The sequence below is a fragment of the Carcharodon carcharias genome, chromosome 21 (genome assembly GCF_017639515.1).
Source record: "Carcharodon carcharias isolate sCarCar2 chromosome 21, sCarCar2.pri, whole genome shotgun sequence".
NCBI lineage: Eukaryota > Metazoa > Chordata > Chondrichthyes > Lamniformes > Lamnidae > Carcharodon > Carcharodon carcharias.
In genome coordinates, this window is record NC_054487.1 from 66,197,712 (window position 1) to 66,486,069 (window position 288,358).

Here is a 288,358-nt window from a genome sequence, read left to right on the forward strand (position 1 = left end):
ATTGAGAAAGCAATAAGTACAGAAATTTAAAAGCTGTACTTTCATGTTTGTACAACATGTTAAATTTTGCAATGAAAACCATGCTTATTATTGTGCATTAAATTGTTAAAATGAAACTTCAACAGTCATCATAAATTATCATAGACAAAATCCAGGGATCCAGAAAATAATATTTTTAGATGCATGGTGTTTCACCACTTTCCATTGGTAATTATGTCCAAACATGACAATAAATTAAGCTAGAATTGAAATATGGGTAAATATATTGCACTTAATCACCTTGAATTGTTTTTGTGGTATGCACAAACATTGTTAGTAACATACATGAAGCTATTTAAAGTTTTCCCTCTCTTTTAATGTTCTCTTTTCTGCATTATAATTTTCTCCAGTAGCCTATGTACAGTAACAAATGTACTCACACAGTGCGTTAATAAAGCTGTTCTCATCCCATAAGATCCAAATGCCACATCCTAAAATCACTACTCCGATAATCTGAAAAAAGGTAAATGTTGGAACACGTTAAATCAAAAACAATAGAAAAAGCTTGATGATTTCTTATTTGACCCTACAGAGAGGCATAGTTGCACTTGTAAAAAATTGCATTTTGTTCATAAAATATACTTCTCACTTGAATGAACATAGATACGTGAAGTCACCTAATATTTCTTCTTCTCTACTCTTTTATTTTCCATCAGTTTTCTCTCCCACTACAAGAAAAACAATAGCTGCGGTCATAGATGAGTTGTTTTTCTACTACATGGGAAATAGAGCTATTTTCATCCAGAGGAGGAACCATACTTACTAAGTTAGTCTAGCAGTAACTTTTGATACAGCTTGGCAACGAGTGTACAAAGAAAAATCGTTATATTTAGAATTTATTAATGAATTAGAAATGGTCATTAAATATGAAGTGAAGGATCAGTTCAGCACAAGAAAGCTTAACATTTTAATTGGCATGATGATTACCAACAAGAATATTATAAATCAAGTGCTGAACTTCAGAAGAGCACCTTTTAATCAAGATGGAAGAACTATAAAATGATTTGAGATTAGAGGCTGAAATTACAGAGAAATGGTTTATTTCCAGAGACATATAAGGGTCCAGATGAAATCCATGCCACTTCGAAAGCATGAGATAATATCTATGAATGTCAAAATGACTTACAGTATAAATAAAAGCACAAAGCAAATGCAGAAGGGATTTTATACAATATAGATGGTCTGGAAATGAAGAAAATTAAGCTAATTGAGGAAGCTAACAGGGGCAACTGGGGAGAAGTGTGGAAATTAGTTAAACAAACTTGTGATGAACTACAAATAAATATTTTTACTATGCTTATACCAGCTCAAAAGGGCAAAGCTCATATCATTAGATGTGAATGTTTGCAAATGATTCAATATCATCTTCCAAATAAATGATACAAAATGCTCAAAGCAAAATGACTGGGAAATTGGGAAATGTATTAAGTAAATTGATATTAATGGAGAAAATGGAAAAGATAAGTCACTGAAAGCTGATAAACCACAAGATGCAATCTTATCATACGTCACTAAATCATTGAGGAGTCAATGATAGTTACAAGGAACTTGGCGGATATACCTAAGTATTTACTGAGACCTGGGGAGATACCCAAGGACTAGGAGTTGGCCAATATTCATGTAAAAATTGTTACTTAATAAAGGTTTCGCCATGACCCTGGAAATTATAGGCTAGTAAAGCCGACAAATTGAGAAGCCCCTGAGCTAACTGAGAATATATACCGGCCAAGTGCCACCAATCTGGCCTTTCCAAGATCAATAGTTTGAGGAAAGATTTGTGTAGATATTAAAATGATTAGAAATTGTATATTGATCAAAAGCAGACTCTGGAAGCTCACAGGTAAGCTGTGAAAGGAATACAAAGACACTGCAAAGGAATAACATCAGATTAAGTGAGTGGGCAGGAACATGGTAGCTGGAATATAATATGGGGAGATGTGAAGTTATCCACTTTCAAAGGAAAAATAGAAAAACAATATTTTTAAATGATGAGAAAGATGGAAATGTTGGTATATAGAGGGATCTGGGTGTCCTTGTACATGTACAGCATCGTGGCACATTTGTTAAAGGTGCCATTTTATTGCTGGTGTTTTTTGTCATTATCATCTTAAATACAATTTTGTATTTTACAATTGGGACAAGTGAAATTTAATAATGTAAATCCTACCTAAAGGGAGCATTGTGTCCATAGACACTTCCATTGTTTTAGTCTATTAACGAGACTGTGCGCTGCAAATTTGACCACAGTTTTAAATTTAAATGTTGTGGGCCGGGTTTCCCAAGACTTATAAAATCCTTCAGCTGAACGGCCTGATCCATCAGTTAAGTGCCTTTATAGCATTGCTTGTGGGCCAGAAGAAGCAGGTGCTTCCCCCTGCAATCCTTCAAGTTTATCTACTTTCTTCATACAATCAGATCCTCCCCATGATCACCCACCTTTGTTTCGATCAGGGCATTTCCAATCTTCCCCAAACTCTGATAGGCCTGCCATCCCACTCCATTGACTTTTCCAATATTCCCCCAAGTGCCCGATCTCTTCAAGAACACCATGAACTCCCTCTGACCTCTATGACATCTTCGTCACTCTTCTCTGATCCCTGGTTGCAGCCTTCCGGCATAGGCCTCCCCATTAGCCAGCCAGCTTCTCAATCCCCCTAGCTGGCTGGCTACCAGGAAATGAAGACTAGATATTTAAATTATATTCTACCATTAAATTCACCAGGACCTAAGGATTACCCACATTTCCAGGTTTATTGGCTGTTACAACCACCCTTCCTCCCTTCCTTTCTGCTTCCCCATAAATACCAAGGTTAATATACCTTTGAACAATTTTCATGATCACTGGCAATCCGTACTGCCTCAAGGAGCTTGCCTGCATATTTCCTCTGACGCTGTGAATGTATTTAAACGATATACTTACAAGGAAAATTCCATTAAATAGGTTCAGGAAGTACTTGAGGATTCGTATCTTCACATCACTTTGCATTTTCCTTTCTATCTGTACCTCTTAGGTTTTCAAAATGTCCCTATAAGTAAGTAAACATAGGAACATAGCAATATAGGAACATAAGTACAGGACTAGACTGTTTAACACTTTGAACCTGATCTACCATTCAATTGGATCATGCAGTACCATGGCTGTGTTTTTGTTCCTTATCTCTCAATGCCTTAAGTAATACAAGTCATTTGATTTGAAATGAAGCAGGGTTAAAGAAAAGTGAATAATTGGACCAGGGCACTAGAAAGTAATTCAATCCCCATTTTAAAGTCATAGACCCTGAAATTTTTGATAGTGTTATTGCATCACCAAAAGTGTGGGAGCCATATTTCTGTTCACTGTAAAGTCCCAGTCCTTACCCCATTCTAAATTGCAGGGTTAGGTAATTAACATACAGAGAGAAATGTAGGTTGCCTTAAATCCAACCTGCAATACTTCACATATGTTGGTATTGGGAAATTGCAGAGGCAGGGCCATGATTGACTAGCAGGGGAGGGTTTGGGAGAGGTGGGATTAAATGTAAAATGGAGCTGGGAATGGCAGAGACCTGGTGCATCAGGGATATAAAAGCCTCCGAGGTTTATAGGAAAGATATCAGTACTAGAAGTAGTAGGCAACCTACTTCTTCCATCTTTCCTCATTTAAATCTATCATCATAACAAGGAGATTATGCTGTGCAAGAAGGATGGCAGCTAAATTGAATAATCAAATTGCAAACTTGAGAGAGTGAGATTTAAATATCCTTCTGTGGGATTGCACGGAGGAGAATCTTTGGGGATAGGAGTCAGAGTTTGGCCAAAAATATGCTGTGCATTTTTCTGAAAGAGGTGGCTGTGGCAATGGAAACCATCTCTTTTTCCCCAAGGAATTTGCTGCAGTGGTGCAAAAAGCTTAATGACCTCACCCAAACAGCCAAGGTTATCTACCTGCTCCCTCTTTAAGTCTCTTTATATGTCTTCCCCCGTGAATTTATTGCTCTAAATGTACTTTAGAACAGTATCCTGTTCTTATCCTACCTACCCACAAATGCACCTTCCCTCAAAGTGTGCCGAGCATGAACCATGTCTTCTCCACTTTCTCTCTGCGGTAACCCCCAAGAATCTGGTGGTCCTCCCAACAATAGATTGATGATTCATGAAGAGGGGAGATGTACTTTTGGTTGAGGCACTGATTGGTCTCGAAGTCTCCTTCTCAGGGAAGGAAACATACTGCTATTTTTTCTAGATAATAATGAATTGTATTGAATTCTTCTGAGAAATTAGCAGGATGGTCTGCCATGAACGCTACCATTTGTCTCAGGTCTTTCAAGATATTCCTCAGTGACTCCATGTGAGTGTGATGTTCATCCAGTATCTTTTTAGAGCAGAACACCAGAACTAAAAATTCTGGAAACTGAGCTCCAGCATCCTCACACCAATCACATATCAGAATACCAAACCTCCATTTTATAACAACAACAACTTATAATTATATAGTGTCTTTAATGTAGTAAAATGTCCCAAGGCACTAAATAGGAGAGTTAGAAAACAAAATTAGGCTCTGAGCCATATAAGTCGATTTAAAAGGGATATATGGCACAGAACAGGCCATTCAGCCCATCAGGTCCATGCTGGTGTTTATGCTGTATTTGTGCCTCCTTCCATCTTTCCTCATTTAAATCTATCATCATAACAAGGAGGTTATGCTGAATTTATATAAGACATTCATTAGACCTCAGCTAGAGAACTGTGTACAGTTCTGGGTGCCACATTATAGGAAGGATGTGAACACATTGGAGAGAGTGCAGAGAAGGTTTACTAGAATGGTTCCAGGAATGAGAAACTTCAGCTATGAGGAGAGATTGGAGAGGTTGGGACTGTTCTTCTTGGAGAGGAGAAGGCTAAGAGGAGATTTGATAGAGATGTTCGAAATCATGAAGGGGCTGGACAGAGTAGATAGGGAGAAGCTGTTCCCACTTGAGAACGAAAAGGCACAGTTTTAAAGTGACTTGCTAAAGAAGCAAATATGACATGAGAAAAGACTTTTCACACAAGGAGTGGTTGGGGTCTGGAATGCACTGCCTGGAAATGTGGTGGAGGCAGGTTCAATCAAGGCATTAAAGAGGGCATTAAGTGATTATTTGAATGGAAATAATGTGCAGGGGTTCCTGGGGAAAAGGCAGGGCAATGGCATTTGGTCACAATGCTCATTTGAAAAGCCGGTGTAGACATGATGTGCCGCATGGCCTCCTTCTGTGCAGTTAAAATTCTGTGATTCTGTGAACACTTTATTTCATTTTCCTCATGACCTTATGCTTGACCTTAAGTTTACAGAGTGTAGACTGTGGGAGGTTGACCAGGAGTGTGTTAGAATAATGGTTTTATTGCGCAAGTCCATACTTTTACCCCACTGTGCCTACCTCTAGCTTTCTCTCTGTGTTAATCTGAAATCTAACTTGATGTTGCACCAAGGTGCTACATTGGGGCCAGAGATGCAGGCGATGTTTGGCTGTGCTGGACTACTAAGAGTCATCTGGTATCAATCTCATCTCAGAGTCTTGCACTCCTAGGAATACACTTCAGCAGACTGTGTTGCCATTTTGGATATATAGGAATTCTGGCCCTGTATCCTGATTTGAGTTAAATCTGATAGACACTGAGAGGTTGCACTCCAGGGCTAGATTTTCACTACCGAGGTGCGTAACTCAAGTCTGGAAATTTTCCAACTTGGTAGACCCACCTTGGTTTAAAGAGCCCTGTTAGACACAACTTTTGCTCCTGGAGGTGGGGGCAGGATGGAATCAGGCTTGCCAACTTCTGAAGCAGACCCTAGACAACCCATTTGGTTCTCTGGGACATTGTCACAGTTGTTTAAGATGCTGTTAGGCCCTCTAATCCTCACCTATCACATTCTCTCACCCCAACCTCCCCCCCACCCTGCCCCCCATAGCCTTTCATAACTCCTCATGCCACCTCCATGTCAACTCATGCACCCACCCCACCTCCCCCATGCTGCTTCATACCTCCATTCCACCTCCACAGCCACTCACCCAGTGTCTACCATGGGCACACCTCAGGAGCCATATGGAAATGGAAAAAAATATATAATCTTCTAACAATCTAATACTTATATATACTTTATAATGAAAAAGGTCTCCCATTTAAGAAACCCATTCAAAGCTTTTATATCTCAAGTGGTAATCTCTTATAAAATAAACTTCTATTCAGACCCCACATCAAAGACAACTAATATGGCAGGGGGAGGGATCAGGAAGAGAGCCCGATGTCTTCCTGTCGCCATGGCATATTATGATTAGTGGCAATTCATTGGGCAGTTAATTTAGTTAATTAATGGCCCAATTAAGGGCCAGTTTTTACCGCAACTGTAGCTACATTGCTGCATTCTTCATTGCTGCAGCCTCAGCAATGGCCACCTGTAAGATGGGTGCTGCCAAAGCTGTTGAGCTGCCAGTGCTATGATTGGGCCAGCCGCTCTGGGAGGTGGGCCACCATCCCCAATTGTTAATTGGCCGCTGCTGGCAAAATGGTGCCCCAGGTGCTGTCACTTGCTGGCTCGAAGTTGGTGCATGTTTTTCACCCTGAAGGTGGGACTTCTGCTGTGGTGTAAAAATCCAGCCAATTAACTCTGTTTCTCTGTCCTCGGCTGCTGCCAGACCTGCTGAGCATCTCCAGCATTTTCTGTTATTATTTCAGTATAGTGTCACTACCAGTGCAAAGGTGTAATTAGTTTTTAAGTTTACCTAGGCTGTTTCCATTTTTTTTACCCATTCATGGGATGTGGGCTTTGCTGGCTGTGCCAGCATTTATTGCCCATCCCCAATTGCCCTTGAGAAGGTGGTGGTGAGCTGCGTTCTTGAACCACTGCAGTCCACGTGGTGTGGGTACACCAACAGTGCTGTTAGGGAGTTCCAGGATTTTGATCCAGTGACAGTGAAGGAACGGCGATATATTTCCAAGTCAGGATGGTGAGTGACTTGGAGGGGAACCTCCAGGTGGTGGTGTTCCCATCTATCTGCTGCCCTTGTCCTTCTAGTTGGTAATAGTTGTCAGTTTGGGAGGTGCTGTTGAAGGAGCCTTGGTGAATTCCTGCCGTGCATCTTGTAGATGGTACATATTGCTGCTAATGTGCGTCAGTGGTGGAGGGAGTGAATATTTGTGGTTGTGGTGCCAATAAAGCAGGCTGCTTTTTCCTAGACGGTGTCAAGCTTCTTTCGTGTTGTTGGAGCTGCACTCATCCAGGGAAGTGGGGAGTATTCCATCACACTCCTGACTTGTGCCTTGTAGATGGTGGACAAGCTTTGGGGAGTCAGGAGGCGAGTTACTCGTTGCACGATTCCTAGTTTCTGACCTGCTCTTGTAGCCATAGTATTTATATGGCTAGTCCAGTTCAGTTTCTGATTAATGGTATGTTGATAGTGGGGGATTCAGTGATGGTAATGCCATTGAACATCATGGTTGGATTCTCTCTTGTTGGAGATGATCATTGCCTGTCAACTGTGTGGCGCAAATGTTACTTGCCACTTGTCATCCCAAGACTGGATATCGTCCAGATCTTGCTGCTTTTGGACATGGATTGCTTCAGTGTCTGAGTAGGCGTGACTGGTGCTGGACATCATGCAATTATCAGTGAACATCCCCATTTCTGACCTTGATGAAGCAGCTGAAGATGGTTGGGCTGAGGACACTACCATGAGGAACTCCTGTGGCGATATCTTGGAGCTGAGATGACTGACCTCCAACAACCACAACCATCTTTCTTTGTGCTAGGTATGACTTCAACCAGCGGTGTGTTTCCCCCGATTCCCATTGACTCCAGTTTTGCTAGGGCTCCTTGATGCCACACTCGGTCAAGGGTAGTCACTCTCACCTTACTTGGGAGTTCAGCTCTTTTGTCCATGTTTGAACCAAGGCTGTAATAAGTGAGGAGCTGAGTAACCCTGGTGGAACCCAAACTGGGTTTCAGTGAGCAGGTTATTGCTAAACAAATGCCACTTGATAGCACTGTTGATAACCCCTTCCATTACTTTACTGATGATGGGGAGTAGACTGATAGAGCGGTAATTGGCCAGGTTGGATTTGCGCTGCTTTTTGTGTACAGGATATACCTGGGCAATTTTCCACATAACCAGGTAGATGCCAGTGTTGTAGCTGTACTGGAACAGCTAGGGGTGCAGCAAGCTCTGGAACACGTCTTCAGCACTTTTGCCGGAATATTGTCAGGGCCCATAGCCTTTGCAGTATGCAGTGCCATCAGCCGTTTCTTGGTATCATGTGGAGTGAATCAAATTGGCTGAAGACTGGCATCTGTGATGCTGGGGATCTCCAGAGGAGGCCGATTGTAGCAAATGATTCAGCCTTTCCTTTTGCACTGATGTGCTGGGCTCCTCCGTCATTGAAGATGGGAACATTTGTGGAGCCTCCTCATGGATGCCCAGTCTTTTGTTGCTAGATCTGTTCAAAGTCTATCCAATTTAGCACAGTGCTAGTGCCACACAACATGATGGAGGGTATCCTCAATATGAAGGCGGGACTTCGTCTCCACAATGATTGTGCGGTGGTCACTCCTACCGATACTGTCATGGACAGATGCATCTCCAGCAGGCAGGCTGGCGAGGATGAGGTCAAGCATGTTTTTCCCCCTTGCTGGTTCCCTCACCACCTGCTGCAGACCCAGTCTAGCAGCTATGTTATTTAGGACTCGGCCAGTGGTGGTGCTACCAAGCTATTCTTTGCGATGGACAATGAAGTCCCCCACCCAGAGTACATTCTGCGCCCTTGCCACCCTCAGTGCTTCCTCCAAATGGTGTTCAACATGGAGGAGCACTGATTCATCAGCTGAGGGAGGTGGTACGTGGTAATCAGCAGGAGGTTTCCTTGCCCATGTTTGACATGATGCCATGAGACTTCTGGAGTCAATTTTGAGGATCCCAGGGCAAATACCTCCCGACTGTACACCACTATGCTGTCACCTCTGCTGGGCCTGTCCTGCCTGTGGGCATACCCAGGGGTGATGATGGTGTCTGGGACATTATCTATAAGGTATGATTCCGTGAGGATGACTATGTCAGGCTGTTGCTTGACTAGTCTGTGAGACAGCTCTCCCAATTTTGGCACTAGCCCCCAGATGTTAGTAAGGAGGACTTTGCAGGGTCGACAGGGCTGCGATTGCCAATGTCGTTTCCGGTGCCTAGGTTGATGCCAGGTGGACCTAGGAGTAAATAATGGATAAATCAGGAAAGCAAGTGGAATGTTGATGTTTATTGCATTGGGAATGGAATATAAAAGTAGGGAACTTGTACTGCAGCTGTACAGGACTTCGGTGAGACCACATCTGGAATACTGTGTACAGTTTTGGTCTCTTTATTTGAGAAAATATATAATTGCTTTAGAAGCAGTTCAGGGAAGGTTCATTCCTGAAATGAAGGGTTTTCTTTTCAAGAAAGATTGAACAGGCTGGGCCTATATCCACTGGAGTTTAGAAGGATGAGAGGTGATTTTATGAAACATATAGGATCCTGAGGGGACTTGATAGGGTAGATACTGGAAGGATGTTTCGGCTTGTAGGGAGACTAGAACTAGGGCACATGGTTTAAGAATAAGACGTCTCCCTTTTAAGACTGAAATGAGGAGGAGTTTTTTCTCTCAGAGGGTCATTTGTGTTTGGAATTCCCTTTCCCAGAAAGCAGTGAAAACTGGATTGCTGAATATATTCCAGGCAGAGTTAGAAAGATTTTTGATGGACAAGTGAGTCAAGGGTTATGGGGAGCAGACAGGAAGGTGGAGTTGAGGCCACAACCAGATCAACCATGGTCTTGTTGAATGGTGTAGCGGGCTCAAAGGGCCAAATGACCTACTACTGCTCCTAAGTCCTATGTCCCTTCGCTCCTTTAAAATGTTTCACAAAATGCGACAACAGGAAGTACGGCAAAAAAAATTGATTAGGGAGGCACAGCCAGAGCAGCTCCAATAAAATTCCTGCCCATGATCTGCTGTAAAGTGGTTACACAAAATCAAAAAAACATTTTATCGAATTCATAGGTTGAGTCATGGTTAAAGAATGGGAAGTACAAAAACATTTTGATGTACTCTGCTGAGGTTTTTAACTCCATAAGATATCACGTTACAATTCTAGCAATCTTTGCAATTTTTGGTTTCTTACTCCATTTGATTCTTGAATTTTTCATATTTATGACTTTTAGCCAAAAAGCATCATTTAAACCAACACCAAGGTCTGCGTAAATCTAAATAATAGTACAGTGGGAGGATTTGGATTAGAACTCCAAATGATCCCAATGAAACAGTGGATAATTGCTTCAGGTAATATTTCTGTCTAAATTATTTCTAGAATCCTCAAAACTACACTATGTGGTACTTACAAGGAAATCAAACCTATTTTTCAAATGTTTTCTGTTTTGGATTTCAGCAAACCTATGGGTTAAATTGCATATTTCTGCTTCTTTGTTTAGATACACGGTCGCTGGTTCAAAATCCTGGAACTCCCCCCACCTAACAGCACTGTGGGTGTACCTACACCACAGGGACTTTAGCGGTTCAAGGAGGCAGCTCACTACCACCTTCTCAAGGGCAATTAGGGATGGGCAATAAATGTCGGCCTAGCCAGCGGCGCCCACATCCCGTGAATGAATAAAATGCACATAAAAATCAGCTATGGCATATTGGGTTCTGGCACTCTTTTCTGTCCGAAAAACAAAATGTTGCAGTTTTCAAAACTGTGGGATTTCAAAAATACATTGAAGCATATTGTTTTGAAACTCGAACAAGTTATACATAAAATTCCTTTGAAATATGGCACAATTATCTTCAAACTCAAGTTACCAGAAAGGTTTAAAACTGAAGCTTGATTTGGATGCTTATAATTACAGCAAATAACTAACTGTTGATACCAACTCAGAGTAATAATAGTTTTAGTTAAGCTTTTATCAAACTCAATCAGTTTTCCTTTCATGGTAATATTATTAAAATAAAGTAAAACTCACTTACCTCGAGCCCTTCAGTTAACAATAATCTGTTGTTATTTGCTCAAATCAATACACTTCTAGTTTGAAAATTACACTAGTAGTCTATTACCAAAGTTTTAGTTTATCATTTTTGTTTCTCGATCTGAAGTATCAGTTTCTCTTAGGTGACCTACAGAGACAAAATAAATATTCCTTATTTTAAAGATCAAGAATCCAAAGTACAGGATTGTTCCTTGAATGTAGATCCAAATAAGTTAGCTGATTATTGATTAACTTTTATTACATCTTTAACCATATTCATGAATAAATAAAGTCCAGAACAAGTTGTTCAAAATAGCTTGTTTACAAAGTGGCAGTGATAAAACACAGGCCCATAAAGTATAGGAAGGGATTTCTGATTTAAATTAAGCTCCTCAAATTCACAAGTTACTGGCAGTGGCTCAATTAGCACATTTTTTTATTCATTCATGGGATTTGGGGGTCGCTACAAGGCTATCATGTTTTGCCCATCCCTAATTGACCTTGAGAAGGAGGTAGTGAGCCGTCTTCTTGAACTGCTGCAGTCCATGTGGTGTGGGTTCCAGGCATTTAAGAGTCAACCACATTACTGTGGGTCTGGAGTCACATGTTATATTGAGGTGCCGTTTCAAATGTTCACTGATACTCTAAGGAAATACAGAATGGACCCAGAATTTTTAGGTTTTGTTTTAACTTTGCAGTTACATTAATGCAAATATTACAATTGTGAAACTTACCAATGATTATCAATGATAAACTTATGGTTCTGTATGAACTTTATAAAGTCACAACTTTGCATATTAATTTGGTTTAGGAATCAAATTTCATGGAACAATGTAATCCTCAAAATTATACGTGAACTTTAACTTGAATTTAGCAATGCACCATGCACAAATGCAGTGTTGTATGGCATCACAACTGAATGATTTTATAAGTAAATAAAGATATCTACTCTGCTTGGTCTGAAACATCCACTAGTATTTTATGAAGTCAGTGGAGACTTTACAAAAATATCTCCTTTGCTGATTTTTATTTTTGTAAAGAATTACTTTTCCATATTCTCCATTTGCTTTACAGATTCCATCTGCTGTGGCATGAACTTCCCTCAGGAGACATCATGGTGCTGCAAATTTAGCATGGCTACTTCTAACTGTCTAGGAACGTGAAAACTGCTGAAAATCTTCAGATCAAGGCAAAAGGGTCATCTAACATATGAGTTAAAATGTATCACATTAAAAGCATTCAGATGACAACTAAATCAAGCGATTTGAACCAAAGTCCTCTTGTGCAATATTTGAACTGCACTGCCTTACATTGTCAGAGTAACAGCACACCCTCTCTATACATCACTACATGTATAGATCAAGCATTATCATTATTTGCATCAGATATATTTAGCTACCAACTGAGTGTGCAATCATTCTTGATCTCAGAATGTGGACATTGTTGTCATTTATTGCTTATTGCTAGTTTCCCTGAGAAAATGGTGGTGGGCCTTCTTGAAGCGATCTTTTTGATAAACTAAATTTTAAGAGTTACAGTGTGAAATAGAAGCCATTTATAAGCCGTACTTCCTGCTCTAATGGAGAGTAGTACACTGGTTGGATTTTAAGAAATTTATTCCTTCACAAGAAGTGGGTGCCTGGGCCAGCATTTGTGGCCCTCTCTAATTGCTCCTGAAGGTGGTGGTGAGCCACCTTCTTGAACTGCTGCAATCCATGTGGTGCAGGTACACCCACAATGAGGGAAGTTTTAGGATTTTGACCCAGTAACAGTGAAGAAATAGCACTATAGTTCTAAAGCAGGATGCAGGGGAACTTGTAAGTGGGGGTGTTTCACAATCCAACAGCTTTTTTTACAGCTAGATTAAAAAAATAATTTGAATTTAAATTCACAAAATTGAGATGGTGGGATTTGAACTCCTGTTCTGGATTATAAATCCGCACCTTAGAATGACTCATCCAGTAATAAAACCACTGCGCTACAGGGTCAATGGACTTTTTTATGTGCAAAGGGTGGCTATATGTTAATCAGTTTAAGCAGTTTTGTTTTCACCTTCTGACCTTTAGCAGGGCGTCAGTGTATTTCTGAGCAATAGAACTACAATCATGCAGACGTTTCCGTGCTCAATGTTGAATGGGATCCTTGCTTCCCATTACATGCATACCTGAGAATTGGATGAGAGCAAGAATGGTTCAGCTATACTGTTCCAGCTGCATTGTTCCTACAGTTAGATCATCTGGCAACATTGCTGAGGCTCGCGTTGTGAAGAATAGCCACTTGGAGATATATTAGAGAGCTGCACTAAACACCCATTGACCAATTCTCGAACATGAATCAATGCTGACGGGAGAGGAGGGAAGAAAAGTTAACATTATTGGAAGAAACACTTCATAATGCTTTCTTGGTATTTGCCCATGGCCTGCATCGCAGATTTACTCAAGGGGTGGCATTTTCCCGTTGGCGCGCAGGGGCAAGGATGGGGCTTGCTCGCCGACGTGTAACATGTCATTGGGCGGGCGTCCCGACATCACCGCGCATTATTTAGATTTTCAGTTCGGCGGGCGCGCAGCTGACTCGGCTGCGCACCCGCCATTCAGTCAAAGGCCTGTTAGAAACTAATTAAAACAGTTAAATGAAATGCCCATCCAACCTTAAGGTTGGTAGGCAGGCGAAGAGCCCAGGCGGCCCTTGTGTATTTCATGGAACCTCATCCACAGGTGGGATGAGGTTTCATGAAGTGTTTAAAAAAAAATCAGTAAAATTTTTCCAAAGTTTCATTAACATGTCCCAGCTCATGTGACACTGTGACATGAGGGGACATGTTTCAAAAGTTTAAAAATCATTTATTTAAAAGTCTAACACTGAAACAAATCTCCCTGAGACACCTCCGTGCCTCAGGGAGATCTCTGCGCTCTTTCGCAAGCTTGTGCGAAAGAGTGCAGGGAACCACTTAGGGAATCCCCCCACCTGCCCACACAGGGCATGCTCAGCACTTCTGGGCACATGACATGATGGGCGGGCCTTAATTGGCCCGCCCAAGTAAAATGGCGGCGCGCACCCGATCGGGGGTGCCGATCGGGTTCACAACCGCCCACGCCCGCCACGGCACAACCCCCCACAATGGGGGGACATTTCTGGCCTATGTTTTTTATTTTGTTAAGGTCCCTCAAAATGCTTATAATTGTGAAAGAGTAAGCTGCATAAAAATAGATGACTGAGCTTTGCATCATATAGAGATTTTTATTTACACATTTTAACATAAGTCCCATGAATTATATGACTCTTTATCACTGATGTATTCATTCCATATCAATTTTGGAAAAAAATGTTAACAATATTTCAAAACTAAATAATTTAATTTTTATCCATATTAAATAAATATACCAACTTATTTCAGAGGGCTGACTATTTTCTCTTTTGGAATTAGGAATATTAAAACTGCTCCATCAGCAAATGACAGGAGATTGGTAAGGGCTTTGAAAGAACTATTGATTTTTTTTATTCGTTCATGGGATGTGGGCATCACTGGCTAGGCCAACATTTATTGCCCATCCCTAATTGCCCTTTGTTCAGAGGGCATTTAAGGGTCAACCACAATGCTGTGGGTCTGGACTCACATATAGCGCCAGACCAGGTAAGAACAGCAGATTTCCTTCCCTAAAAGGATATTGTGAACCTGATGGCTTTTAATGAAAATAGTTTCATGGTCACCATCGGACTGTTAAGGCAGAATTCTCCCCCCATTGGCAGGGGGAGTTTTAGGAGCAGGCGCATGGAGGTGTGACTCCAATCGGCGCTGCCATTTTATGTGGGCGGGCCAATTAAGGCCTGTCAGCGTGATGTCCAACAGGAAGCGCTATGTGCTCCCTGTGCAGGTGGGGGGATTTCCTGAGCTGAGAGTGCGCTCTTTCGCACATGCGCACAAAAGAGCGCAATCACCTCCCTGAGGCTAAGTGCTGCCTCAGGGAGATCGGGACCACACTAAAAAATCTTAGAAATTGAAAGAAAATTGAGTTGGGACATGTCCATCACTTTCAAAGACACTTTTATTACATTTTTAAAAACTTACATGTAACCTCATCCCGCCCGTGGTTGAGGTTTCACACTTTTTCTATTGCCCGCCAGGGCTCCTGGCCTGCCCGCCAAGCTTAAGGTTGGATGGGCAGGTCCACTAATTACTTTAATCACTTTGTCAATGGCCTCAATTGGCCTTTGACAGGCCGGCAGGTGCACAGCTGATTCTGCTGAGCCCCCACCTACCTGAAAATTGAAATGGGGTGGGGTGGCGTTGGGAGTTCCGCTTGACTTCATCCCGTGTCATTTTACGCATTGGTGAGCAGGCCCTGCCTTCCGCTCGCCGACTGGGAAATCCTGGCCTTAATTCCAGATATTTTTTAATTGAATTTAAATTTCACTATCTACCATGATGGGATTAAACTCAGGTCCCCAGAGCATTACCGTGGGTCTCTGAAATACCAGTCCAGTGACAATTTAACTATACCACCACCTCCCCATAATTAGACCAACTCCCCTACTCTTTTCTCATTGCCTCCAACTTTTTCTTCTTCAGATAGTTATCCAATTCCCTTTTGAAATTTATTATTGAATCTGCCTCCACTATCCTTTCTGCCAATGCATTCAAATTATAATTCACTGCATAAAAAAAAGTTTTCCTCACATAGCCTCTGTTTTTTTAGCCAATCACCTTAAATCTGTCTCCTCTGTTTACTGACCTTTCTGCCTCTGGAAACTGTTTTTCCTTATTTACTCCTTATTTGAGATCCGCAGTGGGGATAAACGGGTTGTGTCCTGGCACCAACACTCTTTGGCATATTTGTTTTCTTGCTGTTCTCGTATGCCTTCAGGTCAAATACAGACGGTGTCCACCCACATACCTTAACTGACTAGGAGGATGTGGAACAACAGCAACCAGACTGAGGACACCAAACTGCAAGCCTACCGAGCCTGTGTCCTCAGCGCACACCTCTACAGTGGTGAGACCTGGACAATATATGCTAGGCAGGAGAAAAGGCTGAACAGTTTCCATCTTCGCAGTCTTAGACATATCTTCGGCATCTCTTGGGATGATAAGGTCCTGGAGTGTGCGAGTTCCATCAGCATATGCCCATTGCTAAGCCAATGATATCTGCATTAACTCGGCCACATTTACCAATGGATGACACTGTATACCTCAAGACCTTCTGTACAGTGAATTGGCTACTGGGTCACAACCTCCTCGGCGTCCATACCTCGGCTAAAAGGACACATGCAAGAGAGATAGGAAAATGACAGATATTGACACTGACATCTGGGAGACAGTCACTGATGGTAATGACCTCTGGAGACTGACTGTTTGGAAGGGCATTGGGAGAGGCAAGCAGTGACAAAAAGCTCAGCTGACCAAGAGGGGATCCCAGAGAAAACAGAGGCCAGGGAATTGTGCACCTTCTCAGCTCACTATCTTCCTCTATAGCAAATGCAGCCGTGGCTGCCATGCCAGAGTGGGGCTCCTGAGGCACACCAAGTGACGCTTAACAGAGTTGACCACCACGGTGCTTACCATCATTCTTACGAGATGGAAGGCTGCCACATATTATTTATTCTTGTCAAAGCTCTTCAGGATTTTAAACAACTCTATCAAATCTCCTCTTTACCTCCTCTGCTCCAGGTACATCCACTCCAGCTATCTATTTTTGTGCTCCTTTAAATAAAATTGTACCATTTGGTTTATATTGTCTCTCCTCATTCTTCAAAACAAAATGAATTACTTGACACTTCATCTGCCACGTGCCTGCCTATTTCAGCAATTTATTACACCATGTCCTCCTGAAGTCTATTATTACCCTTCCCACTGTTTAATACATTTTCACTAGTTTCATGTCATCTGCAAACATTGAAATTATGCCCTCCCTACCTACCCAAATCCAGGTCATTATAATATCTCAAAGAGAGCAGCAGTTTCCAATATGAAACACTCCAATATCACACTTCCCTCCTATTTAGAAAAACAACCCTTCACCACTATTCTCTGCTATTCTGTCCCTTAGTCGCTGTCCCTTTAATCCCCATGGTCTGCAACAATATTGACAAAGGACAATGGGATCACCACCTTCAACACCCCTTAGTTCTTTTGTCTGTGACATCTTTTGGTTATCTCCTCCTATCACTGCTTGCTTGTCCCAACAAACCACCCCCACCTCCCTTAAAGCAGCTTATATTTCACCCCTTTCCTATTTCTACTTAGTTCTGTGGAAGGGTCATGAGGACTCGAAACGTCAACTTTGCTCTTCTCCGCCGACGCTGCCGGACCTGCTGAGTTTTCCCAGGTATTTCTGTTTTTGTTTTTGACAAAAAGGCAAATGTCAGCCTGAGGAATTTTGATGAGATTTTTGCAAACGAAACGAGAGCAAACCGTGAGATCCCGATGCGCTTTGTAAAGGGCCATTTATGCGAATTATGAAAGGAACACGGAAAATTGCCTTCATGCTGCCCACATCTCATGAGTGAACGCGGGGGCGGGGACGGGGACGGGGAGGGGCGGAGGCGCGCTTGTCGCGGCGCGGGGCGCGAGCAGGCGCTGCCATGGTGACGGGTTTGTGGTGAGTGGAGCTGGCGGCTGAGCCTCAAGTGGAAGCCGGGGCGACAGGCGGGCCTGAGAGGTAAACAAACCCGAAGCTCCTTCATGTTTCAGGGGTTCGGGTTATCGGGAGGAGATGCCCCCACTCCCCACTCCCCACTCCCCACTGCCCCTCCCCCTCACCCCGGGGCTGTCGGTGTCTCTGAGCTGATCCCATCCCCTGGGAAAACCCTGGAATACTGGGCTGAGTGTGGCCACTTCTTCAGTCTCTGTTTAACGGGATTTATTTATATGTTTACAAATTGTTTTACCTTGAATTGCATCAGTCAGCAAACCCTGGGGGGGGGGGGGGGGAGAGAGAGAGAGAGGGGGGGACGCAGTTTTTTTTTCCAGGAGGGGTTGAGGGTGGGTTTAAGCCCCCTTTCTGCTGGATTGATTGCTGAAGTGTGTTAACCTCCTGCCAACGCGTTGGTGCAAATCCGCACCGATGTTATTATTCCCTGGCAATCACTGGCTGGCTTTGCAAAGGGTCGTGGTTATTGGTCGTGACAAAGAATGTCAGCCCTGATTGATTAAACAGAGCAGTGACGGGCAACCTGGGCTAGTGAGTGGGCAACTCGTGGGGGTGACCCTCCTTCCTCTCAGTGGGCCACAAGATTGAAATCGGGCGTGCGCACTAACCATGGGTCCATGAATAAAAAATTGCGGGGCATGCCGACTGAACCGCAGCAGCGCTTCGATGGACCCGGTCAATGGCAATCAGCATGCACCTCACTTCACGTGCCCTTGCTTTGAGTGCATATCACTTTAGTATTAGCATTAGGAAAGAAACAACGTGGACAGAAACCAGCGGAACCTGGCAGCCCTGTGCGTGGGCAACGGTCAACAAAATGTCTCGCAGGCGCAGTGAGAACCCTGATAGGCTGCATGCGGCCCATGGGCCGCAGGTTGTCCATCACTGAAATAGAGTAACCCCAACGGCCATATCCACCATATCACTTGCAGCAAAAAATATCCTGGAACTATGTTTGAAATGAATAAAACTGCACCACAGACTGCCTTTACTGTCACTGTTCAATTCACTGCAACTGTATTCACTCTTTCTTTCCTGCTCACTTCACAGCAGCCCAGCAACATTCATGTTCACCAGCTCAGTGCCATCAAATTCTTTAGATCTCCCTGTCGCTTGCCATTTCAACACACCACCCTGCTCTTGTGTCCACATGTCCGTCCTTGGCCTGCTGCATTGTTCCAGTGAAGCTCAACGCAAACTGGAGGAACAGCACCTCATCTTCCGACTAGGCACTTTACAGCCTTCCAGACTGAACACTGAGTTCAACAATTTTAGATCATGAGCTCTCTCCTCCATCCCCATTCCCTTTCTGATCCCCCTTTTTTCCAATAATTTATATAGATTTTTCTTTTCCCACCTATTTCCATTATTTTTAAATGTTTTTCCATCCATTGTTTTATCTCTACCTTTTAGCCTATTTCGATCCCTTCCCCCCACCCCACCCCCATTAGGGCTATCTGTACCTTGCTCGTCCTGCTTTCTACCCTTAATGTCACCTATTAGCACATTCCTTAGATAATATCACCACCATTAACACTTCTTTGTCCTTTTGTGTATGACATCTTTTGGCAATCTCCACCTATCACTGGCCCTCTATCCAGCTCTACCTGTCCCACCCCGCCCCCCCGCTTTAAACCAGCTTATATTTCACCTCTTTTCTACTTTTCCTTAGTTCTGTTGAAGAGTCATACGGACTCGAAACCTTAACTGTGTTCCTCTCCGCAGATGCTGTCAGACCTGCTGAGTTTCTCCAGGTATTTTTGTTTTTGTTTTGGATTTCCAGTATCTGCAGTTTTTTGCTTTTATCTTTAGGATCCTTCTTGGGCAACAGGTGACAAATTATATCAGAAAATGCTGAAACACTTAGTAGGGTCACTGTTCAGTTCAATATACATTAGAGACTTTAACTTTCCTCATTAGATTGATATATATTGGCCATTCAGCCCATCCAGCCAGTTCTGCCATTCAGTCAGATCATTCTTTCTGTCTTTTTTTTAAGCCAATCTGTCACTAAGATCTGAAGAAAAGTCCTACAGACTCAAAACATTAACTCTGTTTTTTTCTCCGCGGATGTTGTTAGACCTGCTGAGGTTTTTCCAGCATTTTCTGTTTTTTGTTTCAGATTTCCAGCATCCGCAGTATTTTGCTTTTATCACTAAGGCAGCCTATTTCCACCTCTGTAACTTGACCTATCTCCACCTCTACTTCAGCTGTTCCACTGCTGAAACCCTCATCGATGCCTTTGTTACCTTCAGACTTGACAATCCCTAACATACCCCTAGCCAGGATCTCATGTTCTACCAGCCATAAATTTGGGGTCATCCAAAACTCTGGGCGGAATCGCCCCCAGATTTGCACTAAATGTGGTAACGTGCAGGAAAAAGAATGTTTTACCCGCCAGCCACAATGGCGGCTTTTCATGCCGTATCGTCCCAATCCCGCCTCATTACTCATTCATTCCCAGGAAACATGTCGTTTTGATGGCGGGCAGGCTCTCATTTTCCTGCTATGTCGTCACCTCACTGCTTCCTCAAGCTGGGTGCCATTATTAAAGTGCAGCACCATGCACACCTCTGTGCTTCTAGCCCAGAACTGCTGCACAGATGACATGGCAAGAAGACTGCAGCCCCTTGATGTGGTGCATCCCTGAAATGCCTTTTGGATGCCATGGAGGCCCGCTGTGATGTCCTCTATCTATATGCCCAAACTTTTAGTCAACTGTCCTAATATCTCCTTATGTGGTTCCGTCTTATATTTTGTTTTATGACGCTCCTGTGAAGTGCCTTGGGATGTTTTATTGCATTAAAGGCACTATATAAATAACAAGTAGTTGTTGTTCAATGACCTGGTGCTACCTGACCTGTTGACGGTTTCTAGCTTTTTCTGTTTTAATTTCAAATTTACAGCTTCTTCAGTATTTTGCTTTGCCTAATCAGAGTAAGCTGTGCTTTTAATAGAAAATGTAAACTATCAAGTGACGACTGAGATGAGAAAAGCACCAGAGAGCAATGGGCACCAAAATGTGAGCCAAAGTAAAGCAGCATTAGAGAGAGAGATTTAGAGAGTTAGAGAAATGAGTTAATTGTTGCTGGTTTTGATCCAACATTCCCTACCTAAAATCGTTGTGACTGCAGTTCATGACTACAGTAGGAGTTCATGAAGAAGGCCCACCATCTACTTTTCGTAGCTATTAGAAATAGGTGGTAAGTGTGGTATTGCCATTGTCAGCACAGCTTGTAAACAATTTAGAAAATAGAGTGGCGCATATGTACATACATACACAGACTAATGTCAAACAAAATACAGAACTGAATGTTTGGGAGATCTCTTAAAAAGTTGCAAAACAATCGTGTAATATCCAGTGTACCAGATCACCACCACACATCCCCCCAACCCACCGCCACTGTCAAACTATTGTCAAACCCACTTACTACCTCGTTCCCCTCCCTTCTTGCCCTCTTGCCACCTGCTTCTGCATGCCCACCTCATCCCCACCTTACTACAAAGTGCTGCTATGGTTCCTTGTGATTTTGTGGGTGGTGGTGTTACAGCAGGTGATCATTTCCTTTCCTGTAACTGTGAGTTTAAATTTATTACCACAAGACCGTTAATGTGTAAATACCGCAATAATTATTTTAAAAGGAAATAATGGATGAAGACAAACTGATTGAAGAAGCAATTGAAGCTGAATTAAGACAAATCAATATTTCCCCATCAGAAATAGACGAACTCGAGGAACAGTCTGAAGAAGAGATTCCTCTTGATCCAGATTATGTGAGCTTAAATTTGTTACAAAAAGTACACTTAAATGTATTGAAATAATGGAACATTGAAAACCTTCAACCTACATCGTAATTATATGCTGTCCTTTCTCATTCTTTGTATCATTGGTTATTTGTAATTACTATAAATTTAAGTATTTGCCTATATTTATACATTGTATTTGTACAACATATTTATTTAGCAAGTCTGTTGTAAAATGGTTTTCTAAATACAATGCTTTCAAACAAAGATGATGACAGTTTTGCATTTTTTTGCAATCCATATGTAAACAAAGCTAACAAAACTGTGCCAAAGATTGCATTAAAATATCTGTGTATAGGATAAACATTGGTTCATAGTTTTTGCATAAGAACCCAACAAATAGTGCCATCAACTGAATATTTTCAGTCAGGAATTTGTTTGCATAATACATTTGCTTGCAGTTTTTTTGGTTTAAAGCAATGTTAATTTCATTTTCTGTGGATTTGTGACAGATTTACTAATGGAATTTTAATGAGACGCTTTTCTGCAAGAATAAATGAAGTTACATTTTAAAATGCCATAAACAGTTGGGAGTAGTTTTGAGTTAATTAATCTCAATTGTAATGAAAATCGTTGGAGTTTTTTAACAGGTTGCTGAGCTGACAGTTTGTATTTTAAACTATTGTCCAAGGTCAAATTCACCCCTCTTAACTAAAATTTGGGAGTGAGTGGTTAAGCAAAGGTTGAAAACTCCTATCCTGATCTTTTGATAAAGAAGTTCAGCCAATTGAGCATAATTGAGCAGTAAAAGAAAACACTTTTTTTGTAATTAAGGATGAACTTTTAGAGTACCACTTAGTGCTGTGCACCTCCTCAGGGTGAGGAAACATTCATTCTTTCAATTTAATGAACTGCTAAATTTCAGTTGAAAGGTGTCTGAAAGGAGAGTGCATGCTGCCTTTTCCTAGTAATTGGTTCAAATTGCAATAGAGTGGCCTGGGAATAGGTCAGCTGACTTAATTTTACTCAGGGAGTGTGTCAGGGAACTCAAGGTGAAAAAATTAAATATTTTTTAAAAAGGATGAAAAATATGTGCCTGTTTAATGTCATCCTAAACCAATAAATCGTTAAAATTAATAGCTGTTGATTTGTGTAGAACAGAAATACCCAGTTAATAATCCCCATCTTCTATTATTTTTTATGGTTTTATTTGATAGAAAAAATCAGCATTGTTTAAATAATATTTTTAGAAATATACTGTACTATATTGGAGAGTTCTGTCACAATTGATTATGCTTTTGCTGCTGGCCTTTCAGATCTTCTAGGGACACATAATTTAAGTAAATTCATTCATGTTTTAGGACTCAGATGAATTACCCAAGTCTGTCCTTTACTTCTTGGAACAAATGAAGCAAAAAGGTGAAATTGTGGAAAAGCTGATTCTCCAGGATTTAGAGCAACCTGAGTGTGAGTGAATTTATACAAAGCTACCAAATTCCCTCCCATGTTTTACCAGTTTGAAAAGGACATAACCATGTTGTGAAAGTTCTTAACATAATTGCATGCTTTAATTTTCAATAACAGTGGAATTGCTGCTATTATGATTTGACAAATGGCCATTTGCTGAATAAGAGAGGTTAAAAGCATTTTGGCCAGAATCTTCGGCCTGATGAGCAGAGGCGGGGCCCGCTCACCAACGAGTAAAATGACTTGCGGTGATGTCGGGCGTGCGTCCCGATGTCACCGTGCATCATTCCGAATTTCAGTTCAGCGAGCACGCACCGGAATCAGATGCATGCCCACCGAACTGTCAAAAGCCTATTAAGACCATTTAAAAACTAACTAAACCACTTAACATAGCTGGCCGTCCAATCTTAAGATTGGCAGGCAGGCGAAGAACCCAGGCAGCCTTTGCATATTTCATGAAATCTCATCCACGGGTGGGATGAGGTTTCATGAATGACTTATAAGTGAAATAAAGATTTTTATTAAAATTCATAGACATGTCCCAGCTCATATGACACTTTCACATGAGGGGACATGTCATAAATCTTTTTTTTTCTTTGTTAAAATTTTTGAAACTCACACTGATCTCCCTGGGGCAGCTCTGTACCTCAGGGAGATTTCTGCACTCTTTAGCGTGTATGTGACTCAGCCTACTCCTCGCTCCTGCACAGGGAGCGCTCAGCACTTCCACGTGTGCGTCACGCTGGGCCCGCCCATGTGAAATGGCAGCGCCCAGCCGATTGCGGGCAGGGAGAAAATTCCCCCCTTTGTTTAATTTGATTCCACAGTCTGTCTGATTTGAAGATGTATCAAATTGTATTCATTGATTGGAGGAAGAAGCAATACATTTTAATTAAAAAATATAAAGACTTTGCACTGCTTTTATACTCTCAGGTTTTATATACTCAATAGGAGAAACATTTTGCAACATAATGCAATCCAAGGGCTCCATTTATAAAGTTATTGTAAGCTGTTTTTATTTTATTGTGCACTATTGATTAAGGAGTTAATTTTTATACAATCCAGAAGAATAAGAAATTAACATGTTGTAAGAATGTTTTTCTTTCTATAAGATCATGTTTTATTTATCAAGTTTTTGTCAAGGCTTTGTGGGGAGTTACTTTGAAGTTTACTGTATTGTAGTTATTATTGCTCGTTGTAGTTTCATCTTTTTCTTTTACTTGTATCGTGTCATCCCCCAACAGCTACAATGCTTGGAACATAAGGCCAGATTCCTTTCTGTTCATAGGCAATGGTTGGAAATTCTAGCGCATAAAGATTATGAGCTTTGGAATATTCAAAATTCAACTGGTTTTGGCCTTCAGCTGCCAGAAATAGGCCAGAAACCTTTCTAAATTTGATGTTTCATGTATTAAAGCCCAACTACAATAGAACCATTTAATAACTGTACATTAGCTACTTGCTATCTTTGGCCAAATCGATCATAAGCATACTTGCATCTGCGTAAGATAATGGACATGCAGAAAATCAGTTAGGGATGGGATAGCTTTATATGGTCCACTTTGCTGATGGCTGAAGAGACCAATCCATGAGAGGCAGATTCTGCCACAAGTGCCACATATGAAGTGGTTATCAGGTGTCTTGTGGGTTGTTGTTTCTGGTGTTGGTGCCTGTTGCCAAGCTGCTGTAACCACTGATGGTCATGGTGGCATGTGCCAGCTCGCAGGTGATGTCACCATTTTCCGCTGTCACCAGCTAGTGTCTCCCATGTGTGAAAATCAATGTTTAGGGCCTTCATGTCACACTTGCAAATGTCCTTGAAGTTGAACCTTGGGCATCCTATTGGCTGTCTTGCTTCGGGTACCTCGCCATACAGAAAATTCTTAAGTATGCAACCGTCATCCATCCTGCGAACGTGCCTGAGCCAGTGAAGTCACCTCTGCTCAATGAGTAACAATATACCTGGGAGTTTTCCCATTGAGAGGACTGCCATATTCATGATTTTGGCCAAATGTGTGTGATATAAATGTGTGTTTAAATGAGATTAGAGCTAATACCCACTTTGACCCATTAAGCTTTGACTGACATATCAGTCTGTAAATATTACAAAACTGCAACAGAGACATTTTAATTTGACTTGCATTAATTTTTTGCAAAATATAATTAATTTGCTAATAAAGCACATTCTTTCAGCACTATCAATGGGCGGAATTTAATGTAAGTCATCTCTTTTCCGAAAGGTCTGCTGTATTAAGTGCCAATTAGGTATTTAACTGGGCAGTGGTGGGCTTTCCCTTGTGTCAAGGACCCCAGGGTGACACCCTACCTTCCAAGAGCAGTGGCGGGAAGGCCGTCCACGAGCCTTCCTGCCAGGACATAATCGAGGCAGAGGCAGGAAGGTGGCAAGGTCCCCACCTGTCACCCTCCTGACTGATTTAATGCCCACTCGCCACCAAACCCGCCACAGGGGAGGGCATTAAATTCTGTCCAATATTCCATATACAGTGCCCACATATTCTTCTTGAACTCACTGTTTTAAGCTTTGGAGTGTGAATTTTACATAGGTCATTTCCATATTGTTTAAAATAATCCATTTTAATGCCATCAATCACTTGTTCTGAGAGGTATCTTTATGTTTTGCAGATGATATTTATCCTGCTCATGGTTATCCTGAATCAGAAATGTTGAAAGAAGCGGCTGCTGAGTTTGGTGAGGATCATTTAAACCTGAAGGAGAGGGTAATTCTAATTTTGCTTGAATATTTAGGAAAATCTCCAAATATGAATTTGCCTTTGTGTTTGCAAGGAAGGGTGGGGTATGATCACTGTGTTACTAAGTCATTGATTTGATTTAAACTTGAGTATCAATATCAGTCACTGCTCTTCAGCACCAAAAGTTTGGGTTAAATTGCCTCAGACTAGGAGGTAAAGGTTTTCTTTTAAGGTTGTCAAGTAAACTGCTTTTGGATATAAAAAATTTACTACTGATGATGTAAAACACAAGCCAAGTGTGCCCTGGAATTTATCTTTAATTGAAGCTTTTTAGCTCTGAGATGCCTGGTGGAACTTTCAACCTTTGATCTGGATTTAAAATAAAAAGGGGCAGCAAATCAGCTGCCTGTTGTACACTCCACCTGATTTTCAGACAGAGTGGGTGGTCAATCTGGTCCTGTCCAATCCACCTCCCCACTGGGGTTGACAGGTTCCACATTTTGTATTGCAAGTTCAGGGATTACACCTGGTATAGCTGCATACTTGAATGATTGCAGTTGGATCTTTTTTCTTGCTTAGTGTTTATTACACAGCATTTGCTCTGAGTGTTTCATTGATCGAGTGCTGCGTGATTGAGGAATTTTGGTTTTATATCATCACTATTTTAAGAAAGCTAAAAATTAATGCTGATTAAAGCCAATGAAAGGACTAAGTATACTCACAACTATCACTCTGCCTTTCACTGTGACAAGCAACGTGCATAAATAGGTCAGAAATTGACGTAGAAATTCTTTTGCACAACACTCAAGTGCAAAGAACAGCTGAGCTATTATGCAGTGTGTTTCCCTTCCCTGAATCCTAGGGGCTTTTCTCACAGCACCTTCAGGTGAAATATAGTGACCCGCTACTCAGACTAATATCTGTTTGCACATTTACCTCTTAATTAATAGAATTTGTTTTAGTTGCAAAGATTTTTTTTTACGTTTTGTAGTTTTGTGGCATGTCTACCTGAAAGCTAATGTAACAAATACTTTTGATCCAAGCCAGAGAGTCTTCAGTATGAATTTTAATGTTAACTGACATTTAAGTTCTCCTGCTTTAACTGGATGATTTTTGCTGGTTTGTGGCTAGGCTACTGAATGGAAAACTATGAAGGAAAGTAGTGTTCTATTCTGACTCTTTTTTTTTGTTGACCACAAAGTGCTGTTAACAATGGCTGGGAAGAAATCTGTAGCTCAGTATATCCTCCTTTCAAAGCCAAAGGAGGAGGGGCATGGAGACTGAGTACTATGCCTTATATAACAAACTCCAGTGGAGAATTATAGAACGACAAACTCTGTCGTTAAGCTGTACAAACACTGTTCTGGCTTCTAAATTTTGATATTGATATACTGTGTTCAACTGGAGTCAAGTTGGATCAGAACTGGCTCCCTGGTTTTACAAATGATTTACTTTGCAGCCCCATTAAACATGACACTTATGTTACATACAATATACCAACTAAATACTTAGTTGACTTAGTTTGAGCTGCTCATTTGCTGAACAATAGAACCAATTCAATGTCAACATCTTTCCCACTAATAGTATAGCCTTTATTTAAAATGTAATTTTAAGCTTATTCAATCAATTTTGGTTGTGTTTAATGTCACAGGGACTCATTGGATAGAGACAGTAAATCTTATGCAGTGGCCCGTTGATATTGTGACCCATTCGTCATATGCAGAAGTCTGTTGTCATAATGTAGGAAGGCATGTTATATATGAGATGCTGCAGTGGAATTACATGTAGTGGACAAGGGGCAGCATTGGAAGCAGCTGAATAGCTGGACTCAGTCTTATTCATAAAGAGGTCCATGAGCCATTCATGCTTTATTGGCATTGATGAAATTGGAGGAAGATGGATTTAACAAGATGGCTGGTTCTGAAGGAAAAAAAACAGGGATTATCTTGGCTCACCAAGGTGTTCCTGTCATATTGCACACTTTTGACAGAAGAGTTTGTGGCCTCAAAGTGCAATGCGGGGAATGCAAAAGTAAAAATAATATATGAAATGTGCAACTGACATCAAAGTCAGAACTTTTGGTTGAGGTTGGATTATGCTGCGAGCAAGATTTATTAATACACTAGAAATCTGTTAAGTGGTTGGAACTTCAAAATATTGATATTGTACTGTAATTTATGACAGCGACACCAGTGAATGTAAAAAATACCACTTTTGTTTGGTCTCTTTAGATACTGGCCCAAATAGAGGAAGAAGAACAAAGAATACAGACTCACATAGAACCCCAACAGAACCTAGACCACAGTTTTCAAGTGGGGACAGATAATCAGTCTCCTAGGGATGAGACAACTTTAGGTAAATGAAAATGTTGTAAATTTATTATCTGGGTGACACTTAAACTGCGATGAACTTTTTCCTTCATTACACGCTCTTCTTCCAGTGAGCCTGGCAGTCTGTTCTGTCTCCCACTTGGTTGCCCGAAGCAAGGAATAATTGTGGGCGGCCACACAGACCTGCCCTTCCTCTTTCGTAATCCCAGCCCTCCCTCTTCTTCTGGATACCACCCTCTATTTCTGAAGTAAAGCTTCAGTGTTTAAAATGTAATTTTGCAGAGCTCTGCACAAGGGATACACAGCTTTAATGAGGCCTTCAGAAGCGTTTACCCCCTAATCATACACACACTGCAGATTAAGACACTTGGAGCAATGAAAATTGAGTCTGTTTAAACTCACAACTATTTTCAAATGGTCCAGCAGAATCGTGTTTCGCGCCTATGCGATTCATGTCCTGCTCCCTTTCCACTACCGGCAAAAATAGTATCGGCCGGAAATGGGGACAGGAATTCCGCATCCAGGTCCCTCCTGCCATTTTTAAAGGTCCAAAGTCCTCCCAACTCTGCGAAATTCCAGCCTTCAGTCTTGATCCACCAATGCAACACTACAGGAAATCAGTTAATATCCATATTAAAATTAATCTGCTGTTTTCTACCCATTTACAGATTTTATCCAACTCCTCCTCTAGGGGCTGGATTTCGCAGTCCCCGCCTAGTATGTTTTCTGCAGAGGGTTGGGAAGGACACATGAAAACCTCAGTACTTTACATCAACTTTTTAAGTGAAATTCATTGATGTAATTTAGATCCAGCAGGGCACCCAGATCAAAGCCTTGAGGTACTCCATTCATGGCTCTCTTTACTCATTCATGGGATGTATTTCTTGAGCACGGACAGCATTATTGCTAATTTATTCCTAATTGCTCTTAAGTCTAACTGAGTGACTTGCTAAGCCATTTCAGAAGGCTGTTAAGAGTTAACCGCAAAGCAGTGGGTCTGGAGTCATATGTGGAATAGACATGGTAAGAGAGGCAGATTTTCTTCCCTCAGGAACTTTAGTGAATTAGATGGGTTTTCAAAACAATCCAATAATTTCATGGTCACCGGTATGATACTAGCTTTTTATTGCTGATTTTTTTTTTTACTTAACTGAATTTAAATTCCCCAGCTGCCATGGTGGGATTTAAGATCATGTTATTAGATGATTAATCCAGGCCACTAGATTACTAGTCCTTAACATAACCACTACAGTATGGTACTCCAGCCCACACCCTCCTGCAGCCACATCTCTTCCACACCCCACCCCCATGCAACCATACACATCACTCGAAAACCGGTATCTGCTGCTTCCTTTCTTTCAACTCATTTCTTCAGGGTTTACTATGAACAACCTTTTTGAATTATTGTGAGAAATTAGAGCGGTTTCCTGGGAGTCCAAATGCACCACATGACATTTAACACAATATTAGTTGTGGTTTTCTGTCCATGATTACAACAAACAGATGATTGGGACCAGAGAACAGGAAAATTGTCACAGTGGTGGAGATCGTTAGTAAAATTATGCCTTTTACTTGCCCCACTGAGAGGATATTTTCTTACCCAACTACTTTCTTCACTTTGCAGCTTTGAAAAAAAAATACTGTTCATGTAACCTACTTAATTCCCTTTGCAACAGCTTTTTTTTTTAGTTTTTCATAGGATGTGGGCATTGCTGGTAAAACCAGAATTTGTTGCCCATCCCTACTTGCCCTTGAGAAGGTGGTGGTGAGCCACCTCCTTGAACCGCTGCAATCCATCTGCTGCAGGTGCACCCACAGTTCTTTTAGGAGTTCCAGGATCTTGATCCAGTGACAGTGAAGGAGTGGTGATATGGTTCCAAGTCAGGATGGTGTGTGGCTTGGAGGGGAACTTGCAGTGGTGGTGGTGTTCCCATGTATCTGCTGCCCTTGCCCTTATGTGGTAGAGGTTGCGAGCTTGGAAAGTGCTGTTGAAGGAGCCTTGGTGAGTTGCTGCAGTACATCTTGTATATGGTGCACAGTGGCAGCACAGTGCCATATATGTCAGTGGTGGAGGGATTGAATGTTTAAAGTAGAGGATGGGATGCCGATCAAGTGGGCGACTTTGTCCTGGATGGTTTCGAGCTTCTTGAGTATTGATGGTACTTTTAATTTTTTTTCACCCCAACTCTCAATTTTTGTTTGTTTAGTCCAATTTATCTACCAATTTCTAGATCTGAGGACAATCTGCACTTAAAATAATGGCCCATCTTTTATGATAGGCAGACCTGCTGTGATCTCCTACACTTTTGTTTCCCATTACTGAATTCTAGTATTTGTTTTTTTCATTTTAGTTGTAGAAACAACTGTTACCTTTATAAGAAAATGAAATCAGATTTACTAAGTCTTCATTAACTGAATTTGTCCATTCACATTGTGAAAATATAAATTTTCAACAATCAGACTATCCTGCTGTTCTGAGATCTCTGTCTGAAGTGAATTGGCTGCAAATTAGACTTCTGTCTTTGCATAATGGAGTAAAATTGAGCAGGAAAAAAACCCACATTCTGAAAATTATTCATTTCTTTTGATTTAGATCATGAAGAGGCTATAACTCGTGAGTGCAGAGAGGTGGAGGAACGATGTCAGCTATCATTGCAGCAGTGGGAAATAAAACAGAAAGAGCTGCAGAAAACAAAGCTGGCAGAACTGATGGAACAGAGAAAACGAGAGAAGGAGCTAGCAGTGGAGGAAGAGGAAAGAGCCAAGAGTAGACAGCAACAGTTTGAAGAAAAACTGGAGAAACTGGCAGAGGAGAGGCAGGTAAGCGTTAGACTGAATTTAATGGGGTGGTGACACTACATTGTCACTCATAAGAATTTGCGGAACGAACTGGCTGAAAAATAATTTTTGCAACCACCTTCCAGTTTCCCAGAGGGTGATTTTTTTTTTAATGTGTATCATGGCTCCAAATGGTGGAATCCAATAGTCACTGCATAAAGAGGAAGGAAATATTTTAAATATGTACATTTTTCCTTTAAAGAAAGAAAGATAAATTGGGTGAGATTAAATGAAATGAAATAAAGTAAAGTTAAAACAATAAGCACAACAGAGATACAATGGGGAGAAAAATGGAATAGGGAAAGGGGAGACAACAAGTAGAATTGGTGCAAGTTTATTAGCTTTTATTTTAGTTGTAATTTGGAACCTCGATTTATGATTACCTCTTATAAAGCGAGGACCTGTCTGTAACAGTTATATTTCCTGGTCTGGAACAGTTGCTTACGCAAGCTATTAGTAGTTTCTCTGCATAGAGTTGTGTAGTTTGTGCTACAGTCACTGAATTACAATATTAACCCATTTTTGACTGCTAAAGTGCACTTACAAAGAATGGTGGGGCCAGGAGAATGTGATGGTTGGGCTTGAAAGCTGCTAAATTAGTAAAGGAGTAGATGGAAGCCAGAAATTGGCAACATGAGCAGGAATCACTTGGTAGTCCAAGAGCAGATCCGCAGGGCAGGATTGGACAGCAACTGGACACTTGGAGAGCCAGGTTTGAGTGAAGTAATACACTTTTAGGTCTCTTGTGTCAAGGGTAGAAATGTTATCAGCAGTTAACAATGGAATTGAGGATCACAAATAAACTGGGTACTAGGCTAATTTTGCATGTGTATAGTCGCAGTAGACAGTAGCCTCTTTATTACATTAAGGCCAGTCAGCTCAGGGAGATGCAAGTTCTTCTACATCTGTTTGTGCATTAATGGTTATTGCTTTAGCTCGCCTGATAACTCACCACATTTAACCAATGAATAGCTGAGCTGTATACTCCAGGCATGTCAAAAATTTGGTCCATCTGGAGTTTGATGATGTAGGTAGAGCAGTGTTAAGGATGACCTGTATTTTGCAGTAGTAATGACAATGAATTTGCCAGCCATCATGTCATTACTCCACTGAAACTGACAGCAACCTTTGAAGTCTCCATATGCACAGAATAATGCAGAAACCCAGAAGTTGCTATCAGTGATTCTATGCTTTTCTGGATGATGTGCTGTTGAGGCATCCCCCCTCCCCCGACCCCACCCTAAACACCATTTAACTTCCTGTTTTTACTGTGTGTGAATACTTTAGTGCGATTGACCGCTTACCTGCTGCTGCATACCAAGATCCCCTTGACTTGGCATCAGATTTAAATTGCCGTTGAGAAAGAGAAAATCAGACCATGGGCATGACCAGATCTTTGTGGGCCCTTTACTTCGAGGTCAGCAGCAAGTGCCATTGCAAAATCTGATCAGATATTACAAATAAGGACAGATTTTCGAACACCTTTAAAGGTGGGGTGGGGGGGTGTGGTGCAAGACCTGGATGTGGAAGTCCCGCCCCCATTTACAGCTGACACCATTTTCACAGATGGGGGAAAGGGGGCGGGACATAAATCACACAATTGTGAAACATGAATCTGCTGGGCCATTATTGAAAATAGTTGAGTTTAAACAGATGCAATTTTCACTGTTCCAAGTGTCTCAACCTGCAGTTTGGGAGTCACAAATTTATGGTGGAGGCGCAATCACTTCTGAAGGCTACATAAGAGGTGTGCATGCATTGTGCAGAGCTCTGCAAAGTAACATTTTAAACACAAAGCCTTACTTCAGAGATATAGGTTGGTGGCAGACCACAAGAGGTGTGATGTGGAGTTGTGAAAGAGGAAGTGCAGATCAATGTGGCCCTCGGGATTATTCCTTGCTTCACATAGTCAAGTGTGAGACAGGACAGACTGCCAGGCTCGCTGGGCGAAGAGTGTAGTGAAGGGAGGAAGTTGAAAAAAGATGGGTGCGGCACTTTTCCACACACAGATCCTACAGGATAGGCAGCAACAGCAATGTGCAGCCAAAACCAGGGTACCCGGCCAGTAGTTAGCAGAGCCAGCACAGAGAGCAGCAAGAGCGGGGAGGAGGAGGAGGAGGAGAAGATATTACCCTGAGCAAAAGGTGTACTGTCCCCAAAGAAGGTTTCTTTAAAATACTGTGAGGCAGTGCAAGGCGCTGAATTTCAGGAAAATTGTTAGATGCATATGTGTCATGATGGAGGAAGGCCTCACGACACGATCTACCAGCCTTGCCTTTTGCAGGAGAGGTCACAGTGGTCCTCAAATTCTTTGCAGCTGGCTTCTTCCAGGGATCTGCAGCAGATTTCAGTGGCATCTCATAATCAGCTGCCGACCAGTGCATCACCATGGTCACCAATGCACTCTTTGCTTGGATGGGGAAACACATCAACTTCCCAGAGATGTTGCTTTGCAGGCACAGAGGACAACAGGCTTTGCCTCTGTAATCGGCTTCCCACAAGTTCGGTGAGTGTAAACTGTACCCACGTCGCTATAAGTGCATCAGTGAACCAACTGGAGACATTCTTGAACAGAAAATTGTTCCACTCTATCATTGCGTAGTTTGTGTGCGACCATAATAAAGCCTTTCTGCACGTATGTGCACATTCCCCTGGCAGCTGCCATGACTCATTTATTCTGAAGCTTTCACACCTGCTACAACTTTTCCAGCACAGACCCCAGGTTTGTGGTTGGCTTCTCCAGGATGAAGGTTATGCATTAAGGAGGTGGCTGTTATTTCCCTGAGGTGACCAGAGATGGGGCTGCAACGTCGCTACAACAACCACTTGCAAACAAAGACTGTCATCAAGAAAACTATTGGACTGCTAAAGAGGCAGTTCAGATGTCTTGACCATTCGGGACGAGCACTCCATTACTTGCCTGCAAGGGTGTCAGGATAGTGGTTGTTTTTGCATGCTCCATATTATGGCGCAGTGGAAGTGCATTCACAAAGAGGGGTCAGAGGCTAGCAAAAGACCAATAATCATCAGTGGAGGAGAAGGGCAATGAGGCAGACACTGTCAACTCCAATGTAGATGTCACTGAGGAAGAGCGTGACAGTGGGAGACATTCTGAGGGGCAGGGATATCCATGGCTGGATCCAAACAGGATGCCATTGTCACCAGGGACCTCTTAATACAGAGGGGATTCACCTAAGCAGCCTTGAGGACTCCCCTGCAAATCCAGCAGCAGGTCCCTGGTGAGCTGTTGCCACATAAGTTCCCATTAATATTGGTGCTGCAAATCCTCCAAGAGATGCCAATCTTCAACAAGAAGGAATGCCAACAGCACCCCTTGATGTACAATATCATCAGCATGGCTGAATCCTGTGCCACCATCACCCTTGGGTTCACCATTTCCACAGATTGTCCTTGAGATGCCCTTTAAAGCTGGGTCTGCAATTGTATGATAGAGGCTAGCAATTAACCGGAAACCACTTAATTTTGTGTCCAGCGAAAGCCTGCCCTCCATGTCAAGAGTCTGTGTGTGTAGAGATTCAGGATCTGCAATAGTGAGGGTAGGCAACAGAAATGCAGTGATGTAACTCTGTGCAAGAAAAAGCCACATGTGTCCATGCCAACTACCCATCACCAGCACACTGTGACATCAATGTGTGACATCTATAACATGCTGTGCTGCAACTCACTGAGGCCCCTTGTCAGCCCATGACTTCTACACTAGAAGGACAAAGGATTCAATCGAATGAGAGCCCCCACACATGCAGGCTTCATTCAAATTCACATAACATGCCATCATTGCTGAACACTCAAGTGAGTCTCATTGCCTTCTGCATACCACCAGGGATGGAATTATATCAGATGGACTGGATCTTCTCAAGAAGTCGGATTATCACAACTTCCTCAAATGCACCTATGAATGGACAACAAATCTTGCGATGGCCCGCAACATCTGCAACCCTTGGTGAACTATTACCTCCTGTGAATGTCTGGATGAAGACTTGACCTTCCACTGCAGGGCATTCATAACCACAGCATTCACACTCATACCATCACTAAATATGGGCTACTGGTTGCAGTCTGTATAGCTACTGGTAAGAATGTGCTGCTTTTTGTTTATCTGAAAACTGTAGCTATAATTCTACAATGACACCACATCCATTGCAGAAAGTACAGCTGCATGAAAGTAGCTATTAACATTGTGATAGTAAATTACACCACTGTGAACTCTTTAGTGATTGAGGCAAAGCAGCACCCTGTGTTCACGAACACCCCTACATGATGTTCCACGTGCTGCTCGGGGCAGGTGGAGCCTGAACTGCACACCTCTCTCACTATACGGCATTGAGCAGCTTGGTGGTCAGCCTCGTTGTGCAGGGACTCATTGGGGATCTACTTGGGACTTCAGGCTCAGCATTTTTGCATGGGCATCTATTGTCATTGGGACATGGGCACAGACGAGGGCTCTGGCAGAGGCGCAGTAGAAGATGAAGGTGCCAAAATGTTGTTGGAACCATCATCCTGTTCACCCACCTCCATAGCCCTGGGTTGGCATTCAGGCAGGTTAGATGAGGCTGCTTGGTAGGGCGCAGCAAGTTTCCCCTTCAGGCACTGTTCCGTCTCCAGCGCTAACATTCTGTTCTGGGGACGCAGCTCCTTGTGCACTATGTGGAGATCAACATACATATTCCAGGCTACAGAGTGAGCCTTGAACCCTTTGAAGGACGTCACGCTGCTCGTGCATGCACTCTGTGATGCTGCATGTGTCTCTTGTTTGAGGTTTTTACGATTATTATACTGTGGGACTAGAGCTTTAAGTGAAAAGGGTCATGTGACCTGTTGTGACGTCTGCCTCACAGTAAACCTGGGTGATTTGATTGTTAGACATCAAAGGTTGTTTTGCTGGGAGGACGATGCAAGGTATGGCAGCAGTCAGAGTTTACTGTGGGCAGGATTTTGAGTTTGGCCAATTAACAGCCAGCCAGTGTGGAAGGCACGCTGAAATGCTCAGTGCTGCCAGGGTGTGGACAGGAGGAGCGTAGGCAGAGAGCTGCCTCAGGGAGCTGAAGAATTCAAAAGCCGTAAATAAAGATTTTCAAATGCCGAAAAAATGTTTACGCATCGGGATCAGTCACGTCAACTTATGGCTGATGTAAATTCTGTCCAAATATTTTTATCTTTTTTTAAATTAATATCGGAAACCTCACCCCGCCCTTGGATGAGGTTTCCTCAAAAAGGCAAAGGCTGCCTGGCTGATTTGCCTGCCTGCCAACAGTAACATTGGGCGAACGGTGAAAAATCATTGTTGATTACTACGTTAATGGCCTTAGTAAACCTCTTAATTGTCGGTGGGCGCACTGCCGACCCTCACGCGCTCCTGCTGACCAAAATATCGTGAGTGTGCGATGACGTCAGGACATTCATCCGACGTCAGTACGCGCTATTTCACGCTTGAGCAGGTCGGGCACGCGCCCACATGCCAAGTGAAAAATTCTGCCCCACGAGTAGACCTTGGACAGAATTTTCAGTTCGGTAGGCATGCGCGCAGTTGGTTGGCAGGCCCTGGATCGGCCGGTAAACCAGCCACTGGCCGCGATTGGGCTCTGACTGCGGGCCAATTAAGGCCCACCCAGCATGAAATGTGGCTCCCCATTGGTCGACAGAGGGCGGGGCCCTGTCAGCTGCCGGGTCCAATGGCGACCCGGCAGCCAGTTTAAAAATGGCACAGGCAGCCCCTTGAAGGCTGCCATGGAAGAATGTCTCTTCTGCGTCTTCAACATTCAAGTTATGGAGTCGAGTGCGGCTGGAGGCACCAGGTGGTAGGGAAGGTCGGGGGTGGGGGGGCACTTGGCCCCTGCTTTTTGGATGAGTGCCTCGCAATCCTCCTGGATGAGGTGACTGCTAAGGGGGACATCCACAGAGATGGGAGGAGGAGGCCACCACACCTCACAAAGAGGGCATGGGAGGAGGTTGCAGTGCAAGTTAGCAACCATGACATGGTACGGCGCACATGGGTGCAGTGCTGGAAGAAGTTCAATGACCTGCTGCGCTCAGGAAGAGTGAATACTGTGTTTGCATGGATCAATGTGCAGAAGTGTTAAGGTGTGGCCGTCCCCCTGTGGCCCTCAGGGGTGCTAGAGTCTGAGTGTTAACTGTCAATGATGCCAGAGCTGGCCAAGGGAGTGAGCCCTGGCTGCTTGGACTGAGTGTCTTATGGCTTGAGGGCTGCGACTCGGATGTGCCCTGCAAGGTGCTCCTCAGCTGGGGTTAACCAGATTGCAATGCCGTTGGACGTAGAGAGTGGACTAATCAATGCTCCTCTTTCAGGAGAAGCCGAGCCATAACCAATCAGGCAGGTCACATAACAGGTGGAGGTCTGCCCAACTTGCTGCTGCTGACCAGGTTTGTGCAGGATGCCCTAGAGCTCGAGAGCTGACACGTTTCACATGCAACTGGACGTGGGGAGGCGGGGGGTCCAGACAAAGGTAAGACTGCAGCACACAGAGGTGAGAGTTTCGGATTGTGCAACCATTCTACTGTAGTCTCTTCATTGATGGGAGCCTCAAACCTGGAGTCCCCGTTGATCATTAAAAGAAAATGGTACCATGATGCATATCTCCACTTTCTCACCAGGTTGTCTGGCATGCACAGTGACCGTGTGATGACTTTACCTGATGAAATGTCCTTGTTCTCCCTTAGATTCGTCAGCACACACTCGCCCTTTGGACCCTGAAGAGTCACCCCTGACGCCGGAGGACCACTGGGCTTCATTTTCACCTGTGTCACACCCACTCTCTGAACCAGGCACCAGCATTGATAACAGCACCTTGGTGGTACATTAGATTGGCAGTTAGAATGTCGGTGCACATTGATGAGGGCACTGCACATTCACTTGAAGTGCAGGAGGAGGCAGAGAGTGCCCAGGGCGCCAGCAGTCGGAGGACTGCTGGGGACCAGGACGACGCTGAGTCAAAGACAGATGATGGGCCTCTGGAATTGTCCATTAGGCGGCAGATGCTGGATGTCCAGTGGGATGTGCGGGAGGATCTGGTGGAGAGCCATGAGGGTCTGCATGCCATTTCTCCATTGTGGAGGAGTCCATGCGGAGCATGAGCACTGTTTTGACCCTCTTGGCCGAGCACAATGCCTCCTCCATTGAGAGACCTCTTATGGAGAGGCAGCTCCAGGAACAGAATCAGGGGTTCCTGGGATTGCGCTTGGACTTGCAAGCCCTCAGACAATGACCTCAGGTGGTCACTGCCAGTATGGGAGAAGGATGAGGGACCCAGTATCCCAGTGAGGTGCCCGTCCATCAATGATGAGCAGGGAGGTCCAGAGCGACCTCACATTGGTGATTGAGCTGTTGTCATCTCTGCAGGCTCCTCTTAGGGCATTCCGGATGACAGCAGCAGCTCCTCTGCCAGTGACCGTGGCATCTGATGAGGCTGCGATGACTGGTAAGATGCCAGCCGTGGCACTGGCCGCTCCCTCCCAGGCGGGGCCAGCACAGGCTCCACTGGCCAGAGGAAAACCGTCAAGATCATCAAGGCCAACAAGGCAGCAGAGTAGGGACGGTGCCACGAGGAGCTGCACCAACACATAGCACTTGGAAACGTAAGTTAAAGGCACGATGAGCACTAGAGAGACAGTTCACAGGTGATTTTCTGTTAATTTATGTTTGGTTTATATGTCTGGTGTGGACATCAACACCAGTAATGGTAATGTCATTATGCAATCAATGTGCCAATAACACTAGATTTGTTTTTGTTCTTACGGCCTGAGTATGCTTCACCGTTTTTTTCTGGTGGAGGGGATGCCAGCATATAATGCTGGACATGAATGGCTCGATACTGTATTACACAGGCATTGAGTGGGCTTTGGGTTCAAATGAAAGGGTCATCTCAGACATCTGGGATGGAGGCGGGAGCCCTGGCATGAGGTGGAAGCAGACCTTTGGCTGCCTAGCTGAAGGAGTGTTGCATCAAGGTGTCCCTGGTGTTCTGCTTCCCTGGAGGTTACCGAGGTCTGCTTCCACGCTCTCAGCGTTCTCCTCACCATGCTCCTCTTCTGACTTGTTACTGGATTCACCATCTGTGGCCTGTGCAGCCCTGTCAAGATCCTCTTCCTCCAGTGGGTCCCGTCTTGCCAGTGCCAGATTGTGGAGAGCACAGCATGCAACCACTATCAGTGACACCCGCTCTGGGTGGTATTGTAGTGCATCCCCTGAATGGTCCAGGCATTGAAAGTGCAACTTCAGAACACGAATGGTCCTCCCTACTACTACCCTTGTGGAGACATGGCTCCTACTGTAACACTGCTCTGCCTCTATTCTTGGCACTGAAGAGCCTCGGCACCTGGGAGTGTCTCAGGATGTAAGTGTCATGGTAGCTGCCTGGGTACCTTGCACAGATTTTCAGAATATGCATCCTGTGGTCACACACTATCTGCAGGTTCGTGCAGTGGAATCCCTTCCTGTTGACGAAGGCACCCGGCTAACCCGCTGGCACCTTGATGGCCACATGTGTGCAGTTGATGGCACCCTGGATGCGGGGGAACCCAGCAATTGCTGCAAAGCCTCTGGTTCGCTCAACCTAGCTGGCCTCGTCTAAACAGTAAAGAATAAACGTCAGTACCCGCCTGTCACCAGCAACTGCGGACAGGTGATTGGGAGACCCCACACAGATCACCCACTGACTCTGGAAATAGCCAGATGCATAGAAGTTGTGGGCCACTGTGACCTTCAGAGCCAGTAGCATAGGGTGTCCACCCACACAGTTGGAGCTGATCTCAGGCCCAATCATCTGACAAATGGAGGTCACAGTCTCCCTTGAGAGGCGGAGCCTCTTTGACATTGCACCTCGGACATTTTGAGGTAGCTGCATCGCCGCATGGTGTAAACCCTAGCAGCAGGATAGTGGCGTCTCCAGTGTTCCCTTCCACCTTGGAGTTCCTGCTAGCCCTGCACCCCTTGTGTTTGTGCCTCTCCTCCCATAGGTCCTTCTCCTGGAATTTGTATTGGGACACCTGGCCTCCTTTCCCTTCTGCCCCTCTCTTGCTCCTCAGATGAGGTGCCACCAGCGAAGACCACAATCCCCATTACCAGGGTAACGGAAAACTGTCTGATACCTGGAAGGGTCCACACTGTCTGAATCCTCCGGGATCCTTGGAGGCACCAATGAGTCCTGAAATTAAGCCTGGTAAAGCTAACAATGAAGCCCTGAACAGAGATGAAGCTGCCAAGTACCAATAAGCAACCAGCAGCAAACTATCTCCAAAACTCCTGACTACTCATGCTGGCAATGCTGATGACCCTTTTTATCCCACCCTTGGTTGAGAATTAGCAAATTGTCGACTGCCCGCCTGCTGGTTTTGCCTGTGCGACGAATGCGAAATCGCACGGGCAATGTAAAATCTAGCTTAATTGCCTTTTTAATGGCCTTCAGTGGCCTCAATTGACGGCGGGTGCAACTCCGACTCTCGCACGCTCCAGCCGACTGACATATTGCGCGAGTGCGCAATGGCGTCAGGATGCTCGGCCGACGAGCGGGTTGGGCGCCTGCCTGCCCACTCAGTAAAAAATTCTGCCCGTTTGTCATGTTCCCAGCTGAAATTATCCCTGGACACCAGGCTGCAGCACAACTCCCTGCCTTCCAGACTGCTCTTGGATTCCCCTCCCTGCACGAGTTATTCAGAGGACTTCAAGTGGACCTCTCACCACTGATCCGGGTGTCCAGGTTGGAACCCAGTCTGATAGATCCTACCTTTTATTTTCCTGTTTAAATACGTGGAGAGTAGCTACTGAACAGAGTCACAGGAGTCAGCTGATGAACCTTTTACAAAAGAATAAAACATTTATTCAACAAGAAAAGATGAACTATATTAGAATACTCCTTCACCTACAACTATACGAAATCTTGTCTTCACATTGAGGATACCCTCCATTATGTTGTGTGGCACTACCACTGTGCCAAATGGGATAGATTTCAAACAGATCTAGCAACTCAAGACTGGGCATCAATGAGGCGCTGTGGGCCATCAGCAGCAGCAGCAGAATTGTACTCAACCACAATCTGTGACCTCATGGCCTGGCATACGTCCAGTCTACCATTACCATCAAGCCAGGGGATCAACCCTGGTTCAATGAAGAATGCAGGACAGCATGCCAGGAGCAGCACCAAGTATATCTAAAAATGAGATATCAACTTGGTGAAGCGACAACAGAGCACTACTTGCATGCCAAACAGCATAAATGGCAAGTGATAGACAGAGCTAAGGGATCCCACAACTAATGGATCAGATCTAAGCTCTGCAGTCCAGCCACATCTAGTTGTGAATGGTGGTAGACAATTAAACAACTCACTGGAGGAGGAGACTCCACAAATATCCCTATCCTCAATGATAGTGGAGCCCAACAAATCAGTGCAAAAGATAAGGCTGAAACATTTGCAACAATCTTCAGCCAGAAGTGGAGGTCCTCCAGAGGTTCCAAAATCACAAATGCCAGTCTTCAGCTAATTCGATTCACTTCACGTGATATCAAGAAAAGGATGAAGGCACTGGGTACTGCAAAGGCTTTAGGCCCTGACAATTTTCCGGCAATAATACTTTGACTCATAGATGTCTACAGCACAGAAGGAGGCTATTTGGCCCATTGTGTCTGCGCTGGTCAACAAAGATCTGACTACATTAATCCCATTTTCCAGCACTTGCCCCATAGCCCTGGAGGCTATGGCAACGCAAGGGAATGTCTAAGTACTTTTTAAATGTTACGAGAGTTTCCAACTCATCCACCCTTTCAGGCAGTGCGGTCCAGAGTCCCACCACCTTCTGGGTGAAAAAAATTCTCCTCAATTCCCCTCTTAGGCTTCTACCTCTTACTTTAAATCTATGCCCTCTAGTTTTTGACCCCTCTACTAATGGAAAAAGTGCCTTCCTCTCCAACCTATCCACCCAATCGATGCCCCTCATAATCTTATACAAACTGTCGGGCCCCCTCTCAACCTTCCTTGCTCCCAAGAAAAACAACCCCAGCCTATCTAATCTTTCCAATCCAGGCAGCATCCTGATAAGTTTCCTCTGCACCCTCTCCAGTGCAATCACCTCCTTCCTATAATGTGGTGACAAGAACTGCACACAGTACTCCAGTTGTGGCCTAACCAGCGTTTATATAATTCCAGCGTAACCTCCCTGCTCTTGTATTCTATGCCTTGGCTAATAAGGGATCAATGGATATGCACACCAAGGTCCCTCTGATCTTTAGTACTTTCCAGGGCCCTATCATTCATAGTGTAATCCCTTGCCTTGTTAGCCCTCCCCAAGTGCACAACTTTGCACTATTCCGGGTTGAATTCTATTTTCCACTGCTCTGCCCACCTGGCCATTCCATTGATACCCTTCTGCAGTTTGTGGCTATCCTCCTCACTATTTACCACCCTAGCAATTTCGTGTCATCCGCAAACTTCTTGATCATACCCCCCTACATTTAAGTCCAGATCATTTACGTACACCACAAACAGCAAGAGCCCCAGAATCGAGCCCTGTGGAACCTCTTTGGAAACAGACTTCCAATCACAGAAGCATCCATCTACCATCACCCTCTGCTTCCTGCCTCTCAGCCAATTTTGGATCCAATGTGCCACTTTGCCATGGATCCCATGGGATCTTACTTTCTTGACCAGTCTTCCATGAGGGACCTTATCAAAAATCTTGCTAAAGTCCATTTAGACCACATCAAATGCATTATCCTCATCAACACTTCTGATTACCTCCTCAAAAAATTTGATCAAATTTGTCAAACATGACCTCCTCTTAACAAATCCATGCTGACTATCCGTGATTAATCCGTGTCTCTCTAAGTGCAGATATATTCTGTCCCTCAGAATTCTTTCTAGTGAGATGCAGTGCATTTTGGATATCTACACACTGCTGCCATTTAATCATGTGAGAAATTGTAAAACACTAGAAGCTTTCTAATAAGGCTATGTTAATTATAAGCAAGTACAACTTTGTTTAGGTAGATTATAACCTTGTATACTTTTTTCAGAAACAACAGGCTAAACTAGAAAAGAAAATCAGACAGGAACAAGATGCTTTGGAACGAGAGTTGAAGCAACACGAGGTGAGGGGCCAAAGTTGCTTCTTTGTCACCTTTATTAGCAACAGAGAAAAAATAATGTACTTGTTTGTTTTGCGATCCCAATTTAAATACAATGAAGAATCTTAAGATACTATAATTAAATATATTTTTTAAAATTCAAAAGTCATCCTCGGTGATTTTAATTTCTGTCAAAACTCACGTTCCACACTTGCTCTCACAATCTTGACCTTGTCATCTTCATTATCTACTTCCTTGTATCAGTTACTACCCACATCTCTCTACCCCATCTGCATCCTGCACTGGAAAAAAGCCTCCATGGCTAGTCAATTACAATTGCACTTTAAATGTCCAACGTACCGAGCCTTTTGCCCATCATTTACTACAATACTTCTGTGGCTGTTGACCTGGGACCAAAATGTCCTTTCAGATAAGGAAACATCTTTTGGCATCTATGTCAAGAGAAAATATCACTAAAATTAAGAAATAATTGATTAATTACATTGTAAATATACTAATATGCATCATGTTACTTTCTCCAAAATTTTCTGTTGATTATTTTAGAATTAAGTTTGTATACCATATAATTACCATGAAATAATAATGAAACCTTGATATTGCAATAGTGTGTGTTATGGTGACTCCAGATAAAGTAAGAGAAACTGCCTTTTTTATTTTTCAATTATGAGTAAAATGTGCATGCAATAATATTTGCTTGATTTAACTTTTTAGGCATTAATACAATCAATGCAAATTAAAATAGATGAAGATCGAAAAGTCTTTGAAGAACAGCAGAATAGAGAGAGGGCACTAGTGAAAGAGTTGCAAGACAGAGCAGCAACAATGATTCAGGCAAGATTTCGGGCACATTTGGTGCGTAAAAAACATGCACCAATACTGAAGGAAAGAAGGAATGAAAGGAATAGAAAAAAACACCTGCAGTTAAGGATGGCACAAGAAAAGAGAGAATTTGAAGAGAAAATTAAAAAAAAGTTAGAACAAAAACGGAGAGAAGAGGAAGAGGAGGGAAGAAAGCGGGAAGAAGTTAAACGATTACAAAGGGAAGAACAGAAACAAAGACAGATTGAATATGAGAAGAGAAAGGAGCAGGAACGACATAGGTTAGAAAAGGAGAGACAAATAAAATTGGAGGAACTCCAAAAAATGCAAGAAGAGATAAAAAGAAAAGAGCTACAGAGAAAGGCAAAGGAAGAAAAGCAACAAGAAGCAGAACGAAAGAAAGCAGAGGAAAGAAAGTTATTAGAAGAAAAGAAAAAGGTGGCCTTAAAACAAAGGAAAAAGACAGAAGTTGAGAAGGAAGCTGAACCACAGCTAAGTGAAGAAGGAAATGTTAATTCCAACATAAATAAACATGAAGAAGCTAAACAATATGATAACATTTCAGAAAATATGTGTGTTCTTCTGAATGAAAATATAGGATTGTCTCATAATACACAGAAAAACAACACTTTGATGAATGACACTGAAGTTGTCAGGCAATATACAGTTGTGATGGCTACTGGTGCAAAACTGGAAATGAAACTTCCAGCTGAAGAAGTAGTGGAAAGTACAGCAGAGAATATATTTGCAGTGGAATCGAGTAACACAATACCAAAAACCAACAGCTTACTGCAAATAGACAATGTATGTACAGTTACTGAAAGGCACCCCGGCAGACTATCAAGTGCAGGAATATCTGTTTTAAATGCTCATAATAATATACATAAGGAAGATCTGATTGATGTTCACAAAATAACTCAACATGTGGATCTTATTTTTGAGGAGCACTTCTCAGCCACAAGGCTCACCCTACCTGATCATATTGAGCAAAAGAGACTAAATTGGATGAAAATGTGCACTCCTTGGTCCAAAATTAGCAGAGAAAACAAGACGAAGAAAGTGAAACAACAAGTCAGACTTCGGAATAATCCTGTTAACCAACTGCCTCCTCTGAGTCCTGAAGTAATACTGCAGTCAGGGGTTTGGACTTCACTTCAGCAGGTACATTATATATTTTATTGTTGGTGAATATTAATAGTATTATAAGTGAGATGTTTCAGCAGACCAAACTTTTCATTCATGTATTTTTTGAAAACATATTTTACTTGTTCACCCCTTTACGTCTCCCTGCACACTTTACAAGAATGGCACCTGGCCACAAGTTTGCTGCAGTATAATCGACTGTTAGTAGATGTGTGAGAGTGATCTTTTGATTTGTTCTTTGTTACCTTTCATCTTGATGGAGATATATTTGATCTCTGCATGGGAGCAACTTTGAGACCGCAAACTTATTGAATGAGAAATCAAAAGTGTTGGATCTATGTTGTACCACTCCCAAGGTGCAGTCTTTTACAATCTAGTATGTTGTGTCATGGCTTCCCTCCAACTGCTTCTGATCAAAGCTGACCGTTGGGAACCTTATGAGAGTGAGAAAAAATGCTTATTGTAATAGGGGATTGTGATCATGTTTCGCTAGATTGAGGACAAATTTCATATCTTCTGGTTCTTGTTGACTGTTATCTCTCATATCATTTCCTGAAGGCTGCTTGTTGCTATATGGTGAGAGTGGGAGCCTGGTACCTCACCTGGGTGCCCACTATTCCTATGACCGGGATTTTCCGTGCCCACCAGCGTTGGGCATGTTCAGTGGCATGAGTGGACAATATGGCGAGAAGGCCAAAATTCTGTTTCATGACGTCGTGAAGCCAGTTTGTGATCGTCTGCTCTGCCTGCCGATGGTGGGCTGCATTCCCTGCCATTGGACATCAGGAACCTCATTGAAACACATCAGCATATCTTTATAAGGCCAGCCTGCTGCTGGATCGTCCGCCCATGTCAGCAGGAAAACACACCGACGTGTTTGACAACAGTATATCTAAGGTGTGCTCTTGGCGGGCTGCACTTCGTTTGAGACTTCAAGGTTTGTTTGCCTACCGTGTTTTGGTCAGCACTCTCAATCATCAGCGCCAGGTTTCACAGACAGCACCACATCGCTTTTAGAGGGGCTCACAGATAGGTCTACCTACCAGATCAGCCGTATGTGGGTGGCTCGTCAGTGGCTGCAGGGCAAGGTCTTGCTTGGGGAAAGGGGAGAAGTGGCCTCAGGCAAGGGAAGAGTGCTGTACTGGGGAAGGAGGGTATACCAGGGTGTGTGTGTGGGAGGGGGGCACATGTTGACCTGCGCAAGTGGCTTCAAGATGGTGAGGGCTGAAGAGGCCGTCTCCAGAGGAGATGAGGTGAGATGGACATGTGAGGTTATGTGTGAGAATGGGTGGTGATGTCCCTTGAGCTGGCTGTGAGGGAGATGCCAGTGAATATGTGATGGGCTTGAGTGTGTGAGTTTGGAGTGATAAGATGGTTGTCACACCCTGGCTGCACAGAGATCATTCACCCTTAATCTGCATTGGATGGCCAACCTCTTCTGTGCAACATTGGCACTGATCACCACTGCCATTGCCTCCCAAGCCTGAGTGGTAATGTAGGTGCCCCTCCTGCAGCCAGAGCAGGGGTGATGACATCACAGCGAGCCTCCACGGCGTCCAAAAGGCGCTTGAGGGCTGCAGTCTTCTTGCCTTTTGGGGCCACGTCTTCTTTGCTGCAGTCCCGGGCTGGAAGCACTGAGTGCGGCTGTACTTTAAATGTGGTGCCTGTGGCATGATGAAGTGACAAGGTGATGGCATGGCGGATGAATGTGAGCCCGGCTGCCATCTACATGGCGTGTTCTCCGGGAATGCATAAGCAATGTGGCAGGTTTGGGACAATACGGGGTGAAAACCCATCATTGTGGCCGCCGGGTAAAATGTTGTTTTACCCGCCCGCTACCACACTTAGAGCAAATTTGGGACAGTTCCACCTGATGTGAGTTTTCAGCAGGCTATTTAATGATGGGAAGTATCAAAACTGATCCTGATTCTATTCCAACCATACATCCATGCGTGAGCTTTCAGCAGGGATTCCCTAATAGTGATCAAAAGTCACTAAAAGTCACATGGCAAAACCATGTCTGACTTTCCTCTCTTGAAACCAGGGTTCCTCAGGCCAATTATAGTGCCCCTATTGTCATCTGGCTGAAATCAGCTAACTCAGTACAGACTGGGGATCAAACTGGAGCCTTCTTTGTCTTTAAGGCTGAACTGTTCAATGTAAAAGCCACTAGGGAAGTTTTGATTTTGTATGGTAAAACATCTGGTTCAGTAAATGGAACTCTGGACAAAGTAATCCAAATCAGTACTACATACTATCATGAGATTTAAATACAAAGCTGCAGGCATTTGTCATCTCCCCATTATGGGTAATTTTGCACCAATTTAAAACTTAACACCAGAATTGTTCACTTTAACAGTTTATTTGAACCATATGGATAGAATCCCTTTATTCTGCATTTCATTTATTTGCCAACAAAAGGTTTACAGCTAAGTTAGTGCAATAAAAAATGTGGATGCTTTTGTGTGTTTTATTCCAGGTGTAGTTGTCCTTAAGCGGTAAATGTTTGAAAAAGTTATTCTGGAGCTTATCCTTTTTAATCAGTGAAAAAGCCCAGGGCGATTGAGAATGTTTACAGTTGACTATGGATATTTGTACCCCCATTCACTTATGTTACAATTATGGCACTGCTGAAGTAAACACATCAAAGAATGTAACAACAGATTTGTCAAAGGGTGGGAGAGCATTTTGGTCAAATGACAGTTCAACTCTGCAGAAAATTTTGATTAGTTCTGTAGATAGTGTTTGATGAAATCTGGAGGATTTCCCACATCTGAGGGTGGAATTTCCCAATCCCACCAGCAGTGTTAATTGTGCCGGGCGGGGGCATGAAATCTGGCGTGATGGAAAAATTCAGTTTTCCGCTGGTGAGAAATTAGTTTGGAATTTTGTTCCCCTGACTTTGATGGCGGGTTAAAGATGGGCCGAGTTTCCCACTGATTTATGTTGGGAACCATATCTGCATTTAATTACATCTCATGAATGCTCATTTAAAGGCCAAGTCACTGGAGTTACATTCCCCCTTAACATTAAGTGCCCTGCCAGCAGTTAATTTGAACTCTCTGTTTTCTGACTGTATATAAACGCACACCTGGTGAGCTTCAGTTTATCAACAACTTCAAGGTCAGTAGACACTGCTTCCGCCTACCTTTAAGAGCGTTGCTGCAAGATTTTCGACATCGCAAGCTGTGGCAAGGCGGGGCACGGGAGGCAATACCAATAGGGAGGGTGAGACAGAGGCATGACTGGGTGGGAGTAGAGGCCATGATGTGGAACACAAGAGGGGAGGGGGGAGATCAAGGCAGGACTCGGGGTGTGTGTTGTGGGACACGGCAGGGAAGGGAGATACTGAGGCAGGACTGGAAGGTGGTCAAGGAACAGAGTGAAATAGTGAAAGACTGTCCTGGGGAAAGAGTTATAAGACTTTCCAAGGACGAGTCAGAGACTGTCCTGGGGCTGGGGCCACATTGTCGGGGGTGTATTGAAGAGACTGTCCTGGGGCTGAGGCCACACTGTTGGGGCATATTTTGGAGACTGCCTAGCGGCTGTGCAGACTATGTTAGATTGCTCTGCATGTCTTGGGTGGGGAAGGCCTCTCTGGGCATTGACGGCGGTGCTAAGTATGGTGTGCTGGGTGTGTTCAGTCACCAAAGGAATTTAGCCCTCGGGGTTCAAGTCATGGTTTTCTGAGGCAGAGGGCATAGTCGTGATCAGGGGAAGCATCTGTAAGTAAGTATGGTAGCTAAAAAGTCATGGGGGGTGGTATTGGATGGTCTCATGAAGGGGGTCCCAAAAGGTCAAGGCGCATGTGGCCTCGTGAAGAGGAGGGGTCAGGTTGATAAAGGGCATGTAGACATAACAGTAAAGGATTCAGGGGGTAGAACAGGAACATCCACATGGATAATGATGGGTTTAAGGGTAATGGTGACAGTTGAATAGTGATAGGAGGAAGGGGAATTAGGAGGTGGTGGGTATGGAGGAGGATGGGAGGTACTTGGCGGGTAATGGGGGAGGTTGGAAGCTGGTCTGCCAGACGAAGCTCAGCAGCACCATCTTCAAGCTCACCTTAAAATGACAGTTTGAAAAACAAGCTAGAAAAAGCTCAAACTGCAAGGGGTCTCAGGGTATGTGGATGAAGTTCAGCAAAGCAATTCCTGGCTGATTGAAGGGGCACCCTATCACTGCTCTGCTCAAACCATAGAGAACAGGGCTCAGCTGAGTGCTGGACTAGAGGGTCTGTTGTACAATGAAGAGCTTGGCTCCTTTCCTAATGGTGCGCATTCAGGTGAGAATCTAATAAGTTTAGGTGCTCCAGTGTACATGGTCTTGATTGGCATCTGATGCTAAGAGGCATTTCAGAATCAAGAGCCATGACTGCTGCACAGAAGCAGCATGGGCCTTCCAAGCCTTCATGTTCCCAGTGCACAGGTCATAGCAATCAAGGCACTATGTTTGAAGTCATAACATGTGCAAAGACTGGGTGTCGGTAGTTATTGTCGAGGTCATTGGAGGACATCCAACAGAGGCTGACTGTGGCTCCTAAAACTTGGGTCTTTTGACCCTAATTAAAACTCTTATTCTGAATGTGCAGGCATGTTTGAGGGGAAAGCTCAACCTCATTTCATCATCCAGGATGATATCAGCCTGCAAAGTATAGCCTTGGTATGCGATATGCAGACTGAGAGAAAGGCAAGAGCTAGGGACTGCACTCCTGCCTTGTATACGGAGGGAGACTATTACATGAGAACTACCATTGATTGCTCAGTTGTATCCATTCACAGGTAAAGGAGGAGTGCAGAATGTAGGCTGCAGGCCACACAGCCTTCTTGATAGCTTTCATTGGAATGAGGAGAAGAAGGGCCTGTGGCCGATTAGCACAGCTCAGGGAAGACAGTCGCCCTGGTTAACAAGAGCCAATGGGTTACCGGGAAGACCCAGATGCTGATAAGCAGGGGCCAAACCCACAAGGGTCTACAGAAGATGCAACTCAATAATGGAGAAGAGCGAAAGACAGTGCTGCAGGTGTCTTTGCTTGGCTAGGGATGTGGTAGCTCATATCTCACACTGCGTGGACTTAGAAGGTGTCTAATGCCGGTTGCTTTCAAGGTTACCACTATACTGGACTTTTTTGCCTGTGGATCCTTCCAGGGCTCCCACTGGGGACCTTTTGAGGAATTTCTCATTCGGTGACCCACAGATGCATAAGGAAGGTGTCATATACCCTTTTCAATAAATCTCACCATTATGTGCTGTTCCGCATGGATAAAACAAGCGTGGCTGTCAGAGCTGTGGGATTCGCTGCGATCTCAGGCTTCCCGCAAGTGCAGGGCGCCATTGACTGTGCACATGTAGCCTTGAGAGCTCCCTGTCAGCAGCCTGTGAGATTCATTAATAACAAAGGATTTCACTTATTGAACACCCAGCTAATTTGTGATCACAGAAAACAGATCCAGCACATTTGTTCAAGGTACCCAGGGAACTGACATGACTGGTACATTTTGAGTCACCCCCCAGGTGCCAGAGGTTTTGTTTTATTTTTATTTGTTCATGGGACAATGGCGTTGCTGGCTAGGCCAGTGTTTATTACTCATTCCTAATTGACCTTCTCAAGAGCAATCAGGTATTGGCAATAAACGCTGACCTAGTCAGTGATGCCCATATCCCATGAACGAATTTAAAAAAAATAATTTGACGGAGCTCAGCGCTTAGAGGTTTGGCTCCTCAGTGATGAGGGGTACCCTCAGAAAACATGGCTAACGATGACTGTTTGTCGGCCACAGAGTGCAGAAAGATACAATGCTGCACATTCAGTCACAATGTCCTTAATAGAGCAGACTATTGGCCTCTTAAAGATGCGTTTCCGATGTTTGGACTGGTCAGGTGGGACTCTCCAATTCTCACCACAGAGAGTGTCCCACATCATCGTTGTTAGCTGTGCCCTGCACAACCAAGTGCTACAAAGGGGGATTGTGTTGCCACAGGGAAACATGGAAGAGCTCGTCGTCTCCTTGGACAAGGTGAATTTGGAAGGAGATGAATCTGAAGAGGGTGAGGATTCAGACAAGCCACATGAGGATATCATTGCATGGGCACGATGTGACAGATGTGCCTGTATCAACCTCATAGCTAAAAGATTTCAAGAGGAATAAGGTGAAAGCAAGTTTTCACCATTGCAGTTCTCTTCATGCTTTGAAGCAAGGACACAAAAACACCTTCATTGCCATCTTCAACATATCACGAAAGGTCATCAATCTCACAATCATGGAGGAAGCATAAGTCACCTTCAACCCTAAAGATGGGGTCATCCTTGGAAGGCATGGTGGCGTAGGGACCATGTGGCCTCTGTGGAATGTGATAAGCACTCCACTCCCGCACTCTCATAAGCAACTGCGCATAGTACAGTCCTTTCACCAGTGGTGGCAACAAGTCAGTGACCATGGGATCCTTCAAGCAGCTGAAACGCTACTGCACACATGGATGCACTCTTGCCAGTATGACAGCAACTTAACAAGATGGCTCTCAAACAAAAACATTTATCAATGGTTAGCGCTTGACTGTCTACATCCAGACAGCACCATCTTTCCAAATGCCAGCTCTCAGGCATGATTCATGCAGAGATCGCATCTTGATACTGAGCCCCAAGATGCCATCGGACGTCAGGGTGCAGTGATCAGTTACTTGACAGCATGCACCCAAAGCTGCAAGTTATGTTAGCATTGGAGTGGTTCAGCAGGACCATTGGTTGATTATTAACAAACACGCATTACTCTCGTTTGTTGGAAGCGAGCCAAATTTACGTCCTGCGTTACCTTGGCATTTGGGAGAGACTTGGCCCAATCAGTTTTGACACAGTAGTAAATGATAACTTATTTCCTTCATAGATTCCACTGAGCACTTGGGAGATGTGCCAGAGCATTGCTTTCATAGCATTACAGTACTCGAATTTGTCCATCTCACAAAGGCAAATCCTTTCTATAAACCTAAGTCAATGAGTGCACAGTCATGTAATGAAGTCCATATCGATTTGCATTCTGTGAAGTATCACTAGGCCACTGCACAGGAGCAAAGAAAAATCCTCACAGGTAAGTAGACGGCTTCATTGGGATGAGCATTTGACATCACACACTTGTTACTCTCCAGCAGACATTTAAACTGTCACCGAGTGCAACTAACTTCCATCGCTCAGCATCATGCATAGGGAGGGTTGGGAAATAATAAAGGAATAACATTCAGTCTTAAACCTGGAGATGAAAAAATGCTGCAGGGAGGCATGAAAGGCTATGGTGCTCGACAATAAATATTCCTTGTCCCAAAACTCAGTCATAATATAAACACCACTGCAAAGTGCACTTGGGTGAAAAACTCTAATGTTTGTCATAATGAATATTTATAACATTCATAAACTACAGACTTAAGTGTGACAGCATCAGGACAATCACTAACCTTGATGATCGATTTTCATGAGGTCAAATAATGTCTGCCTGACTTGCAAGAGTTACATGTGTATTATCCAGTCATCATTCGCAAGTAGGAAGTGCCTTTGTTTACTGTAATGAGATTGACTGAGGCTTAATGGAGCTGAGGGATAAGATGGGAGATTATTGAGGGGGAGATGAGGTGGTTCATTATGTACCATTGAATTAAGACGGGACCTTGCATCACTAATTAGCCATTTGAGACTTGGAGAGGGAAATATATATGCAATAGTGCAGATTACATACAATGAGTGAACAATCATGCCACCATTGTACATTCAAAACTTCTTTTTGGGTACCCCTCCCTGACTCATTGAGGAGAAGGGGAGATCAAGGCGATCTATCCTCCTCTCCCTTAGCCACTGATGGCACGCACCCATAGCTCGAGCGATGGTTTGTATGTCTGAGTGCAAATCCGGCAGAATCTGCTGGACCTGGGTCCCCAAGACGGCCGCCATCCATCTTATGGAAACTTCGATGCACTCGTATGCAAGAGCCACCACATCAGACAGAACATAAGTGGACTCCTGCATCCTTCGTTTCAGTCTGGTGATGGCCTCTGATGATTCTGCCTGACATTCCCCTGCCTGTCTTTGATCGCCAACAACTCCCTTAGGTTCGATTCTAAAGTCTCATCATTGGACTCTGACTCAACAGAGGCCTCATCTCCAGACCTCCAAGTGACCTCAGCCATCACTGTCTCCGCCTGCTGTGAACATGTGTCGGTGAGGTGATCACCCGATTGTGACCCTCGAGCCTCTTCCAGAACTAGGACCCACCGCGGTGTATCTATCTGCACTGGTGGAGTGTGCAGGTGAACGCAGTGACAGGTCTTCCTCGTATGCTCCCTCTGCCGCCTTATCTGAGATGCTCTGGGGACTGGGGCTGAGGTGCTTGCTTGTCATCTTCCTCTGCCTTTTCTTGCTGATGGCTGGAATAGAGAGAAGAGATAATTAGTGATGGACTAGGCAGGCTCCAATGTAATAGGTCACCCACAGTCATTGTCCCCATGTTGTCGATGTATACTGAATGGATCCTCACTGGCTTATTCAGGGAGGTCGATCTTGCCTTCCACGCAGGAGCGATCTCTGTCCTCACCAGTGCACTAGCCGCTTGCTCCTCGTGGGAGGAGAGTGTCCTAAGCTCAGGGTACCCCCTCCGGCCTTCACTGTCTCCGTAAGATCTTGTCCTGCATAAAGAAAGATGGATTGACTGTGAGCACTATGGATGAAAGAGCATTTCAGAAGGATGCATGCCTGTTGTGCGTGCTGAGTCCTCTCCAGTAAGGGATTAAGATAATGTTTGTGCAGGATCCTACATGAGATGGTGAGCTTAAAGTGGCTGGCAGACGTGTGGTGCTGATGTCCCATCTCCTAGTAGTGTGTGACATCTCTGTGGATCCTAACCCTTAGAAAGTCTGATGCCTTTATGAGAGTGTGGGTTTGGAGTGAGCAAAAGTTTCACTTAACCTGGCGGAGCACATCAGATTATTCATTATTTTCCTGCACTGTAGGACAGTCCTTTACTGTTGGCCTGGTGGGATGAACCTTTCCTCCCATCCTGAGGAAAGAGGACCTCCTGTCTTTCCTGGTCGGCCTGCAGGAGAATCCCCAGTGAGGCCTCTCTGTACCATGGAGCTGAGGGCTTGGTACGTTTAGGTGCTATGTTGATCCAGAATTTCAAAATGCATCTGGCCTGCAGTGAGTGAATATTTGGCGCCAGGACCTTCGACCCCTTGAGTTAACGTTGGGGTGGACAAATCACTGCCTGCCCTGCTTGACAAGCCCCTTGTTAATGCATAATTAATGAGCTAAAAAGCAGAAAATAGGGCGGATAAATCTGCCCTGCTGCCCAGCAAGGATCACACTGACTTTCCTGTCCTCCATTGTACTTAGCTCCAGAATAGAAAATTCCACCCTAAGTGTATTTTTCTCCTCAAAAACAGAAGCATTAAAATATGCGAAGTAATACCCTATACTAATTCCCCTGGCATCACTAGCGCACTCTGTTGGGAATGTGCTGGATTCTTATATTAAGTAAATATTTCATTGGCTACATTATTTACACATAGTCATTATACAGTGCAGCGCAGATGCCTTGAAAATGGGCATTTAATCCTGTTACACAATGCTGATGTGAAAGTGGTTCATTTGTCGAGCCATGGTGATGACTGCAGAAATCACAATGATAATGGCACCTATTTTGATTAGATCGCAGCACTGACCATTTTACTTTGTGATATAAAAAAATGTAATTATGTAGGTGAAATTGGTATTTGCCAATAGAGCAACGTAAACTCGTGATCAATCGACAGTCCATCTTTGTCTGGTTTTCTTTCTCATAGGAGTTGAAATCGAGCCAGTACATGATGAGCCTGTTTTGTTCGACTGACGAAGATCAATTTCATGCCCTATGTTTTACATTACCTATGCCCAGTGAGACCTTTTTGCTTTTGTGGGTAGGGTAGGTAGTGTGAAATTAATGAAGCTGCTAGTAAACATTGCAGATTTGTAATACGTGAACATAGGTTGCTTAGATGTGAGTGGGGTCTGCAACCAATTCAGTGGAATTCACAAAAGGTTTGTTGCTGCAGAATTTCACTGATCCTAACCATGGCTTCCTTTCAAACGAGGAGCAAACAATTGAACTGGGGGATTGGAAAGTATTTCAGAAAAAAAAAATTGATAGTTATAATGAATCTTTGCTGGCACAGCAAATCAAAAAGAAACATCCGAGAGCGAGATGGAGGGAAGTGAAATAAAACAAGACTTGAATGGGAATATTATTAAAGTGAATGTTGAGGGGCAAGATCACTATTGGAAGTGAGCATGCAAAACAAAAACTGGCATTTAAATGGTGAAAACGAGGAGATAAATTTGCGTACAAGAATGAGTGGATCTCCCGTGGTTTTGCTTGCATGAGGTCAGGACAAAACTAATTTCTGTCAGCGTGCATTTTTAAAATTCTTTCATGGGATGTAAGCTGCACTGGATAAGCCAACATTTATTGCCCATCCCTTGAGAAGGTGTTGGTGAGCTGCCTTCTTGAACTGCTGTAGTGCATCTAGTGCAGGCACCCCCAAGTGCTGTTAAGAAGGGAGTTCTGGAATTTTAATCCACAGCGAAGGAACTGCGATAAAGTTCCAAGTCAGCATGGTGTGTGACTTGGAGGGAAACCTGCAGGCCATGGTATTCCCATGCGTCTAATGCTCTTGCCCTTCTAGGTGGTAGAGGTTTGAGTTTGGGAAGTGCTGTGAAGGAACTCTGGGCGAAGACCAGCAAACAAGGTCACAAACCCAGCATGGGAGGTGATGGCAGTGGTGGTCAGTGCTAATGCCCTGCAAAAGAGCAAAAAAGGACAACCACCCAGTGCCGAAAGAGGATGAATGTTGATCTCTGTTCCACCAGGGTAAGTCAGTCTTCTTTTCATTCTCAACTCACACGCTTACAAACCAATCACACATCTACAGGGATCTTACTCGGTGCCAGTTCAAGGAACATCACCACTCACTCTCTCATACACACCTTCATCTGCCCTGTGGATAGTGTCCTCATCCCACCCATTTCACACTCACCACCCACACATGCCAGGCGTCCTTCTCATCTGGCTTGGCAGGCGTCCTATTTATACTCTTTCCATCTGTCTTCATGCAGGACAAGCTGGCTCACAACAAAACGGAGAGGTCCCAGCCTGGTGAAGGAATGCATGAACTCAAAGTCCTGACAGAGTTTGAAAATAGAGCAATTCAGCTGGTCTGCGAAAATTTGGACTGCTCATGTGCTGATGGTGAGGTCGGCAGTGCTTGGTTGAGGATCCAACAATACAACATCCATCAGACAACCATGCTGTGAGTGATGCCTCCTGTTTCACAGGCCCCTGCCATGCACTAATTATCTCTCTTTCACAGGCACACCTGGGAAGCAGCCAAGGGGGTCCATGAGCCAGGTCCTTGACTCCAGCCCCAAGGACATTATGGAAGAGGAATTTTCAGACACTGACATTGAAGACCCAACACAGCGCTCACCCACACACTCCACCAACGCAGAGACGCACACCTTGTTGGGACCTGGTTCTAGAGCAGCCTCGGGGTCACAATCCAGTGAGCACATTGCACTGTCTGATCCACAACAGGTGGAAACGGGCATACCAGTGTGCCTACATTCGGAGGATTGCTGGTGGCCAGGAAGTAGCTGAGTCTGAGTCAAAAGAGGAGCCTCTGGACTCGGTCATACCTCAGTTTCTGGACCTGCAAAGTCAAGCTCAGGAACATCAGGAAGGGATGTCTGCAGCACTCCTCAGATTCCAAGGCATGATGGAGGATTCCGTCCACCTTCAGACCAAGATGATAGCGCCGCCATGCTGATGCAACGAGGTCAACACTGGTAGAGTGTCAGTTGCCATGGAGACCTTGGCCCAGGACATCTGTCCCGCACTGCTGCAGGAGCTGCACTCCATTGCTGAGGCACTTACTGGCATCCATCAGTGTCATCATGAGGGGGGAGGCAGGGCAGCTTGAGCTCACTCCAGCTGCGCCTTCCTCTCAAGGAGTCAGCCAAGGGCCCTTGGGCACCCATAGGGAGGAGGATCAGCAGGTGCACACCCCAGGGCCATCTGCCCAAGAGATTCCAGGAGTATATGGCCCATCTAAATCCCCTCTTTCCCAAGAATGTCTTCTTGTCTATGGCTCCTTGTTATGATGAGCATTATTCGTGTCAATCAGATATGAAACTTAGGTTCCTGCATAAAATGAAGGCAACTGTTGCAGCCCAGGGCCTCTCCCCTGTGCAGTATGTAACCTACTGAGCACAGTGATTGTCTGGCTTCAAAGTCACTTTCCAGATCAGCGATGCCTACACCTCGATGTGGCTTGTGTTTGCTGAATGAATCTCGTATCTCTGTGCGCTCTAGCACCTTAGAGGTGGAGCTGCCCCCCTTCTCATCAGCATTTTTGACAGATGAAACTGTGTTGCTGAATGGAACAGGTGATGAAGCCTGCCAGATGATCAAGTGCTGTTAAAGCCCATGTCCCCGCTGTATCTCAGCACTGTCTCCATGACATGGCCCTCTTCACAGAATGTATATGTGCTGCCCTCAGCCAGGCAGGTGTCATATGTTCCCAAATACAATGTGAAGATCGCATCATTATCCTCTTGGAATCTTGTGGCAGTGAGGGCCTCATGAGCATGGTTGCCTCATCCGGCTAGCGCATGGCCTCATCGCATGCATCCTTGCCTTCTAGGACCTCACCTCCTTTGACCTCCTCATTGGAGGCAAGGTGCAGCTTTTCCATCTTCTCATTATCCAGGTCCTCCCCCCTTGGCATCGCACGTCAAGAGAAATGGTCACTCACATACACCACTTTCTACAGGATTTGGCACCATGGGGACTTGGAGGGCATCCATTGCCAGTGGCAGTGAAAGTGACTGCTGCACTCGATTTCTATGGCAGTGGCTCATTCCAGCGTTCTACAAGTTATCTCATAAGGCTTCACCCACAAATGTATTCAGGAGGTCACGGACACCACTTATGCCAATGCACACAACTTTATCAACTTTGACAGAAATCAGGCGAGCCATGAACCTAGTAAGGCGCTTATGCACGACAACTCTCTGGGGTTCATCCTCTTGAGTATTCTGCTCCTCCCTTTGGTGAGCCAGGTGCCTCCATTGCATTCTTCTCCTTCTTCTCTCCTGCCTATAAGCAATGAAACAGACAGTGAGTTCACCAGGCTCCATCTTCCTGATGGTCTCCTCACTGCAGTGTCAAAGAGAGAGACATGAGGGTCAGCAATTGTCTCTTAAGGACCACGATGATGCGCGACACCCTAGGGGGAGCTGAGGAGTATACTGGAGTGTTCTGCCAGATTTGTTGAGGCACCAGAACTTCATTTTCAGGACCCCTATGGTGTGCTCCACCAAACTCCGGGTTGTGGCATGAGGCTCGTTGTACCTTCTCTCAACAGGAGTCTGAGGCTGCCACACAGGTGTTATCAGCCACGTCTTTTGCGGTAGCCCTTGTTCCCAAAGAGCCAACCTGTAGCCTGTGTTGTCCTGGAAGATGTCAGGGATCTGAGACCTGCTGAGGATGTACAAGTCATGGACATTTCCGGGATACCTTGCACAAACCTGCATGACCTGCTTGTTATGGTCTGGACCAACTGAACTTTGAGAGAGCGAAAGCCTTTCCGGTTCACATACTGAACAGCTTATGCCAGGGAATTTTTTTAAAATTCATTTATAAGATGTGGATGTCACTGACTAGGCCAGCATTTATTGCCCATCCCTAATTACCCTTGTGAAGGTGGTGGTGAGATGTATCCTTGAACTGCTGCAGTAACTATGGTGTAGGTAGACCCACAGTGCTGTTAGGAAGGGAGTTCTAGGATTTTGACCTAGCGACAGTGAAGGAACGCTGATATATTTCCAAGTCAAGATGGTGAGTGGCTTGGAAGGGAACTACCAGGTGGTGGTGTTCCGATGTGTCTGCTGCCCTTGTCCTTCGAGACGGTATTGGTCGTTGGTTTGGAAGGTGCTGCCAAAGCAACCATGCTGAGTTTCTGCAGTGCACCTTGTGGATGGTACAAACTATTGCCACTGTTCATTGGTGACGGAGGGAATGAATGTTTGTGGAAGGGGTGCCAATCAAGCAGGCTGTTTTGTCCTGGATGGTGTCAAGCTTCTTGAGTGTTATTGGAGCTGCACTCACCTAGACAATTCCATCATGCACCTGACTTGTGCCTTTAGATGGTGGACAGGCTTTGGGCAGTCAGGAGGTGAGTTACTCATTGTAGGATTCCTTCGCTCTGACCTGCTCGTGTGAGCCATGTGAGTGTAATCGATGGCACCCTGCACCTGTGGGAATCTGGAAATCTCAGCAAATCCCAGCGCTCTTGGTTCATGGCTCACCTGATTTCTGTCAAACTTGACAAAGTTGTGTGCATTGGCATAAGTGGTGTCCGTGACCTCCTGGATATGTTTGTGGGTGAAGGCTTGTGAGATCACTTGTAGAACGCTGGAAAGAGCCACTGCCATAGAAATCGAGTACAGCAGTCACTTTCACTGCCACTGGCAATGGATGCCCTCCTAGTCCCCATGGCGCCAAATCCTGCAAAAAGTGGTGTATGTGAGTGACCGTTTTTCTTGACGTGCGCAGCTGTCTGCGCTACTGGTTCTCGCTCATCTGCAGGTAGTACATGTGTCATCTATAGACCCTGAATCTAGTAAGGCACTTACGCACGACGACTCTCTGGAGTTCACCCTCTTGAGTATTCTGCTCCTCCCTTTGATGAGCCAGGTACCTTCGTTGCATTCTTCTCCTTCTTCTCTCCTGCCTATAAGCAATGAGACAGACAGTGAGTTCACTAGGCTCCATCTTCCTGATGGTCTCCTCACTGCAGTGTCAAAGAGAGAGACATGAGGGTCAGCAATTGTCGCTTAAGGACCACTCTTGGTCAAGTCATTGCCTGCGGCTGCCTCTCAAAGTCCCTTTATGCACGTTGGGGAGTCTTGACCACCACATGGATGCTCAATATTTAGTGTGCATGACGGTTGACCAAAACTCTATCCACATCACATGACTGAATGGTGACAGCTTCAGCCACTTGACCACATCCTGAACTCTCATCTCAGGCGCATGCAATGTCCATGCACGCACTCCAAGGCTTTGCAGTTTGCTTAGACCATGGGGGTGACTTTTCAATGTCTACTTAAATATAATGCAAGGGATTCGGAGCACACCCCTCCATCAGTGTTCCATGGCCACCTTTCCCAAAGGGATCTTCAAGCTTGCCCAGCTGCCCTGTGGTTCTGCAGCACCATAGCACTCATTTGATTTTGAAGTCTGCGCATGAGGTGTTAAAAGTAGAGGAGCAATCATTGGCACTCTCAGCAATTAGTGCTGCTCAACTAGGCACAATTGCTTGACTAGCCTGACTCCAAGCATGTCAATTGAGCTCAAGCTGCGCAGTCTCGGCTGTGGAAGAGTGGTCAATTTGAACATGTTTTTCCATTTCCTCCCTCCCCCCTGCCCTCAGCATGTGTTTCTGCACAATCTTCAATCTGTGCTGCTATGATCTCCTCCTTGCACTGTAGTCCTTGCCCTCAGGTTCCCTTCTCTCCGGCACTGTGACCCTAGCCCTGAAGTTCTCTTCTCTCCCTTCCATCTGGCACAGTTGACCTTACCCCAAGGTTCCCTTCTCTCTGGCACTGTAGCCCTTGCCCTGAGATTCTTTTCTCTCCAGCACTGTTGCCCTTGCCCCGGCACCACAAGCTAGCCACGAAGAAGCCTGTGCCTGTGACCTTGCCCACACCTTGCCTTGGGACCCTCGTGAGTGCTGCGCTAAGTTGTGTGCACTTGCCTCCGAGTTCCCCTCAAAGTTCAGGTTACCTTGCGCATGCCTTTGAAAGGCAGTTGTAAATCATGCGATTCTAAAATCACGTTGACATGGAATTTAAATTTGATGTGGGGGTGGGGTGATTCTAGCGCATGGCCACAAAAATGGCATGCAAATGTATTCAAATTAAGTTCCCAACATTCGATGGTGGGAAACACAGCCCGCCATTGATGGTGGGATGGGACAATCACTTCCTGCATTTACATTGCTGAAAAATGTGCCTAGGGCCTTCTCGCGAGATTTTCTGATCTCGCCACTGAACACGCCCGCCCCGATCGTGAGTGGAAAATGCGGCCTGTGTATCACAGAACAGAGAAGCTCAAATAAATGTGTAGCAAATTTTATATATTACCAGTCAAGCCATGTAGCGCTAGAAAAAACGATTGTCAAGACCAAGCCCAGTATTCAGGTCATGCAGGTTAAAAGATGATGACATAACTGTACCCAGGTGGATGAGGTGAATTAAGGAAGGGTGACAAGATGGAAGGTGGGATTAGTGCTGAGTTGCTTCCAGGTGAGGAGCTGAAAGGGACATGAGGTGTTTTTTGTGGTGAGGAGGAAATTGCATGGAGCCTGAGTTGTTGCTTAGAGGAGCAAGAAAAGGCCTGCACTTTTGGAGGAGTAAGCTTCAGCATGATGGTAAGAGAGATTTATTTTGTTTTGGTGGGGAATAGCAGAAGGCTACATTTGTGTTCAATGATCGGAGGAGGGAAAACCTCATCTGTTTTCAATTGGTATGGGAGAAAAATAAGTTTGTTCTCAATGCGGGAGGAAGGCTGAGTTTTCATTCTCTGTGGGGGGAGGGGGTCAGTGGGGTGGGATGTGGGGATGATTGTGGCTGGTGGTCAATGTGGATTTTGTCTTCCAGAGAGGATGTGGTGGAAGTGGAGGTGGATGGACCTCTTTGTTCTCAGTGGGTGGTCGAGATTGCTAAATCTGCCTTTAATGAGGTTAAATTTCCAGTGAGATGGGGGTTTGCTGTACAGGTTTCCCTCCAATGATGGGATTGGTGGCAGCAGCCTGGGAGATGGATGAATTCATTCATGTTTTCTGCACAGTGCAGTTCAGTCGAACGCTGTGACCTGATTTAAGGTAATGAGGGGAGGGGGCTTGGTTACAATTTCAGTTTATTGGAGTATTGGGGAGGTTGCATGTTAACAGCGGAATGAGGGGAAGGTTACCCTGATAATGCTATGTGCATGCATATGTGCAAACTCTGTTGCCACAAACTGCCAATTTACACAATTATGGCATGCCTATTAAACCCACCATAATTTTACCAACAGATAATGATCCAATAGTATACACCAAGCATTACATGCTGTGCGGCATCTCATAGTTAAAATTTGTATGCAAACTGTTTTTTCATTATAGTAAAGAAAATCTGGTGGGGAAACTATTTTACTCATTGGATATCACTGTATCAGCACAGTTGACAAGACTCTTAACCAAAACCTTTGTGATAAAAGCTGGATGTGTCATGGATTGAATCTTTTAGTTGTTCAAAAAATGTGTTGGTTCAATCAAGTTCTGAGAGCCATGCTTTGGTTATTCAATATAAAATTTTTTTCAAAGGTATTACTTACTCTATATACTAAAACCCTTTTATTGAATATAGGTTACAACGGTCACTCTTCAAGATTTGCCTGGTTTCAGCCTATCCACGTTTTCACAATGTCTGAGACTTAAATCACTTACACTTCGAAAATGTGGACTAGAGACATTGGAGGGTGTCAATAATTGCAAAGGTTTAAAGTACATTGATGTGCAGGTAAAAAAAAAATTGTTTGCTTTAGAAAAATTGTTAATTAATACTATCTGTAATTGTGTATTGTTCTTGCTCAGATTGCCCACCCTTTTATTCAAGTCTATTAGCGAGTACATCTCATAGAGTTAGACAGCACAGAAACAGGCCCTTTTGCCCATAGTGTTCATTCCAGCTATCAAGCACCTATCTATTCTAATCCCATTTTCCAGCACTTGGCCCGTAGCCCTGTATGCTATGGCCTTTCAAGAGCTCATCTAACCACCCTCTGGCAGTGTGTTCCAGATTCCAACCACCCTCTGGGTGAAAAAACTTTTCCTCAAATCTCCTCTAAACCTCCTGCCCGTTACCTTAAATCAATGCCCCCTGGTTATTGACACCTCTTCTAAAGGGAAAAGTTTCTTCCTATCTACCCTATCTAAGCTCCTCATAATTTTGTATACCTCTATCAGGTCCCTCCTCAGCCTTCTCTGCTCTAAGGAAAACAACTCCAGCCTATCCAGTCTCTCTTCATTACTGAAACGCTCCAGCCCAGGCAACATCCTTGTGAGTCTCCTCTGCACCCTCTCTGTTCAATCACATTCTTCCTATAGTGTGGCGACCAGAACTGCACACAGTACTCCAGCTGTGGCTTTCCTAGCATTTTATACAACTCCAATATAACCTCCCTGCTCTTATATTCTATTCCTTGGCTAATATAGGCAAGTATCCCATATGCCTTCTTAACCACTTTATCTATCTGTGCTGCTGCCTTCAGGCAACAGTTACGCTTGATATTAGTCCACACATGTGGGTCACACTTCAACTGATTGGTTTAAATGTTACATTGATAAAACAGCAATAAATCACAATTGAGCAATTTTTTCCTTAAAAAAGAAAAAGGGCATTTATTTCTTGTTGGTCTCAGCTGACCTTGAGAACACGATTTCTTCCAAAGTTGGAACTGGGGATTTGTAAGGAACTGCTGAGCTAGCACATCAGGAGACCAGTGTACCATTCCCTTTGAGAGAGTCTTGGGAGGGAAGGAACTGGCACTTCAGATTTTCTCATCTTACAGACAAGCATTCCTCCACAATTAGCTTCTAATTCACTCCATGATGTGCCTATTTAGAAAACATTCCTACAATGGTATAAAATCAGGAGGGAGTTGCCCTCAACATTGACTGTGAACCCAATGAAGTCTCATGGCATCAGGCCAAACATGGACAAGATTACCACCTGCTGATTACAGTCTACAAATGCACCCCCTCACCCCTTCAGCTGATGAATCAGTATTCCTCCATGTTGATCACCAATTGGAAGAAGCACTGAGGGTGACAAAGGAAAAGAATTTTAGTCTGGTTGGGAAATTTAATGTCTATCATCAAGAGTGGCTCGGTAGCACCACTATTAACTGAGCTGGCTGAGTCCTAAAGGGCATAACTGCTAGACTGGTTCTGCAGCAGATGTTGAAGGAACCAACAAGAGGGAAAAACCTACTTGACCTCGTCCTCATCAATCTACCTGTCGCCGATGCATCTGCCCATGACATTATTGGTAGGAGTGACCGCTGCAGAGTCCTTGTGGAGATGCAGTCCCACCTTCACATTGAGGATATCCTCCATTGCGTTGCATGGCAGTACCGCCATGGGAGACATTTCAAACAGATCTAGCAACACAAAACTAGGCATCCATGAAGCGCTGTGGGCTATCAGTAGTAGCAGAATTGTATTCAACCACTATCTGTAACCTCATGGCTCGGCATATCCCCCACTCTACCATTACCACTGAGCTAGTGAATCAACTCTGATTCAATGAAGAGTGCAGGAGAGCATGCCAGGTGCAGCACCAGGCATACCTAAAATGAGGTGTCAACCTGGTGAAGCTACAATCCAGGACAAACAGACGAAGCAACATGCAATAGACAGAGCTAAGCAATTCCAGAACCAACGGATCAGATCTAAGCTCTGCAGTCCTGCCACATCCAAATATTCAGGCATGGGCTGAAAAGTAGCAAGTAACATTTGTGCCACACAAATGCCAGGCAATGACCATCTCCAACTAGGGGTAATCCAACCATCTCCCCTTGCCATTCTCTGGCAGTACCATCACTGAATCCCCCATTATCAACATCCTGGTGGTTACCATGGACCAGAAGCTGAACTGGGCCAGCCATATAAATACTGTGGTGAGAAGAGCAGGTCAGAGGCTGGGAATTCCCATTTCCTGTTCACCATATGCAAGATACAAATTAGGAGTATGATGGAATTCTCTCCACTTGTCTGAATGAGTGCAGCTCCAATGACACTCAAGAAACTCAACATCATCCAGCATAAAGCAGCCAGCTTGACTGGCACTCTATCAATTACGTAAAATGCTTATTTCCTCCCCTACCGATGCACAGTGGCAACAGTGTGTATACAAGATGAGCTGTAGCAACTCACCAAGGCTGCTTTGGCAGCATCTTCCAAACCTGTAACCATTACCATCTAGAAGGACAAGGGCAGCAGATGTATGGAAATGCCACCACTTGCAAGTTCCCCTCCAAGCCACACATCCATCCTGACTTGGAACTATGTCGCCATTCTTTCATTGTCGCTGGGTCAAAACCCTGGACTCCCTCCCTAACAGCACTGTGGGTATACCTACACCACATGGACTTCAATGTTCAATAAAGTGGCTCACCGCCACCCTCTCGAGGGCAATTACGGATGGGCAATAAATGCTGGCCTAGCCAGCGATGCCCACAGCCTGTTAACCCATAAAAATATGTACATTTTAACTTAAAGGGACAGGTTATGTTGAGCATAATTCTGGCTTAGTAACAACTTTCCCAAGGTAGTCCCTTAAATATTAGGAAAGTGCTAGCAAGGCATAAACTATCTCTTTGTTATATATATTGTGCCTTTCTTGATATCTTCACAGAATTGTTATGGTACAGAAGGAGGCCATTCGGCCTATCATGTCTGCACCAGCTCGCCGAATGAGCATTATGACTCAATGCCATTCTCCTGCCTTTTCCCCGTAACCCTGCACATTGTTGCTATTCAAATAATCATCTAATGCCCTCTTGAGTGCCTTGATTGAACCTGCCTCCACCATACTTCCAGGGCAGTGCATTCCAGACCCAAATCACTCGCTGTGGTAAAAAGCCCTCTTGTTCTTGATCCTTTTACGATTGAGAACAGTTTCTGCCTGTCTACTCTGTCCAATCCCTTCATGATTTTGAACACCTCTATCATATCTCCTCTTAGCCTTCAACTCTCCAAGGAGAACATTCCTAACTTCTCCAATCTATCTTCATAACTGAAGTTTTTCATCCCTGGACCATTTTTGTCAACCTCTTCTGCACTCTCTCCAATGTGTTCACATCTTCCTAAAGTGTGGTGCTAGAACTGTACACAATACTCCAGCTGAGGTCTGACTAATGCCCTATACAATTTCAGCATAACCTCCTTGCTCTTGTACTCTATGCCCCTCTTAATAAAGCCTAGGATGCTTCATTAACTGCCCTTTCCACCTGTCCTACCACCTTTAATAATCTATGCACACGTACAGTCATGTCCTTCTGCTCTTGCTCACCCTTTAGAGTTGTACCCCTTATTTTATTTTGTCTCTCCATGTTCTTCCTACCATTATGAATCACCTCACACTTCTCTGCATTGAACTTCATCTGCCACCTATGTGTCCACTTCAACAACTTGTCTATGTCCTTTTGAAGTTCTACACTGTCCTCCTCGCAGTTTACAATGCTTCCAAGTTTTGCATCATCTGCACATTTTGAAATTGTCCCTTGCACACCAAGGTCTAGATCACTGATGTATATCAGGAAAAGTGAGGGTCTCAATACCAACCCCTGGGGAACTCCACTGCAAACCTTCCTCCAGCCCGAAAAATATACATTGACCAGTACTCACTCTTTCCTATTACTCAGTCAATTTTGTATCCGCCTTGCTACTGTCCCTTTTATATCATGAGCTATAACTTTTTTGTCAGGTCTGTTGTGCGGTAGTGTTGAATGCCTTTTGGAAGTCCATGTCCACCACATCAAGAGCATTACCCTCATCAACCCTCTCTGTTACCTCTTCAAAAATCTCCAGCAAGTTAGTTAAGCATGATTTTCCCTTAAGAAATCCATGCAGACTCTTTTTAATCAACCCACATTTCCCATGTGATTATTAATTTTATCCTGAATAATTTTTTCTAAAAGCTTCCCCATCACAGAAGTTAAATTGACAGGTCTGTAAATGCTGGGCTTATCCTTATAGCCTTCTTTGAACAAAGGCCTAATGTTTCTCCAGTTCTTTGGCACCCCCTTGAGTCTAGGGAAGACTGAAAGATTATGACCTGTGCCGCTGCAATTTCCACTCTCACTTCTTTCAATATCCTTAGGTACATCTCATCTGGTCCCGGTGCCTTGTCAACCCTTCTGGTGACAGAGGGCTGAATCTTACCTATGTTGGGCAGGCTGGGCAAGAACGGGTGGGGGCAGGCGCGGAGCTGGTTGGCTGTGTGCTGCCATTTTACGTGAGTAGGCCCAATTAAGGCCTGCCCAGCGTAATGCGTGGCCGGTAGTGATCAGCTCAGTGGGGAGGAGGGAGAGTCAGGGCCTGCGCACTTTTGTGCATGTGTGCGAAAGAGCACAGCAATCTCCCTGAGGTATGGAGCTATCTCAGGGAGATTAAGTTGATAATAAAACTTGTTAATAAAGGAATTTAAAAAATATTTAAACATGTCCCATCATGTGACAGTGTTGCATGAGTTGGGACATGTTTGTGCATTTTGCAAAATTTGCTTAAATATTTTATAAGACCTTCAGGAAACCTCATCCACACACACACACCACCACCCCCCCCGCCCCGGCCCCGCAACCTTAAAGTTGGATGGGCAGCACTGTTAACATCACCAATTACTTTTTTAATGGCCTTAATAGGCTTTTGACAGTTCAGCAGGCACGCAGCCACCTCCAGCATGTGCCCGCCGAACACAATATTGAAATGACGCGCGATGATATCGGAACGCACGCCCGACGTCATCTCGCATCATTTTACGTTTCGGCGTGATAGCCCACACCCGAATGCCGGCGGCAATATTCTGTCCAGAGTTTCCTCTGTCACTGTGGCCTGGGTAAAAGCTGATGCAAGGTATTCATTTAACACCTGCTTCCATCTGTAAACTACCATTTTGGTCCCTAATCAGCCCTACTCCTCCTTTTACTACCTTTTTACTATTTATGTGCTTATAGAAGACTTTGGGATTCCCTTTTATGTCAGCTGCCAGTCTTTTCTCATAACCCCTCTTGGCTTCTCTTAATTGCTCCTTCACCTCTCTTCTGAACCTCTATATTCAGCTTGGTTCTCAATTGTATATTCTACCTGACGCCTGTCATAAGCACACTTTTTCTTCATTATTTTAATTTCTATCTCGTTTTTCATCCAGGGAGCTCTGGATTTGTTTGCCCTACCTTCCCTTTTGAGAGAATATACCTTGACTGTGTCTGAACCGTTTCTTCTTTGAAGGTAGCTCATTGTTCAGCTACAGTTTTTCCCACCAACATTTGATTCCTGTCTATCTGGCCTAGCTCCATTCTTGCCCTATTGAAGTCAGCTCTCCCACAATTAGTTATTCTTCCTTCGGATTGCTCATTGTTCTATTCTACCGTCATTCTAAGCCTTATGATACAATAATCACTATCTCCTAAATGTTCCTCCATTGACTCTAGATCTACTTGGCCCATCTCATTTCCAAGAACCAGGTCTAGCAATGCCCCCTTTCTTATTGGACTGGACACATACTGTGATAGAAAATACTCCTGAACACACTCTAGGAACTCTTGCCCCTCTCTGCCGTTTACGCTATCAGTATCCCAGTCTATATTCAGGTAATTAAAGTGCCCCATTATAACTACTCCTATAATGTTTGCACAGCTCTGTAATTTCCCTGAAGACTTGTTCATCTACAACCTTCCCACTAGTTGGGGGCCTATAGATTATACTGAGCAATGTGATTGAATCCTTTTTGTTCTGTAGCTCTAGCCAAATTAATTCTGTCCTTGAACCCTCTGGGACATCTTTTTTCTCCAGCACTACAATGCTCTCCTTAACCAATACAGCCACCCCTTCTGTTTTTCTTCCTGCCCTATCTTTCCTTAACATCTTGTACCAAGGAATATATAAACACAGTCCTGCCCTTGACTTGAGCCAGGTCTCTGTTACAGCCACAATATCATAATTCTGCATGACAATCTATCCCTGTAACTCACCCATCTTATTTACTATACTCCATGCATCCACATACATGCAGTATAACCCTGATTTAGACTTCATTACTTTCTCCCTATTCTGACTCTGCCTATTAATTTACTATTCTCTATTCTAGAGCTATCTATATTTTGTGCACCTTGGTATTATTCTCTGATATTCTCTCCTAGTTCGCACACCCCTGAAGAGTTAGTTTAAAGCCCCCCAAACAGCACTAGCAAAACTGCCAGCAAGGACCTCAGTCTCGGCTCTGTTCAAGTGCAACCTGTCTGGTTTGTACAAGTGCCATCTCCCCCAGAATCAGTCCCAGTGTCCCAGAAATCTAAAGCCCTCCCTCTTGCACCATCTTTCTAGCAATGTGTCCATCTATCATATCCCCTATTTCTATTTTCACTTGCATGTGGCACTGGGAGATTACTACTTTTGAGGTACTGCTTGCTAATTTTCTACCTAGCTCCCTTAATTCTGTCTGCAGGACCACGTCGCCCTTCCTACCTAAGTCAATGATACCAACAAAAATCTCTTTAAAACAGCTTATCCCCTGTAAGCAATACAACCGCCATTTCACAGTCACATCTTCTACTTGAATTAATATTTATATTCTAATTCTAATCACAAATTCTAATCACAACTATAGCACTTTAATGTAGCAAAATGTGCCAAGGCAATTAATATTATCAACGGGCCCTATTCTTAGCCTTTCCGTAACAGGAAGATGTTGAGTGAAAGCCAGGAGTCTCACACATAAAGGGTGGAGCAGTGAAAATCAGATGGAGTGTTTTCACCAGTATAATTATTATGCCCTTAGCTTCTGGGTAAGACTGATGTTGCTATGGCTTGAGAGTAGGCATGTCAGCTGCATGGTTTATGTAATCTGGGAGAGATTAATACATGCAAGTCAGCTTTAGCTTTTTTATTCAGAGGTGCTGTACCAAATCTCCTAACTTAATTTAGATTCAAAATATTTGACCACTAGAGTATCAAAACTTTCTTTGGCAGCCTGTAGCAGTTCAACATATGTTGTTAATATCATCTCTTGCCAATCTGCTTTTACATAAAAAGTACATTTTTGTTTAGTGCCAGGATCACCACATGGAAAAGCCGCAAAGTTTGTCAGTGCATCTTTACCATTTAAAATTGAAGGAGACTAACTCAGTCTCTGTATGTGTCTGTTCTGTGTTCTTGCCTCTGTATGCCGATTACACTCACTTTTTCCACTCACATTCTTTCCATATGTCTGCCACTTTATTTGCCAGATTTTTTTCTTTCCTTTTCACCCCCTCTGTGCATATCACACACTTTCATCTCACTCTGACTTTCTCGTAAAGGAAGACACAGGGCTCCGCAGTTAAGACATGATCTTGGCTCTTTCTGAAAGCAAGAAGGTGAATATGTGTTGTCTGTTTTGTGTGACAGAATGAGTGGGGGCAGGTGGTACTTGGATGCATTGGGAACAATTAGGATTCTGGAAGAAATCAGGATGCTGGTAACAAAGCAGTAAGAGTCAACATGGGAGGGAATATGGAAGTGGATATTAGGAATGATGCTTCTGATAAATCACTGGGCAGCAGGACAGGATGGGAAAAATCTATTTATGGACATTGATAACTTGCTTCAATATTATTGAACTTAGGACCTCTTCCCTGTAATCAACTGATACACTTCCGCACTGCCCACCCCCCTCCACACCAATCCACGATCAGCCAACATCCCTTCCTGTTGATCCACTGAATGATTTTCCCCTCTCTATGATCTCTCTGCACCACACTGCCCTTGCGATCTCTCTTCCCCACTCTGCAATTTGTTCCCCTTCCTAAGCTGCTCCCCATGGTTTCTGCCTCCCACATTCTCCACGGTCTTTCTTTGCCCTATTCCATGTCATAATGTGATCAATTGTCTCTTTCTATGACTTGCCTTTGAAAGCTTCAAAATACTCTCCCCATTTTTTTTGTATTCTGGTACTGGATGAGCAGAAATTTTCACCAACTAAATATTGGGAAGACCAAAGCCATTATCTTCAGTTTCTGTCTCGGCCTAGCAACTGACTCCATCCCCCTCCCTGGCTACTATCTGAGGCTGAAACATACTGTTTTCAACCTTGGTGACTAATTTAATACTGAAATGAGCTTCAGATAATTATCACTCATTGCCACCTCCATAACATTGTCTGGCTCCATCCCTGTTTCAGCCCTTCTGCTGCTGAAGCTCTCATCCATGCCTTTGTTACCTGTAGACTTGTCTATTCCAATGCATTCCTAGCTGACCGCTCATCTTCTACCCTCCATAAACTTAAGCTTATTGAAAGCTCTGCTGTCCGTATCCTAATTCTCACCAAGTCCCGTCCACACATAACCGCTGTGCTCACTGATCTATGTCGGCTCCAGATCTTTCAATCTCTCAATTTTAAAATTCTCGCTCTTGTTTTCAAATCCCTATATAAACTTGCCCTTCCCTATCTCTGTAATCTTCTCCAATCCTTAAAACCTCTGAGATAGCTGTACTCATCTAATTCAGGCATGTTCAGTATCTCCAATTTTAATTGCTCCACCGTTGATGATCATGTTCAGCTGCCGAGGCCCTAAGCTCTGGGATTCCATCCCTAAATCCCTTAAAACCTACCTCTTTAATCAAGTATTTGGTTATCTGTTCTAATATTTCCTTAGCTGGCTTGGTGTCAAATTTTATGAAGTGGCTTGTTTTGCTGTGCTGAAGGTGCTATAAAATACAAATTGTTCTTTTCCTGTGACTGCCAAATGGAGAAACCATCAGTTCCATTATTGTACTTGCACTTTTACCAAGTGAGAGCTTTGAATTGAAACGTGAATTTAGACTGAAAAACTGTTAAGCAAACAGAGCTAAATGCTGGTGTGTTGGGGGGGGGGGTGCAATTCTAAGCATTGAAGCATTGATTAGTTGCTAACCATAATCTCTGCTGATTCAAGATTATTGGGAAAAATTTACAGTACATACAATTTCCATTTTGAAAACAGTGATACCAGCCAAAATAAGACTGCTGATGCTGATCCCTAAGGTGTCCATAATGTGCAGCTTTCACTGTATTCTGCAAGCCTCCTGCCAAGCTAGACAGCAGAACCTAAGGTACTGGTTCATTCTAAATGTATATGAACTAGGATCGATCAGATTCTAGAATAGCCACCGTCGTACGAGAACAAAAACAAAAATACCTGGGAAAACTCAGCAAGTCTGGCAGCATCTGCGGAGAGGAACACAGTTAACGTTTCAAGTCCGAATGGCCCTTTAACAGAACTAAGTAAAAATAGAAGAGAGATGAAATATAAGCTGATTTAAGGTGGTGGGGGGAAACAAGTAGAGCCAGTGATAGGTTGAGATAACCAAAAGATGTCACAAACAAAAGGACAAAGAGATGTTGAAGGTGGTGATATTACCTAAGAAATGTGCTAATTAAGGGTAGAAAGCAGGACAAGCAAGGTACAGATAGCCCTAGTGGGGGTGGGGTGGGGTGAAGGAATCGAAAAAGGCTAAAAGGTAGAGATAAAACAATGGATGGAAATATATTTAAAAATAATGGAAATAGGTGGAAAAAGAAAAATCTATATAAATTATTGGAAAAAAGGTGGGGGGGGGTCGGAAAGGGGGTGGGGATGGAGGAGAGAGATCATGATCTAAAATTGTTGAACCCGATATTCAGTCCGGAAGGCTGTAAAGTGCTTAGTCGGAAGATGAGGTACTGTTCCTCCAGTTTGCGTTGAGCTTCACTGGAACAATGCAGCAAGCCAAGGACGGACATGTGGGCATGAGAGCAGGGTGGAGTGTTGAAATGGCAAGCGACAGGGAGGTCTGGGTAATGCTTGCAGACAGACCGAAGGTGTTCTGCAAAGCGGTCACCCAGTCTGCGTTTTGTCTCTCCGATGTAGAGGAAACCACGTTGGGAGCAACAATTGCAGTAGACTAAATTGAGGGAAGTGCAAGTGAAATGCTGCTTCCTTTCAAGTTTTATCTCTACCTTTTAGCCTTTTTCGATTCCTTCACCCCAACCCACCGCGGCTATCTGTACCTTGCTTGTCCTGCTTTCTACCCTTAATTAGCACATTCCTTAGATAATATCACCACCTTCAATACCTCTTTGTCCTTTTGTCTGTGACATCTTTTGGTTATCTCCACCTGTCACTGGCTCTAATTGTCTCACCCCCCTTAAACCAGCTTATATCTCACCTCTCTTCTATTTTTACTTAGTTCTGTTGAAGGGTCATTCGGACTCGAAACATTAACTGTGTTCCTCTCCGCAGATGCTGCCAAACTTGCTAAGTTTTTCCAGGTTTTTTTTTGTTTTGGATTTCCATATTCTGCAGTTTTTTTGCTTTTATCACCGTCATACTAGTTCTGATTTGTTCAGTCACAAAAAAGGACCATATATTCTACCAACTAAAACCTTCTGTTGTATAAAGTTACCATGACAATGCTTCATCTATTCTGCTAAAAATACAATATTGAATGATATCTAATGATCTTTTATTCATCACCAGGAAAATAACATCAGGAATATCCACTGCCTAGAGTTAGAAAATCTGTGTATTCTTCTGCTTAATCACAATCAGATAACCTCTATGCATGGTCTGGAGAATTGCAGCAACCTACAGATTCTTGAATTATCACATAATAACATCACTCGGATAGGTGGGTAATTTATGGCTGTTACTCCTCTGTTTTACTTGCAATGTGTCCTCATTTGATTTTGAAAGCTTCACTGTTTATGAAGGAAGATGTGCGTTACAAATGAAACCTCAGTGCATGTTCTTATTATTTTACAACATAATTTAGAGCTCTGATCCATTATTTGCAGTTAATACACCTGCACATGTAACCTGTTTCAGATTTTTTTCTGGATAGGATAAAGTACTAACTATGCACGTTTACAATAATACCTAATATCTATATGAACTTTAAAAGCCAGTTGCAAATATTTCCCTTCCAGCTAATGCCCAGCCTTCCTTCTCACAAATCCACAAAACCATAGCTGGGATTTTCTGCTCCTGTTTGCAGTGGGCGTCATAGTGAGCGGGAGCGGGAAATATCGGGAGATCGCAAAAGTCGGTTTCGCATTATAAAACAAGTCATAAAACCATTTTGCGATCATTTGCTCCACCCGTCAGTGATGGGCCATGTTTCCTGCTGCTGCAAGTTGGGAACCTAATTTCAATACTTTAGCATATCGTTATAAGCCCTGCTCGTTGGAATCATTCCCCCATCTTGGATCATGAACTCAAGTTGATGTGCTTCACAATGGTAAATAAGCGACGTGCATCTGGCAAGCTGCACTTTGTTTGGCCCTTCGAGATTCGTTTGCCTACCTTGCTTCGGGCAGCACTCGTAGTCATCAGCGCCAGGCTTCACAGGCTACACCACATGGACAGTAGCGGTTCAAAAAGGCAGCTGGGGATGTGCAATAAATGCTGGCCCAGCCAGCGAAGCCCACATCCCGTGAATGAATTTTTAAAAAAGGTAGCACCACATTGCTTTTCGGGCGTCTACACCTACCAGACTTGCGGTAAGGTGGGAATGGCTTTTTAATGGCTGCAGGGCTGGGGCTTGCTTGGGGAAGGACGCATCCCACGGTGTGTCTGGGGGCACATGTTGATCTAAGCAAGTGGCCTTGAGATGGTGAGGGCTAAGGAGGCAGTTATCAGAGGAGATGAGGCCAGATAGAGATGTGAGAGTGTGTGTTAGAGAGTGAGTGATGATATCCGATGAGCTTGCAGTGAATGAGATGTCAGTGAATATATAATGGCTTCTGAGTGTCTTTTTTATTAATTCATAGGATATGGGCATTGCTGGCTAGGCCAGCATTAATTGCCCACCCCTAACTGCCCTTGAGAAGATAGTGGTGAGTTGCCTTCTTGAGTCACTGCAGTCCATGTGGCATAGGTACACCCACAGTGCTGTTAGGGAGCGGGTTCCGGGATTTTGACCCAGCGGCAGTGAAGTAACGGCGATATATTTCCAAGCCAGGATGGTGAGTGGCTTGAAGGGTGTAGTGGTAATCCCATGTATCTTTTGCCCTTGTCCTTCCAGATGGTTGTGGTTGTGGGTTTGAAAGGTGCTGTCTAAGGAGGCTTGGTGAATCCCTGCATTACATCTTGTAGATGGTACACACTGTTGCCACTGTGCATCGGTGGTGGAGGATGTGAATGTTTGTAGATGGGGTTCCAATCAAGCAGGCTGCTTTGTCCTGGATGGTGTTAAGCTTTTTGAGTGTTGTTAGAGCAGCACTCATCCAAGCAAGTGGAGGGTACAATCACAATCCTGATTTGTGCCTTGTAGATAGTGGACAGGCTTTGGGGAGTCAGGAGTTGAGTTACTTGCCACAGGATTCCTTGCCTCTGAACTGTTCTTGTAGCCACAGTACATGACTAGTTTCTGGTCAATGGTAACCCTCAGGATGTTGATGGTGGAATGATTCAACAATGGCAATGCCGTTGAATGTCAAGGAGTGATATTTAGATTCTCTTGTTTGGCATGAATGTTACTTGCCACTTGTCAACCCAAGCCTGAATATTGTCCAGGTCTTGCTGCATTTGGACATGGACAGCTTCAGTATGTGAGGAGTTACAAATGGTGTTGAACATTGTGCAATCATCAGCAAATATCCCCACTTCTGACCTTATGATGGAAGGAAAATCATTGATGAATCAGCTGAAGATGGTTGGGTCTAGGACACTACCCTGAAGAACTCCTGCATTGATGTCTTGGAATTAATTGACCTACAACAACCACAACCATCTTCCTTTGTGCTAGGTATGACTCCAACCAGTGGACAGTTTTTCCCCTAATCCCCATTGACTCCAGTTTTGCTAGGGCTTCTTGATGCCACACTCGGTCAAATGCTGCCTTTATGTCAAGGGCAGTCACTCTCGCCTCTCCTCTGAAGTTTAGCCCTTTTGTCCATGTTTGAACCAAGGCAGTAATGAGATCAGGGGCTGACTGGCCCTGATGGAACCCAAACTAAACATCAGTGAGCAGGCTATTGCTAAGCAAGTGTCACTTGATAACATTACTGATGACCCCTTGCATTACTTTATTGAGTATGTGAGTTTAGCATGATGAGATGGTTGCCTTACCCTGGCAGCATGGATGAGATCATTCATCCTCTTTCTACACTGGATGGCCAATCTCTTCTGTGCAGTGTTGGCACTGACCACCACTGCCTCCGCCTCTCAAGCTGGAGTGGTGAGCTTGCTGGACCTATGGCCAGAGCGCTGGTAGAGAACATCACAACAGGCCTCCTCCAAAAGGCATTCCAGGGACTGGTTACTGAACTCTTCTTGGCTTTCGGGGCCACTTCTTCACTAGAGTAGTCCTGGACTTGAAGCATTGGGAACTGTGCGCATGGCTGCAGTTTAGACATGGTACCCGGAGTGAGGTAACAGTATGGCAGGCGATTCAGAGGCCGCCTTCCAGCGATACAGCATGTTTCCTGTGGCTGCATAATTAATGAGGTGGGAAGCGAACGATACAGTGCAAAAACCCGCTCTTGTGGCTGGCAGGTAAAACACCTTTCTTTTTGCTTGCCACCGCACTTATTGCAATTCAGGGAAAATTCCAGCCCATGATTTTATTCTCTGCAGTAACATTGTAAATGAGAAGGCCATCAAAAGATGTGAGTACTTTGTGCAAATTGCAAGCTTACACAAAGTATACTATGTCAGAATGGTGAGATTTTCAGTTCCTGTGTACTCTATAGATTTGTTGATCGTAATTCTCTTCATCACTGTCTCCCTGTCCAGTACTTTATTCAGTCTTTCCTTTGTGTATATTGTTTTTGCACAAAATTATTCAGTTAGAAATTAGGATAGAACAGGCCAAGATGTTAATTTTATGCTACTCACTAAGAATGCTGAGTTTAGTTGTGAGGGGTGTAGTTATAGTGGTTGAATAGAATTCCTTTACTACTTTCATGGGGTGAAAGCCATTCCAATTATGTAGCGTTCTACCAATGGCAAAAGCAAGCACTGGTAAAAATCAACTGTTAAACGTAAATTGGAATGTTTGGCAGCCCTCAGATTTTTGCTGTTTATGTTACATCCATTTACTGCACTGATTTATTTATTTTTCTTTATTCATGATTTTCTAGGTGGTCTGGAATCTCTTAAGAAACTTCAGAGGCTGGTTTTGGATCATAATCAATTGATAAGCACCAAAGGTTTAAGTGGAACTCCTACCCTTCTCTACCTTGATTGCTCCTTTAACTATCTCGACAGCATAGAAGGCATTGATAACTGTGGACTTCTTCAAAGTCTGAAGTTACAAAACAACAACCTTTCTGAGGTGAGGTACAGTTACGGTTAAAAAAAGAAAAACATCTGTTCTAATGTAAGGTGAAACCACAGCTGGCAGCCTTGTGTCCTTTATGTTTCAGAACTGGGTGACATACAGAGAACAAATGATGGATAGCCAGCAGTGACCACAAGTAATGTGATCAAAAGATTTGAATGTTGCTGTAAGCTGCAAAAGGAAAACTCAAATAATATATTAATAACATCTGAGCCCTAAAATGAGATTACTGGCTTGAAATCTCTCCAGGGCATACATTTCATAACAGACATTTTAACATTTAATTGGATGTTTTCATTCAGCCCTAGCTTGAGTTTTGTGCTGGAAATGTGAATGCCAACTGTCAGGATCCTTTGTATTTTCCTGTGATGACATCTGCAGTGCAGGATTAAACATCATGCCTCAATATTTCAAAGTTGTTGAGAAATAATTAAGTTTATTGCCATAAAATTTTCTGCCCAGTGAATAGCTTGTATTTCTGTCTAGTTCATATATTGACCAATAATTTGCTATCAATATTACTACGAGTTTATTGGTACCCAGCATTATCAATGGACAAATGCCAAAGCAGCTTCAGTGGAGAACAATTCCGTGCTTAATCATGGAAATCTAAATGTTTCTTACCGAGATAAGTTGCTTCACGGTTAGCTTCCCTAAAATGGCATCTCACTATCTGTCTCACCAATGAAATGCACTAAATGGCAGGAAGCTGCAGTATTTGCACAGTAAATAGGAACTAGCTCATCATCGAAACTTGTCTTGTCCATTCCTATCGAAATACCCTTTTGATGCTGTAATTAGTGTTAATTACTACCAAACAACCTCTCTGGTACTGCAAATGAACAATTATAGCTGTGAAATCCCATTTCTTCAGGTTTTAGTAGTTGTTAGTAATTCTAAAAATTTCAAACTTTAAATTATTTTATTTTTTAAAAAATTTTCCCTTTTTGACTCATCTCTCTAATCCAATCTTTTCGTTTCTTTAAATACCTTTCTGTATCTAATTTGGCATTGAATTCATCTATTCTATTCTCACTCCTCACACTGTTAGTTTCACAATCGTTCAATCTAGTTACGGGGATGCATAGTTCACTCGGATCTCAGATGCCTGGTTTAACTTGCTGCAATCAGCGCCCGCTTTCAGCAACTTGCCATTCAATCATTCTAAAAACCTGAACGTGTAAGGGCAGACACACATTAGCTACCCTCACACAATAAATTATAGTTCATTTGTGTTGTAACTAAACATTGATACAGAATGATGCAGTTTAGAAGAGTTAGTTTGCAAAGAAAATATGCTTTACTGGCTTTTTATGATTTTAAGATGTCAACATTAACTCAGCAGCAGCCCTAAGCCAGGAATTTGTAGGTTCAAGTTCCACTCCAGAGATTCAAGCAGACAATCTGGGCTGACATTTCCTGTAATACTGAGGGCATGCTGCACTTTCAGAGTGCCATCTTTTGAATGAAACATAAAAGTAAGGCATTGTCTGCTCTCTCGTGTAGATGTAAAAGATCTCATTGCACTAATTAAAGGAGAGCAGGGGATTTCTTTGCTGTCCCGACCACATTTTTCTTCAACAGACATCACTAAAGTAACATGTTATGTGATTATTTATTTCATTGCTGATTTTTTGGGATCTTGTGTGTAAAATGACTGCCATGTTTCCCTGCAGTACAATAGTAACTGCAATCAACAATGACTTAGTTGGCTGTGAAGCATTTTCAGGCACCCTGAGGTAATTTAAAATGTTAAATAAATGGCACTTTAAAAAAAAACCTCAAATCAAGCGTAGAACAAGCTCCTGCCTTGTGTACTACTAATGCAAATTTGTTCACTTTTCTTTTTGTTTTTTAATTTCCTTATGTCCTTCCTTCCTTCCATCATATAGTAGTATGAAAGCAACGCCCAAAAGAAAAAAATAGCAGCTTATATGTGCCATTCTTCATATTTAATATTATTTTAAAAAATGTTGCCAGACCTCAAATAACCTTGCTTTTATATTGAACATTTTTCAAAAGTGTGCTCCCATAATGTGCGCATCATCTGGCAAGACTGTATTTATTGGCCATACTTAGTTGCCAGTTGCCTTGCAATGAGGATGATGGGCTCCTCATTGAACCAGTGCAGTCCTTGTGGTGGTGTGTTTTCACTGTAATGTTATGTAAGGAATATATCACACAAATTCCATCTAGGTGTAGCTAAATAAGCTACTTTATAAGGGTGGTAATGTTATATCATGTAATATGCTATCTGGATTTTGAGTTATTAACAATGGCTATTTAGCACGACATTCTTTTTGCCTCTTCTGTAAAAACACATTCTAAGCTGCATATCATACAAAAGTCTTGTTTGGCATGTATTCTTCCTGTTGATTTGAATCTGATTCAATTAAAAAGGAAAGTTAGGGTATGAGATTATAATGTTTGTCAGGTGAATGCATAGATATACATAACAGACCCACATAAACTTTCTCCTTGGCTCGCTTTCTCTCATCATTCTATTTTTAAAATTTATTCTTTCATGGGATGTGGGCATTGCTGGCAAGGCCAGCATTTGTTGCCCATTCCCAATTGCCTTTGAAATGAATGGCTTGCCAGGCAATTTCAGAAGGCAGTTCATGTTGGGTCACACGTCGGCCAGACCAGGTAAGGATGGCAGGAAATTAGTGAACCAGATGGATTTTTACAAAAATAATGATAATGTCGTGGTCGCCATTGCTGAGACTAGCTTTATCTTCCAGATTTATGAATTGAATTTAAATTCCACCAACTGTCTTAGTAGGATTTGAATCCTGTTAGGAATCCATATTTTCAAGAACTACATGTGCATTTAAAAATTGGAACGACATTGGAGTATCAAGACAGTTTCTTGGGAGCTCACCTGGGTTTTCTTTTTAAAAGGGCTGTAAGTTCACATTGAACTGTGAGCAACCTGCCTTTTCCAAGAAATCACATGACTTCAGCTAAATGTCCAGCAAGGCACCTGAGGAGATGAGAGCTGTTTGCTTATTTGAACCTTTATTACTTTAATTGCTGGAGAAAAAGTTACTTTTTTAAAGGCAGAGGCCCTGGATTTTCTGGAAATCACCTAACTGAAATGAGTTTTATATTTTGAACTTGTTTTTCTGGACTGAGTTTTGGGGAATAAGCTGAGAAGGAAGAGTGCCTTAACGTGCTCTCTCCCTGCCTTGCCTAAAACATAGTATAGTTATCGGTATCCAGCCAGGAACCCTCATCTCAGTATAACTCGTCTGTTTTTGGAAACCTGAAAAGTTTAGATGAGAGAGATTCAAAGGATTGATTTGGCCCTATTCTCCTCCACACTGCAGCTCCTTTAGAAAGAATGTCCAGACACCTACTGTGACCAGCAATCAGTCTCCATAAGTAGGAGCATGGGTTTGACAGCGTCAAAACCCTGTGAACTTTATCCTTTTCCATAAAGTTTTCCAATTGGCCAACCTCTGCAGAGACCTTTTTTGTTTTGTCCTTTGTTGTGTGTATGTGTGCGTGTGTGTGTTAGGATTTAAAAGGGGTAGATAGTTACACTTCTGGATTACAAATTGTATGTTAACCACTTTTTGCAACTTGTTTTAAAAAAGAAGTTTTGCTTCATAATAAATCAATTGTTCTGAATTTTTTGAAAGAAGCCTGGTTAAAGTCTCTCTTATTCTGGTTCTGACAATAGCGAAAGTAAACATTTGGTCATTTTGGTGAGTGAATTAAACATTTACACTTATGGTGCGACCTGTGGAGTAGTGGGGCTAGAGAAACTGAATATTCCTCCCAACCCAGTTGTAACAACCCATGTTCCCAGGGCATTAGCCTGGGCCTCTTGATTACTATGACATTACCAGTATAGCCACTGTCTTCCCGTAATTTTCTCTCTCCATTCCCTTGTATGAACCTGTCTAATATATTTTTTTAATTAAAACTTAACTCCAGATGCTCGCAGCCTTGTCCTGACTATGTTGTAATGCCTCTTTAACTCCAACCATTCTTTGGATAAATTGAAGAGGGTTTGGACCTTTGGACAGAATCTTAAAGTCGGCGTGCCCGACATGCTGGAACGTAAGATGTTGTGTGATGACGGCGGGTGTGCCTCCCGATGTCATTGAGCTGTCTTGCGATATTTTGCTCAGTGGGCGTGTGCTGGAGTTGGCTATGCACCCGCTGATAATTGAGAGGCCTATTAAAGCCATTAGCATACTAATTAACTGCAAATTTACGCTGCCCATCCAATCTAACGGTTGGCGGGCAAGCGAAAAGGCCAAACGGCCTTTATGTTTTTTAGGAAACCTCATACAAATGGAATAAAAACTTTTTTTGAAAAATTAAAACATGTCCCATTTCATGTGACACAGTCACATGAGCGGACATGTTTCATTAAGTTTTTAATGTTTTTAATAATTTCTTTAAAAAGCGCTTCAATCTCCTTGAGGCAGCTCCATTCTGAGTAAGAGCGCTGGACCTGACTCTCCCTCCTCCCCCTGCATGCATAGGTAGTGCTCACCGCTTGCGATCCATGCAGGGCGGGCCTTAATTGGGCCACCCACGTGAAATCGTGGTGCTGAGCTGATCGCAGGTGGCAGCCTGCTCCTGCCAAGCCCACCCGACGTATAGAAAATCCTGGCCTTTGGATTCTTTTCATAACCCCTCAGCTTTATTCATCCTTCTCTGATTTTTGAGTTGCTGATTGGTAGGAAAGACTAAGTGAGCAGCTCTTGGATTAGTGGTGTAATAATTCAGAAAGAAAGAGAGAGAGAACGGAAAGAAGAGACAAATTTTAAATTACGTAGCACAGAGCAACAAGTGTTGGGACACAAATATGAAGAAGTATTTCTGTGTACTTCATTCCTTTTGAGATACAGAATTTGACATTGGGTAGGTTTTTGAAAAACTGGTGAGAAAGAGATGGTTAAAAATATGAATATACAATGGTGCTTCCAGGTACAGTAGTGGCAGAATGGTGGTCTATGAATGGAAATAAATTGGACCAGTTCCTCAAGCCATAAGAGAATAAAATGATCACAAGTTGAAATAAATGGGCTTGGAATGGAGCATCATTGTAGGAGACAAGTGACAGAATCAGTAAAATAAAAAGGCAAATGAGACATTAGATGGTTTCAAATGTCAGGAAGAAGATGGGTGATGGAATAGAGATGTTTGATGCTATCCTCTAGTAACAAGTCAATCAGTAATTACAGTATGATGGACAACTATTGCTAAGAGACTTTTCTTCCTTTATAAACATTTTCTTAAAAATAATGACAGTAAAATTGTTATATGAAGAATGGATATGCAATCAGGAAGTGTGTGCTCTGCGCAAGATTGCATCTGCCTTAGTTGTGCTCATGGACACATTTTCTTTCAAACGCAAGTACAGACTCTATGCATCGGTTTGTTCAGATCAAGTCACAGACTTTTTGAGAGTAGCTGCTTACATTGCTTTCTGATAAACTAAATGCTCAACTTGTTCAGAAAATCGCCACTCTCCATTTCTACAAATCGCTCACGAACTATTGCTTTAGAATTGTACATTAATTAAAATTACAATAAAAATCACAATATTATATATAGACAATTACTAAATGAAAAATAAATTTACAGACAAAAGGATCACTGAAAATCAATTTTTATCGTGTAAGGCAGTTATATTGTATATGCTTTTCTACAGCTGCCCAAGTTTGGAAATCATGTTTTACTGCGGGAGTTATATCTGGATGACAATAGCATCTCCTCCCTGAATCTGCTGTCTGAATACTGGCTACCAATGCTTCAATATCTTTCCATTTCCCAGAACAGGTAAGGCCTGAAATAGCAATAACTGTAAGTATAACTTAAACATTCTAAAATTGAGTTTTATACACCTGGTGAGTAGAGTGGTATTCACCTTGTTGGACTCAATTCCTTCATTTGTTGGATAAAGTTTGTCATTACTATGTATATTCTTGATACTGTAATTAATTAGTGTTATAAGGAAAATGTCCCAAAGCAAAAAGCAGCGTGCAATTTAAAATATATAATGAAGAACTACCAGAAAATAGAACACTGTACTTTCAGTGGAGGAGTGGGGGTAGGTTCTAAATTGCACATCTGTGGTTCCTGGAGGCAGCTGCCCATATAAATCTGCAGTTGCCTCCACTCGGGTGATCTTGGTGAGGTAGGTGCCTGAAACTCGAAGTGTGCAGATTAAACCTGGCAGGAGCAGATATGAACTTTGTAGATTAATTTGAATAGCCAATCTTTTGGAGAGAAAAGGTACCCCCATGGGTTAAGGTCATTTGCCTTTGGGATTGTTAAAAGTGGACATGTAAGAAGTGTATAAATTCATTGGAACAGTCAAGCTGTCAAAGAACTGCCAAGATGTCAAAGCTGTCAAAGAATTGTCAAGCTGTTAAAGAACCTGTTAACATTGTCAAAGAACTGTCAAGCTATCAAAGAACTGTCAAGCTATCAAAGAACTGTCAAGCTATCAAAGAACTGTCAAGCTATCAAAGAACTGTCAAGCTATCAAAGAACTGTCAAAGCTGTCAAATAAATGACAAAACTCTTTGGAACTATCAGTGCTGTCAAGGGATTTAATTCTGATGGGCTTTAAATTAAACAAGTGTGTGGGGTTTTGAAAAATGTAATTGTTGGCTATTTCACCCTGCCTGTTAACTTAAAACTGAGGGTTATCATTATAGGACTTATGCTGCATGACCTAACATTATCATAGTGGGGTGCCTGTTAGGTGAGCAGTTTGATTGACAGCTTCAAGTGGTTATAGAATAGAGATACTTGTTTTCATAAGAGACTAAGCACTTCAGTGAAATGTTGGTTTTCATGATATATTAGTTGAAGGGATTTCAATATATTGAATGGTTTTTTTTATCAGTGAGTGCTTTTTAAATAGTGACATCATCAATAGGTACATAACTTTATTTTATGTCAGCATGGCTCCTATGGTTTGCACATGGTGGATACTAGGTGAATTGGGATGGAGAGGGTACGGGCAATGGAGGGTGGGTGGGGGCATGGGTTAGCATGAGCTGGTACTAAGTTGGCATAAGGGCTGTACAGGGCCATGACGAATGAGTGGTGGAGCATGGGTTGGAATGGGGTAAGGGGGCTGTGGGGAGCAGGTAAAGGGGCATAGAGTGACATAGGGGTATGTGGAGCTATGAGGGTAGGTACAGATGCATAGATTTGCGTGGAGGATGTATGGATCCACGGGTGGAGTGGGTACAGGGGCAGAGGTGGGCATGGAGGTATATGGTCCATGTGGGGTGGGTACAGGGGGCTTATGTTTGCATGGAGAGTATGCAGGTCCATCTTCTTCTTTCCTATGTCTAGATATAGAGCAACAAGTATAATTTTACAATAAGGTGGTCAAGCCAGGATATTACGTCAAGAGTTGCAGTGTGTATCGCTCTAATGGGGTCCTTCATGCAGGGTGGATGCAGGGAATTGATTGAAATGGAAGGTATGGAAGCTGTGGGGTTGATTAGGGGCATGAGGTGGCATGAGAATGTGGGGGGTAGTAAGGGCTGGTGGACCTTTTTTTTTGTTTTTTTTTCAATTTTTCACATTGCTGGTGCAAAGAGGCAGGCCTTCTTTCCTGCGGTGGTGGGCCAGACTTCTAATCCAGCCCACCTTTTGGGCCTCTTTTTCCTGGGTTGGGTTCACAGAGCCGGGAAATGTCCCAACTCTGTACACCCAACCCAGAAGGGAAATGCCGGACCCTAGTCTTATTCAATTAAATCCAAGAATAGGGACTATTCCTGTCACAATTTCTGTGATGGAATAGGCACTAGAAATGTTGGGAGCAGGGGGTGGATGGGGGTGAAAGTGTGGTGAAGCTGGCGGTGATATTAGAGGGAGATCATGTCTTTGCTGTTCCGAGCAACTCAAACTTAAGGAAAAAGTCACACTGATAGGAAGTTATCATTTAAAAGTTGCCCGGCTCTCACTTGAGAATAATCACTTAGAGTGCCATCTTGTTTATTGCTGGGTATGATTTCCAGTGCTAATTTTCATCATTTTAATTATATTTTTAAGGCTTTTGGCTAAGGAATTTGGGTGGTATACAAAGAATTTTGTCTGCCAGATATTTAATTATCACAATTATATTGAAGGCATTCCAATGGGATTTCTTTTGTTATTTGGAGGAAGAAATGATTGATACATTGTTTATCAAAACTACAGAATGACAAGACATTATTATTAGCAGCCGTATGACCCAGAGACCTCTCTACAGAATCCCACATTTTTCATGAACTTGAAGATCCATCAATGTGCAGATTTTCTGACTGTGACTATCATAACATGATCATGCATGTGAATTTCTGCTTCCTGGAGAGTAGACAGGATACCTTCCAGGATGCCACGATTGCTCAGTGGCTATTAGCATGCCTAAGCCACCCCGAGGACCAGGAGCCAATAAAGGTCAGCGGGGACACAGGAGTGAGTAAGTTTAGCGTGGGATAGAAAAATGGAAACTCAGTTTTTGATAGCTTGAAGCAGATGATGCTATGGACTTGGAAGTAGGCAGTATTTGTGATGGAACAGAAATGGGATCAGAAGTTCTGCTTGGGGTTAAATAGGATGATGAGATTTAGATAGCTTATTACAGTAGGTGACTGAGTCACTGGTGAGGCTATGGTGTTTGTGATGGGGCAAAAGATATCTATAGTATAAGGGTCTGTCAATATAAGGTTAATGTGGGGCTGATTACATTACTGTCCACACAGTGATATAAGAAGGCACACAGCCCAGACCTAGTGTCAGTGTGGTGTTGAGCAGAGACGGGTAAAGACCTAGACATGGAGATAGCTGCTTGTCTGTACCCTTTACTGTGTATATGTATATAGTTACAAGTAGTTAATAAAGGTTGCTGTTAACCTACAGAACACTACAGAGACTTCTTTAAGAGACACCGTTCTGTAACCATCACTCTCCCAGCATAGTGGCAGCTCAGGATCAAAAACTCTCAACCTCACTAAAATGCTGAAGGGTTAAGAAAAAGAAGAAAGCTTCAATGGAAATTCTGGCCTGATATAAGCTCCCAACAGAAGCTGAAGACGCTGAGAAAATTCACCAGAAAACATGACAGCAAAAGAACTTGGAAGCTGAAGGCAGAGGTTTTTACTGCAGCAGAAGACTCCATGGAATCTCTCTTGGAAGCCAAGCTTCAGAACACAGAGTCCACATACCCTGCAAGGATGGGCTAAATCTTTTAAAGTTCAAGACTGCAGTTAAAACCCTTTCACTAATCCAGTGTCAAAAGCGCCATTTGAATGAAAAAACCCCTTCGCTGAGATTCAACCCCCGACTCGGAGCCTCAACAGGTGGCCTCTGAGCTTGTAAAAGAAAAAAAATCAAATCTCTTGGGAACGATGCAACTGTCTAACTCAGAAAACAAGCTTACATTTAAATCTGAATAGCTTATTGCTTGGATAAGCAAATTGCTGATAAAGAAAGTCAACAGACAGCCGACCCAGGGAGCCATTGTCAAACATTTTCCTTCAAGAAGTACGCCGCCACCATTTTGTGAGGGCCCACCAGAATCAGCAATCATGGGAAATCCTTTGTATCGCAGTGAACAGCAATGCCATTTTGAAAATCTGTAACCTCTTAAAGCTGTACCCACACTTTTAAAAATCTTTAACATGGATCACAGTTCAACACTTCCATCTCAATTCGGACTAACCCAAGGCTCAGACCAGTCGCAAAATTGGGATCTTTGGATGAAAACATTTTTAAGCTACAGCATCGCTTCTGATTTAAACAAAAAGTCAGAATAAGAGCAAGTGAGCATGCTTCTTTACTCTGTAGGGCCAACTGTAGACAACTTTATTGTCAGGCAGGGTATTAATGGGTCATCCACCAGATTTGGAGAGATTTTAAAATCTTTTGACATTTATTTCAACTTGCGAACCAACAAAATATTTGAAAGAGCTAAATTCAATACAAGAGTCCGAATGCCAAGGGAACCTGTCAATTCCTTCATAAGTAATCATTACACTATGGCAAAGGGGTGTGAATATGGAATTTTAAAGTCTGAACTCATCCGATACAAATAAGTGGTGGATGTCACAGATGATTCATTCTCTGACCTCCTACAAGCTAAAGATGATCTAACCTTAGACAAGGCAATCAGATAGTTAGACTGTCTGAACTACACAAACAATTCAGGATGATCTTGAGCGAGAATAAAACATGGAACAGAAAACATCCCTCAGTCCAGCTTATCAAGTCACAAAAACACAGGGACAATCCAAGTCAGGAAAAGCAATTCCTGAACAGCCCAGTAGAATGACCTTGCCAGCGCTGCGGTGCAAAGCGCCCTCACAGGAGAGATGAGTCTCCTGCGATTATAGCCCAGTACAACAAGATTGGACACTATAGAAAACTGCATGTCAAAATCCCAGAAATGCACAGAAGGCACATAAGTAATCTGCGATGTCAATACCAAAAATCCAGAAGACATACAGCCATTCTTCTTAAGTGGCGTCAAGGATTGTGTTCTTCATTTTGGAATGCTGACATTCTTGTAAATGGTCATCTAACAAATTCTAAATTTGATTTAGTTGCCAGTTGATTCAGGAAACATGACTCAAAGGTCACTGGCTTCGAACAGTGGACACTGCACTTTATGGGTCTGGAGTAATCCAACTTCCAGTCATTGGAATGATCCTGGAACCACAAGTATGGTTGAAAACAGATCTTATGTCATCCGTAATCAGCCATTCTCTCTCCTGAGCAGGGATACCTGTAGGGCTTTGGATTTCCTCCAGACAGCAGAGGTTGTTGAGACTACCACTGTCATTAGCCAACTGCCATCACATGGTCCTGAGTACCCAAACACTGAAGAGTTTTTGGACTTCAGCCTTGAACTCTCTTCTGTCTTTGCGGAGCAGGTTGGTGCATTCTCATTGCAGGCCCCAGAAAACCGCCAGTGATCAAACCAGGCCTACCATCCACGAAATAGCCACAACGTCTCCTGTGGAGGTGGTACAAGAGAGTGATCAGCAGTCCGAGAAACCTGTACCTCCAATTGTGACTATGGTACAGCTGGTCAACATAACAACCACTGTACACACTGCAGCTTCCAGCTGGTATACCATGACCACAAGAGATGCTGGACCTGGTAGCAGTCTCCCACCATTGATGACAACATGCAGAGGTCAGTGTATGTTCTTCCCCAGCCACAGAGGGCATTGAGATGGCCTATATAGAGGAAGAAAAGAATGAAACAATCAGGAGGTGAATACAATGTTCATCCACCCCTTGAAAAACGATTCGGATTAGAAGCAGTTGATAACACAACATCCGAACCGATCAAGCATGGTTCAACGTGAAGCAATGGAAGAAAAGAATGAAAGTATACCCAAATGCCAGTCCAACCTCCAAACCAAAAGTGAGAACTGGAACCAACAGTGCGTACCACTCTTCCAATAGAATGACGAAAGAGCTATAGGGCAGAATTTCACGAAACTGACTGCCGCCCGCGATCGGACTCCGACTGCGATTTCACGCTGGCTGGCCAATTAACGGTCAACCAGCATGAAATGTATGCTGGGAGCTTCAGCGCTGCTGGGGTGGGGGCTGGAGGAACGTGAGCGCTGAGGTGTGCACATGCACAGGGGAGCGCACACTGACAGCTCCCTGAAGGTACAGAGCTGCCTCAGGGAGCTGACGGATTTTAAATCCAAAAATAAACTTTTACCATATGAGATAAACATATCCCCACATGTAACATGTGTCAGTCGCATGAAGAGGGACATATGAAAGAGGATGTTAAAAAATTTTTATTTTTTTTTAGTAAGTGCTAGAAACCTCATCCTGCCTGTTGATGAGGTTTGGCTAAAAATGCAAAGGCCAGCTGGCTTATTGGCCTGCCTGTCAACCGAACAGTTGAGCGGGCAGCGAAAAACGCAGCTTAATTAATTATTTAAGTGCCTTAATAGGCCCCTTAATTGTCGGCGGACGTGCTGCCGCCTCTTGCGCACATCCACCAACCAAAAGATCACGAGAGTGTGCGATGACGTCGGGACGCTCGCCTGACGCCATCACACATTATTTTACTCCCGTTTGGGTCAGGCGCGCACCTGCCCATAGGACAAATAATTTCTGCCCAAAGAAGGGTTATAAAGGCTCCAGATCACCTGAACTTGTAATTTCAAGGACTTGAATGGGGAAATGTGTTAGTGGCACTATTGTGGTAATGATAATGTAATAATAGCAATAATGTGATAACAACAATGTAAATGCTTGAGACTGATAATAATGTAAGACACTAAGTAAACTAATGTAACTTCATATGCATTGGATAAAGACTTCCAGGGAGGAGTAGTATAAGGTAAGGGTCTGGCACAGACAGGGTTAATGTGGGACGAGTATGGTACCACCCATGTAGTGGTGCAAGAACGCACATGACCCAGACCTAGAGTCAATGTGGTATTGAGCAGAGATGGGTAAAGACTTAGGCATAGGGATGGCTCCTTGTCTGTACCCTTTATCATGGGCAGAATTTAGCCTTTGTCGGGCAGGCTCGACAGGGGCGGGCAGTTGTGAAGCCCACCGCTACACACGATCGTGATCGAAAGGTGATTTCATGCTGGCGGGCCAATTAAGGCCCACCCAGCGTGAAATGAGAGTGGCAGCTGTGCAGGCGGGGGGAGGAGGGTGAGCAGGGCGAGCACAAGCTTCACGCATGCATGTGAGTGCGCACTTCAGAATCTCCCTGAGGCACTGAGCTGCCTCAGGGAGATGTCACATGAGCAGGGACATGTTATTAATTACATTTTAAAACTTTTATTTTAATCTTATTTGCTTTTGGAAACCTCATCCCGCGTGAGTGCGCGTTGACGTTGGGGCGCTTGCCCAATGTCATTGCATGTCATTTCATGGTTGAGCAGGTCTGGCACGTGCCTGCCTGTCAAGGTTGAAAATTCTGCCCTAATATATATTTATACCTTACAAGTAGTTAATAAAAACATGGTGTTAACCTACTGAAGACTACGTATATTTATTTAACAGACATTGTTCTGTAACCAACATCCCTTGACAGCCTCAATCTTTCAAATGTTTAGCAAAGAAATTGCAGGTCATGCAAGGCTGAATATGAGGTGTGAATACCAAGCATGTATAATGATGCTTGACTAAGAGTCCGGACATCCATTAGTCTGTTGAAATAGGTGCATGCGAGGGAAGCCATTGCTTGATGAACAACTTTTTCTCTTAGCGCTCTTTTGTTAATATTTCAATGTTTATTTGCACAAGATAAAGAGGTGTCAAGTGCTTGTAGTTTCTGCTATTGATATTTTAAAAGTCTAGTTGATTTACATTTTTATAGGGTTGTAGTTACAGCAGTTTTTTTTAAAGTTATGAATGGCTGTCTTTTTAAAGCTTTTCCATTAGTTATGTACAGAGTGTATAGTGAGTGAATAGGCATGGAAGTGCTAGGAGTTGAAATAGAGGAAATGAGGGATCATTGGTGTTGGGTGAAAGGGCATGAGTTGGCATGGAGGGTATAAGGGGCCGTTTGCTGTGGGTAAAGGGGCATGAGTTTGCATGGGTGGAACATGGATGGAGCATGGGGAGTGGGTGGGAGGCTGAGGAGATGTGACGGATGAGGGTTAGAGGGCTTAATATGGAATAAAACAACTGGGACAAAGTACCAGAGAACCAAGGTGGGCCTTTTAACCAATCCACCTCAGCACTAGGTAACCCCTGTGTTCACCTCTGAACTATTTCTGGGCACGACAGGCCGACTCCAGCAAGCACTCCCACCGGACTTTTTTCCTGGGCCGAGCATGCCAAGCTGGAAAATTTCCCCAATCATGCTACCTGCTTATAACATGAAAATCCCAACCCCATATCTGCTGATGTCACCAAGAGCACCGTGTAGATGAGGAACAAGAAGGGGCCAGAGATAGACCCTTTGGTGGGGGTGGGGTGATGTGGGGACTTTGGTTTTGCAAGGCTGGGAAGAGAAGCAACTGTTAGAGATGCTCTAGTTTCAGATTGCATAGAGTGGAAAAAGGGGAGAGTAGTCCAACCAAATTGGACACCTTGGGCGGAATCGTCCCAAACTTGCTCTAAATGTGGTATCGGGCAGGAAAAAGGACGTTTTACTGTCGGCCTCAATGGTGGTTTCTTGCGCCCTTTCATCCCATTCCCGCCTCATTACCTATGCAGCCACAGGGAACATGCCGTCTCATTGGTGGGTGGCCTCTGATTTGCCCGCCACGCCGTTAACTCACCGCTTCCTCATGTAGGGCACTATATTAAACTGCAGCTGTGTGCACATTTCTCAATGCTTGCAGGCCAGGAGGGCCCCAGTGAACTCATGGTTCCAAAAGCCAAGAAGAGCGCAGCCCCTCAATTCAGTGACGCATCCCTAGGACGCCCCCTGGACACTGTGGAGGCCTGCTGTGATATCCTCTACCCCAGCTCTGGCTGCAAGAGGCCTGTCAGTCTCATCACTCAGGCTTGGGAGGCAATGGCTGAGGTGGTCAGTGCCAATGCGGCACACAAGAAGTTGGCCATCCAGTGCAGAAAATGGATGAATGACCTCATCTCTACCACTAGGTTAGGGCAGCTATCTCATCACTCTAAACTCACACTCACAGGGCCATCACACATTCACTGGCATCTCACTCACTGCCAGCTCAAGGGACATCACCACTCATTCTCTCACACAAACCCTCACTGGTCTCATCTCCTCTGGAGATTGCCTCCTCAGCCCTCACCATCTTGAGGCCACTTGCACAGATCAACATGTGCACCCACACACATTCTGGGATACCCTCCTTCCCCAGTGCAGCTATTGTCTTGCAGCCTCTTCCCTTGCCCAAGGCTACATCTGCCCCTTCCCCAAGCAAACCCTAGCCCTGCAGCCATTGAAAAGCCACCGCCGTTTTACTGCTGGTCTGATAGGTAAAGACCTGCCCATGAGTCCCCTAAAAGTGATGTCGTGCTGCCTGCAAAGCCTGGCACTAATGACCGCGAGTGCTGCCCGAAGAAAAGTAAGCAAACAAACCTTGAAGTCCCAGGTGAAATGTGATTTGATAGATGCATGTCGCTTATGCACAGTTGTGAAACACCTGAATGATCGCAGTATGGGGAGATGATTCCAGTGAGCAGGGCCACTGGAATTAGATCCAAATGTACTAAAATGATGTTTCCGATGTCCTATGGCCGGAAACGCTGCCAGTCATTGATGGGCGGAGCAACAACCGCAAACTGGCTTCACGACGGCGTAAAACCGATTCTTGTCCTTCCCACCATATTGTCTGCTCACGCCCTCCCTAACAGCCCACGCCAATGGGGGTGGAAAATTCCGGCCCTTGTCAAAGGTGGCACATGGGGAAGAATGATGTACCATAGTCACAGTGAAAGTTATTTCTGACTTTATTTAAGACAGTAACCTGTGTAGAATTATAGCGGTGAAGGGCATGGATTTGGGAAGTGATATTACGTTCAAAACATAGGAAAAAAAGAAAGTTGAAAATTGGCTGTAATTTTTGAGGCAAGTTTTGTGGATTGTTATAGCAGAGGTTAATGACAGGATTTTTGAAAGGGGTTCAGATGGTTCCTGAGGGGTGGAAATTTCACAATATCAGCTAGCATTGTGGCCAAGAAAGGAAGTTAGGTAGTCCGCAATGTAGTGAGATTGGATATGGGGGAGATGAGAGTGAAACGAGATAGAGAGGGGGGGCTTTAGGGTTAGAAAAGAAGCAGCAAGAGTGGAGATTTGACTTAGTGGGTATGGGTAAGGAAAGTGGGTAAGGGTAAGGAAAGTAAGCAGCAGAAGCAACTGAGCAGGTTGTTCATATCTCAGTGACCAAAAAATCCATTAGCTTATTGTAGTTGTTGTTGGTGTGAGTGGAAGTGGCACATTATTTGTATGTTAATTGGGTGTTAAATTTTATTCAGATGGTGAACATTAATTGGGACTCAACTGTGCTCATATACGTAGGAACAGGCTGAAACTGTGGTTGTTTGATTAGAGGTGCAGGAGATATAATGTACATCTCTGTAAATAGAATCTTGTTAATGTAGAAAGGTTTTTTCTTTTCTTCACCACCTGGCTCTCTGAGTGCTAGCACCAGGGGAGAGGAGCATAAGCAGATGGTTGGTGGCGGAGAAAAGATGCTGGGTAAATTAGCTCTTCGGGATGATCTTGGGGTAATGTGCAGCTTCAGCACAGGAGACTAAGGCCTAGTAGAGCTTGATGTGGTCCAGCAAGGTCTGAAAATGGACGGCTAAGTCAGTTATATGGCAGATTTGCACTCCTTGGACTTGAGGGAGCAAAAGTAGTGCGGGCATATTAGCGGTGACAACTAGGATGAAAGACAGTTAAGGTTTTTGTTGGAGGCAAGGCCATCAGAGGGAGAGGTGAGGGACTGTTTAAGCATATCAATAACAATAACTGAATAACAAATTAGAGTCAGAGTGTCTCAAAATGATGCACTTGCTATTAAAAGTTTTAACAATCGAAAGCCACATTGACAGTTTTTCTACCACACCCGCTTTTTGGCTCTTATGAACATGTCTATTCAACAAGTGTTAGACATAGAGAGAGCAGAGATTCAGAAACAACTCCAACCCTTCCAGTTTAGTTGGGGTATGTTCAGAAATCACTGCTTCAACCTTCCTTCTTTGATAGTTGACTGCCAAACTTGTTAACTATGAAATATAAAAACCATACAGAGTCTTGTGTTGGTGACTGTTTGGACTTCCGTTGATGAAGTTTATATCCTTGTAAATACTTACTACTTAGAGATCTCGCAGATGCTCTTCCAGTAATCAGATGACCAACCAAAATGCAATTAGTTCCTTGGAGAACAGCTAAAACCGTCTTAATTGTTTGAGTAAATGCAATAACAAAATCATCCTTTTGAAATGATAAGTACTCAATGCATATTTATTGTAAACAAATTCCAACTTCCTTTAGCAAGTTCCAGTTGCAAATAAGCATGGGAAAGATCTCGTTGCTACTTTTGGGAAGTTTTACTATTGGCACAATTGGGCTTGCCTAGTTGCTATTGTGGGTTTTTTCAATTATGCTATAACCCTCTATCGCTCTATGTTCAATCTCATTTCATGTTCCTCAGTCATTTATGTTCCTGTAGAACATTAGGTACTTCTCTGGGCTTATAATTATTTGGCCTTGACCCCTCCTTCCTATTAATGAATACCTGGATACACTTTGCTTTTATGGACTGAATACGGACTTGTGCTCTTCCATGAGTGCACCCATGGAGTAATGATCCTTTTTAATTCAGGCCCAGTTTACGTCAGGCTATAAAACCAAGCTTTGTCCTGAAGTACAATTTCACACAATTATTTTGTCTGATTTTCATATTTTACTTTTAAATATTTATTTTCCCAAGGCTTGGTGTCCAGAATAACTTCTCAGTATTGCTTTTTGTCGGAAAATATCCCAAAGCTTTTCCTCGTATAATTTTAAATAATAGTTCCTGCTGCATCGGTGCCCAATTAAAATGAAGATTTTGTACCTTCTACCCAGACAGGGACCACAAATTTGCATTGCCTTTTCCTATTGTGAAATGTTAAGCAAAATATTTCTCTTCTTCATCTAATTATGTGGTATGCTTTCTTTCTGAAGTTCATAATTAGAACAGACATAATACACATTGGATTTTTGGCTTTTCTTCACAGTGCTATAAGAATCGTGGCCTTTTTTCTTTTTCCTTGTCTTCAATCTAACAGCTCCTGCTGGTTCTACAGGTTTCTACAATACTTAGTTAAATGGCCCAATTCCATGCAGCTATGACATTCAACCTTCTTACAAAATTATTGTTCTAGATGATGATTACTTTTAGCACATTCCCAACATGGTTGGGGAACTCTGTTCACTGGAGCTGTTTGGACCCCGTGGCATCTGACTCACTAGCAGTCTCTCAGTAGTCCCCATCCCAAATACTATTTGAGAGTTTGCACAGACATGCATCCATCTTCTACTGATGTTTCACAGCAGACAATGTGGTCTTTTATTATGTTGTTGGGAAACCCACTAAAGTCACATGTTGGACAGTTTCCTCAGTTCTTCTGTAAATCAAACACCATTGTCACCATCCCTTAAACTTGGACCATTCTGCAATAATGAGGTGTTTTAGGATCAACTGTTCTTTAATTACATTAATAAACTCCTCATATGTTTTTCCTTTAGGCTGGTCAGGAACAATCAGAATCTTAATCATTGTATATGTTGCAGGTTCGCAGATAGCAAGCAAATTGTTGTTTTTTTGGCGTGTATTACCAGTTCACTTGACTTAAAATAAAGTTACATGCTCACTGCAACTTGAATCCATTTAATACCTACTGATTTTTTTCAGAAATGTCAACATAAAATTCAATGACAAGGAAGATCGCGACCTAAACATCAAAGATGTTTAATATTCAATCTTTTTAACAATGCATTACTCTTCATTATTGTCGCCACTGTCATGTCCAAATAAACATCCAAGTAGAGGCCTTGAAGTATAATTGCTACAATGTGCTTACTCACATCAGGGTCATCTAGTGTTCAGTTAACAATATGCAAGTATGATTTGTAGCATGTATTTTTTTCTCCTTTTTAGTGCACACTATTTGCTAAAGTAAATGCATAAGGGAATGTGATAAACAAAACCAATTAAATCCTTGGCTGTTCTATTTTAGGGAGTGTTTCAACAGATCTGTGACTAAAACTTGAAGGGTAAAAGCCCAGAACCAATTTTAAAATTGCCTGTGATTTATGTAGTGGAACTCTGCGTGTAGATCATCTCAAATTTGACAGCTAGAAAGTTGAGTTTAAACAGAAACCGATCTTTATCAGTGATGAATAAGCATTAATAAAAATGTTTTGGACAAATTATAAAGTGGATGCAGAACAGAAGTAGGAACTTTCTGAAATTCTCCTTAAACAATCTGATTTTCAGGGAAAATGGTAATTGTATAAATCTTTGCAATTATATGAAAAGCAACATTAAATTTCTGAGTTTTCTATGTACAGCGAAACATGATGAAACTAAAGTGGTTCCTTAGAAAAAATCTTGACTAATAGATGATTTTTTTTCCAACCCCTCTGTGGGTTCATTATAAGTAACTTTGTTATTTCTGGATCAAAAACTACTTGTTTAGATATTATACTTGACCTGAGGTTGATAGTCTCTGTGATAGTAAATGGATGTTGTTCTTAGTAGCCTTGTAACATCGACATGTTATTTAAAAGGTTAATGGTAGCAATTTGCATCTTCCTCCTAATGGATTTTGAATGTTGGTTTGTATTTGAGTTTCGAGATAGGATCATAGAATACTCATAGCGCAGAAGGAAGTTGTTTGGCCCCGTTTGTTCATGCTGGCTCCCTGCTAGAGCATTTTAGCTAGTCCCTTTTCCCCCCCCCCCACTATCCCCATTGCCCTGAAAATTCTTTCTCTTCAGGTGTTTATCCAATTCCCTTTTAAAAGCCACAATTGAATTTGCTTCCACCGTACTGCAAAGCAGTGTCTTCCAGATCCTAACCACTCACTGTGTAAAAAATAGTTTACCTCATATTGCCATTGGTTCTTTTGCTAATCAAGTTAAATCAGTGTCTTTTGGTTCTTGACCCTTCCACTAACGCAAATAGTTTCTCTCTACCTATTCTGTCTCAACCCCTCTTCATTTTGAATGCCTCTAGCAGATCTTCCCTTTTCTAAGGAGAACAGATCCAGCTTCTCCAGTTTATCCATGTAACTGAATTTCCACATACCTGGAACAATTCTTGAAAATCTTTTCAGCATCTTCTCTAAACCTTCACATGTTTCCTAATGTGTGGTACCCAGAATTGGATATACTATTCCAGTTGGGGCAAACCAGTGTTTTATGAAGATTCATCATAACTTCTACGCTCCTATAAAGTCCAAAATCCTGTGTGCCCTTCTAACCACTTCTAACCCTATCTTGCTGCCTTCAACAATCTGTGCATATAAGCCATAAATGACTGTTCCGGCAATTCCTTTAGAATTGTACCCTCTATATTGCCTCTCATCGTGCTTTCTACTAAAATGGATCACTTCACACTTCATCTGTCATGTGTCTGCACATTCTACCAACCTTTTCATGTCCTCCTGAAGTCCATCATTATCCTTCTCACAATTCATAATACTTCCAAATTTTGTGTCTTCTGCAAATTCTGAAATTGTACCCTGTATATTCAAGTCAAAGTCATTAATATATATCAAGATAAGCACTGGTCCTGGTACCAACCACATGGAATCTCCACCATTTAACTTTCTCCAGTCTAATTCACTACTACCGTCTCTTTCCTGATATTCAGCCAACTTCAGATCTCTACTACCACTGTCCCTTTTATTCAATGGGCTTCAACATTGCTGGCAAGCTTATTCGAATGGTTTTTGGAAGTCCATAAACAGCACTTCAGCCACATTAACCTCATCAGCCCTCGCTGTTCCCTCATCAAAAATCTCAATCATGTTGGTTTGCCTTTGACGAATCCATGCTGGTTTTCCTTAATTAATCCACATTTGTCCAGTGGCTTTTAATTTTGTCCTGGAGTATCATTTCTAAAGGCTTTCCTACCAACAAAATTAAACTGACTGGCTTATAGTTGCTTAGTTTATCCTTACATCATTTTTTTGAAGAAGGTTGTAACATTTGAAATTCACTAATTCTCTCATGCCACCAATCTAAGGAGCATTGGAAGATTATGGCCAGTTCCTTTGCAATTTCCACTCTTACTTCCTTCAGCATCCTTGGATGCATCCTCCTGGTTGCTTACCAACTTTAGCACAACCAGCTAACACCTCCTTTATCAATACTTAGCCCATATAGTATCTCAATTTCTTCCCACACTATGGCTTTGGCAGCATCTTCTTGGTAAAGACAGATACAAATACTTATTTAGTATCTCAGGCACTGCTTCCATGCGTAGAAACCCTTCTTTGTCCCTAATTAGCCCCATCCTTCCTCGTTTTACCTTTTTACTAGATGTTGGTGTATAAGTTGACCTTTAAAGCCTCAAAAAATCCCTCCAAAAAAGGGGTAAACTTATTTGCCAAGTATAAAAGTGAAACACCAGGGTATGACTGGTCGTCATTTTGAAATATCAACTGCTGCTGAGGCAAAAAGTAGGCATGTCTTAAACTCCCATGCACCTTTGCAACACAGCCAGGATTGTTTGATTGATCCCTTATGCCCAGTTATAAGGTACCAGTAAGTAAAACATGCATTTGTGGGGAGAAAAATTGAAGCTTACTACTAATGCAAGTGTAGCATGTCGTGGCTGGAAAAAGAGTTGACTTATATGCTAAGTGTATGTAAAAGCATGATTTTTGAGGCTGGGATCGTCTTATATACCAGGTTGACTTATATGCCACATTTTATGATATTTGTGTATCTATAGAAGAATTTTGGATTTCCTTTTATGTTGGCTGCCAGTGTCTTCTCATACTCTCTCTCTCTTTACCTCTCATTTTCTTTTTCTTTCCTTCTGAACTTCCTATATTCAACCTGGTTCTTGCTTGTATTATCAATCTGTCATACACACCCTTTTACTGCTTCATCTTACTCTCTATTTCCTTCATCATCCAATGAGCTCTGGTTTTGCTGACTTACCTCTTCTCCTCCTGGAAATGTACCTCGATTATACACGAAATAGGCAGCCTATTGTTCCATTACAGTTTTGCTTCCAATCTTTGATTCCAATTTGGAGCAGATTTGGGGCAGATTTGTTTCCACTCCACTAAAATTGGCCCTACTCCACTTACTGTTATTTACTCTATAGGTTGTTTCTTGTCCATCTTCACAGCTAACTTAAACCTTATAATACTGTGAACCCTAAATCTTTCCCTGCTGAAACTTGATGCACTTGACCCATCTAATTCCCCAGAACCAGATCCAGCAATGCCTCATTCATCATTGGGACTATGTCAGTCTATATCAGGATAATTAAAGTCCCTTATAGCACTACACTACAATTCCTCAAATGTGAATTCCAAATAATTGAAGTAGCACTTATCAGATTCATCCTCACCCACTTAAAGTATCAACTAATTTGGTATATACATTTACATTGAAGCAATGGGGAGTGCGGGAGTATTGGGATCCACTCCATAATAGTGAATATCAGCTGGAAGTTCCCCCCTTTTCCATTTAAACAAATTTATAATTGAAATGAGAATATTTAAATAGGACACCAAGAAAAGCATAAAAACAAAATTTGGATGTCGTTGAAAAAAAAAAAATCAGTTGAATTTCTTTACTAAGCTGTCCATAATGAATTTGGGATAGAGTTTCCACTTTAGTAATTCACGATTTGAACGCAAATTGCACCCAAAATTGCAGCAGTTTGAGAAATATTTTCATTCCAGGTTTTCAGCTCAAACTGATTTGCATATTGCAAAATCTGCCATGAAAGTGCAGTTGAACAGCATTCTTAAACACCTTTTATTTAAATAAATAAATCCTTGATTATTGCTGAAAAAAACATGCTAATGAAGCTTTTCACCTTGCGCTCATTAGGACAGCTACAAAAAATAAATCAAGTAAAGCAAAGGGAACAACAATTTATACTGCATGAGAAGAGAGTGCTAATTGGTTGGCAAGTGGACTTTGGTAGAGGCTTTGCCATGGAGAATGCAGCAGAGAACAGTTGCATGCCAGAACGCATGCTAGAAGCCACACTTTTTCACACACAGGGCCTATCCTTTGCAGACAGAAGGAGCAGGTCCACGCATTATACCTTTTCCAACTAAACAAAAACTTGGACAGTCATCCCCTGGTTCACTCCCCATGGCAATGCCTTGACCAATAGGAGTTGATCTGACTGTTTTGCATTTGAAAAAAGCTTGGCAGTTAACAGTTAACTGTTCTCCGCTGCATTCTCCATGGCAACACCTCTATCAATCTGAGTCCAATCAGCACTCTTTCCTCATGCAGTATAAATTGCTCTTCCCTTTACTGTTGATTTATCTTTCATAGCTGTCCTGATGAGTGCAAGACAAAAAGCTTCGAGAGCATTTCTTTTTTCAACAATGCTCAAGTTCTGTAGTACTAATTGACTATTTGTAAATCTTAGATTTTTAATCACAGTGTCAATTCACCGCTTGCCACTACCCCAGTTTTAAATTATTAAAAATGAATTTAACAAAATATACAGAACATTTGGTAGTTATATTGGAGTAGAATAATCAGTTGCTTAGCAAATAAGGGAAGCAAAGATGGAGTATAATAAGAGTTGGGCACCTAACATAAAAGGGAGTCCAAGTCCTCAATAGGCATGTAAATAGTAAAACGGTAGTAAAGGAGGAGTAGGGCCAATTGGGACCAAAAATGGGATTTACACATGGAGGTAGAGGGTGTAGCTGAGGTATTAACTGAATACTTTTCATTTGCCTTTACCAAGGAAGCTACCCAGGTCATGGTCAAAGATGAGATAATCCAGACACTAGATGGGTTTAAAATTGAAAAGGAGGAGCTATTGAATAGGTTATTTCTACTTAAAGCTGATAAGGCACTGGCACCAGCACCGTATGCGATAGGTCCAAGGATATCGCAGGAAATAAGAGTGGAAATTGCAGAGGCATTGGCCATAATTTTTCAGTATTCCTTAGACTCAGGTATGGTCCCAGAGGACTAGAGAATTGCAAGTGTTACACTGTTGTTCAAAACAGAGCATAAAGGTAAGCCCAGCAACTGCGGGCCGGTCAGTTTAACTTCTAGAAATAATAATTTGGGACAAAATTAATAGTCACATGGATAAATGAAGGTTAAGTAAGGAAAGCCAGCATGGAGTTCTTAAGGGAAAATCACATTTATCTAGCTTGCTGGAATTTTTTGAATAGGTAACAGTGAGGGCTGATGAGGGCAATGCTGTTGATGTAGTGTACATGGGCTTCCAAAAGGTGTTTGATACAGTGCTGCACAACAGACTTATGAGGAAAGTTATAGCTCATGGAAGAAAAAAAAGGGACAGTACAACATGGATATGGAATCAGGGAGTAGTGGTTAATGGATGATTTTCATGGGGGAGGAAGGTTTGTAGTAGAGTTCCCCAGGGCTCACTGTTGGGACCCTTGTTTTTCCTGATACATTTTAATGACCTAGACCTTGGTTTACAAGGCACAATTTCAAAGTTTGCAGATGATACAAAACTTGGAAGCATTGTGAACTGTGAGGAGGATAGCTTCAAAAGGTAATAGACAAGTTGGTGGAAAGGGTGGGCAGGTGGCAGATGAAGTTTAATGTAGAGAAATGTGGAGTGATTCACTTTGGCAGGAAGAACATGGAGAGACAATATAAAATACAAGGTACAACCCTAAAGGGGGTGCAGGAGCAGAGAGACCTGGGTGTGTGTATATGTGCTTAAATCATTGAAGGTGGCAAGACAGGTTGAGAGAGCAATTAATAAAGTATCCTGGCCTTTTTTAAGAGGGGCATAAAGTACAAGAGTAAGGAGGCTAGGTTGAACCTGTATAAGTCACTTTTTTGGCCTCAGCTAGAGTATAGTATCCAGTTCTTGGCGCTGCACTTTAGGAATGATGTGAAGACAATAGAGAGGGTGCAGAAAAAATTCACAAAACTTGTTTCAGGAATGAGGAACTTCAGTTATGAAGATATATTGGGAAGTTAGGACTGTTTTTCTTAGAGAAACAAAGGTTGAGAGGAGATTTGTTAGAGGTATTCAAAATCATGAGGGATCGCGACAGAGCAGATAGAGAGAAACTGTTCTCACTTGTAAAAGGATCAAGAATGAGAGGACACAGACTTAAAGGACAGAATCATCTCAGATTTGGACTAAGTGTGGTGCTAGGCAGATAAAACGACATTTTACCCAGCAGCTGCAATGGCGGCTTTTCACGGCATATCGTCCCAAACCCACGGCGTTAATTATGCATTCCAGGAAACACACCAACATGGTGGGCAGGCTCTCATTCGCTCGCCACGCCATCATCTCACCGCTTCATCATTCCGTGTGCCATATCAAAAACGCAGCCACACAAACCTCCCTGTGCTTCCAGCCCACAACTGCTGCAAAGAGGACATGACCCTGAAAGGAAAAAACATTGCAGCCTCCTGGTTCAATGATGCACCCCTTGAGTGCCTTTTGGAGCAGTGGAGGCCCGCCGTGATGTCCTCTACCCCCACTCTGGACGCAGGATGGGCCGCAACCTCACTAATCTGGCTTGGGAGGCGGTGACAGAAGTGGTCAGCGCCAACGCCCTGCAAAAGAGGACAGCCACCCAGTACTGCAAGAGGATAAATGATCTCCTCCATTCCGCCAGGGTAAGTCACTCTTCTCATCATTCTCAATGCACACACTCACAAACCCATCACACATCCACAGGGCCCTCACTCAATTCCAGTTCAAAGGACATCACCATTCATTCTCTCACACACCTTCATTGTCCTCATCCTATCCATGGGACCACTCATCACCCATACATACCAGGCATATTTATCATCTGGCCTAGCAGGTGTCCTTGCTTACATCCTCTCCATTTCTATTTATGTGGGGACGTTGGACATGATGGTGTTCTCTCTTAATGTTGCTGATTTTGCCCTTGTTAGTGGTAGGGGTTGGGCCACTGAAGGATGCTGTCGAAGTAGGCTTGGTGAGTTGCTGCATGGTATCCTGTTGAAAAATACATACTGCATCCACAGTGTGGAGAAAATGGTTATTGATTTAAGTGGTTGAGGCACGAATCAAGCGAGTTGCTCTGTAGTAAATGATATTGAGTTTCTTGGGTATTGTTACAGCTGTCCCCACACAGCGGAGTGTGAGTATTCCCTCATATTCCTGACTTAGCTTTTATAGTTATTTTGAGAAGTCAGGAGGTGACCCCAAGGATGTTGGTTAGCAGTAGTAATGTTCTTGAAATTTGGGGAAGTGAGCCACTTCTTGTTGAAGGTGGTTGTTGTCTGGCATGAATTAGGCTTGCATGTCACCTACCATTGGGGAGGCGGTGGTGTAGTGTTATTGCCACTGGACTGGTAATCCAGAGACCTGGGGTAATGCCCTGGGGACCTGGGTTCGAATCCTGCCATGGCAGATGGTGGAATTTGAATTCAATGAAAATCTAGAATTAAAAGTCTAATGATGATCATGAAATCATTGTTGTAAAAGCCTATCTGGCTCACTAAAGTTCTTTAAGGAAGGAAATCTGCTATCCTTTCCAAATCAGTGAATATCACAGACAGCATTTCTGTGTGGTCCCAGAGAGGAAAAAGCTGCTTGACTTTGTGAGCTACTACAGCTGGATGTGGGAGGGAGATGGCCTCCAGACAAAGATATGCAGCTTTCTATGGATTCTGTAGGTTCCAGGAGATTTGTTCTGACAGGGCTGAGAGGAAGAAGAATCATTGGAACAGGTGGTTTTAAGAAACCCTCTGAAAATGGAGGAACCTACCTAAAGATGGTCACTCAAAGTTACCCGATGAAACGGGGATATGGGAACCCACTGGGAGCTGGGAACGCAGTGGCATAGCGGTATTGTCACAAGACTGGTAATCCAGAGACCCAGGGTAATGTTTTGAGGACCGGGGTTTGAATCCCACCACGGCAGATGGTGGAATTTGAATTCAATAAAAATCTGGAATTAAAAGTCTAATGGTAACCATGAAACCATTGTTGATTGTTGTAAAAAACCATCTGACGTCCTCACCTGGTCTGCCCTACAGCAAATGTAGTTGGTTCTTAAATGCTCACTGAAATGCCTAGCAAACCACCTAGTTCAAGGGCAATTAGGGATGGGCAATAAATGGCACATCACTTGATTGAATAAAAAAAACTTGTCAGCCCAAAAGATCTTAAAGAAAGGGTCTTTCTTTAGGCTAACATGAACTGTTTTATTACTGGGGGAGTTGTGATTAGAGCTGAACACTGTACAATAACCACAAACAGGAAAATTCTCATACTCTGACCTTATGGCCCTGCAATGGTAACTTGGGGCTGTCATGATTGCCTGTGATATATTGTTGGAAGCTAAGGGACCTGAGGTGGCTTGTTTCAGGGTGGCTGTTGCTTGAGAGGGATCAGTTCTGGCAGCTTGACACTTCAATGGCTATGGTTGCTTAGCTCACTTTTGAAGCTCTCTGATGTGAAGGCATTGGAGAGGTCAAGAAGGAAGCATGTTCATTGTCAACCTTCTAAGCAACAGTGACATCTGTTGTGAAAGGTAATGGAAGAATCCCCATAAAATTTCTACCTTGAGGAAAAGCTGGAATACAAAGGAGAATTAAAGTAATTCCAGAAGTTGTGGCATACCTTTGGGTTTGTCCCAGGAAAAGGGAATGAACCTTAAAGATTTCATAAGGTAAGGGAACTCCTGGGTGTGTGGAGGGATGGGGAGTCGGGAGTGAACACTGAGTTCACAATATACATAGTTGTAAACTATTGTGTTGAGTTAATAGTGCTAACTATATTTAATTCTTTTTTGTATTCAATAAAGTTTTTTATTTAAAAATATGGAACCTTGTGGCGAAATATTGTTGGTTAATTGCTGGATGTTCAAATTTCTTCTTCAAATGTTAAGAGTTCCTAACGTTACAACACATTCCTTGAAGCCCACAGGTGCTGGGTTTCATTTCTGAAATACTAATAGAATTGAAATCATCCAGCTCAACTCTTCGAAGCCCTACGAAAGTGTCCAATTCAAAGTATTTGCAACATTACTGCCAATTGCCACTTCAGAATACACTTAGAAGCCCTTCTTGGCATCTTGAGGCTGCAGAAATCTCATGGGCTATCACAGTCTTCTGTGTGTTCAGGTCCTGAGAAATTTTGTTGCAGAGATGTGTAGTGGGTTTCTTCCATTTATCTATCCATCTATGTGGCCACCATCTCATTCATGCCTTCAGATTGATCCTCCTAAATTGTTGTTCCTTTGAAGATTGGGTATCTGACATTTGGGTCCTTATGCTCCTCAAACGCGGGTGGTCATTTCTCCTTGTCTGTCAGTGAAGGGCATTTTCCCTCTGTTCAACTCCAGTCCTTCATTGTCACTAATCCTCAGTGATTCACCCAGTGACACTCTCCTACCTATTTTGCTAATCCCTTTCAAAGGAGTGTTTCTGTGTTGATACTTGCACGGAAATGATGTTACATGGAATTGTTGACAATATGGCAGCAACTGTTGATCTGGAAGTTTCCAGATAATCATCAGAAGATCAGACTTGGAGATTTGGGGCGTGGTGGGGAGTGGAGATGTGTTTCAGTGAAAGCAGCCCCTCCAGTTTTTGTCCTTTTTGAGTGCTGCTGTTAAGCTATTTTTTCCTTGGAGGAGAGAAGACCTCTTGCCACGACTAACAACTGTGTGAACATCATGAAGAATTCCCTCACGTGAAGTAATGCTTCCATTATAATGAGAGTTGAAGGTAGTTTGCCCTTTTTAAATGAAAAGTAGAGTAGGTGCTGGCGGGGGCATTTGTGCAGGTGTTTTGTAGAAATGAGTTTCCCTCACATCCAAGTGCTTCAAGATATAAACCAAGATATTGGAGCTTTTGTAATTATTCCTGCTAGTGAAAACCAGCACAACAGTTTCAACCTGTATTCACAGAGGAGCTCTTCCCAAACTCCCATTTGGGAAGATGTCCTTCCTCATTTAATTTCATAGAGGTATTGCTCCTTTCTGCTTCCCATGCACAAAAGTGCCCACATCTTCACTCACTGATGTGCTCCTCACTCCTGCTCTCTCTACAATTTGACATTGTTACTTTGTCCCCAGAAAGGAATTTCCTTATCTGTCAAAGGCTGTCATAAGATCAGAGGCTCCTATCTGCTGAAGGGAGTTGTGTGCCTCCTCCTAAAGCCAGATAAAAACTGATGTGCATCAATGAGCCGAGTGGGACCTTGAACCACTGATTTAGAACAGATTAGAATTGTATTGACAAAAAATATGTTCTGGTAGATTTGCTCTGCTTCTGTCTGGGGCAATTGTCTCAACATTGTATCAGTGTGACATCCATATTCTACTTCTAAGTCATTTTCACTTTGACAGCATTACAAATAATGTAAACATGAAACCCTTAATAATGATATTAGTGAAAATATATGTGGAACACTCTGCCAAATAATAATTGCTAGTTTTAAGTACAGCAGTCAAACACCATCGGTTGTGCTAGCAAATAGTTTAGAGATTGGATTCTGCAATGCATCATTTTGTACTGTATTCATATGACTCATTCTAGTCATCATGACCTTCATCTGAAAAATGCCCTGCAACTTCCTGTTGTTAAAATGAGTAATTTCCTGTTTGCAGTTATGATGGAACAGTGATCAAGTGGCACAGCATGTGACTTGCTTACATCGTGATGTTGAGGTGAATTGCAATTAGAAATTGCTCATCACTTGGTGAAGACTGATTTTCCCAGCCAATCAAAATTAACTTTTCACCTGCCAAGAACCTTTCTGGTACTACATTAAGAGCTATTGCTAAAATAGATTTCATGAGTGGCACAGATGGATAGTTGTGGCAGTTAAAGGGAAGACCTTGTCAAGTCTTAAGGGATCAAATACAGCATGCATATTGATAAGAATGCAGTAGTGAAGGATCAGACACCAAGAAAGAAATATATAGGGATTAATTAGAAGTTTCTAAGTTGCTATCTACTTTATCCAAAGCTAAAGCAAATAACTTTACCAAGCTAGCAGTGGAATATTTTTGGCCTAATATTTATAATCTGGTCAGGAGTTCTGATAGAAGAAAGTCCTTTGTATGCTAGGGACAGGCTATTATATAATCATAAGAGAAACTACTTTAAAATACATGTATATTGTTTACTCTGAAGCCCTTACTTCAGACTTTAAAAACACTTCTTGCTCCAACATTAGTGAATGTTTCAGGCCTTGAGTGAAAACAGCTGGCTCAGTTGATTCCCTGGGGCACTTCTTTGCACCTTAACATTTATGTATATATTCATTATTTCTTTTTTGTCATTTATGATTATCCAATATCAAAACAGGAATCATTCTCTTGAGTATATGATAATGATGATTCTTTACATCACATCAAAGCATCCTAGAGAATACAAAAAATCTGCATTTTTTATTTATAAATAGTTACATTGCTGTTTCGCTAATGGATGTGTTTAATTCTGCGATATCTAACAGTATGCTATTGCATCGAGTTAGTGGGGGAGCAAATATTTAACAAAATATATGTGCCTATGTCCATTAGTCAGATCATAATCTCGATAGTCCATTGCTGCTGCAGTTACATCAGGTAGTTTCTGAAAATGGTTTCATTTTGCAGTTACTTTCAATTGAAAGTTACAAATTTAAACTGATGGAATATGGCAATCCAAGTTATTTGCTGGTTAAAACTTCATGAAAAACTGTAGCAAAGCTAGCTGACTACAAACAATGTTAATGAGGATTTTGAGTGGATCTTTACAAAATCCCATCCCAGGAAATGTTTAATAAGTAAGAGTGGAAATTAACAGTTCTTTTACAATATTACACTGTTGTAGGTCTTAAGATGAGAATTTTGTGGCTGGCTGTGAAAAAATATATATACATTTATTTTAGAGAAATTAAACATAATTGAAATATACTCTGTTCCCAGCCAAATGAAAGATCTTATTTAAAGGTCTTATTTTGCCAATTTTTGATCAGTAAGTTGGCACATTCACTTGGTTCTGTATATTATATTGGCAGACAGGAACCATATCAAGTATCAAAAGGAATGAAATCTAACCAATTGCAATCTTTACAGCCTTGCAAACTGGCTTTGCGATAGAAAACAAGTTTGTGTCATTGGGAATAGTATATTCTTATTTTAAACATTGTGATTATTTTAAGCTGTGTTTCTGCTTTAAAAATTGCTTGGTATTTTGTTATTTTAAAATTTGTGATTTGTCTGACACGGTCACAGGTGTTCAATGTCATTCTCCCTGTGTCAGTTATAGTACCTTTATACATCAAAAGAATCTCCCCACTCTCCAGCCCACCCCAGACCATGTGGAGCTTAATAATTTGAGATAGCTTTCCATTCTTAAAGGTGGGTGATGAAAAGAAAGTGAGAAGCATGTTTTAATTCATAGGCTTCAAATACATGCATTTATACCATTTTTTAAAAGGCTACCATATCCTCCTTTGTTTTATCTTTCATGAACTGTAAATGACTGGAGTCAAGATCCTGGAACTCCCTCCCTAACAGCACAGTGGGTGTACCTACACCACACGGACTGCAGCAGTTCAAGAAGGCAGCTCACCACCACTTTCTCAAGGGAAATTAGAGATGGGCAATAAGTGCTGACCTAGCCAGCGACAGCCTCATTCCATGAATGAATAATAAAAAAAAACCTATAAGTCTATCCTCTTACTCTACCATCTGTGCTTGTGTGTGTGTGTGTGTGTGTGTGTGTGTGTGTGTGTGTGTGTGTAAACCCAGATGAATGTGTGTGACCATATGAATGGTGGTTGTGTTTTATCTAGCCTTTTAGCTCAGGAAATAGTTTCAATAAACTTATCTTGTTCTTTGTTTGACCTAAGAAAACCTGTCTGAATGATTTTTACAACCTCAAAACGTAAATAGTGGGACTCTTACAGAATCAGTGAAGCACACCCTCTCTAAATTCTATAAAAGACCCTGTAATGGTCAAACGTGGAGTGGGGCAATAGGGGAGTCATTTCACCCCTCCTCATGTGATCGTAACAGAGCTAGGTCAAAATTCCCTGTGGAGTTGACTTGCCTAACCTGAAACGTAAAACCAACCTAAAACAAATGCAAAAGAAGTATCACGAGTTTTCCCATTTGTGTTAGCATTTTACAAGCTATTTTTTAAATGATAGTTTCACTGCAGAAAATAAAGACTTACTGTACATGTTTATATTGCTATTTAGTGGACTCTATTTGTCAAATCAGGAAATTTGCATGTGCAGAGTAGAGAATTCAGATGCTACATAACAGCACTATTCTATCATCTAGTGGTCTGGCAGGAGCCAACAAAACTTGTACAGTGAGGAGAAAGAAGGGTGATTTTTAGTTAAACCAGAGTTTGAACTCTCAATGTTCCTATTGAGAGCTTTGATTTTACCATCAGGCCCACTGGAAAGAAGCCAACCTTTATTTTTAGGTCCTCATTTCTAAATGCAACTGAAAAAGGAATGGCTCCATTGTTATGTCAATTAAGAAATATTAATTTGCACACCTTCACCTAGTTGTCAATTTGGCCAGCAGTAAACACTAGAGTCAAAGGGCTGGACTTTATGCTACACTGCTGGCGGGCCTGAAGACAGGGGCCTTATAAAATGCAGTGCACGGTCTGCCTGATGCCTTCCTGCCCACCCACGATCTGTCTCCAACTTTACGGAAGCAGTGGAAGTACGATTGGCCCACCCTCGCTTGGGTCTCTTGAAGCTCCTAAGCGGCCAATTGATGGTTACTTAAGTGCTTCATCCTGCCCCCGCTGCTCTTTTACCCACAGCTTCAGTCTCCAGTGAGATCTTTCCAATTAGTTGATGTGTGCTTTAAATTGACATGTAAATGTAACTCAGAGAAAATGTTCATCATGATAAATTACTCTTGCATGCCTCCATCACTTTATTCAGTCCTTTGTTTTAAAAAGAAATGAAAAACCTGCATTTAGATCATGCCTTTGATGAGCTCAGGACATGCCAAAGCACTTAACAGCCAATTAAATATCCTGAAGTGTAATTGCTGTTGTAAATTAGGAAATGTGGCACCTAATTTGGCCACAGCAAGCTCCCACAAAAAACAATGTGATAATGACCAGATAATCTGTTTTTTTTTAGTGATATTTATTGAAGAATGAATATTGGACAGGACACCAGGAATATTTCTTCACTGTTTTTCAAAATAGTGTCATGGGACCTTTTATGTTGAGTTATCAATTTAGTGTCTCGTCCGAAAGATGGCATCTTTAACTGTGCAGTACTCCATTGGTATTGCACTGGAGTATCAGCTTTGATTTTTATGCCCGAGTCACTGAAGTGGGACTTGAATCCACAACTTTCTGACTCTGGCGATTGTGCTACCAACTGAGTCGTCTTGCTGGATGCACACTGACCCTGCGATATGCTCAGTTTGCCAAGTGTGGTGCCTGGAGTCGTTATAGATTTGAAATTATTTTGGCAGCTGCACCTTGTTATTCTCTCGTTGAGCAGCTAATGATTTGAATCAGGCTTGCAAAACTTTTGCATCCAACAACTGTAAGATTAGAAGAACAGGTTTATACACAGCTACTCTGAATATTGATGCTGTACTTATTTCAATGTCCTTAAATTAAAACTTGAATATTGCTGAAAAAGGAGACAGGGCAAAGCTTTTCATCTTGCAGTCATCCCGACACTTTTCAAGAATATCAATATAAGGCGCAAACAATAATTTATACTATACGAGGAGAAAATGCTGATTGGTTGGCAAGTGTAGTCTGATTGGTAGCGGAGTTGTCATGGAAAATGCACCAATTGATGGTGACTGACAGTTACTGCCAAGCATTGTTTGAAATTTAAACCAGGCAGCTTGACCCTAATTGGTCAAGGCATTGCGCTGAGGAATGAGTTATCGAATGGCTGCCACTTAATTTGTTTAGCTGAAACAGATGTAATATATGTACAAGTTCTTTCTGTCTGCAAAGAACAGGGCCCTGTGTATTAATGCATGTAGCTTCCAGTACACTGAAATGTGCCAAACTGTGAGCCCAACTGACGATCTTAAATTGGTTGTCAGCGTAATTCTTAGCACACCGAAGATTTTTTATCAAATGTTGTCCAATCACAGGATCACATCTAATATTGGACACTGTGTTTCAAATCTTGCAAGCACGAATTTGCTTGGTATGGCCTGTACCTAGCCCGTTGCGAACACCGGCTGCGACAGACTATTTGATACGATCTGCCAGTCTTTCGGACGTCCGGCCTACATACCCAGCATCATGCTGGCACTGAAATTCATATACCACATTACTCATTTGTGTGATAGGCAGAATGTCCTTTTGATTTAACGGCAGCATCCTGGTAGTGACAAATAGCACTCGTGTTGCTACTGCGTAGTAGCAGCATGAAACCTTGCCCTTCCAGGGTAATCTGAGGTAAACTGGGCACTTTTCATGGTAAAAAGTGATGGCCTTAGGCCCGTTCATGCAAACTGCCTGGTTTAAATTTCAAACAATGCTTGGCAGTTAACTGTCAATCACCATCAATTGATGTATTCTCCAAGGCAACGTTTCTACCAATCAGAGTTTGCTTGCCAACCAATCAGCACTCTTCTTATAGAGTATAAATTGTTATTTTCCCCTAATATTGGTATTCTTGTGGTGTCCTGATGAGTGTAAGACAAAAAGCGTTGTCAAGTCTCTTTTTTCAGCAATACTCAAGTTCTGTACTGCCAAATGACTACATTTAAACTTCTTCATCAAATTTAACATAATGGTTTTGTTGATGCCTGTCAAATGTCTGACCACCTCACTGTATACTGGTTACTAGCCTCTATTTTATCTGTAAACATCTCGACATCCACACACCCTTGCCAAGGCACTCTGTTTTGCCTTAAAAATCATTGAACACAAATTGTTCTGTGTGCAAAGTATAGCAAAATCATCAACACTTTCTTCATAAATATATTTTAGGCTTTTCTCTGCCGAGCAACTGTGGACATCTTCTCCTAGTCAGTCCAGTGTTTGTTCACAGTCTTATAGTCAATTATTGCCAGTTAGTAAACATTATCCTATACCTGCAATTGGAGACCGGAGCAAGTTACTAACAGAGCCTTTAGCTTTTCAAATACTTTTAAATTAAATGGTATGACAAATTTGAGGTTTCATAAGATGGTTATGTTTTAAATGTCTCTTTAATTAAAGGTAACATGCAGTAATGAAAAGTTGCATGTGACCCACTACTGGTTCTGCCTGACGATAAGCTTGTGTGGCTTGATTATCATGGGCTCACAAGACCCATTAGCACCTGAAAACAAAAGACAAAGCGATTGGCTTTGGAAGGGGTAGATTTACAGACTCTCAGGCAGTCTGATTAAAAAACCCTGGACACAGAGAGAGTGAGTTCTGGACAGAGAGAGATAGGGACAGCAGCTGCTGTGATCAACAAAGGGAAACAAGATGTTTCTCTGAGTTCCAAGGTAGAATTCTGGAAGAGCTTGTGGAAGGTTGAAGAGAAGGAATCTGCAGAGATTTAATGACACTGGAAGATTTGCCCATGTGAGGCTTGGAAAAGGAATCACTGGAGTGAGCTTTGCTGCTATAAATTGGTTCAGGGATTCTCAGAAGACTGAGGGAAACAACTTTTGACTTAACACTCAGTGAAACGGGGAGAAGTAAGCCCATTGGAAGCTGTGAGTAACTTTGGACTGCTTCCTGTGGTAAAGAGTATAATTCTGTAGAGAGTGTGGCGTAATATATAAACATGGTGTGGGGGCATCGGTAGTGTTAAGAAACTAATAAGAAATATCATTTCTGTAGTTTAGAGTATTAGTTACTGACTAAGTAATGTTTAGTAAATATTTATTTTGGTTTGTTAATTACTATAAAGGTCTTAAAACTTGAAATCTTGGGAGATTTCTTTAAGTCGGTCACTCGGAATTCAAATCTCTTTTTGAAAGTTATTGGTCCTCACGGATCGTAAAAATGGCTATGACTGTTTTTAGCTGGACACCTTCTGTTTCATATGATATGATTTCTTGTCAATGTACCATCAAACAAGGCAAGAAACTTAAGCTGCTTTGTTTTTGTGAACTCTCCCAAAAGTCAAAGCCAGATTATCACAAAATAAACTGCACCATTGTATTGTAAGTAGTTGCATATTGTGCAAAATTTTGTCTTTTGTCTAATTGCTGCACAATTACACACATGTATAGATGGTTAAAAATTCAAAAGCTGACTTGCAGAAGGTGCAGTGAATTTAGTAGAGTTTATTATCATGAATGGAAGTGCCTTAGAATTACATAATGCATAGTCATTAATACATAATTGAATTCATGTGTGTAAAATCATGTTCCTGTGCTACCTTACTTTTTAGCCTGACGCACCTTACAGCCATGTCTAACTTCCTGCTATTGGAGAGGCTTAATGTTAGCAATAATCGCTTATCAGGTGAGTTAACATCTTGCTTGTTTTCTCTATTATTTTTCTTTTCATTTTTACCTAACTATTTACTTGCTTGAAAGGTTTTCTGTCAGGGCATGCACCTCCATTGGTCAGGAGGACAGCTTTAGCTGCCTTTGAACATCGCTCATTGAGCTAGTGTGAAACATTTTAGAGTATTCAAGATCAAATGTCAGTTTAAGAATTGAACTTGGAGTCCTTTTTAAATTAGAAATTAATAATCTACAACTAAGAATATTTTTGTATGTTTGTGTTTTGCTTTAGCCAAAAACTTTTATGCATAAACTGGTACATAGCGCAAAGAGGTGCGTATGTATTATGTATTGCATAACTTGAGGATTCTTTATTTTGTTGTTTTTGCTGTAATTAAAAACTATGGCCCCCTTAGAACTGTATAATTAGTTACTAAATATGCTCAAGATTCTTTGATTCCAAAATGGTGTCCACAGCACAAGTGTGCACTTCTGGTGCAAATCATGCCGGACACCATTTTGGCAGGAATGTTGGTGCGCATGCAGGGAGTATTTACAATGTAGGCAGATCATGCTCCAAATACTCACTGTTAAACATGCACATCTGAACATACATTTAGCAGCAGAAAGAACTGTCAGCCAGCTCTATTTAAAGGGATCATCTACAAGTTTTTAGCTTAGTTGCTGATTGATTTTTACTGGCTGTTGCTGCAATTGTAGAAGCTTTTGGTAGTTTCTAGAATTCTTTAAAGTTGTTAAAGTCTACAGGAAGGGGTGTGGCATGTGCTGAAGGACTTTGGCCTGACTTCAAGGATTCTGCACAAGCTACTTTCTTCCAAACATGAGTGCAGTAGCATGCATTCGACTTGGGTTAAGGCATGACAGGGAGTATAAGCTTGGTGACAGTAGAAGCTGCTGGAAGAGGAATGAGGGAAGAAGAGTCCTCAGCAGGAGACCATATATACCCATGATGTTCAGGGACCAATTCTCCTACCTGAACCTCAGTGAGGAAAAGGCTGTCAGATGTCTTTGCTTCACTATGGACGTCCTCACTGAAATGTGCTACTTGCTGCAACCATAACTGCAACCTCAAAGAAGGGTGAGTATAGCATTGCCAGTGCTTGTGAGGGTGACCATGGTCATGAATGTTTCTTTGTTGAGTTCCTCCCTGGAGCAGGTGATAATTACAACATCTCCTGGTTTACTGTTCCCAAAGGCTACTGAGACTCTGTACTTCAAGAGAACTGAATACTTTTCCTTCCCTCTTGCCAGAGAGATGGAAGTGGAGCAAGCACACAGCTTTTGCGGATCTTGGTCTTCCCCATGATGCAGGGTGCCAGTGACTGCACGCAAGTCACTTTGTGGGCTCTATATGTCAACTCTATCCTATAGCAGTACCAAAAGGGATTCTATTCCTCCTGATGCACAATCATACAGTATCATGCAGTCTGTGCCTGGTAGTAGTCATGATGCCTTCATTCTGCGACAGTCCACTTTTCATGACAAGCGAGAAGGTGGCTACTGGATGACAAAGGCCAAACGCTGTCAACATGGTTCTTGATTGTGGTGTGCAACCCATACACACATGGGCAGCCTGCATACAATGAAAGAAATGTTGGAGCAGACCATTAGGATGCTGAAGAAATTTTTCTGCTGCCTGGACTGCTTTACTTAGCAGAGCAGGTGTCAAGATTCATGGTAGTCTGCTGCATAATGTCATCATCATGAGGGGCAGACTTTTCCACCAGCTGTAAGATGACCAGTGGGGTACAGTCCACGTTTGCCTCATAAAACTGCCAGTAAATGTAACCCCAATACTCAACTCGGCAACCATCTAACACTTTACTTTCTCTCTCTTACTGACCATCATACCATCCCATTGACCACAATGCCAAAATAAAAGCCAACAAATTTATAAAACACACCACACCATTCTGCATACAAATATCTGCTAATCACTGCATTCCCTTAGTGCCTGTCTTCTGCCTGCTTTTGCCTTCCCTAATACTTGTGCACAGGACTACCCCAGTAGTTGTAGCATGGCTGGTTGAAGGCTTCTGGCTTTCAGTGGGAGAGGCTGCAGATGGTCTTGCAGGACAATGCAGAGTAGCACTTACTCAGAAGGTCTAGCTTCAGACTGCACCACTTTGGCATGGGCAGCTGTAGTCTAGGCTGGCTGGCTGACAGACAGCAGCAACAACACTAGTGACCTGGCAGTTGTGAGAAAACAAAAGCCATCATCCTCAGAGAAGGTAGCAGGTTTGTGCTTCACTGCCACCACCTTCAGCAATCTGAGTAATCCATTGGAGGATAGCTCGATGGATTGCTGTGATGCTGTACACGTCCCCTTAGAACACTGATAGTTGCTGCCATAATGGCAGCAGTCTGAGCTTGCATGGCAGAAAGCTGAGCTCACATGAGAGCATTTCGACCTTCTTTAATAACAAGCTGACTTTACAGAAGCTTGAGCTTCCACTGCGGCACCCAGACATTGGGTGGTTTCAGCAATGGAAACTGACTTCAGCCACCAGCCTCTATAGTGCGGTAGGATTTGCAAATGTTCTTATGGAGTTGGCCCCTCCTTCTGCTCTGGAAAGAATGGGCTCGAAGCTCTGTGCGAAGCCCTGTGCCAAGTTGGTGTCAGACTCCTCTATGTTCCTTGACTTTGCACATAGCTTTTTGACAGCCTGCAGGTTTCTGGAAGCCTTCCCATAGCCTGGGAATGGGAGCTGAACTCTCCACTGGAGGCACCTCCTCCTCTGAGGAAAGGGAGGGCTAGAACGAGGAGGAGGCCAGAAGAGTACGTTCAGCCTCCAGGGGAGCCACCTTTGGGAGGACAGGCACAGGCACAAGGGGCACAGAGCCAAGAGGTACACCAAGGAGAAGGGGCCACAGAAGACACCACTACCCGTGCCAGGGTATGCAGATGGCAAAGCAGCTACCTCAATATGTCTGAGGTGCAGTGCCAAAGGACGCTCTGTCCCTCAAGGGAGACAGATAAAGTTGACTATCAGATGATTGGGCCTGAGATCTCCGCTAACTGTGTGGATGGACACCCCATGCCAGTGGCTCTAAAGGTCACAGCTGCCCTCAACTTCTATGCCTCTGGCTCCATCCAGGGGTCGGTGGGTGATCTTTGCGGTGTCTTCCAATCAGCTGTCCACACTTGTGTCAAGCAGGTTACAGCAGGTTACAGACGCTCTGTTTAGGTGTGCATTGACCTTCATCCGCTTCCATTGGGTCCAGGCAAGCCAGACACAACGAGCCAGAGGCTTCGCGACCATTGCTGGCTTCCCCCGTGTCCAGGGTGCAATACACTGTACACATGTGGCCATCGAGGTGCCAGCAGGTGAGCCCAGTGCCTTCATCAACAGGAAGGGCTTCCACTCCATGAACGTGCAGATAGCGTGTGATCACGGGATGCTGATTCCACAAGTTTGTGCAAGGTACCCAGGCAGCTCCCATGACGCCTACATCCTCAGGCACTCCCAGGTGCTGGGGCTCTTCAGTGCTTCAGCCCGGTTTGAAGATGGCTGCTGGGTGACAAGGGCTATCCCCTCAGAAGGTGGCTCATGACGTCTCTCTGCCATCCAAGAACAGAAGGTACAATAGGAGCCATGCCTCCACATGGACTGTGGTGAAGAGAACCATCGGTCTTCTCAAAATGCACTTCAGATGCCTGGACTGCTCAGTGGGGGCGCACTCTGGAACCCCCCCAGATTGTGTGTCAGTGATAGTGTTTGCCAGCTACACTCTCCACAATCTTGTGCTGGAAAGAGGGGACACAGTGGGCGATAAAGACGTCGACGCAGTTGCTGCAGCTGCACACGATGAGTCCAGCAGTCTGTCTGAGGATGAGCACGCACAGGGAAATGCTAAGGCGGTAGATGCTGTCCTGGGCATACTCCAGGGAGGCAGGGACACCCGGGATGCTTTAATCCAATGAACCTTCAGCTAGCAGATGGACCACACACAGATGGACCTCCAGGACAAGCCTGGGCTATAAGCTCCATACTCGATACATAAGTGCCAAATCTTGCAGGTTAGGAACAGTAGCTAAGGGCCTTGTTAATAAAGCTGAACGTCCCACAAAACACTCCTAATACTTTTGGAAACCAAACACATGCAGAAGAAAAGAGGCATCCTCAGCCATGGTCATATGTCTGAATTTAATATCACAGGCAAAGAAACTTAATGAAACAAAATGACAAGGGTGTTCCAATTCAAAGCAAATTATAAAGACCTCATCTCGGGCCAATACAAAAGCACCAGTGATAAACCCGCGGTGTGCGTAAAGTGCCTTATGTTTATGTTTCCGGGTGCTGCGTCTTGGTGCTGCCCCATCGCTGGGAGTGACATCTGAGACAGGCTGTGGACTCTGCTGTCCTGTTTAGCCTCAATGACCTTGGCGGACATCCTCTGGCCTGTGGACCCTGTGCTGGCCCCGCCTGGGAGGGATCTGCCAGTTCTACAGCTGGCATCTCCCCAGTCGTCGCAGCATCCCTGGATGCTACGGTCACTGGCGGAGGAGCTGCCACCCTCATCCGGAGCGCCCTGAGAGGTACCCGCAGAGACGACAGGCAGCTGCTGCGCCGACGTGAGGTCACTATGGACCTCCCTGCTCACCATGGATGGATTGGCACCAAGCTGGGAAACTTGGTGCCCGCATCATCTCCCACAATGCCACTGACAGCTGAGGTCAATGCTGTTGTGAGGGCTTGCTGGTCAGAGCGCATCCCCAGGAAGCCCTGATGTGTCTCTTGAAGTAGATTCTCCATGAGAGTCGCCACTCTCTCCATGGACGCATGATGTTTGGACATGTGACTCATAGCTTTGGCAATTGTCCACATAGACACCTCCGCCATGGAGACCAAGCCAGGCGTAGCCTCATGTATCTCCCCCAGATGTTCCCACACACCTGGCCGCATTTCATGCCCCTGCTGTGTTGCGGACGACTCCAGAGGCACATCATCAGACACTGACTGTTCTCTGACTGCAGGCGCCATGGGCACTCTGTTTCTGCCAGCTCCTCCAGCGACTGTGAAGTGCCCTCACCATTATGCCCTGGGACACTAGCCGATGTTCTAACTCCCACCGAGGTGCTAGTATCTGCGCTGGTGCCTGCCTACCAGAGATGGTGTGACACTGGTGAGACTTCAGGGCCCTCAGGAGTGAGAGGGGGCCTCTACTGCTCCTCCTCCCTGCCCTGCTCCGATGATGCTGAAAGGAAGAACGAGGACATTGACATTGTCTCCACATTAACTGATTCAAAGTGCATCCCTGTCCCCCAGATCATTATGTGCTCATCCTTTCATAAGCAATGGTCGAGCCATGTTGCAAAATTAAATCACTTAATATTCAGCACTGCTATGGCTGTTGGGAGAACAATGCTGACCTCACTGAGCATATATACCTGGTAGTGGCACCCAGCCTCACCGACGCCAGTGGACCTGGGTGCATGGCATCTCTCCAAATCCAGGGCTTCCTGGCTAACTGCATCTCACCACTGCCAGTCCTCTCACAGTCTGCAGCATTATGAGCATTCTTATCCTGAAAATTAGAAAAGAGCATTGATTTGTGCAAATTGTTCATGGACTCTCTTCAAGCACAGCCCACTGCAACCAGAGTGGGACATATCAGGGCTCCAGTGCCTCCTCATCCCGCTGCCGAATAATCACACAAAGGTGCTAGGCCTGTTCCCCCCTCACACCCACCCCCAACCCCCTGCTTGGCCACATGCTGCCTACAGCACATTAGGCACCACAAGATATATCCTTCCATAGCAAGGAGGCACAAGCATGTGGAGCGCAGAGGGCAGCAGATGGTTTGTTGCCACACCACCTTGAAACTCCCTTCCCAGCATGTCATCACCCTGACTTGGACATGCCCTGCAGTTCCAGCACAGTGCCTAAGTGCAGCTCCTCCAGGCTGCCCCCAAAACAGTCATGTGGGTCCAGTGAACCGCATACTGCGGGTGCGGAACCCATCTCTTCACCACCCTCTCAGGCTGACCTCGGCATGGGCAATATCTGCTGGCCCATCCAGCAAAGGACACATCCATCAATGATTCAGTGCAGTCACTACACTCAGACTTGCGGGGTTGGGGAGGGCAGCAGGAGGGGGAAAGCCGATCTGCTGGGTTAAGTGACCAATACCAACTTTGTCCTCACCCTTCCAGAGCACAACAAGTGATTGACGAGCTTGCAACACTGGATCCAGGTGCGCTACACCATGTCGCGGGAGCTCACCACCTCCGCCACCTCCTCCCAGGCACGTTTTGTCATGTGGGGGGGGGGCCTCCTCCTCCCGTCCTGGGGAACCATCATCTCCTGCCGTGCTGCCACCTCCTCAAGTCATCAGAAAAACGAGGGGCACACTGGCCCCCTGCCCTACCCTCTGGCCTGGCTTGCCCCGAAGGGCTACCCTCCGGCCTGACCTGCCCCGATGGCCTACCCTCCGGACTTGTGTAACCTCCATTACCCCACTGCAGAGCCCTACGTCCAGCCATTGTGAGCAGCCTTTCCAAGGCTGCTAGGCCTTCCTTTATACAGGCTGCTGGGTCGCCATTGGACCCGGCGGGCTGAGTGCGCCCACCGCTGCCTGCCCATTCCTGCTATGCAAAGGAGCCATGAAGTTCACTAGGCGGGCCTTAATTGGCTCGCCCGCATAAAATGACTGCACGGATTTGATCACGAGCGGCAATTGGGCCTGCGTTCACTCCCGCTCCGCCCCTCCCGTCATCCAGAAAATTCTGCCCGTTATCTTACCAGGCACTTTGAACTCCACCTCTTCTAACAATAAAGCCCCTTTCATATTACCAATTTTATTAGTAATATAAACATATTGCTTGATGTCTCCTAGCTAGGTGCAAGATTTCACCCCCGGCCTTTGAATGGTTTATTCAACAAAATGCAAATATACCCAACTTCCTTACTGTTTAACATCCCAAAACTATTATACATCAAAGCACCCAGACTAGCTGGCTTTAATCCAGTTAAGACTCACACCCACAGGCACAGACCCTACTACAAGTCCAATTTAAAATAATTTCCAATAGCATTATATACATTAATATCTTCATGACACTCATCCATCGGGGCAAGAACATATGGCCATACTTGTATCCTACCTGTTGGATGATGTTGCCTCTGCTTATCTCCCTGTCCTGCAAAAGATAGGGAAGTGGTGCACTATGTGGCTGTCATGGTTGAATAGCTGGCAGTATTTGCAAGCTGTGAGATGTGGATGTCAGTCTTGCAGCAGTGCTACATGCATCAGGGTGAGATGAAGCTATGAATGTTAGCTATGAGTTGTGTTTGATAGAAATTGTTGGTAGGTGAGTGATGGGGGTGTAGTGATTCAGCAATGCCTGAGGATAGTGGTGCAGTTGGTGGAATATGGCATTTGAGGATACATTCACTGGCCTTGACCACTCATGTGAGGTCATTGGAGTTTTTGAGGCATTGCATCAGGGTCCTTGGGGCGAGATGCCTGGCATTGACAATCAGGGCTGTTTAGTCCCCATGCCTTTGCAAAGTTTGTCCACAGGGCCTCCTGGTCCTCTCTGGATAAATCACATCTCTCATCGTATCTATCTTCTCCATCAAAGTGTCCAGCACAATGTCAAAGAACCTTTGACTGTTGTACTATAATTGACTCTTCTTCCTGCTCCGACCGTCTTCCCCAAACAGTTCCCACACCTGATCCAGCGAGAAAGACAAATCAGATAATTTTGTTAATGGTGAAAGACTAGAAGCTGTGGAAGACAAATGGATTTTGGCCCATATGCACAAAGCACAAAAAACCACTGCACAGGTGCAAAAGTGACAAAATTGATGAATGGAGAGTTGGTCTTTATCTTTAGGAGAATGGAATACAAAAGGTAGGAATTTATGGGTCATGTCCACAGACATTGATCAGACCACATTTGGAGTCCTGCATATTCATCTTGGTGAGGGTACACTGCAGATTTCATAGAATGATAAAATAATGTAAAAGATTAAAATAATATAACAAAAGATTAATGAGGTTTCACAAACTTGGCTTGTCTTCCCTCGAGACTGGGGAATGATCAATAGAGGTGTATAGAATGATTAAGGAATTCAATAAGGTAGATAAAGAGAAACTATTTCCCCTGGTGATGGAATCTGGACAACAGGGCACAATCTTAAAATTTGAGTAAATGAATTCAGCATGAAATCATTAAGCACTTTTTTCACAAAAAAGGATGATAAATTTAAAACACTCCCACAGAAGATTGTGGATGCTAAGTCAATTTGAATTTGCAACACAGATTTTTAGATTTTTGTCAGATAAGGGTATCATGGCAGACTGAGCAAAGTTTGGTAAATACAACTGAAGTACCGATCAGCAATGATCTGACTGATTCATGGAACAGGCTAGAGAGGCTGAACGGCCTACTCCAGTTCCTATTTCCTAGATATCTTTACCACTTATAAAACTTATTTTGATTATTTGGCAAGAACAGACAGCCTCAAATGTGTGAGGAAAGAATGATTTACGACACAAAAACTTGAGGATTGAAAAAGACCTAAAAATTCTAACAGCCCAAATCTGTCATCAGCAATACCACCTATACTGAATATATACAGTATATATGAACCACACATATATTGAATTGTGTACAAAATATTTACTGCTCTAATGCTATCTGGAACAAACTATGTATCTATATTGTAGCATGACCTGTGAAATATGTTAAGTTCTGCGCAACTTAAAACATAAATTATATATAAGATACTTTTTGCTGCCTCCAGACCAGAGTTAAACTATTTTAGTTAGGGCCTCCTAACTTAGCGTCATCTGATATATATGGTGAAAAGCTGATGCCCAAATGCAGCTCCTTGGGGACCATCATTTGTCGCATATTGCAAATCAGAGAATGAACGCTTTACCCTTAATCTCTTTGTCTCCTATTCCCAACCAGCTACCAAATTGAACATCAGGTGGTGACTGGTAATTGCTTTTGGATATTGGTCTTATCCTATGCCTCCATAAGATCCCAACACTACTTTTTGAAAGCAATTTTACATCATATCAGACCTCATTTTAAGTTTACAGTATCAGGTGAACTTATTTTGCAGAAGATGAACACTCACAGCAGTCGCATTATATAGTTATGTATTCACAGTAGGTAACTTTCCACCTAACTTCTCTAGTGAACAAGATAGTAAATGGACTGTAATTTCAAAAACAAAGAATCTTTTGTAAATAGTTTTTAAGTGTTTGGAGTTTTTATCATGACAGGGATCTGTTTAAACTGTTCCAAGGAAATATAAATTAATTATTTTTTTTTTAATTCTGAAGTTTCAAATGATTTATTTCCCCTCTGGGATTTTAAATAGATTCTTGGATTTACACAGCACAATTTTTTAATATAGCAAAGTCAGCAGGACTCCCTGAATTTGAATATCTGGCCACGTAAATCTAGCAAGAAACTGTCTGTCATATACAAACTGAGCCAATCATTCTGCATTGTTTACATATTAATTGTTTCACTAGCCTGCAACTGTTCAAACGTGAAACATTGTATTGAGATAAGGTTGATAGAGGAATCTGACCTGCAAGTGTTTTGTTTTGTATAGTGGTTGGATTTAAAGTGAGTCAAAATTACTTTTTTTGTTAGATTATTTCTAAATGGCCCAGAAAACCCCTACTGGTCTGGACAAGATTATGCGACTATGTTGACAAATAGTGTACATTTTGTATTTATCTCTTTGATTTTGTATGAAATGAAAGTAATCATTCATGAATGGCGTATTTTCATGTTTAGCACTGCTGATAAAGAGCTTTGCGTTCTGGGGGCACTTGCTGGGAATTTTTATCAGTTAAAATTTTGGAATCACGTGTTCGGATTCCTTGTATACACTTCCGGCTCACAAAGCATGCGCTTGGGGCATTGAAGGCAAAAATTATTCTCTACATATCTTCGAAGAGTAGTCGATTGTTTACTCCATGGGTTAAGATGGTTGTGCCATCCCAACAATACTGTCGTGTAAGGCCACCTTAAGACCGATAAATTGTTGTGATGGTGCCACTGGGATACCTTGTAGTTAACCAAAGAGTTAAACAATTTAATTCCGTTTACTAGATTTGAAGAGATAAGAAGTGCAATTGCTGCAGAAATACAAATAGTTAATTCTGGAGATACTCAACTGGTCTGTCAGTACCTGTAAAATATGTAAAACTGCAGAAAGAGTCTATATATATATATATATATATATATATATATATATATATCAACCCACCTTTCCTCTTTACAGGAGTTGACAGATCTGCCATATACTAGATTGTTTGTTTGCAGCTAGCACAAATTCAATTGCTACTTCAGCATAGCATTATTGAATTACAAGTATATATGTAACTTTAAACCTTTTGTCCCATATAATGTGATGTAAGTCAGATCTATAGGTTTTTTTTTGAATGTGGGGGTGAAATTTCAACTTATTGTTTTCTACTTTGTTGTGCATTGGAAAAAAAGCGCTCCATTGTAATTTATAAGTTGCAGTGTCATAAACTGACAAAGTCCTTAATATTGTAAAATATAGAAAATTAATACATTTCCCTTTGTAAAAGTCATGCCCTTAAAATTGTTTTTCCAACATTCTTGATTTTTTAGAACATATATATTGCCCATATTATTTGTTTTATCTGCTTCAATCAGTTTTGAATATGTTTTCTTTATCATAGATCTCAAGAGCTTCCTTTTAAGTCTTAATGGATGTCATAGTCTGCTGGAGTTGTTACTAGATGGGAATCCATTTCAACAAGAGTCAGGCTGGAGGTGAGCCAAACCCATTTTTCAAGCTTTGCTGTCTGGCGGGCAGGATAGTATATTACTGAATTTAATTCAAAATTTAAGACGTCTCAATAAAAATTTAAATGACAGTATTTCACATGTAATATCACATGTAGTATCTGTGCTAATTGTATAGACTAATAATGTGTTAATTGTATAAAAAGTAAGAATTCATGAGTTAATTTCATTCATCTTTTAAATTAATTACATAGTTCTGTTTTTGTGACAAATAAATTGTAATACTAAGATAATATATTATGTGAATTTAGTCAGCAATTTGCAGTTGCTGCAAGGGACCCTGAAAAGTGTTAAAAGAGTGCACTTTCATATCTGTTGTTAGACTAAAAGAAGTCACTTGTAACATTAAATTACTTAAATTTCACCATTTATGATGTCGTATATTTGAGGAATGTACAAGAAGTATAACTTTTTTTTAAAAGAGTAGATTTATAAATAAGAGACATAAAGCTCAAAATTTTTGGGACTGGCATGGATGGACATTTGCACAACAGCAGTAGAATTGGAACCTTGATCAGAAAACAATTCTGCCAGATCTTCTTTGCATTTCTTCAAGTTTTCAAATTTGCCAGATGTAAGAGCAGCTACTTCTTGGACTGAGGAGATGAAGGTCTCCTCTCTGACTCAGCTTCAAGGATTTTAGTTTGCAAGCTGCATGGCTTTGATTGCCCAGTCTCATCAAGGTGAAGATATCAGGCCCTCAGGATAAAATATTTTTTTCTGTCTGAGTTTTGCTACCGATGCAGGTGGCTCGAGTCAGAACTTTCTGACATGGCAGACTGTCTTGGTTTAAAGAGCCTTGTTCACTCAATTTTTGCTGGAGGAAGGCATGGGCAGATTTGATAAGGGAGCTTAAGGTGAAGGAACCCTTAGGAGGAAGTGACCATAATATGATAGAATTTACCCTGCAATTTGAGAGGAAAAAGCTGGAGTCAGATGTAACGGTATTACAGTTGAATAAAGGCAACTACAGAGGCATGAGGGAGGACCTGGCCAGAATTGACTGGGAGATGAGCCTAGCAGGAAAGACAGTGGAACAGCAATGGCAGGAGTTTCTGGGAGTAATTTGGGGGAGACAGCAAAAATTCATCCCTAGGAAGAAGAAGCATACTAAAGGGAGAACGAGGCAACCATGGCTGACAAGGGAAGTCAGGGACAGCATAAATGCAAAAGAGAAAGCATACAATGCGGCGAAGAGCAGTGGGAAGCCAGGGGATTGGGAAGCCTACAAAGACCAACAGAGGACAGCTAAAAAAGAAATAAGGAAGGAGAAGATTAAATATGAGGGTAAACTAGCCAGTAATATAAAAGAAGATTGCAAGAGTTTTTAGATATATAAAGGGTAAGAGAGAGGCAAAAGTGGACATTGGGCCGCTGGAAAATGACGCTGGAGAAGTAGTAGTGGGGAACAAAGAAATGGCGGAGGAACTCAATAGGTACTTTGCGTCAGTCTTCACGGTGGAAGACACGAGTAACATTCCCAAAGTTCAAGAGAGTCGGGGGACAGAGGTGAGTATGGTTGCCATTACCAAGGAGAAGGTGCTAGGAAAACTGAAAGGTCTGAAGGTGGATAAATCATCTGGACCACATGGATTACACCCCAGAGTTCTGAAGGAGATAGCTGAAGAGATAGTGGAGGTGTTAGTGGCGATCTTTCAGGAATCACTGGAGTCAGGGAGAGTCCCAGAAGATTGGAAAATCGCTAATGAAACCCCCCTGTTTAAGAAGGGAGTGAGGCAAAAGACAGGAAATTACAGGCTGATTAGCCTGACCTCGGTCATTGGTAAGATTTTAGAGTCCATTATTAAGGATGAGATTTCAGAATACTTGGAAGTGCTTGGTAAAATAGGGCAAAGTCAGCATGGTTTCATCAAGGGGAAATCATGCCTGACAAATCTGTTAGAATTCTTTGAGGAGGTAACGAGTAGGTTGGACAAAGGAAAGCCAATGGATGTTATCTACTTGGACTTCCAGAAGGCCTTTGACAAGGTGCTGCACAGGAGGCTGCTTAGTAAGATAATAACCCATGGTGTTAGAGGCAAGGTACTAGCATGGGATAGAAGATTGGCTGTCTGGCAGGAGGCAGAGAGTGGGGATAAGGGGGTCCTTCCCAGGATGGCAGCCAGTGGAGTTCCGCAGGGGTCAGTGTTGGGACCACAACTTTTCACTTTATACATTAATGATCTAGATGAGGGAACTGAGGGCATTCTGGCTAAGTTTGCAGATGATACAAAGATAGGTGGAGGGACAGGTAGTATTGAGGAGGCTGGGAGACTGCAGAAGGATTTGGACAGGTTAGGAGAATGGGCAAAGAAGTGGCAGATGGAATACAATGTGGGGAAGTGTGAGCTCATGCACTTTGGTAGGAAGCATAGAGGCATAGACTATTTTCTAAATGGGGAGAGAATTCAGAAACCTGGAGTGCAAAGGGACTTGGGAGTCCTAGTCCAGGATTCTCTTAAGGTTAACTTGCAGGTTGAGTCGGTAGTTAGGAAGGCAAATGCAATTTTGGCATTTATTTTGAGAGGACTAGAATATAAAAGCAGGGATGTGCTGCTGAGGCTATATAAAGCTCTGGTCAGACCACATTTAGAATATTGTGAGCAATTTTGGGCCCCGTATCTCAGGAAGGATGTGCTGGCCCTGGAGAGGCTCCAGAGGAGGTTCACGAGAACAATCCCAGGAATGAAAGGCTTAACCAATGAGGAACGTTTGAGGACTCTGGGTCTATACTCGATGGAGTTTAGAAGGATGAGGGGGGATCTGATTGAAACTTACAGAATACTGAAAGGCCTGGATAGACGTGGGGAAGATGTTTCCATTAGTAGGAGAGACTAGGACCCGAGGGCACAGCCTCAGAGTAAAGGGAAGACCTTTTAGAACAGAGATGAGGAGAAACTTCTTTAGCCAGAGAATGGTGAATCTATGAATTCATTGCCACAGAAGGCTGTGGAGGGCAGGTCATTGAGTGTATTTAAGACCGAGATAGATAGGTTCTTGTTTGGTAAGGGGATCAAAGGTTACGGGGAGAAGGCGGGAGAATGGGGTTGAGAAACTTATCAGCCATGATTGAATGGCAGAGCAGACTCGATGGGCCGAATGGCCTAATTTCTGCTCCTATCAACCGCAGATGGTGGCCATGGGGACGGGAGTGCCGGTGCGGCTGTTAGTAGGCCTGCGAATGTTCTCTGGGACTTATCCCAGTTGTATTTAAAGCAGTTAGGCCCTCCAGCCCTCACACCTCACCCACCACACCCACTCCCCATGGCCTCATGCCCCTTCCATATCCCCCATGCAACCCCATGCCCCCTTCATGGTCATTCACCCAGTAAGTACTATGTACAGAACCTGTGAGTCATTTAATAACAATGGCAAATGTTAAGATGCTGAGGAAGAAAACACCCATTCAGAAACCTGTTTTGAAAAATACTGCTATTCCTATACCCTATAAAAGTATAATTTAGACTGAACCATTATAGTATCAGCAACAGAAACTTCACCCACTTCACATCTCTCAACCTTGTCCAAATAACCATACAGATATCAGCAAATGAGATCCCAGAAAGAAGCACTTATTATAACCTCATAAAGATGTCAGTCAAGCAAACCTCTCTAGGAACGGTATCAGTAGAAACAGATGGCCAGAAATTTGATTCTCCGCCTGGGCTCATCATGAACGTTTGGCTGAGCTCCAAGGCTCTTAAAACATTAGCTCAGCAGGGTCTTTTCAGGCAAACTGAAGTGGAGTGTATACTTGGCTTGATTGACATGTTTCATATCTCCTCTGAGGGACTGTGAGCCATGAGTCATCAAGAAGCTTGCCTGACTCCATGAAAATTGAGAGGAGCTATGAGATGTCTAACCCCCCTCACTGGAGACAGCCAAGTTGAAAGTGCAGGTGCGGGCTCAGGTACGGGAGTACCGGAATCGGGAGTGCAAGTTATGGTCATGGGTATGTGCGGGAGTTCCAGTTCCAGCCTCCCTGGTTACCCTTGAACCCATCATTGTTCATGCGGATATTCCTGTTCTTCCCCAAATCCTTTAATGTTGATGTGCCTGTGCCCTTTATCGACCTGACCCTTTCCCTTCTTGAGCCCATATGCACCCTGACATTACGGGTTCCCTCCCGATGACACGATCCAATACCCCCCCAACCCCCTGCTGCCGCGCTCCGCCCCCCACCCAAAGACTTTTCAGCTAGCTACTTACAGAATCCAGATGCCTCCCTCAGCCTCACTCACAATACCATGACTCGAAGGGCAGTCTCTTCAATATGCCCCTAACAGCATGGCTTCAGCCCAGGACACACATCTCCCCCTCTCTTCTTGTGTTCCACACACCCCCTGAGTCCTGCCTGTATCTACCCCCTGAACAGTCTCTTCAATATGCCCCCGACAGCGTGGCTTTAGACCAGCACTTCCCCAGTAATCCCATCTCCTCCTCCTCTTTTCATGTTCCACACACCTGCTGAGTCCTGCCTCCATCTACCCCCTCGCCGCTGGTCTTGATTCCTGTGTCCAGCCTTGGTGCAGCATGTGATAACAGCACCTGATATCTCGCAGCAATGCTCTTAAAGGTGGGCGAAAACAGTGTCTACTGACCTCCAAGTCATTGATGAACTGAAGCTCACCAGATGCGTGACACATTTACAGTTGGGAAACAGACCATTCTAATTACTCTTGACAGCCCACTTAATTTAGAGGGAAATCATAATTCTGGGGAGTTAGCATTTTAATGAGCATTCATAAGGTGCAAATGAACACAAACGTGGTTCCTGACATAAATCAGCAGGAAACCCAACCCACTTTTAACCCACCATCAAGTCTGGAGAACAAAATTCTAAATTAATTTCCAGTTGATGGGAAATAGACATTTTCCAGCAAATTTAGTGCCCCTGCCCACTACGATTCATCCCCGCAGGTGGTAGCGGAAAATTCTGTCGAAGGATGAGGATTTTAAAATTGAGGCATTGTCGGTCGGAGAGCCAGTCAAGGTCAACAAGTATAGGGGTGGTGGGCGAATAAGATTTGGAGCTAGTTAAGACCTGTGCAACAGAGTTTTGGATGAGCATAAGTTATGTTGGATTATAGTTGGAAAGCCGGCTAGGGCAGCATTGGAACCGTCAAGTCTAGAAGTAACAAAAGCAGGAAATGAGGGTTTCAGCAGCAGATGAGCTGGGGGAAGATTGAACGACATTATGCATGTGGACCTGGGCAGTCTTGGTGATTGTGTGGATATGCGGTTAGAAACTCAAATGAGGTTGTAAACTGTTTCATTCAGCTGAAGTGATGGGAACAGCAAGGCCCAAAGACAATGAAGCCTTCCCAATATTTAGTTGGAGTAAATTTCTGCTCATCCATTATGTATTTCGGACAAGCAGTGTGACAAATCAGAGATTGTTGACAGTTCTGCTGAGTTAATGGTGAGACCGAGCCAATTGTTGTCGGCGTGTGTGGACCTTGATGCTGTGTTTTTGGATTATATCACTGAAGGGTAACATGTAGATGAGAAATAGAAGAGGGCCAAGATGAGATTTTTGGGGAATTCACAAGGTAACAGAATAAGAGTGGGGGAGAGACGCCATTGCAGTTGAGTCTCTGGCTGTGTTTTTATAGATAACAATGGAACCAAACTATGGTATTTCCAACCAGCTGGATGATGGAGAAGAGGATGGTGTGTTCAACTGAGCTGAAAGCTGCAGATTGGGAAGGGATGAGAAGGGATCACTTATGATGGTCACAGCCACAAAGAATGTCATTTGTAATTTTAACAAGCACCTTTTCAATACTGTGGCTGTGCTGGAAAACTGATTGATTGCAGGGATTCAAATTTGAAATTGTGGGGATACTGGATTTGAGGAGTGACAACACATCCAAAAAATTTAGATAGGAAAGGGAGGTTAATATTGGGCCCCAGTTTGCAAATACAGAAAGGTTAACTAGGATTTTTAACTAGGATGAAAGCAGCAGCATAACTTGAGGAAAATTTACATCAAAAATGAGCTCTGCAGGAAATGTTGTAGGTTTACATGAGCAAAGTCAGTACAGAAACTAGCCTAATTTACATATGTGTGGACCAGTAAATTACTGGCTAAAATCTTGAATCGCAGGTATGTGAGTTTATAGCTATCCGTACATCTCTTGTTACAGTGTTGTGGAATACTGCCCCACTATCTAGCTAAAAATTACCAGTTTAATAGTCAGTTCTAAATACTGTTTTGCAGAATCACTTAGTTTTATCCCCACAACAATGTAAGTAAAATAAGCTGATCCTAGAAATTCATAGAACACGGAGTATAAAACTGAATTAGAACATTATTGTGTATTGTTTTTACTGTGGCACTTTAATTGGCTACCTTCTAAATAGCACACAATGTTGCTGATCTATTCTATCACGTGCCTCCAAACATAGACCAGAAAAACATCAAAGTATTAATTAGTGATGGCCACTCATTCCCATTAAGTAGAAGAAAATTTCTATTCTAATTGATGATTGAGCGACACAATGTTCTAACTGTATACTACTGAGTGAACAGTTGCTGCATATTGGTTGACCTTTGGTTAATTGCAATGTATAATGAGACATTGAAACTTGACATTGTTTTGTGATCCATGGAATGGTGCTTGGAAACTGTTAGCTAGTTGTGATAAACAGTTATTGTGTTCTTTAAAGTTTTTGAATGTAAAGCATGTGAAATGCACATGTTATAAGCAAAATTTCACTTGTGCAAGTCCAAACATTTCTTAGTACTTTTCACTTTGGGGAGTGTTAAGCTGGCATGGAGATGAAAGCATCATACATATGGGAACTGCTATCATTCAGGGTCTTAGGAATAAGGTTACTCAAAGTTCATAATCAGAGCTCATTATAAGCATTTGGCTTAAACGTGCAATCAACAGTAGAAACCACAGATCATTGCTGTCATAGGGTAACCAGACTGAACATTGCTCTTGGATAAATTAATCATGACTATTTTATTGCTTCTTGTTACATATAGCAGGAACCCTCCACTTCTTACCACATGCAGGGAAGTTTGGAATACCTATGTGATAAGAACCAGGTAGCTCAGGCATGCAGGTTTACAAAATGATTGCATTTCTGTTGAGAATAGGTTTACAGCGAACAAGTAAATATATGTTTTAATTTATACAAGATTTATTTTAGTTTCCCATTCAGAAAGGAGAGAGCCCAAAATCATCAAAATTATCACTAGTTTAATGGCTGTTTAAATACTTCATATAAGTGTAAAACCAACATTGGATAACATTATGTAGTTGTTATTAAAAAGTGCATGCACAATTTGCCATGAAGAAATTGCAGTGCTTAATATAACACATGTTCTTCATTGCAGAAAATGTGTTACGTTACTTAATTCTTATAATTGCAATGATTTCTTATATGCTTTGGTCTGGAATTTGTAGTAGTAATGATAGGGAAACAGAGTTTTCCTCTAAAACTGACAACAATTTCAGGGGTCTGCACATGCTCAGTTAAACACAGATCCAAAATTTGCTGTGAGTAATTCTACACTTGCCCATGGGGTGCGCTGTTGAAGTCCCCCCAGAATGCAATCAATTAGAAACCATTGAACTGATGAGAATTTCTACATTAACATTCTTAGTTTCACTGTAAGAACCCTTGAGAAAGTACCACCTTGTTGAATGAAGTGTAACTGAGTTTTTAACAGCATACTAAGTTCATAATCAATGCTGACTGGCCCTGAAATTTTATTTTCATTTCCTGAGCATTAAATTTCTCTAAAATGATAAAGAAAAATTCACTTATTTTAAATTTTTTAAAGTTTATATTTTATCTTCTACCTTAGTCCCATGGGTATGTTCCAATAATTTATCTCATGACATGTAAAAATGTAAAATTAAATGTGATGGGATCATTGTTTTTTACTTCTTAGTTTGCTATCTATGAGAATGCGTCAATATATTTTGCTGCTTACTCTGTTTAATGATATCACTGCTGTTGGACACCTGGAGATCCCCTTGACGGCATCAGAAACAAACTGACATCGGGAAAGAGGAAGCCCATGTCGTGGAGACTGCTTGATCTTTGTGGGCAGCTTTCTTCGAGGTCAGCAATGAGCACCGTTACTTCATTGCTGACTGCAAAATCCAGCCCTTTCTATTTTGTTTTACTGTATTATTAAGCCAGTATACTGCAATAATTTGTAAATAAATTTCACCCTCATGCACCAGTTACACCCTCATAATATAAAGATGCGGCTTCCACTGATGATTTAATGCAATCGTAAACACTAGTGATTCTCCCATTGCCTTGCTCATAATTATTCATAGGAAAAAAATTGCCTTTTAAACATGTTGGCTTTAATTAGTCCGGGGTGGGGTTTACACTTCTGGAGCAAATAAGAGTCGTTGCCATTTTTGTTTTGGCATTGCCCATTGATTGTAGTGCACTGGAGGTATGACAGCACTACCAACTCTAGTATTTTAGCATATACCAGGCCTGTAGGAAGCAAGTCCGATTGCAAACTTTCTGCTAATTGCAATCACTTAAAAAAAAAATTAAGACTCTGAGTGTGGAGGAACTGTTGATTTTAAAAGTGTCCATCAACTGAGGCCATTAAAAAGAATAATACATGTACATGGAGTTTTAGGAGCCAAGCGCAATTAAAAATTGTCCACCAACTGAGACCATTGAAGAAATTATTTTGAAGTGGATTAGGTTGGGAGGCAAGTGAAGGGAAAAATGCCATTTAAAAATTTACTCTGAGCAGCAGGAATGGAAATTGACAAGGTTGTTTAAAAATTTACCCAAAGATAGGCAAGTGTTAGAGAAACAAGAGCCATGTAAAAATTTACTGAGAGTTATGCTGGGACAGGGGAAAGTGAAACCAATGGGGCTATGAAAAAATTTAGAGCTGGACTTAGACTGGAGGAACAGAGGCTGACACAGAGACTGAACAATTAACGCGGAACTGGCATAGAGCTCACAGCGCTGTGGAAATTTAAACCAGAACCAAGGCTGATGATCTCGTAAAGCTTGAGACTAGAACTGGGGCTAGAGCAAGTGGACTTGCCAACAGCTACTGCTACCATTAAAAAATTAACACAGAGCCAATCTGGCGCTAAAGGAAGTGAGGCTGACATAACCAGTGAAAAATTTATTGGTACCTTGACTGGAGCTGGAGGAAGCAGAAGCAATTGAAAAAAATAATTTATGGAGAGCTGGAGTAAAGCTGACAGCATCGTTAAACTTCAAAGCTGTACTGGGGTTGGAGTAAGAAGGACTGATGACAGCAGAATTTAAAAAAATATTCGAACAAAAACATAGCATCATAAATAAAGTTGCAGCAACGTTTTTTAAACTCGGCACAAACTTTTAAAACTTACACATCATTTCAAAAACATGAAAGGAATTAACACAGACACACTAGCAGGTTTAGAGGTTGATTTAGGATTGCTATAACAATGGTAACAGAGGTACGAGATTTCCATCTAGTGGCAGAATGCCTATAACTGCATTGTTACACGAGCTGTTTACAAAGAAAAGCTCCATCATAAGGCTTAAGAGTAATTTGAAGCTTAAATGTTGACTGAAAAGCATAACTAAAAAAATCATGACAACAAGAAGTGAGCTTTCTGGAAAGACTGTGGGTGGAATTTTTCATTCTGATACTAATTTCAATGGTGGATGAGAAAGTTGGCATGATTTCTTGGGGTCAGGTCGGATTTATCTGCCCGATTTTGCGCTTTTCAGCTCATTAATAATGCATCAACGAGGAGCTTGTCGAATCTCGTGGTGAGGCAGGCAGTGATTCGTCCGCCCTGCCATTGACGTCAAAGGTCCTGGCACCATATTTAAATGGCACCTGCACAGACATTCACTCACTGCAGGCCAAGTGTGTAGTACAGTTCTGCTTCAACATAGCACCAAAAGGGCCAAAACCCTCTGCCCCACAAATCAGGAATGCCTCCCGGGGATTCTCCTCCAGATTGTCCAGGAAAAGCGGGAGATCCTCTTTCCTCAGAATGGGAGCTGGGGGGTCCTCTTACCTCACCACTCAATGTTGCAGCCTGCCTAGTCAATCACTAATTATCTCTTCTCCCTATTCCAGCTACCAGCAGGAAAAGGCAGAGGAAGAGGTCCAGCAATTGCCTCAGCCCCAGCCCCCTGGGACCACCTTTGATGAGGCAAGGGAGCCGTCAAATGAAGACCCGTCACTGCATTCACTTGCACCCTCCACCAGTACAGATACATGCACCTCGGTGGTTGCTAGCTCTAGAGTAGGCTGGCATTAACAATCTGGTGATCACCTTACTGACACGTCCACAGAAGGCAGAGGCAGTGGCAGCCGAGATCTCTAACACTCGGAGGACTGCTGGAGACAAGGCCCCTCCTGAGACCGTGACCGATGGTGAGCCTCTGGAATCGACCCTGAGAGAAATGATGAAGATGCAAAGACAAGCAGAGGAACATCAGGAAGAGGTGTCAGAGGCTGTCACCAGACTGGAATAAGTGATGGAGGACGTGCACATTCTGACCGATGTCGTGACTCTGGAAAGCGAGTGCAGCAAAATCTCCATATGAAGGATGATGGCCACCTTGGAGACCCAGTTCCAGCAGTTTCTTTCAGATTTGCGCTTGGACCTGCAGACCATCGCTCTGTCCATGGGTGCATTGCAGCAGTGGCGAGGTGAATGGCCGACAGGACACCTTGACCTCCCGCCAGGTCCCCCTTCTACTCAAGGAGTCAGGGAGGAGTGCTTGGGCAGCCAAAGGGAGGAGGAGCACCAGCCAGGCAACCTGGGTCATCCAGCCAGGACACTTCAAGGGTGTCCTGCAACTCCAACTCCCCTCTGCCTGTAAACCAATCAACTCCAGTAGGTCAGCCGAGGAGGGTGCACCTGCCCCAGATCAGGGGACCTTTAGCAGGCTGGGGTCCTCCAGGCCTTGGCCCACCAAAGTCATCTCAGACAAGGCTGTCTCCACCTCCGTTACAGATATCGGGGCAGCTCCTAGACATAGCGGTAGGGTTAGAAAACTTTCACAATTGAACAATGATGGCATGGATATTCATTCACTGTATATAAGCTGCACTATTGTAAATATATTTTGCATTTATTCCCCTCCATTTCTCAGGTAATGAATGGCTAATCTATGTGATGCAAAGTCCTGTGTTCATTCAATATATAAAACGCCACTCAGCCCCTCAAGCCAGCTCCACCATTCAATAAGATCATGGCTGATCTGAATGTAAGCTCAACCCCACATTCCTGCCTACAGCTGATAACCTTTCACCCCCTTGTTAATCAAGAATCTATGTAACTCTGCCTTGAAAACATTCAAAGACTCTGCTTCCATCTTTTGAGGAAGAGAGTTCCAAAGACTCTCAACCCTCCGAGAGAAAAAATTTCCCCTCATTTCTGACTTAAATGAGTGACCCCTTTATTTTTAAACAGTGACCCCCTAGTTCTAGATTCTCCCTCAAGAGGAAACATCCTTTCCACATCCACCCTGTCAAGACCCTTCAGGATCTTAAAGGTTTCAATTAAGTTGCCTCTTACTCTTCTAAATCCCAGTGGATAATCGATTAGGAATTCTTGCATGACTACGCACTCAGTGACCTAGGGTAGATAGCGAGGATTGGCCTTTGTGAGATGGTCAATGTTGGGGACTGTAATGCTATGAAAGTAATGTTTCCGTACATCTGGGTGCTCAGCAGGATCTGTGAAGGGAAGAAGTTGTCATTCACTGCTTTCTCAATACTGACTGGGCCACGTCTCTCCCAAATGCCAAAGCAATGCAGGACATAGACTTGGCAGGCTCGTGATGAATACAGGGTCATCAGTGTTTGTAAAAAATCAAAAAATGGTCCTGCTGAACCACCCTCAGTGAGGACATTTCAAATATAACTCAGCTTTGGGTGCATGCTGTTGAGTAACAAGTCATTGCAACCTGATGCTGATGGCATCTTGGGGTACAGTAGCAAGATAAGGCCTCTGAAATTTTCATGCATGAGAGCTGGCCTTTGGAGAAATGGTGCTGCCTGGATGTAGCTCCCCCTTGAGATGGACAAGTGCTAACCATTGAAGAATGTTTTTCCTGTTTGTGCCTTGTTGAATTGCTGTCTTACTAGCATAAGTATATTCATGTGCGCGATGGAATTTCACCCACTTGAAGGATGCCATGCCCACTGATTTATTGACGCCATGGTTGAAAGGACAGCATTATGTGTAGCTGCTTATGGAGGTGCACTAGTGCAGTGCTTATTACATTCCACAACAGCCACATTTCCCAAGGTTACTGCACCTTCCAAGGATGACTCCATTGTTAGGGATGAAGGTGACTTATGCTCCCTCCACGATCATTGTGAGATTGGTGAACTTTTGTGATATGTTGACACTTACAATGAAAATTTTTGTGTCCCCTGCATTGAAGCCTGAAGAGAACTTCAATCATGACAGCTTGTTTTCACCTTATTCCTGTAGAAATCTCGTCGCTATGAGGTTGTCACAGGAAAGTCTACCGCATCATTACTGTGCAATGGCATCCACATGTGGCTTGTCTGAATCACCACCATCTTCAGATTCATCCCCTTCCAAGTCCCCTTCATCCGAGCAGATATCTAGCTCCTCCATGTCTCTCTCTGGCAACAGAACCCCACTTTGCAACATGAGTTTGTGCAGGGTGCAGCAAACAACAATGATGTGGGACACTCTCTGCGATGAGTTTTGAGAAGCCCCACTTACCGGTCTGAACATTGGAAACACATTTTTAAGAGGTCGGTAGTTAGCTGTATTAAGGACCTTGTGGCTGAATGTGCAGCATTGTATCTCTCCTCAGATGCACTTTGTGGCTGATGAACAGGCATCATTAGCCATATCCTCTGGGGATACCCCTTATCACCAAGCAGCCAACCTTCTAAGCACTGAGCTCCCTCAAATTTTTCTGGCACCCGGGGCTGACTCAAAATGTACAAGTCATGTGAGTTCCATAGGTGTGTAGTGCAAACATGCTGGAGCTGTTTTCTGTGATCACTCAATTAGCTGGACAGTCAGAGAGTGAAATCCTTCTCTATTAATGATTCTCACAGGCTGCTGCCAGGAAACTCTGAAGGCCACGTGCAGTCGATGGCGCCCTGCATTTGCTGGAATTCTGAGATCACAACGAACCCCACAGCTCTGGCAATCCTGCTTGCTTTATCCATGCGGAAGAGCACATAATGGTGAAATTACCAAACAGGGCATCTATAATATTCCTTATGCATTTGTGTGTGGCCAACTGTGAGATTCCACCAAAGCCCCCAGTGGAGCTCTGGAATGATGCACTGGCAAAAGTGTTCAGTGTGGTGGTAACCTTCAGAGCAACCAGCATTGGATGCCATCCAAGTCTGTGCAGTGTGAGTCCCTCACGGAGAATGTGGCAAATATGAGCTGCCACATCCTTAGACAAGTGAAGGCACTTGTGGCACTGTCTTTTGCTCATCTCCCTTTTACTATCAGCACCTTCTATAGACCCTTGGTTGTGGATTTGGCCCCTCCTCGTCAGCATCTGGGATATCCTGCGGTCCCACTGGCTCTTGTTCCTCAGGCGCTGGTATTCCCTGAAGTTTCCCAATCAACGACGGGCCTTCTTCTCATTCTAATTTAAGTTCTGAAGAAGGCAGCGTTGCCTTCAGCCTGAATTCTCCACTCCTGCTTGTATCTGTGAATGGATGCAATTGAGCAATGAATGGAAATTTCTATTGAATGGTCTCACCCCATATGCAAGGCGGCAATGCAGTGCCTAGCCCTTGACTTGCCCTCAGTCTGTAAATGACATACCAAGGCAACTTACTGCAGGACGATATCATCCTGGAGGACAACAGATGGCTGGGTTTTCCATCTAGATGTGCATCTTAATTAGACCTAAGTCCTCTGATCCACAGTTAGGCTTCTTGTGGTTGTCTTCCAGTGACCTTGACAATAGCTATTAATACCCAATCCTTGCACTTATGTCCTGACTGCACACATGGTGCCTTGAATGCCATGACCATGTATTGGGAACCTGGACACTTGTAGAGTCCCTGCTGCCTCTGTGCAGCAGACCTGGCCCTTGATTGTTGGACCCTAGGTGCATTCTGACATAAGGATCAGATGCCAGTCAAGACCTTATTAGTGCAGCACCTAAATTTAATGGATTTTTGCTTGAATGCGCACCATTAGGGAAGGAGTTAAGCTTGTTCATTGTGCATTAAACTCTTGAGTCCAGCACTCAGTTGATCCATGTTCTCCATGGTTTGAGAGGGACATTTATATGGTGCCCCTTCAATCAACCGAAAATTACTCTGCTGAATCCTGAATCCTGACACCCCTCCCTGATAGATTTTTTTTTTTGTAACTTGTGTTGCGAACTTCATCATTGTTGGGTGAGATCAAACTTGGTGCTGCTGACTTTCGTCCATGAGACCAGCTTCCAGCCAAAAGTTGCAGATTGGGAAGGGATCACTCATCATGGTCACGGTCACATCTGTGTTATTAACAAGCACCTTTTCAATACTGTGGCTGTGCTGGAAAACTAATTGCAGGGATTCAAATATGTAATTGTGGGAATGCTGGATTTGGGAAGTGACAGCACATCCAAGAACTTTAGATAGGAAAGGGAGGTTGAAATTGGGCTGCAGTCTGCAAGTACATTGGGGTTAACTAGGATTTTTGAGGAAAGTCTTGATAACAGCAGCTTTGATAGGCAGGGGCATAACTTGAGGAAAATTTACATCAAAAATGAGCTCTGCAGGAAATCTTGTAAGTTTACATGAGCAAAGCCAGTATAGAAACTAGCGTAAATTTTGACATAATTTATATATGTGTGATCCAATAAATTACTGGCTAATGTCTTGAATCACAGGTTTGCCAGTTTAAAGCTATCCGTACGTACGTCTGTTGTTGCAGTGTTGTGGAATACTGCCCCACTATCTAGCTAAAAATGACCAGCTTAATTGTCAGTTCTAAATACTGTTTTGCAGAGTCACTTAGTTGCTTTATCCCCAAAACAGTGTAAGCAAAATATGCTGATCCTATAAATTCATGAAACATTGAAAATAATACTGAATTGGAACTTTGAACCTTGATCCGCCTTTAACCCGCCATCAAATTTGGGACAACAAAATTCCAAGCTAATTTCCTGCCAGCGGAAACTGTCTTTTTCCATCATGAAAAATTTAGTGCCCCAGTCTGCCATGATCTAGCCATTGATGGGAGCTGAAAATTTCACCCTGTGTAAGAAAAATAGATTTATACATTGAATTTTATAGCAAGCTATATACTGTTTCAAGCGGCAATTTTGTTACATGTGGGAAAATGTATTTGACAGAAGTTTATTTTTATAATGGCCCAGATTTTATAATTGTAATGATGGCAAGGCTGTAATTGTTCTTACTTCTCTGAAATTGAACTAACTTCTGGACTCCACACGAAGACATGAAAATCCAGAAATTGCTGTTCGTGATTCTTTATGAGATGCTCTGTCAAAGTCCCAACAGACTGTAATCAAACCGATTGAACTGATGAGAACTTGCTCTTTTACACTATTAGTCTGGCTGTAAAAATCCTTGACACAGTTACACCTTATCAAATGATGTGCAACTGCATAGCAACATACAAGTTCATAATAGCTGCTAGAAACCCTTTCTGATCTTGAAAAGCTAAGTTTATAATTGTGGAATGTCCAATTTCTCCATTATGATAGTATATTTCTTTTAAGAACAATGGCTTTGAATTCTCAAACATTCATCAGAATCCCATGAGTTATTTATTTTGTTCTCTAAAATTTAATTATAAGTGAAGCATAATCAGTAGATTATACTTCCTGGCTTGCTGTCTGTGAGAATACTTCATTATGATTGGCTGTTTACTCTATTTGATGGTACCACTGTTGTTGGTCACCTGGAGATCCCTTTGACTTGGCACATAATTCAAACTAATATTGGGAATGCAGAAACCTATGCCAGAGGAATCGTTAGATCTTTGAGTAGCTTTTGTCATTTGCAGCTGATGATGGAATCTGAGCCAATAATGCTACATGTAGAAATAATCTTTGAAAATTACAGTCTTAACAAGGTAGGGGCAGCAGTGGCATAATGGTATTGTCACTGGACTAGTATACCAGAGACCTAGGGTAATGCTCTGCAAACCTGCATTCAAATCCCACCACGGTAGATGGTGAAATGTGAATTCAATAAAAATCTGGAATTAAGAGCCTGATGATGACCGTGAAACCATTGTCAGTTGCCTTAAAAACCCATCTGATTCACTAATGTCCTTGAGGGAAATAAATCTGCTGTCCTTACCTGGTCTGGCCTACATGTGACTGCCGGCCCATAGCAGTGTGGTTGACTGTTATCCCCTGCGAACAAGGGCAATTAGGGATGGGCAATAAATGCTGGCCTAGCCAGAGGCCCACGTCCCATTAACAAATAAAAAAAAAGTAGCACACGTTTATTTAAATGGTCACAGAGGTGATAGGAGAAAAGTGGATGTCACCAAAAAAGGAGATATTGTAAAATTTACATTTTGTATATGACCATCCAATATTCAACAAAACATATTTACTATCAATATCCATTTTAAATCCCTTCTTAGGCTTTGTTAGGACTTTGGGTATTTTCTTATAAAGAGTATGGTAAGTATGTTGACAGGCCATTCATGAGGATTTTTAAATTCATTGTTATAATACTCCTTATAACTCTTTTTTTCTTTGAGGTAATTATTTATGAACTTTTACTATAAAAGGGGAAGGTGAAATATTACAGGAGAAAATAGAGCATGTTGTGTTTTCTCTTTCTAGGAACACAATTTACTGTTCCAAAAGGAAGGGGATAAGTTATGTTTATTCTCACTTTACCTACTTGTATATTTGTAACTTCTAATTTACTTAATTGAATAATATTTTAAGAGTGCCTTATGTTGTGATTAATGGTGATCTTATTGTGCTCATACTTTTCTATGTAAAAAGATGTTTTTAAGGATTAAATCTGATATGAATATTTAACTTAGTATTTAAATATAGTGCTATGTGATTAAGAAAACAAATTGAGTGGAAGATTGCAATTATATTTTAGTATTTCACACTTAAATAAGGTAGTTATCTTTTATGTCACTTTTGTGTGTTTCTTTCAGATGTTCAATCCTGAAAATGTTGCCAAGCCTGAAGACAGTGGATGGTGAGAGGATTAGTTCCACTGATGATCTTTATGCAGAAAGACATAGCAGGCTTTCACCAGGGAGTTTCCTGGCACTGTGTCAGGCCCAGCTTCAAGACTTTGAGTTATTACTCAGGAGACATGAAACTGAACTAGAGTAGGTCTCTCTTTTCACATTTCATCCCTTTTTGACTGTAACATGAAGCCATGCTTCATGCAAGCACATAGTTTTTTGACGCATACATTGGTTTGATTAAAGAATTGCATAGAACAGGAAACAGGACAATTTAGGATAAGTATTTTCCATTTTAATATATCAACACTTGATTTGAGGTATCCACTGAGGCTAGTGTGTGGGTGGAATGAAATTCAATATTTGGTAAAAATGTCATGTTGGTTTATTGTGATTTCTACACTATCTTTCAATTATAATATATAGCATGTAAGCAAATTAATAAAAACAATATTTATCACAGCTTGCATTTATATATAACCTTTAATGCATTAAAAGTCCCCAAGGTGCTTCATTAAATCAACGACTAAGCAAAAATGGATGCTGAACCAAAGAAGAAATGTTAGGGAGGAGTGACTAAAAGCTTGGTCGAAGAGGTGGGTTTTAACATAGGAGAGAGGGTGGAGAGATGGAAGTTTAGGAAGGGAATTTCAGAGCAGTATGCCTGTGGTGGCGCATGTCAAAGGCTACAAAGAGGTTGGAAAGTATACGGACAAGTCACCACAGTCATAAAGAATATAATTTGTGACTTTAATTAGTGTTGTTTTACTGTTGTGGTAAGTGTGGAAACATGATTGGATAGACTTAAACATGGAATTGTGGAAAAGTTGATCATGCATTTGGCAGAATATGACATGTTGATGAATTTTAGAGAGGAAAGGGAGGTTGGAGGTTGATGTTTTATAAAGATAGAAGGGTAGCTTTTGAGAAGATTTAGTTTGATGGCCAAAGAGAAGAGGGATATGTGACAGAGGCAGCCAAATGGAATGATATCAATCTTAGTGATAATTAAGTCCATGTGATCCTCGCACTTGTTGAAAGTGAAGGTAATGGAGGTAGAGAGAAAAAGTGTTTGAGAAGATGGTTCATAGTGGAGAAAAGAAGACAGGGATTATATTTGCTCTGCAGGATGATCCTGAATTAGTATGCAATTTGGGAAGAGGTGAGTGAGCTTGATAGAACTTGATTTGGTCCAGCTAGATCTGATGATTGATAGCTAAAGCAGTTATGCATCAAATACATTATTGGAGTTGAATGGGTAATTTATGGTTTATAAATATTTCTGCATGAGCATTTGTTTTCACTGTGCACCCAGTGACTGTTTCACCCTTTCTTAATTTGTTTATTGCTAAACCAACTTAGCCCAGAACTCTTTCCATCCTGTAAAAAAATATAAACGGTATCTTTAGCCTCCAAGTATTTACCCCATATAATTTCCTAAATTACCTGTCTTCATGGATTAATAAGTGGCATTGCAACATTTGTGCTAATTTGCCTGAAATTAAAGGTAGTTCAAAAATTGCAAGTGTGATTATTCTGTCAAGCAACAGTTAAGATGAAACTTAAACAGTAGTAATAGGAGGTGGCAGCTAGGTGGTAGCAGTGAACTAGCAATATTGTCCAAATATTTGGTTTTCTGTGGTCTCTAATCACCAGCAAGAAAGACCACAAGAACATGGAAGGGAGCAAGTTAGCAGGAATGATAATCTGCCATTCAATCTCCCGCTTCAGTGATGATGTTACGAGACAAGGTCAATGAAAACTGAATTTGTTTCTGCCACAGTACATAAAATACAATTGCCTGAGCTCTTCGAGTTATTTAAATGGATTAATATCCTTCTATGGCAACATGGGGATTCCAGGGAAAAATTTACTGATAGAAATCAAAACCATAAACAAAATACATTATGCTTAGAAAAGACTAGATGTGGATGACAGCTGAGAAAAAAATGCACTCCACAATGTATAAAGTCTACTTGTTGACTATTTGACATTATGCCTCCTCCTTCAGTTCTTATTACCTGTTTTCCTAGCCAACAACAATATATTGTGGAAATGTCTGTCTTTTTTAAGCGTGATTGTTCAATGGTTACATTGTATAAGATCCTTTTCTGTGGTCATATTAAATTCATTTTCTCCCACCATCATTACCTGTCACGTGTATGTTACAGCAAAGATCACAGCTTTATTCCTGCAGCACATCTATTTGGCCGTGAGCTGAATTTCCAACCTATATTCTCTTGATCAAAAGACCATGCTCTTCTTTCTCCATAACATCACTTGCCTTTGCCTCTGTTGCAAACCACCTGTAGTTAAAACTCCTATCCATGCCTTTGTCACCTCCAGATTTAACCATTTTCTAAGGTTCTACTCAACAGGTCAGACAACATCAGTGGAGAGAGAGAAAAAGAGTTAACATTTCATGTCAATGCCTTTCACCAGAATGGCAAAAGTTAGAAATGTATTGAGTTATAAGCAGGTGAAATGAGAGAGAGTGGTAAAAGAACAAAAGGGAAGGTCTGTGATAGAGTGCAAGATAAAAGAGATTAAATGTATTATGATCTCAAGGGAGACCGTTAACTTTTCAAAATAAATCCAATTTCCCAGTTGTTAATTGAAAGAACTATGCCACAAGGTTTTTACATTTTAAACAAAAACTCAGGGTAAAATTTTTAGCTTGGTAGGTGGGTGTGCACCGGACCCGACTGAGCATAAAATGATGCGTGATGACATCGGGCAAGCATCCAGACATCATTGCGCGATATTTTGGGCGGCAGATGCACGCTGGAGTTGGCAGCACACCCTTACGATTGGTGGGCAGGCGAAAAGGCCAAAAGGCATTTGCACTTTTTTGGAAACCTCATCCGCAGGCAGGATGAGGTTCCAAAAACAAAAATTAAAGTAAAAACTTTAATTTTTAATTAATAACATGTCCCTGCTCATGTGACAGAGTCACATGAGGGGACATGTTTCATTACATTTTTTAAAATAATTTTTTCATATCTCTGTGCCTCAGGGAGATTATAAAGTACGCAATCATGTGCATGTACAAAGTTGGCACTCGCCCGGCTCGCACTCCCCCATCCCACCAAACCCCCCCCCCCCCCCCACCCCCCCTCACAACTGCACAGGCAGTGTTGGGTGCTGCCGCTCGCGTTTCACGCTGGGCGGACCTTGACTGGCCTGCCAGCATGAAATTGCCTTCTGGCCCTGACCGCCCCCATCGCGCCCGCCTGACATGGGTGAAATTCTGCCCCAAATGTTCAAGAATTAAACAAAACAAATACCAATGAAGCACTATATTATGTAAACACTTATTCTTTAAACCTGAAAATCTTAACAGACCACCTCCTGTTCTGTTTTTAATTCCACCCAAGAGTTCCCTGGTACTATCCAGGATCTTGAGGGTTCTTTCACTTCTTCTGAGATTAAACCAAGGTATGCCACAGCTCTCAGGAATTCACTGTGATTCTCCTCAATTTTCCTGCCATTCTCCAAGGTATGAGATTTCATGGGATCCTTCCACCAGCATTTGGCAAGGTGAACCTCCAATTTTCTTTAAGCACCTCATGATTGTAGATACCACAGCACAAAGATGGCTTCACTACTTATTGCCAATGTCTTTAAAATCAGAAATCACCCTTGTCCTGATAGCCCTTTGTTACTGGTCTCAGCTGCTTCCAAGCATCCACTGCTGGCAGCTTTATCTTTTCCTGTGTTTGTGAAAAAACACGCAGATGAACTCAAACAAAAGGCTGCCTCCCTGCAGTCTATCCTCCCAGCAATGTGGCACGCCTGAGATGTCCAATATAGAGATTTCAAGTTTTAATTCCCAAGTTTGTCCTTTGATCTGAAAAGTATATGGATACTTTAAGAACTCCCTTTATTTACCAGTTATTTTTCAACTTTTTCTTTGACCTTGGGAATTACATGAATAATTCTCTAACGAAGACAGCAATTTCCCTCAGAATTATTGTCTTCAGTTCCCCAACTAAACGGGCTCAGCTGCCATTTTATGGCTCTCACCCTTCTAACTCTGATCTTGTAAGTACACCTGAAAGGACCTTTGAGGTGTAAAAAGCTTGAGTGATTTGGCAACTTCTGAATTCCAGAGTGTCAATCACCTTACATTTACGAATTTAATTTCCTCAGAACTGAAAGTTATATTCCTACAACATATGAATCATGAAATTAGGCATTTTCACAATGACAGGAGAGTTGATAATGCAGTGCCAAAGTGAGTGGTAACAGAACAAGTAAAGAAATAAAATTTATTTTTAAATGAGGTGTGACTGGCAGGATGATGACAGAGAAACTGAGAGAGTGGGATAGAGTCCTTACATGAGGTGCAATCCTCAATTATCCCCAAGACCCTGCCCTCTTCGCACAGTACCTTTTTATGCATGTGCAGGAAATGCAGTACCTGCCCTTTTACCTCCTCTATCTCATGATCATCTAAGGCCCAAAACACTCTTTCCCGGTGAAACAGCAATTTATGGGTACTTCTGTCAATTTAGTATACTGTATTAATTGCTCATAATGCAGTCTGCTCTATGCTGGATGGACCAAATGCAATTTGGTGACTGTTTTCTAGAAAACATTTATTCAGCCTGCAAACAGGACCCCAAGCTTCCAGTCGCCTGTCATTTTAATTCTCCACCTCGTTCTCATCTTGATCTCTCTGTCCTCAGCCTACTGCAAGTGCCCCAATGAAGCTCAATGTAAGTTTGAGGAACAGCAACTCGTCTTTTGACTGGGCACTTTACCAGCCTTCTGGACTCAATATTGAGTTCCACAATTTCAGACCATATTCTCTGCCTTCATTTTGTTTTCTTTCCTTTGCACGTTTTAGCTTTATTTTTTCCCTCTTTTTGCTTTCAGGTGGCGATGGTTCGACATTCTGACATTCACAACTTCTCTAGGTGTTTCTTATCCCATTACCGTTCCCTTTGGCCCTGCACCACCAGCTCTTTTGTCATTTAATCTGGCTGTTCCTTCACTGTCACTGGGTCAAAATCCTGGAACTCCCTCCCTAACAGTACTGTTGGTTTACCTACACCACATGGACTGCAGCGGTTCAAGCAGGCAGCTCACCACCACCTTCTCAAGGGCAATTAGGGATGGGCAATAAATGCTGGTCTAGCCAGCGATGCCTGCAACCCATGAACAAATAAAAAAAAACTCTTGACGTGACTATATGTTTTCCTGGCTGGCCTCCCATCTCCCACTATGCAATAACTTGATTCATCCAAACTGCTGAACATGTCCTAACTCGCATCAGGTCCTGTTAGCCATTGCTGTACCCATTGACCTACATTAGCTCTTGGTCCAGCAGCATTGATTTTTAAGTTTTAATCCTAGTTTTCAACTCCCTCTATGATCTTGCCTCTCCCTATCTTTGCAACCTCCTCCAGCCCAACAACATTTTGAGATCTCTGCACTTGTCTAATCCTGGCCTCTTGTGCATCTGTGATTTTAATTGCTCCATCATTGAAGACTGTGCCTTCAGTTGCACAGGCTCTAAACACTGCAATTCCATCCATAAACCACGTTGCCTTTCTATCTCTCTTTCCTCCTTTAAAATTCGCCTTTAGCCTTACTGCTTCGACTGACCTTTTGGTCATTTATTCGAATATCTCCATATGTGGCTAGGTGTCATGTTTTGTTTCACATGGACATTGGGATGTTTTATGATATTAAGGTTTCCAAATAATTACAAGTTGTTGTTATTGTGGCGACATCTCCATCCACTGTCTCCATAGCATCATTGGCCTTGTAAAGTGGAGATAGAGAGTTTGCCAAAGGCAATCCCTGGAGTCAGCGGGGACTTAACGTAACTGCGTCTCAGTGGTTTTCCAGTGAGATCGCTAGAATGAAGGCATGGGGATAGTGAATACAGTTTGGAAACGAAAATGAGAAAACTGGATACAATAAGTTACAAATGAAGCTTATGCTTTATGCATTAACTTAGTATATTATTAATCAGCATGTTTTCTAGGTTTCAAAAACAAACATTGACAAAGTCTTCTGCACAAAGAATTACATAGAATTTCCAGCACAGAAACAGGCCATTCGACTCCACAGGTCTATTTTAATAATTATGCTCCCCCTCCCTTATTTTATCTCATCCTATAATATCCTTTTGTATCTTCCTCCCTGATTGTATTGATCTAGCTTCCCTTTAAATAAATATGTTCTATTCATTTCAACCACTTCAAAACAAACCTTAAAGCATTTTTGATAGAATTTAAAGATTAAAAACAAATCACCTGCATGTACTCAAGCCACATTTTTTGCACAGTAAGGAAAATGTGCCTTCGGAAAGACAAAATTGTAGAAACTGTGGGGTATATTTTAGTTTTGAACTCCAGTCACAGAATGCCACACAACAATTGCCCATATTTAAAATTTGGAATATAGGTCGATATGACCAATTTACAGATCTCCCAATTTTTCAAGGATTAATTAAGCAACCTCTGTGCCTAAATTCCTAATATGCGCACTCTGGTATCAGCTTGCCTATTTTTATGCCATGCTTATCGTTACCATTGTTCTGTAAAATGCGGCACTTAAATTTTTTTGCATATTTGTCCTTTTTAATAACAGATTGGACTCTTTGGACATTACAGAAATACGCTGTCAGCACTGTGAGGAACTGATGCAGCTGGCTGAAGAATGTAGATATGCCCATGAGTATGGAGAGTTATGCCTTACTGAAGAGAAAAAACATCTTAATAGTCTTCATGAGGAAGAACTCAATGTTGGAAAGCAATGTAACAAGCTGACCATCAATCATACAAAAGAAAATAGCCAGAACAATGACAGAAAAGTTGTTTCTGACCCAGTTCAGACTGCTGTTACCTACGCTTCTGAAAACAGAAAGCAAAGTGATTATTTACCCATTGCTTGTCAGGATTCTGAGCACTGTGACCCCAGACTAATTGTAAACCAGGAGAGAACTGCTATTGCTCTGCAGGATTCCAGAACAAGGAAAGGCCCAATACATTCTGAATACAAAATAATACTGTCAGAGCCACAGAATGAAGAGAGTTTGAGGGGGAAGCTCCAACAACATATTTCACAGGACAGCTTAGAAAAGTAATAACACTATTATTGTAGTTATCATTTGTGTCTTATATTTTAGATGATATTTCAGAACTTTTGGAAGTTGAATAAGGCAAATAAGCACCAGCATCTGAGACTACCTAATCTATAGCAGAAGCCACAACTTATAGTAAATACAATTCATTATATGCTATCATATGTCTATTTCTGTAATAATAGCCTCATGTGCCTTGCATTACAAATAAGTTGGATAGTGTGGCTGGTATATACTGCAGGTGGTAGATTAATGTAAGAAGTATGGGTTTTATGTGATTTTCTCTTAGAAAAAGGGAAAGAATGGATCGTAATATTTTAGTGCTGCGTCATCCAGCTGTGCAGTAGGAACGAGGGCATTTTTCACTTTGTTTTGCTCTCTTAAACTTTGACTTTTAATATTTACTATGGTTATTGTGATACTTGTATGTTATACTATCTTCCTCCCTTACTATTTCTGTCCTATTATTTTTGATTCTTTCTAATAATGTTTTCTATTTTAACCTTTTGAAAATGACCTAAGCCAGCCAAAACTTTGATTTATAAAGTTGCAATAATCAACAAGAAGAACTAGCTGTCCAACAACTGTGATGTGGAAAAGGAAACATGCAATATGCTTGGGGCCAGCAGCTTTGGAGACAGAGCTCCTTATATTCTAAATTTTAGTAAATGCACAAAATTTTGATTTGTTTTACTTCATGCATAGCTTGCACATGTTCATTTTTCTTTTGCATGATATTTTTAGATAGAAGCATAGAATGGTTACAGCACAGAATGAGGCCATTCAGCTCATTGTGTTTGTACCGGCCTTGTACAAGACCAGTTCACCTAGTACCACTCCCCTGCCTATTCCCCGTAGCCCTGCAAACTTTTCCTCTTCAGATAGTGATCCAATTCTCTTTTGAAATCTGCTTCCATGCTCTCAGAAAGTGGATATGATCGGTTAGTTCGAAAACCAGCAATTAGCACCTATTTTTCTTATCAAAAGTTGGACATCAGTGAGGCATCCAGTTCAACCTAAATTTGCTTTTCCCTGTTTCTCCTTGTGTTTTTTCCTTTCAGTGACTTTATAGCAAAGATAATTTATCTTGGCTACTGTTATCTTTGAAAGAAAAGAAAGACAGACTTGTATAAAAGCGAAATACTGCAGATGCTGGAAATCTGAAACAAAGGCAGAAAATGCTGGAAAAACTTAGGTCTAAGAGAAAGACAGAGTTAACGTTTTGAGTCCATATGACTTTTCTGATCTGGATTTATGTGGCTTCTTTCACGATCGCAGGACATTCTAAAGTTCATTATAACCAATGAAGTACTTTTGAAGTGTAGTCACTGTTCTAATGTAGGAAATATTTGTCTAATGTTAAAATGTCTAATATTGTTATGAGGGGCATTTTAATATTTATAAGCTATAAAGTGTTTTTCAGTCTTAGCTGTCCTTTTTAATATACGATATTGAAGGAATTCATCACTTTTTATGCACAATTGTTCTTCAAAATGAAAATGAGGTTGCATTAACAGAAATAGTCCTGGCAGGACTATTATCTGACTGGTTCACAATGGTGAACAATGGTGTATGCCTTTAAACATGATAGTTGATACAAACTGCAAAAGAGATATAATTAACCTGGATTTATGTTAGCATTATGGCCTTTATTTTGGGATACTAGACAATTCTTCTACTTGTTAACTTAATTCAGGGAATAATATACACTAACCAGGTGTAAAGTGACAGGAATTTCAACACAAATACAGTATCAATAATTTGCATTTAGTTAGCACCTTTCATGTAGCATAACATCCCAAGCCCTTCACAAAGGTGAAATCAGGCAAAAGTAGACACCAAACCAAAGAAGGAGATATTTAGAAGGGTGGCTAAAAGTTTGGTCAAAGAGATAGGTTTTAAGGAGGGTCTTAAATATGAAAGAGACGGACAGATTTAGTGGAGGATTCCAGAGCTTAGGGCCAAATGGCTGAATGCATTGATGCTAATGGTGATACAAAAGAAGTGAGGCCAGACTTGGTGATACATTATTGGATGATTCTAAGGTCAGATGAGTTTACAGAAATAAGTAGGGGTGAGGCCATGAAGGGATTTACATTTTTAAGATTTTTATTCTTATATATATAAGGCTTTGGGAGAACAGGAGGTAAGGTAGATCAGCGAGGACAGGAGTGAGGAGTGAGCAAAACTTGATGCAGGTTAGGATATGAGCAGTAGAGTTGTAGATGAGTTGGAGTTTATGGAGTGTGGATGCTGGGAGACCAAACAGAAGTGCATTAGAATAATTGATTCTGGAGGTGACAAAGGCATGGATGAGGGTTTCCTAGCAGATTAACAGAGACAGCCTATGTTATGGAGATGGAAGTAGGTGGTCTTTCTGTTGGAGAGAATTTGAACTCATAGGGTCAGTTTGGGTCAAATAGGATGGTGAGTTTGTGAACAGTTGACTTCATCCTTTGGCAATGGCTGGGATGGAATCAGAGGCAAAGGTTTGGAGTTTGTTGCAGAGCTGAAGATGATTTCAGCCTCTTCAGTGTTCTACTGAAGAAGTTTGTATCTCACCCACAACTGGATGTTGGACAACACAGGCAGTGGAGGGGCCCAGAAGAGTCGTGGAAAGATGTGGGAGTTGTAAGCATAGCATTTAGAACTGTCACTTTTGGATGGCATCACCTGGAGGCATGTATGTGAGGAAAAAATAGAAATAAATCATTGGGGGCTCTAAAGGTAACTGGGGGCAGGAAAGATAACCATTTATAAAATAAGTAACAGGAAGAAAAACTAGTCTTTAACATAACTTAATGATTTTTTTGGAATAAATCATTATTGGCCAATGAAAATTTAAGACATAATCAAGGAGTTGAAACCCCTCAAAACAAAATTAGAATCATGTGATCAATTAATGGGTGAATGGGTGCAACATCGTTTTGTGTTTTAAATAATTATTTGCTGTTTCTCCTGATTAACAACAATGTGTTTCCATATCCTTGTATTGGCAGCTATGCAGCTACTGTCTTACAGTCCCACTGGCGGGGATATATTATTCGTAGACAAATTCATATGTGCATGGTACTCCACAATGCTGCTTCAGTGATTCAGACTGCATGGAGAGATTACAACAACAGGATGAAAGTCGCCTCACAGAACACTGCTCAGACTCCAGCTAAGAAATGGAAGATATTTGATGGAAGTGAAGAAAGCAGAGATAGAGCAGTCGCCATCATCCAGGTTAGAGAAAAATAATAGGTAACATATCTTAATGCACATTTGCTGAAGGAAAATTGGAGAAGTTTTAACAGAATCATTGTACTTCAACCGTAAAAGAACTTGTTCAATATGAACTCATTTTGGCAAGTCTCAGAATACGGGGTAGACCATTTAGGACTGAGATGAGGAGAAACTTCTTCACTCAGAGGTTGGTGAGCCTATGGAATTCTCTATCACAGAGGTTGTGTAGGTCAAGTCACTGAATATATTTAAGAGGGAAATAGATTCCTGGACTCTAAAGGTGTCAAGGGGTATGGGGAGAGCGCGGGAGTACATTGTTGAGATAGAGGATCAGCGATTATCATATTGAATGGTGGAGAAGACTCAAAGGGCCTAATAACCTACTCCTCCTATTTTCAATATTTCTATGCTTGCTAGAAACATGCGATATTGGACCTATAGTTCCAAAGCTCTCCACCACTGTAGTTTTCATTGTGTCCTGTCTGCATCTGTTGTAGACTAATTAATAGAGTTTGATTGTTATTATTAGTTAACAGCTCCATTATCAACAACAGCAATAGCAACTATCTGTATTTATATAGGGCCTTTAATAATTATCTTGAGTAATTATCATTGTGTCATGCAGCCATCAGGATGGTAAATACACAGGCCTGAATTTTTCCCTCGTTGGGCGCGAGTGACCGGCGGTCCTGGGAGCAGTCGGGAAAGGGGCTCCCAACTGCAGTCAGCCCCTAACCGCAATTTCACACTGGCTGGCCAATTAACGGCCCGCCAGCATGAAATGCGCTGAAAAGCTCTGTGCTGCCGGGGTAGAGGCAAGAAGAAGGCAGGCGACAATGTCACCATGGGTGCAGATGAGCGCTTCGAGGGAGCTCCCTGAAGGCAAACAGCTGCCTCAGGGAGCTGCAGACCTGCAAATAACAAAATGCAGCACAAAAAAGCTGCAAAAAATGTCCACGCAGCAGAATCTAGCACCTGAAAGCATATCTGTCCCCAGATATTTATTTTAATTTTATTTCCTAATGGAGATTTCATCCCACCCTTGGATGGGGTTTCATCAAAAATGTAAAGACCGATTGACCCATTTGCCAACATTATGGTTGGATGGGCCACAAAAAATCGCGTTGAATTGCGCTGTTAATGGGCTTAATTGCACGCTTAATTATCAGCGGATGCACTTCCAATTGCTGCTCGTGGCCGCCGAGCAAAATATCGTGCAAGTGCACGATGACGTCAAGGTGCTCGCCTGACATCATCTCGCACAATTTTACGCCCAATCAGGTCAGGCACACGCCTGCCTGTGGAACGTAATACTCTTTCCACAGAAACATCAAACATTTATGCCACAGAAGGGGAACATTCAGCCCATCGTGCCTGTGTCTGCCGAAAAGAGCTGTGCAACTTGATTCTATTTTGCAGCGCTTAGTTTGTCACCCTGTCGATTATGGCATTTCAAGTGCCTGTCCACATGTTTTAAATACGATGAGGGTTTCTGCTTCTACCACCCTTTCAGGCAGTGAGTTCCAGATCCCCATCACCTTTAATCTGAAAAAAGATTCTCCTTAACTTTCCTCTAATCCTCTGCCAGTTACTTTAAATCTATACCTCCTGGTTATTGACCTCTTGGCTAATGGAAATGGGTCCTTCCTATCGACTCTACATTGGCCTTTCATAATTTTATGCACCTCAAATAAATCTCCTCTCAGTCTTCTCTGCTACAAAGAAAACAATCCCAGACTATTCAATCTTTTCTTATAGCTAAAATTCTCCAGTCTTGGAAACTCCTTGTAAGTTTCCTCTACTATCGCTAGTATGATCACTTTCTGTAATACAGTAGCCAGAATTGTACACAGCACTCTAGCTGTGGCCGATTGTTTTTATACAGTTCCACCTTTACCTCTCTGCTGTTATATTCTATGCCTCACCTAATAAAGAAAAGTATCTTATATGCCTACTTTACCACCTACTACTTGTCCTATTACCTTCAGGAATCTGCAAACATGCACTCTAAGGTCCCTCTTCTTCTACATTTCTCAGTATTCTACCATTTATTGTGTATTCCCTTGCCCTTCTTTTCCCTCCATAAATGCAGTACCTCACACTTCTCTCCATTTGCTGCTTTTCTGCCTACCTGATCAGTCCATTAACATTTTCTTGCAGACTACAGCTTTCTCCAACGACGCTGCCAATTTTTGAATCATCTGTGAACATTTTAATCATGCCCAGTAAACTTAAGTCTAAATCATTATTTTTTTCTTATTCATTGACGGGATGTGGGCTTCACTGGCTGGGCCAACATTTATTGATCATCCCTAGTTGCCCTTGAGAAGGTGGTGGTGAGCTGCCTTCTTGAACTGCTACAGTCCATGTGGTGTAGGTACACCCACAGTGCTTTTAGGGAGGGAGTTCCAGGAATTTGACCTAGCGACAGTGAAGGAACAGCGATATACTTCCAAGTCAGGATAGTGAGTTACTTGGAGGGGAACTTCCAGGTGGTGGCGTTCCCAACCATCTGCTGCCCTTGTCCTTCTAGATGGTAGTGGTCTTGGGTTTGGAAGGTGCTGTCTAAGGAGCCTTGATGAATTCCTGCAGTGCATCTTGTAGATGGTATACACTGCTGCTTCTGTGCGTCGGTGGTGGAGGAAGTGAATGTTTGTGGCTGTGGTGTCAATGAAGCAGGCTGCTTTGTCTTGGATGGCGTCAAGCTTCTCGAGTGCTGTGGGAGCTGCACTCATCCAGTCAAGTGGGGAGTATTCCATCACACTCCTGACTTGTGCCTTGTAGATGGTGGACAGGCATTGGGGAGTCAGGAGGTGAGTTATTTATCGCACAATTCCTAGCCTCTGACCTTCTCTTGTAGGCACAGTATTTATATGGCTAGTCCAGTTCAGTTTATGGTCAATAGTAACCCCCAGGATGTTGATATTGGGGGATTCAGTGATGGCAATGCCATTGAACATCAAGAGGCGATGGTTGGATTCTCTCTTGTTGGAGATGGTCATTGCGTGACACTTGTGTGGCACGAATGTTACTTGCCACTTGTCCGCCCATGCCTGGATAATGTCTAGGTCTCGCTGCATTTGGACATAGACTGCTTTGGTATCTGAGGATCGCAAATGGTCCTGAACATTGTTCAATCATCAGCGAGCATCCCCAATTCAGACCTTATGATAGAAGGAAGTTTATTCATGAAGCAGCGGAAGATGATTGGGCCGAGGACACTACCATGAGGAACTCCTGCTGAGATGTCCTGGAGCTGAGATGGCTGACTTCTAACAACCACAAGCATCTTCCTTTGTGCTGGGTATGACTCCATCCAGTGGAGAGTTTACCCCTGATTCTCATTGACTTCAGTTTTGCTAGGGTTTCTTGATGCCACATTTGATCAAATACTGCCTTGATGTTAAGGGCAGTCACTGTCACATCACCTCTGGAGTTCAGCTCTTTTGTCCACGGTTGAACCAAGGCTGTAATGAGGTCAGAGGCTGAGTGGCCCTGGCGCAAACCAAACTGGGCGTCAGTGAGCAGGCTATAACTAAGAAAGTGCCGCTTGATAGCACTGTTGATGACCCCTTTCATTACTTTACTGATGATTGAGAGTAGACTGAAGGGGCGGTAATTGGCCAGGTTGGATTTGTCCTGCTTTTTATGTACAGGATATAACTGGGCAATTTTTCTTATAGTTGGTTAGATGCCAGTGTTGTAGCTGTACTGGAACAGCTTGGCTGGGGGCACGGCAAGTTCTGGAGCACAAGTCTTCAGTACCATTGCTGGACTATTGTTCAGGCCCCATATCCTTTGCAGTATCCAGTGCCTTCAGCCATTTCTGATTATCATGTGGAGTGAATCGAATTGGCTGAAAACTAGCATCTGTGATGCTGGGGACCTCCGGAGAAGGCCAAGATGGATCATTCACTTGGCTCTTATGGCTGAAGATTGTAGCAAATGCTTCAGCCGTATCTTTTGCACTGGTGTGCTGGACTCCCCCATGATTGAGGTTAGGGATATTTGTGGAGCCTCCTCCTCTTTTTAGTTGATTAATTTTCCACCTCCATTCATGACTGCTTGTGGCAGGACTGCAGAGCTTAGGTCTGATCCATTGTTGTGGGATCGCTTAGTTCTGTCTTTCACTTCCTGCTTATGTTGTTTGACACGCAAGTCGTCCTGTGTTGTAGCTTCACCAGGTTGACATCTCATTTTTAAGTGTGCGTGGTGCTGCTCCTGGTGTGCCCTCCTGCACTCTTCATTGAATCAGAGTTGATCCCCTGGCTTGATGGTAATGGTAGACTGGGGGATATGATGGGTCTTGAGGTTACAGATTGTGTTCGAGTACAATTCTGCTGCTGCAAATGGCCCACAGTGCCTTGTGGATGCCCAGTCTTGAGTTGCTAGACCTGTTCAAAATCTATCCCATTTAGCATGGTGGTAGCGCCACACAACACGATGGAGGGTATCCTCAATGTGAAGATGGGACTTCGCCTCCACAATGACTGTGCAGTGGTCACTCCTACCAATACTGTCATGGACAGATGCATCTGCGGCAGGTAGGTTGGTGAACATGAGGTCAAGTACGTTTTTCTCTTGTTGGTTCTCACCCCATGCCGCAGACTCAGTCTAGCAGTCTTTTGGACTCAGCCAGCTCAGTCTGTCATGGTGCCACTGAGCCATTCTTGGTGATGGACATTGAAGTCCCCCACCCAGAGTACATACTGCACCCTTGCCACCCTCAGTGTTTCCTTCAAGTGGTGTTCAACATGGAGGAGCACTGATTTATCAGCTGAGGGAGGGCAGTACATGCTAATCACCTGGAGGTTTCCATGCCCATGTTTGACCTGATGCCATGAGACTTCATGGGTTAGGATTAGGGTTAGGGATCCGGAGTCGATGTTGAGAACTCCCAGGGCAACTCCCTCCCAACTGTATACCACTGTGTCACCACCTCTGCTGTGTCTGTGCTGCTAGTGGGACAGGCAATACCCAGGGATGGTGTTGGTGGTGTCTGGGACTTTATCTGTAAGATATGAATCTGTGAGGATGACTATGTCAGGCTGCTACTTGACTAGTCTGTGAGACAGTTCTCCCAATTTTGTTACTTGGCCCAGATTTTTATCAGGAGGACTTTGCAGGGTCAACAGGGCTAAGTTTGCCGTTGTCTTTTCCGGTACTTAGGTTGATGCCAGGTGGTCCGCCCAGTTTCATTCCTTCCTTCCATAAAAAACAAAGGACTTAGAGCCAAACCCTGTAAAAAACCTACTGGAAGCAGTCTTCCAGTCACAAAAATAGCCATCAACCATTACCCTTTGCTTCCTGCGACAGAACCAACTTTTGGTCCAATTTGCCACTCAACATTGGATCTTATGGCTCTTACACTTTTGACCAGCCTACCATATGGGACCTTATTAAAAGCCTTGCTAAAAATGTAAACGACAACAGACATGTACCCTCATTGACCCTCCTTGTCACCTTCTCAAAAAATTTAATTAAGTTAGTCTTGACTCTCCCTTAACAAATCCTTGGTGACTGTGCCTTACTTAATGACGACTTACACTGTCCCTCAGAATTTTTTCCAATAATTTCCCTGCCACTGAGGTTAGGTTGGCTTTCCTATAACTGCTTCCTCCCTTTTTAAGCAATGGTACAACATGAGCAGTCTTCTAGTTCTCTGGCACCACATCTGTAGGATTTGAAAATGATAGTTAGAGCCTCTGCTGTTTCCTCCCTTGCTTCTCTTACTTCACCTGGGATAAGGTTCACCTGGGCCTGGCAATTTATCCACTTTCAAAGATGCTAAACACCATAATATTTCCAGTCTCAATATGTTGATGTTGTCCAATATTTCACATTCCCCCTCAAGTACAATGGCCCATAACTTCTGAGCTTCGGAGCAGTGTATCCGGGAGGTACCCCAAAGATGCGCAGGGACTCCCCCCACAGTCCCTTGGCACCCCCACGGGATTCCCCACAACCATCCCCCTCAATCCCACATGGGATTCACTCTACCCCCACTACCACCCGTGACTACACCCCCTCCCACTCCCCCCACAGGACTGTCCCCAACCATACCCCGCACCCCCCCCGCCCCCCCCCCCCACCCGGACTAAACCACACACACACACACCCCCCCAAATTAGCCAAACCTTCACTGGCCCAACCCCAATCTGACCCCCCTCCCACCCTAGGAGGCCTGACCTGACCACCCAGGTCCAACCCAACCCCCACCCTTTTAGACCCAACCCCCCCACCCTCACTTACTTTATACACTTACCTTCTCCCTGGATTGTTGAAATGGCTGGACCTTTAAACTTACCTGGTTTACGGCATCTAGTAAAAAAGGGTGCGTGACTTACTTACATTTTACAGAGTTGCCCTCAACTATAGACCATGGGAACCTGCTGCACTACACAGATCTTACCCAGCTTGAGTCAGAATGTTGGGTGAGATAGGAGCGGCTTCATTTTAAGGTAAGAAACTAGGAGTGGAGTGGCAACCTGACTCAATTGCCATTCCACTGGAAGTTACGAGTCAAAATCTTGATCGTCCCCCTCATTTGTGAAGACAGATGCAATGTATTCATTAAGAACCATTCCCACATCTTCCACCTCCAATCACAGGTTACCATTTTTGTTGCTAATTGGCCCTATCTTCTTGCTTATCCTTATCCTCTTGCTCTTTATGTATTTCTGAAACATCTCCCTTGATTCTGCGTGCCAATATTTTGATATCCTCTCTTTGCTTTCTTAATTTCCTTTATAGCTTAATTCTTGCACTTTCTGCATTCCTCTAGTTTTTCTGCAGTATTAAGTTCTCACTATCTGACAGCAGCTTCCCTTTTTTCCCTTATCCTACTCCTTACGCCCTTTGACACCCAGGAAGGTCTAGATTTGGGAGTCCCATCCTATTTCTTGTGGGAACTTATTTGTTCTCAACCCTCTCTACCTGCTTGAGTGCCTCCCACCATTCTGATACTGATTTATTTTCAATCACAGAATGGTTAACAGCACAGAAAGAGGCCATTTGGTCTGTTTTGTCTGTGCCAACTCTCCAAAGGAGAATAGCTGTTTTCAATCCACTTTTGATCAATCACTTCCCAGCTTTGTAAAATTGCCCTTTCCTCAGTTTAAAACTTTTACTCCTGATCTATCTTTGTCCTTTTCAATAACTACACTAAATGTAACAGAATTAGGATCGATACCACTGAAACGCTCTATCACCTGTCCAGCTTAATTTTCTGAAACAACATCCAGAACTCTCCCATGTAGACCTTGTTATGAACAGGCTTAAAAAGTGCTGCTAAAGTCCTTTCCTATTTTTCTTTTACTTAACTACCAATTTTCCCTCATATCCTCTCTTCAGCTTTTATAATATTTTTGGGCTTCCTATATTTTCTGTACTGAACTTTATTTTGCCTTATTAACCCTAGATTTGTCACATTTTCACTATGGTCTTTGCTGGAGGTGATCCTGAGCTTTGGTAGCCCTTTGACTTTGCTTAATTGGAGTGGGAACACTGGGCTATGAACTGGGAGTGACATGTGGGGCTTGGCTCACTGGTTGATTTTTGGATTTTCAGTTGCCAGTGGAGTTAGGATCGGATGCAGACACAATTTGAAAATCATGTTCGGGGAGGGCAGCACTGGAGCACAATGTGATTTTCAAAGGGAGAGCGGAGCCAGAAACCCACACACTTCAATTAAGTACTTGTTGAGCTCATTAATTAGCTCATTAACTGGCCGCAGAAAAGTAGTTTCAAATTTTCAATTGGCAGGCGCAAGGAACGTTCAGTGTCTGAGACATGTCTTGTCAATTTCATGAACATGTACTAATACAGACCTGTGCAGCTGGTGTTAACACAGGGAGGGGCCATCAGGGCCTATGAATTCATTGGTCAGCACATTTAGAAGAAGGAGAATAATACTCAACTGCACCACCGGTGGCACAGAGTTGCCATCGCTGTTGCTGAGAGGCTTGTATTTCTCCAAAGCTCCAATTTCTCCAAATGAGGCATAGGAGACCTGAGAGGAGCATCAAGCCACTAGTGTCACTTGGGCATCAGGGTTTGGCAGAGGAAGCCCTGGTGGACAAACGAGCACAATCGGCGGGAGTTGAAATTGGAGCAAGATTACTCTGACATTGGAGACAGAGCAATGAGGTGGAACTTCAATAGAGGTGCCCTCCTGATCAGGTGGATGCAGAGGAGCACAGAGAGCGGCTACAAGGTACTACCCAAGATATGGATGTACCACCCACAAGTCAGCTACCTGACAGAGCCCAGCGCCATAGGAAACTGCATCTATCCAGGTGGATGGTTTCGGATATTTGCACTCTGGTCCACAATGACCTGAGGCTTCATAGCCCCCATGGCAGTCTCCTACCTGCAGCTATCAAGTCCCCCTACTTGCAGCTGTCAAGTCCCCCTACCTGCAGCCATCAAGTCCCCCTACCTTCAGTTGTCAAGGTGGCGCTGAATTTTTATGCATATGGATTATTCCAGGAATCAGCTGCAGACCAGGATGGCATCTCGCAGTCAATAGCTCATCACAGCGACAGGCCCTAGATGTGGTTCTTCTGGAACGTGAGGACTTTATCTGTTTTGGCACAGATGGGCTGGTGCAAGCACAGAGGACATTGGGCTTTGTCACCATCAGTAGATTCCCATAGGTCCAGGGGAGCATTAATTGCACCCACGTAGCCATCAAGGCACCAACAGGCCAACCAGCTAGATTCCTGAGCAGAAAACGCTTCCATTCACTGAATGTCCATCTGGTCTGTGACCACAAGAAGCACATCTTGCAGGTATGTGCTCAGTTCTTGGCCAGCTGTCATGAGTCCCTCATTCTACAACGGTCCCACCTGCCACAGCTCTTCAGACCAATATCCAGACTTCGTGAATAGCTGCTGGAGATTAAGAGTTATCCTCTGAGGAACTGGCTCCTGATGCCTGTCTGGCACCCAAGCATGGAGCAGAGGTACTGCTAACAGAGCCACTCACTAACACGAAGCTGCCTTGACCAGACCATTGACATTTTGACCCGTCAGTTGATGCCCTCCAGTACCAGCCAGCCAGGGTGTCTCGAATTGTGGTCATTGGTTACGTGCTGCACAACATGACTAGACAAAGCTGACTGAAGTTAGAAGAAGAATGATTGCCCTGTGTGTAACTCTTCTTTGGAGGAGGCAGGGAGAAGGAAGAAGAGGAGGAAGAGGGGGACGAGGTTGGCGCAGCCCTGAAACCTGGTACCCAAGCATTGGAGGAAGACCACTGAGGCCGCCGAGCTCTCATGGCAATTAGCAAAGTGGCATGGCTATAAGGAACACGCTGATTCAACAGCACTTAAATTGAGCGTCTCTCAGCTTCCATTGGAGAGAGAAATTATCCAGCAAGCACACACCTCAAAATAATCCCATTGCCACATAAAGACATTGAGAATGGAGCCTCCACAGCTGTCGTTGCCCCACATCACAGACCATGCAACCTCACCCTTCCAGAACCTTCATTCACTCTTCACAACAAACCGTATAAATACATAATGTGTTATGATTTTGACCTGACTTATCATTACAAAAAGATTAATCAACGACAAAACAAAGAAAACTTCACCCAGGTAACCCATCAAGTGCAACTAATGATGTGTCACCTTGTGCTCACACCCACCCCTACAAGGTGTTTATCCCCCTGTGGCAGATGATGAAGTGGAAGCACCATTGTACCTGCATCCAGCTGAGATGCCAGTGGCTTGCGTCCTCATCATGGAGGTGCCTTTTGGGGCTGTTCCACAGGCTGCTGGCCCTATATTAGGTCAGGAGCAGTCTCTGCCCCAGGGTCTTGCAGCATGGATGGGTCCTGAGTCAGAGGAGTCAAGGAGGTATTCGGGCTGGCCCATTCATCAGCCTCTTCGACTGCCTAAGCCCTTTCATGGTGCCATAGCATGCTGGATGAGGCCTCCAGCAGGGATGCAGCTGACATTTACTCCAAGCATCTCTGTACTATCAGCAACACTGAGCAATCAATGCTGCAGAGAGTCTTACTTCTGTGCATGTTAATGTCCTGCTCCTGCACCCACTGAGACTGGTGCCACATATGGCTCTCTAAGAGGGTGACCACTCTCTGAAATCCCTGAGCAATGATGGAGCAAAGGCCTTGCATGGACTCTCCATTGTCTGCCCATGACTCCACAATGCCTCAGGAATCTCCAACATTTGGATACTCATCTGCCTCTGATCCTCCAGAAACACGCTCATAGTGTGTGGCCCCTGAGGCCCAGCATCTTCACCCAGCAGAGCGTTGTGTGTGTGATTCCATCCTCCGAGGGGGACTACCCAGAACTGACTCTGTCTCACTCTCCTCCTGTGTGCAGGACCAATGTGTTCCATCTCCGCTGCAGGCCCTCTGCAGACACTAGAAGGCCATGATGAGAACTTGGGTAACTCAGCAGGTGCATCAGCACAACTAACCCCATAGATGACAGCAGTCAATGAGTCACAGAGTGCAATGGCAAGAGTATCCTCCATGCCCTTCAACTGAAGCTTAAGCTATCAAATGACCATGCTCCTCATAATCTCACTTCTCACCATCCTGCACAATCTGCCGTGATAGTGCCACTTGCTCCACCAGTGTAAGGCTGTGAAGGTCAGCCACAACATTACTATTCAAGCCATCTTGTGCCTGTTGTGCACTCGCTTTTCCTGCAGGGTGAGGAAAGAATGGTGTATGAGTAGGCTGTCCTTTCTCACCTATTCCAGTGCATTGACATCAGCTGTTGTGTTCCTCAGTAACACACCCTGTTCAGTTGCACCCCATCTGTGAATGTGATGTCTCAGTGATGCAACTGGCTACCTGCTCTGACGTTATCAGGGATCTGCTCAGCTCGTGTGCATGTTGCTGCATATAGGGTTAGTGGCCTTTCACCCAGGTGCTGCTTACCACTTGTCTTCCCTGCAGATCTTAACAAGTCATTGAACCCCTTGCAACACTGGAACCACATCCTTCTTGCCAAGCCTCTACTGCTGACCTCCATTATCACCTGCATCCAGGCTCTTTTGGTCTCTTGGGGCGGGTTTCTTCTACTGGATGCTAGAAACGGAATTTCCTACCTTTCAGTGATTTCCATCAATGCCTCAAGAGAGGCATCAGAGAACTTTGGGGCCACCTGTGGACAGCTTGAAAATTTAGCACCTGCTGCCTGTTAGTAATAAAGAGAAGAACCTAGATATGGCAGCCCTGATTTCAAACCATTTTACAGGCAAATGTTTAATTCATTATTCTGTTATTGATACTTATATATGTGTGTGTGTGTCTGTAATTTTCTTTCTGTTTCTCTCTCCCTCTCTGTATCACAGCTGTCACTAACTCAAGTGTTGCAACAAATAGGTGACGCCATTGGAGCCAGATAAGTTTTCAAAATTCAACTCCTTATTTTACGGAAAGCAAAATGAAATTGAACTAGAATGATGAAAGATACTGGCGTAGAAACTCATTGATATCTTGCCATTTAATGGGCACCTAAACGTCCAATATGAAGGACAGTGAACACATTACGTGCCACAAATTTGCTGCCTGTGATATTAGTAAAGGCTGAAGTAAAGCCACCCAGGTCCTATGCCAAGAACAGGCGTCAAAGGCCTCACCCGCACCTCCCTCCTCCTTCCTGACTCTCTCAGCAAATACCTGAGGGCTGCTGCTGGTTGCAGAGACTTAAAATTTAGATCTGCTTCTTTAACAAACTGCTTGGGGGCTTGCTCTGCTCAATATTCTTTCTGAAGTAAAAAAAATTGATAGCTTTGCTATTAAAGTTTAATTTTAAACATACTCAAATTCATCATCCAGGTTGTATTCATATCATTTTCAAAAACACTGACTGAAATACAGATGTACACACACATGATTTGACTTTTCTACTGAAATAAAAGAATGTTTATAATCCGTACATATATAAAAACTACAGCAAGGGTTTAATAAGTACAATCTGTTGCATTTGTACTCTGCTTTTTGTTTCTCTATCTTTTTTTTCTCTATCACACACTCGAGGCGGTATTTTATACATTCACTGGTGTCGACTTTGGTGGCAGGGTAGCATTTAATTGAGCAGGACAGTGGTGAGTGGGGACCACACCACCTACCCGCCTCCACCCCAATTAAGCCCTTTGCAGGAAGGCCCATGGATGGCCACCAATTGAGGCCCTTGAGTGGGAAATTAATACCCACTTAAGGGCCCCGATCCCGCTGCTGCTTGTGTTTACGGGCCTGTTGCCATGAGGGGTGTACGAGAAGCAAACCTGTGAAGGTTGCATGTGGTCCCAGGGATCCCTCACTCAAAGACACTCAGTACATGATATGGAAGGGGGGAGCCACCCCCTTGCCTTAGCTCTCCCCCCCCCACCCCCCCCACCCCCGGCAACACCAATGCCATGAAACCCCTCCCACCATTATTTACCTCTGAGCTGACTCGCTCCACGATCCTGGACCACTGGTGGGCGTCGTTCCGTATTCCCCAGTGATGCTGCTGAGCAAAGGGTCTGCCGGCTCTGATTGGCCAGTATCTCCCAGTAGGCAGGACTTCTTGCCCCTGAGGTCCTGATCCTGTGGAAGGCTCATCAGTGGCCTGTTAATTACATGATTGGCTCATATTTCAGTGGGCCTTCCCCAAAGGAAGCCATGACCTTTGTCGCCTCCATAAAATTCCTCCTTCAGTTTTATATGCCTTTCGCACATACATACTCTCTGGTTAGAAAAAGCCTCTATATACTCTCTCTGAATCAGTCTTTTAATGTTTGTTCCTCCAGACTTCCCTCAAATAATTTAGAAAAATATGCAAGTTGATACTGTTTAAAAAATGAAGAAGACTTGGAAGCAGATGAGCTGACCAAATGCTACTGCTGTAACCTGGAAAAATGTGCACATGTTGCATTTGCTCAGACAGTTTAGCAAGTGAGCCTATTGCTTATGAGCTCTTGAGTTCAAATCTGACCATGGCAAGTTGGGAAACTGAACTAAGTTTACAAGCTGGCACCAAATAAAATAACCATGAAAGCTGCTGGATTGTCGTAAATGCTAATTTCCTTCAGGAAGGAGAACCTGCCACTATGACCTGGGTCACCCTTTTTGTGTCTCCAGTCTCATACTACATGATTGACTCTTAGTATCTTCAGGGCAACTAGGAATAGATAATAAATGTGAACTTGCCAGTTTCACCCACATCATGGCAAAATAATTCTAAAACTTTGACTCTATCTAGTTGGAGCTACAAAGATTAGGATTTTCTGTGGTGCTCTATTAGACCTTGTAATGGTTTGCTGACATTTCCTGGAAGGCTAATGCGTGATAAATGAGGTTACCAATGAGGAAAAATACAACATAATACAACAAGATATTAGAAAACTTGCAACCTTATTGTGTAGCACACAATAGAAGGAGCAAAGCAGGGCTGGTGGGAGACAAGGAAGCCTGCATTCCCTGAGCCCAGCAGAGGAGACAGCTAGCAGCATTAAAATGATAGCTGTGACAGGACCCTCAACATCCGCCGTCACTGAGAACATTGAGGATGATGATACCTTCCTGCCTTATACCCCTCTCACCCAGCTACACACTCTCAACCTGCTATCTTATATGATGACCACTCTACTAACATGTGACCATGGGCCTCTTGCTTCCCACCCTATTCCTCCTTCCCTCACAACAGCCTTTACCTTTTGAGTTCCTACTTTCAGCCACCCAAGAATTGTTGCCTGCCCAACCACAAGAGTCCCAGGAGGAGAGAAAGCACAGCACTGTACTGATGAAGAGGCCCCATCGTGTGATCTGACACTTGCGCTGCACTTACCTTGGAGGCTTGCTTAGAGTTGGGATCAGGACATGGGTGAGTCACCAAGCACAACTGGGTTGCAGCCAGGCTAGGTTGGAAGGATGGTTCATTTTATAGCTCACCTGAGGGTAAGGTTGCAGGCAAGTACTAGTTCAGAGAACTCAGATGAAGACTTTGATGGGAACATACAGAAGTACACTGAGTTGCTGGGTGTAGTGGGTGGCTTGCCGGGTAGCCTCCTGTTACTATCAAGGAGCATAAGGAATCCAGCTGTAACTTTGTAGAGGAAATGACGTGGAGCTTCCCCTTTCCGCAGCCTCTGTTCCATCTCCATATCATCCTGCAAACCTAAAGGCAATGGCACTGTTGCCCCCATTCCTGTTGGAATCATTGTGTGGACAAATTACGTCCTCTCTGCCATCCCTATGAGAATGTGGCAACACTCTGTCACAGTAAGAATGCATGTGCTCTTTTACTGCCCATAATCAGTATGTTTTGTATGGAAAGAAGTGTGTCTTTTATCCTTGGAGTATATTCCAATTAAATAATTCAGCAGCAAGCTTTTGTGAGTTTAAATTAAAAAAGGTTACTTATTCTCAACCATTTACTCTGAATTAACATAACTCAGTCTTACACATACACACAAAAACTCGAAAACAAGGATATTGCACCCTTACATCTTACAGTTAATAGATTACAGTTAATTCAATCTCTGGTTTATGATTTCCAGCCTCCTACATGGCAGGCCTGTGGTTTCTTGAATAGATTTGATGATTTAAAGTTGAAGTGAGGGCCTTGTAAAGTGAAGGATTCACATCAGGTTGTGAGGTTCCGTGTAATTGAATATTTATGAGATTGGTTCTCAGATGAATTTTGAACTTTGAAACCGGAACAGGTTAAGCACTTTGGCTGCTTGATGAATTGCAGCTAGTTTCAGACTCTAGTTCTCAGACTCACTGATGACTAATGGTTCTGATGGATCTGCTGGGTCCTGAGGTACTAAGGATTTAGACTCCAAAACCAGTTTTGATCACATCGCTGCTGGGTTAACACTTCTGAGACCCACCCAGTCTGGTTTGGATGGAAGGGGCCATCATGGTACAGTGGGAAGTTGATAGTGGCCATTGAATTTCAATCTTCTCTTTTGTCTAATATGAAACATGGAAACAGGCAGTGTGGAAACTTCATAGTCTTTGAGTGTTGCCCCATCCTTAAACAATGAGATGTATGAATTCCACAACTGATTGTGAGGTACTTAATTAGATGTTTGCCGGACACCTGGTACTGTCTGTAGCCCAGCAGTCTGCCTCCAGGAGGTCATCTCCAGGGACCTGAACTGGCCCTTGCCACCTCCAGGAACCTGAAGGCCGATTGAGAAGTCCCAGGCAGTCTAATTGGCCTCAGTCAGCTCTTAATGTGCCATGTTGACTACCCTCCACCTGCAGGCAGGTAGCCCTGCCATCCACTCCTCCCATCCTTTCTCCACAAAAATGGCCCGAAGGTGGGGTGGAGCTGGAGAACTGGCAAGTCACCAGCGAGGCTATTTTCAGCTCCCGCCTGCCATCATTCCAGCCCCGGCACTGGCTCAAACCCCTGCCCTCTAGTGTCAGGATCAATACTTACCCTGTTGATAGCATGGATCAGTTGGAACTGTGTCAACAGTGCCCCAACAATGTACAAAATGAAATAACAACCCAAATTCTTCTATTGTTCAAGTGTGACATTTCTCTTTTTTACACCAACAATTTTCATAAATATCCTAAGTGACATTATCCAGTTAAAGCTAAATTACATGCGTTTTGTGCTGTTTCTTTGTGTTCACTGAGCACTTTCATGCCTATCAACATTTCATTTGGAATGCCCTAATACCTACCATAGGGCTGCTGTTTGTTTCCCATCATTTGTGACAGAAGTGTTATAGCCCTCCGTCTCCATGCCTATTTTCATCATATCAATCACTTACATAGCTCAGCTATGTAAGTGTTTGCTTTCTGAGTGGAATACTTTGAAAAAAGCTTTTCCCTGCTGTCTCCCATTTGTCCGCCATTAGCGGTTAAGCTCTTCAAAGTGGATCAAAGTTGGGAACATGCAATTGAGATATCGATCAACTATGATCTAATTGAATGGCGGAGCAGGCCCAAGAACATCCTACTTCTGTTCTTATGTTTCTAATTTAAAATGTCCATTTCTACTTACTGCACATGGAACATGGAACAAGGAAGTGTTTACCAAGAACATAATTATTTCTTCTTTTGTTTTTCATATTTTAGGCACATGAGGTCCATGAAACCGGTTGTATAGATTTACCCTAAGTAGTCCCAAGCTATTTTGTGCTTTGTTAATGTTTTTGCTGACAACTATAATGAGTCTTGAAGGAATTGTACAATAATTAATAAATTTATTTAGGTCTGTGATGGTGAGATTACTACATTTCTTGCAATTCACAGAAAGAGATGTGAAGTCCTTAGAGCATTTTAGAAAAACTGTTGTTTTCTCATTTATGCCTGGAAGCTAATGTATAAATGTCAGCAAAATGGATCATTCAACGTTCAATTTAATGTAAATGTTGTCATTCTTTTGCTTTCAAATTATTTAGCTTTCAGCGCTTTGATTTTTATTTAAAAATTAAATACCTTGTGGATTTATTTAGGCACATTGGCGAGGCTGCCTCCTACGGAAGAAGTTGTCTCATGCTTTAGCAGCCGTTCAAACTGAGGAAGAAGATGTCTTTGAAGAAGTTGATTTGAATGAATTTACATTTGATGAGGTAAATAAATACCATAGCATGTGTTCCTCAGAGCTAGCAGTTAATTTTTAAATAATTGATATACAATGACGTAACAGAAGAACCCCTCATGCTCCCTTACCAAGCACCAAGCTCTGGCATTTCCATGGCCGTTACAAACTGATGAACATCACAATGTAAAGTGAGATGTATGAAAAAAGGCTTTGAAAATAGGTACTCCATTGATAAATTTCTCCTATGGAAAAAAAAAGTCTGGACTGAAAGCTAATAAAAGTGTCAATCATCCAGGCCTTTTGAAGTTTCAAAATCCAGAAACCACCAGCACTTGAAACTAATTGAACTGTGTAAACAAACATAGTGAAATTAACATAAAGGCAGAAAATGCTAGAAAAATTCAACAGGTTTGGCAGCATTTGTGGAGAGAAACAGTGTCAACATTTTGAGGCTGTTGACTTCTTCAGAGCTGAAGAGAGGTAGGAATGTGAATTGAATAGTGAAATTAACTACAGAGATCACAGAAGCTGAGCTATCATTCAAACAATGTTTTCACTGGGGAGCAAGTGTTCTGATATTCAAATAGATGTCTGGGCTCTCAGCTAAATATACATAATGAGGCCTGGATGATTGACACTTTTTTAGCTTTCAGTCCTTTTTTCTCATAGGAGAAATTTATCAATGGAATAGAATTTTCAAAGCTTTTTTTTAATGCATTCCATTTTACACTATAATGCTCATTGGTTCTGGAAAGTGTACAATGGGTCAATAGGCATGGAAGTGCCAGAACTTACCATATGGGCATGAGAGGCCTGAGGAGGTATATGGAGGCAGAACTTGACATAAGGGGCATGAGGGGTCATGGGGATGGGTGTAAGGGCAGAGCCTGGCATAGGGGGCATGATGAGATATAAGCAGTGGGTGGAAGAGCAGAACCTGTTATAGGGGGAATGAGGTTCCTGAGGGGATGGATGGGGTGCAGAGCCTGGCATGAGGGCATGAGGGGGACCTTTTGAACTTACCTTTTAAAAGGTCCCCCATGCACACTAGGGTTCACAGCTCCTCTAAGAGGCAGTGAACCAGATGTCTTTAAAAACCTGGCCAAGGAGCAAGAGATACCTATCTCCACAATGGAGACAGTCAGCTCGGGTGTGTGGGATGCGGGCTTCTGACAGGAATCAGTCGGTGCCCTTTAAAGGCATTCCCAAAAATTTCACAGCCCAGAAATGGAGTCGGGAATTCCAGAATTCCTGCCCTCTGTTTTTAAAGGGCTCCCAAATCAACCCAATTCGGTGGGAGGATAGACTAAATGATAACTTAAAGTCCAATAAAGATTAAAGTTCTCTTGGTTGATAATTTGGGTGGATCCAGGCTGATAACAGTGATCCTTCTGGCTTCGGTATCGAGGCTGTTTAAAGATGTAGACGGATGACTTATCAGCAGCTACCGGGTTGAGTTCTTTAAAATTGCTGCCTGTGGCACATTGATAGTCAAACAGAAAATAGGATTCAAGCTTGCAAGATGAGCGAAGAGAGAGGGAGAGAAAGAAGTGTTTACTCAGGACCTTCTGTTCCATGGCTCTTCTGTGCTGCTGGTTTACAGACTGCTTGTTTCTCCATGGGGTTGCTGGGGTTGCCTTTTGGACTTCGAGCTTCAGGTTCGCTGGGGTGTCGGGTTAAGAGCAGCCCTGCTGTTGAGGTGACTCATGGCAGAGTGGGGGGGGTTAAGGGCAGCCCTGCCGTTGAGGTGACCTGTTTGGGGGTGAGATGGGGGGTGTGGAGGGAGTGGTTTTAAGGGCAGCCCAGCCATTGAGGCAACCTGTGTGGGAGCGGGCAAGGGCCTGCCGTTGGATATAGCGCATAAGCATTCAGGGCAGGCCGTAGGGTGGGTGCGCAACGTGGCTATGCATGAGGAAAACCTGCATAAAGTGACCATTTCTCTGAAACGGAGACTGTTCAGGCACAGCCACATTAATACGATTGGAGTAGGGCTTCTAACTTATCAGCCCACACGAGCAAAGCAGAGGTGTCAAAGTGCCACTAAGTGCTCCAAAGCTTTTCACACCCCCCACCCCCTCAGCACAGACTGCAAAGTCATTAGCATTTTAGTGTATAGGCAGAAAAGTTGAACAACTGCAAACGTACAATCTCTTCGCTAAAGCTGGCCATGGAGCAGTTATTGATGGAGGTACTCACAGACCCTTGCAATGTCAGCATCCTGGTTTGGACCAGTATGCCCCCATGGTTCAAGCTAACAGTACAGCTTTGCAGCACGGATTAGGAGAATTCCTGCGCCTGAGCTGAGAGCACAACATGCAGTCCAGTGGGCAAATCTGCCACGAATCGGTCGGGTGGACTGGGATGGGACAATAGTGAACAGTCTGTACAAGTGATTAACACCCGTATCCAGGCTGTGCAACTAGTTCTCCTTAACTTTCCCCGGACATCCACAGCAGAGGTGGAGGCAGCCTGCTGACTGCGACGCCCGGTTTATAATGACTTTGGCGGGTGTCCTCTGGAGAGCTGAGACTTGGAGGGCCCTGGCCTGCTTTTGGGGTTCTGTTGTGTGGCAGTGGCACTCTCCTCGGCCTGTGGAGCTGGAGCTGCTGATGTCACAGAAAGAGGGGATTTGGATGGGTCAGACACTCCTGGAGTCACCTGGATGGATGTTCCTGGAGTGTGGACCTGCTGATCCTCCTCCCTATGGGTGCCCGACGGCCCCTGGCTGACTGCTTGAGGAGAAGGGAAGCTGAAGTGAGATTGGGCTGCCCAAAAACATCTTGCATTGACACTTGGAGGCCAACCATGGCATCAACGAAGGAATTGAGCCCGCGCAGCAGTGCAGGAGGGAAGTCCAGGACGAAGGTCTTCAAGACGTTCGCCATCCTATCAGTGCGTTGGCATGCTGGTGCTATCACCTCAGCCTGGAGGCAGACGGACTCCTTCATCGTGCCTTGCAGCCTGAGGAGTTCAGTGGACATCCCTTCCTGATGTTCCCAAACCTGCCTTTGCAGTCCCAGCAACTGTGACATGACTAAGTCCAGAGGCTCACCATCTGACTCAAACTCATCAAAATGTTGTGGCTTCCAGCAGCCCTCCGAGTGCCAGAAACCTGGGAAGTCCCTGCCGCCGCCTGCTGTGGATCAGAAAGTGCGATGTACTCACCAGATTGTGAGTACTATTCTAAAGAGGCTATTGTAAAGCTTGGTCCCACCAAGCTGTGTGTCTCTGCGCTGGTGGAGGGTGTGGTTTAGTACTGTGATGGGACTTTGAGGAGGGTACCTCCAGATTCCTCTTCAGGGGTTTCTTTGGGGCTTGACTGGAGGCGCTGGGTGGTAGACTCCACTGGCTGTTTGGTAGATGTGCCTGCAAAAGCAAGAGAGATAATTAGTTAAAGGCAAAATACTGTGGATGCTAGAAATCTGAAACAGAGATAATTAGTGCATTGCAGTGGCCTGTGAAACAGGACACATCACACACAGCATGGTTCTCTGATGGAAGTTGCACTGCTGAACCCTCACTTGCTAGAGCATCGCCGACCTCACCGTCAGCACAGGACTGGTCCATATCCTTGCTGGCCAGCTGGATGGCTCTGTTTTCAAAGTCCATGAGAACCTTGATTTTGGGCATTCTGCCACTGGTCTGCAATCTCCTCACCCTCTTCTTGTGTTTCAGCTTGTCCTGCATGAATAGAGATGGAGAAAGAGTAAGCAGGATGTCTGCCAGGCCAGATGATAAGTATGTCTGGCTGTGTGGGTGGTGAGTGGTCCTATGGACGGGGGAGGACAATGAAGGTGAGTGTGAGAGTGTGAGTTGTGATGTTTCTTGAACTGGCAGTGAGTGAGGGCCCTGTCGATGTGCGATGGGTTTGTGAGTGTAAGAGTTGAGAGTGATGAGAAGAGTGACTTATTCTGGCGGAATGGAGGAGATCATTCATCCTCTTGCGGCAATAGCTGGCTGTCCTCTTTTGAAGGGTGTTGGTGCTGACCACCACTGCCACCGCCTTGCAAGCCAGGTTAGTGCTATTGCTGCCCATCCTGTGGCCAGAGCCGGGGTAGAGGACATCCCGGCAGGCCTACAAGGCATCCAAAAAGCACTCGAGGGATGCGACCCTGAACCTGGGGACTGCAGTCTTCTTCAGATTCAGGGTCATGTCATCCGTGCAGCAGTGGTGGTCTGGAAGCAGAGATGTGTGCTTGCCGCTGAACTTTAAATATGCAATGGTGGGGTGATGGCGGGTGGGTGAATGAGAGCCTGCTGGCCATGGAAACGGCGTGTTTCCCAAGAATACATAAATAATGTGGTGCGTTTGGGACAATGCTGCATGAAAACCCACCATCACGGCTGGCGAGTTAAACGTCGTTTTACCTGCCTGCTGCAGCACTTAGTGCAAATCTGGCAAAACTCTGCCCATAAAATTATTTTTTATAAAGCATGGCCTTGTAACAAATTTTTTAAGAAGTTATGAGTGGCCTCTCTTGATTATGCAAAAGTTCCAAAAGCAACTAACAAGTGGAGACATCTATTCTTTTGAAACTATTTTTGTTCTTTAACAATATTTTAAGAGCAGCCTTTGAAATGATTAGATTTTGTCTGCACACCGTTTTAGATCAGACAGTGCCCAAGAGGATAGAGAAATCTTATTTTGGAGGAGAGGCTGCAAGAGGTGATTTATGCGCGTTGTTGGGTAGTACCAAGAATTGAGCAAAAATTCCAGAAGTGGGAATTTTGTGCTTCTGTTGTTTTACACAGGGTGTAAGTAGTATTCACATACTTTAGCCTGTGGACACTGGGGGCCCTGGAAGTTTTTAGAAAAACAGCAATTTCCCCATTCAATTTCTTCTGTTTTACAGACACTTTGACTAGTGAAAGTACTGCAACAGTGTTGACTTGATTACTGGCAAGATATGTTTTAAAAAATCACATGGGATGACACTACTGGCCAACTTCGATTTTATGGACTGTTTGTGGATACAAAAATTACCACCATAATTTTTTTTGCCAACTGTAGCTAATCAGCTTTGCTAAGGAAAACAAGCTATAAATTTTATTTGAAAATGGAATTCTATAGGGAGAAGGACATTGAAATTCCTTTTAAAAAAAAAGGAACCTGAAGACAGCATTGTTGTTTTTGGCAAAATAAGTGAAGCCAAAATCATTTTGAAGAATGCACAGTCCTACTAGTGCCAAAGGCACTTTGTAATAAAGACATTCAATTTATCAATAAAAGCATCTCTGTCAGGTTAACACTGGCATCCTGAAAAAAAGATTTTGGCATGCTGTGAAGTCCATATGGACAAGCCTACTTTATTACCAGTATCTCTGATATCGTAAGTGTGCTCATTTGATTTTCCCTTCCACTCCAATTACTGAATCCTATCTGAAAACCTACTTCTTCACTCAGGCCACCTTGGACAAAGTCTGGATAACCTCAGATCCTGAAACTTCTTCCCAAACTGAAAACCATTACCAGCAACTAAAGGTAATGTGCTGCATTATAGAAACCTGTTCATTCCATTTTTGTTTTAAACAAACTTCATTATTACATGGCATTGGGATAATGAATCAAGAAATACAGGGGTGTAAAAATGATTGCTTCAGAATGCCCTGACGCCTGCTACCAGCAACAGATGAAATTTGTCATGTTGCTTTTTTCCCAAATGCTTAAATACATTTGTTCTTTTATTTTGTTTTTCAGTCCTTAATGCTGCAATGGCAAATGAGTGATGTACTACAGCTGTAAATTTGGCACAAAATTAGAAAACAATGAATAAAAATGTGGTTTGACGAAAAAAATGAAAGGAGCAAAGTTTCAGACAGACCTAGATAACAATTCAAAGAATTGCAATAAACCAAAACTTTGCACACATTCAAACCGGCAGCAATTTGATTTGTCCATCTGCTGATTTTTTGCATTTTTTATTCTTCTATGTGCTACCTTGGAGAGGGGAAGAGTTGGTTGAATTTATCCATGTGAAGAGAAGCTTGAGTAGTTATTATACATTTTTGTTTGCCTTCACAAATTTGCTATTTTAAGCCAGAGATTGTTTAACTTTGGGAGAAAGAAAGGTTAATAGTAAGAATGCATCCAATTGTTGGTGAAATAGTGCTCGTAAACAATTTGCAAACTGAGAGAATAAATCCGAGAAACAAACTATTTCCAGTCCACTCAATCACTTCTTGTCAGATTACACCACCCTGCAATGGGCTTGGAATTCCCCCCAAACTGGCGCCGTAAGGGTGGAATGTAGCATACAAAATACTGGCCTGGCAACATGCTCAGAAAACTGGAAAGTCAGTAAAGCTTTACCAGCTCACATTTTATTCATTGCTGAGAGGTTTTTGCACTTATCGGGACTGCTGAATGTTTTGATTTTTTAGCACTTTTGCTTTGTGTTTGGGCTTTTATTGCAATGCTTTCATAGCCGGATTTTTCCATCTGAAGTTACACTGGCACTTGTGGCTAATGGTAACCTTTTAAGCCAGTTTAAAATCTCTTGCAAATCTCATTAGCATACAGGTTTTTGTTAGTACATTTTTGTGGTTAAATTGTCATTGACTTTATTCTTCTTTCCCAGCATCACTGCCACCAAATTTCTTATTACATTATCCTCATTCTTGGCAATTTGTACATTACAAAAAGTTTCAAGATGAAATTGTCATTGACTTTATTCTTCTTTCCCAGCATCACTGCCACCAAATTTCTTATTACATTATCCTCATTCTTGGCAATTTGTACAATACAAAAAGTTTCAAGATGAAAGTTAGCTAAGATTTGAGAATGATATCAAGATGCTCTTAAACAGGAAAATGGCAACTCTCCATTCCATAGAGAGAAACCCTTTCTTTCCTTAAAAAAAATTGTTCTATTTAAGAAAGAAACATTTTCTGTTTCCTGGACAAATTTCAAGTTTGTGTGGAGAATGAGTGATACTAAGAAGCTGCTTATCCAGAACTCAGAATGCTGAGTTTTTTGTTTGCTTCTTAAAATGGTCCTTAAGAGATATACAAAACAATTAAGGGTATGCAAAAGGTAAATCTGAAATATTACTTGAAATTAAATTGGGAGAGCTATGGATTGGGGAATGCAGGTTCGAACTAGCAAAAGGTAAATTTAGTGCTGATGGAGTTGTGGAGGTGAAAAGTCTGGAATATTCAAAACACAATTGAACGCTCCAATGGAAGAATTTAGATCTCTCTTCGAATAGTTACATTAAATTGAACTGAATGGTTCTTCCTTATCCATAATTATCGTCTGATATTGTGAACAGTTTGGAGTTAAAATAGAAACATTTTTATTTATTCATTCATGGGATGTGGGTGTCACTGGCTAGGCCAGCATTTATTGCCCATCCCTAATTGCCCTTAAGAAGGTGGTGGTGAGCTGACTTCTTCAACCGCTGCAGCCCATGTGGTGTAGGTACACGCAAAGTGCTGCCATGGAGGGAGTTCCAAGATTTTGACCTAGCAACAGTAAAGAAGGACGGCGATATATTTCCAAGTCAGAATGGTGAGTGGCTTGTAGGGGGACATCTAGGTGGTGGTCTTCCCATGCACTGATGCCTTTGTCCTTCTAGATGGTAGTCCTGGTGGGTTTGAAAGGTGCTGTCTAAGGAGGCTTGGTGAGTTCCTGCAGTGCATCTTGCAGATGGTACACACTGCTGTCACTGTGCATTGGCGGTGGAGGGACAGAATGCTTTTGGAAGGGGTGCCAATCAAGTGGGTTGCTTATCCTGGATAATGTCGAGCTTCTTGAGTGTTGTTGGAGCTGCAGTCATCCAGGCGTTGGAGAGCATTCCATCACACTCCCGACTTGTGCCTTGTAGATGGTGAACAGGCTCTGGGGAGTCAGGAAGTGAGTTATGCACTGCGGGATTCCTAGTCTCTGACCTGCTCTTGTAGCCACAGTATTTATATGGCTAGTCCATGTCAGTTTCTGGTCAGATTTTGGAAAGATGTAAAAGCAATAGGGTTGTTGTGGTGGGTGATTTTAACTTTCCCTATATTGACTGGGAATCACTTAGTGCTAGGGGTTTGGATGATGCAGAATTTATAAGGTGCATCCAGGAGGGCTTCCTGAGACAATATGTAGATAGTCCAACTAGGGAAGGGGCAATACTGGACCTGGTATTAGGGAATGAACCCTGCCAGGTGGTCGAAGTTTCAGTAGGGGAGCATTTCGGGAAAAGTGACAATAATTCAGTAAGTTTCAAGGTACTGGTGGGTAAGGATAACAGGAATCCTCGGGTTAAGGTGCTTAATTGGGGGAAGGCTAATTATAACAATTTTAGGCAGGAACTGAGGAATCTAGACTGGAGGCGGATGTTTGAGGGCAAATCAACAACTGACATGGGGGGCTTTCAAACGTCAGTTGATAAGAATTCAGGACTGGCATGTTCCTGCTAGGATGAAGGATAAGCATGGCAAGTTTCAGGAACCTTGGATAACGAAGGATGCTGTGAGATTAGTCAAAAAGAAAAGGGAAGCATTTGTAATAGCTGGAAGGCTGGGAGAATATAAATAAAGTAGGAAGAAACTTAAGCAAGGAGTCAGGAGGGCTAAAAGGGTTCATGAAAAGTCACTGGCAACCAGGATTAAGGAAAATCCCAAGGCCTGTTATACATATGTAAAAAGCAAGAGGGTAGCCAGGGAAAGGGTAGGCCCACTCAGGGACAGAGGTGGGAATCTGTGTGTGGAGCCAGAAGAAATGGGAGGGATACTAAATGAATACTTCTCATCAGTATTCACCAAAGAGAAGGACTTTGTCTAGGGAAGAGTGTGTAGATAGCCTGGATCATGTTGAGATCAAAAAAGAGGAGGTGTTAGGCATCTTGAAGAATATTAAGGTGGATAAGTCCCCAAGGCCAGATGGGATCTACCCCAGAGTACTGAGGGAGGCAAGGGAGGAGATTGCTGGGGCCTTGACAGAAATCTTTGTATCCTCACTGACTACGAGTGAGTTCCCAGAGGACTGGAGAATTGCCAATATTGTTCCATTGTTTAAGAAGGGTAGCAGGGATAATCCAGGAAATTACAGGCCAGTGAGCCTTACGTCAGTGGTAGGGAAATTATTGGAGAAGATTCTTTGTGACAGGATTTACTACCATTTGGAAGCAAATGGGCGTATTAGTGAGAGGCAGCATGGTTTTGTGAAGGGGAGGTCATGTCTCACTAACTTGATCGAGTTTTTCGAGGAAGTGACAAAGATGATCGACGATGGAAGGGCAGTGGATGTTATATACATGGATTTCAGTAAGGCCTTTGACAAGGTCCTTCATGGCAGACTGGTACAGAAGGTAAAGTTGCACGGGATCAGAGGGAAGCTGGCAAGATGGATACAGAATTGGCTTGGTCATAGAAGACAGAGGGTAGCAGTGGAAGGGTGCTTTTCTGAATAGAGAGCTGTGACTAGTGGAGTTCCGCAGTGCTGGGACCTTTGCTGTTTGTAGTATACATAAATGATCTGGAAGAAAATGTAACTGGGCTAATTAGTAAGTTTGCAGACGACACTAAGGTTAGAGGAGTTGCAGATAGTGAAGAAGATTGTCAAAAGATACAACGGGATATCGATCGGTTGGAGACTTGGGCGTAGAAATGGCAGATGGAGTTTAATCTGGACAAATGCGAGGTAATGCATTTTGGAAGGTCTAATACAGGCAGGAATTATACAGTAAATGGCAGAACCCTTAAGTGCATTGACGGGCAGAGGGATCTGGGTGTACAGGTCCACAGGTCACTGAAAGTGGCAACGCAGGTGGATTAGGTAGTCAGGAAGGCATATGGCGTGCTTACCTTCATTGGCAGGGGTATTGAGTATAAAAGCTGGGAAGTCATGTTGCAGCTGTATAAAACCTTGGTTAGGCCACACTTGAAATATTGCGTGCAATTCTGGTCGCCACATTACCAGAAGGATATGGAGGCGTTGGAGAGGGTGCAGAGGAGGTTTACCAGGATACTGCCTGGTCTGGAGGTTATTAGCTATGAGGAGAGGTTGGAGAAACTCGGATTGTTCTCACTAGAGCGATGGAGATTGAGGGGCGACTTGAAAGAAGTTTACAAAATTATGAGTGGCATGGACAGAGTAGATAGTCAGAAGCTTTTTCCCAGGTTGCAAGAGTTAATTACTAGGGAACATAGATTTAAGGTGAGAGGAGAAAACTATAAAGGAGATGTGCAGGGCAAGTTTTTTACGCAGATGGTAGTGAGTGTCTGGAATTCGTTGCCAGAGGAGGTGGTGGAAGCAGGTACGATAGTGGTGTTTAAGAGGCAGCTTGACAAATACATGAATAGGATGGGAATAGAGGGATACGGACCCCGGAAGTGCAAAATGTTTTAGTTGACGGGCAATATGATCAGCGCAGGCTTGGAGGGCCAAAGGGCCTGTTCCTGTGCTGTACTTTTCTTTGTTCTTCTTTGTTCTTTGTAACCCCCAGGATGTTGATAGTTGGGGATTCAGCAATAGTAATGCCACTGAATATCAAGGGACGATGGTTTGATGCTCTCTTGTTGGAGATGGTCATTGCCTGGCACTTGTGTGCCACGAATGTTACTTGCCACTTGTCAGCCCAAGCCTGTTTAATGTCCAGGTCTTGCTGTATTTGAACATGGACAGCTTCAGTATCTGAGGAGTCGTGAATGGTGCTGCACATTGTGCAATCATCAGCAAACATCCCCACTTCTGACCTTAGATGGAAGGAAGGTCATTGATGGAGTAGCTGAAGATGGTTGCGCTGAGGACGCTACCCTGAGGAACGCCCGCAGTGATGTCCTGGAAATGAAATGATTGACCTCCAACAACCACAACCATCTTGCTTGTTGCTAGGTGTGACTCCAACCAGCGGAGAACTTTCCCCCTGATTCCTATTGACTCCAGTTTTGCTAGTGTGCCTTGATGCCAAACTCGGTCAAATGCTGCTTTGATGTCAAGGGCAGCCACTCACACCTCACCTCTAAAGTTCAGATCTTTTGTGTATGTTTGAATCAAGACTGTAATGAGGTCAGGAGCTGAGTGATTCTGGCCGAGCCCAAACTGAGCATCAGTGAGTTGGTTATTTCTAAGCAAGTGCTGCTTGATCGTACTGTTGATGATCCCTTCCATCATAGGGGTAGGAAAGTTTCCTGATGATGAGCCATGTGTGCAAAAGTAAACTATGCAGCAATGTGACAGTTTGGAAGCAGCATTTGTCAGTTTTTATCCAAATAAAATACCTATGTAGTAATTTGTTAAAATATGCCTTAAAGTACGGTATATCATTATTTTTCCTCTATCAGATGTATTATAAATATTTTCCAGGCTCCTCATAATACTGCTGATTCATTTGGTTTACCAAGGCCCCTGCAACAAGCATGGCAGGATGATGATATCAGTATTGTTGAAAAATTAGGATCTCCGTCCTTTTCACCAGCAACTACCAGTGTTCTGCAATCTCCCAGGTAAAAGCTGACTAAATATCTAACTTCTGTTGTAAGAATACACTATTGGCTATGATTTTAACTCTGTGTAAGTGAATGGGTTTTGAGTGAGTTACAGTCAGGCCCTTTGGGTTTGATTTTCAATTCAGGTTCAGGAAACCAACGCCCATATAATTTCTGGGTCCAGACCCCACAATCTTCAAATCTAAATGTCCTAAATGGGCTGGAGGTGACCTAGGTGCCCAATTAGTGGCATCAAGTATTACCAGGAGGCAAGAGCTGCCTTCAGGCCATGACTGACAAAGGCAGATGACAGTCGTGATGGCCCTGGCACTGCCTTGCAGAGGAGAAGAGGCATCACATAGGAAGGCCAGCAACCTCAATGTATACAAAAGTGGTCAAAAGGCTAAATTAAACAAAATACACCCGATCCAGCACAAAATTCCCCAGATCCCCAAATTTTTCTGCTTAAAAAAAAAGACTTTTCACTTCTTCCTGCTTTGAGTCCAAAGCTGCGCACTAACATGAACCCAACTGTCCAGGTCTGGCAATTTACAAATTGAAAATCATTTTCTCGCTTTTCCTGACCCATGAATTAGCTTCTCGAGAGTTTAATGGGCACTTACTTAGAGGTGAGCAGATTCCCCATTCCCTTCCCCCTGCCCTCCCCTTGAAAATTGCATTGCGTTCTGGTGGCGGCAGGATGCAGTCTGGGAACATGGTTTTCATATCGCGCCGGCAGCATTTCCCACCCCCAATCAGCAATTGAAAGTCAAACCCTATGTGGTATTTTTCTATCCAGATTAGATGTTTAAAATTTAATTGTTTGTTCACCTTGAACATGGTAATAGAATTATCAGATATTAACTTATGATCATGTTCATATATATTGTATCTATATGGCTTACAGGAAATTATTTAACTGTACAGTTGCTACATTTGATAGAAAAACAACTGACACCCAGCATTAATTGAAAGGATTGAGTTGCACATGGCTACATATCACATTTCTTTCCTCTTTGAGTGATTTTTCTCATTGGTCTTCATTGAATTCTGATTTTCAACAATAAGTTTCAAAATATATCAATTTTGCTCATTAAATTAACCATTTTTATCACTGGGATTTGAGTTATCTAGTGTACTCTTGAATGATGTTTATCAATTTATTTCTCTTATATTTGGGAGCTTTAATGGTAATTCCACTACCTCAGATTTTCCAAATGTGACATTACACAACACTTTCATATGTATAGCCATATTTGCTCATTTGTTTAACGATATTGCAGAAATCCTTTTATATTATTATAAAACTTAGCTGCGGTGATTTAATTAAATAGTATACTATATTTTTTCTTCATCCTGTTACGCTGGTTGCCTATACAATACATTATATAGCCTTTCTTGCACTGCTATGGTGTACCTGAAATTATATAATACATAAAAAAAAGTTCATGAACATAAGATATAACATTTGATTGCAATATTAGGCTGGATAAAATACCAATAACACAGTATTTGCAATGGTATTTTACTGCTGTGGGGAAAGAGGGGGATCAGGGGTCTTGTTTTATGTAAGAACAAGGAGGATGCTTTTACCACACAATTTGACAATTTGTATTTTTAACATCTTGACTGTATTTTTTTTAGAATGCAGAATGCTTTGCATACATTTTCTATATATTGCTATTGCTATATATAAATCTTGGAATACAGAGTAAAATTTCAAAATTTGCCGATGATACCAAACTTGGAGGAGTGGCAGGTAGTGAGGACGATATGAATCACCTACAGTAGAACATAGATAGGCTAGCAGAATGGGTAGACAAGTGGCATATGGAATAAAATACAGAGAAGTTTGAACTGATGCATCTTGCAGAAGAGATATGGAGAAGCAATATAGACTAAATATAGACAATTCTGAAGAGTGGTCAGGAAAAGAAGGACTTGAGGGTGCATGTGCATCGATCTTTGAAATGGTAGGACATATTGAAAAAGTGGTTAGCAAAGCATATGGGATCTTGGATTTCATAATCAGTAGCATTGATTACAAAAGCAGGAAAGTTATGCTGAACTTTTATAAAGTTCTGGTTAATCCACAACTAGAGTTTAGCTTCCATTTCTGGTCACCATATTTTAGGAAAGATGTGAAGGCCCTTGAGAGGGTGCAAAGGAAAACTACCAGAATGGTTCCAGTGACGGGGGTTTTTGGTTACAAGATTTAGTTGGAGAAGCTGGCATTGTTCTCCTTGGAGCAAAGGAGATTGAGGGAAGATTTGATGGTGGTGTGCAAGATTATAGCAGTCTTAGATAAGGCAGACAGGTAAAATCTCTTCCCATTAGTTGCCGATAGAAGGCCTAAGGAACACAGATTTAGGAGTTTGGGTAAGAGATGCAGGGGGAATGTGACAAAGAACTTTTTGTTGCCCACAAGGATGGACAAAGTGGGAACAATAATTTCAAAAGGGAATTGGATGGGCACTTGAAATAAATTGCAGGGCTATGGGGATCCAGCAGGGGGAGTGGGACTATTTGGATTGTTCTGTGGGGAACCGACATGAACTCGATGGGCCAAGTGGCCGCCTTCTCTACAGTAAATGACTCTACCTCTCTAAGTGACTATTGCGACAGAGACTAAGCCTAATTTAAGATGGAATTATATATACGTTTGAAAAGGAGGAATATGAAAAACATGCAGGGAAGGAACAGAGAAATGTGAACAGAGCAGATGGGGCTAATTTTCGCTTGTTTAATCTGGTGTTAACAGGAATGTAGCAACCTCGAAATGGGGTTGGAAGCCTTACCGCCCCATTAATACTGAGAAAGATGCCAGATCCATTTTGAAAGGGACTGACTGCTGGTCACCTGAAGCACCTGCCTGTTTCAGCAGTAGGAACATTTCAGTACACAAATTGGAATCATAGAAACCTGCATTTCTTAATTTGTTGAGCTGCATTGGGTGCCTGTTAGGTGCCCCCACTGCTCACCGGCCCGATTTAAATGAGGCTGATGCATCAAAAGCATGGCTGCCTCATCACTGCATCTGATGGGAACTAGTTGACATGTTCCACTGTTTGTTCACTCAAAATTGGCCCGTTGGTTCCATATTCCAGTCAGCAGTAGCACACACACAATGGACTTAACAGCCTGCTCCTGTAATTACCATGAATCTGTGAGTAGATTAAAGCTATCTTATTGAGCATACCAGTCAAGAGTAGCCAGGCGTCACTGGCAGTAAGCAGGCACCTCTCAATTTCAGTCAGCTTCATTCCTATCCAGCAAGAAACATAAAAGGTTGGCTTTAAGATCTATCTTGAGATTGGTAAAGTTAACCTTTGACCTTGATGCTGAATTGGCTGTGAACATAAGGTAACACCTATGATTCAAGACAGTATCACTCCTCAGCATTCAAACATTAATAAATAATTTGAGCTTTGCTCCTCTGAGCTGCATCTCTCATCCCCCACCAAACCTCTGTACCCAGTTGAGGCAGATTTCTACCTATTATTTTAATGTACAGGATCTGTTGAACAGAAATGTTCATTTAACAGTGTCAAAATAAAAATTGTTTTCCTGTTATTTGGTCACACAGCAGAACTGTGTCAAGGTTCTCTGAGGCTACATCTTGCAGTAAGCAATGCGTCAGGTCAGAGAAAGAAGAACAAATCTCTCTAGAATGGTAAGTAAAGCTATTACTTTGTAAAGCTAGTTTTTCACTAATTGACCAACTGTAGAAGAAATAAAACTTCTTGCTTAGTACTTACTGTTACATTTACCAAAAAAAATCAATCTCAAAACTGCCAAATTAAAAATGAAGCATTTGTCAAGTTACTTCAAAGTTTTGAGCACTCCAAGTTTGCTTTTCAATGTAACTTAGGTTTTCTATAATACCTAAAAACAAGAATTATAGCACGCCTACATCACTGGGAGTTATACATTTGAAGTGGAGGAGATTCATAGAAAAAAAAAAGATAAATTTAGTTGATGTTCTCACTTGATTTTCTTACTTAAGTATAACTTATTGTGAACTATTTCTAGGAAATTGCATTAACTTCAGCTATTTACCTTTTTGTTCTTGTTATTGATAGGGGCTTTAAGGATGCCCATACTGCACAGCTAATGCTGAAACGAGCTCAGAAAATGAAATCCAAGAAAGCAGAGGCTAAAAAATTGCTGGGTATGTTTATATTCCCCCCTGCAACTTGGCAGTCATCCAGCGGGGCTGTGTGAAGGGCAAAGAACTGAGTTCCATTCACATATTCTTTATAGATAAGTGTTAACTCTTTCATCTACCCATAGTATGTGAGTCTTGAGTCAAATGTGTGCAAGTTTATTGTTTTGACATGTATGAGTATGTTTTCTAGATGTGATTACAACCGTTGGATTGTAAGCTTTTTTGCATGTTAATTTAGAATTGTTATTCAAATACATAATAGCTGGTAAGCCTTTGATAATTCAAAATTAATTTATGACAAAGTTAACATATCATCTGCCACTTCAACAAAAATGTTTTTTTCCTGTCAGGCAGAAAGAATTGAAAGCTGAAGTAAATTTTAAATACCAGCCAATCCTGCTCCCTTTTCCCCTTCACTTTATTCTGAGCCTATCTTTTGATTTATTTTTCTTCCTAGCCAGTTATTTACCATCTTCTCTGATCTTCCCCTTTCTGAACCTGAATGACCTATTCTCAATAAGGGTCTTGGTTTCAACCCTTTATGTCCAACCTCAATGAATTCCAAGCTCAACGTGATGCTGAGCTCTTTTTCTGATGCCTTTGGTTTCATGCTCCTTTTTTGGATCAAGAAGCACCCTCCATAATTTTGTGACTCTAATGTTCTTAATAATAGGAACCCTGCTCAATGGCATCTTCTCTTGATCTTTTAATTGAGAATACCCTCTTTTCTTTCCTTGGACTTGGATTTCACCGTTCTCTCAGTTCCAACCATGATGTTATTACCATTAAATCTGCTGATAAGTCAAACAAGCCCGAAGACAATTATCTGACTCCTCATCCTACTTCCCATTGTCAAACACTAAACTATCAATTCCCAAGCTGTTACTGGTCTAATTTTTTTCAGCTTCTTGCTTGCAACCTCATAGTTTTCCCAACTCTGCAAGATCAATTTCTTACTCCTACAAAAATGCATAGAGGTTAGACCAATTATTTCAGCCTGTTCCTGTCCCATTGAACTAATTTTCTCTTGACACCATTCCCCTCCCCACCAACTCCTATCTAGCCAATTCCTCATTCTCCATTGATGATTTCAGTTTCTCCAGTCCCAAACATTTCTGTTTCATCATGGCTGTACACTTCCTGTATATTTATTTTTCTCAAGGATAATACTCTCTGGGCTCTCCACTTCATTCTTGAAAGGAGGTCCATTCATCGCTCTGTTCCCCACCTGCCTAAACTTGTCCTCATCCTGAAAAACTCTCTCAATTCTGCTCATTAACACCATTTGGAATTTGTATGGGAACCAACTATGCCTGTGTTTTTTATTCCTGGTGTCCTAGTTAATATTTATCCCTCAATCAGTATAACAAAAACATTTTTATCATTGTCAATGTTGTTTGTGGGAGCTTGATGTAAGCAAATTGGCTGCTGCGTTTCCTACATTACAACAGTGACTACAATTCAAAAGTGCTTAATTGCAACAAAACACTTTAAGATTTCTTGATGTTGTGAAAGGTGCTATATGAATGCAGTTTGTTCTTTTTCTTCTAATTCCTACCAATCCTGCCCTTCATATTTGACTCTTCCTTTCCATTTCATAGATCTCCTGATCACAGATATTTCATTATGAGTGCAAGTTACAATTTGAAATAGCCGCAAAACTGCTTCAAATGAAAGTGTGCTCTTTGCACCCAATATTCCATGGCCAGATTGTTATCATAGCTTCAGGTGCAAATTCCAACTCTTAGAGAAAATGTAAAATTGTGTCTGGGTGAAAGTTAAAAAGATGTAGACAATTTAAAGGGAAATATCTGAATAATGGAACAAATTCTACGCAGTTCAGGAAAAAAATCAGGAAGTATTTCAACCCATTGGCAATCTTTCCCAAGACTGAAGGGATGGTGAAAATGAAGGGCAAGGAAACCCAACGTGCCAGCATGAGTCTGCAGGCAAGACAGAGCACTCCAGCTTTTCCTGATTGAAAGTTGTTGAAGTAAAGGTGTTGTTGCAAGTGTAGCAGTGTGGGTTGCTATTAGTGCCACTTCATTTCTCTGTCCTCAGAGATCTGCAGTGAATTTGCCTGCAAGGAATTGGAGCAAACTTTCAGTTACAGGCAACTAGTGGGAAGGATGTAGAGGAACAAATCTGCAGGGAAATCACAGAGAGATGGAGATATTATAGAGTGGTTGTAATGGGGGACTTTAATTATCAAAATGTAGACTAGGACAGTGCCAGTGCAAAGGGCAGAGAGTAACAAGAGTTCCTAGATTGTGTTCAGGAGAATTTTTTTACAGCAGTATGTGTCCAGTCCAACAAGAAAGGATTCACTGTTGGACCTGGTTCTTGGAAATGAGAAAAGCCCAGTAGATCAAGTGTCAGTGGGGGAACATTTAGGAGACAGTGATCATTGTATTGTAAGGTTTTGGATGACAGTAGAAAAGGACAATGTGCAATCCAGAGTAAGAATAATTAACTAGGGGAGAGCTGACTTCAATGGAGCAAGAACAGAGCTGGGCTGTATAGACTGGAACCAAAGGTTGGCAGGAAGAGCTGTAGCTGAATAATGGGCTACCTTCAAAGAAGAAATGGTTTGGGCACAGCCAAAGTATATTCCCTCAAAAGGGAAAGATAGGGCAAACAAATCCAGAGCTCCCTGGATGAAAAAAAGAGAGAGAAATTAAGATAAAGAAGAAACTGTGTGCTATGACAGGTGTCAGGTAGAAAATACAATTGAGAACCAAGCGGAATACAGAAGGTTCAGCGAGGAGGTGAAAAGCCAATAAGAGAAGCAAATAGGGGTTACGAGAAAAAACTGGAAACCAACATAAAGGGGAATCCCAAAGTCTTTTATCGGCACACAAATAGTAAGAGGGTGGTTAAAAGGAGGAGTAGGGCCAATTAGGAACCAAAAAGGGGATTTACACATGGAGGCAGGAGCATGGCTGAGGTGTTAAATACTTTTCATCTGTCTTTACCAAGGAAGCAGATGCTAACGAGGCCATGGTGACAGAGGAAACTCTGTCACTAGAAAGGTTCAAAATTGATAAGGAGGAAGTGTTGGATAAACTGTCGGTACTTAAAGTTGGCAAGGCACCGGGACCAGATGAAATGCATCCAAGGATATTTGAAGGAAGTAAGAGAGGAAATTGCAGGGCCACTGGCCATAATCTTTAAGTCTCCCCTAGACTCGGGAGGTGCCTGAGGACTGGAGAATTGTAAACATTATGCCCTTGTTCAAAAAAGGTTGTAAGGATATGCCCAGCAATTACAGATCAGTCAATTTAACTTCAGTGGTAGGGAAGCTTCTTGAAACAATTATTCAGGATAGAATTAATAGTCACGTGGAAAAATATGGTAGGATTAGGAAGAGCCAGCATGGATTTCTAAAGGGGAAATCGTGTTTAACTAACTTGCTGGAGTTTTTTGAAGAGGTAACAGAGAGGGTTGATGAGGGTAATGCTGTTGATGTGGTGTACATGAACCTTCTAAAGGCATTCAATAGAGTGCCACACAACAGACCTATGAGAAAGTTACAGCACATGGAATAAAAGGGGCAGTAGCAACATGGATATAAAGTTGGTTGAGTAATAGGAAACAAAGGGTAATGGTCAATGGATTCTTTTCGAGATGCAGGAAAGTTTGTAGTGGAGTTCTCCAGGGGGCCCTTGCTTTTCCTGATATATATTAATGATCTAGATCTTGGTGTGCAGGGGACAATTTCCTAGTTTGCAGATGATACGAAGCTTGGGAGTGTTGTAAACTGTGAGGAGGACAGTACAGAACTTCAAAAGGACATAGACAAGTTGGTGGAGTGGGCTATGAACTTCAACGCGGAGAAGTGTGAGGTGAGGCATTTTGGTAGGAAGAACATAGAGAGACAATATAAAATAAGGGATAAAATTGGGTGATAGGAGCAGAGGGATCCGGGTATATATGTGTATTGATCATTGAAGATGGCAGGACGGGTGGAGAGAGTGGTTAATAAAGCATACAGTATCCTGGGTTTTATTAATAAGGACATAGAGTACAAGAGCAGGGATATTATGCTGAGCTACATAAGACACTAGTTAGACCTCAGCTGAAGTATTGTGTACAGTTCTGGGGCCACACTATAGGATGGATGTGAATGCATTGGAGAGAGTGCAGAAGAGGTTTAGAAGAATGGTTCCAGGGATGAGAAACTTCAGTTATGAAGATTGATTGGAGAGGCTGGGACTATTCTCCTTGGAGAGGAGAAGGCTAAGAGGAGATTTGATAGAGGTGTTCAAAATCATGAGGAGGCTTGGTAGAGTAAATAAGAAGAAACTGTTCCCGCTTGTAAAAGGGGAGGGCACAGATTTAAAGTGATTTACAAATGAAACAGATGTGATGTGAGAAAAATCTTTTTCACACAGCAAGTGGTTAGAGTCTGGAATGCGCTGCCTGGAAGTGTGGTGGAGACAGGTTCAATCAAGGCATTCAAGAAAGCATTAGATGATTATTTGAATAGAAACAATGTGCAAGGATATGGGGAAAAGGCAGGAGAATGGCACTAAGTCATAATGCCCATTCAGAGAGCTGGCGCAGACACAGGGTCGAATTGCCTCCTCCTGCCCCATAACATTCTGTGATTCTGTAAACTGCTGCCAACACCAAATGTGCTGGCCCCATGTTGCATGTTACCTGCAGGGCGTAAGGAAACCAGCTCTGCATTTGACTCTCTGAAGTCCAAGGCCTACAAACTCTGTTCTCTACTCTCATTGCCAAATCAGTATTAGATGTAGATGGTGGCATCTTGCCAAGATAGCAAGGTGATGATAGATATTGATCACTATTGCATGTCTTCTTTCATTCAATGTGGAACCATCCAATATTAGTTAGTGAGACATTCACATGTCTTCAAGATGCTGCCTTGTCTGCTGCCCTTGGTTCCTTTGAGAATAGGAGCCCCACTTTGCAATAATCCATTTGCCAAATCAAAATTTAGAAGATAGGCTTTTCTGTGCCCTCAGCTACATGCCTGTCAGATGGGAAACTCCTGTTGGTGGACCCATTGATCCCAATAGTGGGGCTGTGTGCAATAAAAAGGAACAGCAGAAATGCTCACGAGAACTTAAGCACCATCAGAAAAAAATGAAGAAAGTAGTTAAGAAATTACTACAGTACACTTTCCTTAACAGCACCATCTCCTTTGCATGACTTTTCATATATTCGTATCAGCAAGCAGCCATGGACATTTGTTATATTTGTGTGAGATTACAAATGGATTCTGTGCACATCTGAATGTCAGAAAATGATGTATTGGATGTTGATATCCCCAAATTAATATTTAAATGAAACTCTGGCCTGTTTCAAAGCACTTCTTTTGGTCACAAGAAATAGCATGGAGAAACAATTGTTCCAAAGAATGAAATCATCCAGTCGCATTGGCAGTAGGCGTCATGGTGGGTGGAGGGGGATAATATGGCAAGAAGGCCAAAGATCAGTTTCACTCTGTTGTTCCACCCATCAATGGCAGGCTGCGTTTTCCTCCGCGGCACGTAAGGAACCCAATTTCAATACTTTAGCATCTCATTATAAGCCCTGCTTGTCGGAATCATCCACCACGTCATATTTACCACCCACGTCGGCGTGACTTCAGAATGACGTGCTTCATAACTGCCTTTAAAACGTGTACACCTGGCAACCTGAACTTCGAGGTTGAGTGCAAACATCTTTGTGCAACTCTCGTGAGCATTGCCCATAGGATATCAAGGAATAGGCACCAAACATTCGGGGGTGTGCACAGGCAAATCGCTTTTTCCCAGCTAGCTTTCAGTGCAGTGCGGGGCCAAGGGTTCCAGTATGGGTCTGCGCAAGGCAGCACAGACTGAAGGAAGTACACAAGCACATGCTTGAAATAGGGGAAGGCGAGGGAAGCAGCCACACACTTGGAAAAGCTTGTCAAAAGTGAGCATTCTTCTGAAGCTGAGACCATTCAACAGCTAGGAGTCGGGCCTCTGAAACTTTTCTGCCCACTCAAGCAATGTACAAGCATGAAAGTGCCACCAAATGCTCCAGAACTTTACACCCCTCAGGCGCAGACTGCAAATTACTGTGCCTTTTAGAGGGCAGCAGAACAATTGGCCGATTGGGCAAGTTGTAGAATGCCCATGCAAAAGGTGGCCATGGCGCAGTCACTGATGGAGGCGCTCACAGGCCCTTGCAATGTCTTTATTAAGGTTTGGACCTGTATCCTTCATGGTTCAAGCTAACACTGCAACCTTGTAGTGCTTGTTAGGCAAATACCTGTGCCTAAGCTGAGAGCACAGCATGCAGTCCAGTGACCAATCAGTCAAATGGAGTGGGGCAGAGGTGGGCGGGGTTTCGGACAGCCATGAAGCGCACTACACACTGGCCATCCAATTGGTGGCCAGCACTCTCTTGCATGCATGAAGGGGCTTTCAGACTTAACTAAGAGAGGTTCTTCGGACACATATGCTAACCCACCATCCCTCTCTTTGATGCTGCTGGAGGAAAACATCAGGATCCTGGAGCCTGGTGATTTTGCAGTATGTCTCATAGCTTACAGGAAGAAGAATAAGAGAGCGGTGGAGGTGCCTAGCTTCGACAAAGGGAGGAGCACCTCCCTCAAGATGTAGAGGCGGCAGGGCCTGCTCCGCAACAGTTGAAGATCCACAGAGAGCTGCTGCTCGTCGGCGCATCGTTAGACCTAGGGTCGATAAACGGCACTTGTCATTATTGCAGATGACTGTGAACCAGTGTTGCACATGTCTGGGGAACTGTTCGATCACATGTGCCACCTGCTGCGAAATTTGATGCCATGGACATGGAGGGCATCCACTGCCAGTGGCCATGAAAATCAGACACTGGCACAAGGGGGGCAGGGCTAAGAGGTAGTCCAAGGCGGAAGGGGCCACAGAAGATGCCGCTATCCTGCTGCCAGGGTATACAGGCAGCGAAGCAGCTACCTCAATATGTCTGAGGTGCAGTGCCAAAGGAGGTTCCGTCTCTCAAGGGAGACAGTCAACTATATCTGTCAGATGATTGGGCCTGCGAACTGTGTGGGTGGACACCCCAAGCCAATGGCTCTAAAGGTCACAGCTGCCCTCAACTTCTATGCCTCTGGCTCCTTCCAGGGGTTGGTGGGTGATCTTTGTGGTGTCTTCCAATCAGCTGTCCACACTTGTGTCAAGCAGGTTACAGACGCTCTGTTTAGGCGTGCATTGACCTTCATCTACTGTTGGGACCAGACAAGCCAGACACAGCGAGCCAGAGGCTTCGTGGCCATTGCTGGCTTCCCCTGCGTCAAGGGTGCAATAGACTGTACACATGTGGCCATCAAGGCACCAGCAGGTGAGCTCGGTGCCTTCGTCAACAGGAAGGGTTTCCACTCCATAAATGTGCAGATAGTGACAGGATGCTGACTCTTCAAGTCTGTGCGAGATATCCAGGCAGCTCCCACGACGCTTACATCCTCAGACACTCCCAGGTGCTGAGGCTCTTCAGTGCTCCAGCCCGGCTGGATGGATGGCTACTGGGTGACGAGGGCTATCTCCTCAGAAGGTGGCTCATGATGCCTCTCCGCCATCCAAGATCAGAAGCTGAGCAGCGGTACAATAGGAGCCACGCTTCCACAAGGGCTGTGGTGGAGAGAGCCATTGGTCTTCTCAAGATGCGCTTCCAATGCCTGGACCGCTCAGAGGGCGCACTCCAGTACCTCCCAGATTGTGTGTCAGCATGCTGCGCTCTCCACAATCTTGCGTTGGAAAGGGGGGACGCTGTAGATGATGAAGATGTAGACGCGTTGGCTGCGCATGCACACGATGAGTCGAGCACTTACAGGGAATTGCTGAAGGGGTAGACGCTGACCCAGGCATACTCCAGGGAGGCAGGGATACCCGGGAGGCCTTAATCCAATGAACCTTCAGCTAGCACACCACATGTGGACCTCCAGGACAAGCCTGGGCTGCGTGCTCCATATTCGAGACCTGTGTGAAAAATATGTCTGGTTAGGAACATTAGCTAAGGCCCTTGTTAATAAAGCTGAATGTCCCTCAAAGCACTCATTAAATTATTGGAAACCATCCACCAGCAGAACAAAAGAGGCAACCTCAGCCATGGTGACATGCCTGGATTTAAGTTTAGAACCAAAATGAAAAAGGTGTTAAAAATCACACCAACTCATAAAGACCTCATTGCGAGCCAACACAAAAACACCAGTGGTAAGCCCGTGGTGTGCCTAAGGTGCGTTATGTTTACATTTTCGGGTGCTGACCGCTTGCTGGGAGTCGCATCTGAGACAGCCTGCTGACCCTGTTGTCCTGTTGGCCTCAATGCCCTTGGCGGTCGTCCTTTGGCCCATGGAGCCTGTGCTGGCCCTGCCTGGGAGAGAGCTGCCAGTTCCACAGCTGGCATCTCCCTAGCCGTTGCAGCCTCACTGGATGCAACAGTCACTGGCAGAGGGATGGAGGAACTGCTGCCCTCATCCGAAGTGCCCTGAGAGGTGCCCGCAGAGATGACAGGCAGCTGTTGCGCCTACGTGAGGTCGCGTCAGACCTCCCTGCTCACCACGGATGGATGGGCACCGAGCTGGGAAACTTGGTGCCCAGACCATTTCCCACAATGTCACTGACCAGCTGAGGTCAATGCCGATGTGAGGGCTTGCTGGTCTGAGCACACCCCCAGGAAGCCCTGATGGGTCTCCTGGAGGAGCCTCTCCACGAGAGTCGGCACACTCTCCATGGAGAACGCATGGCGCTCAGACATGAGACTCATTGCTTCCGAGATGGTCCGCTTAGACTCATCCACCATGGACACCAAGCCAAGCATAGCCTCATGTATCTCCCCTAGCTGCTCCCGCATCCCTGCCACATTTCCTGCGCTTGCTGCGTCGCAGATGATTCCAGAGGCACATCATCAGGCACCGACTGAGCATGTGCCTGGGCCCCTGCAGTCCTCCGACTGCTGGCACCATTGGTACTTTCTGTCTCTGCCAGCCCCTCCAGCGACTGTGAAGTGCCCTCACCGCTGTGCCCTGGGACACTAGCCAATGTTATAATTCCCACTGAGGTGCTAGTATCTGCGCTGGTCCCTGCCTGGCAGGTGTGACGCTGGTGAGACTTCAGGGCCCTCAGGTGTGAGAGGGGTCCTCTGCCGCTCCTCCTCCCAGCCCTGCTCTGGTGATGCTGAAAGGAAGAACAAGGACATTTTCTCCATGTTAACTGATTCAATGTCAATTTGTATCCCTGTCCCCCAGATCATTATGCGCTCATCCTTCCACAAGCAATGGTCGAGCCATGTTGCAAACTTCAATCACTGAACATTCAGCACTGCCGTGGCTCTTGGGAGAACAATGGTGACCTCACTGCTGGGCAAACATACCTGCCCGACACCGGTGGACCTGGGGGCATGGCGCCTCTCCAAATCTAGGGTCTCCTGCTCAAAGCAGCCCAGAATCGCTATCTGTGCCGGCCCACCACCTCTGGCCCATCGCCAGTCCTCTCGCTCTGCAGCATTATGTGCATTCTTCTCCTGAAAAGGAGAGATGAGCATTGATTAATGCTAATTGTACCTGGACTCGCCTCGTGGATGGCCCACCCCAACCAGAGTGGGACATTGCAGGGCTCCAGTGTCTTCTCACCTCGCTGCTGCTGAACACTTACGCAAAGATGCTAGGCCTATGCCCACCCGCCCCCCCCAAAAAAAATCCCCTTGGCCAAATTCTGCACACATCACATTAGGCACCACACGGTCTAACCTTCCATAGCAAGGAGGCGCAAGCATGTGAAGCACAGAGGACAGCAGATCAATTGGTGCCATGCCACCTTGAAGCTCCCCTCCCAGCATGTCATTACCCTGACTTTGACATGCCTTGAAGTTCCAGCACTACGCCTAGTGCAGCTCCTCCAGGTTGCCCCCAAAACAGTAATGTCGGTTACGGTGTACCACATGCTGCGAGGGCAGAACCCATCTCTTCATCACCTTCTCAGGGTGACCTTGGCATGGGCAGTATCTGCTGGCCCACCCAGCAAAGGACACATGCCGTCAATGATTCAATGCAGTCACTACGCTCAGAATTGGGGGAGGGAGAGCATCAGGGGGGAAAGCCTACCTGCTGGGTTAAGTGATCAATGCCAACATTGCCCTCACCCTTCCTGAGCGCAACAGATCATTGAAGCGCTTGCAACACTGGACCCAGGTACACCGCACCGCTTCGCGGGAGCTCACCACCTCTGCCACTTCCTCCCAGGCATGTTTCGTCATGTGGGCGGGGCCTCCTCTTCCCGTCCTGGGGAACCAGCACCTCCCGTCGTGCTGCCACCTCCTGGAGGAGGGCAGCAAGACAATCATTGGAAAAACGAGGGACACAGTGCAGGGGGGCCCCTACCCTCCTGCCTGGCCTGCTCACCAGCAGCGTTCTGGGAAGCCCTTCCACTGGCCATGATTCGCAGCCTTGGAAAGGTTGCAGCAACTTTTTAAAACAGGCTGCCGGGTCGCCATTGGACCTGGTGGTCATTGCAGACCTGCTGCCGCCTGCCCACTCCTGCTGTCCTCGCGAGCCGCAATTCACACTGTGAGGGCCCTAATTGGCCTGCCCACGTAAAATGGCAGCACGGACCCAATCGCAGGCGGCATTCGGGTCTGCGCCTGCTCCCGTTCCACCCCTCCTGCCAGCCAGAGAATTCAGTCCTCGATATGCCCTTCCCATTTCTCATGTGCCTGCTTGTTCAGCTTCCTCTCACAACACCTGAACCTTCCTTGTCCTCATTTAACCCACCAGCTACTGTGTTTTACCATATCATCTGTCATCTGCAACACGATCCCACAACAAATTATTTTTTTTCCTTTTTGTCCCTTTCCTCTTTCCAGAGAGACTACTTTCTCCATGATACTATTGCTCATTTTTCCACCAACCTAACTTGCACTTGTCCTTTTCACACTTGCTTACACCTCTTTCTATACCACTGTCCAAGGTTTTAAAACCTTGTATATAATTTGCAATTTATGTGCGCTTCCTGGACTGTAGTATATTGTAATTGCTGTGCACGGTGTGACCTCCTTTATGTCAGGAGTACTAAATGCAGCTGCTAAACATCTTCACATATCTGCAGATATAACCCTGACCTCATTATGATTCACCACTTTTAACCTCTCCTCCAATTTGCACTCTGATCCCTCTCTCTTAAAGTGGGCACACCCAAATTTCTCTCATGTTAGAGTCACTATATTTCCCTTAAGTAACCCAGGATTAAGTAGGGAAACATTTCCTAGGGGCTAAAAACAAAAAAACTGCGGGTGCTGGAAATCCAAAACAAAAACAGAATTACCTGGGAAAAACTCAGCAGGTCTGGCAGCATCGGCGGAGAAGAAAAGAGTTGACGTTTTGAGTCCTCATGACCCTTCGACAGAACTTGAGTTCGAGTCCAAGAAAGAGTTGAAATATAAGCTGGTTTAAGGTGTGTGTGGGGCGGGGGGGGGGGGGGGGAGCGGAGAGAGAGAGAGAGAGAGAAGTGGAGGGGGGGGATGTGGTTGTAGGGACAAACAAGCAGTGATAGAAGCAGATCATCAAAAGATGTCAACAACAATAGAACAAAAGAACATAGGTGTTAAAGTTGGTGATATTATCTAAACAAATGTGCTAATTAAGAATGGATGGTAGGGCACTCAAGGTATAGCTCTAGTGGGGGTGGGGAGAGCATATAAGATTTTAAGATATTTAAAAATAATGGAAATAGGTGGGAAAAGAAAAATCTATATAATTTATTGGAAAAAAAAGAAAGGGGGAAACAGAAAGGGGGTGGGGATGGGGGAGGGAGCTCACGACCTAAAGTTGTTGAATTCAATATTCAGTCCGGAAGGCTGTAAAGTGCCTAGTCGGAAGATGAGGTGTTGTTCCTCCAGTTTGCGTTGGGCTTCACTGGAACAATGCAGCAAGCCAAGGACAGACATGTGGGCAAGAGAGCAGGGTGGAGTGTTAAAATGGCAAGCGACAGGGAGGTTTGGGTCATTCTTGCGGACAGACTGCAGGTGTTCTGCAAAGCGGTCGCCCAGTTTACGTTTGGTCTCTCCAATGTAGAGGAGACCACAGGGGCTAGATCCTAGGGGCTGATTGTACTGGCTGGTTTGAAATTGAGAGGCTTATGAAATCCATTGCATATCCTGCCCGCCCGCTCTCTTCCTAAATTTCATGGAGAGTGGTGGAGGCATTGGGCATTTTGCCTGCTCTTGGGCCTATTGAGGCCCTTACGTACCAGTTAATGGCCACATGAGGACCACATCCCACCACCATCACTGTTTTACCCACAGCAGAAGGAGGCCCAGGCCATGTGAGAAGTCCAACAGCTTTAGCTGTGTGGGCTGGTGTTGGGCAAGTGGGTGGGGCCTTTGTGGCCCTACTGTGCCCATTGGAGCCCCTCCTAGCCCCCACCCTAAGGTCATCCAGCACCCCCCACCTTTACTCCAGCCTCTTAAGCATGGCCCTCCACCCCGCTCACTTTAAATCTGGGCTCCTCTTTATCAGGACTGCCTGAAATACTAGTAGTGACTACCACTCCCATCTTATGTTGCTGGGACTACAGAACTGCCAGCCATTCAATTGGCGAGCTGCTCTCTAAGGCAGGACCTCCTCAAGAGATGGGGCGCAAGCCTCACCTTAAAGCAATGCATTAAACTGCTGAAAGGCAGCCATCACTATAGTGGGCGGACTCACTACTGACTAGGTAGGTGGTCAAGGACCACGGAGCCCAGTAAAATCCTTCTCACCTATCCAGTGATCTTCACTGGAACTGAGTGTGCAGAGATATCAGGTGACGGTAAGATCTAGCTCACTTGCAATAGACAGCCTGTCAACACTCATTGGACTCGCATGTAAATAATGATGTGTGATCAGCGCCCTTAGAACTGCAGCCCACAGATTCAACAACATCAGGAGGAAAGGAGAGAAAATTGATGAAAATGGGCAAAAAAGAAAAATAGCTTACATAAGACCAGATATCAAATTGATGGAAGCATTCCAAGATAGCCCAATAGAGTTTCAGCATTGTATCTCAAACTGACTTGATGTGCCCCATGAGGCTGAATTTCATCAGTCTCAGAATATTCAGGAAAGGGAGGGAAAAAAATTAGCTGGCAAGGAATTTCTTTCCAAGTCACTCAAATATGCCTTTTGGCTGTCTGCCCATTGACAGTTTCCATGGATATGTCATTGTATTGGCACCATTCTACTTTTTGAATAAGAAGGGTGGGAATATCAGAAATTATGAACAAAAAAAAGCTTCAAAGATGAATCACAAACTTCAAAATAGCACATCAATGGCTTCTTAGTGCATATGACATACTTAAATCAGGAAAAAGTAAAGAAAATTAATCCTGAACATTCATTGCTTGGTTTTTTTTTTAACTATGAAAGCCATGCCTAACTAACCCTAATGGTCTATGCTTTCTCCATGCACCGCAATCAGAAACTCCTGTTTTTGGTTTCACTGCAGGAAATAAATTGTGCCATGATGACCTGTATCCGAATTGACCACATATGTTATGATGGTACCAGCCATATCTTCATATCCTTAACTGGAGGCCAAAGAGAATTATCTTCATAGGCTCTGTGTCACTAGAGAACCAAATGCAAAGCTGTTCCACCTGCTAAAAGTACATCTGCAGCTAGCATGGCTAACAAACAATTTGTATATTGAGTATTTACAAAGACTTTTGAAACTTCTGTCACCTTAATATGTCAGTTGGCTTTAATAGCCTGATCACTTAACTTCCACCACATTCATTTTTCACAGTCATCACTGGTGTCAGCCTTGACTCAGTGGTAACACAGTTACCTCTGAGTCGAAGGTTTGTGGGTTGAAGTTCCACTCCAGGCTGATGCTTCATTGCAGCACTGAAGGAGTCTGCACTGTCAGAGGTGTCATCTTACATTTGGAGCGTTAAACCGAGCCTGCCCTCTGAAGTGGAAGTAGAAGATCCCATGGCCCTATTTTTAAGAAGAGCAGTGGAGTTCTTCCTGAATCCCTGACCAACAATAGAATAACTGGTCATTGCAACAACAACTTGCATTTATATGGCACTTTTAACATAGTAAAATGTCATAGAGCATTATCAAACAAAATTTGACATCAATCACACAGTTCTAATGAAAGGTCATCAACCTGAAATATTAACTCTTGTTTCTCTCCACAGACGTTGCCTGATCTACTGAGTGTTTCCAGCATTGTTTGATTTTATTAACACAACTGCATTATATAGCTAACTGAAGAGCAGTTAGCCATGTCTGAAGTGAGCAGTCTTATTTCAAGCCTGGACCCTTGATATCTTATGGTTTGTCCTGCTCAGCAAAGCAGAAAGAGGACCTTGCTTTTCAGAGAATTTTTGCTGTCCTTGTCACTAGTACCTGCTGCTGCTCACTTGTATTAGGTGTTTCGCTACACGCAAATATTTTACCTCACTAACTAATCCATACGGAGTGCCAATGTCTGTGCTGGTGTTTGAGAGGGATGGATTGCATGGTGATATATCCTCACATGGTGATATATCCTCAGGAGGGCTTTTCTCCCCTGAGGTGTCTTCTGCAGGAACCTCATCCTAGAGGAAAGAGAAAAGGGACAGGGGGTGGAAGCTGGGGGAGATTGGGTGGGGGGTGGGAGGGATGTGTGGGTATGTAGGTCATAGGCCTCTTGGTAATGGAGGATCATGGGCCTTGGCGGGGTGGGGGAGGGGCAGAGGACTTCGAAGTCCTGGTGGGGCTGAGGGAGTGTGGTGCTAGAGATTGGAAAGTCAGGGGTCTGAGAAGGCTAAAGTAGGTCAGGGCAAGATCAGGTGGGGTGGGAGGTGGCAGTGGGGGCATGCTTGATTGCGGGTGGTTGCCCAGTAGGCAAGCTGGATCCAACAGGTAAGTGAAGAGAGAGTGCTGGCCTTGGTTTAGTTGCCTGATTCCTCCAGGCTCAGGAGATCTAACTGCCAAATCTCAAATGGAGAATCTCATTACACTGTTCAAAATGCCAACCCCCTCCTTGGAGCAAATTGAAATGAAGTTGAGAAGATGATGAATGTCAAACAAAGTGTGGTCTGTGAATTGAAGAAAGGAGTGATGGGAGTTCTTGGCAGTTGTGCAAGAGATGGGTTGTGAAAAGAGAACAACATTTGTCACTCCGTTTAAAATAAGAAAACATGTAGCTGTATGCCCTTGAGATCGTATGCTGAAAGTTGTGTTGGAATTCAGGGCCCTTGTTTTTTAATTGTTCTTGTAGCTGTCATTTGTAGCATTGTCAACCTCAATGGACCATCTTGTATTTGTGATCTTTCAGCAACTTGTTAATCCCCTGCCATAAAATCATTCAGTTATGTTGAAGTTGTAAATCTGATGATTTTCTCCTGTCCTTGCCCTAGATCCAGTTGCACGACTGGCCTTGTTCAACAATAAGAAAAATAAACATTCTCCTGTGAAGCCAAAGAAAAAGATATCTAATCGTGTGGAATACTTTAGAGGTAAAAAAAACTACCAGTTGTAATACCAATATTTAGAGACAGGTTTCAGGTCAAACATTTATTTGTTTTGGTCCTTGTTGGTGTATAATGTGTTATAAATTAGCTTTTACTGAGAATGCAAAGTAGCCCACGTTGCATGGGCCACCTACTGTACTGCCCACCCAATATTCAGTTCTATTGAAGCCTTTTGGCATTTAACAAGCAATTGATGCAATACTACCTTTTATGTATTGCCGGTGAAGACACATTTATACTGGATTGTCTTTTACTTAATATTTTATAAAAATCACTGGTCATAGTGGGAATGATGTAAAAGGTACACTTTTGTCTCTTATGTATATGTGCTAAAATGCCAATAATGTTCAGGGATGCATCTATATACAGGTAGTGTCTGAAATCTGTATATCGGAAAACCAGCGATGTCCAAAAACTGGAAATTTTATTAAGCTTCCATGCATGACTTTTATCTTATTAGATGAGTAAAATAACTTACCAGCTTGTTCGGCTGGTGCTGCTTTGTCGCATCAGTATGCCGACTAGTTATTAGCCTCGAGCACCTATCTTTTCCTGTGGTCCGAGCAACCCTTGATCCCACCTGACCCAACTTGGCCCAATCTGCCTGACCTTACCCAGCCCAAACCACCTGACCTGAACCACCTGACCCAAAACCTGGTAAGATCCGATATCCAGCACAGACTTGGTCTCTACGTTGCCGGCTTTGAGACACCTGTACCTTTCACAGATCCAATTCAGACCATCCGTGGCATGGTATATAGTTTTATGGCTGGGAAATTAGATTTCAAGGTTAACAATCCATTCAATGGCTTCAGCTGACACAATGTGAGTGATTGAGTTGCAACCAAAAATGGACCTCTCGGGACAGAAGTTCAGTATATGGGCAATGGTCTGACTTGGATGGCCACAATCACAATTTGAGCTGTTCCTCATATTCCTCATGGAACAAGTGGCCATGTGTTCCCTAATCCGTCCTCAAGCATTTGAGGTTTGTCCCGATTTTCTGTGGAAGATTAGGTGTGTCATCAGAGGTGAGGCTATCATCAATTTATAGAGTGTGGTGTGTTCCAGTCAGGGCTACGGGATTTCAGATGGGTGCCTCGGTTTCTTTTGAGGTCCTGTGTCATTGAGAGCACTTCGTTGGTTGTCAGTGGTAGTGCTCTTTGAGGAGGATGTTTTCCCTGCAGACATCAGGAGGTTCAATGTGTGCTGGCAGGAGAAGCCATTCGAGCAGTTTTGGTCTCAACATTCCAGAAATAATCCTAATGATTTCCCAGAGGTCGATATCTACCACGTTCACTTGGCGGCTCCTTAACTAGGTTCAGCAGCAGTACCCTGCCGTCAGATAGACCAGGACAAGTGAACAGTATGTAGTGTCAGTGTTTAGCAGCCTCAGATAGTACCCTCCAGTTTCTGCGTGAGATTCACTCTCATCTTGACTTCAGCTCTGACAGTCTGGAGATGTTGCCAGTAGGTCAGCATACAGTCAAAAGTGATGCCAGGTTATTTTGGTGTTGGGTCGTGGGTGACTGGTTTTCCACAGAACTGGGCACAAAGTTCTTCCCTGGCCTTTGAGTTGTTCAGGTGGAAGGTTGAAACAACAGTCTTGGCAGCATTTGCTTGAAGTCTCTATTTTCTGAAGTAGGCTTCCAGGGAACATAGTCCTTTAGTGAATATTTTCTCTATCACCTGACGTTTTTTAGCCTGGAAAGCCAGAGCTAAGTCGTCAATATATGTGAAGAGCTGTGACTTAGTGGAGGTGGTGGGGGGCTCAGTCGTATAGACTGTATGTTGAAGAGAGCTGGTGCGAGGATGATCCCTTGGGAGCCCATTGTTGGTTTTACATGGGCGATTGATTTGATCTCCACAGTGCAGAAGGAACTATCGGTTGCTATTCATGGAGTTGATTAGTTGTAGGGTTTTCACACAACGGATGATTTTGGAGAGTTTCAGCAGCATGCCTACATGCCACACCACGTCATAGACATAGGATAAATCAGCAAAGGTGGTTCCTGTCTACATTCATTCAAGCTGCCTGCTCAAAAGATGAAAAAGATTGAGAAACACCCCACCCCCCCTCTTCAGATACTGAGTTATTTTCATAAATGGGACATGGGAACCATTCACCTGCCATATTGTATGATTTTCACCAAAGTTGAACCATTCCCCTCCTCATTCTGTTGACTACCAACAACAGAAGATCTGTTTTTTTAAAAATCCGTGCCTTAGCATGCATCTGGGAACCGCGCAGTACTTGAAAATTAATTGTTCTCTTCATGCATAGATGTTCGCCAATCACAAGATATTGTCCTTTCTGCTTTTACCTTAATGTAACTGGAAACTATGCCCTTGCAATTCTTCCCCAACTTGAGTCTAAGTCATGTGAAGTCCACCGCTCCTCCTTATTGACTTAACCCTTCCTTCTGTAATCACCTCCCCCGCTATTTGCAGGTTTTGGTCTGATGCACACCAGGGGTAGATCCACCTCTTGGCAGAGTCTTGTTCCTAAAACTGAAGCCAAATTCCAACTGCTGCTGGAGGGCTGAGAAGCCAACTTGGGGGCCTTCTGCATTACCTGAAAGCAGCAAAGGAGGGCTTCAACCTCAAAAATCTTTCTACTTGGACTGTTTTTTTGAAAACTATCTCAGCCTTGCAAGCTTTTTATTCAGATACTCACAATCTGAGCACGAGGCTTAAATGACCACATCTGGGCACCCCTCAAAATGGATCACCCCTGTGGCAATCCAGCAAGAAAATTAGGCGCAGTTAGATCCCACCCGTCTTCTATACGTTGCTGCCCCATGTTTGCACCTGACATAGATGCAAAGGATACGAATAGCTGCCAGATGTATTTGGATGCTTATCTGCCCTAAACAATGCTTTGTAACTTCAGTATATTAAACACCTCATTAGATTATTAATAGTAATTCCTTTTCTGCCACTACAGTTGGGACTTCTGGGTTGTATGTCTTTGTGGTAAATTTGTCCTTTGCCCAACTTTCCCAACACTTACTTTCTAACAGATTGGAAATAGCATGAGAGCATTAAAATTGCACTGGGTCAAAATCTTGGAACTCCCTTCCTAACAACACTGTGGGAGTACCTACACCACATGGACTGCAGCGGTTTAAGAAGACAGCTCATCACCACCTTCTCAAGGGCAAATATGGATGCACAATAAATGCTGGTCCAGCCAGCGAAGCCCATGTCCCGTGAATGAATTTTTTTTGAAGTTTATTGTGCACAAAGAATCATATTGAAACATATCGGGACTAAAGATCTGAGGCATTTGCAACGTACTCAACAGCTAGGGTTCAAGCTGGAGTGTGGAAGGAGGATCAAGAAATAAAATGGTATCAATTATGCCAGGTCCTAAACTTTCCTTGGAATTTCCGTGGAGCCTTATAATGATGTGAACCTCTACAAACTCCAAACATAACGAATGATGTAAAATGGAACATTGTTGGGGTGGAGACTCCCAGGACTGGGGTTTGCACATTCCCAGCATTAACGGGCTATTATTGTGGAAACCAGCCATGTCAGCCCACTGAATAATGAATCTGGGGCCAATGTGGGGGTTAATAAGCCAATATTGGACCCTCCAAAAACCAGGACTTTTTTTCAGTGTCTCACCCCATTTTATGATGGGAGACACAAAACTGACTCCCCTAGTACCCCTGCTTCTCAAAAGCAACATATTCCATGTCTGTTTTCAACCTAATAGAAGAGGTATCTGCCCAAAATATGACATGAGCACCTGTCTGCCTTATTAAAGTTACTTCCTTGTCCCAAATGGCGGCCTCATGGATTTTTTGATCCATTTTTCAGTACTTATACTTTTTAAAATGTTGGCCTTTTAATAATATTGACTGACTGTACATCACATTATATTTTTGCTGCTTATTAAATGATTTTCATAACTTCCATAACTTGTTTGTGTGACTTGGGAGACAAGATGGAGAACTCTGTTTTATTCAAATTCCTAGTTTCTACAGGAGCCATAAAACATTTCTCATCTAATTTATAAAAGCATTATGACACTTACCAGTATGAGGTAAAAAAACTGTCAAAATCAACTCATCCAGTATTGAATTCCCTGTCAGCTGGTCATATTGCTTCATTGAATGTAATTATACAGAAGTCCATGGTCTAAGTCATTCCACCCTCCAGGCTGCAGCAGGAAGCTTGGTGGCATTCAGTGGTGGGGCCCAAAAAGGGTAAAAGGATGGGAGCTCAGGGCTGGGGGTGGAGTGGTGGGGAGACGGAGGTAGAGGGAAGACAATACGATGTATGCAGCACTCAATTCTAACTTTTCAATTAAATTTGTCATAGTTTCATTTAAATTCTTCCAATAGCAATGGCTGTGCCAGTGTTTTTTTTAAATGACAGTTTGGGATTATGCAACACATAATTTTGAAAAATATGACTGGAGGCCACCAACTGTCAAAATTACTATTAAAGCAGTTACAACAGAGTTGAAAGTGTTGAAATGGGAAAATATTGTTTATGAAAGCTGTTTTTCAATTCGTTTCACATCTGTAGAAGACAATTATAACATAGCTGTGCGTAATCAATGAGTGAAATATATAAGTTTGTGAAACTATGGATTTAATGGCTCTCTTAGGGTGTAAAATGATAGGGACTTCAAGCAGGTAGATACAGCCAGCAAAATCTAGAAAAGAACTAGAATAACATAAACACATGGAGTTGGATAACTTGGAAAAAATCTGTGTTGTGTTTGTGTTAATCATCTCCAGAAGAAATCTAAACTGATACTTGAAACATAAGACTTCTTGGAGAAAGCAGCAAGGCCTGAGGCATTGGTGATCTCAAGGAGCTCTCTATGGGTCAGAGCCACTTTTCTGGCAGAGTGCAAGCCTAGTTCACAGCATTGCCTCTCAAAGAACTGTAAAACACTGCAGGAGTTGTGCTGTGTATGCACAGTATTTAGTTCATTTTCTTTTTGCTTAAATGCTTTGCCACTTGCTAAGGGATTAAATTTGAAGTGAATTGTGTACCTACTTTTTTAAGCACCTATTTACCAAAATTTGATACTGGTTTTTGATAGGTTTATTACATCATCATTTGTGTTTTGTATTATGTTAACCATTAATAGCATTTAAAAGGAGTTTTGCCTCATTTAAGAAAAAAATGAAAAATTTTAAATGTTTGTTGACAAATGAAATATGTCAGGAAAGGTTCTGTGCTGTGTGCTTCTCTGCTGTAGAGAAATATGATTTCACAGCATTGCATTTTATGATCCTACTGATACTTTGCGCAGTACATTCTAGGTAAGCTGACAAAATAGTGGCCACCCTAGAGCTGATAGAGCTTGTACTTAATTTTGAGTAAGATTTTGATTCCTATATATTACCAATATTATTTTGAATGAAACAAAATTCTGGGTAATTTGGTGGCAGTCATCATCCTTCCTGAAATGCCTTGCAAGAAAGCCAACTGTACGGTTCTTCCCTTGTTATCTAATGATGAAAACAAATAGTTTTTACACAAGGAAACGTCTCCCAAGTTGTGGCAGTGCATGATTCAAAGCATTCCACAGAAGAAGTGCTTATCCTTCTGTTTCCCTTTATTCTACAGGTTTGCAGTATTCATTAAATTAGCGTAATTGCTCATTGCATGTTAATACAATTCTTTATATACAAAATGGCGACAGAATTGGGAGTGACATGGAGCCATTTAGTAAGAGACTGAAGCAGCAGTGTCAGACTGATAAAGCAAAATAAAATGGAAGATATTTATAAGACAATTTAGTATGGTAATTGTTTATGGAAAACATGGCCAAATATCATAAGTTCTTGAATTAGAAGCCCACATTATATGCAATATTTGTGTAAGATACAGAAAATTTATTGCTATTGAAAATGTGCCTAGCATATTGGTGTTTCACTTATATAAAATGCGCTTGATTTTCTTTTATTTTTGATACAATGTTTCATATTTGAGTATATCATTTGGAAATATGGCATTCAAACTAGTTAAACACTGTAGGCATGCTTTTTCCAATACTTCAGCCTGATTTTAACTTGGGCCACATGTGCAGAGACCATAGCAGGTTGCCTGTTCACATCACACTACTACGTGAGGCCCAGAGACATTTCAACTTCTGTGACTGCTTACTGTGTTCAAGTTCCAACTCCCGCCGAAATCCAATGGGAATCGCTATATGGTCGGCGGGTGGGAGCAGAATCTTGGATGGCTAGCAGACACCATAAGGGACCCCAAGGGAACAGTCCTTGAGCAGGAGAGAGCCAAGGTTTTCTTGTGGAGTCCATGAAGCACTCCTATTCCTCCTGACTAAAATCTTCCATCCTGGGTCTCATCTGGCGCTTATGTGTTTTGCTGCCAGGATTCTCTGAAGCACTGACATTGGCTGAGTCTCATCCAACTGTGAATTAAAATCACATAAAAGTCCTATTTGCACCATAGAACTCCAACTGTTGCAAATTTATGAGGCAACAAATGCTGTTGATGCTTCCCAAAACCTGGGAGTTAAATTGATGGCAGGAAGGAGTGCAATGTTAATGGGCAAGTAATTACTCTGTCTTTACCTTAACTCCCCACATGTCCTCTTCTCCTTGGGCACAAAGGGTTAAAATGGGGGCTTTTATGCCACAGTTGCCAGCCAGGTGGGACTTTGCGACAAGAAGCTCTCTTTGTAACAGGCAAGAATTTCACTTAAATATGCAAACAAAGCAAAAATACAATTCACCAAAATTCATACAGGAATTTTGGCTGTTTTAAAAATGCATTGTCAACCAGAAAGTTTTGTGCTAAGGGAAGTCAACATTTAATGGGAGCCCCTAGATATTTTCATTGTGAAATTCAAGCCTCCATTTGAAGATTATATTTCAGCTGAGGTTAGTTTTGGATACTTAACTTTGACCCTACTTTTTTTTGGTAGTTTTTGGGGCAAACATTTTGGTAATTTTAATTGCGTCAATTAATATTTAAAATATATTCACCCCCACCACTACTATCCACCCCCCGCCTTACCATCCACCAAAGTCAACAAGAGCCCTGCAATAGCACCAAAATATTCCCACCACCTGAACAATGAGGTCCCAATGGCATATTCCATGTCAGGAGCTCGTTGCCATTATGGTTTTGAAAGTGATCCTGGAAGTCCTGGTCAGGTAATCTGGTCTGAGAAGGCATCATCCAATTTGGGGTGATGTGCAAACACATCATTTTCTTCAACTTGTCAGCAAAGTTGACTGCTACTGTGTGAATTTGAATATTTACTTTTTCAGCCATAAATACTAGAAGAGACTCGAAACAGCAACAGAAACTAATACCGACTAGCTTTATTGGGCAGCTGAAAGTAGCATGCTGATTGAAGAGTTTGGCTGGAAGTTGCATCCTTCAGATCATGCTGGGTATTTCAGTTTCATGTTATAAAGAGTTGTCCACTGTAATTAATTACTTTAGGAGAAAAAAATTCTTATTGCATCTTTTGCATGTATTTATTATTCATAGATGGTTAGAATTCTAAAATACAGTAGTTCTCACATTAGGAAAAATCAAAATTCAAAGAAATTTTGCTCATGTCTATATCTATATATAAGAACAGTCAGTATTACTTTAGAACTGAAAACTTAAATACCTGCCTGTGTCCACTTTTGCCCTACAGCTTTTTCCCATTGCATGATGAGGTTTTGATCTGCACTAAAGGCTGTTAATTTTAGCAAGTTTTCTGCTGCACTTGCCAGTGAGGTGCCAGAATGTTTAGACTCTTTTCTAAGCTTTGTTAAAAATAAACATGGAAATCTGCCTGCAGGTGTTTTGATGGCCTCAGATCAGAGCGAGATTTCCTGTTTTAGTTACGCAAATATGCCAGGCCTCAGAGTTGATGAAAATGGCTAAAATAAGAGGCCAGCAAAATCCATGGATTACCAAAGCATGGGCATACTTACTTTAATTTGTTGTAAATAAATGAAATTTATTTTAACTCAATGCCTTTATTATTTCTTGTACAAATTACAAAAGACTTAACTGCAAACCAACGATCCAGGCCCATCTTCTCATATCCCCTCCATATGTTAAACTTTGCACTGTGATGATTGGAATGAAATGTTTTCATAACTTTTTAATTATAGTTAATGCAGTACCTGGCAGAATTCATTTGATATTTTCGTCTTGACAGTGGAACTTAATATAGGAATTTAATATATTAAACTAGTAATGTGGAATATTCTTTAACCAGTTTGAGCTTAACAAGATATTTTTAACAATCCTAAACCAAAGATGTTCTTGCAAGATGCATTTCTCATGTGATATGAACTGACTGCTCAATTAATAGTCATTATTATTCCTGCTGATGCTAGGTTGAATATAAGCAGTGAAATTTTGGAATAATCAAAAAGCTTTGAAAAATTGCTAATGTTAAAGTGTGCCACATAACTCTTCCACAGGTGATAACCCAGTATTGTTAAAATATTTTTTGCTACATCATTTTTTTAGGATTGAATCTTCAACTATTAAAGGTCTTTGTTGAAGCATGCTTCCAGTTAATCACCATGCCCCTAATGTTTATTCAAACCATTTCTTTATATTTATGGATGCATAAAGAGCTTAGATAAAAAAAGTCCATAGGAGCATGTTTATTAGAATAAGAAATGGTGCTCTTCACAAATATTTGAAAAAACCTCGGACAAAATTTAACCTACAAATGACCTTGTCTTGTTTATTCAGTGGGGAATTTCTAAGCAATGCATAGAGTGTCTATTATTCTCCTTTTTGAGAAAATTAATGGCAGATGGTCCTGATCTCAATGACTGTCACTGACATAGCTCTGAATGACTTCATTCTTTAATATCATGACATTGTTTCTGATGCAGAGATAGTGACCTCCGATTGTACAAGATCCCTGAGAGATCTTCATGATAAGCCTTCATGCACAAATATTCCTGGTGCAGGAATCAGTTACTATTTCTACTTACTCCGAAATTTGCTAATCCAGTAGACTGCTGAAAATGTTGCAAATTAGACAACAGTAATTTATTTTGTGATCCAAAATACACAATAGAAAGCAAGTGAAAACAAGGCTATATGAGAAGACTTAATTTAGGGCAACTGATTGTCCAGTTATGGTTTTCTCTGACTAGTATTTGCATTTAACAAGAAATATTTCAGTTTCAAAGAAAGGAACCTGATGTACTAATGGTAATGACTTAATCCTCAGTTGCTGAATGAGAATTATTAACAGTTTATTCAAATTCATTGTTGTGTGTATACGTGTCAAAGATCCGGATAGCTAATGGTTTTGAACGTATATTGTTTGCAGTTTTCATAATAAAGGTCATTAAGGTGCTTTGAGAAAAAAGAGAGGGGCAGTCACTGAAGGCATGCAATGCCAGATGCTATGAGTCAGTCGTCATTGAGAATGAAAGGATGCAGAGGATGTTTACTCTTACCATATCAGTTTAAATAAAAGCAGCTTTGCTAAAGAAAAAAATCTGATAAGAATAAGATCATCGTTGATCACATATGGATTGCTGCCTTTTTCTCCATTCATTGCTATGGTTGTGGAATACTTGAAAACCAACATAGACGTTTGTCTTTAGTACTATTCTACGTCCAGAGCATCACTTGTTTCCACATCACATGTCTAATAAAGATTTGTTTTTGGTGTACTTTATTGTTCTGCAGGGTATCATTTTATATAAACACAGGATAAGAATCAATTGCTGCTACGTAAAAGCTTTTGAAACTATATTAATTATCTTTGTCTTTTTGGGCATGTAAAAAATGTTACTTTTAAGAATGAACAGTCATTTTATTTAATTATAAAATATAATATATAATATATCTCTTTTAATAACCATAATGAAGGGATCTTGGCTGGCAATTGAAGTTCTACTGTGTAGTAATCAGTTGCTCCTCCCAGCAGTTTACTGTGCTGTTAACCCATGCAGTTATTCTTCAGAGCTGATTAAACAATTTTTTAATGAAAAGTATTGTCCTAACTTTGGGCTACATTTGAAGGACAATGATTGCCTCCAAGTATATTGCCATTCTTCATTTTTGGGCCTAAATAGAGGCAATCAGGAGGCAAGGTAACTAGATCATGTTGATAAAGACAGGGTTGATAAGAACAGAATACAAGCGCCTGAATTGGAGTTTATATAGAGTGGAGTTGGAGCATGCAGGAAGGAGCATGTTGGAGAATCAAACTTTCAGGTGACAAAGGCATGGATGAGGGTTTTGGTGACATCGCATCTACCTTTTAAAAAAAATTAAAAATAAATAAGATTTAGATTTTAAAATTACAATTATTTAAGACCTGCTGAGGTTACTTATTTGCCTAGTACCAGTCATAATTTATTCTGTTATTTCATTCAGCTCCTGAAGAACTCATTCATCAAGACACTACCTCAACAGAGATACTGCAAAGGAGCAGAGAACTAACTTACCAATGGCTTCATACTCAGGTGGCTAATGATGAACAAACAAATTCCAGAATTATGAAAAAGTAAGAACTTTTTGTTTATTTGACAGATAATATGAACTTTGCTGTGTAAATAGAGTTGATGACAAACCATAGCAATTCATGTCTTCTTGGGGGAGAATTTTTCCTATAGTGGGCGGGCTGGGTGCGGAGCCGATCGCCGCCCGGGATTGGCTGCGCGCCGCCATTTTACACCAGCGGGCCAATTAAGGCCAGCTCAGCGTAATGCGCGACCGGTAACACTCAGCGCTACCTGTGCAGGCGAGGGAAGGAGGGAGAGTTAGGGCCTGCGCTCTTTCACGCATATGCACGAAAGAGCGCAGAAATCTCCCTCAGGCACAGAGCTGCCTCAGAAATCTCCCCGAGGCATGGAGCTGCCTCAGAAATCTCCCTGAAGCACGGAGCTGCCTTGGGGAGACTGTTTAAATGTTTTATAATCTATTCAAACGAAGTAAAAATTTATTTAAACATGTCCCCTCATGTGACAGTGTCACATGAGCTGGGACATATTTGTGAAGTTTGGAAAATTTATTTAATCATTTTATAAAAGCTTCAGGAAACCTCATCCCGCTCGCGGATGAGGTTTCCTGAAAAACACAAAGGCTGCTGGGCTCTTCGCCTGCCCACCGACCTTAAGATTGGATGGGCAGCGTTCCTAACTAGTTCAATTAGTTTCTTAATGGCCTTAGTAGGCCGTTGACATTTCAGTGGGCATGCACCCACCGAACGAAATATCGAGATGAAGTGCAATAATGTCGGGACACATGCCTGCACGTCATTTTACGTGTCAGCGTGTAGGGCCCACCGCCTACACACCAACCGGAAGATTCAACCCTTACATTCTGTAATTATACAGACAAACTAGCAATAAATTTTCATTTTGCTGCCTGAGCATAAAAAGTGGCCAATATGCACAGTCAGTTTTAAGAAAATTGCCTGATTTTACATCCCTGTAATAGGTGGCCAATCTACAATGCAAGTTCTATTCCAGGGTAGCCAGTTAAAAATTTTCCCTTATGAGCAATTTCCACATGCACAGACTAGTTGAGTAAAGTTTAAAAAATATGGTGTATGGTAACTGCTATTGATCTAGTTATGCCACAACATCTGTTTGAAAATGTGATTCAAAAAATACGTTCCAGAGTCTCCGGCCATAATATTGCCCTTTCCGCCACCACCCCCCCACACCTCTGCCTCAGCCAATCTTCTGCTGAAACCCTCATCCATGCTTTTGTCACCTTTAGAATTGAATATTTAGGTAATAAAAAAACAGAAAATGCTGGAAATACTCAGCAGGTCTGCCAGTATCTGCAGAGAGTGCAACAGAGCTAATGGGCTTAATTTTCAAACCGGGGTCAGGAATCCAACACCCAGATAATTTTTGGGTCCTGACTGCATGCTGCATTTGAAATGTAAATGGCCTAATTGGGCCAGAGTTGAGCTTGGTGCCCAATTAGTAATGTTGACTGTTAGCAGAAGGCTGGAGCTGCCTGCAGTGTATAAATGGCAAAGGGAGCCAGCAGCTATGATTGGGCTTGCTGCAGCCATGCCAAAGAAAACAGGCAGCGCCTCGGAGGGCCAGCATAGTCGCACACAAAAGCAGCCATATGGCCAAATGAGATGTAATGCACACATTCTGGTGCAAGATACCCTGACTCTGACATTATTCACCTTTTAAAAAAAAAATTCACTTCTCCCCACATTGAACCCAACAGCTATGCAGCAACGTGCAACAGACAGTTCAGGTTTGCTGCATTTCAGATTGAAATTCCATTCTTGCCCTCCCCAGGCCATTAGCAAGCTCCTCAAGCAGCTTAACAGGCCATTAATTAGAGGTGAGTGAGTTCACAACTCCCTCCTCTCCTCCATGCCCTTACTTTGAAAATTGGAGTGCATCCTGAATGCACGGAGATCGAAGAATGCCTTCCGGAAACCCGATTTTTAAATTACACTGGCACCTGTGCCTGACCCTCCAGCAATTGAAAATCCAGCCCAACATTTCAAATCTGTGACCTTTCATCAGAACTGGGAAAAGTTTGAAATGTAATTGAGCAAATGAAAGACAGAGGGTGGGAAAAAGGATGAATGAGGTTTCTGATAGGGTGGTGGGCAGGAGAGATGAAATTATAAAAGATTTCATGATGCAAGAAGAAAGGGAATGTTGGTGAGACAAGAAAGAAAAGATGTGTCTAGAGGAGGTGTGATTTATAGGATCATGAATTGCTGCCATCCAAAAGCAAAGGAAAGATAATAAAGAAAGAAAAAAAGCAAACCAGCAAAAGAAAAGGAAGAAAAATATTCCAGTGCTTTCCTGGCCTGCCCTCCCACTGTGCATTCATAAATTCCAAAACTCTGCTGCCTATTTCCTAACTCGCACCAAATCCTGCCATCCATCACCTCTGGGCATACTGACCTACATTGACTTTTGGTTTGCCAACATCTCAGATTTAAAATTCTCAACTGTGTTAATATTCCTCCATAGTCTTGCTATTCTGTCTTTCTGTAACCTCCTCCAACCTTACAGCTCCTTGAGAGATCTCCGTCCTTCAGCCATAGCTATTGATGACTGTACATTCAGCTGCCTTGGCCTTAAGCTCAGGAATCACCTCCCTAAGCCTTTCCACCTTTCTACTTCTTTCTCTTCCTTTAAGAAGCTCCTTAAAACCTATCTTTTTGACTATATTTTTGATATCTCATCTCTTTTATGTGGCTCAGTGTCAAATTTTGCCTTGATAATGCTCACGTGAAGCACTTTGGAATGTTTGACTACATTAAAGATGCTATATAACTGCAAGTTGCTGTTTGTCTACCTTCACAATGGTTCTGTAGCATTTCATGTATTTCCTCCTCAACAAAAAGCAAGATAAGAGAAAGATCTTCAAACAGTATCTATTATAGATATTTAGAAGAAAACAATAAAGTACAACTCATTCGGGTAGTTACAAAAATGACTTAGTAAATGAAGCTGCATAGCATCAGATGATGGGCATGGCACCTTGGTACCCATTCAAAGCTACAACTGAAAGATCATCCTTAGTGAATCATAAAGTTGTAAAGAAGTAAGAAATGGATTCTAGCCTCAACTCTGAATATGGAGGTAAATCTATCATTTTCACAGAATGGAATAGGATCCTTAACAATGGTTCTGTGGCCGTTTCCTAGGAAATCCTTTATATACAAACTTACACATCTTGTGTACCAGTCAAATTGGTTTACTTTTGAATAGTGCCTTTGGAAGTTAGCACTGTGATTCTATTGAGCTATGCCATTTCATGGATTGATCCTGTTGTAGGTATCGGCAAGCGAGCAAATGTAATCCTCTAGGTAGACACTTTCAGAAACTGAAAAAAGGGACAGAACAAATCGTGGCTAAGTAAGATATAAATGCGGTGTCCAACCTAATCACCTTCATAAAAATATTTTTTAGTATTCACATGAGAAACAGAAAACAGCTAGGTTATCGTCTTCATTGAAGCTGCACGAGGATTACTGGAGATTTGCGGGGCTTAAAAAAAGACTCCTAACTTCCTGTGGTCATTGAGGCAGAAAATATTTGAACTAAATACACACATTAGCATAAAGTTGGAATTTGCATTCTACAGGCTCGTGCTGAATATTTTGAGTAGGAGGATGTGGCAGAAAGATTGCTGGTCCACATGATGAGGCATTTGGAGACTGCATGAAAAAATCCCTATTGGGAAACAACTAAAATCCCTATTGGGAAACAACTAGAAAAACTATTCAATGTCCATGCAGCTTCTGGATCTTTTGGAAGTACCTGTATGTTTTGTAGCATATTACAGTTAGTGAAATATTGAAATATTTCCTCTTTTTTTCATGACTCCCATAGTAAATGTCGCTTTTGGTACATAATGCAACTACTTTGGGAAAATTAGAGAGCTCATTCATATGTTTAAAAAGCGCTTGATTTAAATAGACATCCTGCACAATTCAGAAGATTCCAAAGACAACACAATTTATGTTTACATGGTGCCTTTAACTTGGTAAAATGTCCCAAGGTGTTTCATAGGAGAGTTACCAATCAAAATTTGACACCAAGCCACGTTAGGGCAGATGACCACAAAATTGGTCAAAAAGATAGGTTTTAAAGAGTGTTTTAAAGGACGAAAAAAGGGAGGAAATTCCAGAGCTTAGGACCTTGGTATGGCTGTCAATGGAGATATGAGTAAAATTGAATGCTCAGGAGGTCAGAATTAGAAGAACACAGATATTTTGGAGGGCTGTTGGTTTAGGAGAGATCAGAGATGGTGAGGGTCAAGGTAATAGAAGGATTTGAAAAATAAGACCAGAATTTTAAAGTCAAGGTGTTGCTTGACCAGGGGCCAGTGTAGATCAGTAATCAGGGATGATGGGTAAACAGGACTTAATGTGAGTTAGAAAACAAGCAGCAGAGGTATGGATCACCTCAAGTTTACAGAAGGTAGAACATGTGAAGCCGGCTAGGAGTGCACTGGAATAGTCAAGCATAGAGGTAACAAAAGGCATGGATAAGGGTTTCAGCAGCAGATGAACTCAGGCAGAGGTGAAGTCGGGCAATGTTATAGAGATGGAAATAGTCTTCGTGATGCCACTGGTATGTGGTTGAAAGCTCATCTCAAGTCATAAATTACCCCAAATTGCACACACTCTAGTTCAGCCTCAAACTGTTTTTACTTTCCATATCGTGTATAATGTTTACAATCCATAGTGTTAATTCAAATAGTGTGAAACCATTGCCTGCACAGTCTCACTTTGCTCCCAAGTTATGTTGTGAATCTAGATTTCTAGTGCAAGTTTATTATCAGACTATAGCAGTTTCCACTTGACACCATACCAATTCTGCGGTATAATTGTGTCCTTTCCTTTTTTGCTTCAATCCATGCAATGAACGTGGTCAAACAAAATTCGACAGGGTTTTAAGAAAAGTGTTTTAATATTTTGCATTGTGTGCAAGAATTCCAAGAATCAGTCATTGTAGACTATCAACATTGAAAAAAATCCAGGGTAAAATGGACATATATTTTACAGAGTGAAACATTTCTTGAATAGGCGATGACTTTTGGGGCTATGGATATGCTGTATACTAGTTGATAACCATCATCATCCTTATCCTGAAGATTTGCAATATGACTCCCTTGATTCTTTAAATTGTGATATATGGCAGAGATTTTTAGGAGTCCACATTGAGATTAGTCAATTTCAATCTCCCTGTGTGAAGGTCACATAGAATTAGTTTAGTTATAGACTAGTTTAGTTCAAGCTAAATAGGCATTGCAACATTGTTGCTGTTTCCTATGCTCAGACGACATTATACCCTTCTGTTAGCTTCCAAAATGTTCACCATTACATTGAAAACAGATTTGTAGAAACCAAAATAATCTTAGCTATATATTATGAGTGAAGAACTTGGGACTGATGTGATGCACATCTAGCGGTGGCTTCCTGTTTCCCTGAAGCGGGGGGAAACTGAATATCCATAAAAACACCTGTTGGCCATCATTTAATCTGTGTGGTTGTAGAACATTTAGATCTTAATTTGCCTGTTCTCCAAAACACTTTCAATCTCTTCCTGTGAAATAATCAGAATCTCAACTCTACAGACTTAACTGTTCGAAATTAGCTAAGATATTTGAGTAGAATTTCTATTCTGGTGCAATTGACATGTCTCATGCAAATTACTCTCATGCAATCCATGGCTTCCATATACCTTTGCCTTCTGCACATCCTGAGACACGTGGAATGCAAACACAGCCAAAGTTGTAGACACAGCAGACGACCATTATTACCTGGATATATGGTGTCTCGAGCTGTGATGCCTACAGCTAGGCTAATGTGTAACACTGCAATCTGGATGAATGCCTTACAACCAGCATTCATGCTTGAGATGCACCTGCTGCCCAGCATCTCTTCGTGGAGCGAGATCATTCAGCCTTCCTTAAAGTCAAGCTTGGATGGACAATGAAAGATACAAAGAACATCTCTGCAACTCTGGAATCTTATATAATACAGCAGAGAAGGAAGCAGCCATTCAAAGAATCACAAATCAGCCAACAAACTTGACCCCGGTGACGACATGTCGAGGTGGACCTCAGAATGCCGTCCTCATTATTACCAGTAAGAACCACTTTCATAATTTTGCCAATCTTTTTGAGCTCTCTAGTGTTCAAACAAATCATGTACAGTGTAAGTAAATTTATGCAAGAAGTGCTCAAATATGCTATATGCAATGTGAAAAGTGTAACCACGGTGAACCCATTAGTGGTGTAGGCAAGACGGCGCCCAACACTTAGGTACACTCCTACGAAGTAGCCCCACTGTTGCCTCAGAGGAGGTGGAGACAGGTTGCTCACTTCTTAGGCTATATGGCAATGAGGAGCGTGGTGGTCTGCCTCGCTGTGAAAGCACCCATCGGCGCCTCCATCAGACTGCAGCCCCTGCACCTCTGCATGGGCAGCTGTGATCACTGACACATGTGCGGTCGACAAGGGCTCTGGTGGAGGGGCTGGGGAGGTGGAAGAAGATGAGGATGCTGTGGAGCTCTGGGTACTTTCACCTTCCTCAGTGACCTGCACAACCCTGGAGTGGCCTTCCGGTGGGGTTGATGGGGTTGGCTACTGGTGCGCAGCAATCATCCATTCCAGCACTGGCTGTGCCAACAGTGTGACCATCTTGTTCAGGGTATGCAACCTCTTATGTATTCCATGGATGTCAGCACTTATACTCTGAGCAAACTGATCCAGGCTACTGAGGGAGGCTTGTGCCCTTTCCAGGTCGAGACTCTGCTCTTGCATCCACTCTGAGTGCTGCTGCATATGTCTCTCCGTGAGATTGGCAATCTCTCATGGTCAGTGCTCATGCAGTTGAAACCCCAGAACAAAGTGGAGTTCATGCCAATGATGGACTCCTCCACTTGCAGTCCAAGAGCTCCCACTGCCTCAGGGAATTCCACCAGATGTCCACACATTATGTAAATACTGTGCCCCAAAAGGTGACTCCTTAGGCTCCATGTTCCTGCCCACTGGAGCATCATCATGACTTTCCTCCCTCCTCTGAAGGGGACTGTGCACATATGTCTCTAATTCTGACATCTCCTCCTGCACTCTGGTGTGGTGACTTTCACCCTGTGCCATCGACTCTATACACATGTTACACCCCTCCAACATGCTGGTATCTGAGTTGGTGCTTATGGGCTAGTAAGATGTGACACTGCCTCCCAAGACACTTCTCCCTCTTGACGCTCAAGGGATGATCTGGGCCAGGGGGTGAGGGAGCAAAGCTGGGACCTGTGTGAGACACAAAAGGAGTTATTTAGGTACAGCCCTTCTCATACTGGAGATACGTTCTGATGCACGCCATTGCCTTAAGCATGCTCATGCTGCCCTTATGATGCAAACCCATCATTGCACTCCTCTCATGCCAATGTCCTATTGTGTTCAATGAAGTGACAGCATGACCTCCAACATTACCATATGCCAAGGTGATTTCAACACCGCCTTTATACCTGCTAACAGCGATTTACCATCACCAGCAGACAGCTGGTCATTCACCCTGGCAATCTCCATGGCCATCTGTTCCCTGAGACAGATACGTCTCAGAAAGGCTGACCACCCCAAGTCTGGGCTATCTCCATGGCGTTCTTCACCCTTTTGGTCTGCAACGACAACATGGGGCAGAAATTTCCCCCCATCAGGGGGCTTGTGCAGGGGCAGGCGCGCACGAATCTGATCAGCACCCCCGATCGGGGCCGCGATGCCATTTTACATGGGCAGGCTAATTAGGGCCCACCCAGCATGACCCATGCCCAGAAGCACTGAGCGCTCCCTGTGCAGGTGGAGGGGATTCGCATGCACGCGGAAGAGCGCAGAAATTCCTCTGAGGCACAGCAGGCAGATTAGTTTGAGGTTTAAAAATTTAAATAAATAAAAGGAAATATTTTAAGACATGTCCCCTCATGTGACAATGTCACAAAAGCTGGGACATGTTCATGAATTTTGATTAAAAATTTTATTTAATTAATGGAACCTTCATGAAACCTCATCCCGCCCGTGGATGAGGTTCCATGAAAAATGCAAAGGCGCCTGGGCTCTTGGCCTGCCTGCCAACCTTAAGATTGGACAGACAGCCTTGTTAATTGTTTTAATGACTATTTAAATGGCCTTAACAGGCCTTTGACAGTTCGGTGGGAGCACAGCCAACTCGGCTCTCACATCACTGCACTTCATTTTATACGTCGGCGAGCGGGCCCCTCCCCCGCTTGCCAACCTGAAAATTCTTCCCATAGCTTTATGTTGGCCTGAAAAATAGTGCATGGAGGGATATTGCTCTTCACTCATCTGTTCATCATGGTGCTCGTTCTATGTGCACCTACATCAGCAGCCTACTCATACAAGCCTCAGTGCTGAAGCAGATATGTGCCAGGTGTCGCACCTTAGCTGCATCCTCTGTACTTGTGTGTGGATGAGCCAAGCTACTCACCTTGCCAAAATGCAGCAGCTCATTGAACCTTTTCCTGCATTGGATCCATTGAGCGCTGATTGTCTCCTGCTGCACTCACCACAGCCGCAATTTGAATCCAGGCCGCCTTAGTTGCTGCAGATGCATTACCCCGGCCGTCAGGGTAGAGGTCTGGTCTCCTCTTCTGGACCTCTTCCACCAAATCTTGAAGGTCCTGATTAGAAAAGTGTGCTGCAGCTGGACCCATCCCCTCCCTTGCGTCTCCTCTGTGTGACAATCTATTCATAAAAATGAAAGGCGAAGAGGGTTGTGAACCATTCCAGTTAGAATGCTGTCTTTCGCTTTTGTGTGCTTACGAACCATTTTCACCATATTATCAATGATTACTGGTAAGGTTTGGGGGAGAAAATGATTGTGCAAATGCTTGGTGCCGTTTGTGTTACGGCTGTGACTCCAAGCTAGAATGCTGTGTTCCGCAACTGCTGACAGCCCGATTGGTTTTTCCTCTCAGTCAAACTGTTGTGCAGTAATAGTGTACAGCTGTGAGGGACCTGCTCACAGGTCAACAGTGTGGGTGCAACCTGATAGACGGGTGGCAAGAGGGCAAGTGGATGGGATAATGAGCATGACACTGTTCACCCACTGAGTCTTGAAGGTAACTACATGACTGCAGAATATCAGTACCAGGTAGTGGTGGTCAAATGATGCCATATTCATGGATGTGTCTTGAGAACCCACTCCATAGTTTAAGTGGTTCAGTTGAGTGCACTTTGATGCAACAATGACAATCCTCTGAGGGAAAGTCCATGATTGGCCATCTATTCCAGGGTCAGCTAACAGTTGGACAACATTTACAGCTTTGACATTCACTTGACAAGGCAATGAGGTCTCCTCTGAGGCACAGGGACTTCACCATTGACGACCAGCCTCGCAAATGGGTCCTTCTGAAGGCCCGCTTTTTATCTGCACCCAAGTCGATCAACCCCTGGCAGGCCCACCTCCTCACTATGCCCATACTGACTCCGATTCTAGCCTGCCCCCACCCTGCCCCACCAAACTGAAAATTAGAGGTTCTGGCAGCCATTTTTAAAGGTCAGGTTCGCAAAGCTGGGAAATCTCCAGTCTCTGTGCACCTGACCTGGGAGCAAAACTCTGGGCCAATACTAATGATTACTATGGTGATAGCTCCCAATGCCTGTCTTACATGCTCTCTTAGCTATTCTAGCGATCCGCCAGTGACTACAGCCTAGAAGTTGGGAGTGAATCAGATGAGAGCTGCTGAGATGGTCATGGTTGAGACAGTCTGGCCCAGCTGACTTCCTGACACCAGTGTAGGTGTTGGTTGAAGATGTGGTGGGGTAGAGGGGAGCAGGCATGTCATCTTTGTGAGTGAGGGCAACGTGTCTTCATTGCTTCTAATGAGCCTGTGGCACAATACTCCCACTGATTGGTGTAAGGTCTGTGATCTGATTGAAGCTCATATCCATTCAGTCATCCAGCCTAAGGCAAACCTGATGGTGGAGCAAAAGCTGTAAGAATCAGTATGAGTATGACTTGAATGTGCTATAACCAGTACCATAGATTCCTACATGGAGTGCCCAGCTGCAGAGTTTATTGAGGTGACCACATTCTTCATGAATGATTTCAGTGTTAATGCCATGTAACAGCTCCACATTTTCTGGCATGTTGCAGATTCTCCCTGGTGAGCTTTTGAGTGCTTTGAGTTGTTCATGCACACAAACATCCTCCTTTAAAAGGCTGTGCCTCTGAAATCTTCAGTGGTGTCCTCTGCAGTTGAACTAGGATGTGAGGTTGCCTTCCAGTCATATGTTTCCTGCACCATTCCTTCCACCTGTTTTTGTTCCTGCTCACTTGTATTCAGTGATTCACCCTGAATAAACTCCTGTAACTTACTACTTAAAGTGTCTTGGCTACCAGTTTCTGAGCTCGTGCTCATTTAAGGTCAGGACAAGTAACGATGTATCATTCAGGAGGCTTCCTTTCCTCAGCTGTCAAATGGACCTGAAAAGAGTGGACCAGATAAGGGTCAGCACAAAGTGCCAAGGATAAACAGTTGCAGATGAGTGACAGCACTATGCACCACCAGTTTGACATGCAGCATATGTGAGGGACACATACAGGGAAAGAAGGAAGAGAGGATGCTTAACCCATCTGCTACACATGTCTACCAAACTTGCTATCTGCAATGCTTTGTGCCCACCCCTAACAATGATGATGGGAGTTTCCTCCACTGGTACCAACACTTGCTTCAGTGGCAGTTATCTTCTTGATCAAATAATTTCTGCCAGGCTGTCTTGCAAGAAGAGTGGGAGTGCATTAATATCTGTGCCCTACTGAAATGTTGTGAAGATGGTTTGTATGCAGAAGAATGGATAGTGATTGTGAGTGCAGTAGCAGATCCTGACTCTGCATTTGCAATTGGATGAAAAGCATGGAAAGCAAAACAGGAAAAATTTGGTACTGCTGGAGTTAAAATAAGATGGGGAAGATTGTGCAGAGAGTAAGTGAGATGTGAATGGGAGCCTTAGCAGACCTGATGAGGTCATTATTTTTTTCCTGCATTATTGCTAGACCTTTGCAGCAATACTTATGGTTTTTACATGGTCAGCCACCTCTCTCCAATGAAGTTACACAACTTGCTTGGTCACAACATGCAGCACTGTGGAAGAGGACCTCCTTTTGAATTCTAAGATAAAAGCAAAATACTGCAGATGTTGAAAATCTGAGACAAGAACAGAAAATGCTGGAAAAACTCAGTAGGTCTAGCAGCATCTGTGGATAGAGAAAAACAGAGTTAACGTTTCAAGTCCGTATGACCCTCCTTCAGAAGGAGGGTCATAGGGACTCGAAACGTTAAGTCTGTTTTTCTCTCCACAGATGCTGCTAGACCTGCTGAGTTTTTCCAGCATTTTCTGTTTTTATTTCCTCTTGACTTATTTCCCATCACACCAACTGTAAGTCTGGAGGTCCTGGGTACAGCCATCCGTTCAGCAGACAGGAAGTGCATGCCACTTGCGAAAGAAACTTCACAAAATGTCAGGCCCCTTTAGCAGGAAGAACCACAATGGAAAGCATAATGAGATTACTAAAATACTACATCTGGTCAATGTTACTGGATGCAACAGTTGGAATATGAGCTAGGCGATGAAGATAAATTAAAGTCAACAGAGATGTGGTTTCTGAGACGGATGATGAGGATTAGTTGGGCAACACACCTAATGAGGAAGTTTTGAGGAAAGCAGGTGCTCAAGAAGAATGTCATCAAGAGACAAATATCATTCTTTGGACACATATTTAGGAGAGAGAAACTAGAACATCTGGTAGTGACTGGTAAAATTGAGGGCAGTAGAGCTAAAGGAAGACAGGAGGAAGTACACTCACAGTTTCAGAAACAGAAGTTAAAAGGTTTGAGAACACCACCAAGATATTGGCAATTTAAGAATTGTGAAAGTTGGAGAGCCATGATCATCGACATTGTAAAACATGGTACCTGAAGAAGAAGAAGAAGAGAAAAAGCAACAGACATTTAGTAGACTGATTCCTGGGATGAGGAGATTGTCCTATGAGGAGTTACTGAGTATTGAGTAGTCGAGACAGTATTCCTTAGAGTTTAGAAGAATAAGAGGTTATCGAATTCATACATATAGGGCAAAATTTTGTGCTTGGCATGCGGGCGGGTGGGCCCCGCACGTCAGCGCGTAAAATGACGCGCGGTGACGTTGGGTGAGCGTCCTTACGTCACCATGCGCCATTGCGATGTTTCACTGGGCAGGCGCACGATGAAGTTCGACGCGCGCCCGCTATTAATTAATGGGCTAGTTAAGGCCCTTAGGTCAGCATTCGATGCCGATTTTCACGTGCCCGTGTGATCTTCGGCTCAGCACACAAGCGCAACGGGCAGGCGGGTAAGAGACTTTTTAATAAAACTCATCCACGAGCGAGATAAGAAGGCTCAGTGGGGTTGTCAGTCTGGTCTGAGTATTTATTGCAGAAAGTTTTTTAAACTTGCCTGTGTGATCTGTAACAGTTCAGAATGTATTCCAGCAGTTTTCTGTATACTTTGAACCTTCAGGTCAGCATTCTGCAGTCAGGAATCTTTATCGGGCCTGCAGCTTTCCAGAGGCTTCCCTTTAGCCTGGGTATGGGTTCTGACATGTCCACTGGAGGCAGCTCCTCTGAGGAGGAGGGGAGGGATAGAATAAGGAGGCGGCCAGGGGTGCACAATCAGCCTCCAGGGGAGCCACCTTTGGGAGTACAGGCACAAGGGATGCAGGGCCAAGAGGTAGTCCAAGGTGGAAGGGGCCGCAGAAGATACCACTATCCTGCTGCCAGGGTATACAGTCAGCGAAGGAGCTACTCAACATGACTAAGGTGCAGTGCCGAAGGAGGCTCCAACTGTCAAGGGAGACAGTCAGCTACATCTGTCAGATGATTGGCCCTGAGATCTCTCCTAACTCTGTGGGCAGGCACCCCATGCCAGCGGCTCTGAAGGTCACAGTTGCCCTCCACTTCTATGCCTCTGGCTCCTTCCAGGGCTCGATGGGTGATCTTTGCGGTGTCTCCCAATCAGCTGTCCATACTTGTGTCAAGCAGGTCACAGATGCTCTGTTCAGGTGTACATTGACCTTCATCCACTTCCGCTGGGACCAGGCAAGCCAGCCACAGTGAGCCAGAGGCTTCGCGGCCATTGTTGGCTTCCCCCGCGTCCAGGGTGCAATAGACTGTACACATGTGGCCATCAAGGCGCCAGCAGGTGAGCCCGGTGCCTTCATCAACAGGAAGGGATTCCACTCCATGAATGTGCAGATAGCGTGTGATCTCAGGATGCTGATTCATCAAGTCTGTGCAAGGTACCCAGGCAGCCTACATCCTCAGACACTCCCAGGTACCGGAGTTCTTCAGTGCTCCGGCTCAGCATTGTGGCTGGCTGCAGGGTGACAAGGGCTATCCCCTCAGGCGGATACAGACGGGCTGGCCAGATGGCCTGAGGAATGCCAAATGGAATGTTATGTGGATAAGTGTGAGGCGATGCTCATGGGCAGGAGAAACAAGGCACGGGAACACACGAGGAATGGTAGGACCCTGCAAAGTAAGGAGAATCAGAGGAACCTTGCTGGGCATGTCGACAGGCCTGTTAAGGTAGCGGGACAGGTACATAAGGTATTTAAGAAGGTAAATGTCTTTATTAGCCGAGGAATAGAATATAGGAACGGAAGGTCATGTTGCAAGTGCAGAAAACGCTGCCTATGCCACAGCTATAGTTCTGCGTGTAGTTGTGAAATGCGCTTCACAGGAGGGATGTGACTGGAGTGGAGAGAGTGCGGAGATCGCTGACCAGGATTCATGCTGGGCAGGAGAGTTGGAGTTATGAGGAGACATAGCATAGATTGGGGTTATTTCCCCTGGAGCAGAGGAGATTGAAGGGTGACATTATTGAGCTTTATAACATTAAGAGGGGCGTAGATAGGGTCAACAGAAAGGAACTTTTCTCCTTGGTGGAGGGATGAGTAACCTGGTGGCATTGATTTAAGTTAAGGAGCATGAGGTTGACAGGTGAGGTGATGCGAAACGTCTACACACAGTAATGTGGGATGCACTGCCTGAAAGGGTTGTGGACACAAAAACCCTCCTAACATGTAATAAGTATTTGGATGTACAGTTGCGATACCATGGCATACAAGGCCATGGAGATAGTGCTCGGAAATGGGATAAGGCGGCTTTGGAAGGTGGTTGACCCGCACACCTTCGAAGGGCCGAGGGACCTTTGTCTATGACCCACGCCCCCAGACTAGTCATGTACGACTAAGAGCAACACATGGTGCAGGAGAGAACCGATTTCCTCATGAACCACTGAGGCTGATGTAAGCATGGGCACTATCTGCTTGCCCACCCAGTGTACGAGAAATGCCTAACATGATTCAATGCAGTCATCACAGTAAGGCTTGGGGAGTGGGGGGTGGGGGGGGGGGCCCTCAAAGGCTAAGGCTACCTGCTGGGTTAAATGCCCATTGCCAACATGGTACTCACCCTTCCAGAGCGCAATAGATCGTTGAGGCATTTAAGGCACTGGATCCAGGTGTGCTGCACCACGTCGCGGGAGCTCACCACCTCCTCCCAGGCACACTTCGTCATGTGGGGGGTCCTCCTCCTCCCATCCTGGGGGACCAACATCTCCCGCCGTGCTGCCACTTCCTCGAGGAGGGCAGCAAGAAGATCATCAGAAAAGTGAGGGGCACATTGGCCCCCCGCTGGCCTACCCTGCAGCCCACCCTGCTCCTCTGCCCTTCCCTCCAGAGTGTCCTGCTGAGCAGACCCCCTGCAGTTGGATCTCCAGGTGGTCATTGTGAGTAGCCTATAAGAGGATGCCAGGCCTTCTTTTAAACAGACTGCCGGGTCGCCATTGGATCCAACGGTCTGTGCACGCCCACCGCAGCCCGCACACTCCCACTATCCACGGGAGTCGGAAATGCGCTGGGCGGGCCTTAATTGGCCCACCCACACAAAATGGCATTGCGGCCTCAATTGTGGGCACCAATCAGGTCCGCGCCCACCCATGACTGCTCCTGCTCCATCCGCCTGCCTGCCAAACTGAAAATTTTGGCCATAAATGTTTTTTGGGACTTGACATGATAGTTGCTGGAGGAAGGGTGACCGGTTGGTTTGGGGTTGGATCTTTCCCCTCGCTGGCATAGAATAAAGGATTGGCCATTTACGACTGAGATAAGGAAAATCTGCTTTACTTAAAGCATTTTGAATCTTTTGAACTCTCTACCCCAGAGAACTGTGGATATTCAATTGTTGAGCATTTTCAAGTTAGAAATCGATGGATTTTTAGACACTAAGGGGAGAATTTTCTCCCCGTTGGGGGTGTTGAGCAGCAGTGGGTGCGGGCAGGCGCACAGCCAATCGCTTCCCGCGATCGGCTGCACGCCACCATTTTACAAGGACGGGCCAGTTAGGGCCCGCCCAGCATGACACGCACGCCCGACGTCACCGCGTGTTATTTTATGCATCTGTGAGTGGGGCCCACCCCTGCTCGCCAACCCGAAGTGTCTGGCCTAAGTGAATTAAGAGATATAAAGTTAGTGTGGAAAGATAAATCAGCAGTGATCGTTCTGAATAGTCGAGCAGGCTCAAAGGGTCAAATGGCCTACTCTTTTTTGTTCTTTAAATAGCAGCTGGTGCACCAAATATCCCACCTCCCTAATAGGCAAGCTGCCTGTAAGGAGTACAGTTAGCACTGGTAGTTCAACATATTAAAGTGAAACCCTAAGTATATCAGGCTTCCCAGTGACATCAACAGGTGGCTGGAACCCATGCCACCCTTTGCCAACTGAATTTATGTGAAAGTTGAACATTACATCTGATATTCTGATGACATCTCAACCAGTGATTTTTATTGGAGTAGCATCATTTTACTTTTGTACTCTGAGCATCTATTTACAAAACCTAACGTGCCAGATATTTTTTTCCGCACCTTTATCAATGTGTCCTCCCACTTTACAAGATTTGTGTATCTGAACCTCTTAGTGTATTTGACAATCTTTTAAAGATTTACAAGTTAAGGTATATTTCTTTTCATTCTTCCTTTGGAGATTTATTGTTTCATAATATTCCACATTAAATTTCATCTGAAATCTCTCTGTCCAATCTACTAACCTGCCTATATTCTCCCAAAATAATTTACAGGTTTTCTCACAGTCAACCAGACTTCCTAGTTTTTGTATTATCTTCTTTGATCTCATTGGTACTTGCTTTGCTGCAGATCGTTGGCGATGGTACAAAAATTTTGTACACTTACTTTATTTTTCATAGAAAAATATGGTACCAACTTGGCTCTGTAGCTTATTTTGGAAGCAGAAAATCCAGACTGCTATCTCTAAGCAGTGAAATCTTAGGTGTTTCTTTCCAAATATTTTCATGGGACACATGCACCCTTCCCGAATTCTATAACCCACCGTACTCATATGGGAACAGCATAAAACATGGGTCTACAAATTAGAATTCCAACTAGGCCCAAGGCCCACCCAATATTGAGCCTCGAGTCTAATTTACATCAAAATAGTGAGCTGCAGACACCTGAAGAGCATCTTTAGGCAACTTGCCAATGAAGAACATTTGAATTTGCAATTGCTCTTTTGAATGTAAATCAGGTGGATCTTGAGAGAAAGTAGGAAATGACCGGGTGAGTGAGGGGAGTGGCCAGGAGGAGGGGGAACAATAAGGGCAGGGTGAGGTCAAGTAGTGACTGGCAGAGCCCTGTAGTTTTAATGTGGAGCTGCCAATGGGTGAGTCTTTTCCTGCTAATTATTCTGAGTTTTGAAAGGAACCAGGAATCTACAAGCATTTCTTCTAATTAACATGTAATCAAACCAAAAATTTGCTTTAAGAATTACCCTGTAATTCACATAAGGATGTGCATAAGAGAAATTAGCTAAGATGTGCCTATTTACAGTGATTAGAATTTGTGGCCTGAAGAAAACAGTCGAGTCACACACAACTTTGCCTTATCAGCAGAATAAGACATTGTGGGTTAAGTGTTACAACACACATCCTTATAAAAAATATCTAGGCTCCTGGTTAAAACAGCTTGACAAGCAATCCACTTATCTCCTAAAATAAATTCTCTGCTATTACTGTGGAACTCTCCAGTTCAATATGCCAAGCCAAATTTGCTTCTATAGAAAGGGTTTTTAGTAAATCTTAATTCTTCAAACACTTGCTGCACAACAAAGGGGGATGCAGATGTTCTCCCACAAGAAGAAATGGGTGGATGGTACTTTAAAGGAATAGCAACCTTTCCTGGAAATCATGCACAAATTGCTGCCGTGGCCAAGATTTTACAATGGTTGGGTGAGCTCAGCGGGCGTGGGCGGGGGTGGCCGCAGAGCTGACTGCCGCCCGCAATCGACTAGGCACTGCAATTTTACACGGGCCAATTACACTAAGTGCTAACTGTGTGGGAGGAAGGAGAGTCGGGTCCAGCACCCTTTCATATATGTATGCGAAAGAGGGTTTCAATCTCCCTGTGGCACAGAGCTGCCTCGGAGATAGAAGTGCTTTTTAAAGAAATTATTAAAAACATTAAAAATTTAATGAAACATGTCCCCTCACATGTGACACAGTCACATGAGATGGGACATTTTTATTTTTCAAAAGAAGTTTTTATTCAATTTGTAAAAGCTTTAGGAAACCTTATCCCACTCATGGATGAGGTTTCCTAAAAAACGTAAAGGCCGCTTGGGTTTTTCGCCTGCCCCCCAACCTTAAGGTTGGACGGGCAGCGTAAATTTGGAGTTAATTAGAATGCTAATGGCCTTAAAAGGCCTTTCAATTATCGGCGGGCATGCAGCTGACTCCGGCGTGTGCCCGCTGAACGGAATATTGCGAGACAGCACGATGACGCCGGGACGCATGCCCGATATCATCACGCATCATTTTACGTTTCGGCGTGTCGAGCCCGCCCCCACATGCCGAATGTAAAATTCTGCCCCATGTTTCTTACATTATAACAGTAACTATGCTTAAAAAGTGATTCATTGGCTGCAAAGTGCTTTGGGTCCTCCTGTAGTCATGCAAGTCACTTTATAAATGCTAGTCTTTCTTTTCACATGTTTCATTGGAATGTCATGTGATAGTACTTCAAATAAAGTAATTCTTTAATTGAAATGGGCAAAAGGGAAGGGAGAAACGGCATTTGTAATTTTGTTTAAAAGCACATTGCGTACTGCAAGAACTAGCGCATTCTGTTAAACATGGCAAACTAGCACATACTCTTAAACATGGCAAAACAAACATCTTTTAGTACTTACAGTTAATAATACTTTATAAAGGACCATGGAAGAACTCCCCCACCCTCCCTGCAAACCAAGAAATCTGAAATAATCAAATAGAAAATGTCCACAATCAAATCCACTAATGTAGATAACTTGTTGGTTAAAGAAAAGTTAAGACTGGTCAAAAGTCCTATCTAAATTTGATGTACTTAGCTCAAGTAAGCTTCATTTCAACATGGCGTATGGTAGTGTAGTGCTTTTGTTACAGGGCTACTAATCCAGAGACCTGGACTAATAATGCAGAGAATAGGAGTCCAGATTAATTGAAGACTGTTTGAGAATTTGAATTCAGTACTTTAATAATCTAGAAATAAAAAAGCACAAAGCTGTCAGATTATCATAAAAATTAAACAGGTTCACTAATGTATTTTAAAGAAGGAAGCCTGCTCTTCTGACTTGGTCCAGCCAATATTTTGACCTCATTTATACCAACATTGTTTACTTTTGAACGCCTTCGCCACTGAGTTGTAACCAGCCACTAGTGGTTCAAGAAGAGGTCCACCACCATGTTTACAACGTACCTAGCGGTGGTTAATAATTGCCATCCTTGCCAGTAATGTCCACATCCCAAGAATGGATTAAGGAAAAGGTATGAACCCAGAGATAACTGTTAGCAGTATTAGTGGATAAATGTTTAGCATGTTTACTTGATATTCCTTTTTCATTCCAGTGGAGGTGTTAACGTGTTAATGGTGGTGTTGAAATAGTCAACAATGTTAAACTGTTAAAAATGTGTTTGTTGATTTTGACAGATGTGATTTGTAAATTATAATAACCTTAATCTCTTTGCATCTGTTTGCTTTACAATTCTAGATGAATATTTACTTTACCCCTAAAAAGTAACAAATTGAATTCAGCAACAAATGTTGCAGGAAATTTGACAGCGATTGGAACACTGCTCCATATACTTGTGGATGACTTAGAATCTAAGTACTTTGCCTCTTTTCTGTCACATTAATTCAACTCCAGTTTATTTTTGACATGAATTTTCCAGATTGCCCTTCTTAAAGGATTATTCCTTTCTGTGTGCTCTGAATCTCCATACGAGTAACTTCAACTTCTCTTGCATGCTGTAATTCTGATTATGAAAGGTTTCTGGCTACAGGGGGAGGGGATGGGGGCTGGAGGTGGGGTGGTAGGGAGGGTAGGAGAGTTTGATAGTGGGATGCGGTGAAGCTATGACAGACCATCATTCTTGGTAGGGGAGGTAAATAAGTAGCCAAATTGCACCCTACTCACACTGATTTTTAACCTAAAGCTAGAACTCAGAATACAACTTTTCTTTCAATTTCCTGCAGCTGAATGCTTGCCATAACTAGTCCTGAAAAGCCATTAGACACGCTGTATAAAATGTCTTTGGCACCCCTTAGGCTTCTTGGGAGCGATCATGTGCATTTTGTTACTGTGTATGTTTTTGTTGTCTTGTATTCATTTATCCCAACAGAGCACATAGAATGGCAGTCAGGCATTATGTGAAAATACATTAAACTGCCAGTTTTATAAAACCTTTATTGAATTTTTACCAAATGGAATAATGGATCAATTATTTACAATGTAACTCATTTTCTTTATACTCATGTAATCATATTGATCTCGCACGAGAAATCAGGTACGAGGCTCCTATTTTGTATTTATGTATGCCGCACCTAAGTAATCTCAAATTTATTTTATAAAACTATATCTTTAATTAGCAACAGCAAGTTTCTTTTGAGCTTATTAAACTTTAACAGGACATGAAGGGCTGAGTTTATCTGGTACTTTTTTAATAAATTATTGTGAACCCAAAATATACCTGATTCAAGTCAAATAATAGTTAAACAGTGCTTTTATAGCTTATGATTGTACACACTGCTATTTATGTAGGAAAGTACAAGTCATTCTTATATCATAGAATTTTTAATGTCCTGTCTTTTAACATAGAAAGTTTACTGTGGTCTAATATATTCAACGTGTTAGTTTAAAATGTTGTTCATTAGGTTGTTGAAAGTAAAGATGATTAGTTAATAAATGTAAGGATCATCATTTCATCATAACCTAGTACTTCTGCTCAAAACTGTTCCTATTTCAGTTAAAATATTTTTAGTACAGTAAATGCAGTTTAGTAAGACAATGTGAGACTTTTCCTACTTTAACTCTTTCACTGTTTATATATATTTGCAGTGCATTGAGTTAAATGCTTGGTGTTTTTATAGGTCAATTCGTTGCAAAGACTTGGGCCGGAATTTAAGAGGCGGACTGGGGTGGGGTGGGGCTGCGTATTGGGATGGGATTAAGACCCTCGTCACCTTCTGGACTTCTCCAATTAAGTTCCGGATAGGAAGGGCCGAGGCTGGCTTCCCTGCCAAAGGCAAATGAGGCACTTAAATGGCCTCTTAGGGTCTCATCTTCCCGCCGCTGGAATTTTAACAGTGGCTGACCAGGACCACACCATGTGGGCAACCGGATGAACTCTAGCAGCATCCCTAACTCAACAAAGGATCTGCCAGTGGAAATGGAGGGACTCTCTCTTCCTCCCCACCCCTTCCTCCTCCCTCCGGCCCCTTTCTCCCCTGCCCCCTTCCTCCCCAACAGGTTGCCAGGGCCCCTCTGTCTGGCCCTGGCAATAACACGCCACTCACTTTCATCGAGGGGCTGCAGTGATCTTTTTTAAGTCGGTCTCACTGCAGTACCAGCAGTGGCCACCACTCCCGGTGGTGCTGCCAGCCTCTAATTGGTCAACAGCTCTCAGGGGCAGGATATCCACTCTATACTCGAAGGTCTGATGGGAAATTGCCCCCAATGAAGCTGGGAACCTTGTTGGCATCCAGGAAGCTGCCTAATTGGGAGGGCTGCCCAATTAGGACTTAATCACAACAGGGCTGCCAAAGAGAGCCCTACCGGTGTTGCCACCGGCCCTCCAGTTAATAAATGGTCCATAATCATGACCAATAAATTCCGCCCTTGGTCTGTGTGACCTGTTGTGGTACAGCAAAAAGAACAGAAATTAATTGTACAGTAATAATAATAAAACTTTCAACAAATAGTACTGCTACAGAATTATGATGGTTTGTAAACTTCCCACTGACCTTTTATGAAGGTTATGAGTAACATTCCATTATTATACTAGGAAATGGATCAGTTTGGTGTTATAGTCAGAATGTGGCATTACTAATTTGTGCCAGGTATTGGTAAATGGATTCTAATTAATGGGCACTATATATATATATATATATATGGTTGAGTTTATCTCAATATTGTATTATTTCCAAACAATTTGATTAAAATTGCACATTTCAAGAAGTCAAAATTTAGACTAGCACATTAGTCTTATTCTGTCGTGCTTCTTTCTTTTGGTTTTTTAGTCATCACTTCCTGCCAGAGCTGGATGCAGAAGTACTGAATGGTGGCCGTGTTCAACTCATGGTAAGAACTTGCCTCCAGCTCTAAACCAGTTTAATGCATACAAAGTTCTATATGGATGGACTTTAATGCTAAGATAATATTATGTATTTTTACTGTTAACCTGTAGTGCCATTTGCTTCTAAAAAAAAATGTCCTAATACACTTATAACATTACACATATAGCGATTATCTATTTTGTTCTATATATTTTAATTCTCCTGGTGCTTATGTAGACTTTGATATAGAAAGAAAGATTTACATTAGATCTATTAAGAGGTTTCTAGTTAGGATGTGTTCAAAGATTAACTTTCAGAATGTTAGTGCAAAAATGTTTCACTGTTTATTGAAGAAAGTTGTGAAATTATTTTAAATAAGCTGCAATGAACCAATAATGAGCAATTGTCTCCCCATTGAGTCACAGTAATTAGATACTATTTGTAAGTAAATAGTTTTCATTTAAAAAAATTTAATGATTTGCATGCAGAATAATTTACTTTTGCTTTGTTACCTCAGGCAAGTCATGTAGGTAGAGAATGCTCAGATTTAGACATTGTCTCCGTAACCAGTAGTAGTACCATAAATCAAACAAGTGACGGATTTAATTATAGTCACTGGCTCTCATCAGGATCTACAAGTAAGTCAGACTTCTGCATTCTTTGAATTTTACTGTTTGTACCGCAATCGTTGAGGTGGTACTGATGTTGGAATGTTAACATTTCAGTTATTGCCTAGAAACTAAATAATTCCTATCACCTTATCTTCTAGTGGTTTTATAGCTTAAGTTATAACTATAATGCATGTGCTGTAATATATTTTTATTTCACTAAACATTAAAAATCCATAACCGATTGTGTGAATTGCCTACAAAATGAAAGGTGGAAGTGCATTACAGGATTCTACTAATGCAGCTCATAAGACAAAATGGAGATGGTTCTTTGAAAATGATGTTCTACTAAGTTAGCCAGATCTACCTCACATGATATCTTGCATATCCTGGAGTTCATCCAACATTTGTTTAATGCCTAGTTCTGTTTAACCATTATACCTATTTCAGTTGTTCATGATGAGAACAGCCATTTTGATATGGCATTCTGTCTGGATACAGAACTTTTCCTTAATGTCCTTAAATGAACCTCATTTGTTACCTTTGGACACTGCTGCTGGTTTGCAGCACGCATAGGGTATGCAAGCTTAGAGCACAGAAGTTATCACAATGCTGTAACTGTAACAGAGGTTCAACACCAAATCTGAAGATAGGCACGTTTTTGTATTTTTAGGCGCAGAATGTCTTAATGCTATACCAGCTATATGCTAACCAAGGAAGAACCGATAATTCAAAGCATACCAAGCTGTAATATCTTGTTTGATTCCACTAGCAGCTGCTGGCTTGTGATGAATCATATCCTATCAGACATGGTTTCCATTGGACGTTTTTCTCATTATCTTTTTATCCTATTTTTGCTTCCTGCTGCCTACCTGTGCTATCATGTCCTCCTTTCCAAAGGCCAGGACATTCTGAACAGCCAAAGTGAGGAGTTAGCTTAAACAAATTGGCCAAGAAATCCAGTGCTGCCAAGCCAGTTTTGTAGGTGTAAAACAACACCTAAACATCCAGTATGACAGGATGACCACACACGCTGGAAGTGCATTTCCCCGTGTGTTGGTAAAGGCTCCAGTACTGTACAGGCATACAGGGCCTGTGCCCAAACAAGCACTAGCCCCTTTCCATATGCAAGTATGGGTCTAATGGCTGTATGAGGACTCCTTCCTGAAATTAAGCTGCCCTGAACACAGCTGGCAGAGTGCCTGCTGCTTTCAGAAACAACAACTTTCATTTATTTGGCGCCTTTATTGTCATCTACCTGCAATCTTTAAAGAGCTGATGGAAGCCATCACCATAAGAGGAGGCTTTGTAAAATAATGGAGAGTGTTAGAGGATACTGCAGTTGATGTTATGTCCTTGCACTTTCAAAAGATGTTTGACAAGGTACGGCATAATACACTTATAAGCAAAATTAAAGCTCATGGGATTAAAAGAACAGTGGCAGCACAGATACAGAATTAGCTAAGGGGTAGAAAGCAGACAGTAGTGATGAACGGCTGTTTTTCAAATTGGAGGGAATTGAACAGTGGTGTTCCCTAGGGGTGAGTATTAGGACATCTGCTCATTTTGAAATATGCTAATAACCTGGATGTGAGCATAATTTCAAAGTTTGCAGTTGATACACAACTTGGAAATGTAGTAAACAATGAGGAGGGTAAGATCAGGTTTCAGGAGGATATGGACAAACTGGTAAAATAGGCTGAAATGTGACCGATACAAGTTGACATAGAGAAGTGTGAAGTCATATATTTTGGTTGGAAGAATGAGGCAAGGCAATATGAGTTAAGAGTACAATTTTAAAGAAGGTGCAGGAACAAAGAGACCAGGGTGTATGTACACAAACCCTTGGAAGTGCAGGACAAGTTGAGAAGGTTGTTTAAAAAAATGGAATCCTTGGCTTTATTAATAGAGAAATAAGGCACAAAAGCAAGGAAATGATGCCAACCCTTTATAACACACAGGCTAGGCCTCATTTTGAGCATTGCTTTCAATTCTGGCTACCACATTTAGTAATGTCAAGGAGAGGGTGCAGCAGGGATTTACTAGAATAGTACCAGGGATGAAGGACTTTAGTCATGTGGAGAGACTGGAGAAGCTGAGTTGCTCTCAGATCAGCGATGGTTAAGAGGGTTTTTGATAGAGGTGTTCAAAGTCATAAATGTTTTTTATAGAGCAAATAAAGAGAAGCTATTTCTAATAGCATAAGAATCTGTAACCTGAGGATACAGATTTAAGCTAAGAACCAGAGGCAACATGAGGAAACTTTTTTTACAGAATGAGTTCTTGCGAACGTCTTACGCACTACCTGACTGGATGGCGGAAGCAGATTCAATAGTAACACCCAAAAGAGAATTGGATAAATACTTGAAGGGAAAAATTGTACAAAATATGGCAGAAGAGCAGCAGAATGGGATTAATTGGATAGCTCTACCAAAGCACAGACACAAAGCTGCACGCTTCTATATAATAGTTTTTAACATGTACAGAGGCAGGGAAAGTGGTGGGAGAGGTTACAGAGGCAGAGAGGAAAGAACTAAAGGGAATGTCTGCAATAGATTGGAAGGCAGCAATGAATAAATGACATAAGGGATGATGGTGCAAGGCAAAAGGGAGTGGTAATAGGACATTCACAGAAACAAATGATGAGTCTAGAATAGCTTTAAATGGCAAAAGCAGAATCACTGGTTCTCCAAAAAGTAGGAAATGGGAAAAATGGTTATAATTGAAATTGTTGACTAGATATTGTAAACTGTCTAATTGAAATTGTTTTGATATTCCCAAATGACCTAGACTCATCAGCTTTTGGGCAAGAGTGTTCCAGATTTCCACTACCCTTTGTGTGAAGAGGTTCTTCCTGACATCACCCCCGAACAAACAACCTCATAATCTTAACATTCCACCCTTGTTCTGGACTCCCCATCAGAGGAAATAGTTTTTCTCTATACTCCGCAAATCCTTTAATCATGCTAAACACGTCAATTGTATTACCACTTCTATACTCAGAGGAATACATGCCTAGTCGATGTAACCCATCCTCATAATTTAACCTTTTTAGCACCGGTATCATTCTGGTGAATGTGAGCTGCATCCCCATGTAAAGCCGGTACATTCTTTCTGAGGTATGGTGCCCAGAATGAATACAATACTCCAGGTACAATCTACCCAGAACTTTATCTAACTGTAGCAAAACTTCCACTCCTTTATATTCCCTCCTCCTTAAGATGAAAGCAAGCATTCAATTAACCTTTTTAGTTATAAGTTATACCTGTCCACTGGTTTTTAGTGATTTCTATACATGGATCACTAAATCTCTGTTTTTGTCTGATTAGTGCTTTGGGACATTTTCCTACTTTAAAGTCACTGTATAAATGGAAATTGTTATTGAGGTATAGATGATAGGCTAGAGAAAGAAAGGCACTGGTTATCTCTTTAATCAGTCGAGCAATCTTGTACTTGCAGGAAAATTTGAAATAAAAATAATGGAAAATTAGACAAAGGGGAATGAGAATATGACTATTAGGCTCTGCTTTATAGCAATGGTGTAAAATTGAATGAAAAGGAGAGAAATTATTTATAGTAATGGTATAAGATTGAATGAAAAGGAAATAAATTAAATATTATAATTAATATTTCTTAAATATTTTAAGCCTGATGCAAATATTTGCCTCATGTGTTAGTTTTAACAAATCTGTAAACTATTGTAAACAGATTTATTAATTTGTTAAAACCAATACACAACAGAAGATCTTGGAGTTAGAAATGACGGTTTTTGTTAATCCTGGAATAAAAATTAAGTAGTTATATTATAAATATGTTCATGTTTTGGTCAGTAGTTCTAGTAAAATTGTAAATGACTTTGCTGAATACACTCATAGAAAATCTTGATGTCAATACACAGAGTGACCACAGCAGACTCCCTCCACACAACCACCACCCGCCCCCCCCCCCTCCCCCGTACCTGCACAGCCAATGATAGCTAGAACCAAAACATTTTTGGTGGAGGGGTGGCGGGGGCTGGTAGGGGTGAGGGGTGCCGGGGGGGGGTGGGGTTAAATGTATATTTTCACTAACAGAACTTCAAAGGCAACATCCAAAGAACTGGGAGGGGAATAAAAATTTGACTTGTCCTTACTTAGTGCAGATTTTGTCAGCACAAATGCTACAACCTTCTTAATACACAAGGTGTTTTTGGATCTATTTTAAAGTCATGCTAATTTGTGGCCTAAGATCGGAGATTGCTTATGTGGTTTTTCCTGAAGTATCCTAGAAAATGCAGCTGTAAATGTTTGAAGAGGTCATTCCACGGACACAGAAAAAAACTTAGGCATGACAGGAAATAGCAAGCGACCTATTTTAAAAGAAAGCTGCCCTTCTGAGAAGGATTTTCCTGAAGGTCTTGCATGACAAAGATACTACACAGGGAGAAGAATACAGGCCATCTCCGTGTCTATGTTAAATAGGCAATGCTGATATAATAATCTGATTTTTAAAATGTTCATTTGACTCTTCCTTGGTCCTGACAAATTGGTTTTGATTCTGACTTTACTTAAACCCAAAGCAAATTTGTGGTGTGGTTTAGTTGCTAGCTTGTGGATTTCAAATGATGGTACTAATTGCTCTGACATTTTTAAGTGGTGTGTTTTATTGTAAATTGGATTACTAGATGTGTTGTATGTGTCAGTGTAGGTAGGTATAGCTAACATAACTCGATAAATATAACTTTTCAAACCAGTGTACTGAAATTACAGGGTTTTTTTAATCCTGGAGATTTCTAAAAATTATCCCTTTGAAATAAAACCAATTTTCTTCTGGCTTAATGATGTGTTGCCAGACCAGCAGTTTTTGTGATATAAATGAAGGGCCTAGAAAATGCAATATGTCTTTTTTAACACGTCTTTTTAAATAGTCTTATTTCCAATATGCGTACCAAAGTATCCACTGAATCTGACACAATGCCACTAATGCCTATTGACCATACCCTTGTCCTGAACAGCTTGCAGAGTTAATCATTTTGCTTTCATGAAAAGGAAATAAATGAAGTTTAGTCATGCGACTAAAGCCAGCTTATTTGGGCATCACCATGGGTTAAAATGCTGAGGTGCCTAAAGCAGTGAGATATATATCCATGGTACTTTATGCATTCTTCAAATCGGGCAGAATGATTACCAAATAACATGTGCTAAACATAAAGGTTTTTTTATTTATATTAAACTCTGGGGAATTGAATCTGTATTTAGTCCAATTTATTTTGCATACTATAACTGTTAATTTCATTTTTATTTTATTTACTATTTAGACAATGTATTTCCATTTTTATCTTAAAAATAGAAGTCACGGTGCCATTGAAAACTGGTTCCAAACCTTTGAAGCAAGAGCGCATAACTTTCCGAAACAACCGTGTGCGGCTCAGCACAGGATGGGGAATTGGGAAGAGACGAGGGAAAACTTTGTAATCGTTTTCTGCCTTCAGGCAGTGACAGTAAAAGGTCAATGGATGTGTTTGTGATCATAAAGTCTATGTCATTAAAATTTAAAGGTCTTAACATGTTTTTTGCCCTTGTTATATAGAAATTTAAAACCCATTTATATAAATGTGGCCATTTTACTTCAGTGAGAATTGTTGTTTGACCTCTTGAAAATGACGGTTAGTGATGTAAATTGCATTATGGAATGACTGTTAACTTTTATGTGTCCTTTGCTTTATTATACACAGATTACTGTAAATTTTCAGTTTCTACCAGTGAGACAATAAAAAAATATGTATAATTAGCATACAGCTTATACAGCTGAGTACTTCTTTATGCACTAACATCATCATACTGAGCAAACTCCAGTGACAGAACAGGCCCCGAAACCTCATCAGCATGCTATCTCTGAATATTTAAAATTAGATAATCCATTTAAAATAATGTATGAAGGGCAGTTATATAATAAATACAGCACTCCCCATAGCTTCATTTTACAAGTATCAGAGATCCATAATGACTACTACATGACAGACTGAATTAGAAGGTCTACTTCTAGAATTAAACTTTTTAATGTGCCACTGTCAGCACATTGTCCTTAACTTTTCATCTAGTAATATAATCGCTGTTTTTACAACTTATCAGATTTTATACCTGAATCAAAACTTGCACCTTTTTTAATCCAGCGTTTCTCTAATCTGCATAGCAAGAGCACCTTCCATCTGATACTTTCATTATCCATTGTGGACTGCAGGTACCACTTTAGAGGAGCTCATGATGCCTAAATTTGAAACTGCCTGCAGTTGATTGAAACCAATGGCTTGCATGGTCTTTATGCATAACTTCTTCCTACTTTTGATCCCAAGGTTTATTTTATAATGAATTGAGTTTGTTATTATACAGTTTATGGTAATTTTTTATAGTTTATTTTACTAATTTATAAATGTGTGCTGGTGGTGCAGATATACGATGTTTAATTGAGTGTTTTGTTTGAATAGAAACAATCTTAATGTCAGATTGAAATCCATAGCCATTCTCAAACAGCCTGTGCATGTTTTTTTAAGTGTAATATTCCAAGAACAGAAAGTGACATATGTATGAAGTTGATTTCTTAAACTGCAGAAAAGAAACAGCCTTTAGCTTTAATTATAGTTGGTATAATCTTCCTCTTAGATAAGCATTTTTAAATTTCCTAGCAGCAAATATGAGTGAATTTGTCATGATTTAAACTGACATATTAGCTTGTGCCTTATGTACATTTACATTTGGACATTAAAAATAAACCATATTGATGGAGAAATAGAAAGAAATATTGAAGGAATAAAAATTGCTATGCTGAAGAGTGACCTTGTCTTGTAAAATCTTTAATTATAAAGAGAGAGCTTGTAATATTCAGTAGTACTTGGGCTGTGTTGTTAAACACTGTGGGATTGAAATGTCAGTAACGAACATGAAGCTGGAACATGGAATGGAAAATAAGCATGGAAGTTTACTAGATACTGGTCTCGGCCCAAAGTAAACAACTCGACACCTCAATACGCCTCACACTTCACAGTATGATGAGATGTGTACACGTACGTTTGCATGCACAGGAACATTGAGCTCTCCTAAAATAAATCTGAAGTCATCTTACAAAGTTTCCAATGGGTCTCAATGGACCATTTGAGCAGCTTTTTTTTCATATGGCTTCACTGAACAGGAGCGATACTGCACTTGGCGCAAAATCTCAGCAATGAGATATCATCTGATTAAGGATTATACACCCAAAATAGTAATAACTTGTATGTTCTTTTTACAGGTACTGACTGAGCAGCTGTGTACTTCTAATATTTTTGTTTCTCTTCATGTGTTGGACCGTTTAGCAGAGGAGCCCTCGCACCATCCTCTACAGCCGACGACGAGGGCTTGACCCCTGGGTTTATATTTTAATTAACCTCGGGGTTACATTGTTTTTTTGTCTCAAATTGATGCGTTGTAGCCATCGCGCTGCACCAATATGTAAGTACTTGTGACAAGAGTTAGAGACCTGAAAGAGACGGTTATACTCCTGCAGTAGGGCGCAATGCGGGATGAAACCAGTTTGGAATATTCGACGGTGGTTATTTTTCACTCCTGGTTCCAGTTATGCTCATTCATGGAGAACACACCGTATATATCTCGTAACACCACACATTATTCATCCAAAGGAAATTATGTTTCTTTATGACAAATGATCTGCGGGTGAATTAAAATCAATTGTTTGTGTGTATGTACATGAACATATAAATCCAAAACAAGCTAAAACTCCTGCCAACGCTCTGTTGTGTGTGTATTTGGCATGTTCCCGTTTCTTCCTAATGAAGACTATATACTCGTTTGCCCCCAACCTTATCCACTCATCTTAAGATGTGTTTCTCTGTTTTGAACTGCCGCACAGTATAAATGAAATATCGCTTCAAAATGGAATTATTCAAATTTAAATTTCGATTATTGCATGGAATGAATTGCTGTTTCATCTAGATTCTCGTTCCGACTAATGCGTGAAATGACCCACTTCGAAAACCAAGTGCAGAAATCCTGGTGGTGGGGACGGGGACAATTATTTTTTTTTGCGAAAAGTAAAAGCAGTTCTAAAATGTGTTCGATCTGGCATACCAAGCCAAAAAACAGAAAAGCCTACTCTTATATCCGATCTATGATCTCTGCAAATGGTCTATCATAACAGCCGAATAAAAATCGCCAAACGTCGACCAGAAACGGCACCATGGCTGACACAGTGAGAGCGCAATTGCTCTATAAATCTCCAGAATGATTTACGACCTATTTGCACCTTCACCAAATTGGCGTAGTTTCAAGATAAAGATGGCTAAGGTTGTCAGAAACATGTAAAAAATATACGTGAGCGATGGTTTGGAACCCTTGGGGTGATGTAAATGTCGTGTTCAGTCTGAATCAGTCAAAATGATTCCAAACTGCCCCTTGATGTTAGTATTCCGATTCGGGCCACTTCAAGCTTCTCCAATATTATCGCCGTTTCGTTGCTTTAAACTGTTTACATTCCCATTGCCGCAGGATTTTGATCAGATCTGTTAAGTCTGTGTTTTCAGACCGTTTAATGTGAAAAGTTAACGCGTCACAATGAAAATCGTTTTCATGTAAGTGTTCGTGGAATCCTTTTAAACATGTTCTTGTTTTCAGTAGTCAATTCCTGGCGGAAAATGTATTTAATCAGATGAACAGTTCATCTTCGGCGAAGAGAAAGTTTGATGCAGTTTATTTGCAGCTATCGAATTTTAAGAGCTCCAACATGCTACCTGGTAAATGTAATGCTCGTCCTTTTAAAGCACGATTTTATGTGACACCAGATATAACGTGAGGGGCTAGCACAATATCTCAGAAACCACGCTTACAATTCAAACAAGGCACTAAATTAATATCTTCTTCACAAAGTACAGATCATGGCATAAAAAATTGAAAGCGAAAATTTACCTGCTGAAAAAACTCAACATCAAGGTCAGGTTTAATTTTGACTTAGGGATTGCCAAAATTGCCTGGCGTCAGCACTCCCTTATACAAGCAAGCCCCCTTTAGCTTCGTGTGCAGAGCCACAGAGATTTATGAGGGAATAGAAGAGTTATCAATTTCAGAATAAACTCAGTTGATAAAAGGGAGCTGGATATCCAGTATTCCTTTCAGGGGAAGTGGGGAAGGAGCGCGGGAAGTGAAATTTTCATTTTAGGCTTTACAAAAAAAAGCGTTTACCTTTTGATCATTCGTTTCTTTAAGAATACTTTCTATTTAATGTATAACAACCTTTCGGTTGTTGGCGCAGTAAAGTGTTTAAGTTCTTGAAAACTGTCCAAGACACATTCCCCTTAATGTTTTAAGAAATAAATTCACCGGGGAGGTAATAAAAATATACAATTGTAAGGAATAGGCATTGCGTGTTCACGTCCAGGACACCAATATATCCCATTTCGGACTGCATTTGATTTGGGAGTGATCTCCGAGCAAATATATCAAGTGTAGGCTACAAATGCCTACATTTCCTCCAAGTGACTGTATGTGATCCAAGCCACAGTGCTGCATGTTGTAGCAAATCTGGAGAACTGGTTCCAGTACTGCATAATGCAGACACAAATCAGCAACGCATGCCTTGTGGAATCGTCCCTTTATTAATATCTTTGCATTTTCTCACTTCGTGTATGGATGATAGAGGATTAAATGAATTTCATTGCTCTGGGGAGGCGGGGAGGGAAGGGAAAGGTAAGACGTGGGCAATTTAACTTCAGTCAGGTAACATTGCTAACCGCAATCACTTGTGCAAGCGAAACTATAAACTGAATCTATCCGAGTAAAATTATAGCGAAAGGAATAAATATCCACTATCTATGTCAATGATTGCTATGTTTATTGATGCAGCTGAATTGGCTGAGAACTGTGTTCTTTTCAGCCCTACTCCAGGAATCTGCATTAAAACAAACTGCCCTGACATCCTTAGCTAGAAAGATTGACGTGTGTCTGTTGATTTGCCTGCTTCGATGTTCTGCTCTGCAGTGAAACTTAATAAAGTTGTCATATTCCTTGTTCTAGAAACCATACAATTACCTAACGGGCATAAAAACCTTTAAATACATTGTCCACAAGATTCACACCAGAACTAAGGACAGATTCAGCGCTGCAATCACATTAAAAGCTAATAGACACTTGCCATTGATTGAAACGGCGAATTATTGAAACAAAGCCATTTGGATAGCACAATGTCATGCTGGACACGTTAAATGTCAATTTGAAAAATGAACTAAGTCTGCGCCTCTCCAAACAGCAAAGACACTTTTTACGATGCATTTTCGTTTCGGGTAGGGGATGGACCGAGGGTGGGGAGAGCGACTCTGGGATTTGCATATTCATTAAGTTGGGAGGAAGTTGCACTCATTTGCACAGCGCTTTTACTGTATATAGAGCCGTTTCTGGAAACCTCACCGTCGGCCAAAAGCTGCAGTTTCTATTCAAATCCCAACCAATTCTCAGCAGCGCGTGCATCGATCGCTCCCGACCAGGTTTGTTTACCTTCATCCAGGCCATCTATCGTTTGGTTTAGATGATTATGGAATTTACAAGTGAGAATTTTTCCATCGTTGGCCATCATTCGAAAGGAAACGAGTATTACATGGGAGCAGGGGCAACCCTGGAGCAAGTTATGGAGAGTATGGAGGGGGGATCTTTCTATAACAAGAATGCATCAAAACGCATCCAAAGCTTTATTCATATGGAAAGCAACGAGCACCAGGAACGGATTGGGAAAACACCCGTTCACGAAGACGGTGCGAATGGTAGGTAGCAATCGATGTCGCCACCAAAGTAACTGGTTTACAGTAAAGAAAAAGGGAATTTTTCGCGGTATGTATGAAATTAAACATCGCCTTGCTTCACGGCGCTGTCACCAGAACATTTAAATACATGGCCAATAAACGCCTTTAACATTTGTTTGCTATAGTCGGCTGGTTATCCACGCAGCTGTCGTTATTTATCTTAAATGGAAGTCACTTAAATAATCGTGCATCTTAAAATGGGGGAAAAAAAGACCCGTTCATGAATTGCTTGCTCCCACTTGTGTACACTATCAGCAAAACCATAAATAACAAACAGGAAGAGCTATCTATTAGGAAACAAGCTGTTTGTTGTTCAGTGTGGAGGTGAGGTGTTACGGTAACAAGCCATTTATCATTCACCTTTCAATAATCAACTGTACAGTCTTGAGCAAACCCTTTTCCCACCTCTAACATCGCTGCACGTAAAAAAAAAGCATTTGTCCTTGAAAACTCCTGGAATCTAAAAGAAGCAATCTTTTACATGTTGATTTCTCCTGGGATTGGGGGGAAGAAACGCAATTCATAAATGTTTATTTGCTAAATATAAAGGTTTCTTAAGTCATCAGCCCCTGGACTACAGAGCGATACGATTCTGCCCAATGCAGTACCTTTGGCCTGTTGCTTTACCACTTTCCTGATTTTTTTAAGGGGGGGGGGGTGGGGTATGGAAAGAGCACTCCAAGATGTAGGATTCATACATCTTTCAGCCAGTCCTAAACAATTCCAAATCTGAGCAGCAAATTACACTTTGATGGTGCTTCGGCATAATTAAGAACTCGAGATATAAGGTTCCAGTTAGAACATGTTCGGCGGCGGGGACGAAGGGAGAATATGTTTGAGGCCCAGTCAAAAGAACATTCACCTTCCTGTCACCAAAAAAAAAATTAGCAATGTTGATCACATTAAAATCCAGGAGAACACTACTTGGTAACCGGTCACCCTCTTACCGTCTTGTTACGCCACAACACGGTGGTTGTTTTGCTTACCGATATTTCAGTGCCCTGCAGTAACAAACCAAAAAACTCCAAATTCGACCGAAGCACTTTTTTAAAGAAGTCTGGCAATAAAAATCCTGCATCAGTAAAAGTGACCATGAACTTGTCTGATTGCAATAAAACCTATAGATCGGGGACTTGGACTGGCCTATATATGTGACTCCAGCCTCATGTCAATGTGGTTGACTCTTAAGTGGCCTAGCAAACCATGGAGTTTGAATGGGTCAAGAAAAAAAGACCCATCAGCACCTTCCCCGGGTTAACTGGGAAATGCGGCCAAGAACATCCGCTTTTTCTGTGATGCCTGTACCCTGAGAATTAGTTGAAATAGTAAGTAATTTAGGAGGTTCAGTGTTGGGCTCTGCTATGTTCCGAAAAGAAATAGCTGCTGAATCAGAAAGCAATCTGTTCTGGATTAACTTTAATCAGTGCAAATATTAAAGCTTTTCAAAGAGAATTGCTTTAAAATGCAATTACTCTACTGGTTGAACTCAACGTGCATTTTAGAAGGAACGGTTTCGACGGCTACTGCTTTATTTCAAAAAGGACAAGGTTAACATTGATACGAAGACACTGAATCTTTGATTTATGATGGTTTCCTTAAATTTTATGAGTGTTGATATCACTGTCCCATATCTCACCCCATCCTCTGTCTTTGAATCGCTTTGGTCGGATTTTGCTGAAAGGAAACTCCATTTATTTGTAAGTAAAAGGTCATAAGTCCTGACCGACTTAATGGCCACCCCCAAATATGGTAAACCTCTAAATATGTACACGCTGCATTTTTTTTATAAAGGAAACTCAAATTTGTCGTCTTGTGTTTAAAGTGAGATTCTTTGCAATGACATGCTCAGAAAGCCGTGCCGCCGGTCCTGAACACACACACACGAAGAAATTGCATTTAAAAGTTGCTCTGAAATGCAATTGAAGAAATCAATTGTCTGACTTTAAAAAGGCAAATGATGAAACAGGTTAAGGACCGTTAGGAGATTGTATTTTTCTCTACGCGCGCCCGTCAATAAAATAACACAGCTGAATAAAGCCTTTTCAAGTGTGAAAGGTCAAATAGTATATATGCTTTGTGAAAGTTAACATTGATACAAATGGTGTAAAACAATAACCTAACGGAGTTTGAATGCAATGACAAGCTTTTTGCTAAATATAGTTAATAGATTTGTGTGCGTTGGCGGGAGGGGAGAGGGGCTTGCGAAATTGTGTTTTTAAACCGACGAATTGTTGTTTAAAACAAATGTTGATTTAACTGTTGCGCCTTTTGACGAGTATCAGGAGAATCTAATTGTTAAAATGTCAAATGTTTCCATCGTTGCATTCGACCGGCAAATATATAAAGTCTGCCATGGCTTTCATTAAATTGTTTCTCGAGCTACCCGCACTGATCGGATCTAATAACTAATTTAGCTTTACTGTGTATAAATTAACAATAAATCACTGAAACCCGGGGCTCTGATGTCAGGTAAGCATAATGACAATGATTTGGGGGGGGAATCTGCGGCTGGCTTCGATACTGCACAAAAATAAATTATTTGTAATAAAAGCAAAGGAAGAAAGAAATGAACGCAGTAAACGTGTCTCCAGTTTTATTCGATGCTTCTTGAAACATATTCGTTCGTTGTAGAGAAATAGAACATTTATTTTGGGTATTTATAGAGATCAACAAGACAATTGGTCCAATACTGAGAATTCTTCCTTTCCAGATCATTTGGAAAATGTGCATGAAACTGGCCAGTTAACCATGGATCACCTTCTGATCACATTAGGATTAATTTAGGGGTGGGTAATAAACGCTGTCCCTATCCCATGAACGATTTTTAAAAAAATTGTTAATGCTCCCTTATTCCACTTTGACCAAACTGCGAGGGAACGCCTGAAACTTGATCTAAGCGATTTCCCCATAATCGCATTGCCATCACACACAAAGTTACAATCTAACTCAAGAAGGTTTTTTTCTATATATATCACAGCACGACTTTAACCCCGAATTCGGGTCTTAGATCAGCCGAAGTAATCCGGCCTGAACCTATGTGGCAAATAATTCACTTGAAACGGCGTAATAACCTGGTTAGTAATATCAATTGCACATGAATACCATATCACACGCACACAAAAACTCTGAACATCATTTAATGTTGTTGTTGCCTCCAATTTAAACTCAACTTCACTTCTGAATTTACAAAATTATAAAATGGACACCACTAATTCCAGCTGCAGGTTGGGGCGTGCTTAGATGATACGATTTTGGGGGGAGGGTGCCTTTAAAATAAAGCACGGGCCCCTGTTAGAGAATTCACTACCCGGCAACATGTAACTTTTCATAGCGGGCCCTACATTGGGAATAATAGGCCGGAGTTTACAGTGCAGAGAATATGTTGTCATATTTGATCTAGTCACTGGACTGCTATTTCACAAAAATACCATGTCATTCTATGTTGGGGCTCAGTAAAAAAAAACTGCCCCACAAAAGATTGCGATATGGAATATATGCCCTAGATTCAGAAAGCAGTTAGTTTGAATGCCAGACTAAAATAAAACAAAACGCCGGGAGAGAGAAGGTAACGAGCGAATGTCTCCAGTAACGGTATCCAGAAATAGCGGATTATGTTGTCACTACTAATCTACCAGCTCTAAAACTTACAGTAAACACGCAGTGACAATAAGGTTTTGACCCGAAATGATTTGGTTTCCCCTTGAGAAATATTCACGATCAACCATTTTTCCATCAATCCCTGAATCAAAGATAGAAGCTGCTGCCCTCGAACCCGCTGTCGGAACTGACCGTAGCTGGAATGTTACTCAGTTGTTATGAGGGAGATGTGGATACTTGCCGCTGGTGTTTAAAAAAAATGAAGTATCAAACAATTTGGTGTTTGAAACATGGCTTTGGCGTGACAAGAAGTGAGAAGACGGTAATGGTAATAAGGGAAGTGACAAGGATGTGAATGTGTCAGAGATATTACTGTTTACATATCGGCCCCGTTCCGGTTGTGTGCAAGTAGAGATTTCCCCAAAATAATGCCAGCTTTAAGCGGTTTCAAATAACTCAATTCAAAGTTATGCTGTGTATACTGATCATATAAATGAGCCCGTTAAAAAAACAATTTAAATTTAGGCCTTATCAGTAAAAGATTGCATGATAAAAACAAAGAAATAAAATGATTCACTTTGCAAAATAAGTTTAGTTTGCACTTGCAACAAAAATAATAATTACAGATCTTGGTCAATGAAGAAGGGCATTGTCTCTTAAATTAGAGTAATCACCAATTTCAGTTATCCGGTGTACACCTGGTCAATTTTGTAACCTGATGTTAGTGGGTTTCTTTCCAACTCAACTATGTTATTGAGCTGATTTTAGGACTTGATTAAGTCTCCCAATTGGCACTGATATACACCACTCATTTTGCAGGATGCACAGGGAATGGCACCTTAATAGTCTACCCCCACCCCCCCAAACTCATTTATTTGTATTACCATTAATCCATGCATCTACAAATTTTGCTTCACCAATTGGGCAATTTGCAAGTTACTTGTACATAAAACTTACAATGACAATAGTTATCCTTCATTTTTGTGGCCATTTAATAGACAGCACTGATAAACTTACTTTAATTGTCAGATATGAAAGTAAAAATGACATCCTGTCTTTCTGCTGAATATCTCGGGTTTCTCTGGTCTGAGAATTGGCTTTTGAAACTTTCAGACTTTGGCTATCTCTATCAGGAACTTAGAGGCAAGCAGTTCTAGGGAAGGAGGTTTGGGGCCCAATTTTAAGTCCGTGCAAGTGGATGGGTTTTGCCTGAGTTAATCTTGTCCTTGGCATCTAGCAAGAGGACAGGAGGGATGGAGCTGTGAGTTTTGACCCTTCGTCAAAATGTGGATCCAGCCGGAGCCCTATATCCAAAGTTCAGTTGCTGGTAGCCTGTTGTAGATTTCTCAGAATTTCCATTTCTAAATTTATTTCTGATTTAAACATTTGCAATTTTGCAATCAGCAATTTTCATGGCCTTTAGCTCTTTTCACTCTTTTTCATTGCCTCACTGAGGTGATTTTCACACTTCTTTCAGCAGTCTTCACTTTTTTACAATATTTCAATCACATACCATAGAAGCGATTTAGCCAACAAAATTTACCAATAAAACCTGTTCAGCTCATAAGGATGGAGTTATAGAACCTTTGCACAATATGCCAGAGGGGCAGTTCATTTGACTCACGAAATTTGCTCTCGCTTTTTCAAAGATCAATTCCTTTAACCCCACATCCCCATTATTTCCCCTAATTCCTGCAAACTTTTCTCTCAAGTATTTATTCAATTCCCTTTTGAATGCAATTATTGAACCTGTGTCCTCTACTTAATCGAGCAATGCATTTCAAATCCTAGCCACTGACTAACTACATTTTTCCATATGATGCCTCTGGTTCTTTTTTCCATATGATGCCTCTGGTTCTTTTGCTGATCACCTTAAACCTGTGCCCTATGGTTAGTGACTCTTCAGCCATTAGAAAGGGTTTCTCTTTAATCACTCCATCTAAACCATCATGCTTTCAAATGCCTCTGTCAAATCTCTCCTTAGCTTGCTGTGCTAGGATAACTCATTTTTCCAGATTATCCCTGTAGCTGTAATTCCTCATCCCCGGAACCACTCTAGTAAGTTTTTCTATACCCTCTCCATATATCCTGAAGTGTGGTGACCTAAATTAGACACAATAACCTAGCTGGGGCCAAGCTGGTGCCTTATATAGGTTTTTCATAATTTCCTGGCTTTTGTTCTCTGTACCTTGATTTATAAAGTCTACAATCCAAATGATTCATTCACTGTTTTATTAACCAGTCCTACCACCTTCAAAGATTTGTGCACAATAATGCTCCCAGTTTTCTCTATCCTCACACCCACTTTAACATTGCACCAGTTAACTTGAATTGTCTCTCCTCATTCTTCCTACCAATATATATCACTTCACACTTTTCTGCATCAAGTTTCATCTACCATATGCCCACCTATCCTGCCAACCTGCCTGTGCCATCTTGAAGCCTATTGCTATCTTCCTCACTGTTTACTACACTTCAAAGTTTTCTGTCATTTTGCAAATTTCTAAATTGTCCCCTGTACAAGCCTAAGCCATTAATATATATCAAAAACAGCAGAGGTTCTAGGATTAAGGAATTCGTGCCCCTTATGAGGAACTTCAATCAGCAAATGTGTGTATCATGAATTCAGGTGCAGGGTCAGTAGATCTTGCAAGATTTTCCATCCCTTGCTGACCTCCACATGCAAATTCTTAATTTTTTTTAATGAATGGGCAAACACCATGGTGGGAAGTATGAATCTATAAAATCAACTCAAGTATCTCTTTTCCTCCTCTGACTTTTGTTTTGCCCAGTTTTTTAAAAAGAATTTGCTTCTCTTTCAGTTTTCAGTCTTGCCATAAGTCTTGAAATACCATAGATGTTAGTGTATAAACTGACCTTTGAAGTCTCAGAATCTCTGCAAAAATGGTGGTCAACTTATATGCTGAGTGTAAAATTGAGCTGCTAATGTGGGTATGGGTAGTTGCCATCTCTGTCATTTGCCATGCAGAATCTGCTCTGTGTGGGCGTGCCTTAAACTCCCATGCGTCTTTGCAACATGGCCCGTATCACCTGCATGATCCTTTGCGCCCTGTAATAAAGTACCGGTAAGTGAAACATCCATTTGTGGGGTGAAAAATTGAGGCTGACAACTAACAAGAGTATATCATGTTGTGGCTGAAAAAGGGGATTTTGCCGAGCATAGGATAAAACATGATTTTTTGGGGCCAAAAAATGGGGTCATCTTATACACCGTGTCAACTTCTGCGCCATGATCTATGGTATTTGTTTATTCTTTAACCAGCTGGTGACAAACCTATGTTTATGTTCCTGCTTAACATCAGCAGTTTTTAACAAGTTTGTTTTAAAAATTATATTGTTTGTTAGTAACTTACTGGAAGTCATGGTTGGCAAACATCACATGTGGATAGTTTCCTGCATCAAATGTCTGATTATTTCCTTTATCATCCAGTCAATTATGGTGTTTCAAAGTCGATGGGCCAGGCTGTGTGCACCGACCTATCAAGACCTGTTGAAAACTACTGCAACATGAAGGTGTCGCCACCAAAAGGGCTGGAAGAGAAATCCATCGTGGATCAAACCGTCGACAAGAGCGACTCTAATGTCTCCAGCACAAAGAAGCGGAGAAATAGGACAACATTCACCAGTTTACAATTGGAGGAGCTGGAGAAGGTTTTCCAAAAAACTCATTATCCCGATGTGTATGCCAGGGAACAGCTGGCTCTACGGACAGAGCTCACTGAGGCCAGAGTACAGGTACATGACTTAATCATTCATTCCATTACTCAGTAAAAAAAAATCTATAAAGCCATATTGTCAATGTGCTATTGGTAACATTATTGTTAACTGCTGTAAGTTAATATTGTTATAGTTATACGTTATACATACCAGAAAAGGCTAGGGTTGGTACTTTCAGCAGTAAATGAATATTTAGCACTGTGATAAATATTACTATCCAAACAACATTAATGGACTGAAAATTTATGTTTACAAGTGTAGAATCTCATTCCTTCTGTGGTTAATTAGTGTTGGAGATTTTAAAAAATGACTTTACTTTTCGTGTCTGTCTTTTTAATCTCTCTTAATCCCATCTATCTTCCTCAATCTTTATTTTATGCACATAATTTAAATGTAATTTCTACCTCCAGCTTTATACTTCCTGGTTTAGAATTGGTATGGGTTAGTAAGGACTCTTTATTCTGATTGGTTGAAGAGTGTCACTGTTTCTTGCAGTGCTCACAGATGCTATAGATCCTCAGATGTTGGATTAGGGCATGTTTTACCACAGGAGACAGCAAAAACTTCCTTTGCTGCTGACCACAAAATGAAAGCTATGGAGTAAGGGCATTTAGCATTAGTCAGACTTACTTCTGCACCTTCAGCTTCAAAATAGTTTCCCAAAAATTTGCTGTAAGTGCAAGCTGATAAAGGTGTACCAAGGTAAGCAAGGCATCTGGGGCCTGAGTGATCAGGGCAACCAAAAGGGTATCACCTTAACCAAAAAAGATTGGGAACTAAACAGCTAAAAGACTGAGAAAACAGGTGAATTAAAGGGAGTGAATACAATCAGATGCAGGAAGAGAAATAAAGAGAGCGAAAGAGAGATTGGATAAAGGCAGAGAAAAGGGGAGCAATAAGGAAACAAGAAAAAATAGTTTCCTTTGTATCACCGTTTTCATGACCACTGGACATCTCAAAGCATTTTACAGCCAATGAAGTACTCTTGAAGTGTAGTCACTTTTGTAATTTAAGAAACACAGAATTTGCACACAGCAAACTGCCACAAACAGCAATGTGATAATGACCTGATAATTTGTTTTTGTGATGTTGATTGTGGGATAAATATTGGCCAGGATGCTGCGGATCATTCACTTGTTCATCTTTAAAATTGTGCCATGGGATCTTTTACCTCCACTCAAACAGGTAGAGGGGAGCTTCAGTTTAACATTTCATCCGACAGCACGGTGCTCCTTCAGTAGTGCACTGAGTGTCAGCCTTGATTTTTGTCTTCCAGCCCTGGGGTGGGACGTGGCATCTTATGACTCAGATGCTACCAATTGAGCCACGGCCGAAAGGTTAAAATTTAATATTTGATATTATTAAAATTTTCCTGAGAAATTCAAAACATGGAGGAATAAGATTCTGCGTGTTACTAGTTCATTCGCAGTACCAGAGTAGTTGATTGGCAATAATTAACAATCATTGTTGTTAAAAGAGAACTGACACTACTAATTACTAGCCCTAACTATCTGTGGAAAGCTTAATTTGTATCTCCTAAACAAAATTTAGCAACTTCAATGTATGTCAATGGTGAGGCTCACAGTGAAATGTCACACTTGCAAAACAAAAAGCTGAACTGTGCAACTCGGATAGCAGCTTTTGGATGTTGGTGTTTAACTATAGATCTGCCCTCAATTGAAGTTGCCATTTATGCAATAATAATGGAAAGGGCCATTCGTCTCAACGTTATTCTGACAACAATTCTATAAAGATCACAGAAGCAAAAGTAAAAAAAATACTGCTGATAACTACCAATTTTAAAATTATGCTAGTTACTGTGTATTTTTACAGAATGTTATCTCAAAATGAACATTAACATTACCTTGACAATGAGCAGAAATGGAGCATTTTTTCATATCTCATAGTTAACATGTATAACCTACCTGTGTATATGAATATCAATGCAAGTAATTTTGATTTCTGTTGGTATATCAACATGTACCTCCAAATGATATTTGGCTTTAAAACAAGATGCAGAAGCATGCACTTATTTGTTTTAATTCAATAACTCCTCTGAGATCTTACAAATCATCTATATCATGATTAACAGAGAAAGCTGATTATTATCTCTGCTTCTAAGATTAAACATAGTTTTGGTAAGTATTTTGTTATCACTCAGGTATGCTCAGAAAGTAGAATCCTCTTGAGATTTTTTAACCTAAAATTTTGGTTATCAAATGACACGTAGTAAGTAACAGAATTGATGAGGCTTTTTGCAGGAAGTCATCTAATGCATTACCTTCCCCAGCCATAACTCATTCAAGATTTTGTCACTGTGAGCTATTAAGCTGTACTCTGGGCATGTAGTAGTTATTGACTGCTGTCAGTATAGTGCATGTGCTGTAATAACCTCAGGGTAGGCAATTACTACAAGAACTGAAATATAATAACTGATACCACACAGGCTTGGCAATTTCAGATTTGAAAACTCCAATTTTCATTTTTCAGGATTTATCAAATTCAACAGTTTCCTGATATTCTATATCTTCTTTAAGCACTCGCTAAACCCTTAACAGAACTTCACACACAATAACACACTAGGCAGAGCAACATAAATCCCCATAGCCAATCTGGAGGAAGCCTTCTGCAGCTTCTTTTGTACTTTGTTGAGACAAAATTCATAATATCTCCCCATTCCGTATCCTGAAAGAGATGGTGGATAATCTTTATTTTCCTTTATGGTAGACCGGGATCATAGTTGCGGGGGGGGGGGAGGATTCATAATAGAATTAGCATGTCGGAGTCTATTAAAAAAAACTTTCATGCTAATAAATGGGATCAACTGCGTGAAGTGGCAAATTTTGGTTCCTGTAAGAATTTTGATTAAAACCATGATTAAAATTTCTGAATTGCTTAATTAGTGGACCCCAGTTAATGCTGTTGTAACATATTGTTAAAATGACTGCAAAGTAGAATGCAGTTTTGCAAATGTTTCTATCTTATAGAAGAATGTTAAAAACAGACTCTCCTTCCTTTGTTGTGTCATGAATGGGAACTCACATTAACAGCAGAAGGTGAATGTTTCCATAAACAGCAAAATTAAAGGCTGTATTATAGCAATAATGGCTGGATTGCAGTGTTACAAACTGTCACACAGCCCCAGGGTTCAGCTGACTTAATATTATCACTTGAGTGCTGTTCTTCTTTAGATATTCTGAGCTCCTTAATAATTTTACAGCTTTTTGTGACATGTCAGGTTCTATTTATTATCAGCCTAAACTGGCTTCTTTTTTTACAGCGCCTTTCATGACCATCAGACGTCTTCAATCGCTTTACTGCCAATGAAATTTTTTGAAGTGTAGTCACTGTTGTAATGTAGGAAACGGGGTAGCCCATTTGCACACAGCAAGACCCCACAAACAGCAATGTGATAATGACCAGATAATCTGTTTTTGTGATGTTGATTGAGGGATAAATATTGGCCAGGACACTGCGGATAATTCCCCTGCTCTTCTTCACATTAGTGCCTTGGGACTTTTTGCATCCACTTGAGAGGGAAGAAGTGGTTTAACATCTTATCGGAAAGACAAATTTTCCTTGCTCTTGAGATGAAGCTAAATGCTAAAATGCATACTGGCATGGTAACAACAGCCCAACATTCCTTATGCTGACACCCTCACCTCCCCCGCCTTACTCATTGTATAGACATTTCCAAGTTGCGTGTTTCGATCAAGATGTCTTTTTTAAAAATCAAGGATCAACTGCACAAACCCAGTAAGATAATCAATGCCTTCATTTTCCTTGATTTGAACAGACAGATCATGAATATTTATAAGCTCCTGTTAAATTATGCCAGCGGGCTGAGTGTTGTAAATTGTGTGATCTCACCAACAACAGAAAAGACGTAAAGGAGATAATTGTGTTTTTAACATGACATGTTGAGGAGAGCATGCCAAGAGTTTTGCAACAGCCACAGCACTGATTTTGCTTCCCATTTCTCCCATAATCTGTTTCCAATTATCTTACAAACTCTGCCTTGACTGCACTATGTGGAATATTATCAGGTCCTTTTTATGAGTGGTTGGACAATCTCATCAATGGTTGACTTCCTAATGTCTTCCAAGTTTCAGATTTAGGTGATTTATTAGGACCGAAGGCCATGCCTATATCATCATTGGTTTGTACAAATTGATAATCATCTAGCCTATTATGTTAAATATCTTAAATATAAAAACCTATATGCGTTTTTTATTTTAGTTCTAAAAGTCTTTTTCATTTCAGCTTGTTTTATTTTGCTATTTCCTAACCCACTTCTTGTACATACTGTCAGGATAAACAGAGTTTAGTGATGGAGAGTCAAAGTGGGATCTTTGGTCTACATTCAAAAAAATAGAGAATGAGGGTGTAGTTGTAAATCCTTGCTTAAACTGAGGGCTGTGGTGTTGGTCTCTGATGACCATGGAGGTCACTCTCGTGCTGGTGCTTAGTTTGGATTATGGGTGACTAGTGCCTGTGTGGTCTTGTGGTGCAGTAGTAGAATCCCTACTTCTGGGCTACTTCAGGAATTGATGGCTCTGGAAAATGCATGCATAATGTGGTCAGACAGCCTGATTCTTAGTTTGTAAATCCTTCCAATATGCCTTATGGCATATCAGTGCGGTACTTTGCCAAGTATAATCATAAACCAATCCAATGGAAGTCCATGGTTGCTAATGCTTTCTTAGGGCATGGTGGCTGGAGGAGGAGGAGTGCCTGTGAATAATCTTTATTTTCCTTCATTGTAGACCAGGATCATGATCCTTTCTCATGCATCTACAAGCTCATTACTGGGATGAGAGAAATGATTTAGCAGGCTAAACATATTGGGCTGAATTTTGTCGTTGGCGAGCAGGGCCGGGGTCCGCTTGCTGACGCGCAAAATGATGGGGGATGACATCGAGAGGAACCCCCAACGTCATCCCGCCCCATTTAAATCTTCAGGAAGACGGGGGCACAGTGAAATCAGCTGTGCGCCCACCAACCTGTCAATGGCCAATTGAGGCCATTGACAGGCTAATTAAAACAATGAAAGCATCTGCCTGTCCAACCTTAAGGTTGGTGGGCAGGCCAGGAGCCCCAGTGGGCTTCTGAAAAAACATGAAACCTCATCCACCAGCGGGATGAGGTTCCATGTAGGGTTTAAAAAACTTTAATAAAGTTTTAGTGAAATTTATTAACATGTCCCATCTCATGTGACTTTGTCCCGCTGGACGTCATGCTAGGTGGGCCTTAATTGGCCCGCCCACTTAAAATGGCGGCGGGCCCCGCTTATCCGACAGGGATCGAATCCCCTCCCACCGGAGATTGGGTCGGGCCTGCCCGACAGGCAGAAAATTCTGCCCATTGATTTGACTTGTGGATGCCAGTCTTCCAAAGCCAACCTAAACAAATGTTGATGTATTAATGTGTATATATGTAAGGTAGCCTTGCACTACCTTAAAAAATCTTGCATTGATATAGCACCTTTCACAACCTCAGGATTGCCAAAGCACTTTTTTTCTTTATTTTTTTCATGGCAAGGCCAGCATTTGTTGCCCATCCCTAATTGCCCTTAAACTGAGTGGCTTGCTAGGCCACTCAGAGTCAACTACATTGCATGGGTTTGGAGTCACATGAGGATGGCAGATTTCCTTCCCTAAAGGGCAGGGGGTGTAGTGCCAAATTTTGAGCTGCTGGACCTCTAAGAAAATGTGCTGGGCATTTCATTTCTAAATCTACGATTCTGTTGTTTTCCTATTCAACCATCTGAATCTCCAAACGTCAGTAAAACTATGCTTTTTAAGTGAAAAATATTAGTGCCGGTAGGCATTTTATTTCCAACCATGTGGTATTTTGAGTCATTAATCTATAGCATAGCTAGACTTTCATTATGCAACAGTTTAATTATTTAATTCAAACCTATTAAAAACATGATTTACAGAAAGATTTACTTACTTCTGACTGGGGGATGGTATATGGTGGGGGGGCACTGATTTTCTTGATTTATATTTATAACCTAGACCTGGGTGTAGAGGGGAAAATTTGGAAATCTGAAGACAATGCAAGACTTGGAAGTATTGTGAACTGTGAGGAAGATAGGGATAGACTTCAAGAGGATATAGATAGGTTGGTGAGATGGGCAGACATGTGGCAGATGAAATTTAGTATAGAGAAATATGAAGTGATACATCTTGGTCAGAAGAATGAGGAGATGTGATATAAAATAAAGGGTACAATTCTAAAGGAAATGCAGGAGCAGAGGACATAAACAAAAAATGCTGGAAAAACTCAGCAGGTCTGACAGCATCTGTGGAGAGAAAGACAGAGTTAATGTTTCGAGTCTGCATGACTCCTCTTCAGATCAGGAGCAGAGGAACCTGGGTGTATATGTGCATAAATTATTGAGGGTGGCAGGGCAGGTTGAGAAAGCAGTTAATAAATTATACTGAATCTTGTGTTTTATAAATAAGGGCAAAGAGTGCAAAAGCAAGTAAGTTATGAAGCTTCATAAAACACTGTTTCAGCCTTAAGTGCTGCAAAGGTTTTAGAAAGGGGACAGAAAAGATTTTATAAGAATAGAAAGATAGAAACATACGAATTAGGAGCAGGAGTAGACCACTTGGTTCTTTGAGCCTGCTCCACCATTCAGTTAGATCATGACTATTTATCAAGAATCTGTCTACGTCAGTCTTAAAAATATTCAAAGACTCTGCTTGCACCACCTTTTGAGGACTCACAACCCTCAGAGAAAAAGATTCTCCTCATCTCTGTCCTAATAGATGACCCCTTATTTTTTAACAATGGTCTCTAGTACTAGATTCTCCCGCAAGAGGAAACACCCTCTCCATATTGACCCTGTCAAGACCCCTCAGGATCTTATATATTTCAACCAAGCAATGGTTCCTTGGATGAGAGAATTCAGTTATGTGAATAGATTGGCGAAGCTAGGGCTATTCTCCTTGGAGAAGAGGAGGTTGAGTGGAGATTTAATAGATGTGTTCAAAATCATGAGGGGTCTGGATAGCCTAAGTGGGGAGAAACTGTTCTCACCAGCAGAAGGGAACAGTAACCATAAGGTAGTTAACAAAAGAACCAGAGGCAACATGAGGAGAAACGTCTTTATGCAACAAGTGGTCAGGATCTGGAATGCACTGCCTGAGCGTGTGCTGGAGACAGGTTCAGTTGCAGGTTTCAAAGAGAACTGGATAATTATCTGTAGAGAAAAGATCTTATGGGGCTACAGGAAAAAGGTGGAGGAGTGGGAATAGCTGAGTTGCTGTTGCAGGGAACTGACACAGGGACAATGTGCCGAATGGCCTCCTTCTGTGCTGTAACCATTCAATGGTTCCAGTATATATACATTCAAGGAACTTGGCAAACACATGAGGAAGAAAGAAGCTGAAGGTTACCCTGACAGTATGATCAAGAGGCTTGTGTGGAACTTAAACACCAACATAGAAGAGGTGGGCCAAATGGCCTGTTTCTGTGTTGTAAATTCCATGTAAAGCTGCCAACAAAGAATATAAACAACATACCGTATTTCACATCCTCAGGCCATCATAGCAAGCAATTAATGTTCAGTAGGAAAATGCAGCAGGGTGTTTGGGGATATTGATGCTGCTTTAGATCCCGGGAACCTTGTGCTTCAAAGACCCTGAAATGCCCATTAATGAGAAAGTTGTGTGCAGGGAGTTGTAAGGTCTGTATTTTTTTTACAGTCAGGGAGCTAGCTATACAGGAGGATTACTACTGTTTCTGCTGCTGCACATTGACTCAGAGATATTCAGCAGCAGCGTCGTGAGGCCGAGGCCTGGGACCCTGGGCCCAGCCTTCCCTTCGTCACCTCTTAACCTCCCCAGGCTTCGGATTAACAGCCACACCACAAGCTCTGGCCAACTCTGGCCATATTCTGGTCAACTCTTACCATCTGGCATGAACTCAAACTCTAGGAATTCATGGCCAAACTTGCCCTTGTGCCCCACATAATAACGCAGGTAGAATTCACTCAACGTGTTGCCTGCCTCTGCGTCACAGGGCACGCAGCCCCATATGGTTGTGAGAGGATTTGCCTCCAGTCCTGATTTTTGCCATCAATGAACCAAATCCCCTTGTGTGTGTTATCCCTGGAAACAAGTAGCTTCAATTTTGGAGGCAGTGAGGATTAAAATCAACATCAATCTTATAGATTGAAAATCCAGTCAGACAATTAATGGAGTGGACTCCACTGAGATCAGTGGAAAGAAAAAAAATCAAGTGGGGCATTTAACCAATATGGTCAATCAGCAAAGGAGAGTTTACCATCCAGTGGTGAATAGCAGTGCTCTCGTAGCACTCCATCCCTGCTAAAGGGCATTAGATGGGTTTTTATGACAATCAATGATAATTGTTGTTGTCACCATTACTGAAACTAGCTTTATATTCCAGATTTATTCCACCAGCTGCCATGGTGGGATTTGAACCCATATCACCAGAGCATTAGCCTGTTAGCCTGGGCCTCTAGATCACTAATTCAGTGACATTACCACTAGGCTACACCACCATCACCCCATACAGCCAATGAAATACTTTTGAAATGTAGTATTGTTGTAAAATAGGAAACATGACAGCCAATTATTGCACAGCAAGCACCTACAAACAGTGATGCGAAAAGCTCATTCAAAAGATGGCACCAGGTACCTCTGACAGAATGACACTCCTTCAGTATGGCACTGGGGGTGTCAGCCTTGATTTTTATGCTCAAGCCCTGGAGTAAGACTTGAACCCTTTTAACTCAGAGGCAAGAGTGCTACCAACTGAGCCACAGCTAACACCTTAACCAAACCTATGAATGCAGATTGTCTAAGCATGGATAGATTGGGATATAAAGTTGCCTTGAGCTTGAATTTAAGACAGACAATAGCAAATTAACAGCCTGTTTAACACTCTGCCTAAGATCACAAGAAATAGGAGAGGTCATCAGCCCCTCAAGCCTGCTCTGCCATTCAATAAGATAATCGCTGGTTTGATTGAGGCCTCAAGTCTACTTTCCTGCCTGCCCCCATAACCCTCTTGTAGATCAAAAATCCACCTTATTTTCTTAAATCTGCCAATTTGCTGTTGTCTGTTTGATGCTACTGCCCAGGGTGAATTTTTATTCCGTTGTGCCTGTAGAGCTGAAATTTTCAAATTGGTGTCTGTGAAGTCATGAGAATTTGTATTTACTCATTAGCACATTTTTTGCTCTTACAATGTACTAGCGCAAATATTTTCTACAAAGTTGACCTGATTTTGTTGGCGAGATTTTCTAAAGTTAAGGTTGAGAACACTGGGATCTTGTTAATATTTGTAGGGATTCCTTGGGCTTGCTCCAATATTTTCAAGGGATCTATCACATGGGAAGGTTTAAAAATACTCATTTGTAAAAGTTTCAGAAGATTTCCCTGTTTGGAAGTCAGACCAAATGAAGGGATTCCATTTCAGCCAGGCAGCGTACCCCAACATTAATTAGCTGTCTGACAACTTCTCTAATGCAGGAAATTAGAACAAAGGTGCTTTATTTCTTTGCAGGTTTGGTTTCAGAATAGAAGAGCAAAATGGAGAAAGAGGGAACGTTATGGACAGCTACAACAAGCTCGAAACCACTTTGCAACCTCCTATGATGTCTCTCTATTGCCCCGGACAGAGACTTATCCACAGGTAGGTAGAAAATGGCACAGTGGGTAATGTTATGCTGTAAATTGGCACATTAAAAAAAAATCACATGGCTTTAGTGATGTTTAAAAGTAAAATTGTTTGCTGTTGGTGTATGTATTTACCGGGTGTGGTAACTGAAGTTCCCTCTGGAGTGATGAAATACAAACATAGAACACCGCCAGCTATTGCTGAGCTTCAATAAATTTTTGATCATTTCCATGGACACAGGCAATATTATCTGACAAATATTTCTTATTATGGTGATATAATTCACCAGTCCAATCTGCATTCAAATTATATCAATATATATGTATGAATCAAATTGAACACACTAACAGCATTAACTAAATTGAGACTTTGATCTTTGAATAGCACATTTATTTGGACTTTGGATATGTGAAGTACAAACTGGAGAAGACTCCCACCCTCTGCTGATAACTTCAAAATATTTAAGATGAAGGAAGCTCTTGTTCTCTTGTCATGTGATTTATACCATCCTTAAGAAGTTAACAGAAGAACATCTTTTGCATTGCCCACAGGGCGAAAATACATCTCAATTTACTACATAGCAAAGATGATGTGCACAATTGATACTTTCTTGGATTCCTTCAAACATTGAAGGCATCCAGCATTAATGTCATTTTAATGCAGTCAAAAAGGCCCCATAATTAAGCCCCATGCTTGTAAAAATGATAACCTTTTATGATTAAAAGCTCAATCTGTTTTCATCTAGATTTCTCTCTTTCTTCCTCAGATGGATAGGATATTTTAATGCATTTTCCCTGTCTCTTTCTCTTTGTTCCAGCATACACATGAAAGGCTGAATGGTCTCCTTCTATGCTGTAAATTCTCTGATTATCCTTCTCACGGCCCATTTGTCTCCTTTCCCCTTCCCCATTTCCTGGAATTCAGTGATCTCAGGTTTTCAGGAGCCGGGATTTTCCGGCCCCATCGCGGGTGGGACCCGCCGCGGGCGAGACAGCGCTCCCCCCAGCCAGCAGTCCATTGACTTGTGGCGGGACCGGAAGATCCCAGCGGTGGGCGAGTGCGGAAAATCCTGCCCAGGATATTTGAGGTGCTGGGTTCAAATTTCGGCCCAGTCAGAATGGATGGCTACAAAATCTAATGTGGTCATTAAAAACCAACCCAAAAGTAGTCTAAAAAAAATCAGTTTATTAATCGACAAAGAACATATGATATATGTTGTTTGTGCAGTATTGCGTCAAATGACAGCAAATTAGTTCAGTATTCTCCTTAGTTTTTGTGATATTTTCTCTCCAACTTCTGTACTTTAACTTCAGTTTATATATTTTCTTTCTTTCCTATTAATATAACTTGTGAAGGTTTTGTCTCTGTGAGGATCTGTTCCATCTGACTTTCTCCTTTTCTCTCTGCAAATTTTCAAAACTACATTTTTTTCCTTTGCCCCCATCTCATCATTTTGCAAACTCCATAATGTTTTCTGTCATGTTCTGGGTCTCTCTCTCTCTCTCTCTCTCTCTTTGAAATCTCTGTAAGATTTCTCTCACACAGTTTTCGTTCCCTCTGACCCCACCATCCTGTGTGAACAATAACTGTCTCTCTTTAACTACTCAGTCTCTGACTCATTCTTAATACCTCAAAAAAATTTCAAAAATCTGGAATTAAAAAGCTGCAATAGAAGCGATTATGTTGTAAGCACCCAACTGGTTCACTTATGTCCTTTACGGAATCAAACCTGCTGTCCTTGCCCAGTTTAATCCAACAACAATGTGGTTGACTTTTAACTGCCTTCTGAAGTAGCCTTGCATGCCATGCAGTCAGGGCAATGAGCTCTGGGCAATAAATGTGAACAATTGCAAGTGACACCCATATCCTGAGAATAATTTTTTAAAAAAATGGAATAGTGGAAGTGGCGTCCTTTCAGCTTTATGAAAAAAATCCTGTGGCAATCGGTTTTTCCTTTTTGAATTCCAGGCCCTTCAGCCTCCTTACTAATTTCACTCAGCTTATGTGGCTCTGTTCTGCTGGGGCAAGGACCTGCACTGACCCTTCCAGCCCCCTTTGGGTTCAGGCACCCCAGCTGTGCTGAATTGGAACCTGCACCAACTTAAAACAATGGTAAATTCCCCAACCCTGGCATTGTGGACGGGTACAGGACAAAACCAATTGGCAGGCACAAGTTCTGCTGGCACAGCCATCTTCCTGGAATTCCAGGGTTCAGGAGCTTTATTTTAAAGATATTAAACATCAGCAATCCTTGTAGTCCTATGATTAACTCCCCCTCTTGAAAAATGGTCCATTATCTCTGGTCAATTCCAATAGGATGAAAATATTCGCCTACACAGTCCTAGTGAAAAACAAATTTCCCCTCAGATCACTTTAGTTTTAGTTACCTGGGAATGTAAAGAAAAACTCCTCATCTGAACCTTTAGGACATTTAAAAGCAAAAAGCAAATGTTAAATTCTTATCTGTTACAAGGAGTTGACTGTATTCTAAAAGTTATTTGTAGATGCTAATAAGAGCTCAGGATTTTAATCTGAAACATTCCCTCCTTACTATGTATTATTTGGGAAAAGAGAACAGAAATTTTATGTGATTAATTTTGCCCTCAAGGGATGAGATAAAAAGACTTGTACTGTAAAATGTTAAATAATAATGTTGAAGAAACAAAATGGTATGAAGTTTTACCGGGTTTCCAGCAGCTGCAGAACTCTAAACCTGAATAGAAAATGGATATATTCATGCTCTCGTCTGCTCTTTTTTTTTGCCTCCCCAGCTGCAAAACAACTTGTGGGCAGGGAATAGCTCCACTGGCTCAGCAGTTTCATCGTGCGTATTACCACGTGAATCATCCCCCTGTATGTCACCTTACCCTCACTCACACAGAAATGGCAGTGCCTACATGGGCATATCAAATCACCAAAGCCAGTTCAATCAAGTTGCTCTGAACAACCTCTTCAATGACTCTGTACTTTCTGGCTCCTCTGATGGACATGCCTTCGAGCCAAGGCCAGAGTGTGAACGAAGATCATCGAGTATTGCTGTGCTTCGAATGAAAGCCAAAGAACACACTGCCAACATATCATGGGCGATGTAATGGAAGTTTCATGACAACAGAAGACAAACCATTAATGAACATGTCTGGGCTATTCTGTCCCTGGAAAACATTAATAAGCTGCTACATCTTAAACAAGGAAGTAATTGAAAACATATCAGTGGGGAGTAATGCACAGGTTATTTTATTCTAAGCACTCTTGATACTGCTAGAGAAGATTGTATCAAAAGCTGAATTGATTGAACAAAAGATTGTGTGGCTGTTTAAAGACTGTAGTGTACACATTAAATTATAGAATTTTACAGTGCAACAGGGTGCCATTTGGCCCAATGTAATTGTGCTAGCACTCTCCATCAGTCCCATTCCTCTGCCCTTAATTTATATCACCTTTTCAAATATTTATCCACTTCTCTTTTAAAGACTAATCTGCATACTGCTTGCACCCGTTCTCCTAGCAACCCTCCATGTAAAAAAATTACAAACCTCCCTTTTTACATTCTTGTTGATATTTTTAACTGCTCTTTAGTTACTGATCCACTTATAAGTGGAAATAAGTTTTCCCAATGTACATTATCAAACCTCTCATAATTTTAAATATCCCCATTAGATCTCCTGCTCATATTTTCTTGAATGAAAACAGGCAATTTTTTCTAGTCTCTCCTCATAACTAAAGCATCTCATTTGTGGTTTCATCTTAATGCACTCTTTCTTTCTATGGCTTTAACATTCTGACGAAAGTAAGGGGCCCAAATTGAATATAGTATTCAAATAGTTTTGGAATGAGGGTTCATGTATTTTTAGCATTATTTCTTTGGTTTTGTAGAAAACCTAGGATCACACGATTTTTTTTACATAGTCCTGCAGTCAAGTAGCGTCTCCTTCACAGTCAACCATATTTTTGTTATTGGATAATTTTGATATTGCATCCCCTAAACCCAAGCTCAGATCAGTTTTTTTTATTTATATATATATATATATATATATATATATATATATATATATATATATATATATATATAGAGAGAGAAAGAGAAAAAAAAATGGAGAAAGAACGAAACAGGTGCCCGACACTGATTTAAGAGAATGACTGTTTACTTCCTCCAATCTAAAGTTGATCGTTTAATTCTTACTGTATCTCTAGTTGGTGGGGCGGGTGGGGGTTGGGGGTAGGGGGAGGTGGGGGGGGGTGGTAGGGTGTGGGGTGCGGTGGGCTGCGGGGTGAAGGTGTTGGGGGCAGGGAGGGGCACGGTCTGCTGTAGCAGGCAGTAAGCTCGGAAATATGGTATATGCCAAAATTAAGGTCACTGACCTGAAACATTAACTCTGTTTCTTTCTCCACAGATGTTGCTTTAGTATTTCCTATACTTTCTTTTCTTTTAACCCCCACTCCATCCTGATGTTATGCTGACTGGTCTATTTGGGCCTGATTTCTCTCTTTTTTTGAAAAGCTCTGTGGCACTATGTTTTTATCGATGGATGTTTGAAAGATTGCCTTTAAATTTTCTTTTTATTCATTCAATGGATATGGGCGCTGCTGGCAAGGCCAACATTTATTGCCCATCCCTAATTACCCTTGAGAAGGTATGGATAAAGGTATCAAGCAGTCTCAGTCTTTGAAGATTTTGACCCAGCGACAGTGAAGGGACGGTGATATATTTCCAAGTCAGGATGGTGAGTTTCTTGGAGGGGAGCTTCCAGGTGGTGGTGTTCCCATCTATCTGCTGCCCCTGTCCTTCTAGATGGTAGTGGTTGTGGCTTTGGAAGGTGCTGTCTAAGGAGCTTTGGTGAGTTCCTGCACTGCATCTTTAGATGGTACATAACTGCTGTTACTCTTGTGTTGGTGGTGGAGGGAGTGTGTTTGTGAATGGGATGCCAATCAAGCAAGACTTTTTTGTCCTGGATGGTGTCAAGTTTCTTCAGTGTTGTTAGAGCTGCACTCATCCAGGCAAGTGGAGAGTATTCTTTCACCTTCCTGACTGTGCTTTGCAGATGGTGGACAGGCTTTGGGGAGTCAGGAGGTGAGTGACTTGCCATAGGGTTTCTAGCCTCTGACCTGCTCTTCTAGCCACAGTATTTATATGGCTAGTCCAGTTCAGTTTCTGGTGAATGATAACCCCCCAGGATGTTGATAGTGGGGAATTCAGTGATGGTAATGCAATTGAATGTCAAGGGATGATTGTTAGATTTTCTCTTGTGGAGATGATCATTACCTGGCACTTCTTTGGAACAGATGTTACTTGCCACTTGTCAGCCTAAACCTGGATATTGTCCAGGTCTGGCTGTATTTGGACATGGACTGCTTCGGAATCTGAGGAGACATGAATGGTGCTGAACATTGTGTAACCATCAGCAAAAATCCCCACTTCTGACGTTCTGATGGAAGGAAGGTCATTGATGAAGCAACTGAAGATGGTTGGGCCCAGAACACTACCTGAGAAACTTTTGCAGTGATGTTCTGGAACTGATATGACCGACATCCAATAACCACAACCATCTTTTTTTGTGCTGGGTATGACTAGGAGAATTTTCCTCCTGATTCCCATTGACTCTAGTTTTGCTAGGGCTCCTTGATGCCACATTCGATCAAATGCCCAACCTTAATGTCAAGGACAGCCACTCTCACCTCACCTCTGGAGTTCAGCTCTTTTGTCTATGTTTGAACCAAGGCTGTCATGAGGTCTGGAGCTGAGTGGCCCTGGCGGATCCTAAACTGAGCAGGTTAGTGCTAAGCAAATGCCGCTTGATAGCACTGTTGATGACCCCATCCATCACTTTACTGATGATCAACAGTAGACTGATAGGGCGGTAATTGGCCAGGTTGGATTTGTCCTGCTTTTTGTGAACAGGACATGCCTGGGAAACTTTTCATGTTGCCGGGTAGATATCAGTCTTGTAGCTGTACCACAACAGCTTGGCTAGGGGTGCAGCAAGTTCTGGAGAATAAGTCTTCAGTACTATTGCTGGAATATTGTCAAGGTCCATAGCCTTTGTATTATCCAGTGCCTTCAGCCATTTCTTGATATCACATGGAGTGAATTGAATTGGCTGTTGATTGGCATCTGTGATGCTGGGGACCTCCGGAGGAGGCTGAGATAGATCATTCACTTGGCACTTCTGGCTGAAGATTGTTGCGAATGCTTCAGCCTTACCTTTTGCACTGATGCACTGGGCTTCCCCATCATTGAGGATGGGGATATTTGCGGAGCCTCCTCCTCCAATGAGTGTTGTTTCATTGTCCACCACCATTCTCAACTGGATGTGGCAGGTCTGCAGGGCTTACATCTGATCCGTTGATCGTGGAATTACTTAGCTCAGTCTATCATTTGCTGCTTATGCTGTTTGGCACGCAAGTAGTCATGTTTTGTAGCTTCACCAGACTGACACCTCATTATGCCTGGTGCTGACATGCCCTTCTGCACTCTTCATTGAACCCGGGTTGATCCCCTGGCTTGATGTGAATGATAGAGTGGGGGATATGCCAGGTCATGTTGTTACAGATTGTGGTTGAGTACAGTTCTGCTGCTGCTGATGGCCTAGAGAGCTGGGTTAATGTGGTGCTGTGCCAGTACATGGTAATCAGCAGAAGGTTTCCTTGTCTATGTTTGGCCAGATGCCATAAGACTTCATGGGGTCTAGAGCCAATGTTGAGAACTCCCAGAGCAACTCCCAACTATATCACTGTGCCACCACCTCTGCTGGGTCTGTCCTGCCAGTGGGACAGGATATACCCAAGGATGGTGATGGTGGTGTCTGGGATATTATTTCTAAGGTACGATTTCGTGAGGATGACTATGTCAGGCTGCTGCTTGACTAGTCTGTGAGACAGCTTTCCCAAGTTTGGCATAAACCCTGAGATGTTCGTCTGGAGGGCTTTTGCAGGGTTGACAGGGCTGAGTTTGCCATTATTATTTCCGGTGCCTAGGTCGATGCCAGTGGTTTCATTCCTTTTAGGCTTTTTAGTGGTTTGATACAACTGAGTGGCTTGCTAGGCCATTTCAGTGGGTATTTAAGAGTCATCCACAAGAGTCACATATAGGCCAGGCCAGGTAAGGACAGCAGGTTTGCTTCCTTCCCTAAAGGCCATTAGTGAACCAGATGGATTTTTACAACAATTGACAATGGTTTCATGGACTTTTAATTCCAGATTTTTATTGAATTCAAATTCCACCATCTGTCATCGAACCCAGGTCCCCAGTGCATTACCTTGGGTCGCTGGATCACTAGTCCAGTGACAATACCACTATGTCACCGCCTCCCCTTAAATGTCTTTTCAACTTTGATTTCCATCATTTTTTTCATTATCATTTCCTTTTTTATGATTATTGTACCTAGTTGTTTTACATCCTCCTCATGCACCTTTGCACTTCCAGCACTACAGTACTCATTTAGCATTTCTGTCATTTCTTTGGCCACTCTATAAGATTTCTTGCTTCATCTTTAATTAGCCCCTACCCTTTAACCATTATTTTAGTTACCTGTTCAAAACATACTCTTTTATTTCCCTTTATGCTAAGTCCCAGCCTTTAGTCATTCTCTTAGGACAGAATTTTTTGTCCCATGGGTGGGCGCGTGTCCGACCTGAACGGGAGTGAAATAGTGCACGACGATGTCATCGTGCACTCTCGCGATCTTTTGGTAGGCAGGTGCGCGCGAGCGGTGGCAGTGCGCCTGCCGACCATTTTGAGGCCTATTAAGCCACTTAAGTAATTAATTAAGTTGCATTTTTCGCTGCCCGCTCAACTGTTTGGTGGGCGGACGGGCGAATAGGGCAGCCGGCTGTCGCATTTTTAATGAAATCTCATCCACGGGTGGGATGAGGTTTCCAATGCTTACTAAAAAAAAACAATAAAAATTTTAAACATCCTTTTTCACGTGTCCCTCTTCATGTGACTGAGTCATATGTGGGGACATGTTTATCACACATATAAAAAATTTATTTTTGTATTTAAAATCCGTCAGCTCCCTGAGGCAGTTCTGTGCCTTCAGGGAACTGTCAGTGCGCGCTCCCCTGCGCATGCGGACACTTCAGTGCTCGTGCTCCTTCCGCCCCCACCCCAGCAGCACTGAGGCTCTTAGCGCACCTTTAATTGGCCAGCCAGCGTGAAACCGCAGTCTGAGCCTGATCGCGGGCGGCAGTCAGTTTCGTGGCCATTCCCGGGCCTGCCCAGTGTACCCGCCCGACAAGGGGAAAATCCTCCCCTTAGTCTTTTTTCTTCTTCTTTCAGATGATTAAGGATGGAATCTTCTGGAAATGAAATAAGATCTGCCTCTTCCACTAAGTAAGCAATTAACCTGTGAATAGAGTTAATAATTCGTCAATTTTGTTGATAAGTTTAAATTTCGTCATGCAGTTTCTACTAATAATAGTGTCCTTCTGACGATATTACGTCAATCTAGCACTGGCTTTGGGCAGAATGGTAAGCAGGTAAGGACTTTTTGAAATTTGCTACTGGCTGAATTTGTTACAGGGTTCTAGAAAGCGGCTGCTTGCCAATATCACTCATCGCTGAAAGCTTTGGAACTGACTATTTCCAATGCTAATCACTATTTGGAACACATACCACTGTTGGTGTGGAAAACATCCATATTCTAACCATCTACGAAATTATTTTACTATAACAACCAAATCTGTTGCAATAGTGCTGGTTTGACATTACATAACCATGTTTAAATTCCCTTCAGTTCAAAGGTTAAGGGCTGATCCAATTGAAGTATTGAAAACGATAAAGGGATTTAATAGGATAAATATGGGAAAACAATTTCCTCTGCACAGAGAATCAAAAACAAAGAGCCTTAATCTTAAAATTAGAGCTAGACTGGTTAGGAGTGAAATCATGAAGTACCTTTTCGCACAAACGGTAGTGAAAATTTGGAACTCTCTTGACCAATGCTCAGTCAATTGACATTTCCAAGACTGAGATTGTTTGATACCCTTATCCAACTAAAATCAAAACACATGAAGCTAAAGAATGGGTGAGCCATAATCCAATAGGATGCTGGAACACAAACTGAATAGCCAATTCCTATTCTTGTAAGTAAACTCTAGTGTGTTCAATTCAGCAAAACAAATATGCTGTCAAATAAGATTCTTCATGTTTCAATAAAGCTACAGTAAGGCCAAACCTATGCCTATTTTTCAGTTCAGTACATTTACATTAGAACCAATTCTGTAGATTGAGTTAAAATGCTAAGACCTTTGGTTGCCTTGAGCGCTGAAAACCCTTCTGTTCTGTGATGGTATTGATGTGTCTCAAAGAACTTGTCTGTATGTTTGATTAAAATGTTCAAATTGGCTCAATATTGTTTTTAAAATTCAGTTGAAGAAAATGTATTTGCTGATTCCCTTACAACAGGAATCAGCCATCTCCAGTCATTTTTAAAGTAGCAATGGGGGAATCTCTGTTAATTTTTGGAATTGTGTGATTTTTCAAAGCTACAGAGGAGGAGGACAGGTTTCCATCTCTGGTAACAGCCTAAATTCGGGTTAAATTTTATACTGTCGGATACTTAGGGCGACTTAAGAATCACAGATTGACCTTTAAATTGAGCTGATGGAAAAGTGCTGTGCTGATTATTTATGGTTGCTTAAAGGGCAAAGCAACAATATGAGTAACTTAAATGGATGTATTCTAGTTGGTTATATCTTGGACGCATATTTTTTAAAAAGAGATCTTATTTATTTTCTCTCTTTCAGATTGAAATTTTAGGAAATAAATATAACAATGTCTAGTTGAGGTGTAACAAGGGTTAAGTATATTTTTTGCCCTTTTAATTTGATGCGCACATTAAGGGGTCGATTTTATGCAGAGCCGCCGACAGACTGTGAAGTCAGGCCGAGCCTGCCTCGGCTGAGCCAGAAAACCATGACTATATTTTATGGTCGTCAGGCAGTTAATTGCCTGAAGTTGTGGCTTCCTCCCCCAAGTCTTGTCTCCAAGGATTGCCAGCTAATTAGAGGGCTGATAGCTCTCCAGCCCCAGCAGACCCATGGGGAGCAGTGGCCACTGTTGGAACTGCAGCCAGTCCCCAGTGATGAGCCGTGGAGGAGGCCAGACTGGATGGTAAACGGGGCAGCTTCACAGGAGCCAGTCAGTCAGCCTGGTGTGTGTCGGGAGGTGGCTACAATTCAGCAGCTGCTGGGGGGAAGGGAGGTGGTTCAAGCTTGTGTAGCGCAATCAGGTCTGGGCAGCCTCGCCACATGGCATGGGCACTCCGTGCCACTGGAAAAAAATACCGGTGACATCCAGAGGAGGCTCTTAAGAGGCTGTTAATTGGCCACCACTGGTAAAATACCAATGGAGGTGGTTAGGTGATGTGAAAGGCAGCCCCCACCATTGAACTCCTGGGGTGGAGGGGGACGGGGGGGAGGGGGAGGGGGAGGGGTGTGGGGTATAAAATTCCAACTTCCCATTTAAAAACCTGCAGATCAGAATGTAGAAGAACAACTCTCTGAATTTTCAGACCAAAAGGCGCTTGGTAACAAAGCACAAGGAGCAGGGTTAGCTTGATTATTCCAATAGTACAACCTTTGTGATTTTCAATACCAACATCACCAATTTGATTGTCTGATTTAGCATATAACACACTGCAGTCTACTCAAGCCCAAGTTCAATTTTGATTTCAGTATGGAAGTTAAGAATTGCTTCATGTTGCTCTCAATATACTGCAAAGTAATCTTATAGCATGATACTTATGAATTAAGAGATCTAACAAACATACAAACAATATTATTGCTAATAAGGAAACACAACACACCAAAATCACATCCGTAACAATTTGACATCTCCATTTTCTGCACCCATGTTCCTAAGGCTTCTCTGAATGAAATGGTCCATTTAGAACCAGTGTTGACTCGGGGGAAGGTTAATGTTGCAGACCCAACAGCAGTATACAAACCCATCATTCCACCCAGTCTCCTCTATAGCTATGTTCAATGTGCATTGGTAGCCTGTGCATTCTGTACCCAGATTCTGTACCTTATTTACATTTTTTTTACCTACATTCAGTCTGAGACATGTGGAAAGTGACCTATTTTGAATTGAATATTGAACAGGAATATTAAAGGTCAGATTAAAGGGAAGCCAATTTGCAGCTAAACATTGGGCTAAACCCATTTGGACAGTACACAGCTCAATTTGTCATTTTTGGTTTTCATGTCTGTGAAGTGAACTTGGAGTAAGGTCCAAAATAAATGCAATCAAATAATAAACCATTATTGTTTTACTCATTTATTTCTTTCTGGAAAAAATGTGCAATAAAGCTTATCCAAGAAACAATCTGCTGTGTTCTTACACTGTATGAATCCTTGTGACAGTGTTTGAATCAACAATATCAGCATTCTCACTGTCCAATCACTTTGAATTTGACCCATTGTAATTCACTGATCTGTGGCCACTAAAGATATGGCTGGAAACCATTCCAAAGACTTTTCATCAGTGAGAATACTCCCACAGGTCACGTTTAATGAAGAATCAAAATTGATAAAACACAGAAGTAATTGTGTTAAAATATAAATCAGGGATGTGGGGGCTAAAGGAGTGATGACTCAGCCGGGGTCCTAGAGCCTGAGGCCCTGGAGATTTTAACTCCAAGGCCCCAGTTACGTGCCTCGACACTGACTCCTGGTAGAAGCCATCGGGAATGACAGTGGTGCATGGAGGATGTGGGGTCAGCCCCATGGTCCCCTGAAAGTACAATTAGTACATTGTACAATTACAATGCTAAGTACAATTAGCAGGATTGTTCAATCCATGATTAGGTTGTGGGTGGGAGAGTTAGTAGGTGACCAACCTGGGTCAGGGGAGGCCTAAGGCATCATTATGGGGACAGGATGAAAAAAAAAACCATTGGGCCTGGATTCTAGTTGTTGCCAGCATTGCCAGTGGGCCAAAGACTGCATGTGCCATAATGACGTCCATGGTTAATTAAAATGACACTATTTAAATTAAGCCCCAGCTCATCTGGAGAGGGTGGCCCTTCTGTGTCTGAGTTAAAATGATAGTAGAGTGGGGGAAAATGTGGGAGAAAGGGGCCCACCTTCTACCATCTTACTGCCCTCCCCCAACCTGCCTCACCCACCCCAACCATCCCCTCCTGTCCATAGCATTCCCACTGGTGTAGGTGTAATGAAGGGTGAATCAGCTTTTGAGGTTGCAGTGAACAATAATCACTGGAACAGAAACAAATGCCCTTAAATATAGCTGGAGGATCTTTCAAATTTAATTTCAAGTAAATCATTTTTAAGACTCCAATAAAAGCAAAATACTGCGGATGCTGGAAATCTAGAACAAAAATAAAAACAAAAATACCTGGAAAAGCTCAGCAGGTCTGACAGCATCTGCAGAGAGGGATACAGTTGATGTTTCAAGTCTCTATGATCCTTCATTAGAACTAAGACTTGCCTTAGTTCTGATAAAGTGTCATACATACTCGAAATGTCAACTGTATCCCTCTCCGCAGATGCTGTCAGACCTGCTGAGCTTTTCCAGGTATTTTTGTTTTTGTTATTGTTATGACTATGTTGTTTATCTACTTACTGTCTAAGATTAAGTTTGTAGCTGAAACATTTGCCGCAAGGACAAATAAAACAAATGAAACAAATTAAAAGCCAAAATGGTATGAGTGCTTAAAATAGTCATGTCAGAACATGCAGTGGGGTCTGCTAGGTCCATGCAGAAATAATATAAGGAAACTTTGTATATTATGATCCATTAGTCATAGGCAGACTGCACCCTGAGTGCTCTCAAAGTCCACGCAACTCAGTTCAATTTGACCAGTTCAGTGATTTATCCTATTTGAATTTCAGAGCACTGGAAGTTTGAAAAAAAGGCTGTTCTTTGTGCTGTCGACTCATTGGTGAATAAATCTTGAGATTTGTTAGTTGCAGCAACTTGATGTACATGCAAATTAGTAGGAGCATTGATTTAAACTTTGTATGTGGCCCCTGAGGCTCCATGGTATGCACTCCCTAAGCAGCCCACAAAAGAGAAAGAGAGTTTGCACACTCCTAGATTACAGAATCAGCAGAATAATATGCAGTAAAACAGATCATTTTCAATTAAGTGCAAAGAGGAGCAGAATATGGTCCCAAGGCGTATATCAAACTGGCCATCAGTTGCCCTCCAAACAGATTTTCCCAAACAGATGTAGCTTGATTTCTCCACAGAATGTACAGAGATGGATGGCCTCTTACAGCACTTACAAGTGAAAGAAAACATTTCTTCTTTCCTGCAGCAGACGAGATACATCATTGTAGGAATGGATTTGACCTTGTCAAGCAGACTAAAGCAATTAATAAATGATCCCCTCTTGGGGCTGCTGCTGCTGCTGCTGAATAATGAGTTGTGAGTGCTCTCACCGCGTCTGTCGCTACCTTACAATAACTTCACTGAGTGGAAGGCTCAGTAGCTTACAATCGATCATGCTACAGCAGACGTATAGTGGGTACCTCTTGTCTACCAGCTGGGTCATGTCAAGAGACAACCCACCACAGTTGCCATCCTTAAAGATTGGGCACTTGATCCCAGGACCATAGGTCAAACATTTCTCACCTGGCATAGCTAAATGAGATGGAGGAGTAAATACTTTGCCTGAAAGAATAATACAGCTTAGTAAGAAATGTAAAGTATTTGGCCCATGAGATTTATCAGAAATGCTTCAAGTATTAAAGAGTAGTTGAAATTGAAGTATATATATATGCCATATATTTACTCTGACTTGCAGTAACATAGTTTACAATAGGATAATTCTTGAGAAAATTGAATTGTGAAAAATGTTTCTCATCAAAGTCACAAATAATGAATTTAAATTCCAAAGATTTTCTTGAACTGTTTGACATTGATGTACTAATATTATTCTGATTAACCAATACCTATTTCTGTACTTGTTTAAATGCAGTGCAATCAGTTGAGTAAACTTAATTAACAACGCCGATAGCTATTTTATCACTGTTTACTTTGCAACCACTCTGGCCTGGATTTTTGCAACGATGGAGAGCCTCTCTGTCTTTGTGGAATGGCAGAGGAGGCTGAAATCCAGACGTCCTGTCCCTGAATATGGCACCTACCGTTTTCGCGGGAGCATGAGTGGGGGTGGGTCGTGTTTCACTCAGGAGTGAACATTGCGGATTTGTTTGGAAAGCTAGGATACCCTTTCGAAGAGGTGCAGGGGGCAATTTGGAATTTGCTTCAAAATTGTATGAACCACCCAGAGTTAGCAAATATTAAATAGCAACTGTCTACCTTTAAATCAAGGGAGTAGGAGGGTGGCATTGCTAGATTCACAGGGCAATGTCTTTTTGTCCCTGCTGCCTTGGGTACCCAGATATTAGGAAGAACATCATGCTTGAGAAAGGCACATTGAGCCTTCTGCCAAGGGAGATACAAAATGGGCAGGGCACCTTTGTACATAGGCACCACAGAAACAAGTCAACATGAGCAGGTGGAGGCCAGAGGGAGGGCACAAGGTCAAAGGAGGAAGAGGCGGTGCAATGCACACCTGGAAGGAGGAGGAGGAGAAGGAGCACAACCAGGTATCACCCTATGGGAAGAGTGCACCCACCTCGGAAGTTATATCTCAAAATGATGGAGAACCAGTGCCAAAGGGGACTGAGGTTAAGCTGTGAAGTGGTCACTGACATATGTCTCATGGTCCAGCAACAACTCACATCACACTATATCAACTCCCATGCCCTACCAGTAGCTGTAAGAGGTAACTGTGGCTGTCAATTTTTATGCCTCAGGCTGTTTCCAGGGCTCAGCAGGAGACTTGCCTGGTATATCTCAGTCAGCAGCACACAGCTCCATTCTATGGATGTCAGCACTCATACTCTGAGTGGACTGATCCAGGCTACTGAGGGAGGCATGCACTTTTTCCTCGCTGGGAATTTGATTCTGTATCCACCCCAAGTGTTGCATGTGTTTCATCATGAGTTTGGACAATCCCTCATGGGCAGAGCTTGTGAAGTTGAGACCCTGGGACAATGTGGGTTCTGCGCTTACCACAGTAGAAATTTCAAGTCAGGTCTACTTTGTGCTGGCTTGAGGATTGCGATGGCCAGCAGGGTACAGCACTGCTCTCTTCCTCTGCACCTTGTCAACCAATATTTGATCAGGACCCACTCCTTGCCCAATGTCTCTATCAAGACAATTGTAAGGCGAAAAGGGTCTTACAAAGCTCTCGCCCTCTTTTGTGTGCTTATATGCCCAAACCATTCTTTATGTATGATCAGTGGGCACTGTTAAAGTGTGGTGGAGGAAATAGCTCTGTGGAAATGCATGCTGCCATGGATGTTGTGACTGTCATTCCAAGGCAACATGCTGTGCTCTGCTGACAGTTCTACTGACTTACTCCCTCTAGCCACACTGTTAAGGCACGACAGCATGCAGCTGTGAAGGACCTGGTCAAGGGTCAACTGTGTGGGCGCAACCTGATAGATATGTGGCAAGAGGGTAAGTAGATGGGCTAATGACCCTGAAAGTGCTTATCATTCATCCACTGAGGCATAACAGCTAAGTACATTACTGCTGAATATCCTTACCAGGCATTGGTGCCAAGATGATGCCATCTCCATTGCTGTGTCTTGTGAAGGCACTCTATGGTTTTAGTAGTTCAGTAGAGTACAATGTGAATATGCAGCAACAGTGACATTTTTTCCCAGGGAAAGCCCATGGTGGGCCATACGTTTCAGAGTCAGCTAACAGTTGGTCAACATTTCCAGAGGTCCCACTCACCTGAGAAGTTTGTGAGAGCTCCTCTGATGCTCTGACACCACCATGGACTTCCTACCTCACAAATGGGTCTTTCTGAAGGCCCGTTTTTTATATCCGCCTGAGTCACCCAAGACACACTGGGTCCAATCCTGACCTCTCACTACTTCCGAGGTTGCCCGCCCCAACTCCGATTATAGCAAGCCTCCCTGGGACTGAAAATCTGATGTTTGGGGCCACTTTTATGAATGGCAGGTTTGCTGACCCAGGAGTTCTCCCATCTCTGCTCACCCAGCACTAGGGCAAAAATTCAGGCCTCTGATTTTTAAAATAATTTTTAAAATAAAAATGAAGTAATAACACAATCGACTCTTCACAAATTCATTGGACCATCACTACTTTGAGAGGATTTTAGTACACTGAGCACAACCTTAGGGACAAAGCCAAACTATGGTATCTTAACGTTTTGAATAGATTTTTGCCCACGGTTATCTCCACTGTCACCTTGTTGGATCTTACTGCACTCACCTGGTTCCATTCTTCTCTATCCAATCGTAGCCTGAGTGTCAACGCCAATGGCTGCTCTTGCCACTCCCACACTATTCCCTCAGGTATTCCCCAAGAATCCACCCTTGGCTGCCTTCTAATTCTCATCTACATGCTGCCCCTCGGCCACAACAGCATCAATTTCCACATGTATGTTGATGATATCCAGCTATACCTCACACGACCTCTCTCGACCTCTCCACCTTCTCTAGATTTCAAGACGGCCTGAGTAGAAATTTCCTCAAACTAATTATTAAGAATAGTTGAAATCATTGTCATCAGGTCCCATTACAAGTTTCATTTCCCAGCCACTGACTGGCAAATGTCTGAGGCCGAACCAGACTGTTCATAACCCTGGAGTCATTTTTGATCCTAGGATGAACTTTTTCCACATATCCATGCCATCACTCAGACCATCCATGTTGAACTCCACGAACACCCCCATTCTTAATGATGGGGGACCCTATCATCGGTGCAAAAGATAAGGCTGAAGTATTTGTAATAATCTTCAGCCAGAAGTGCTGAGTGGATGACCCATGTTGAGGCCGAGATGGATCACAGATGCCAATCTTTAGCCAATTCAATTCACTCCAAATGATATCAAGAAAAGCCTGAAGGCACTGGATACTACAATGGCTATGGGCCTGACAACATTCCAGCAATAGTACTGAAGACTTATGTTCCAGGACTAGCTGTGCCCTTAGCCAAGCTGTTCCAGCACAGCTAAAACACTGGCATCTAACTGGCAATGTGGAAAACTGCCCACGTATGCCTTGCCCTGAGGAAGTAGGACGAATCCAACCTGGCCAATTAGCGCACTGTCAGCCGCTCTTGATCATCAGCAAAATGATGGAAGATGTCATTGACAGTGCTATCAAGCAGCACTTACTCAAAAACAACCTGCTCACTGGCGCTTAGTTTGGTCTCTGCCAAGGCCATTCAGCTCCTGACCTCATTAGAGCCCTAGTTCAATCATGGGCAAAAGAGTTGAACTCAAGAGATAAGGTGAGAGTGACTGCCCTTGACATCAAGGCCACATTTGACTGAATGTGGCACCAAGGAACCCTAGCAAAACTGGAGTCAATGGGAATCAGGGGGAAAACTGTTTAGTGGTTGGAGTCATACTTAGCACAAAGGAAGATGGTTGTGGTTGTTGGAGGTCAGCCCTCTCAGCTCCAGGACATCACTGCAGGAGTTCCTCAGGGTGGTGTCCTGGGCCCAACCACCTTCAGCTGCTTCAACAATGACTTTCCCTACATCGTATGGTCAGAAGTGAGGACGTTCGCTCATGATCGAACAATGTTCAGCAGCATTTGTGACTCCTCAGGTACTGAAGCATTCCATGTCCATATGCAGCAAGACCTGGACAATATCCAGGCTTGGGCTAATAAGTGACAAGTAACATTTGTGCAACACAAGTGCCAGGCAATGACAATCCCCAACAAGTGAGAATCCAACCATCTCCTCTTGACATTCATTGGCATTACCACTGTTGAATCCTGCCCCCTCCCCATCAACATCTTGGGGGTTACCATTGACAAAAAACTGAACTGGACCAGCCATATAAATACTGTGGCTACAAGAGCAGGCTAGAGAATGGGAAGTCTGCAGTGTGTAACTTACCTCCTGACCCCCCAGAACCTGTCTGCCACCTACAAAGCACAAGTCAGGAGTGTGATGGAATATTTTCCACTGACTGGATGAGTGCAGCTCCATCAACACTCAAGAAGCTTGACACCAACCAGGACAAAGCAGCTTGCTTTGATTGGTACCCAATTCACCACCTCCAACATCCATTCCCTGCACCACCAATGCACAGTAGCAGCAGTGTATACCATCGACAAATGCACTGCAGCAACTTACCAAGGTTCCTTCAATAGCCCCTGCCAAACATATGACTTCTACCACGTAGAAGATTAAGGACAGCAGATGCATGAGAATATGACGACCTGCAAGTTCCCCTCCAAGCCACACAACATCCTGACTTGGAACTATATCACTCTTGCTTCACTGTTGCTGGGTCAAAATCCTGGAATTCCCTCCCTAAAAGCACTGTGGGTGTACCTACACCACATGGACTGCAGCAGTTCAAGAAAGTGGCTCACCACCACCTTCCCAAGGGCAATGAGAGATGGGCAAATAACCAGCGATGCCCACGACCCGCAAAAGAATTTAAAAAAACCTCCATAACATGGGCTGACTCTGCGATTGCTTTAGCTCATTATCTGAAAACTTCATCGATGCCTTTGTTAACTTTACTTGTGACTATTCCATTCACTCCTGGCTGGTCTCCCATGTTCTTCCTTGTGTAAATTTGAAATCATCTAAAACTCTGCTGCTTGTGTCCTAAGTTACATCAAGTTATTTTCACTCATCACCACTGTGCTCTTTGACTTATATTGGTTCCTAGTTAAGCAAAGCCGCAATTTGGAAATATTTACCCTTGTTTTCAAATACCTCCATGGCCTCAGCCTTCCTTACCTCTGTAATCTCCTTCAGGCCCACAATCCTCTCAATTAACTGCTCCTCCAATTTTGGTCTCTTGATTTTAATCACCTCACCATTGGCAGCAGTGCTTTTAGCTGCCAAGGTGCTAAGTTCTGGAATTCATTTCCTAAACCTCTCTGCCTCTTGTAGGATATTGAAAATTGCATTGTGCATTTTGTCCACTTAAGGCTACCATACACACATACCAGCAGAGGGAGTCTAGAAAGGAATAAAGGAATCTATGTTTTAACAGCACATGCAGCAGTTCTGCTCCTTACTGAATCTTGCTGAATTTTGTTTTTTCTTCTGAAGATCTTCACACCTCCCTTCCTTTCTTTCTCCATTAGAACCTATCTCTTTGACCAAGATTTTAGTGATCTGCCCTAATATCTTTTTATGTGGCTCGGTGTCAAATTTTATTCAATAATGCTCCTGTGAAACTCTGTGGGACATTTTACTATGTCACGGGTGCTATGTAAATACAGCTTGGTGTTTTTGTTGTAGAAACCATTATTACTTGACAATGGTGTCGTATTTGTGTTGCTCTGTGACAGCTGCTGCCCTTGACGCTGCACCTAGTTTCACCTCCATGCTACGGGAGCTAAGACAGCGTGTTTCTGAAAGTGATGGACGTAGAATGTGTCCAAGGTGGTTGTTTGGGGTGGGGGGGTGCTGGTTGGGAGCAGGTGTACTATTCTTTTGTGACTGATCAGTAATAGTGTGGAGAGGAGACACTGGAGACCTGATATGGGTGCGGCGTGCGTGTGCAGAGTCCATGTGCAATTAGCCGCAATGAATAGCCTTCTCTGTTTCCCAAGAGAAAAATGCTCACAATGCCTGTTAACGTTTGCGGGCTGGAGGCGGCCAGGCCCAGCTGATGATTTCGAGCTGATTCGAGCAGGAGGCCCTGGAGCTTGAGAGGCGCCATGCACTCAGGTCCACAGGTATCGGTGAGGCTGGGGTGGAGCAGCCAGGTATTTCGCTCTGTCTTTCCACCATCCATAGCACTGATGATTGTTTGAATGATTATTGTAGCAACATTACTCATTCACAGACTGATAGAGTCAGAGGTGTGGGTCATAGATAAAGGTCCCTCGGCCCTTCGAAGGTGCACGGGTCAACTACCTTCCAAAGTCACCGTATCCCATTTCCGAGCACTATCTCCATGGCCTTGTATGCCATGGCATTGCAACTGCACATTGAAATACTTATTACATGTTAGGAGGGTGTCTGGCTCCACCACCCTTTCAGGCAGTGCATCCCACATTATTGAGTGCAGATGTTTTTCATCACCTCACCTGTCAACCTCATGCCCCTTACCTTAAATCAGTCACCAGGTTACTCATCCCTCCACCAAGGAGAAAAGTTTCTTTCTGTCGACCCTTTCTACGCCCCTCTTAATGTTATAAAGCTCAATAATGTCACCCTTCAATCTCCTCTGCTCCAGGGGAAATAACCCCAGTCTATGCTTTGTCTCCTCATAACTCCAACTCTCCTGCCCAGCATGCATCCTGGTCAGCGATCTCCGCACTCTCTCCACTCCAGTCACATCCCTCCTGTGAAGCGCATTTCACAACTACACACAGAACTATAGCTGTGGCATAGGCAGCGTTTTCTGCACCTGCGACATGACCTTCCGTTCCTATATTCTATTCCTCGGCTAATAAAGGCAAGTATGGCATTTACCTTCTTAAGCACCTTATGTACCTGTCCCGCTATCTTAACGGGCTGTTGACATGCCCAGCAAGGTCCCTCTGATCCTTCTTATTTTCCAGGGTCCTACCATTCCTCTTGTTTCTCCTGTCCAAGGGCATCGCCTCAACTTATCCACATAACATTCCATTTGGCATTCCATAGGCCATCTGGCCAGCCTGTCTGTATCCGCCTGTAATGTTAGAGTCTCTTTCAGATTCTTTGCCTCCCCACCGATATTCGTCTCCATAGGTTCTGGGAGGTTGAGCACATAATGAGCAGGGGGGGAAGTGATGAAGTGTGTCACTGTGTGCACGCTAACTGATCCACTGTCCTTGTTGTTCATTTCAGCATCATCGGAGCCTGTTGACTAGAAAGAATTGCAGATGCCCCCTCTCACACCTGAGGGCCCTCAATTGTCACCTGCGTCACACCATCTCTGCCAGGCTGGCACCAGCACAGATACTAGCACATCGGTGGGAATTGCAACATCGGCTAGTGTCCTGGGGTACAGCAGTGAGGGCACTTCACAGTTGCTGGAGGAGCTGGCAGAGACAGAGAGTGCCGATGACGCCAGCAGACAGAGGACTGCAGGGGACCAGGCACATGCTCAGTCGGTGCCTGATGATGTGCCTCTGGAGCCCCCTTAGCCATCCAATTGGAAGCACATCTTGAGAAGACCGAAGGCTCTCTCCACCACAGCCCTTGTAGAGGCGTGGCTCCTATTGTAGTGCTGAGAACGTAGGCATCATGCACATTCCCTGGGAACCATGCGCAGACCTACAGGATGCATTTGTGTTGGTCACTTCATATAAAGTTTCCCTAATGTGTGGCCGTTTCCCTCCCCACAACCTCGCACATGCATGTGCACTACGTTCAACCGCAGGGTAGCCCTTTCCCCCTCCTCCAGCATGCCTCAACCACAGGGAAGTCCTTGCTCCCACCCCCAAGTTGCCTCAATGGCAGGGCAGTCCTTGCCCCCACCCCCAAGTCACCTCAACTGTAGGGCAGCCCTTGCCCCACGCCTCCAACGCACCTCAACCTTGAAGTCCAACAGGCAGCCTTGGTGAGCGCTGTGCAATGTTACTGTTCTTCACCTCTGAGTTCCCCTCAAAGTGCAGCCAGCCTTGTGCATGCCTTATATATGCTGTTGTAAAACACGTTGGCGTGCAATCATGCTGATGTGGGCGGACAATCCAGTGGGGGAGATGATTCTGGTGAGCTGGCCTTATAATGATATGCAGATGCATTACAATGAGGTTCCCGATGTCCGATGGTGGGAAACGTAGCCTGCCATTGATGGGCTGAGCGGACGATCGCTAACTGGTTTCATGGCATCTTGAAACTGATCTCTGGCCTTCTCATCAGATTGTCTGCTCATGCCACTGAGCACGCCCAATGCCAGCGGGCACAGATGAATCCACCCAAAGCCTATGGAGCTTTCAGAGACAGGTCACATGATCCTGCTCTTAGGTGTAGAAAAGATACTGGATTTAGGATAGTTAGAGAGAGACTGCTACAGGGGCAGTAGCTGAAACCTCTCTCATCAAATCTGAGCTGTTTGTGATTTGAAAAACGCACCAGAAGACCTCGTTGCTGTGAACCAAGTGTTCTTAAAGTAGAATTCCAAATCAACACCATTGTCTTCAGTGAGAAACCCCAACAACTAGCAGCTACTGTGGACCAGGACCTTTTAGCTGTAAGCAGGCATCTGGACACTTTGTGAATTTTTTTCCTCTGTCTTTACTTGTTACTTGGTCAAGTTTTTTAATACCTAACAATCTGCAGAGTTTTATTTCTTTTTTGCATGCTTTGGGGGGATTGTGGACATGATGTTCTTGCATTAGTGGGTTGTTGGACATATTTATACAATTTTAAACCTGTTGTTAATCATTTCTACATCTTTACGTGAGTGAGTTTTAGCAATAAAACTAAACTTCCACTTGTTAACTTAAGGAACCCGGCTGGCATATTTCTTGCATTGAGCTATACACAGTTAAATATATATTAAATTGGCAATATCACCTCCTTGTAAATTCAAACTCTGTTGAAACCAACTCAAGATTGGGACAAAGAGAGGAGTTAGTTCACCCCTGTTGACCTGGTCGTAACAATATTCACTATTAAAATATAATATTTTCAAAATATACTCAGGAAATATTTAATTCGGAGGCTGGAAGAAAAATCTCAAGGTGAAGCTGATCATTTTTTTTCTCTATTTACTTCCTGTATGCGTTAGAATATAATAACATAAGAAATAGGAGCAGGAGCAGGCCATTTGGCCCTCAAGCCTGCCCCACCTTTCAATAAGATCATTACTAATCTGCCCCAGGCCTCAATTCATCTTTCGTGCCAGCTCCCCATAGCCCGCAGCTCCCCGATATTTCAAAACTCTATTGGCCTCCTCTTTAAAAACTTTCAGTGATCTCACCTCCACAGTGTGGCTAAAATTTCAGAGCTTATAGGCTGGTAGTGTTCCCCTATGGGCCTTCACACAAATTAGCTGACCGTGGGTAATTACATGAGGCCAGATCATTTAAATATCATGCAGATACTCCAGGGATACCACTCATGAGGGACAGTAAGGGAATTAAAAAAAAAATCCTTCCATGAAGGCCTTCCTATCAGTTCTTATTCTAAACATTCCCATTGCAAACAGGAGGGTCCCAATGTGGGCACTAATGAACTTGGTGCATGTTTCCGTGTGCAGGTTTCCAGTACTCCAGCTGCTGGCCAGTTGTGTTGGGACATGCTTGGTGTGTGGGGCAGATGTCAGACCTCATGGAGTAGACTGTATAACACAGTGTTATGACTTGATGCTTGAGTTAGTCCTAGTGGATTAAATTTAATTTTAAGAACATAAGAAATAGGAGTGGGAGCAAACTATTTGGCCCCTCATGCCTACTCTGCCATTCAATAAGATCATAGCTGATCTGTTTGTGGCTTTAACTCCACTTTCCTGCCTGCCCCCTTAACCTTTGACTCCCTTGCAGATCAAAAAAATCTGCCTAATTCGGCTTTGAATATATTCAATGACACAGCCTCCACTGCTCCACAGGGTAGTGAATTCCAAAGATTAATGATCCTCTGAGAGAAGAAATTCCTCATCATCTCCGTCTTAAATTGGAGACCTCTTATTTTGAAATTGTGCCCCTAGATCTAGATTTTCTGCAAAGAAACATGGAAAAAACAAATCTGTTTCCTTGTTGACTTTGGCAGTGACCTGTACAATGTAGCATAAATGTGAGCAAGAACTTTAACGCAGTTTTGTAAAGTTTTACAGGAACTGCAATTACCTCCCTCAGCAAGAACAACAAATACACAACGCAATAAATCAAGTTCATATTGCAAGCTGGATCCAAATACAGGCCTTACTTACTTTTGAATATACATATTTATAGTACTCTTGAGTTTCACACTTCCTATTTCAGCGCACATTACATTTACTTGACATAGCCTGAAACATGAGGAACTTTAATGAATTATTCTTAAAAATGTACATTTATTTTGAGACTGAGTATTGCAGTATGGAACTTGCTAATGTGTTGTATTGCTTCAGTGCAGGTCAAGTTCTTTCTGTCAGTAATAACCTGTAGATACCACTTCTGATAGAGATTTCAGTACAGGTATAGACCAATTATACTTATTGGGAAATTCCCAGGGAATCCCAGGACACTATAATGTGGGCCAGAGTGTTGACATATGGGTCACTGCCCTTTGCTTCAACTGTCCCCTTACCCCATCCATGGGTGGATCTTTCAAGTTTGACAGAAGTACGAAACTGGCATGTATTGTACACCCACTCCTGACAGAGAAAATCAGTCAGGGTGTATAATGAGTGGCTGATCCAATCTTGCCAATTTTGTAACCCTGCTGAAGTTGAAAAGTCCATCTCATGTGCCACACCAATTCTGTGGTTATCACAGAGAGGAAAATCTCCCATGAAATCTTCTCTCAATTCTTGTCCATAAATTTAAATGCCCTGTCTTCTGAGGATGGAACAAAACTCTAATTTTTTTGTTGTAAAAGAGGTATTAAATTTTTATGCATTTTCACCTTATTTGGCTTCTCTGTAATCCATTAATACCAGTGTATGATTAGCTAGCAGAGACTGATTCTGATTGCTTTCTCATCTCTGTGACTGAGTGCTGTACCGCATTGTATTGTTGACTTCAACAGTCTGGATAACGATTAATGGAACAAAGCCAGTGCCTGCAAGCTGTTCAACATCAGGCAAAGCTCAGACTGAACTCATGCATGATTTTGTGCTTAGGGAATCCGAAACACTATCACTACCATTACTGTGTCACATTTGCAAATGTTTCAAAAGTTATACATGGCAGACAGCTCCACCTTTCAAACTTCATTTTAGTTTTGTCAATGGATGTGACTTGGAATGTACAAACTCTTTAAAGACCATCAGAGCAGTTGGCAAATTACTGATCTTATCTGCCCTAAGCTGTTTGGCCACACCTGTTATACCTGCATTCTTTCTACAGTAAACCACATTAGCAGGTATTAAATCTGTAAAAGAAAATTGAGGTTTTGTTAACGATTTCTGCAATTTGACTACAAGAATGGATCACAGTTTGAAAAAAACGTTCCTTTTAGAAAGGGCTTTCAAAATACAGGTGATGTCAGTCAATTTCTTCATAAGGTTTCAATTAATTCTCCTTAGCACTGGTGGGGTTTGTTAAATGATAAATATTATAACTTTGTACTCATAGGAATGCAAGCAGATTCAATGAGTATTCACAGGGATGCAGAGAAGAATGTGGCAAGTCTAAGGGCAGAATCGCCCCAGATCTGCATTAAGTGCGGTAGCAGGCGGGCAAAAGGACGTTTTACCTGGTGGCTGCAATGACAGCTTTTCACGCTGTATCCTCTCAAACCTGCCGCATTCCTGGGAAACACTGCATTTCCAGGATAGGCAGGCTCTCATTCGCCCGCCACGCCTTCACTTTGCCGCTTCAGCATGCCGGGCGCCATATTTAAAGTGCAGCCACGCGCACACCTCTCAGTGCTTCCAGCATACGACTACTGCAAAGAAGACATGGCCCAGAAAGGCAAAAAGACTGCAGCCCCCAGGTACAATGGCACGTCCCTCGAATGCCTTTTGGCCGCAGTGGAGGCTCCCTGTGATGTCCTCTACCCCCTCCCGCCCCCCTCTGGCCACAGGATGGGCAGCAACCTCATTAATCTGGCTTGGGAAGTGCTGGCAGCGGTGGCCAGCGTTAATGCCCTGCAAAAGAGGACAGTCACCCAGTGCTGCTACAGGATGAATGGTCTCATCCGTTCCGTCAAAGTAATTCACTCTTCTCATCACTCTCAACTCACACACTCACAAACCCTTCACACATACACAGGGATCTCGCACCTCAAGGGACAACGCCACTAAATCTCACACGCACCCCTCCTCCTCACATCTCCATCTGGCTTATATCCTCTGGAGCTGGTGTCCTCATCCTGTCCATGTCTCCGCTCACCACACAAACATTCCATGCAGTGCCATGTGTCCTGCTCACACTCTCTCCATCTGTTTTCATGCAGGAGAAGCTGGGAGGGCCCCTTACCGGGGGTGGAGTGGCCCAATGCTACGATGCAGCAGCTGATGTGTGCCAGGTGGATCAAATCCACAAGGGAAACTTGATCACGCCATCACAAATGTTTGACAATTTGTATTTCTTTCAAGATGCATGCCCCAAATTCAATAGTAATAAGTCCATCAAAACTTCAGAGATTTTTTGTAGAAACTAAACTAAACATTCATTAACAAAAGAAAAGATTTCAAGCACATATGTAGGTCTACAAATTACTACTATAATAACATCTAAAACCACTAATTAATCTGTCTTCCAGTTACACCCCCATTAAGGCAACCGTAAAAAAAAATAGATTTAAACAGATCCAGGCAAATCGACACAATAACCTGGAGAGTAGAATTTAAAGTGGCTTTACCCAGCTTTGGTTTCTGTAGTCAGCAGCTTAATACACAAATACGAGAGGATTTTCACAGTTCTGGTAGATCTTACAATGCCTTCTCTGACACATAGCCTCTTTTCCCTTTATACATGTTTCTCCATTTTAATGCAAATTCCATTGTTCCCATATGCCCTGTGAACTTTACCTTTCTCATAATATAAATCTATTCATAGTGCTAATACTGTCAGTAACCTTTGTGAAAAATAAACACACTGCTTGGCCTAGCTTCTCTGGCTAGGTGTAACATCCTACCATGTCTTTGAAAATCAAACTCACCTGATTTATCTAAAAATGCAAATTCTCCTCACCCCACATTCTAACTTCAGCCATGTTTACGTATTTATCACTTCAAACCTAGTTTCTTTTAACGAGTCAAAGCCTCCAGACCAACCTTCTCCAACTTAATTAAATTCCTCACACACACACACACACACACATAAACTTTCCACTATTAACCTACTTTTACAATAAATCACAATGATATTATTAGAATGATTATACTTTCATGACACCCCCCTCCTTATGGAAAAATGAACCATCATAATTTAAAAGATGGCTTCACTTTCTTAACCCATCTTATGCTACCTCCTATACTTATCTATATACTCACACTATTACAAGATACATATATATACACACACACACACACACACACAAATCCTTGGTATCAACTGAAGTAATTTCAGTCCAGTGTCTAGATTGCAAACTTGCAATTTTCTCTTTGAGCTTTAAAAGCTTGACAATGCTTTGGCGATTAGATTATCTCATCCAGACACATGTATAATATATAGATTAAATGGTTGCAGTAATAAACTCCATCTGAATAGCCTTGAAGTTCAGTCTGGAAATTTGACCAGAAACTTAAAAGGATTGTGGTCTGTATAAACAATTGTTTCTGAAAAATTGTTTGCAACATAACCTCAAAATGCTGCAATGCTAACATCAGATCTAGAATCTCCTTTACGATCATTGAATATCATCTCTGTTGTACATTGAACTTCTTTGAAAAATGCCCTATTGGTTTCTCAATTCCAGTTTCATCTTCTTGCAACACTATGGCCCCAGTGCATATATTGCTTGCTTCAATGGCCAACTTAAGTTGCTTGGCATAGTTGGGTACTACCAAAACTGGTGTCAATACAGTTTTTATGTCAAATGCCTTATGACACTCCTGTATCCATTGAAACTTGTTGTTGTTATTAAATCGTTCAGTCAATGGAAATGGAATTTGGTACAAATTTCTGGTAAAACTCACTCATGCCCAGAAATCTCGAAAGTTCTTGTTTTATTGTAGGTGCAGGGGAATCCATGATAGCTTTGACTTTCACATCTCTTGGAGCCATCTTACTATGTCTAATGGCATGTCCTAGCTATGTAACTTGTGCTTTTGCAAATTCACTCTTAGCCAAGCTCATCACCAAATTCTCTCCTTGTAGTCGACTAAATAATTCTTCCAGGGGCAAAATTTTCCATTCGGCGTGCAGGCTCACACCTGACATGTCAGAATGCTAAAACCTTACGGTTGACGGGCAGGTGAAAAGGCCAAGTGGCCTTTACAATTCTTAGGAAAATTCACCCAAGAGCGGGATGAGGTTTCCCAAATCTTTTACAAATTAAATTAAAACATTTTCTGAAAAATATAAACATGTCCTGTCTCATGTGACACAGTCACGTGAGGAGACATGTTTCATTACATTTTTACTAAAAAGCTCTTCAATCTCTCTGAGGCAACTCTGTGTCTCAGGGAGATTGAAGCGCTCTCTCGCAAGCGATCCAAGCAGGGTGGGCCTTAATTGGCCCACCCATGTAGAATCATGGTGCAGAGCTGATCACCCTGTCCATTCCTGTCGAACCCGCCCGACAAATGGAAAATCCTGGCCTAGTTGTTGTAAATGCTCCTCCCACGTTTGACTGAAAACTATCAAGTTGCCAACATAAACAGCACAATTGCTCAGTCCTTCAATAACTTTGTCAGTCTTTGAAATGCTGCAGATGCATTTTTCATACCAAATGACATGACGTTAAACTAATATAGTCCATTTGGTGTCACAAAAGCCAATATTGCCTTTGCTCTCACCGATAATGGTACTTGCCAATATCCTCTCAGCAAGTCAATCTTTGTGATTTTGATTGTGACTTGGATTGTCCCACTTTCTAAATGCAATCTTCCAATTGTGATATAGGGTATGAATCTGCTTTTGTCATTGCATTCACCTTTTGATAGTCCACACACAGTCTTTGTGTTCCATTCAGTTTCAGTACCATCGGAACAGATGGGCTCTAGTTACTTCAACTA

The 288,358-nt window shown here is 42.6% G+C and overlaps 3 protein-coding genes across 3 annotated transcripts in view; 2 read left to right on the forward strand and 1 right to left on the reverse strand.

Annotated features, from left to right (window-relative positions):
- LOC121293068 (CD82 antigen-like) overlaps positions 1-2,657 on the reverse strand; it is a 22,781-nt gene extending 20,124 nt beyond the window's left edge. Inside the window, exons 1-2 of the mRNA XM_041215662.1 lie at positions 2,604-2,657; positions 420-492 (exon numbers count right to left, since the gene is read on the reverse strand). Of these exons, the coding sequence (XP_041071596.1) occupies positions 420-492; positions 2,604-2,657 (127 nt within the window). The remainder of the gene's footprint in view (positions 1-419; positions 493-2,603) is intronic.
- An 18,677-nt stretch (positions 2,658-21,334) lies between these two features.
- On the forward strand, positions 21,335-237,346 carry lrriq1 (leucine-rich repeats and IQ motif containing 1). Its single transcript, XM_041215663.1, has 28 exons — positions 21,335-21,460; positions 22,792-22,897; positions 25,541-25,635; positions 27,840-27,963; positions 30,532-30,758; positions 40,634-40,644; positions 42,816-42,891; positions 43,600-44,868; positions 62,336-62,488; positions 73,227-73,377; positions 76,832-77,025; positions 82,709-82,836; positions 113,025-113,098; positions 123,793-123,886; positions 141,052-141,231; positions 145,803-145,808; positions 147,694-148,185; positions 151,186-151,414; positions 167,863-167,979; positions 173,356-173,433; positions 179,245-179,384; positions 182,953-183,039; positions 183,449-183,537; positions 198,910-199,008; positions 209,386-209,515; positions 231,144-231,204; positions 231,697-231,817; positions 237,116-237,346. The coding sequence occupies exons 1-28, from the start codon at positions 21,335-21,337 to the stop codon at positions 237,238-237,240; spliced, it is 4,782 nt and encodes a 1,593-aa protein (XP_041071597.1). The 3' UTR covers positions 237,241-237,346.
- Positions 237,347-242,338: 4,992 nt separating this feature from the next.
- On the forward strand, positions 242,339-262,750 carry alx1 (ALX homeobox 1). The gene is made up of 5 exons (XM_041216282.1): positions 242,339-242,542; positions 244,651-244,666; positions 249,652-249,956; positions 259,485-259,613; positions 262,370-262,750. The coding sequence occupies exons 1-5, from the start codon at positions 242,339-242,341 to the stop codon at positions 262,688-262,690; spliced, it is 975 nt and encodes a 324-aa protein (XP_041072216.1). The 3' UTR covers positions 262,691-262,750.
- Positions 262,751-288,358: the final 25,608 nt, after the last annotated feature.

Bases quoted from the DNA above. Each gene is read 5' to 3' on its own strand.
- lrriq1 (XM_041215663.1), top strand. From the start codon at position 21,335: ATGGATGAAGACAAACTGATTGAAGAAGCAATTGAAGCTGAATTAAGA. The intron at 44,869-62,335 runs GTACATTATATA...TATTGAATATAG, and splicing joins TTTGGACTTCACTTCAGCAG to GTTACAACGGTCACTCTTCA. The intron at 209,516-231,143 runs GTAAGAACTTTT...TTGGTTTTTTAG, and splicing joins AATTCCAGAATTATGAAAAA to TCATCACTTCCTGCCAGAGC.
- alx1 (XM_041216282.1), top strand. From the start codon at position 242,339: ATGGAATTTACAAGTGAGAATTTTTCCATCGTTGGCCATCATTCGAAA. The intron at 249,957-259,484 runs GTACATGACTTA...ATTTCTTTGCAG, and splicing joins TCACTGAGGCCAGAGTACAG to GTTTGGTTTCAGAATAGAAG. The intron at 259,614-262,369 runs GTAGGTAGAAAA...TTGCCTCCCCAG, and splicing joins GGACAGAGACTTATCCACAG to CTGCAAAACAACTTGTGGGC.